Source organism: Podarcis cretensis (genome assembly GCF_951804945.1).
Source record: "Podarcis cretensis genome assembly, chromosome: 4".
Classification (NCBI taxonomy): domain Eukaryota; kingdom Metazoa; phylum Chordata; class Lepidosauria; order Squamata; family Lacertidae; genus Podarcis; species Podarcis cretensis.
The window spans coordinates 47864749-48090444 of record NC_137173.1 but is presented as its reverse complement, the minus strand read 5'-3'; the positions used below and the strand labels follow the sequence as shown (position 1 = coordinate 48090444).

Sequence of the window (225696 nt, the reverse complement as noted above, 5' to 3'; positions counted from 1 at the left end):
AAAACTCAGCAAACAGCAAGAAGCCATTTTATTTGCACTGTGCGGACTGCAGTAGCTCTTGCGCAGTGGGAACCCATGTGGGAAAGTTGAAATAATCCTACTAAAAGAATATTCAATATCCTTTGTCTTAAGTCACACTATAGCAATGTACAATTTAGTGAAGGACTGTAGTTCATCCATTTTGCATGCAGATGGTCCCACTTTCAAGCTCCAGCATCTCCACCAGAGTGGCTGCCTGTCAGTGTAGATAACAGTGAGTTAGATGGACCATTGGTCTGACTCAGTATAAGTTAGGTTCCTATAGCCCAGGGCTGAATTGGCAAAATAGGGAATTAAGTATAGAACAGTAAAGTGTTGGTTGTGGTATTCTGTGCCCTATATGGTCTGGAGCTGGGGTGCCTGAAGGATTCCCTTCCCCACATAAGCCTTTCAGAACATAAGATTTTAGGAATTCTCTCAGTGTTCACTATCTTCTGAGTGGATGACTACCAGAAACAAGGCTTTCTCAGTGCTGGCACCCAAATTATGGCATCTCTCTCTAAACTGGTGTACTGTACTTGGCACCTTAATTCTTTTGGGATAAGTCTGTCCCCTTCATTAAGTCTTTAAAATGTCACCTGATTTGTCTTGTTATAGTATCAGCTACTATTTATTTTCTTTTCAGTTTAACAGAACCTGCTTGTTATTTGATTGTTTTTAGGATACTTGTTACTTTTTTATTGTTGTTTATATCTTATCTATATCTATATCTATATCTATATCTATATCTATATCTATATCTATATCTATATCTATATCTATATCTATATCTATCTGTCTATCTGTCTATCTGTCTATCTGTCTGTCTATCTATCTATCTGCAGATGTATTTGCCATTTTTTATTTAATGTGATGAGACATTTATATGCACCATATTTTAATGGGTTTTCAGACATTCTGTGCTGGGTATGAGTGTGGTATCAGAAAACCTTTGGAGCTATTCCACTGCAATAAATGGGGTGACTTCAGAGTAAGTGGTCTGAAAGCTTCAACCTCAGATATTTCCATGCATTTCATAGCAATGAAACTGCAGAATGGCTAATTGAAAATATCTTTGAAGAGTGATAAAAAAAACCAGGAGCTTCCATCTAATTGTCTGGGCTGGAGAACATTTTCCTATTAGGTAGAGTGAATTCGGATTCCCTTGCCGCCACCTCAGCTTTTAGTGAATAATAAAAGACACCAGTCACTGGACCCATCAACAAAAATTATTTAGAAAGCCATGAATGGTGTCTCCTTCAATACTTGGGGAGAGCTGAGACAATTTTGCTGTTGTGTACAGACTTGAAAAATGTGATGTGACTAGTAATTAGCATGCATTCATATAACAACTAGCTGGATTACTCATCAGGAGTGCAGTATTATGTTGCATAAACTGCACAAAAGAGAAAGAGACTCTTAATGAATTTTGGCTGAGTAGAGCTATGTGCAGTGATATTCAAAACATTTTGGATCCTTGCCAACTGATATAGAAGAACATGTCTAAAAGATTAAGAAGCAATTTGACCAATCCTCCTGCTGATCATAGAGTTGCCCATTGTTTCAACATTACCCCCCACAAAAAATATCTTAAAACCAATATTGATTAATCTGATTTTCCCAGAAAGCTAGCCTGTGGTCAAGCTCAACTGATAATTTTTCAATGTAGTCAAAGAAGCGAACAGTTTAAGCTTTAAAACACTCCCTCATTCTCATTAAAGAGCTTGCTATTCTTTCTGATCCTCATAATTTTGCTATGAGGAAATATTTGAATGGAATGCATTTTATTAAAATAGCCAGTCTGTAATTATTACTATTGAGAAAGATCAGGTGTTAGTTAAAAGTAGGTTTTATACTTCACACATTGCAAAACATAAGCAGCGGATCCCTCTGGACAGTGGAAAGAAGTCACGATGAGAGTGTTCAAATTTAATTCCATGCGCACCAGGAGAGGCATAATTATGGCCTCAATGTCACTAGCGAAATTGTGCCCAATTCCAATCATTACTTGGTGATTTCTCTGACACTTATTTCCAACACCACTAAAATCCCACCTCTGTCCTTTTACTTCTTATGACAGCCAGGCCCCTCCTTGCCAGCCTCCAAAGAAGTACAGGATTTTTTAGAGAGATGGCATGAAATTCCCTTCCAGAAAGAATGCAAAGAGGATGTACTGGTTCTCAGAAGTTCCACCTAAGAAGACTTGATTACAGCTCAACATGTTTCAGAACACAGGTTCCTCTGGCAATGTGATGTGGTTAATTCCCTTCCAGCTCCAAATGTCTGCAATGACCATTGAAATTTCACCTCATGGAAAATTCAGTTTGGCTGTTCCTCATCAAATATCCAAGGCATTTTCAAACCACAGAACTAAAAGAATTTCCATGAGACCTGTGACATTTCTCAAAGCAGTCCTCAGATTGTCACTAGTGCTTACTCAGAGTAAATTTTTGAAGTAGAGGTTTCTCTTCAGATGAAATATACAAGGATTGTTGGCAGAACTGGATAAAGCTGGCAAAAATTCTTACAGGGGTTTCATGCATCTGTACAGATGGTAAGTGAGGTTGTTTGGTGGGGTGAGTGGCAGTATCCTAAGAAACCATTTCACAAGCTGCTCTATACTAATTGATTGGTGTATTACGTACTGAGAAAGAGTGCATGTTATGCACCAAACAACTATTCATACTTGTTTTATCATAGAATCATAGAGTTGGAAGAGACCACAAGGGCCATCGAGTCCAACCCCCTGCCAAGCAGGTATTTATTAGGTATTGCATCAATTTGGTTCATTGGAAGATTGAAAAGCGACCTGATGATGTTAGCCGATGGAACAAACTCAGACAAAATGTGATCTCATTGCTCACAAGAAGCTGTTTATTGAAGAACAAGTTAACATACAGCTGTATAGGAATATGAAAGTAACCACTAGAACAAGCTAAAGAGGGAGTTTTAGCTGTAACCCATATTAATGGGAGTCAATATTTATAATTTCCCATTATTTCACTCATGTTGTAGTTAAATTTATGTTTATTATATTGCATTTGTAAATAAATAAATAAAGTTAGAGGCCACAAGTGAGGTAAGTATTGTACCTCCTTGTTCCTCTCTGAATTAGGTATGATAGCACAAGCTTTGCATGTACTTTGGCTACAAAAGATTTAGATCAATAAATTGCTTACTCATCAGTCCTACTCATAAGGATTTATACTTTGTATAAATATCTGCTGTTCACATCAAGAAATTTAAAATATGACCTTGCCTTACTTTCCAACCTTGACTTTTGAGCATCAAGGCCAGACACTGAATCATTACCATTTAAGTTTGTACCCTTGACATTCCACTAGTAATTTATCTCATCTCTCCATTATTATGTTAAGCCTATTTGGATTTAGAAGCTTGAGATTCTTTCTTAATTGACCTCAGCTCCCCCCCTACCAAAAAAGTAAGATTACTCAAGACTGACATGGGTAGTTCATAATTTATCTGAATTTAAATGATGGACTTACCGGTATGTATGAAGGCTGGGATTTTGAGACCTAGTAAAAGCCATACTTATTCTTCTGCCCTGTGTGCATATATATATATCACAGAGCATTTTCTCAATTCCAGATGTTTATTTAACCACATCCATATAGCACACAACAATGAATGTGTTATACTTTGCATAATACAACACCAACACATTTGGCGATGGTGACCTTTTCCAATTACTCCCAGCTCAGTTTGTTTAGCTGTTGTCCTGCCCCAAACTATATGGTTGTGGAGCCATACCTCAGGTGCCCACATTCACTAATATACTACTTACATCCTAATCCTGACTACTCAATCGTATACCAACTCATACATATGGCTCAACCATCCCGAATTGAGCAGGACATCTCAGAATTACAGAAGCCATCCCGTTTTTTGGTCCAGCACTCTGGTGTGAGTCAGCTGGTCCATTCCAGACCAAAAGACACTTGTTTTTTGGTCTCGTGCTCTTGGATGAATCAGCTCTCTCACACCAGAGCGCTGGACCAAAAGACATTGGCTCCCACGGGACCACGGAACCAAAAAACGAGTATCCTGATTTGATAAGCAAGATGTTGGAGAGTATGCTCATAGACTTCAGTAGTTTGAAAGAACTCCGCTACTGGTCCCATAATGACCTTTCTTAAGACTTTCATGCATAAGGCAAGGCCTGGTTTTGTTTTAAAGCCCTCCAGCCAGCCAGGTTATTGATGAGATTGCTCAGTTCTCAGGAGGATCAATAGCCATGGATATGTATTCACAGTGAATCTTTTTCACATTTTGTCTCTCACATGCAGTTGCAACCATGACCTCAGAGCAGCTATTGAAACCACAAAATGACAAGCCAAAACATCCTCCAGTGATTCTGCCTTAAGATGCTCTGTCTCTATGAATTAACAGCTGAGTAGTTTCACCTGCATGGGAGAAACAGCATCAACTCCAGTTAGTATTCTCCTTTGAATATACACTGACCTTTCTTGTCAGGAAATGCCTTTCTTGGGAACAGATTCTTCAGAACTATTTATGCTGGAATCAGTGGGATAATCCTGAAGATGCTATTCAGCATGACTGAGGAGGACATTTGTTAGAGACCATTTCACTTATCCGCAGCAATAATGAACCAGCGTTCAGAGGCTCAGCCATGCAATCCAAAGTGAACTGAGCAAGATGGTGCTCAGACACACACACAATCATATCTGAAATCGGTGTAGTTCAGTGTATAGAATCACATAATGGAAAATCAGCACCTACTTTGGCCAGTGAATGCTCTCCACCCACTTGCAATAACTACCACAATTTATTTCAGGCATCATCATGTCTCTATATCAATAGAAAGCAGGGATGGGGAACTTGTGGCTCTCCAGATGTTGGTGGTCTCCAACTCCCTTGACCCTTCACCATACTAGGGCTGATGGAAATTGGATTTCACTAACATCTGGAGGGCCACGTGTTCCCCATCCTTGTTTTATATTGATTTGGAGACATGTTAGCCACTTCAGCCACCTTGTGAACTGCCCTGAGACCTGTGGGTAAAGGTAAAAGGTACCCCTGCCCGTATGGGCCAGTCTTGACAGACTCTAGGGTTGTGCGCTCATCTCACTCTAGAGGCCGGGAGCCAGCGCTGTCCGAAGACACTTCCGGGTCACGTGGCCAGCATGACGAAGCTGCTCTGGCGAACCGGCACCAGAGCAGCACACGGAAACGCTGTTTACCTTCCCACTATAAAGCGGTACCTATTTATCTACTTGCACTTAAGGGTGCTTTCGAACTGCTAGGTGGGCAGGAGCTGGGACCGAACGACGGGAGCTCATCCCGCCGCGGGGATTCGAACTGCCGACCATGCGATCTGCAAGTCCTAGGTGCTGAGGTTTTACCCACAGCGCCACCCGCGTCCCTGAGACCTGTGGGTACAGGACAGTAAATAAATCATCATCATCATCATCATCATCATCATCATCATCATCAACATCATCAACAACAACAACATTCTGTGGCTAGAGATATTCATACCCAAAGAGGGGTAGCTTTTATTTAGGGCTGGTTCTGCCGCTGCTTTTACAAACATACCTCATATTTTGTATTCATGTTTGGAGTTCGAGGCGGAAACTACTCATATGAAAATGTAGCCAGTGAATCCATGAGGACCCAAGGTTCATGCAGAGCAGATAATTTGAGCCAAGGGAGCCAAGCTACATTCTCCAGGTCAGGTTACACATGTAATATAGACAAGTTATTAAGCAACATGGTAACACAAACCAATTTTATCCCTCTCTGTCTCTCATCAAGATACGTTCTTCCATGAGATGAGAACCAGACCAACACACTGCTCTCTCTGTCTCTTTCTCCTGCTGTGGTAGCACTTGCTGGACTAATATCATACTGCTCTGGACAAGCCAACAGAGCAGGCAGGCAGGCTCTGGGCTAGGCTGTCAACAGTGGACTCACCTGAGGATAGCAGCAGGCTATTACTGCCCTCATCAAAGCAGCAACCAGTGATTAAGCAGAGCCAGCCAGCAAGCCAGTGTGCCTTTCTTCCTTCTTTCCAACCATGCAGCTTGCCATGCATTCCCGTGTTATACTGTATGAGCGCACCTATGGCACAACCGACAGTGATTCCAAGTGGACCTGACAGCCAGGCACATTCCTACTTGCTTACCTGCTGCTGCAACAGCCATTTCAAGTTTTAGACATAGGCTCTCTCTCACATGTTATGCTTTCTCTACTTCTTGCTTAATATGCATGTATATTTACATGCGGAACAAGTGCAGCAGAAAACCACAGTAGAAACAAACCAAAATGGTTAAGATAGTTAAATAAAGGGAGGGGAAGGGAGGAAGTAAGCCAATTTCCACTCCTCTCTCTGTGACCCTTGTCACTTCTCAATCTAATCCATGGTCACTATATGTGTTGTATTTCTCATCTGCCAACACCAAGAGATTGTTGAAGGTGAGAGGTGTGTCCTTGCACTTAGCAGGCACCAACATCATTGCAACTAAGAGGAGGAGGAGGCTCCATTTGACTTAGCACAGTACAGTGCACACTTGGCAGGGTTACACAATAGCAGAATCAGAAGCAGAAGCCCTGTTCATCCAGAAATGAATGTGGATTTGTGGATCCTATTATCTGTCTAAAATCTGAGGTGCACTTGTAGCATTCCATGTACCAGTCCCTTCAGAGGAAGCTGCCTTGAAGGCAGCCCTGTTTAGGGAAGCTTTTAATGTTTGATGTATTACAGTATTTTAATATTTTTTTTGGAAGCCGCCCAGAGTGGCATTTCCACTCATAGTGGCATTTCCAGCATTTCAAACAGAAGTCTCCCCCACCCCTACCTGGAGATGCTGGCGATTGAATTCAGGACCAGATGCTCCAACAATGAGCTATGGCCCTTCCATCATCTTGAGTTTATGGGTGCCATGACTTTCTCTGTGATGGGGCAGCACATGCACACCCACAGGCTTTGAGTGACTAGAACCTGCCACGGTGTCTGGTTGTGCTTCTACACCCAGTCATATGAGCTGTTGTCTCAGAAGCTGCTAACAGCATTTGGCCATAAAAATGTTAGGCTCATGACAAAGCCTCAATTTATTAAGGAAAACACAGGACTTTTCAGACATATTATGTACAAATTTGGTAAGTGGCCTCATGGATCAAACGATGGAATCATAAAAAAGAAAGAAATGAAACTAGCTGATCCCCTGTAACTGTGTGGAAAAGGTGTTATAAATATTATGAGCTGCTTGGCTCTATTTGTTCACTGTCAAATATATTCCCTCGGGTCTCTGTTCCATGCACAAGGCCATTATTTGATGGAAAAGTATAAAGTCATAACAGGTTGATGTAAATTTCTTTTAGATGCCTCGTACCTCATAAATACCTCGGGGAATATGAAACAGCAGTTTTGCTCCCTTTCATAAGCTTAAATGGAGCAAATGATTTGTTAATAGATGCCTAAGGCTAGAATGGGACGCGGGTGGCACTGTGGGTAAAACCTCAGCGCCTAGGACTTGCCGATCACACGGTCGGCGGTTCAAATCCCCGCGGCGGGGTGCGCTCCCGTCGTTCGGTCCCAGTGCCTGCCAACCTAGCAGTTCGAAAGCAGCCCTGGGTGCAAGTAGATAAATAGGGACCGCTTACCAGCGGAAAGGTAAACGGCATTCCGTGTGCTGCGCTGGCTCGCCAGATGCAGCTTGTCACGCTGGTCTCGTGACCCGGAAGTGTCTGCGGACAGCGTTGGCAGGTGCTAGGTTGGCAGGCGCTGTCTCCCGGCCTATAGAGTGAGATGAGCGCACAACCCTAGAATCTGGCAAGACTGGCCCGTACGGGCAGGGGTACCTTTACCTTTACCTAACGCTAGAATCCTATGCACACTTTCTTGAACTCATGGAACTCCCTTCAGAATAAACATGTATAGGATCAGGCTATACACCAATACCTAATGACATAGCCAGAGCATGTTTTTCTATATTTCACAACATTTTGAAGATCATTCTCAGAAGATAAAATTCATATACAGGGGGAATCAAAAGAAAACAAGGAAGATGCTGTGTTGTTATTTCTGTGTCTTTTAGAATTTCATTGTGCACTACAATTTAATAAAAACAAAAACCCTGTGAGATATTAATTCAAGACATCAAATCAGAGGTTGGCTCAACTGTTTCATCTTCCTCAAACCTTTACCATTCATCCTTCAGTGTTTGACACAGGTAGAGCAAATGTACGAGTCTATGCTGTTTCCTGGACTCATGTAAGACTGAATGTGAATGTGGTGTGGCCTCCCTGTATATTTTTCCTGCTACTGAGAAAACACTTCTTATTAGACAGCAATTATCATTGTGTGTGAGAGAGAGAGAAATAAATATTATGTGATCTGCTTAATCAGTACCAGCACGACATCACCAATTTCCCATGGTAAGCTTGAGGTTGCCTGTGGAGTGAAGCAGAAATAACTATACACGCTTTAATTGTGTGTCATGCCATGCCCCCATGAGAGCCATGTTGTGTTATATTATGCCCCACATGGCAGCCATGTTGTATTATGCCATGCTTCCAAGCAGTCATTTCATGACATGCTCACAGCACCTTCTCAGAATTCAAACTGTGCCGGCTGGTCTGAAAAGATTGGTGACCCCTGTCACACTTGACAGCAATTTAGTGCCTTTATGTGGCTCATGTGTTGGTCACACTCAAGTATTCCAAGAGGGTGACAGCCACAATGTGGCTTACAAAATGTGAAATAGTCAAATCCACGGTAGATGTGATAATAAACACCCTAACTAAAATAAAGCACAAATTCATTTAAATGAATGTAAGCAAAATATGAAATGTAACATTGTTGTTAACAGAGGCGGTTTTAGAATGGCATAACTGGTGTGGCGGCACTGGGTTCCATGCTGCAGGGGGTGCTACAACAATGCTATAGAACAGAGGTGGGTTGGGGGACTTTAGCATCGCACAGGGTACTGCTGAAATTTGGGAGCCCAAAGCCTGCCATTATTGTTAATGTTAGGGTTATGAGGAGAGTGAGTTTGCCCCACTCCCACTAAGACTGGAATGAAAAAATGAGGACTAGTGGACAGATGATGAGATTGAAATTCACTGCCATGTCATTGATTAAACCAAACCCTCTGTCTAATATATTTATATAGGTCAGCCACCCTAGGTGAGTATCCCCCCCACAAAAAGTGAGCCATCGTTGACTCATTGTGCATTGCCTTAATGTGCTGGGTTGGGTCTCGAGTTTGTCACACTTGAAGTCCCTGGGTCTCCTCTAAGCATGACCAAGTCCAACCCAATGTATAGATGTGTGGATTTAAAGATACAGAGAGTGAACTATGAAATATCAGGACTAAAACAAAGATCTGGAAATGTAGTAAGATTATTTGGGGGTTAGGGAAAACACTGATGGTCAAAAACAATGAAGAGTCTTGTTGCAGACTAATGCATTTATAATGGCACAAGCCTTCATAGATTAGAAGCCTCTTCATCAGTTAATTTGGTCTGCAAAAGCTTACACCATAATAAACTTTCTAAGATACTAAAAGATGCTTATTTTCCCCCCTTTGACAGACTAACACCGTGGAAGTTGTTATGATGACAGAAGGATAAAAAAAAATGTCTTATGAGATTATGCTTTGAAATATTGACCTGATTAACTTAGCAAAAAGATGTTTGATAGGAGACATGACTGTGCTTTGCAAATACATGAAAGATACTCACAAGGAAAGGGAATGAGATCTTGAGAAGATAATATAGGTACAGTGCAAGGAGAAATGAGAATGCAGTGAGTAAATGTAGTGTGGAAATGAGATGAGGAGGCTAAATTTCTAGCAGAATTACAGAAAGACAGTTGTCAGAATAATTAAAGACAGTTGTCAGAATAATTAAAAAAAATGGATTAGGTTAAAACTGGAGACTTTCAAATTCATATGCCATATATGCCATATTTCATGAATCATGAGTCATGTGAAGGGAATAACAAAGGGGTTGTGTACCTGGACAAAATGCTCATTCACAGCAGAGCTTGTTAAGCCAAGATATCATAATCTGAAGTGGTTTATGATCATCCTTCCCCGAACTGGTGCTTTCCAGATGTTTCAGACTACAACTCTCTTCATATCTGGAGTCAGGCTGGTGGGTGCTGTCGACAAAAACATATTGAACACATTAGGTTAGCAAAGGCTAACTTAACACAATAAGGGCTCGTCCACACTTTGGCTTGTGTCTCAAAAGCACAGGGCTCCTGTGCTTCAGGGAACAGATCCAAGAGGTTTTGACTTTGCCCAGCCACTTTCCCCCCAGAAATGCGATCTTTAACGCTAAACCAGAACAAATGGGAATCCGCAGAAAACCTGATTTTGGTTTGCTCCACTTCAACGCTAAACCTTGGGTCTCCCTGGGAGAAACGTGGGGCAAATGGAAGTGTGGATGAGCCCTTTGTATTGTAAGCTACAAACTTATAAGCAGATCATGGAGATTGTAGTTCCTTTTTTAAAAGGTGAGATAAATCCTCCCTCCCCAGCATTAAACTTGGAATGTTCTAAAACAAAAAACAACAACACTAATTTTATTCACCAAAAACTTTATTCAGTTGATTTTCTAGGCTCCCAAAATTTAGTTTTATATCCCTTTTGTGTGTGTTTATTGATTTTATATAGAAACATACAAAGGACACAACTCAGTTCAGAAATAAAACACAGTTCTAGAGATTAACAGGCCCAGCAAAAAAAAAAAAATCACACAGGAATTACTCGAAGAATCATGGTAACAGGAGTTTATCCCCCACAAATCTACAATTCCCAGCACCCTTAACAAACTACAGTTTCCAGTTTGCAGACTAGGAAAGAAGACAATTTTTTTGATGATTTGCCACACAGTATTCTGTAAAACGTGTTCTCCCTAAATGAGAGCATGTGTTGCGGTTGGGGAATACAGGCCACCCTGGTGTGACTGGGCAGTTTGGATAACCCAGGCCGTTAAGTGGTTAATTGGGTTACTGGGGAGTTTTGTATGTTGCCAATTTGGAGGTGGGGTTAGAGCCTTGAAATACAGGTTGCCATTGCTGGGTGTCCTCTTGGCTTTTTGCACCGGATCAAGGAGCAGTTCGCATCTGGAGACGGTTGTATACGAGGCCTTGCTGAATTTAATCCTTAATTTCGGGTTCTTTGGCCCTCTTCCCCTTACCCTTCCTTCCCTTCCTTTCCCTCTAAATTCCCCTCTGCCCCTGATTATTTCTCCGAATACCCATCCTTTTATTATTATTATTTTTTCTACCCCCTGTTTAATTTTCCTGGCGGCAAAAGGTTTGGGCTGAGGGTGGGGTCCCCCCCCCAGCCCCGGGAGGCTTCGCCTCCCCGGTCTCTCCCCGTTCGGCCTGAGATCCCCGTGGGAGCGCCAAGTATATAAATTTGATTTGGCTTCACGGCCGCAGCCGAGAACCGCTGCCGCATCCCCCCCTCCCCACCGCACGCGCGGAGTTACTTACCTGCGGCCCTGTGGGTGTTGGCGCGGTCGCTAGGCCGCGTCTTCGGCGGAAGGGCCGTTGCCGCCATCCTGCTCCTTCCCGGTGCGCCTTCCTTTTGTGGGCCTTAGCGAGCCCCGGAGAGAGTCGTTGCCGCGCGCCACTTGGGCACCTGACCCCTCCGGCGCGGCCTGTACCTTCCCGTGGCGGGAATTTTTGCTGCCGCTTACTCCCTCTTGTGGCCGTTGCCGTCATCGCGCCTGGGCTGCACATGGGCTCCCCCTCTGGTTACGCTGGTACTGCGCCTCCTCTCTCCTTTGTTGGTCTGACGCAGCCATTTGCTGGCTGGCCTGAGTGCGTGCAAGATTGCTTGGTGTATTTGCTAGTTGGACAGACAGTTGCTTCAGACACGTGCTTGTGCCTGTACTTCTTGGTTTATTTATTCTACTTAGTTTAGAGTAAATTTTATTTTGTACTCAAATTTACCTTAATCTAATTTATTTATTTTGTTTTATTTTATTTTATTTTATTTTATTTATTTTATTTTATTTTAACTTTATCTTGTTTTATTTTAATTTTATTTTATTGTACTTTTATTTATTGTATTAGTCTTTACTATTCTGTTATTTGATTATTTTATTTTATTATTCCTTATTGAATAAACAGGACAAGGCGCTGCTTTCAATTGAATTTTATTAGCCTTTACGTTGCGCTGGATCTGGTAGTATTAATTTATTCTGATTTATTTTCCAACTAGCAGGTATGGCTCCAAAGAAAGCCGCTGCCCGCCCGGGCCCAGCTGCCGCCCCGAAGCGGCCTATTAGAGGCCCATCACAGGCGCTCCGCTCACCCACTCCGGTTCAGCCACTAGGGCGGGTTCAATCCTTGGTGGCGAGTATGGCCGGTGACCCAGCAGCCTTATCCCGCTTCGCAACTGAAATGGATGGTTTCCTTCAACATTGCTCCACCCAGTCGTCCGCATCTGGAAGGCGCCCTTCATCTGCGATGGCGTCGTCTCCGGCCTCACCGTCATCTAGTGAAAATGGGAGAGAGGGATCACCATCGGGGGGCTTGCTTCTGGACCCCCAGTCAGCCCAGCCCCCTGACTTACCTGCAGTACGGGGTCGGTCCCGGAGGTCTGCTTGTTCCACCAGAAGGGCCTCAGGAAGACGTGGCCCTTTGGCAGCTTCAGTTCGCCGATGTGCTACCCCGCAGCTTCCTCCTGCAGTGGCATCGGGTTCCGACCTCTCACGTGTTGTCTCTTCGCAGTCTCTTTCAGCTACACCCCTGCTGAATCCTGATTCTGAGTCTTCTATTGAGGACAGTCTTCCAGTCCCTGCCAGGAAGTCCTCGGGGGGGAAGCGTCGCTGCAAGAGATCATCCCGGAAGCGTTCAAAAAGGAGGAAGGACGACTCACCTTCCTCTTATTCTGGTACGTCATCCTCTGATTCCGATGGTGAGGGTAACGCTTTGGAGCTTTATTGGGGTTTTGGCGAATCGGCTTCGGGACTCCCCCGGTGGGCTTGGGAGCGAAGGGCCAACACACATCGGGCAAAATATGGTGCGATCCAGGAATGTAGGGATGGCGCCTTGGTTCCTGACATTAAAGTCTCGACCAACTCTGCCAGGGATATTATACCAGGCTCGCATTTGTCAGCTAAACTGTGGTCCAGGATTCTAAATGGACGCTATGTAGACATATTCAAGTTGCTCCCACCTTCAGAAGAGCAAGAGAAGATGGGTTCTTCATCTAAAAAACTCCCTGGGGCCTCCAGCGCGGATAGGATATTCGAACATTGGCTGGCGTGGTTTCTGCTGCTTACCCAAGGAGATCTCTTCACTTGATAGTTTACCTATCTATTGTTCGCTCTGCATTCACCAAAGCTGGTGGAAAAGCGGCGATCAAATATGATGAGAATTTCAGGCGCTGCGCCACCAAGATTCCTTCGGCTCGCTGGGATCGCAAGGATCTCGATGTGTGGACCACTCATGTGGCTCCACTCATAGACAAAAAAGCGACGGAGCAGCAGGAGCCGAGGATTTCTGCTTTTGGTGCGGGCCGGCGTTTGGTATGCTGGGATTTTAACAGGGGCTCCTGCCAGCGTGCAACGTGCAGATTTGCCCACTTGTGTGAGAAATGTAACGGAGCACATACGGCTTCCGCTTGTTTTGGTGGTAGACGGCCCTTTCGTGGGGCGAGAGGGGGTGCTCAGCAACCCCCCAAGTCAGTTCCCATTCCCTCAACTTCAGCAACAGGGAAATAGCGTATTGTCCTCCTTGGCTCACACCCCGGTACACTTGTCGGCCCTCCAAGCTTGGTTGCAATCTTACCCTGATAAGGTTGCTGCACGTTATCTAGTTAATGGTTTTTCTGTTGGTTTTCGGATTCCGGTAGCCATGCCTCCCATGGCACGGAATCCGATTAATCAGAAGTCAGTTTATGAGCTTCCTGAAATAGCACGGAAAAAGATTGCAAAGGAGGTTGCCATGCATCGTATGGCTGGTCCTTTTAGTACTCCCCCATTTCCTAATTTGCACGTATCTCCGTTAGGTATAGTACCAAAGAAGGCCCTGGGTGAATATCGCTTGATCCATAACTTGTCACATCCTGTGGGCACTTCCGTCAATGATGTTATTCCTCAGGAGCTTTGCTCTGTAAAGTACGCCTCTCTTGATCAAGCGATCAAGATGATTCGGAAATTTGGCCATGCTGCCTTATTGGCGAAATGCGATATTGAATCGGCATTTCGTTTGTTGCCAATTCATCCAGAGGATTTCTGGCTGCTAGGTTTCCAGTTTGAGGGACAATATTACTTTGACAAAGCCATGCCTATGGGTTGTTCAATAGCGTGTGCCGCTTTTGAATCTTTTAGTACGTTTTTGGAGTGGGCCCTCAAACAAAAGACTGGAATGGGCGGAGTCACACATTATTTGGATGATTTTTTATTGGCCTCGGCTAACGATACCGGCAATTGCTCGGTGTTGCTGCATGCCTTTGCTGAGCTTACGCAGGAATTGGGCGTTCCGCTCGCAGCGGAGAAAACTGAGGGTCCTTCTACCCAGCTTACTTACTTGGGCATCCTGTTGGATACGGTTTCTCAAACTTCCAGCTTGCCAAGGGATAAGCTGGTCGCGTTGAAGAAGGTTATAGAGGAATTGCTTCCTTTGAAGAAAGTGTCCCTGAGGCAACTCCAGTCATTATTGGGTCACCTGAATTTTGCCTGCATGGTGGTGGCACCTGGGCGCCCCTTTTGTTCACGCCTGGCTCGACTCACCGCGGGGCTGAAGGCCCCGCATCATCGGGTTCGCCTCTCCAGTGAGGTCAAGGCTGACCTTTTCATTTGGCTTGAGTTCCTGGAAGAATTCAATGGTGTGTCCCTGTGGCAAGACACCTTAAATCTGCATAATGATTTTCAGGTCCACTCGGACGCTGCGGGTTCCCTGGGCTTTGGTCTATATTGGAAAGGCAGATGGTGTGCCAAGCGTTGGCCGCCCGCCTGGCAAAGAGAAGCCATTACGCGGGATCTAACTTTTCTTGAGTTTTTTCCCATTGCAGTGGCTGTACACTTGTGGGTCGATGATTTCAGAGACCGTCGTGTTTGCTTCTGAACTGACAACCAGGCGGTGGTGAACGTGTTGGCTAAGCTGTCGTCACGCTCTCCCAGGGTGTCAGCCCTTTTGTGGGCTTTTGTATTACACTGTTTGTGTTGTAATATAGTGTTTTCTGCACGTTTCATTCCTGGGGTATCTAACGAAATTGCTGATGCTCTGTCCCGTTTTCAGATGGAGCGGTTCAGACTTCTGGTTCCAGAGGCTCAGGAACATCCGGAATATTTCCCGGATCATCTCTGGAACCTTGGCAGCAATTAGTTTTTCCGGGAGTAGCAGCATCTATTTCCCCTTCTACTCTCCGGTCGTACTCTAAAGCTTGGGCTGATTTTCGTATCTTTACCCATCTGCCAGCCAATGAGGAAAGGAGGGGCGCACCATCCACCTCTCAGGTGTTAAGATATTTGGCGCAACTGTCCCAACTGTTTCAGTTGGGACGTGCAGCCAAGACTATTAGGATGCAAGCGGCTGCCATAGCCTTTTTCTGTAAATCATATTTCGACAAAGATCCTTGCGCAAAGTTCGTGGTTCGCAAGGCCCTTGAGGGTTGGAGTAGGATGTGTCCTCCCCGCCCAGCTTCCCGGTGCCCTATCTCATTCAATTTGCTGAGCAGGATGCGCAAAGTGTTGCGGAATGCCTGCTGGTCCAAATATGAGGCTCGCTGTGATGGCCTGGGATTCCGATTCAGAGGCTGAACCAGAGGAATCCCAGCCTGCACAGGAGTCCCCGCCTCCAGGGCCGGCTGAACTGGGGCAAGGCCTAGATTCTGAGGAGCCTGCACCTGTGTCAGATCCTCAAGAGCAGGCACCAGGTGAAACCCTTCTGGCCCCAGAGGTGCTTGAGGACTCAGTGGCTACAGGTGAGCCTCCTCCGGGGCCAGTAACCCTTCGGCCTCTCCTGAACTACAGAGGCTTAGGGCAGAGAGATGAAGGGAACTGGTTGCTCCCAGGAGGAGTGCTCGCCTTAAGGCCAGAGGAGGCGGGGCTCCTGGGGGCCGGGACCGCCCCTGGCCTTAGAAGAAGATAAAGGTCAGTCAGCCCGGTCCCAGGTTGCGGGAGCAACGTCGTTGTTGGCTTCAGACCTTCCAGTGTTCCTGTTCCCTGCTCGGCCTCCTGTTCCTGACCTTCCAGCGTTCCTGTTCCCTGCCCGGCCTCCTGCTTCTGATCTTCCAGCGCTCCTGTTCCCGCCCGGCTCCCAGCTTCTGACCTTCCAGTGTTCCTGTTCCCTGCCCAGCCTTCTGCTTCTGACCTCCCAGCGTTCCTGTTCCCCGCCCGGCTCCCTGTTTTGGACCTCGCCTCTCATCTCGTGAACTCTGACTACGATCACGGTACCTTTCCCCCGGGACCAGCACACTCGCCTTTTTTCGGCAGCTTTATCGCCTTTTTTGGTGCCTTGCGGGTGGGTGAGCTTGTGCTCGAAGTCCACAGGGACGGTAGATCTAGGGGTCTGCTCTTCCAGGATGTGCAGCTATTCCCTGTGGAGCTGAGGCTTACAATCAGGAACTCAAAAACGGATCAGAGGGGCAGGGGAGCCCTCATTCGTCTCCCTGCTACGAAAGAAGCAGGCCCTTGCCCGGTAAAGGATGTTAGGAGGTTCCTGGCTGTTCGCCCCACAGGGGACGGTCCGTTGTTGAAACATGAAAATGGGTTGCCCTTGTCTAGGCACCAGTTTGCAATGGTGATGCGGAAGGCGATCATGGCTTGTGGGGAGTCTGCTAGTGGTTTCGCCCCTCATTCCTTTAGGATCGGGGCTGCCACAACTGCAGCACACTGGGGTCTGTCAGCCGACAGAATTAGGGATCTGGGTCGCTGGAAATCAAATGCGTTTAAAGGTTATGTTCGTTAGCAATGTGGTATGCTTACATTTTGTTTGCTTGTTTATCTCAGGTTTAGCGGCTGTCCGCATCTGGATGGTGGGACACAGTATCATGCACTGGGCTGGCATTGGAGCCCGACAGTCCGGATTGGGAACAGGTCTCGGCCTTCCTCCACATGTCCACTTGTCTTGGCTGTCCAGGCGAGGAATGCGCTGGTCAGAGTTCCTGCCGCTGATTCGGAGGCAGATGTTTTTGGAAGGGCCGCCCACGGCTATTGTGGTGCAGCTGGGCGAGAACGACCTGGTTTCCATGGACTGTTTTTCGTTACGAGCGGCAATCTTGGGCGACCTGGAGGTGCTGTGGGCAATGATGCCGTCAGCAAAAATATTTTGGTCAAAGCTTTTGCAATGACATGTTTGGAGGGGCAGTCGTTGCCCAGCTGCCACCGAAAGGGCCAGAAAACGTATCAATGCTGCGGTGTCGAAAAAGGTCTTGGAGCTGGGTGGTGATGTGATTTCCCACCCTCAGATTCTTTTTCGGGTTGAATCCCTCTTCAGGGATGATGGTGTGCATCTTTCGGCCTCAGGGAATGAGGCTTGGCTGGGTGCGGTGGTGGCTAAGCTGAGGCCTTGGCTGGGTATGTGAGTGGTTTGGCGGTGAGCTTGGGGCTCCATGGCGGTTAGGCATTGGTTAAAAAATTGGTTGGAGGAGGGGTAAGTGCCTACCCCTCCAATGGTGGTGCGGAAAAGGGAATTCCGTTAAAGGAATCCAGGGGCTTGCCATTCTTTCATCCTTGTCCCTGGAATCGGACCTGGGCCGTGCAAGCCCCACCGGAACATGAGGGTGAGAAGTGATGGTCTGATGCCCAGCCTCATTTTCTCACCCAATACTTGTTTCCCACGCTGGCTTCCGCTGGAATCCGGAAGTCAGCTCTGTCCCTGGGCATGGACAGATAGCCATAACCAATGCCTAAGCAACCACTCACAATTCTGTATTTAAATAAAGTTGTGGCCAAAATTGATGCCAAAAACCTTAAACAAAATCAACGTGTGATGTGTGCATTTCTTGGTGGGGGTGGCATTGTGGGACTCAACACGCAAAACGTGTTCTCCCTAAATGAGAGCATGTGTTGCGGTTGGGGAATACAGGCCACCCTGGTGTGACTGGGCAGTTTGGATAACCCAGGCCGTTAAGTGGTTAATTGGGTTACTGGGGAGTTTTGTATGTTGCCAATTTGGAGGTGGGGTTAGAGCCTTTAAATACAGGTCGCCATTGCTGGGCGTCCTCTTGGCTTTTTGCACCGGATCACCCGCCCACCCTCCCTTTAAGGGGGGGGTTGTTTGCTTGACCTTGCTATGCCTGTCATGGGGTCGTCTGCCTTGGTGCGGGGGCCTGGTAGGAATTTTGCCATTTGGCTGATTGGCTGGTGCCATTTGGTTTTTGCCTACTGCGTAGCAAATCGTCACAACTTGTAAGGTTGGCGGTTAGGCATTGGTTAAAAAATTGGTTGGAGGAGGGGTAAGTGCCTACCCCTCCAATGGTGGTGCGGAAAAGGGAATTCCGTTAAAGGAATCCAGGGGCTTGCCATTCTTTCGTCCTTGTCCCTGGAATCGGACCTGGGCCGTGCAAGCCCCACCGGAACATGAGGGTGAGAAGTGATGGTTTGTTGCCCAGCCTCACTTTCTCACCCAATACTTGTTTCTCATGCTGGCTTCCACTGGAATCCGGAAGTCAGCTCTGTCCCTGGGCATGGACAGATAGTCATAACCAATGCCTAAGCAACCACTCACAATTCTGTATTTAAATAAAGTTGTGGCCAAAATTGATGCCAAAAACCTTAAACAAAATCAATGTGTGATGTGTGCATTTCTTGGTGGGGGTGGCATTGTGGGACTCAACACGCAATACAAAAGCAAACACCTAAAGACTTTTCCTGCCCACCCCCTGCTGGTGGGACGAGGAGAGGACAAGCGCTGCCTTCTGCAAGTACTTTCCCGCTGAATAGCTACAGGCAGTGTCCTCCAAGGGTTGGACATGACAATGTTGCTGGCTATGCTGGCAGCTTGCCAATTATCTTGTTGCCAATTCCTCTCAGGTAGTGACCTTGCTAGGTTATAGAAGCATGTTGTACTGACTTTATTACAGCGTGCCCTTTTATTGAGGGTATGTTTAGTGCATGTTTGGGGTCTAATTAAAATGCTAAAATATGGTTCCAGGAGATTATTATCCTTCCTTCAAAGAAGACACAGAGCCATAGGACTTGTATGCCGAAGGTGGCTGCGTAAGTTGAACAAGCAAGGTTCTGGAACCTCCACAGATTCACATTAGATGCATTATCTTTTGTGATTTCTTTCACATTACCTTCTAATCGGCAGATGCACTATCATGGAACAAGTCAAAGAGTTAATCAGAGAATATGCAAATTCTTTTACTAATCCTAGCCTTTACCCAAGTTGCTTTGCTACTTCTCTAACAACAACAAAACAACAACAAAACAGATTACCTGACGGCTTCTTGAAACGGTGAGAGAAAGTAAGCAAACCAAACTGCTTTTGAGTCTATCTTACAACCTTGTGAAAGTATGATAATGGCATAAGATGCTTTTGCATTATGAGAGCACATGAATGCCTAAATCATTAAGGTCACATAATGAGGTCTCACATGTCATCTTTAAAATCTTTGAAGATACATCTTTGTTGTATCTTTGTACACCTACTGTACACTGCTTATAGACTGAAATTTCTAAATTAAGCCGTATATAAATTGTTTTTTAAAATAAAATTAATTAGGCATATTCCTGAAATTGTGTACACTTTTCATGTATTCCCCAGAAATAACTTTGTCCCCACATATTCTTACGGCACATTCTAAACTTAGAGGGTCATTTAAATTCCATATTGATATTATTTTCCCTTTGGAAATGACAGGTTGTGCTTGCAGACTTCCCACTGGTATCTGGTTGGCCCCTGCAAGAACTGTATGCTGGACTAGACAGGTCTTTCACCTCATCCCCCAGGGCTTTTCCTATGTCGTTTGGTTAAATTGTAACTTTCTCATGTAGGTGTCAGTACAGAAAGCTCTATTGCTTTCTTCTTTCTTTGTCTGCATAAATAATAAGCTGTCAGCTAATTAGAAAGATAAGGATAAGATTTCAAAATCTCCTACTAGCACATGTGTGGTGGTGTAAACATTGGGTTAATAGTGGGGGGAAATAATGGGTAAAAGTGATTGTGGTTATTCAGTCTCAGTGAAATTTGTCTCTCCAGTCAAGTATCTGGTTGAAATATGCACAGTTGCATGGGTGGAAATTACAGCTTATGTACTTCACTACATAATGTACTTCAATACATTGAAATGTGTTTTAGCTGTTAAAGGCTGGGCAGATTCAAAATCTGTGGTTTCTATCATAGGCCTATTGATAAAGCAAGTTAGCTGGATATTAAATTCACAAAGAAAATCTATTATGTTGACTGAGCTACTAACTGGATAAGGTTACTGGAAACCACATGGTATCCTGGGAGATTGCTATGTGGAATCTGTACCACATGGAGAAATAGTTGCTGGTAGCATCTGATCATTGGGTTGTTTTTCCAGTATTACTATCCAAAACCACTAAATTTCTGAATGACTATGGAAGGTTTCATGGTGGTTACAGGTGCTATGCACTGAGTTCATAAGTGACTATATCATCATTCCTGGTCATCTGAATGTATTCTGTGGCTATCCTTATGAATTCCATAGATGTTTAAAGCCTTTGTTGTTGTTGTTTAGTCATTTAGTCGTGTCTGACTCTTTGTGACTCCATGGACCAGAGCATGCCAGGCACTCCTGTCTTCCACTGCCTCCCGCAGTTTGGTCAGACTCATGTTGGTAGCTTCGAGAACACTGTCCAACCATCTCATCCTCTGTCGTCTCCTTCTCCTTGTGCCCTCAATTTTTCCCAACATCAGGGTCTTTTCCAGGGAGTCTTCTCTTCTCATGAGGTGGCCAAATATTGGAGCCTCAGCTTCGGGATCTGTCCTTCCAGTGAGCACTCAGGGCTGATTTCCTTCAGAATGGATAGGTTTGATCTTCTTGCAATCCATGGGACTCTCAAGAGTCTCCTCAAGCACCATAATTCAAAACCACCAACTCTTCAGTGAGGAAAACTACTGCAGACTGATAATAGTCTCGGAGATAGACATTTGTTCAGTGTCTGTTTTATATCTTAATAATTGAGCATGGTTGCCAATAAAACCATTTCTGGGTGTCACACACCTGCTGTAATATATGTAAGAAGACCAGCAGCTGATTGGCCCTTTCATTTGAAAGAGTCTACCTGGCAGTGTCATTCCATTTTTGAGGGTGTGCACACGTTCTGCAATAAGGCTAGTTCAAAAGAAGAGCCACTTATATATATCAAATCATTTACATGAAAGGCCATGCTTCCTACATAACACCTATGCTCCCTACGTAATCTGTTTCTTCTTTGTATCCCACAGCATGATCAACCTAGTGCTCCTGTTGGAGACCTAGAAGAGAAAAAGAAAACTCTCCGCCCACTCCTCTTTCTTTCTTTCCAAAGATTCATCATAAAACACAAAATTTACACTTCCACTTCACAGTCGCTTGGGCCTTTGTACAATCTTGGCTGAGAGTATGCCTGGATTCCAAGTCAGAGCAGCCTGCTATTTCAAAGACAAACTGGTGTCTTTTTGTGTGTGTGTGTGTGTGTGTGTGTGTGTATGTGTTTACCTCATTTGTAATCCAATGGAGTAGTTAAAACCTTTCATGCTGTTCATACCCAAGTGGGTGAAATTGCATTTTGCACACCCACACTTAAACAGATGGATTGTCCAGTGCTTAATAGAGTCAATATTTAATTTGTCAATATTAATACTGAAATCTCTAACTGGGGGTTGTTGCATTACATCTCCCCCTCCTCTTTTTATTTTTAGAAAAACCATGCAGATTATTCTTTCTCAAGGCATTTCTCACAAGAAATGGTTTGCAGAATGTACAGTTGAGCCCATCCATTCCCTTTGTACTCTCAGCATGGTTTTCCTAAGGAAGTCCAACTACAGTACCTCAGAGTTCATAAAATCCCTAGACTGAGAACTGTTTAGACAAGGGCACATTATAGAGGTGATGATTAGAGAACATTTCAATTTCTTGTTTTTCAATTCATAAGAACACCTGTTTTCATTTTAGTTTGAATAAGCTTCTTAAGTCCTATACTTGTTGTAGAACAAAGTTTGGGAATATAGCCAAATAGTATCCCTAATGTTTCAAAAACTGAAGTACTGTTGTACTTTTCTTGTGCTTTCCCTCTCAGAAACTCCCAACAGTTTTAACACCTGACATATGATTTTTATATGAATAGGTTTCATGGAACAAAATAAGAAAACTGCAAGTGCAAAAAGTCAAATAAAATATAACATATGAAAAACTTTAAAAAGCAAAAAAACAAGGCCCTTTTTTCTTCTTTCTCCTTCCTTCACTATTCAGAAACAAGGCAGGCTTTGAATTTATTAGCACACTGACAGTTTCTGGAAAAAAAATGTCTTAGTGCTAAGTGAATGTGGTTAACAGACACCTCACAATAGGTGAAATTTGGATACACCAAGCCTCATAATAAAGACATAGTTATGTGTTCTTAGCATTTGTAAGGGGTGGGGTGGACAGTGGAACTAAGCCCCCTTTTAAAATGGGTTACACATTTAGCACTGTCATGTTTTTGTGAATTATTTGGGGTATTATCCTGCCCTGTCCATCAAACCTCCCTCATGGTAGACATTGGGCACAAAGAAACATTGAATCTGGCCTAAAATACTAAAATGGCTCAATAGCATCCCAGTGACAAAATGGGCCCAAGAGAGGCTTTTTGTCAGTTGCAGAAAACATGAAAACCAGCCTTCCATGAATGCCCAGTTCATGGAAGACTGATTTCCTGTTTCCAACGAATGACAAAATGCTTCTCTTGGGTCCAGTAACTCATGGTGAGAAGATAAACAAGCTATGTTAGCCTTTCAAAATGTTGTTCTAGTACATTTGCAAAACTTGTTCTGTGGTATGTCTCACTCCTACCGACTGTCCTCAGAGGAAAATATTGTTTCTACAACACAGATGACTATGCATAAAATGAAGAATTCCTTCTCACGTGCCACAGGCATGCAGCTTGGACAGGATTTTTAAAGCCTGCCATTCCAATAATAAAGTGATACAGTAGATGCTGCTGAATGGTCTTTTCATAATAATCCAGAAAATTATTAGTAGTATTAACATTTATTTATATAGTGCCATCAAGGTACATAAGCAGAATTCTCTCCCAAAGGGCATACAATACAAAAGAGCATATATAAACAATACAATAAAAACCAATAGTTTTAAATGCACAGGTATGCCAGGTATACCGAAACAGCCATACTTACCCAGAACTGGAACTGCTCATGGTATAGGACCAGCTGGGATTGCTTAGCTGATAGTTGAGCCATAGGCAAGAAGCTTGTGCCTGTAGCTGGTGGCTCCCATACTTGAGGGGTGGGAAGAACAAACACAAGCTCACAATACAGGCTGAAATCTCCCAGATGTTACCCTTCTCTCCCACCTCCAGCAAAACTGTGTTGCAGCCCTGTTTCCCCTGATCAGCTCTTGATTTAAAATATTCCTCTAGCCAAATATTTGAATTTGGAATCTACAGTTCAGATTAAATTTTCACATTGTCCACTGGAATAGTGTCTTAGAACACATCACATTCTATTGGGCTAGAATAGAGAAACTAGAATCCAGCCCTGTTTATGGATTGTTTTAATGTATTTGTCTAACTTGCGGCAATAGTACACAGGTGTGGACTAGAAACTGGGGCCTCCCGAGTGGCATTTTGATAGCAGCTCAATCCAATAAATTGTTGTCAGTTCTATGACAGACTAAAGAAGAGTCAGGGAAACTGTGGCCCTTCGGGTGTTATTGGACCAGCTGACATCAGTCCCAGCCAACATGGCCAATTGTTAGGGATGATGAAAGCTGCAGTCCAACATCCGGAAGGCCAAAGGTTCCCAGACTAAAACAATGGTTTGATAGCTAAAGAAGGGTAGTTTGCATCATGGACAGAACAGCATATCTCTTAAGCTGCTGCTCTCTACATATTTTGACATACAGCTCCCATCAACCCCAGCAGAACTGCAGTCAAAAACATCTGGAAGGAATCAGGTTGGTGGTGGCTTCCTTACGTTGCACCTGCATATACATTTATATTATACCAGAGTCACCATTGCTTATGGCATGTTTTCATTTTTCTGGTTTACTATAGTCTTGGGGGGGGGGGCATGTTTTATATTGATTTAAAAACATTACAAAGACTTGTTGAACTTGTTGGCCAGGGAACACAGCGGGATAGCAAAACGAAAAATATGTATCACTAGCAAAAATGCCTAAAAATCACCAATAAGCTATTATTTGTACACAGCCTTATGGCCACACAGTTTGAATCACAAATGATGGCTGCCCCCATCTGCTTCCTTAATACAGATTATCTTTTTTGGTAGAATTGTGTGAAAAAGGGATCCATTGGATTACCACTATGGCCATGTCTCTCCCCCCCCCCAGTAGAATTATATATATTTTATTCCCATGTTCACAGCTCCATAGTTTAAAATTACACAGCTACTATACTTCATTCAGGATCAACGTAACCTCTCTCTCATACACATGCAATGGTTCTCAATATAACACCCTTCCTCTTTTAGTTTTCAAAAACAGCTTGCAAGCATCTATTCCATGCATTTTTTGTTTTTGGTAGAACATGCGGCTGGATGTGGCTGTTATACTGGTCCAGTGGGAGGAAACCTAATAATTCCCCTAGTATTTTTTACACCATTTGTTATGGACTGCTTTAATTAAATGTTTGGAAGATGATCTTGAAACTCTGATAGCATATATTAATAAAATAAATAAGTAATGAAGTCAGGGATTTTTTTAAAAAAGTGAGGCATGGATTAAGGTAGCGGCTTTCTCAGCATGAAAGAAATTGTGGAGTCAGGATGAGCAAAGGACTGAAAATCTTTTGCATCAGCTGGGGTGAAAGATAAACTACTATTAGCTCCACCACAAATAAAGGCAGTTTGAGATTTCGGTGGTGGGTGTTAATGTCAGCACGGACCAAAATTTAAAATGTTCACTATAAAGTCCATTGATTTTAATGGAGATTACTTCAAGTAGTATAGGCTCTGTCTTTCATGACTTCAAATGGGTTTGGTGGTCCAGTAGTAAGAATGGGGAATGCAGCCATTGAATAGATGCCTGAATAATTTCAGAAACTCCTCTGAAGGAAGCTAAATGATCGTGGGAGTAAGTAAACATACCAGAAATGCACTAGTTCTTTGCTTAGGGGACAACAAACATACAAAAAGATTTGAAAATGTCGGTGTGGACATAGATGTAGCTCAGAGGGAAACTTAAATATGGCTTTGGAGAAACTGGAATGATGAAGAAGAAGAAGACAGCTCCTGTGCTAAATGAAGGGCAGGAAGAAACTGAATGATTGTGGCTGGTAGCAGGATGGGATTAGATGAGTGCTCACTGCACAGGAATCTGCAAAAGACAGATATGAGCCCTGAGTCTAAGAAAAATGGCAGTGACCTAAAGTATAACCTGGGGATCTCTAAAGGAAGAGAGGAAAGGCATTTCTTGAGTAATATGGCTGCTGATGGGGAGCATATTAATTAGAACATTAGAGAGGGCATGATGATCTAAGAGATTAATGTAGGGGATTTGATGAAATGTACAAAGCTGCCAAGGGTCAGTATTACCCAGAAAACAGAAAGAGACAAGGATCTAGGAAACTAGACAGGCTTCAGATTCTAAATAGAAAGGGCAGGGTTACTGTATATACACCCATGTACCTGGTTTGTCACATTACCATAGACATATTCAAACAAAATTTATGCAGATGTGCACAGATATGCACTGATAATGCTGGTCATATGGGGTGTCCAGCACACATTTTAGATACCCTTAACTTTTAACAGATTGTGATTTCAATAGAAACTGGAATATGAGCTCATATTTTCACGTGGAAGGACAAAAAGGCTCATTGGACTCTTAAGCTGTAGGAAATGAAACCCTATTTCATTTCTTCATTACTGTATTTATATAGGATGCCTATATAAACATATTCTAACAGCTCAAAAGAGATGAATGTGTGTATGCCCCTACCTGGATTGGCAGTGTTGTGTCTTGGACCTATACTGATTTGACAGACAGTGATGAACAATACATAGACATATGCATGGTTAATTGGAAGTAATTAAGTTTCATTTATCTCAATGCAAGTAAACTTCCCTAGGATTGGGTTCCTGCCCTATAATGTCTACTAAATATATACTAAGTAGGAGGACTAATTTAATTGATGTGACTATATCACTGTAAGTAATTTGAAAATTACATAATTACAACCCACCCAATATTATTATTCATCCAGAAGACTCAACCCAAAACCTTCAGTCTAGATTGGGTTATCTTTAAACCAGCTAATATTCAGTCTCAGCCAATCTCAATTCACTGGATTTAAATGTCCCTTAAAAAGTCAGTATTATCATAATGTGTTCTGAGTCTTGCAACTCAAGACCATTCCTCCACTCACTGAGCATTTTGGCATGTACTCTCAAATCTTCATGAAAGAACATAGTGGGGATCAGGCTGTCAGTTGGGTGAAAGGTGCCCACAGGCGAGTGCAACTGTCTGTCAAAGAACATCAAGTGCCATGAACCTTCCTATCCAATCAACAGCCTGCAGGGAAGGGGACAAAATCAGAATGCTCCCTTAGGATGTGCAGTGTTGCCCCTATGGCTCTCAAAATGGCCCCTTGAAGCTTTGACAACCAATTCAATTAAAGCCAGCCTTTAGGTTGCTTTGAGCCATGCTGGGGGTTGCATACGGTGCATACTGGACTGGATCAACAAAACACAAAGCAGGCTTGATGTCATATTTGTACATTCCCAAGACCAAATAATTTTTGGCTGCCATTCAGGATCTAGACATGTCCTTTGTAATCAAACAGTAAAACAGCTCCTTTCTCCCCTGGTCTTTCTGCTTCTACAGATTGGTATGCTAAGCACTTGTATTGACCTCAAGAAGCCTTTATAGTGACATTTACAAGACCATAGAACTGGAAGCATCTCACAAAATGAATTGCCTTTTATTGGTGGATAAAGTTTAAAGAACTTTGATTGCTGAGATATGTGAGAAGAGACTCAGAATCAAGACAGCGATCGAATTCTCTTCAAGCTACTACTAACTGTAGGTGGCAGTATGCTACAGTTTTAACCTCCAGACTACAGTATTCTTATTGCCCAGGATTTGCACATATGGAAGCTCTTACCACCAGGAAAGACATTCTAGACACTGGCATGACAAAAAACTAAATTTTAAATTAGAAAAGAAGACCAAAAGATGCTGAAGTCTGGTTGAGCAGCATTAAATTTTTAATATGGAACATATTTGTCCCTTTCTTAAACATAATGACAATTGTTCCCTTAAATTTGTTGAGGTCATGGCATTATGGATCATTCCCCCCTCTTCCACATATTCCCCCCCCCATTAATTTCCTATTGGGCTAGTTCTTAACTTAAAACAAAATGAAAAGGTAAATGGTGAGCCACCTTCCTAATCGGTTTAAATTACGCTGTCTTATGTGGGTACCTTGGTATCTGCCTATGAGCAAAAATGTTCATAATGTGAGACAAAAAACTTACTAGGAGAACCTTTGAACAATATGAAATTAGTCATACAGAAGTTGTGAATGAACTACATAGATTTGTATCAGCCCAAAGCTGCAACATTCTTTTTAAGGAAAGCAGAAATGATAAATAACTGAAGCTTTAAATAAATTGGTATCCCTGACACTATGTTCTTCTCCCTTCTTTGGCATAGCATAGTTATCCAGTTATCCAGTGCAGTGCCTCCAGATGTCATTATATCAACTCCCATCATCCTTGATCCCTGGCTGTGCTTCCTGGGGCTGTTGGGAGCTGAAGCCCACAACTACAGGACAGCATTATCCCTAGTGTAGACAAACCTGGAAAAAAACTATACAAAAAGAGTGACTTCTTAGATGAATGCCTTATTATCTGCTCATTTCTTTCTTCCCAGTGAGTCATCTATGTAGCACATTGCATTTGCAACAATGGAGTCTTCATTCAGGAGCTCTTGAATATGTTTTGTGCAAGGAGATTATTTCACAGCAAGAGGAATCTTTAATAATCAGGCATGTCTAAAAAAAAGCCTTTGAAATGAGGCATGGGCTCACCTGCTTGCATTTTATTCACACACGGCCATATAATAGAAGGCTAATTTAGGACTGCAACTTCTACAGTATAGGCTAACCCAGTACTGACCTGTTCCCCCCCCCCCACCTTCCCGTCACTCTTTCCATTTCCTAACATCTAGATGTGGCAGCAAAAGGGAAGACTCACAGCTGGGGCTATAATAAGACTAGTGTTGATTACAAGTATCCAGAACCACCAGGAAAGATTTTGTGCATATTTATTGTATATGTACATTTTTCATGGTTCCTTGTATTCCTGAATGGTGTTGGAGACCCTGAGGTAGCTCCCATCTTGGGTTCTTGCTGCCTTTACAACATCCAGGTAAGATGAGAAAAGAGGAAGGGGAGGTTAGAAGTGAGAAGGAGAGATGGAGGCAGGTTCAGTCTGCACTAGACCAAATTAGGACATGGATTATGTGCTGTTCAACATACAGAATATGCCTTACAAAGTCATTCTGGAAGTAAAAAGTCTCCCAAATTACAAGCATTATGTCCACTATTACAAATCACTTTTAACTATCTCAGCTGGGTCTTTTTTTGCAGAGAAGTTTGTGATTTCCTGCTTTGGAATGGGCATTTCTCATGTTGGTACTGATCATCTGTATTACAAGTCAAAAACCTTTATCTTAGATATCCTTTTCAAGGTGAGAATATAAAAGAAAATTCTGCACATGCATTGTCAGCATTCAGTATGTCCAGATTGCAAAAGTTCTTTAATGTTAGCTCCTTACTTTAAGTGAAACCCTTATCGAAAACTCTCATTGATTGCTGAAAAGCAATGTGAACTACAAGCCAGCTGCTTTGTAGGTGCATATGCAATTATTTAATGTAATCTCTTTGCATGCAATGGAACCGTTATTGATTGCTGTGAACTATGTGACCAGATCAGCAAGCCAAGCAGCTTTGCACTTGGGAAGTACCTTCTTTCTGTTTGGGTCAATTTTCAGGATTGTTTCTTGCAGACAGTTGGTATGGTTGTAGTCTCCCATCCGTACCTAAAACCCACTCTTGTTCCTGGGTACGTTTGTTTTGGCAGCAGAGAGGTGATTTTCAAACACAGCTGTGCTGAAAACCAGTATTCTGGGAGCTTGGGTGGCATTACAAAACAGTGCAGGAAGACCATTGAAAACCAGAATGACCCAATCAGCCCTGGGTCAGCCAGCTAGCCATTCATTCATTCATTCATTTTCTCTCTTTCTCTCTCTTTCTTGAGTGGGGGACAACCACGTACACTACCCCAAGCTCATTCCAAATGAGTTTTTACTTTCCTTGTAGATGGAAATGAGCAACATGAGCCAATGCTTTGAGACCTCCAAATATACCTCCTTTAACATGTACATTTAAAACCTGCCTGTCTATTTTCAGGTGTACAAATTGGAGCACAGCTGCCAAACTCACAGCATAATGGGTCTTTTAACCATGATACATCCTAAGTGATTTGATGGCCATTTTAAGATCTCCAACTCCCACTTAATCGGACGAATAACAGTGCTTTGCAGCTTTGTTAATATGAAAACTACTGTATTTCTCTTGTGTTCTCTTCTTCTTACCAGGAAGACATGTGTTTTGCCTGAGGTGTGAGATGTATCTTTGGAAACTGCCAGGCTTTGTGATGTTAAGAATGGAGATCAGCTATTGCTTCTGTATCCCAGAATCCTAGCTGTAACCTGAATCCTGCAGCAGTGCAGCAGCCAACAGACACTCATTCATTCAATCAATCTGCAATCTCCATCTTGAGACTGAATCCAAATGCCAACCTCCATTCCTACAGTACAAAGCCTAATTTTTGCACCTTTCTTCCTTATTCCTACATCCCCTGCTTTGTATGACATCTAGTCTGATGAAGAGTTATGAAGTACCTGCTTACAATATTCTGACATTTTGGTTGATCCAATAAAACTCTGCCCAACCATGGGTTTGGGAAACATGGCTACCTTAAGTGTTCTGTTTTGCTTTTTTCTAATATGGCATGATACTTATATCAGAGTTGCCAACCTTTTTGGCCTATAGGCACACCTGGAAGTCTGACAAAGTGTTGTGGAGATTAGTCATAAATGAGCTCCAATGAAGGCATAATACACAATGGCTGTGGTGGACATGTGGTACAATATGGCCACGACATCCCAAAAAAGCAGAAAAAGAGGCAGGCCCACAAAATTGTATGGGCATGCCCTCCCCACATCATTAGAGAAAAGGCATCTACACTACCGACCCCCATGCTCCATCATAGAGAGAAGCTCTTTGCACCTCTCCTCTGTTCAAAATGAAATAATTGGTGGTTGTCTAGTCCTGGCAATGAAATGTGGGGATGTTTAAGAGGGCACATTCAACGCAGACAAGGCAGAACAGGCAATATAGATTTTTGAGGGGATTTACTGAGATCGTTTGTGGACTCCAAAGGAGGTACTGGAAAGCAGAATGGTTCCTGCAGGTGCCATTTTAGTGAACCCTTTCTAAACACATCCACAGTCCAGTCAAGTCACAAAATAATACATTGCAGCAAAACTTAACAGCTTCCCAGATGCAACTGAAAACCAGTTTTGGTTTTTTGGTTTTAATTTTTGAGATGACACAACAACTATCTTGCAGTATTAGCATGTGGTGGCTTAAAAATTCCAGACTAGCTTGTTGCTTATTTTTTTTAAAAAAAATTATGTGTGCCTAGTCTGTCAAAAAATGTGGATTCTCTGGATTAATCACAGTAACAGAATGTGGATTAATCATAGCTGGAGGTAGTTTGCTTCTGAATACCGATTGCCAGAGACCACAAGAGATGAGAACCCTCTTGTGCTCGGGTCTGCTTACAGGTTTCCCACAGGCATGTGGGCAGCCACGGTGAGAACAGGGTGCTGGACTCTAGTCCAAGAGGGTTCTTACAGTATGGTTCTTACAGTATGAATAGTGATGCACATTTCAATGTATAATTAAACATTCAAATGCACATATACATTCAGTTGATGCCACAGTTCCTGATCCATAAAGTCATGTGATGTGTGCATAAGCTATGGATCATGTACCCATATCCCACTGATTCTAGTACTATCGATTTTAGTGAGGTCTTCATATAAATAAATATGCTTAGCAAGACGACCTGAAATGATATGAGGGGCTGAATTCACACCCTACATTTTCTATGGGTTCTTCAGCTTGTCAAATAGCTTTCCTTACATGGCTGGTGGAGATAAGCTCATGAGGGACTTAATTACTGCCAGCATGGTATTTTTTCTAATTACACATCATTAATCAAAATTATGTGATTTGGGTCACTGAAATCAGGTTAACCATATGGCAAGCACAGCGAAGGCTTAGTAATGTACAGGTTTGCTAAGGTTTAGGAATCTGTTAGAGCACAGATTTGGAATTCCATTGAAGAAAGTAATGAACTGCATTTGAGAGGACGGAAAGTAATCTCGGATAATCAGAGAAAAGAGAGTCTGCTTGACAGTATGTTGAAAAGGTTCAAGAGGTGAAGCAGAAGTCATGCATAAATACGAAGAGGCAAGGCTTTATTATTTGCAGGGGGTCTGGAAATCTCCGAGGCTGTGATTATGCCACAAAGTATGAAATATTGTATTTAATACTGAACCCCAAGAATCCCAGCATTCTATGACACAAATAAAAAAAAAGCTTTCCTTTCATAGAAAAAGGCAAATCATAACTCAGAGCATGACAACTACATTTAAATGCTCTGAAATTATAATGAAAAGAAGGGTGCACTAAATACTTCATAAATACTTGACAAAGTCGCAATCTCTGCTCTCCATATATTAATTACCCTGGCAGGTTTTCCTGACTTACTGGAAGGTGACACCAATAATCTTGATGTAAATGAAGTAAGGTATTTGGTGAAACATGGAACTCTTTCTTTAGTACCAATTATTTCTTTCCTTAAGGTAAAGGTAAAGGTACCCCTGCCCGTACGGGCCAGTCTTGACAGACTCTGGGGTTGTGCGCCCATCTCACTTAAGAGGCCAGGGGCCAGCGCTGTCCGGAGACACTTCCGGGTCACGTGGCCAGCGTGACATCGCTGCTCTGGCCAGAGCCAGAGCCAGAGCCAGAGCCGCACACGGAAACGCCGTTTACCTTCCCGCTAGTAAGCGGTCCCTATTTATCTACTTGCACCCGAGGGTGCTTTCGAACTGCTAGGTTGGCAGGCGCTGGGACCGAACGACGGGAGCGCACCCCGCCGCAGGGATTCGAACCGCCGACCTTTCGATCGGTAAGCCCTAGGCGCTGAGGCTTTCACCCACAGCGCCACCTGCGTCCCTTATTTCTTTCCTTACAAACACACAAAGACATACACAGAAAATTGCTCTTTGATTGTCCTTAATGAAACATGGATGTCTATAGTATATGAAAATACATTCGGCTTATATTCACAGCAATTATTGCCGTAATGTACTAAGTACTGTATTTTGCTTTTTCATATACACAGAAACAAAACAAAGAACACTTCAGAGCCAGCATGGCTTTGGAATGATTTCCCTGTATTAAAGCAGATTAGCCTACTGCACACCACTTTCCCGAAGCCTTAAATCCCAGCTCTCATCCCCCACCCTCTACAAACAACACGAATAACTTAAAATTCATTTGATTTATTTACTTCTAGTGCTGATACAAAGATCATGACAAACACAACAAGGAAGAAGATAACTAAAGCATGGGAAGGGGCAGATTTACTGGGAAAGGGTTGTGGTTTTGATGGGTTTTGGCAGTACAAAGGAAATTAATGCTGGGGAGATGCTTTAGCCAGACACTGCAATAAAGCCAGCATTTGTGGACTTTGATTGCAAACAGAAATCATCTACTTGCAAGGTCTTTTCCAGTCATTTCAGCAATGGGCAATGCACTAGGGATAGCCAATGTGGTGCCTCCACCAGCCAAGTCAGCATAGCCAGTTGTGATGGGAAATGGGAGTTGTAGTCCAACAACATCAAGAGGGTGCCATGTTGGCCACCCCTGCTCTACATTGAACTGCATGGCAAGGCTGATGCAGGGTGTCCATAGAATAGCATTGGCCTTCAGCTGGGCCTGCCTTTCACAGAGGCCCCTGCGGCACCCACCCAAAGTAGAGTGTTTAGGAAGTTACCACCCGTGGTGTTCCCACCTTGATACCTAGCACAAGACCCCACAATGGGGAATTATAGAGAAAAGGAAAACAGACCCAGTGGATCCAAAAGTGGCCCATTTCCCAGGCTGCTCAAGCCTAGAGTTTGCACAGCAAAATAGAAAAACAAAATACCACTTTCTACCCTGATTGATTTTTTTGGATCTGGTGATGGACCTGCCACTTGATTCTGCCCTGCTGCTCCCGGCTGAGGTTTGGGACTCTTCTAATTGGTATGCCCTAAGACTCTTCCTGTATCCGGTGCTGGATCCAGGTTTGGGGAAGTCCTTGGCCAACATGCCCTCAGAGGACCTGCTGCCTAAGTTGGCCATGTCTTTTTCACCACAGCCAGTTCACTTGCCCTCTGCCTTTGGGCCAAGCCACACAGCCACCCAAAAGGGAAGGTGAGTGGAAGTGGCAGTTCCTTCCTCCTCCTACCACTGCCCAGCTGCTTACAGGAGGCTGAGGAACAGGCACAGCAGAAACAGCAGAGTCAGGGGGTTCCAGAAATTGGCAGTGCCCCCTGCTTTGTGATGTGCACCTCAGTATGTGCCCAAGGATCCTGACTCTCGCTCTGCCTGTATCAAGCATCCTTTCACTCTTAATGCTGCTTTGAGAAGCCTCCTGGTTAACAGAAGTGTTTGTCCTGCAAGGGTTCATTGACCAATCCCATTGCCCTTATTGGATTTTATGACTTTGTTCCTGTGAGCCCCATCAAATCTGTATTGATTTTGGGTGGCCTTCTCTTTATATATCCATCTCTCATTCATTTTAGCTAGTTGCTATCTTAAACAGATTGTTGGGGGGAACAATCTGTTCTCATCTCTAAAGTAACTTGTGTTTCTCAAGGAGATCGCCCTCTTAGTCTCCTTAACATGAGCTATAAAGGGCAAGACTGATTAACCTTCTTTCAAAACTCTAATTCGCAAAGCTCAGAATCATTTTGGTTGTTCTTTATTACATTCATCTAATCATCTACGTCTCCTGCATTGCGTATATATGATGGACAACTCTGGTTGGTGTTTCTTTCAAAGAAACATCTGTGGATTCGGCATGATCGTCCCACTGATCTAAAAGAAGTAGTATGGGGGGGGGGGATTTTCACATCTAAAAAAAAACTTGCCAATTCAAATCTAGATTTAAACTTGTTTTCTGCTATTACAGTGGATCTGGCAATTATTTAACAATAGTGTTCCTTAATACATATTTTGCCATGCTCATTTAGTTAACTTGCTGAATGGCAAAAATAATAATAAAGAATCACGACAGTGAGTTTAAACAGTTGCAAAGAAGTGTTTTTAAGAAGGTCCAAAACATACATTATGAAGCTTGAAAATAAAGCATCCTTAAGATCAAACAAGATGTATTTTTGGAGAACAATGAACTGGATCCTCCAGGGTTTTATCATTTAAAAACAGCTAATGGGTGTTAGGGGTTGATGGGAGTACTGCAGCACTCAGGGAGCTGAAATCACTACTCAGGGGTTCTCAACCTGGTCCCTACCACCCACTAGTGGGCGTTTCAAGATTCTAGGTGGGCGGTGGGGAGTTCTACGGCACAAGCTGAATCCTCCTTCCATCGAGCACTGGTGGGAGGTAAGGAAATTTTACCATCGAGAAAGATGCATTAGTGGGCGGAAGGTAGAAAAAGCTTGACTACCCCTGATTTAGTTCTTGAGAAGTATATGTATGTCCTCTTAGAAGGAAGATGGCAGCACCATGCCATCGTTTTCCACTTTGAGGGAAGGGAGATGGCCCTTGGAGTGCTGCAAGAGTCTGTAATGTGCAGCGACTACCTATAACCTTCGCTTGCTGAGGGGGAAAAACAAATAAGCAATGCAGGCAGGAATGTTGTAAATGTCTTGGTATGCTTGATATGAGAAAAGAGGAATTGGAGAAAATTGGTTTCTTTTAATGTTTTAGCACGTTTTTCATTACTGCTTCATGAAGTGTTTTTGCCTTTCTTTGGCAGCACTGCTAGAAAAAAGCAAATATAGATATGATTTCATTAATAACTTGGTAACCAAGACACAAACAAATACTGTAGAAGTATTATACAGTGGTACCTCTGGTTGCGAACGGGATCTGTTCTGGAGGCCCGTTCACAACATGAGCAGAATGCAACCTGCAGCAGCGTGTCTGCGCATGCACGGGTTGCAATTCACCGCTTCTGCGCATGCACGTGACATCATTTTGCACGTCTGCGCATGCGCGAGCAGCAAAACCCAGAAGTAACCCTTTCCAGTACTTCTGGGTCACTGCGGGACGCAATCTGAAAAGATGTATCAGGAAGCAAACGTAACATGAGGTATGACTATATATCATTACAACACACTCACACTTTATTATATTTGTATAATTATTTATTGATGTTCTTTATTTTTCTGTTGTTGTTTAGTCGTGTCAGACTCTTCGTGACCCCATGGACAAGAGCACGCCAGGCACTCCTGTCTTCCACTGCCTCCCACAGTTTGGTCAAACTCAAGCTGGTAACTTCGAGAACACTGTCCAACCATCTCGTCCTCTGTCGTCCCCTTCTCCTTGTGCCTTCCATCTTTCCCAACATCAGGGTCTTTTCCAGGGAGTCTTCTCTTCTCATGAGGTGGCCAAAGTATTGGAGCCTCTGCTTCAGGATCTGTCCTTCCAGTGAGCACTGAGGGCTGATTTCCTTAAGAATGGATACGTTTGATCTTCTTGCAGTCCATGGGACTCTCAAGAGTCTCCTCCAGCACCATAATTCAAAAGCATCAATTCTTCGGCGATCAGCCTTCTTTATGATCCAGGTCTCACTTCCATACATCACTACTGGGAAAACCATAGCTTTAACTATATGGACCTTTGTTGGCAAGGTGATGTCTCTGCTTTTTAAGATGCTGTCTAGGTTTGTCAGTGCTTTTCTCCCAAGAAGTAGGCGTCTTTTAATTTCATGACTGCTGTCACCATCTGCAGTGATCATGGAGCCCAAGAAAGTAAAATCTCTGACTACCTCTATTTCTTCCTCTTCTATTTGCCAGGAGGTGATGGGACCAGTGGCTTTGATCTTAGTTTTTTTGATGTTGAGCTTCAGACCATATTTTGGGCTCTCCTCTTTCACCCTCATTGAAAGGTTCTTTAATTCCTCCTCACTTTCTGCCATCAAGGTTGTGTCATCTGCATATCTGAGGTTGCTGATATTTTTTCCGGCAATCTTAATTCCGGCTTAAAGGCCTAAACGCTAAACACCAACACTTTTAATTGTGCTCGGAAACGTACTGGGAGCCAATGTAGGTCTTTCAAGACCAGTATTATGTGGTCTCGGCAGCCGCTCCCAGTCATCAGTCTAGCTGCTGCATTCTGGATTAGTTGTAGTTTCTGGGTCACCCCACATAGAGCATGTTGCAGTAGTCCAAGATTATATGCCACTTAATCATCAAAATCTCTAAGTGCTTTGCAAAAAATATACATTAAAATTACTGGTAAAGTAGCAGAAACAAGCTAGCTTGATTTTTTTCCATAGCAGTTTTAAAATATTCATTATAAAATAAAACTACATATAAATATACATGCCAAATTTACACGTCTGGACAGACCTGTTTCAACAAAAAGGTTCAGCAGGTGATGAAATCAATACAGCTAATAATAGCAATCCCCTTACACATATGTGCATTGATTTAAATTTTAAGTTTTAAAGAGAATTTCTTTTGCCCTTTTCAAAGATAATGTGGGTGTCAGTGTACTGTGTGAAAAGAATCATGAGTAAGAGACCTTTATGCACATCACACATTATCATCCATGCTTCTCTTGCAACACAGGAACTGTGCAGTCATTTTCTGTGATGTATTAAGCAAAATGCCCATCTACAGAGCCACAGGTACAACGTGTGATAATCCCTCCCTGTCCCCCTCCTGCATTTTCTGATTTAGTTTGGCTAGGTGAATGGGCTGCATACCTTTGAATGCAATAATCCTCTGATTCACACGTTGAGTTAAATTCTTAGCAGTCTTTAGCACATGCTTCTCTCATCCATTAGCATCACACGACATACTGCATTCACCTACCGAGTGAGCAAGAGTAATACATGTCTACTATTTATTTAGTCTACAATAAATTTAGTCTTAATAGATATATATGTTGATCATGTATTTACTTTACAGAGTTTCACTGCATATTTAAAAACTGACATCCTGGAGTACTCCACTGGTACTACGTTCATCAGGTTCTCTCCTTTAATAGGTCAAATCATCATTATATATCACTGGGATGCTGGGTTTTAATTCATTTAACATTTTAATCTTTCATCAGTTTTTCATTTAAGAGGATTTCACTGCATATACTGGATTTGTATAAATCTGTGTGTGGTAAATTTATTCTTTTAACAGTTTTATTCTTTCATCAGAAATTCATTTAAATAGATTCCACTATATATCATATCTACTTCCAGTGAGGCTTTAGGTCAGGCTGTAATTGATGCAAAAGCAATGAGGTATTAAAAGAGATGGGAAATATCTGAAATTGGAAAGAGTTCAAAATGTGTGCCATTGTGAGGGCATGACATTCCTCAGATATGCAAGGGGAGGGGAACTAATGAACCATTTTGTTCCAAAGCTTTGAACAGTAGATCATTTTCTGTTCTTACGGGAAAGTCAAAATCTACACTTTCCCTTCCCTTTAAGTCAAAAATTAAAGGAGTAATCAATGTGATATTTCACCTCCGTCTAAAAAAATAGCATTTCCCATGTTCTAGAACCATTCAACAAAAGCCTTCTGACTTTTAAGCCTTTAAGACTTTTAAACCTACTGAAAACTTTGTTCTGCCAGGCTTGTGAGAGCAATGAAGAATATGTTTCTCCATAACAGTTTGTTGCTGGGCTCTGATTTTAAGTGGCCATGGGTTTTTTTAATGAAAATGTGTTGTTGTAAACGACTTTGATATTTTTAATGATATAGGAGGATAATTACAATTTCCTTATTACAACAGCTTCACTCGCTACTTCTCTGCTTCCAAGCACAATTCAAGTGCTGCTTCTAACCTATAATGCCCTATATGGCTTAGGTCCAAGCTCTCTGAAAGACCATATTCCCTCATAGATCATTGGGGAAGGCCCTTCTCTCAGTTCCACCACCCTCACAGGTAAGCTTGGTAGAGACACAGGAGAGGGCCTTCTTGGTGGCTGCTCCCAAATTTTGGAACTCCCGCCCTAGAGAAGTTTGAGTGGCTCCCTCCTTGTTGTGCTGCCAGCAGGTGGTTATTCTACTGATTGCATTTAATGAAAGGACTGTTTCTATGGTAATTATCTGTATGGCTTAAATAGAGGAGAGAGTTTCTCTTCTTTTAATTTTTAATTGTTTCTTAATACTCCCCCCACCCTGGGCTATATTTTTAGCTATTCTTATGTTATCTGTAAGCCACCTTGGGTCCCTGTCTGGAAAAAGCCAGTAAGTAAGTAAACAAACAAACAAACAAACAAACAAACAAACTGTAGTGTCCAGTGTAACATTTGTACATTTCTTTATATAATATTTTGTGTTTTAGCTAACAGTATTTAACTCCAATTAACCTTTAACTATTAGTTAACTGCCTTTACCATCCCTACAAAAATAATTAAGGCTTTTGATCCATAACAGCTATATAGAGTTGTTCAAATTCGTATTTTATGATTCCGGTAGATATTAAAAAGCAAGTGTTGTTGGTTTTTAATGCATAAGAGAAGAGACTGCTGTAGAAGAGCATACCTTATCACGGATCCAAATCAAGGACTCAAGAAGCACAAGTTACAGTCCCAAGAAGCTGTTCTTTCCTAGCCATATAAACTGCAATGGAAAATGTGAAAGGAAGTGGTTTCATAGGTGAGTAAACCCAAGTCATATTTTTTCATCCTACTCAACTGTGATAGAGAGAAAAGGAAGCAGAAAATTTAAAACAGCTGATCAAAGGTTTATGTGGGGTGATGCAAACACTGGTGAATGATGGAACGGAAATGCCAGAGGAGTATAGGAGGGTGAAAAATATAGCGTGTTTTACAAGATCTCAGTGAAACAATGAACTAGTTTATTTGAGAAAAGCCCAGCTATGAATATCACTGATAAATTGCATTTATGTCATGTGCTCAACAGCCTTTTCAATGAATAACGTTGAATGTTAACCATACCTGCAAAATTCAAACAGATTTTAAAACATTTTGCTTTCCAAACACCACACAGTGGAAAGAAAGGGAGTTGAACTACAAACCATTCCCCAAACAACAACAAAGTGTGTTCTCCTTCATGGAGAGCACATGTTGCGGTGGGGTCTTGCAAGACATTCCACTGTTGCTGGACGGGTAAAGGTAGTTGGCCACCATTGCAATTGAGTTCCTCTTGTCGTTGGGGAGAATTTGATGTTGCCATTTTTTGATTGACAGCATAGGCGCCGACTCCATGGGGCCTGAGGGGGCCCGAGCCCCCTCAGAAATTCGTTTGGGGGGGCTCTGCCCCCCCAATAATTTAAGAAAAACAAAGCCACTCCCGATCTAGAGAGGGGGTGGGGTTGCGGGCTCTCGACCCATCAACAATCTCGCGGGGCTGGCGTCAGCCCCACGAGAAGCGGGGATTCCCCCTAGCTCATTAATATTCACCGCCCACGGCGGCAGCCAATCAGCTGCCGCAAAGGGCGGGCCCTCACAGGTTCACTTAAGGTCGGGGCAGCCCGGGGCTCGCCCCTTTCGTTCTCCCAGCAGCAGCGGTTTGGAGGTCTTGGGCCCCCCCAATATTTTTTATAAGTCGGTATGGGCCCCCGCCCCCCCAATATATTTTATAAGTCAGCGCCCCTGATTGACAGCCAAGAAGTTTTATATTCCCTGCACACAGCGTTGAGCTTCCTCTTTTCGCTGTGTGCATCAGATTACCCGCCCACCCTCCCTATATTTAGGGTTGTTCGCTTTGACCTTGCTATGCCTGTCATGGGGTTGTCTGCTTTGGGGGCAGGGGCCTGGTAGGAATTTTGTCCATTTGACTGATTGGCTGGTGCCACTTGTTTTTTGCCTGCTGCGTAGCAAATCGTCACAACTTGTAAGGTTGCGGTTCGGCATTGGTTTTATGAATTGGTTGGTGGAGGGACATGGATTGGCTGTGCCTGCCCCTCCAATGCTGTTGCTGCAAGGGTATTCCGTTAAAGGAATCCAGGGGCTTGCCATGCTTTTGTCCGAACCTCTGTCAAGGGGCTAGGGCCACGCAAGAGCCCCTGGGAGCATTTGGGGAGAGGTGAGGGCATGTTCCCAGCTCCATCTTTCTCCCCAAAATGTTTTCCCTTTCTGACTTTCGCGGGCATGCGAATGAAAGTCTGTCCCCGGGCGGGGACAGATAGTCGCAACCAATGCATTTTTTGTATTTTAATAAAGTTGTGGCCAAAATTATGCCAAAAACCTTAAACAAAAATTCTGTGTGAATTGTGTTTTATTGGGGTGGCTTAGGGACCTTGACACGCAACCACAATCTAAAGAATATGGAGACATTGTGAATGTGTGAAGAATGGAGAAGAAACATCCATTTCAAGAAACCATTTGGCTTCCTTTTCTTACAAACCATGTGCTCTACCACCGATCCTTATAGTTGAATGAGCAGAAAATACTGGCAGACCCAAAATGGGTAATTCCATAAGTCTGCATTGCAGCCTGGTGCCTCTGCATTATGTCATGATCCCATGTGGCCCTCCAATCTTAGGTTTTCCAGCCGGTGAAGTGGCTTGCTTCATTAGCCAGGTTTTCGATTCAGGCCTACCCATGAATTGGCCCATGTTGGGCAGGCCTGAATGACAGGCACCTCCCTGGGGATAGGCCCAACAGAGGCCAAGACTTCCCTTGGGTTCACTCCTAGGCAGTGCTTTTCCCCCCTAAAAAATATGTTTATGAGTACTCTCATTTTGACTCAAGAAAATCACCATTTTATTGTTCAAATCAGGAAAAATAAATACAATAAATGGACAAAAGTACAAACATTCACAAAATATTTAGGGGTATGCGTACCCCTGTGTAGTCCACCCAAAAAAGCACTGCTCCTAGGGAATAAATACCAGCCTGCCCTTGACCCTGGGTTGCAATTCTTCACCGGGTCTCCCTGTCTCCTTCTCTCCCTCCCTATGTGCTCTGCCAATTCATTGTGGCATGAACTTGCTATGGTCATTGTTGGCCACCATATTCAGGGCCTGGCAGGAATTTCTCCCACCAGGCAAAATGGTTCATGCCTTGTGGTTTTCATTTACCTCATAGTAATCATCACAGTTTTGGTGCTATAGGCATTGGGTAAACCTTAGTCTTGGCTGGAGGGGAGGTTCTAGCCTCTGCCTGCGCTTCCAAGAACTGGCTATTCCATTAAAGGGATCCAGGAGGAATTGCTTCTGTCCATATGCCCAGGTGGGGGCAGGGACCACAGCACTCCTCAAAACAGTAATCCTGCAACATGTGACCCAATATGATGTAGGTCCCAGGACCCCTCTCACTGTTTGTTGACCTGATAACTTAATTCTGGCAGGTGGGCCTGAAATCAATGGTAATACCCAGTGCCTATGCCACACCTAGGATATCTGTAATTCAATAAAGTGGTGGCCTTATTTCATCCCAATGCACTGTTTCTTATCCAGCAATTGTTGGATGTGATGACGGGTGCTGTAGGGCCTCAGCACGTAACTATCTGCCTAGTAAATAGAGAACAAAGCACAGTCTTAGCAGCTATTGGAACTCACTAATAGCATGCAGCTGAAGAATTGGCTGGTTAGTTCAAATCAATAATTAAATCTCCCTCTCAAACACATACACTTTGTTTTAGCTTTTATTGACCTCTTTGATTTGATTTGCTGCAGTGAGAGTAGAATCTGCAAAAGCAAGAATTCACTTCTATGCAGCTCTTTCAGATGCTGCAGCCATGTCCTGTCCTAAAATCCCTAACAATGCAATCCCATACATGTCTAGTGAGAAGTAAGTTCTATTTCGTTCAACAGGACTTAACATCAGGGATTGCAGCTTATTATTCCCAAACTCCTTTGTTTAACTTTTTTTGGGCCAATAGTGCACAGCCCTAGTTCCATTCCCCACCTTGATTTAATTTCCTTGGCTCCCGATTTCTTCATGTCTACAACCACCCATTCCTCAGGTTCTTGGTTTTAGGCCAATGCCTGCTTCATGTCACTTCCTTTACATATCCTGCCTCATAGAATGCAGCTTGATTTTAAGAGTTGTGCTTTTTCATTGCCCCATCCTTAATTCAGCCTTTTGTAACTTAATTCACTGTCTGCTCTACCCTTTCCCATGGTTCTCTGTGCCTCTCCAGTGGCATCCTTTTTATTGTGTACTCATGACAATTGTACTCATTATGTTATCAGAGCAGTTACATGCAACCCTGCTTCTAATAATATTAGTAATAACATATTTTCACATCTAACCTCACATACAGCAAGTAATGCATGCAAATAATAAGACTTCCAATAAACCCACATCCACAAACATGTACGCACGTAAGTCAAGATAGACTAAAAATAGCAACCATCCATTTTGTTTCAAAGACATAATGTGAAAGCCAAGTGCAGTAGACACATTTGAAAATACGTTTATCGGTTTTTCGTTTGATGCTTCTCTATAAAAAACATTCGTTCCAGTGAATATTCAAACAAATAGTACTGTATTTTTCCGTGTATGACGAGCTTTTTTGACCCAAAAATTAGGTTCAAAATTTAGACTCGTCTTATACACAGGTAGTGCTGAGGAGGGACACGTGAATGGTTTTTTGGCACGAGCCCGGATTGTAATAGGCAATTGGCTGCTTGATTGTTTGGGGGGGGGGGGGATGCTGAAAATCGCTCACCCGCCAGAACGCAGCACACAACTGCTCCCGTCGCTTACAATCACCACTTACAATCTCAGGCTCGCACTTTGTTCAACTTTCAGCATCTCCCCACAAATAACCCTCCCCAAAAGCTTAACCCCCCCTTTTTAAATTTTGAGGCCCCCAAAATAGGGGGTGTCTTATAGACGGGGGCATCTTATAGACGGAAAAATACAGGACTTTACTGAAATCAGGTTGTAAACTGGTTTGCCATCCTCTTTAGCTGCATGGGAGTAGCTGTTTTATGGCTGGAAGTATTTGTGGTTATAAAGGAGCAGCATGCGAAGAAGCCCACATAAGTAGTGGTGGCTTCCACACCAGTAAGAGGCAAAAGAGCCCTAGCTGGTCTTGTATTATACAGTGGTACCTCTGGTTACGTACTTAATTCATTCCGGAGGTCCATTCTTAACCAGAAACTGTTCTTAACCTGAAGCACCACTTTAGCTAATGGGGCCTCATCCTGAAGCAAAGTTCTTAACCCGAGGTACTATTTCTGGGTTAGTGGAGTCTGTAACCTGAAGCGTATGTAACCTGAAGCGTATGTAACTCGAGGTACCACTGTACAGCCAAGAAAGCCAGTCTGCTAGGAATTCAAATTTCTGAAGCTATAAAGCAATGCTAGGTGATCCAGACTTATGTTCTGGTTTTAAGGCAGTAACTAATAAAAGCACAGTTGGTGTTTAAGAGAAGATTGTCCCACCTCTGGCCTGAAACAATCTGCAGAGGTACTTTGGAGAAGCATTAAAAGTGCCCTTGGAAATTTATTTTGGACAATCTCCAGTTCTCCGACCTCATTGTAACCCAATAATTCTGTACTATAAAGTATTTGTCCTTTGTACTTGAGCTGTAATAATGAGGAGTGCAAGTGAGATCAAGTTTCCACTCCTTGATTTTGTACAACCCCAAATTGCCTGCATCGTGTACACAGCTCTTCATCTAACATAGTTGGGAAAATACATTGCAAGTCTAGACCCTGCTGTGCACTGTCTCAGTTAAGCCCTGACTGAATCACCCATTCACAGCTACAGTAGCTCCCTTCACATGAAATATAATTATAATTAATTATTATAATTTATATACTGTATACACAAGCAGGGCCCTGCAGCAAAATATTGCAGTGTATCACTGGTGTCCTGTGGTGGATGGGGCTGAAAAATGAAAAGATAATGACAGCTAAGGCAAGAGTCCCTGCTATAATTTGGCTCTTACTTCATGCGCATTTAAAAAGTTTATTGGTCTTATATGATAGTAAACAAACATAAGTAAATGTAAAGCATTCTCCCTCCCTCCTTTAAACATTGCCAACTAATGTGCAATTTTAAACAATTAAAAGATTAAGCAGTCTGCATGCAGACAATATGAGGCTATGGCATGCAATTGAGTGCTGGATTTGTCCTGGGAGGAAGTCTGAGGGGGACAATTTAAGTAGATTGACCATTGCTGCAACATGAAGGGTATGGGGGATTCCTTGTTCCCTCAGGGAATTGGTGGGCTGTTTAGTATTTGCACACTGATTATGCGCCTTTGTGGACCTAGACATTCAAAGTTAGCTATATACTTATGTCCTTAACCATGTGTCCTACCTTTTACTTACCCGTGGGTTTGAATGAGCATCAGCATGACTAGCTTTAGATGGATCAGAGACATTCTGTAATCTGTCAAACCCTTTAATGTTTCTGTATATGAATATAAGCATATATTCCTTTCTGATAGGGTTTAGTGTTAACCAGCTGTTATCATCCATATGCTGGCCTCAGTGAGACTCTGACATGCTTCATTGCCCATGAAGTACCTTCCACTAGCTCATATTATATATATTACGCTTGAGAAACAGTGTTTTGCAAGACAGGCATTTCCAATAATAAAGTGTGTTTTTCCAGAAAGGGTATTAATTTTACTGACATGTTCTGGATTTGGGGGTTCTAGACAGACCAAATTAGCCACACGTAGGGCCTACTAAAACCAATGTGAGCAGTTTGTCATAGCTCTCATTGAATTCAACACATGTCTAGTCAGAGTTAAGTCTCATTGAGCTCACTGGAGCAAACTCCTGAGTAGGTAGGTTTCCAACCCATTGTGTGGAAATTAGGAATGTAAAGAAGCATTGTTTCCCATTCTGCTTGTATCTAGTTTATTGTTACTGTACACAAGTAACAATAAACAAAGGAACATGCTGCAGATATTCAAGTGCCAGTTTGGTATAGTAATCACCAGTATGCTGGATTCAGACCTGTTTAAAGCCCTGTTCCATCACAGTGCTCACTAGGTCACACTGGGCCAGTTGCTCTTTCTCTCTCAGATTAGTTTATGAGTCAAGGAACTGAACCCGTGTGGTGGTAAAGAAGAGACCAGGATGCAAGAATTTAGGTTAATGGGCTGAAAAAAGGCCACAACTTTTATTGGTTACAGCATGTGAGTGGTATTGGCTTAGGCATTGGATAAAACAACCTATACATGACCCCACTCACACAGCAGGGGGGGTCTTTGTTAACCTTAAAAACAGTGGGAGGAGCTTGTTGATGCAAATACAACTGGAAGCTTCCCCTGATGTCACCGGGGGTCGTGCCATGGCCCTAGCCACCGACAGGGCATCGGACAGGATCCACAACTGCCAGATTCCATTAACAGAATACCCTACAAGGGTAGGTGGTGGCCAAACCCCGCCCACCAAAGCACAACACATATTCCGATTTCTAACCGCCAATACCGGAAAAGTTGTGACAAATTGGTACGAGGTAGGCAAAAAACCAAGAGGCTGGTGCCAATTAGCCAAATGGATAAAAACTTCTACCAGGCCCCCTGTACAACCAGGGCAACCAACCAAAGTCCATAGCAAGGTCAGAAACATGAACCTAGCCTAAAGGGTGGGTGGGCGGGTGATCTGTCGTCTTCTGAGAGCTGAATGAGGTGTGGAGGCTGCTGCAGCCGCTTCAATGCGGCTAAGCCCCTCCCCCAGACCAGCCCTATTGGCTGGCCAGCCAAGGAGGCGGCGCGGCAGCAGGGAGATGACGCAGGGGGCCGAACACGCCCCGCTGCTGCCACGGGAACGGTTCCCGCTCACAATGCCTCCCCTCTGTGAGGAGGAGAGGCTTTGCCTCATAACATATCCATGTAAACTCACATACCCTTCATATTTTATCCAATGATTTCTCAAATCAGTGTGAGGCATTGGGTTGCCTTCAATGAGCACTAGATGAAAAGCCTTGATAAAACACCCTGAAACAAACACACCTAAAGAACTATATGAAAAGCAAGTGAGCCTTGGCAACCCTGACATAGGCACTTCCACCTATATGACTGGCTGCAACTAATATTTTGCAGCATTGCTGGCAAAATGCTATGCACCCATCATCCAAAGCACATGGGCCAGCATGGCAGGTTTTAGGCTCAGGCTGAAAATGTGATTAAAATAAACTGAAGAAAGAAGCCACAACATTAAAGTGGAGTAAATGTGCCAGCTAGGTGGAGGTGGTAAGACACTTAAGGTATAATTAAAATATTTTCTCCAGCCATATTTGTCAGCATCAGTTGCACTGAAATAGCTTACAAATAATGAATGATTATCTCTGAGTTGGCAATGCTGGTTTTCTGAAAACAAAGTGATTAGTTTGGCTTAGCACTGTATTCCAATCAATGTTTATGATGCTCTACTTTCTCGAAAGCCTCCATCTATCTCTTAAATGCAACAGTTTTATTTGCTTAGGCTTTCTTAGGCATTTTACCTTTTTGCAGTATATTAAACATATACTGCGGAGTTGAATTATCTAGGCTTTAAAAATATGAAATCGTGCCCAAAACAGTGCTATAGAATGTAGTAATTCACTATGTTGGCTGTAAAGCACAGATGGGAATGTGTAGAAGGAGGATTAAGCAGCTTTCCGGATCCTAAACGTTATCAGGGATAACAGAGAAAACTGTGTCATTCATTACTGCCTGGGGAGTTGTCGAGTGTTAACAATTTATCTTGCTTATACATTAAACAAGATGGAAAGTGTGAGGGTTTTTTTATTAGCAATAATAGTCTATAACTAAAATGAAAGTAAATTGTTGCTTTGCCAGAGTTTTACTAATACAAAGCAAGCCAAACATCGCAAACTAGTTTATTCCAGCTGAAAACATAACCTGCCAGACCCTAAAGATTTGGAATGAAGCAGGCATTTTGGGGTCAAGTTCCTTTAAAAGATAATTTATGTTTCGAAACCTTGATTTATCTAAGTGTTTATGCCAGTTTTACAGCATAAAAATAATGAACACATCATTTCCCGTCAACCTGACTTTCACTTATAATGCGTTCAGTGAGAGTTAAGGTTGTATCAGGTCACACACTGCTGAACAATTCAAAAATACTTCAAAGCACAAAAATGACCAGTTAAGGTGAAAGTCACCTTCACTGCTTGCTCTCTTCATTTTGCCTATAGTGCTATCACTTAATACTTAATCATCTCCAGCCTGATCCACAACCCAGTCATATCACAGTACTTGGATTAAAGTTGATACAGACACTTTGAAGTATAATGGTCAGGGAGCCCAGTTCGAAAAAGGCATGGTACTTATGGCCATGTCAGAAGTGGTTCTTATTGCATGTCTGAAACCTATTCATGGGCATCTCTATCCACCTGAGCCAGTATTTTCTTTGGTGCGTTTAAACGGAATAGGTTTGGGGTCACATCTTGATTCAATAGTGTTTTGAAAACTCTTGGCACTGTCTTGGTTATTCAGGATAAAAATGTCATATTATTCCAAGGAGCTCAGCTTTGAAGGCTTATGGTAAAATAACAGCAAAGGGAGTGGGTCATACTTTGATGTAAAAGTATTTGGTCTCAAGTGCCTTAGTGTCTTCAGCTTTTTTACATCTTGGTAAGCTTGTCCCACTTCTCCCACTTCTTCCTCCAGAGCTGCTTTCTTTTATTTCTCCTTGAGTTTAGGTTGAAGCATTGAGGTACAAGATGCTCTGGAAATGAACTGAGCACATTTTTAATTCATGAATGGGCTTAACCACAGTTAACTACGTGTTGGACTGTGGCCAAAAAATGCATTTTCTTTGACTTATGGAGTGGACCTTTGTTACACAAAGCCCAACAATGTACTGATTTCATAATGCTCCCCTTTATTTGCTATTGTTACTGTAGCACAGTAGTTCTCAATTGTTTCACTATATAACCTACCAATGAACCTTTGACTCTGAGGTAATTCACACAACCATTTTGTTAAAAGTTATTTTCTCCCAATACATGCCAAGAAGTGCAGCAGTTGAAAAGCCAAAGTCAACATTATGAATTATTAGGCACTAGATGACAGCAGCCACAAAATTAAAAGACGCCTGCTTCTTGGGAGAAGGGCAATGACAAACCTAGACAGCATCTTAAAAAGCAGAGACATCACCTTGCCAACAAAGGTCCGTATAGTTAAAGCTATGGTTTTCCCAGTAGTGATGTATGGAAGTGAGAGCTGGACCATAAAGAAGGCTGATCGCCGAAGAATTGATGCTTTTGAATTATGGTGCTGGAGGAGACTCTTGAGAGTCCCATGGACTGCAAGAAGATCAAACCTCTCCATTCTGAAGGAAATCAGCCCTGAGTGCTCACTGGAAGGACAGATTGTGAAGCTGAGGCTCCAGTACTTTGGCCACCTCATGAGAAGAGAAGACTCCCTGGAGAAGACCCTGATGTTAGGAAAGATGGAGGGCACAAGGAGAAGGGGGCGACAGAGGACGAGATGGTTGGATAGTGTTTTCGAGGTTACCAGCATGAGTCTGACCAAGCTGCGGGGGGCAGTGGAGGACAGGAGTGCCTGGCGTTCTCTGGTCCATGGGGTCACGAAGAGTCGGACACGACTAAACGACTAAACAACAACAACAACAGATAGAAGATAAAATGGCAAGTGCCATGATTTTAATACTAAAATATGTAATATCCATGATGTGACCACGTTTGAAATTTTGTGTATAGTTCTAGTTGCTCCATGTCAAAAGCAGAACTATTGTAGAACAGGAAAAGAGAAATTAAAATCAAGTGGGCTAAGAATCAATCCTACGATAAAAGGTTAAGTAGACTGGGGCTTTTTTAGTTTTTTAAAAAGTTGATTGAAGAGAACATAATCAAAGGTACACAATTCTTAATGGTGTGGTGTGCGTGAAAAGAGATAATTTCTCCTCTCCCATAATCCACAACTCAGGGTCACCCAATAAAGAAAGTTGTCTGTAGGGTCATAACAGACAAAAAGAAGTACTTATTCACACAATACACAATTAACTTGTGGAATCACTATCCAATGTCATGATGATCTTTAAAAAATATTAGATAAAAGAATGGCTGAAATCCTAGACAGCCATAGCTGAGAGGGAAGTAGAACACTTGTAGGTGGAAGTGTTTTGAAAGTTTGTACTGCAGTTGATCACCTGGCTGAACAGACAAGCTAGGTTTAAATGAAAAAGTGACCTGTCTATTCTGCTAGGTGATTGGTTGGTATCAAACAACAAAAGAATACAGAAAGTAGAGCCTCATCAAGCACAAATTCTGTATGCAAAATGAAGGTATATTGTACACTAAATATCTCAATGCACTGTTTACTAAAGTACAAAAGAATAAAAAATCAAAGATTATATGTACAGTCTCAAATCACTATTGGAGGTGATTGATTGGTAGCAGCGGGGGGGGGGGACCATCACCAACAGCTTTCAAAATGCTCATGTGTCACTGCTGTCTAGGATTGTGGCCATGGAGCCTAGGTCTATTAATAATTTTCAGCCAGAATAGTTACTAAAACACTATCTGGAGAAAGTATATCACTAAGCACCAGAAACTGAGGAGTGGAGGTGGCCATCGCTGTCATACCCTACATATATGTCAAGCTAAATTCAGGACTGAACCAACCGTGAAGTAAAGTGAGACAGCCAGCTTCACCAGGCAGCTGATTTTAAGTGTCATGAAGGGCAGCAAATTGTGTTCATAAGCCCTTAGCACTAGTAGTCATTCTAAATTCTTTACTCCCAGGGGAAATGAGAGGTAACAGAGAAAATGTTTGCCTCAGGTGCCAAAATAAATTGTGTCCTCCCTAGAAGAGGGCACATGTTGAGGTGAGACCTGGAGACTGACCTTCTGTGTTGTGGGTGGGTAAGATTGGTCAGCCACAACACCCAATTGGTAGGTCCCTTGATGTTGAGTTCAGTCTGGCCAATGGGGCACAGTCCAAACGGATCGAGGGACCTATATATACCCATGCATGTGACCCAGAGCTTCCTCTTTCAGTGCGTGCATTCGGAACACCCGCCCACCTCTCCCTACTTTTAGGGCTTTTGCGCTTGACCCCGCTATGCTGTCGTGTGTCATCTGTCGTTGAGACACGGGCCCAGCACAAATTTTCCCCACTTGCCTGACTGGCTGTTGCCATTTGGGTTTCGCCTGCCGTGTAGCAAATTGTCACAACTTGTAAGGTTGCGGATAGGCTGTGGTTCAGGTGATAGGGATGGGAGAACACTCTCGCCATCCCTAAGTGAAGGGTATTCCGTTAAAGGAATCCAGGGATTCAAATGGTTTGGTCAACCCCTGAGAGGGGGTTGTGCCCATGCCTGAGTCCAGGGAGACATCTGGGTGGCAGACATAGTCTGTTCCCGGATTTCCGCCTATCCAGGTGTTCACCCTTGGCTGACCTATGCTGGAACCCTGGGTCAGCGCTGCCTGCAAGGGAGCTAGTCGAACCAGAGCCTATGCAACCACTCACTTTCTGTAATCAATAAAGTTGTGGCCTAAATTCAGCCAAAAACCAAACTAAAATTTGAGTCAAGTGTGAATTTATTTAGGGGGGAGGTCTCTGGATCCAAACATGCAAATTGACTGGCCTTGAGTACTATATGTCTTGAAGGAGAAGCAGGCCTCACTTGATAATGTGTCTCAGGCAGCAATGTGGCTTGGAAAAGACAACCTGGCTAAAATTTAAACTCACTGCAGGTAGCTGTGAAGCCCTATTTAGGCATTATACTATTGAACAAGTGGACGACATGAATGGGAAGAGGGTGAATGCACTAGTTCCATGTCTGTCACCATCTCTGTTGCCCTCAGTGAATTGGAAGTAGGGAATTTTCATTGCTATGCAAAAGGTCCTGAGTAGGGCTGAGAAAGAGCCCTGTCTGAAACCTTTGCCAGGGATGACAACGCTGAGCTAGAGGAACAAATGGTCTGACTCTTTGTGAGGCAGTTTCCTATTTTCCATAGCATCCTCGTTGGTAGGCACATGCACACCTTTTCGACTTGTCTTTTTAAATATACAGCTAATTGATTCTCGCAGCAATGTGGGGAATGGCACCGTCAGGAAAATTAGAAATTGCATGCCTTCAAGTCCTTCATACAAGGACATACTTGGAGAATCCTAACCTAGTTAAGATACATTTAAGGAAAGAGAGGTAAGCCTTCTTAGTAAGCGGGTTGGAATATCTCCAAACACCTTTCAAATTTCTGTTTTTAAATACTTTCCCAAGACCTGGCTAAGCACTGGATTAGAAAGACAGGTGCCTGTTGTCTAAGCTGTCTCAGTCATGTCATGTCCCCTCCCCCCCCCCCACTGACTGATGCTCTCAATGATTCAAAAGGCAAAATAAAATCAAAAACCATTACAAGTAACAAAAAGGCTGAGTACGTGAAGGGAGGATGCCTCTTGCAGCAAATGTCTGAAAAAAACTGACTGGCTCTTAGAGGTTTGCCAGTCCATTACCAAACAGAAATGCATGAACTATGTGATTAAGAGAATACTAAGTAGTGAGTACAGAAATCAATTCTGTTTAGTGAGGATGCAAATCCCCTTGAGGCTTTAAAATGTTTTTTAAGGTCTGATGAGGTGGGGAGTTGACGTGTCTTCTATAAATGCACAGAATTACTGAGCACAGGGGATTTATTTAACCAGGAAACTTGCATTATTGAGATTAGACATCTCGCTTTCAAGGTGCTCCTGGAAGATAATGACTGCTATATCCATAATTCACAGTAGACATCAGTTTTGTCAGGTAATATATAAATAGGCCTGAAGATGGAACTTAGCAGTTTTCACTCTGAATTGCAAAACAAAATTATGGACCAAGTTTCCTAGGATTCAGTAGAGCTACACCAGCAGAAAATTTGATCTGGTGACTTGAACATATTCACATCTATATTCTATATTCAATATGTTTCCACTTTTCATTGATTTGATAACACATAAGATAATCATTTGAAAAACTATACTTTGGAATTTTTATAGCCCCTTCAGGCTTAGAACTGAGGCTACATGTCAATCCTGTTTGGGTTTGGAATCTTCTAGGCTTTGTGTGCTATATTATGTGTGTATTTAGTTTGCTCTGTGTATACTTAAAGGTAAAGTAAAGGTACCCCTGCCCGTACGGGCCAGTCGTGTCCGACTCTAGGGTTGTGCGCCCATCTCACTTAAGAGGCCGGGGGCCAGCGCTGTCCGGAGACACTTCCGGGTCACGTGGCCAGCGTGACAAGCTGCTCTGGCGAGCCAGCACCAGCGCAGCACACGGAAATGCCGTTTACCTTCCCGCTATAAAGCGGTACCTATTTATCTACTTGCACTTAAGGGTGCTTTCGAACTGCTAGGTGGGCAGGAGCTGGGACCGAAAGACGGGAGCTCACCCCGCCGCGACCATGCGATCGGCAAGTCCTAGGCACTGAGGTTTTACCCACAGCGGCACCCATGTCCCTCTGTGTATACTTACTACCTTCCAAAAAGTACAGTGTCTTTGTGATCTCTGAGGCAAACAAAAACTTCATTGGTTTCAATTGCTCTGCGAAATCTTAGAAAATAGGTCAATTTAAGGGATTTTATTGTGCAGGGTGGGGATGGAGCGAATGAAACAGTAGCCTGTCTGTAACACCTACATCAATATTTGGCTTAAAGGGTTACTTTTGCAGGCAGTTTTGTAGTCCTGTTTTCCTTAACATTGCTTTCTTCAGTCAGTGGGAAAGAACATTTGGCAATTTCCAAATATGGATTAGTTATCAGTAGGAAAGTGTCAACTGATCATGCCAAATACAGCCTCTGCTTGCATCAAATTTGTGATGGGCTCTTTGCCACTGCATCACCATTTTGTGACTGGTGGGTCTAGTAATATTCAGTCATCCCAGTGGTTCTGGGGTTGGACAATTTAAGAACCTTTGCTTTCATTCGTATATTCAATGGGGGTGGAGCTGGGCAGCACAAAAACAACAAAACAGGTGGTATATGGAACAATAGCATGACCCTTATGTACCACCACACATACGTGTAATTTCCTGTGTGAATCAGAGCCTTCACATCAACATATGATTGCAAGCCAAGGGGAGCAGGGAAATAAATAGCACAAATGGGTTTTAGCAAAATTTGTGTCATTTTAATGTCTGAATTTAACTAAAATTCTGAATTTGAGGAGGGTGGTCAGTGGAGCAGCCCTATCAGTGAATAGTCTGCATGTCACATGAGATATTTTTAGAAAAAAAACCTTATTAAAATGTTTCTTTACTACGTTCAATTACAGTAGGAGAAGCAGAATTTTTAAAAGCTGTTTAAATGGAAATGGATTGTTAAAAAAAATCAATAACATTTAAGAGTTAGACTTCCATGGGTCCATTCCAAATGGTTTAGTAGTGTATAGATCAGGGCCAGTGGTTGTATGCTTGTATTCTGGAACAGAATGTTCCAAGGCCTCTGACCTGATTTTGTCAGTGCCATCTTAAATGTTTTATGGAAGTGGGCATCCAGAAGTGCATCTTGGAACTCACACATGTGAGTGCACATTCTCTGCAGGTGAGAAACAGAAGTCTATGGCAGAGCTTTCCAAACTTCTCATGTTGGTGACACACTTTTTAAACATGCATCATTTCACGATACAGTTATTCAGTTTTACTAGCAAGCCACAGGTTAAACTAACCCCTTTCCAGCCCCAGGAGGAGTGTGGGGAGTGTTTGTGCGACACACTAATGTGTTGCAACACAGTTTTGAAAGCTCTGGTCTTGGAACTACCTAAGCAGCACAACCCTAACCATGTTTACTCAGAAGTAAATCGTACTGAATTCTAAGGACTTACTCCCAACTTAGCAGGGTTACCATTGAGGCTAAGAAGTTTGCATGATTCTCACTTCTGAAATTCTTACTTCTAAATCATTTTTTTTTGGGGGGGGGGAAATACAGACTTTCTTATTTAAAATGGAGGTGCCTATGGTTGCCCCTGCCCCCCCAATTCCCTTTTGTCACTTGATTTGTCTACGGTTGACAACTAGCAGCAGAATGCCTTTACTGTCTCTGTTGGAAAGTCTTAAAGGGAATAGAAAAGGAAAAGGGGCTGAATTTTGAGAACTAATATTACAGAAGAAACCAGAAAATGATCCCCATGATATATGTTAGAACTGAACAAAGAACAAAAATAATTATTGTGACAACTTGGCGGTAAAATGTAATAAAGACATTCCAGAGAATGGGATGCAATATGGGGAAAGAGTCCAGTGCTTTTTTCCTAGAGAAATAGGAGCCAGTACTCACCATAAAGTTGTTACAGTAAGTGTCACATTTTTTAACCAAAAAAAGGAGAGGTGTAAGGAAGTGCCACGCTTTTTAGCAGCAACAAAAAAAGAGGTGCTGGTACTGCATTCCCTTGAGTAAGCCCTGAGAAATAGGCACTGGAGAAGACTAGCTATCTTTCACCAAATGCACAATTTTTAGAAAACTTATATAAGATATTAGCAAGGTGGTACATCACGTCATGGAGAAGAAAACAGATATCATAAGGTAGATACGCTAGTTGTTAGAAATGTCTTAATGTTCAAAATTTGGAAACATAATAACTGAAGAGGCAATAATTGAAGCAGAAATCCCATTGGATCCTATTAGAATTTTGTTGGAATATATGAATGCAATTGGATCAAAAAGCGATAAATAGTTTATATATTACTTCATCATAGCTACAAAGGTATAAGTATCCTAACATTGTAAAAATGAGGAAATAGCAACAGTTAAGGACTGTGAAATAAATTGTTGGGGTGGTATTAAACTAAATAATTGCACAAGTGGAGTGAGTTCCACTTGTACAATGGGATCTCCCCCTTCTCTCCCCCCCCCCCTGCCACTATCCACAGATCTGTTCCAGAGGGATGGTGGAACAGATTTAGGAGGGAGGTGTGGGGGAGGAGAGGGGAAAAACATTGCACAAGGAGGAATTAATTGCACAAGGAGAAATCCTTATGCTGAAACAACACTCGACTTAGCACTACATTGAATTCCACCCTGATATTTAGTTAAATTTGCAAAATTAACCTATTGCATGAAAAATAAAGGAAGAAGAGGGAAGAATTAATGAAAAATTAAGAAATAATTGAAACATTTATTATTAATCATTAGATTTGAGAGGAGCAGTATTAGTTAGTTGGGTTGTGCTGGGAAAGACTCCCTGCCTGAACTCTGGAGCGTGAAGTCAGTCACTGTAGACAGTAAAGAGTTAAGATGGACTAATGGTTTGACTCCATGTAAGGCAGCTTCCTATGTTCTAAAATCCAGGTGGGTGGGACTAGTCAGTGCAGACGGCATCATAAATGTAGTTAGTTAGCATGGTCCCACTCACACATTGCTCTACACGTGAGGTATCACTTCCACTTTTGTTAGTTTGTTAGTTTGTAACACTTCTCTTGCCTCTTACCCAAAACACTTTTTTTCTGTTTCTGTTTTTTAGGATTCTAAGCCATTCAAATGACGTCTTATAGAAAGCCAATTATTTGGAATGTGGTTACTGCACTGATTTGCAATATTCTGCACGCTTTCCTAGCAGTAAGCACATTGAACAAAGAGGAACATATATCTAAGTAAGCACAGCTAAGATTGTGTTGTTAGCTTCACTTTTTTTTTTCTTCATAGGTATATGAAAGTGTTCAGATTCTCTTCTTAAACAACAAGCCACAGGGGTCCAACTGGGGTCCAACTGTCACCTCTTTATCTTGCTCTGCTCCTGGCATGCAGCTGAACATTTTCCTGGCATGGAGGACAAGTGAAGCTTCACTTCTTTGAGCCAGTCTGCTCAAAACTGTTCTACAGCCTTCCTTTTGAAGGAAGCCTTGCCATAACGACTGCTCATAGCTTTCTACATTTTCTCCAAGCAGCAGAGAGCTCCGGGGCACTGCTAGGTACTGTATTTTCCGTCCCATAGGACGCTCCGTCCCATAGGACGCACCTAGTTTTTTGGGGGGAAATAAAGGGGGGAATTTCCCTTTATTTCCCTCTCAAAACCAGGTCGGGGAACAGCGGTATGGCGGTGCTGCGCCTCCCCGCTGTCCCCCGAGCTTGTGGGGCTGGCCGATGTCTGCCCGGTGCGAGGGGCGCTCTGCTTCAGAGCGCCCCTCGCGCCGGGCAGCAGGCTGCTATCCGCAGCGTGGGGAGCCCTGCGGGAACTCCCGCGGGCTCCCCAGGCTTGCGGAGCGCTTCCTGAAGCCTGGAGAGCGAGAGGGGTCGGTGCGCACTGACCCCTCTCGCTCTCCAAGCTTCAGCGAAAGCCTGTATTCACCCCATAGGACGCACACAGATTTCCCCTTCATTTTTGGAGGGGAAAAAGTGCGTCCTATAGGGCGAAAAATACGGTAGTTATTCAGGACTCAGACCCATAACACAAATATGCACAAGGGTATAGAAGGCATATGGGCAATTAAGGTTGGGTAGTTGTGGTCTTACTGGCACTTCACTTGGCAGTGCACCAGGCTTTAAGCAAAGTTCTTAAGAGGGAGAGTGAGGAAGAGGCAGGGCAATACTCTTGACTGTCTCAGCCATCCTCTAACAGCATCCCTGGCAGAACTACTCCTGTTATCTCCAGCCCTCTTCCCTAATTACAAGTTCATTGAAAGTTTAAATGGCTTTGCAAATGGTTGGTTCTACCCTCTGGTTTTTTACCATAATGCACCACTGTTTCAAATGTCAGATTTTCAAACACCAACTGTCAGGGGTGCCAACTATAGGGGTCGAGGGTGAAGATCAGAGACGGAGTGCATCACGTGACACTGGGTCCTCTCAATGTGGAGGGCAAGTTGGCGCCCCTGCCACCTGTTGCATTTTATATGTTATTTGTAGTTAGGATTGGCATTTTATCCCCTGGCATGTCCCCTTTGTCCTGAAAACTGCATGGTAAGCATGATTTTTCTAACAAGAAAACACAGTGCTGCACTTGTTGAATAGGTGTCTTTCGGAAGCCCTGCCAGAAGAACGGGGACACTCTTTTCGAAGTGTAACATTGGGAATGTAGGCACTGTAGACACTAACTGAGCCAGTCAGGCTTGCTTTGGAATCACAAAAGTGCAGTAACCTGAGCAAATTAAATTCAAGGCTGCTGGACCTTAATCTGGTTTTGTTGGTAAACATTGTTCATTAATTTAAGGAACTGAGTGTGCTGGCCCAGGCAATCCTGTCTCATTTGATAATGGGCTGGGAATCCAGTGGATTATTGCAGGGATTTTATCTTGCCCTAATCTCTAGGGAGAAATGTTCAAACAGCTGGGGAGGACAAGAAGGAGCTGCATTCTGTGGCTGCAGTTCCTTGGATGAGGATAATATTTGTAAATGCTGCAAATTTTGACTTCGGAGAAAAATGAATCTGTTCTGTTTTTCACTGGTAAGTCTCTTCTTAGTCTGCCTTACTTTATAAACATGAGCTTTAGTCAGGTGACAGAGATTAAAGGTGTTAAAAAGAGAACTGTTGGATGTACAGTATGAAACTCTCGGTTAGTAAGGGGAAGGGGAATAGAACAGCAAAGGAAGCAAATCATAAAAATAAAAATAAAATAAAACCATAGAGGAGCGTGATTTAGAAGTATTTTGTCTGGTAGCTGTGGAACTGATGTCCACCCCCCTTAATGGTTCATGTGGAGCCATTTTTTATTCATGAAGATGAAACAGTTTCTCTTTGTGTCATGCATTTAAGAAACGATTGAATTCCATTTCTAACATGGTGTTTTGAAATATTGAGACTTATGCAGTTGCAGTGTGACCTGGGGGGGACGGACATTGAGTGTTCTCACAATATAAATGCCATAAGGTTTTAAAACTTTGATAGCACACTTTAAGTGTAAGTACTATTGTAAAATGCAGCTCTTTTCACAAGATATTTTAGTCTATGTGCTGTAGTGTTTCAATATCTTTTCATATGGTGAAAGCAAATGCAGGGTGTGTGTTTTTAAAAACAAGCAAGCAAGCAGTTTTTCCTACCTGTTTGTGAATATTTATGCTTCTACCATGAAAATTTAATTGAATACATTGCTTATTTGTTGAAAAGAAATATATATATATATTTTAAAGTGACATTTTGATCTAGTTCAATACATGCAAGTATCTTGTTTTCATTTATTTTTAGATTTATAATCCTCTATTGTATACATCATAAAAGAACACTGGTAAATTACAGTGGCAAGTACATTAAACGAGCCAACAACAAAGTGAGAATACAAAGAAGTTGGATTAGAGATCAGGTCAAGAATCTATTAGCACACCTTACAGTGGCTTCTATCTCATCAAACCTCATTAAAATGATTGTTCTTGCTGATTTCCTATGAAACTAAGGATCAAGAGGGCTTGATGTATTTCCCTCAGATGGAATTACATAAATGAAGTATTTTTTTAAAAAACACTGGCCATTTTACCTATCAGTGAAAGTTTCCATTTCACTTGAGACGAGGCAGACATAATTGCAGTATCAGGGATTACCTGGGACATTTTGCCCCTGCAAGTGGCTGTATGTACAACATGAGCCAAGAGATAGTTATTTATTTATTTAATAAAAAAATTATACAGCCCTTGATTTTAAAAAACAAAACAAAACCATCCATGTGGTTTACATCAAGATAAAACTATGAAATCAAGAACAAATTACAATAGTTTAAAACATACAAAATGTTTAAGCAGAAGGTGCTTTAGCTACGTACTTTTCATCATATTTCTCAAAACAGGAAAATTTAGTTTGAAATGTAGTAATTGGCTCAGACAAATTCCATTACCAAATTCAAAGCTTTTGAATGAATTATAAGATCAAAGGATAGCTCAGCTGGTAGAACATGAGACTCTTAATCTCAGGGTCATGGATTCGAGTCCCACATTGAGCAAAAGATACATGCATTGCAAGGGGTTACATTAGATGACTCTCATGGTCCTTTCCAACTCTGTAATTTTGAACAAATCATTTGTGACCCATGTATTTTGGCTTCTTTATGCAAGGTGCCAGAGTGTGCTGGCTAGAAACTGCCTATTGTCCCATATATCTTGGATTACATGTTGCCCTGACTCACATGTGCCAATGGGGTAGCCTAATCCTGCTCATTATAAAACTGAATCTTCCTGTGACATATCTGATTGGCTTTAGAACAGAACTGAAGATTTTGAATGAACTTCTTTAGAATGGGTGTGAGAGCTGGGCTAGAAGCAGGGAGAAGGCAGAAGGGGAGAGAGAGCGAGAGAGACTTGATTTCTGCTTGATTCGAAGGCTGTGACTATAGTAGAAGCAAGATCTTCTGGGGAGTTAATGCTGTGAGCCCCTCCATCATAGGCTCAAGTTGTATTAATAATAATAATAATAATAATAATAATAATAATAATTTTTATTTATACCCCGCCCTCCCCAGCCAAGGCCGGGCTCAGGGCGGCTAACAAGCAATAATAAAAACAAGTTGAATGAATACAACTTAAAAACAAAATTAAAATACAACATTAAAATATTGAAACATTAAAATATTAAAATATTAAAATGTAGCCTCATCGCAGGAGGAGAAAGGAAAAGAAAAAAGAAAGAGGGGGAGGGAATCAAATTGGCTCCAAGCCAAAGGCCAGGCAGAACAACTCTGTCTTACAGAGTTATTTATATGTGCAAATAAACCTTATATCATAAAGACACCACAGATTCCACTGTCTCTCATTCCAAGGAAACCAAACTCTGAATAAGTGCCTGGAGGTGGCTTGCCGAAAGGTCACCAACATGGTATTTTAACAAGGTGAGGGGAGCATTTTGGGAAAGGATGGTCAGAGCAGAGATGTAGCAATGTAGCAGTGTGTGGCTTTGTAGGTTGGTTGGACGTTATTGACTTTAGAACTTTGCAGTGAGTCTCTAGAAGCAATGGAGAACATCTGTCCTGTGGAACTAATTAGACTCAGCAGGGATTCTAATTTGATTTACCCCAAGCTGCACCTACCTGCCTTACACGTGATATCCTATATGACATCAGCAGCTACAAATGTGGATTTCTTCTGAAAATTGGGTTTTCAGAAACTGCCAGACAGATGATCGACAACACCGACCAAGTCCTGTGCCATGTGAACTGATTTCCAACCACACTGGCAAAGGAAATGGGGTTTGCAGGCTCTACTGATCAGGTGATCATTGATGCATGCAAAGCCCTGTGCTTTAGCCTGCATTGTTTGATTTCAAACTATGTGGGAAAGGAAAATACTTCACCTGAGGTCATGCAAAAGCAGCTGAAAACTGGGGAATTTTCAGATGTGTGGCAGATATATAGGTGGGATGGGAAATCTAAGAATCTAGCCCACCAGTTAGAAAAGTTTCCCCATTCATCTTTCATATAGAGGTCCACAAAACAGTCTGCCTATTTAGGGCCAGAAATCTAATTACTTTGTCCCAATGTGCAAGACACTGTTGGATTTTATTAATTTGCTATAGTAAGGTTTTGCATGAGGTTCCTAAACAACCAATAATCATAAGCAATTTGTAATTACATATCCAGTATGTAACAGTTGTGAAGGTTATGTATCTGGTGTGAAATCAACTTCTATGGAGAAAGACAAAGGGATGTTATCCCGGCTTTTCTGTGGTTTGTTAAACTCAACTGAGGAAAGTTCTTTTCAAGTCATACAGAAAAGATATACAATCTGCTTGCATCTGCTGGAAGATGAAAAGAATTAACCCAAATAAGGTTTCTTCCATTTCTCCATCTCTCTTCCATATGTTGGCTCTAAATTTTACTGGTAAATCCTAATATTAAATACAGTGTGGCAGCTTAATCGTCTTAACGACTTTCAGAGCCACTGAGCCACTTTTGCAGTTTATCAATATTTGGTTCAGCAAATAAAGGGATAGTGTAAAGAAAATATTCTTGTTCTTGTTAATCTTTGTTAAAGCAAAACAATAGTTCTGCAAACAAAGCTCTTTCTTTGTGGGATGTAATCCAGATGAATATGCACCTGAAGACCAGTTGCTGAGAATGGCAAGTGGGCAGAATGCTATTGCATTTAGGTTCTGCTTCTGGGGTTCCTAGGGGCATCTGGCTGACCACTGTGTACCAAGACTGCCCAAGTTATTTTGACACCCGAGGCAGAATGTCCCACAATACATAACCATCTGCTGCCCTTTCATGGCACCCAAAATAAGCTGTGGTGTCTGCTTCACTTTGCCCAGTGGTGGGGCCAGCCCTGAGCCTATTCCTGGACCAATTCCCTGCCATAAACTCAGCAAGTGGGGCATACCAAGGATAGTGGTGCAACTGGCAATGTTGCCACTTACTGTAAGATCCTCAGCACCTGCTTTTTTCACATCTTCAGACCTGGGCATAATCAGGCCTCTACATGAGTACAGCAGATTAAGATAAATACTCAATTTAAAATAGTTGCAAACCCCACCCCCCACTAATTGTGGACCTCTGACCATCTGTGGACCCTTGGTGCAATTTTCTTTTGCCCTGGAAACTCTGTGGAACCTGTAACAGCTGTTTGGCATGCTGTTCTTACTGTACTTGAAATATAAGAGAGAGTGGCCCTCCCCAAAATATCAGAAATAGAAGCAATACTTGTGTGAACTGACTTTGTATGACAGACTGAATTCTATTCTATTCTATTCTTTCTATTCTAATCATTATTTCTTACTAGTCCTTTACCATAAGATCCCAGGGCAGATTAGAACAATAAAATATACAATTATAGAACAGTTGCTAAAACAATTATGATGCTCTTGAATTTCAGGAGGGCTCTATGGATAGTTTATATGAACCAGTTAAGGAAAATCAAGACCCACATGAGACCATTTGCATGACTAGCAGGGCTAACACCCCAGTAATTGCCTCTGCAAAATGTGGACCTCCCGAAAGATCTCAGTCTTTGGTAAGTGATCCTACATCAGTAATTTGATGCTTAATCACTAATGTCATTCTGTCTTTAAACGTTTGGACTGCTTTTCAATGGAATTGTATAACTGCTTAGGTTTGAACACAGACTTACAAACACAACTCTTTTCAAACTGGTACGTCTCTGAAAACACCAAAAGTTATGTGTTAGAAAAAGCCCAGTCCCTTCCATAATGGTCAGTAGTATCTGGATTAGGATACAGTCCAGGATCTAGGACCCTGTGTGCCTAGGGCAGTCCACTCTCCTTAATGAGATGTGGAAGTTCCAACCAAGCATGTGAATTCCCCAGTGGGTATAACCAGCATCTGTTTATTGTACTTGACTTGGCAAATGTCTCCATTGTCCATCTCTGCTTGATGCTCATATCCTATTTCACTTCTGCACTAGCACACGGTACTAGTGTGAAGGCGCAAAGTGTGCAGATGAATTATGGGTTTTTACTCTTCACCCCATCGCCAAAGCAACCTGGCTTCTTTCAGCTCCAGCTCCAAGTACTAGGGATGCCTGAGGTCCAAACTTCATGCATAAATCTCTGTGCCTAGAGCCCTGTGCAATCTGGTGATGTCTACACACAAAAAAAAACCTCAGATGCACAAAAATTTCCCTGTCTCTCACATCCATGCTAACATGTAGACCTGGGGCAGAGCTTTGCATCACTAATGGAAGGTGATTAGTCAGTTTAGGGCTTATCCACACTTCCCCTTGTCCCGCTGCTTTTTCCCTGCTCCCTACCCCCACCCCTGGAGAACCATTCTTTAGTGCTCAATTGGAGCAAATGGCAATTTGGATTGGTGTTTGTTCCAATCTATCACTAAAGAGTGGGTTTTCCCTTGGAAAGGAGTGGAGCAAGGGGGAAACCGCCCAGACTCATGCTTTCTGGACCTGCTTCTCTTGCATGCAACTCTGCATGCACCATCTATTGCTAAGCTGGGCTGCAGTCCAACAAATATAACCAGGAGAAACAAACAAAGAATACATCCATCAGGAAAGGGGTGGAAATCAATGCAATATTCCAAATGCTTGCATGATTTAGTTCCATTTACTTTCCTAGTTGTTTTCAAATGGAGCTTTTGAAACACTTATCTATTTCCAATAAAACCTAACTGCAGGCCATCTGTGCAATGTTTAGCAGCAATATTATTTTAAAGAAAAGAACACACAAGATCTTGATTGTATGCAGTATGAATCAACAGATGTTATTTTCAAAAAAGAGTCTGGTATTACTATGAACCTATTTCTGTTATCCCTTGGAAATCAGGTCACCATGTTAATGTATGTTACTAAAATTAAAGTCATGGCATGAGGGGCAGTCACAAAGGGCAGCCAGACAAGATATACAGATTTATCTTTGCTACTGTTTTATGAATGAGCATTCAAAGTCACTGTTTGTGCTCCTGCAGGAATCGGTGCCTCTGAAATAAAGCGGCATTTTTATTTGGTACAAGTACTGGTAGTTTCTCAACACAACTCTACCTCAATAATTTCATCTGGTATGCCAGCTATGGTGGTATCTAGATTTGGGTAACTTGGCCACAGTATTCCATGCATTGGCCATCTGAAGACTGGATTACTGCAGTATGCTTTACGTGGAGTTGCCCTTGGCCCTTGGCCCTTTACTGGAGCTCCAGCTGGTGCAGAAGGCAACGGCTAGACTGCTGATGGGGGCAGATGGCCAGCAGCATGCTACACCTCTGCTAAAACATCTACACTGGCTTCCCATTTGCTTCTAGGCCAGATTCTTGTTTTGCTATGCAAATCCCTTAATAACTTGGATCGAGGATGCCTAAGGACTACCCGAGCCTTTATATCCCAGCCTGATCATCTGGAGGTCTGCCGTTAGTTGTCCTCTAGAAGTTGGGTGTTTATTGTCACCAGTCCGATTCTATGAAACATTCTTCCAGCAGAGATTTGGCAGGCATTCTCACTTTTGACTTTTAGGCTGTTGGATGATGTTTTTTTAATATTGAGTAGCTAGTCATTTTAATTATTGTTTTGTACTGCTTTTAATGTTTTCTTTTTAAGTGTTTATGTAGTTGTGCAATGCCCTGATATTCTGTGAAAGGGCTGTATATAAATACTTAAATAAATAAATAATCAATCAATCAATCAATAGTCAACCTCTCAAAGGCAGACCTTGGTAATATGCTGCCCTGTGCAAGGCCATTTGATGCCCCCCCCCCAGCCCTTGTGGCGCTGGCTTGTGCCAGGCTTTGGAAAGGAGGTGTGAATCTCTGGAAGGGTCCTAGAACCCTCCTACCTCCTTCCCAAAGCCCAATAAGCACTTGCCTGGCTTTGAGAAGGAGGAAGGATGACTCTAGGACCCTGTCCGAGCACTCACACCTCCTTGCCCAAAGACAGGCAAGTACTTACTGGCTTTGAGAAGGCACCCTCCTTGGCCCAGTGCAACTGCACTGCTCGCACTGCCCTAAATCCACCTTTGCCCTTTTCTCTGATATTAGCACCTTGCACTGCTGATGAAGCTGAAATGTCAATTCTGACATGTTGGACCAGCATGGAGTACTCTTGTTCAGGAATTATCCATAGTGATAACTCTTTGGTGTCATGTCTTTGTCCCAGCAGCAGAAGCAGAAGCAGCAGCAAACCTTTTTATATAGCCCTCCCACCCAGAATTAGGAATGTTATACAAGTCAGAGAAGCTTGTGCAGTTAGAATATGCAAACTATCATGTTTTAAAGCTCTAGTATGTAACATGCCCTAACACACTTGCCATGTCTGGTTGAATGTGTGAATCTATCAGGCTGTTGTTCACTCTATCCTTGCTGACTGGCAGGGACTCTCCAAGGTGTTTCCCACCTCTGCCAGGGATTACATTTGGAACTTTTCCTTTGTTCCCATAACAGAGAGCAAGTGGATTCACCCAAAAGTTAAACTCACACACACTCAATGCACACAATAGTAAGCAAAGCAATCTCTGACATCATCTCTCATTCATTGATATCACATGTTTCATGCCCATGAAGAGGGAACATTTTTTAAATGCTGCACTACCTTTTTTAAAGTAACGCTAATTAAAATTCTTCGGGGGGGAGGGGAGGAAGAAAAGAATACTAAATCAGTTAAATTGCTCACAATCAACCAGCTTTAATGAGGAACATAAATATCCTGTTGGATCTCTACATTTTTGTTTTGAGAACTGTTTAGTACAGTAGTTAACTAAAAATAACATCTCTCTGCTGTGTCACTCTGCTAGCTGCAGAATCAATATGGTTATTTATAAAATAGTTTCTAGAAATGGAAAATGAGATTAGCAGTGACGTTTCAGCAATGTGCCTTGTGGAAAAATGCCGCTTAGGCCAAAGCGCAATGTGTAATCTCCTATCTGCTATTTCTAGCATGAGAGTTATTAGGCCTACACCTTATATGCAGCTCTAAGCTTATTAACTGAGCCTGCCTGGACTCTCATCTTGAATCCTGTCAGTCACCATCTGAACACTGTCACCTCATGATTTCAAGGCGGCATAACTTTATTCCAAAATCAACAAGGACTCTCTCTTTCAAACGCTGAAGAATTTTGCTAGAATTCCTTTGTGATGAGGAACAAGTCATACATGTACAGCAAATGGGTCTTGCTCCAATATTCTGTATGTATACCCATCACTGAACCGGAATGTTCCAACTCAGCCAAGCTGCCTTCCAGCTTACTATAAGCAAAAGGGGATTTAGGGCAGTGCAACTGGTTCTGCCACACTGGACATCACAACTATGACATAGTCAACTGAGCAGAATGGAGTGTACGCCAAATGCTGGCCACTGAAATTTGAAGGGCCAAAGTCTGCCCCTGCTATAAGGGCTCCTCCAGACTATTTGTTTCCACAAAACTTATGTGTAGATTAGACTGTGCCTGAGCATTGATTCTGAATAGTTTACTGAGTTTACTGAGCATTGATTCTGAATAGTTTTTGGAGAGGTTATACAACACTGAGCATTCATTCTGGATTTACTCAAATTTGCTTGCTCGTAGCTATGCATCTTCCTGTTATTCATTCATCCCATGCCTTTCTGAACCACAAGAATTCCATTTTTAAAAATGAATTCATGGACCTAAAATGACTTTAATTCACTTAAACCGCACAAACCAAAATTTCCAGTATGCATTTGAATCCCTCTTGCAAAATTCTGACAGTTTTGAGAAGACCTAGAATGTTAGGAGCTCAACAACCCAATTCCACCTCCCATTTCTTCTTCCCCTAATTTCCCATTGTTTTTCTAGAAATGGTACTCAATAGTCTGTAATTTTTGCAGTCCACTTAGCATGCGCACACTTCACTGAGAAGTTTTGGGGAGGTAGTATGAATTTTAAAGACATATTATAAGAACTATTTTTAAAAAAAATTGTGTTTTTTAAATTGGAAACTAACCAGTTTTATTCTTTTCACCAAAGGAATTTTCTGATATTGAAAACACATTGATGAAAAAAAGACAGTAAGTGGACATTTATAATAGCATCCGTGCACTGTCTCTAGTTTTGTGTACTAACCTAGCCTCAATCTTTGTTTATGTATCTCAATTGTTTATGTATTTGTACTGTGTATGTGGCAGTGCTAGTGCCATTTGAAAATGTATATAAGCTTGCAAAACACTCTAAATCTTTTTCAGCATTTTGTTTCCAAACTTTCTCTTTACAATAACTGAAGAGGAGACATCAAAACTCAGATACATTTAGTCATCATTAAGCTCAGCATGGGTTAACCATATGTATGGTTTCCCCCCATAAGACTTATATGGTAACCTATTTCAGAGTGTGCTTGTACTATTGACCTGATAATCTTCTTGTGAGTTTCCACTCCCCCCTTTATCCCAATACAAATTAGTTTTCAAAATGATTTGGATTAACCACCAAGCCAAGGTATATTTTATCAGGCATTTCTGTGACAGTAGTTTGGTTGGACTAAGATTTGCATGAGCCAATCTTATGATTGTTTCTGCTAATGACTAGTATGCACACTGATTTATTTTTGTATTTATTTAAGAGAAGAGCTGGACTGGCAGATTCCGAGCATCTGACAGGATCTTTGTAGGTGTTTCCTCTTTCAATTGCCATCTCATTTTGCAATCCCATCTTATACAACGACTTATCTGCAGATCTGTGTCTATGTGACAGACATACAGGGCCAGCCCCAAACATTTTGCTATCTGAGGTGGGCAATCAGATGGCACCGTCTCTTCTTCAAGACACAAAAACCCAAGGCCAGCCAAGTTTATCTTGGCACCTGAGGCAGAAATTTCCCCGAGTACCTCTCTCACTCTTCAGCAGCAAAAATAAATATTAATATTAATAATATTAATAATACATAACAATTTGCTGCCTTTCATGGTACCCAAATCAGCTCATGATAGGGCCAACCCTGCAGACATGTCAGCTATTAAGCCATCTGAATTTCCGGATCACTATTATCAACAGATGAATTTATTGTCCAAGTTCAGGCTCAAGATAGAGAGAAAGCTTGTCTTGTGAATGTAATGGTGATCAGTTGATAAAAATACTATTTGAAGTGCATTTCTCCAATAACAATAATGTCCAAGGCTTTCTGCTGGGCTGGTAAGAGGGAATCTTCTGTACTTATAATAGTTATACAGCAGAGGAAGTTTTCTCATCACTGAGTATTTATTCTTGGGATTTATACTCCCTACTCATCAACAAATTCCAAACTGTAGCTCAGTGCCAAGGTACCTGCTTGCATACAGAAGGTCTTAGGTGCCACTCCTGGTATACCTAGGGTTGGGCCAGGAGAGACCCTTGTCTGAAATCTTGGCAAGCCACTGACCATTGGCATATAGATAATATCATGTGAGGTACCAACTTGGTATAAGATAGCATCTTGTGTAACCTAAAATTATAGTAGAAACAAAAACCTTAAAACAATGCAATTTAAAAGAGCAGACAAAATAAAGCAGACACAAAGCAGCAGCTTGAGAAGCAGTTTTTCATAGTGCTCATATCCTCTCTTCTGCCTAACTATATTAAGTATGTAAAATATTTCTGTTCTCTATTGCATCTGATTATTTGTAGAGACTCCTGCATTCCCCTGGTCTGTTGAGGGGGGAGCTGGCCATGCTCCATGTGACAGCAGTAGTAGGTAAAGGTAAAGGGAAGCCTGACTGTTAGGTCCAGTCGTGACCGACTCCGGGGTTACGGCGCTCATCTCACTTTATTGGCCGAGGGAGCTGGCGTACAGCTTCTGGGTCATGTGGCCAGCATGACTAAGCCACTTCTGGCGAACCAGAGCAGCACACGGAAACGCCGTTTACCTTCCCACCAGAGCAGTACCTATTTATCTGCTAGCACTTTGACGTGCTTTCGAACATTTTTAGCACTGGAGGGAAGCAACTCTGTGGTCCAGGACTGCTGTCCCAAGTAGTTTGGAGGCACAGAAATGGAGAAACAGGTAGACCTGTGCCTACTGTAGAATCATTCAGGTCACATGAGCACCCCTGCCCAACTACTGCCAAAACAAACATGTCCTGATGGAGACAATGCTTTGGATGGATTTTGAGGGGCAGAGAGGGATCACACTTGTCTCACCTAGGACAGCATTTTGTTTTTAGCAATCCAGATTCTTGAACCTGTGTGAACAACAGTTGACTCAGACAATCATCCACTCATTACATATAATGAATAATGTAAACCAATTATTTGTGAATTATGTGCTCCCCGAATGAGTCATGCTCCCCTTAACTATTTGGTAAATGCTTGGCAATGAATAATAGATGGGAAGAAAATTAGGCTCAGTTTGAGAATAATTTTCTCATCCAAAGCAGGGTCAGCCTTATGATAAATGACTTAGAGTCCTATGGCAAATTTATTATGGCATGAGTTTTTGTAGGGTGCAGGATTGTTTTATCACAAAGCTCCATTGTAGTTAGAGTGCACAGGCATCATTTAAAGATAGCAGACAAAAACCCTGGTTCAGTCGTTAGAATAACCACGTTGAATCGATTAATAAAAGATCAGACTCTACATTCTTTTTATCTCTTTCTAGGTCCATCCAGAAGTCCATGTCAGAAAATGAAGCATTTGGTTAGTAATTCACATTGTGTTCTGTTCAGGCTTTTGTGTTGTTGTTTTATCACGCAAATAAGGGGACATTCATGTGTTGAATGCATCTAGTGAAACATCTAGTGAAATAGTGCCACTGTATTCTGCTCTGGTCAGACCTCACCTGGAGTACTGTGTCCAGTTCTGGGCACCACAGTTCAAGAAGGACACTGACAAACTGGAACGTGTCCAGAGGAGGGCAACCAAAATGGTCAAAGGCCTGGAAACGATGCCTTATGAGGAACTGCTAAGGGAGCTGGGCATGTTTAGCCTGGAGAAGAGGAGGTTAAGGGGTGATATGATAGCCATGTTCAAATATATAAAAGGATGTCACATAGAGGAGGGAGAAAGGTTGTTTTCTGCTGCTCCAGAGAAGCGGACACGGAGCAATGGTTCCAAACTACAAGAAAGAAGATTCCACCTAAACATTAGGAAGAACTTCCTGACAGTAAGAGCTGTTCGACAGTGGAATTTGCTGCGAAGGAGTGTGGTGGAGTCTCCTTCTTTGGAGGTCTTTAAGCAGAGGCTTGACAACCATATGTCAGGAGTGCTCTGATGGTGTTTCCTGCTTGGCAGGGGGTTGGACTCGATGGCCCTTGTGGTCTCTTCCAACTCTATGATTCTATGAACACTCTGACAGAGGTTGCTGGAAAGTACCATACATGCATACAAAAAAACAATTATGGGAGCATTTCAGATTTAATAGAATGTGTGTCTAATTTGTTTTCCATTGTTAAAATGGCTGTTTTCCTTTGCTAGTTAAAACCGTAAACATAACTTGAGAAATGAAATGTATTTTCATAAAATGTCTAATCATTTTTTCATGTTTGATTGTGATGGTCAACACATCCTGTTTTCAGCAGCTAGCTTTATAAAAATCATTTCGTATATATTCCAAGTTGTAGAACTGATTTATTCAGACATTTTAAATACTTTTTTTGTGCTGAATATGGAAATAAATAAAAACATGGCAATCCATCATAAAGAGCCTATCGACCTCTCTGTGAGTTTTGCAGTTCAGCAGGATTTGCATCCATTCATATTTTATCTCACTAGATGACAATGAATGGAGAACATTTAAAGCAAGGATGCTTTCTAAAGGTAAAAATATTGATTTTAATTGCAAAAACCTTCATATTTCATGACACCATATTATCGCTTTAAAGCCCACAAGTATAAAATGGCCATACCATATCAAAATAATTTCCTTTCTTTTTCTCCAAGTGTATTTAAAATGAAAAAAAAACACGAAAAGCCTTAAAAGGAATTGCATCACCATTCAGAAGAAATCACAACAGATGTTTCATAGATGTGGTTCTTAGTACACTCTTGAAATCAATACAATACAGTCTTGAAATCAATATGAACCATGAAAGAGATGCAATCATATTCCTAAAAAAGATGATACTACACTCTCACATGTTGAAACCATAAATTTGCTGATGTCTGCTTTGAATAAATCAGTGTGGCATCCTTAAAACAAAATCATGGCAAATCTGTACTCATAGAACTTTCCTAGGGATATTAACACCAATTGCTTCACATGCAAGTTGACAAATAGAGATAGCGAGTCAATAGTAGCTTGCAACCCAACACAAGTTTCTCACATCAGCAGTCAACACATATTTGCCAGCTTTGCAGAGTTAATTTAGAGGCTATGGCCTCACGGTTTGTGGCAGCTGCTTCTCTTCAGACGCTTACTTTTTGATGCAAGAGTGACACCTCCAACATCACTAGCAACAGAGCCCAACCCCTCAGCATGCTTGTCTTCTTGCCTGACTTCAGGGTTTGGGGTTTATATTTACCAGTGGTGACCCTGAAGGGGGCAGGACCAAAAGGGGATCTGAGGGGCACTGCAGGAGCCATCTCCTTAACATCTAGATAGCATGAAGCTGGGGTGTACCTTTTCTGAGGCTTTTTGTGTTGGGATTAAGAACCACCGGTTCATCTATCTGAGTATTAGAGTATTCCCAAATTGTCTAAAATAAACATTAGTTGGATCACTCCCAAATAAACCATCACTGAACCAAAATCGAAATAAGCTACTGACTGATTTCAAAGCTCCCTTCCTGGTCAAGATCCTTTAGCTGGTAGTTACTGGCCAGATTTGGATCCAGTTTAGGCTCTGTTACAGGCTTTAGTCACCCGGAGTCAGAAGAGAGACAGTGGGTTTTTGACTTTGTTGATTCTCATTGATCTTTCAGCAGCTTTCAGTCCAATTATCTTTCAGTTTTGACCTATAAAGCCTTAAATGGCTCAGGACCACAATACCTCAAGGCAGTGGCGTAGCGTGGGTTGTCAGCACCCGGGGCAAGGCAAGTAATTTGCGCCCCCTAACCCGTGGATTTGCGCCCCCTAACCCTAACCCCCAGATGTTGCGCCCGGTGCAGCCGGCCCCCCCCCTGCACCCCCCACGCTACGCCACTGCCTCGAGGACCATATGTGCCTCCTTCGTGAGAGGTCAAGAGGGTGGCAACACGAGAACGGGCCTTCTCTGCAGTGGCTCCCCATCTGTGGAATGCTTTCCCCAGGGATGTTCGTGTGGCGCCTTCACTATACACCTTTAGGCGCCACACAAATATGTTCCTTTTCAACCAGACCTTTGCCTAACTCGATCCTATACCCTGTTCAAAAATGCTACCTCTTTTGGGGTTTTTTTATTGGGTTGTTGGTTTTGTTTTGACTTTATGTATTTTATATTTTATGTGAACTGCCCTGAGACCTTCAGGTATAGGGCAGTATAGAAATAATAATATTATTATTATTATTAATAATAATAATAATAATAATAATAATACAGTGGTACCTTGGGATGCCAACGGGATCTGTTTCGGAGCCCCGTTCGCATCCTGAACAGAACGTAAGACGCACCTGCATGCCTGCGCATGTGCGGGTCGCATTTCGCCACTTCCACGCATGCACGTGACGTCATTTTGACCGTCTGTGCATGCGCGAGCAGCGAAACCCGGAAGTAATGTGCTCCGTTACTTCCGGGTCGCCGCAGAGCACAACCTGAAAATACTTATCCTGAAGCATATTTATCTCGAGGTATGACTGTAATCATAATAATATCCTTCTGGAGTAGCTGTCCAAGTTGGGAGCGGGCAGCATTGCTTTGCAGTATTTCTGGCCCTAGTTGGATGGCCGACTCTAGAATCCGGTGTTTGAGCGGTATTGTTCAGATTTTGTTCAGAAATTGTGCAGATTTGTGCAGCCACCGGTGTGGGGCTCTACATGGTTTGAGCATGGTTTTGACCTCAATGCTATTTAACATCTACAGAAAACCATGGTGAGGTCATCCTGAATTATGGAGTGTGTTGCCATCAGAATGCTGAGGACTCACAGGTCTGCTTCTCCTCTTCATCATCCTTATATTCCCAAGCGATTGTTGTGCGCTACAGGAGAGGGCATCCTGCAGATACTGTTGTTGTTATTGTTGTTGTTCTAAATCACCCTTCGCCTAAGGTCCCAAGGCAGGCTCCAGAATAAAAAACAATATTAAAAACAATTAAAAACTGGACTTCCGGGTTGGCGCCATCGCCGAATGGCGGACTCCCTCCGAGCTTCGGAGGGAGCCTGCTCGGCAGGGGCTGGGTTCTACCGCGCCGGCGACGCGGGGACCCTCAAAAACCATGGGCGCTGAAACCCATGGGCATGGTGACTCGGTGGGCACCGTTTGCGCCCCCCCGACCCGCGAAGGAGCCTTTTTAAAGGCTGCGGAGCGGGTGACGGGGGGGTGGGGTGCTGTGAGTCCTCTGCTTCCCCTGCCGAGCGAAGCCGCATGCCATTTGATGGAGAGCGCTGACTTCTTCCATTGAAAATTTGGTCTTTAAAAGAATAACCCGTGAGTAATTGGAACTTGGATTAAAAAAGGGGGAAAATTCTATTTAAATTCGGAGCGAGCGGGGGAGGTGCAAAAAGGAAGTCAGCCTCCCCCCTGTTGTAGAGGAGCTAAAGCAAAGGATTTGACAACTAAGATCGAGTGCAACCTTTTTTTGATAAAGTTATTAACTTCGCGATGGAAAATTATAAGACTGGGCTGGAGGAGAAAAGTGGAATGTGAATTAAAATGCAACCCCCCCCCCCCCCCGGAAACCCCGGGAGCGATCTGTAAGAGCGCCGGGAGAGGAGAAATAGAGGTTTTGACAGCTGTTAAAGGAGCTGTCAAAGCGGAAGAACAAAAAGAGAACTTTGTTACGAGGACTTTGCTGGTCACATTTGTTACAAATTGGATATAAATTGTTTAAAACAAGGAATAATAAGTTACTTTGACTGTTGGGTGTGATCGGGAAGGAAACTGAGTTACTATAATCCCTCTAGAGGAGCTGTGGGACACTACAAGTATTGCTGGCATCGAATTTGAATAGGACTTTTTATCGCCTGGGAAACTGCAGAAATGGAACACTATTTTGTCTACAGAGGTCTACACACTAAAGGAGACAATAGATTTATCTATTGAAGAATGGAAGGGACTTGACGTAATGTTTTGTTCCTGAATAACAAAGCCTCTGCAGAGGAATTAGAAGCTTTTTGGAATTAGAACATTTGTGCAGGAGAGCAGGGGGGAAAAAAAAGAGGAGGAGAGAGAACAACAAGAACAATAAGAATAACAAGAACTGGACAAAGTTGGAAGATAGACTCCTTCCAAGATTGGACATGTGAAACCAAAGATGACCAAAAGATGGCAAAGACTAATAAAAAGACGGCAAAGCGGACTGGTGAAGGACTGTGGTTTAGATGTGGGAGCTCCAGGATGACAGTAGACATTGATGGACATTGGGAACGCAACCGGGAAAGGGGGGAGGGAAATTTGGAATCCAAAAGGTGTTAAATTACATTTTATTCTTTTTTTTATCTTTCTGTTTATCTTAATCTGTATTGCATATTAAAGAGGGGAACTCGTGGAAGGGAACAGGTCGATTTTAGGGGATGGGAAAATATTTTTTTTAAATTGGGCCAATGATAATAATTTTAAAATTTGGGGTAAGAATTTGTTGAATCTATTTGAAAGAATTGGAATACAAGAGGGGGAGGGGAGGGGAAGTCCTGGAAAGATGCCAATGAAAATAAGGTTTTAAATTTGGATGTTTTTCTTTTTCTGTTATATTTGAAAATCTTTAATAAATATTATTAAAAAAAATAATAAAAACAATTAAAAACAACTTACAACCATAAAATAAGGGGCCCCATTTCACACAATGTTGGAATAAGGACTTTGTGTGGTAGCACCTCTCATTACATATCAGACAGGTGTCTTCTCTATTGTTTTTTCGGCATTTGTTGAAAACTGTCCTCAACAAGCATAGATTTTTATCCCATCAGCATCTGTAATGGATTTAAATTTGTTTCTATATATGCAGTGGGTTTAAATTTTATATATATATATGCATTTTATTATATCGTTTTTATATATGCAATGTGAAATTGCTTTGAGATTCTTCATGACAAGCAATTCATAAATGAAACAGACAACTGAACAAATGAATAATCACTGGCCCTTGTGGTACTGTAAGGACTCTCTGACACTGTAATATGTATCAGCAGATCAAACTAAATATTGTGCATAGATGCCAATTGGTCTAAATCTGTTCCACTTTTAGAAGCTTTTTCAAGGAAATTGCCCTTTGGGATTGGTTGATCTGCATCCCAACGCTAATTATGTAGAGTTTTTGGCTGCTTCACTAATATGATATGAATCCAGGAATCTGCTTTCTTTGCTTCGCTTCTAGATAGGAAAAATGTGAATGGCACACTCGGGCAGCTTCCCAAGAAGCAAGAGAATGATTTGTACTTCGGAAGGCACTGTCAGTCTGAAGGTAATTGCAATACGCATTTCAGCTGATTTTGCATTTTCCTCAAAACATTTTAAAGGGCACAGAGAAAAACAGTGAAATAATTTGTCAAGGCCTCTGGTGGGGAGGGCTGACTCTTCCCCAAGGGAAAGATATGCACTTTAAATAAAGTGAAAAGTTGAAGCAAGGAACTGCATGGCTTCTATTAAATGCTTCCTGTAGCTGACATGTAGCAGAAGACCCTCATGCAACCAGCTTGATGTTGTTTTGATCCTGGCAGAAGATTAGTATGCCTGCTATTTGACATGTATTTCCGATGAACTGTATGCTAGGCGCTTTGTAGAAAACAGAAGTAGCAAAGCCTTCTAACAGGAAGCCCACATTGGGGGAGGGGGGGAAGAAATATAAACCCCCATCCTGTCTCAGTAGCAGAGCAAGTGCTTTGCATTCAGAAGGTTCTAAGTTCCTTCCTTGGCATTTTCAGGTAGGGCCAGGAGAGACTCCTGCCTGAAATCTTGGATAGGCACTGCCAGTCCGACTAGACAGTGCTGAGCTAGATGGACCGGTGGTCTGACTTGGTATAGGACTGCTTCCTGTCTTTCTAGCCTAAACATTTTTTGTTTAGATGTAAATCTCATTGATATCATTGATAATTCTTGCGCCAGAAGTAGTCTAGTCATGCTGGCCACATGACCCAGAAAGCTGTCTGTGGACAAACGCCAGCTCCCTTGACCTGAAAGCAAGATGAGCACCGCACCCCATAGTCATCTTTGACTGGACTTAACCATCCAGGGGTCCTTTACCTTTACCTACTAGAGACAAAATCATGTGGGGTTGGGGGCGGGGAAGAAGACATGTGTACAGCATTTTAGACTAGACTCAGACTGGATACACACCAAAAAAATTAAAGCACATTATTTCCCCAAAGAATCCTGGGAGCTGTAATTTATTCATACAGAGCAACAATTCCTCACACAATTAACAAACTAGGGCTGGATCTAGGCACATCAAAAAGGTGTTTCAAGAAAACGCATTGTACGCTTTATTATGGGAAATCACGTTGGCAAAAGACGGGACTCCACAGCACCTTCTGATGTCACAGTGTTATAACACATATAAAATGTTTTTTCTTTACTAATGTTGACATAAGGTTCTTCAAATGCATGGTGTGTATGCAGGCTTAAAGTATATTTTCACTATGGTTTGCCAACACTGCGGTGGGTCCTATCAGTCTGATTTTACACAGCACTATGGACACACCAGTACGTGAATGGAGTTTCCAAGGAAAGGTACCGACATACAGGAGAAGTGAGCCAGGAAGCTGTGGCCAAGCACAGCTATAAATATTTTTTTACATATCTACCACCTTAACCACTGGTGCTCCTGGTACCTTTCCACTTTGAATAAAGGAGCCAATATGAAAGACTAGTTATCATGGCACTTGAGGGTAGTACATAATAGCTTGAGGAGCAGCTATCTCTATGCAGTCCTTTCAGAATTCTGGTCTACTCAGTTTAGATAAGAGAGCTGACACAAGAACATGGCAACTTTTATGTTAAGGTAAAGGTAAAGGTACCCCTGCCCGTACGGGCCAGTCTTGACAGACTCTGGGGTTGTGCGCCCATCTCACTTAAGAGGCCAGGGGCCAGCGCTGTCCGGAGACACTTCCGGGTCACGTGGCCAGCGTGACATCGCTGCTCTGGCGAGCCAGAGCCGCACACGGAAACGCCGTTTACCTTCCCGCTGGTAAGCGGTCCCTATTTATCTACTTGCACCCGGAGGTGCTTTCGAACTGCTAGGTTGGCAGGCGCTGGGACCGAGCAGCGGGAGCGCACCCCGCCGCAGGGATTCGAACCGCTGACCTTTCGATCGGCAAGCCCTAGGCGCTGAGGCTTTAACCCACAGCGCCACTTTTATGTTATGCCTTATCAAAAAGCCTGTTTGTTTTTAGAATTCACTGAATCAGGGTAAGTTGCCTCTCTATTTCCTTCTTTCTTTCTCCTTACTTGTCCCTCCTTTCTAAAGGCAATTGGGTGTGAGGATTAAGTGATTGACCCCACAGAAACTAGACCCTGATGAATCAAAGCACTAAACCACAGGCTTAACTTTAAGCACCTTAAAGCCATAGATTTCAAATAGGCTATTCATGAGCCTATCTTATCTTTTAGCTTTTCTTTAACCATTTCATTTCCCTTGGCACACCATGAGGGTCTTGTCCCAGTTTGTAGTACAGTTTACTTCTCCCATCATAGTTTTGAATAATCCTACAGAGAGTTCCTACATTGCCAGATGGCCTGGTTGCTTGGGTTCATTTTAGGATCTGCACATTGACTTTGCCTTGCTATGCAGTATTTCCTGCACAGTTTACAGCAGGAAAAGGCGCATGGAGAGACATAAAGGCATAAGGAGATGTTGCAGCAGCAAGAGTGGAGGGTTTTGCACGTGGTCCTGGCTTACAAGCATATGATGCTACCTTATACCGTGTCTAGTTCAATATTTTTTGTGCTGATTAGCAGTGATCTTGCAGACTTGTGTGGCCACTGTCACATGCTGATAGTTTCTAGGAGCCACAGGTGAAAACTGAGTGCAGGGTAGGGAACAAAGGTGGGCAAAGTACCCCAGAAGGAGCACAATGTGTCTCCTACAAGAGGTACTACCCATCCCTTAATACCTATACATAGTAATAGTATAGAAATGTTCTTTATTAATTCGAGATGAAAATGTAAGGTAACACTTCCCCTTTACTATAAATTTCTGATCAGTTTTAGCCAGATGCAATGAAAGAGGCACAGAGTTATTATTTGTTTATTTCATCTACAGTGACATCTATTTCATTCCTAAGCACAATTCAAACACCTGACTACATATTGATAAGCCTTCGGCTTTTCCTACCTCTGCTTAGGACTGTAAAATTAGGAAGTGGGTTATTAAGGATGTAGCAAATCACAATACATGGATGGCTGTTGGAATTCTGCTTCAAGGCTCACAATTTTGTAGGCTTTGCCTAGAGCTAGCTAGTAAACAGATCAAAAGTCTAATGCTAACCAAGTTTGTTCAGATGCATGCAAGTACTTCCATTGAAATATGTTTGGGACTGCTACTTTAGTGATCCACAAATTAGGCATGAATGAGTTTAAGTCCAAGTATACCAGCTTAAGTAGCTGATGAATCATAGTGGTGATCTTTAGAAAGACTGGGACAGTAAAAATGTTCCCACTATGGAAAGCAGCATGGAAGTAAAAACAAAAACAAAAACCTTCACAAGAACTTTGCTGAATGAAAATCTTGATTTCAAACAGTAAAAACTCATTATTATGATTAGAGAAAATTTTCAAAGTGCTTCCTGTGCGTTTGTGTGTGTGTGTCTATGAATGAAAGACAATATGTGTTTATTCTATAGTCAAAGAACATAAATATTCTGACCTCCTAGGTGTCTGGTGTACTCTAAGTTTCCGCATCACGACAGCTATTTTAAATGTCTACAGCATACCAAGAGGCAATGAATATTTTTAAAGCTGACAAGATGTTATAAGGGAAGGGAAGAAGCCCAGAGAACACAGGAAATAAGATTGAAAGCTTTAAAAAATAAACAACAACTCCAATTTTCCTACTGTGGTAAAAAAATATCTCTGCGTTTCCTACCAGGTTTCTGTTATATTTGTATATGCTACTCATTCTATTTTCAATGAAAATGTATTGCAAAAACTTTAATTAGGTTCTTCATGATAATAATCTTTGTACTTTTCTAATTCCCACCTCCGGACAGAAATGAATGAAGATTTTCTTATCGGAGAAAGGTTTCATTTACTACAAGGAACAAGAATAGAGGAAACTACATGTCAGGTAACTGTGAAACTGTAGCAGAACTTGGGCAATAGAAATACCTGCCTGAAGTTCTTTCTAGACTGGGTTGCAAAATGGATCCCACGTGTCTGTAGGCTTGGCCAGATATTTTTTTTTATCAGCCTGCTCTCTGACTAAGGACTGCTAATGGAATCCCTGCCACAACATCCCCATTGAGCCACCCTGGCACCCTGCTTGGAGGGTCATGCATAATTTTTATTGCGTACTCAAACAAATGGGCCTGCCAAATCATTAAAGTTGGTGGTTCTCTTTTGGTCTGTGGTGGTTGAGCAACTCATGCTGGCTATATTTATAAGCTTTTATAATAGATGCTCATTCACACAATCCACATTAGTCAGATCATGAGCTTCCTGGTGGTCACAAGCACTCCGACAGGTTAGGGGTAGAGCTGTAAGTCAGTGGTAGAACATCTGATGCAGAAGACCAAGTTTCAATCCTTGGCATTTCCAAGTAGGTCTAGGAGAGGACCTTCTCTAGAGATCCATTGCCAATTAGTGTAGACAACACTGAGCTAGATGAACGTACAGGGCAGCCTTGTACGTTCTTGCCAACCTTCTGGACCAGATATGTATCTCCTGTAATTGCTTCACTTAAGGAGAAAATAATCTCGTGTGGGGAGCAAGCGTATTTAGAGTAATTTTTTTATTTTTCCACTCTTTTAAATAAATGCAGCCAGGAAACTGCTTCAAGACAGGTTCCTATGAATGTGTCACAATCACACTAGGTTTGTGTATCTGGTGTAAAGAATGAAAGTTTGAGTATCTCTCTTGATTTGTTTTTATTCAGTGGGTTATTGTTTTTTATATATATGACCCATAAGGGTTTAATGCTTTGTAGCACACACAAACACATAACTAGGCTGCCATTAAATTAGTATTGTGAAATTTTATTTGGCACAGACCTATCCTAAGTGCTTTGATCAATCTAGCCAGCTCCAGTTTGGTGTATGTGTCCAGAATGTTTCTCAATTTTTATAAACATATACTGTGTCTCCAGGCACTTGTCTTCAAAAGACTACATTAATTAACCCACTAGTATGAGCAATTAAAGAAGCCTGACCCTTGGGCCTGTGCATAATAATATAAAGGTAATTAATGATTCATCAGTTGCTGAACACTGAAGAACTAGAAGACACAGCAGAAATAGGTGTTCCTAATGATGCTGTTGTTATTGATATCTCAGAAATCCGTGAACAAATTAAAAGGAACCAAAGGGGCTTCCCTTATCAATGGGCAAGCAAGTTGCTACACAATTATATCTCTCAACCGGTGTGTTACAACTTGTGTTTGGTTTGGAGTGAGACAAACCACAAACCTAGGTTTGCATATAATGCTAAGCCAAACCATGGCTTAGCTCCTGATGATGTGGAAGTAGCAGCCCTGAGGGAGAAGAAAAGTGGCCATAATTTTCTAAATGCCCAAACCAGGACATTTATTCATTTATACTAGGCCATTAGTGTTACATGTGAACTAGGCCATTATGTCATTGAGAAGCAATTCAAGATGCTGTAAATCAGCCTGGGAGAGCTATGCCCCCCAAGGGTAGCATCTATATTATTTTATGAATGAAGTTTGAGTCCCAATGTTAATTTTGGCTTGCTTCTTCTTCTTGGACAGTTCTTATTTGACAACAGAGAACCATGTGGGGGGCTTCACAGCCAATCAACTGATTTTAAAAAATCTACCTCATTGGTATTATTGATACCTTTTATTTTAAATGCATTCTGCATAGCCCAATTGCTTTCATGATATATCTACGTGGTGCTGTTGCAATTCCTGTTGTTGACATTTTGTTTACCCTTTTGTGGCCAAGGTAATGACATTTGAACAGTGGATTCCACCTCAGAACCATGTCCCAAGTGCATCCAGTGATACAGTAAGAGAGATTCCACAATTTATATTCCATTTTCGTTTTGGCTGAATTATACATTGGCTGCAGTGTTTTGAAAAGCCTTCTTCGGCTAAATGAACATGCAGAACGTTATAGAAGCAAACCCTTTTAGATCTATGTCTTTGTGCCCTCACAATGATTTGCCAGCCAAAGTTGAGTGTGCCTCAATAGTATTTGTGCCTGTGGAGATTTTAGGAGATCAGGTTGCCCCCATTTCGCCTTATCTACAAGGACTCTGATAAGAAAAAAGTTTAGTAAAAATTTGTGCTAGTCGAAATCTGATCAATGTAGCTAACTGGTAGCATCAGGACAACTAAGATAATGCAGTCTTAGATTATGGAGAGAAAGATGGGGAGCTGAATTAAGCCTAGAAGCCCTATACCTGACACTCCCCAATTTTGACCAAAACTCAGCCCTGCACCCTTCTAGATGCATGAAGAACCAGGCAGAAAATCAGGCAGAGGGCCTTCTCAGTAGTGGTGCCCGTACTGTGGAACGCCCTTCCATCAGATGTCAAGGAAATAAACAACTATCCGACTTTTAGAAGACATGTGAAGGCAGCCCTGTTTAGGGAAGTTTTAATGTTTAATGTTTTATTATGTTTTTAATATTCTGTTGGGAGCTGCCCAGAGTGGCCAGGGAAACCCAATCAGACAGGCGGGGTATAAATAAATTATTATTATTATTATTATTATTATTATTATTATTATTATTATTATTATTATTTATTATTTATTATTATTATTATTATTATTATTATTATTATTATTATTATTACAGTCAGTACAGGGGCTGCTGTGAAAGATCAGTATGCTCCATTTGCTTCCCTGTACTTCTCTCCACTAAGGTGAAGTGCAAACAATGAAGTCTTAAAGTATATTCTCCATAACTGTGTGCTTTCTGGCACTATTCAGGTTAGGAATATAGAAAGGGGCCTTATTCCAGATCACACTATCTGTCTTTCTGACTCAAGACTGACCAGCAGGTCTTCCAAATCTCAGACCATGAGTAAATGATATCCGCATGGGTTTAGCATAGATCATATATTGTATGATTGTGACCCATTCATATAGGCACATGCTTGAGTGACTCAAAAGAAAGACAGGAATAGGTTTATTTGTCCCAGATATAAATATATTTAATTTTTATGCATTCATTTTCATATGCAACCTCCCTCCTTCCTGTTCAAGTAGTTGATATTTCCCCTACCCCCACATAGCAGTGTGATGCTCTGAAACTGTTTCAGATCCTGTTTCTGATAAGTTGCTGTGGTCATGAAGCCCCAGAACATTTGGTGCTTATCCTTAATCAAAGCAAAAAAGAAAACTCCAAAGCTTTCATTAACACAGTTTGCATCAGTAAAATATAACTACTGCATTTATTGTTCTGCTTACATGACTTTTGCTAACATAAAACTCTCCCCCACTCCACAGTAACTGCTCTTAAAACAAAGAGGATTACACTTCATCCATTAGCAAAATTGTTTGACTAGATTATATTCCCGTTTTACTTTGAGACACTCAACCATCCATCCCTCAAATAAAATACAAGTTCAGACCTCAGTTCAAAATTCATAGCGATGTTATTCTCAGTTAATACCGGTAATTAGAGTTGGACACGTTGTCTGCTAAACAATCCACTTGACTTGGGTAGGTTTGCTTCTGGCTAAAATGCGATGATTTCTGTGTTGTCAGCTAAGAAGCCATTTCACTGATAATTATCCCCATTGCTTTTTGGTGGAGTGGTACCCACCAAAGTACTGCACAGTGGCTTGAATCTATTTGCTGCATGAACAGATGGAACATCCATTAATGGCAGGACTCCAGCTGCTCAGGAAAGGACCCCTTCTGCATTCTGAAGTCTCATTCTGTGAATGGAATGGCATTATAATCTCAAGCATGTCTGACCCAACCAAGTGGTTTTGATATTTTAAATGAACATGCAACTTCCCCCAGATGCAGACTTTTGCATCTCTTGTTAAGATGACTGTGAATGAAATTAGATTTTCTATTCCAATTCCACACACTCAGACATAACTTGAGTTGCGTCAACATGCACCAGCTGAGGATGGCATCAAATAAAATTAAATCCAATGCAAAACTATAGACTGCTTTTTATCTTTCAAATAGAGTTCTGATGAAAAGTTCTCAGATATGTGAAATCATTCTTGTATTTCAGGGGGTCACGCTTGGTTCAGCATATTCAGTAATGTTATATTGCATCTCCGGATCCTATTATTTTGTAATCTCTTCTCCATTATATTTTCCCTATTCTACAAACCTGCCAGTTCCTCATATGATTTGTGTACTCTGAAATCTATGGTTAGGTTGAAGAACCATTTGTTTCAGAACTCTTCTATTAGCTTACTCAAAAATGTAGTGTATCACATATTTATTCTAGTAAAATATCATATTCCTAGGGTAAGGTACTCTGTGAAAATACCCTTTACCAGCCTAGTAATGGTATTCCACACATTTGTAACAGAAATGTTGTTGTTGTTGTTTAGTCGTTTAGTCGTGTCCGACTCTTTGTGACCCCATGGACCAACATGCCTGTTGTCTTTGTCCATGGAGTTTTCTTGGCAGGGATACTGGAGTGGCTTGCTGGTTCCTACTCCAGGTGGATCACGTTTGGTCAAAACTCTCCACTATGACCTGTCCATCTTCGGCGGCCCTGCATGGCATAGCTCATAGCTTCTCTGAGTTATTCAAGCCCCTTCGCTATGGCAAGGCAGTGATCCATGAAGGAGTGTAACAGAAATACTAGTATTTAAAGGGACTTTTGAACTACAATCCAATCTTTGATGAGCACAAAATAGCTGCCAAATGGAAAAACGTCTCTTTCTCTCTTTCCTTGTTGTATTTGTTAGTTGCCCCATAACCTGAGTTATTGAATCATTAAAAAAAACAGAAACAGAGAATTCATAAAATACAATCACATGTATACTTAAAAAACCATAAAAAAACCCAGGAGCCTAAACCTGGTTCCAGAGCACCAAAATAACATAACAGAGCAAAAACACATCCATCCTAACCACCATAGAAACAGACTCCAAAGTGTTAAGATCAATGTTTTAAGTATTAAGGTAAAGTCAAGGGAGAATAAAGAAGACTTCCCTTGATGCCAGCAAAATATTAATGAATATGCTAGGCAAGCTTTTCTGGGGAGAATGTTCAATAACTAGGAAGCCACCATGAAAAAGGCCCTCTCCCTTCTTGCCCTCCCTCTGAACTTCAGGTTTGGGAGACACTCATAGAAAGGGCTCTGTAGATTACCTGAGGGTTCAGGGAAGGGTATATATATGAGAAAAGGCAATACATTAGATACTGCTGGTCCTAAGTAGTGCAGGATGTTATAGGTTAAACCCAGCACTATGAGTTGGACCTAAAAATAGCTTGGGAACAGACTTGGTGCACATACTTCCTACATACCTTTTGAAGGAGTGAGTTTTATGACAATAGAGGATGTGTTCACATTACTGCTTACTGTGGCTCCAGTGTGCTCCTACCACTGTTTTTTAAAGCCAGGTTCACATGACATTAGCCACACTCCATCTGCATCCTGTAGCAAAATACTCCTCTTTGATTAGCTTTTTCTCAAACCAGCTTTCCGTTGTGGTGTGAACAGTTCATGGTTCCATCGTGGTGTGAACAGTTCACGCTGCTTTTGTGCATGTGTAAATGAAAGCATCGCTGACCTTAAAGTGGGCTAACCAACTAGATGTAGCCTGGAATGTAACACCCAGATATTTAAAAAAAGCATCGCTGACCTGCAGTTTGGTGCATGCAAATAAATAACTGGTTGAAGATATTTCCAGTCCTGCTCTGCTATGAACAGCAGTGGAAAAAGCTACTTGAAAATGCAGCAAGAGGAAATGATCTTGCAGTGTTTTAAGCCACTAATGCAAACATAGCCACAAAAAAGAAAAAACCACCTCACCAGTGTCGAGCTGCTGCACCACAAATGGTTTAGTGTAGCACTAATAGCTATGTGCCAAGTGGTTCTGTATTACAGCCTTTACTATCTGAATTATTGCAAAAACAGCTTGTCTGGTTTGGATTTGAGATCTATTTGCAGGCATAAACAGAGAACCAATTGGACTTTCCCACTCATTCTTTTTCTTCTTCTATGGAAGATAGGCCTACTGGTAGCAAAAATCAATATAGCCAGTTCTGAACCAATACACCTCTGGCCACCTAGTCCTAAGAACTCAAAAGTAGAGAATAGGCATTGCCATCATACCTCGCTTCTGTACTGCTATGTCTAGCAGCTGTCAATAAGTAATAATGAATGAGTCTCACATGGCATAGCACTTTTTATGTTCTTATATACAGTGAAATACTACAAGTTCCATAATCACAGCTAGTGCATCCTTACATATTTTCCTTTCTTTTTCTTTCACAAAGAAAGAAGCTCACAAGTTATATACTTGTGGCTGATTTAATTAATATTTTTGTAGCACCTTTGAGAACACTTCAGAATCAATTTGTAGCTTGTAAAAAAATTACACTGTATTTCTTTGCTTCTTGGGAGAGAGGTTGCCATTAATTTTTGAAGGCCAAAGGCTGACTATCTCCACCATAACTTCTGTCTTCTTTCAAAGCCACATACTGCTTGAAACCTGAGAAGAGGTAGTGCAGTCAGTCCATGAACACTATTATTGAGGGATCTTCAGACACATGAGAAAGACTTCTGTCTGCTGCTAGTTAGTGTAGACAATATTTGATTAGGTCAACTAGTAGTCTGATGCAGTAGAAACTATGATGTTTGGAAAGCCAGGAAAATGTGCATAGAACAAAGACTCATGGAAATTCAACCTTTTCCATGAGACTATTTTTCAAGTTGTCCTTCAAGCAATCATGCCGCTATTGCATCAGTCAGCTGACTGATTTAATTAATATTTTTTGTAGCACCTTTGAGAACACCTCAGAGTCACTTTGGAGCTTGCAAAAAAAAAAAAAAAATACACTGTATTTCTTTGCTTCTTGGGAGAGAGGGAAACAAACATTTCAATGTGTTTTGACCATATATTTCTTTTCTACTATAGGTTGCAGAATCTGATGAAAATAAAGCTGAAACAGTGGGAACTTTAAAACGGTTGCAGAAATTAGTGCAGACTAAGAAAGCCAGTATACACAGTTTGGATGACATCAAACATGTTTTGATACCTCTCAGTAAGTAAAAGGATACCTTTTGAGTCTATATATGCTTGCGCTTATTTCAGTTTTCTATGTAGGTTCAGAGAATGAGTACCAAAGTAGGTAAATTATGCAGAAAAATATTATTCCCTCATTTATTTAAATTAAATGTGTCCTGGGGAGACTATTGTGTCTTCTGAGTAAGCTGAAAGAATCTATGAATTGTGAGATCAGTGGGAAGTTAGAGACTTCCTTGCTTCAACAGAATGTCTGCAAACTGGTTCAGACAATACCTCAAGAGTTAATGCAGCTCATCATGTGAAACATGTGCACTATCCCCACCTCTGCTGGCTTCACTCACCCATGTGGGGATAGACCATTCAAATGTGGCCATCTCTGCATAAAATCTTAGGTGCATAGGTCATAATTGTGGGGTCGGTTTCCTAGATCAACTCTTACAAATATCCTATACTTTATACCAAGTGTGTGTTAATAGTTCCACAAGTTCGGGACAGAATTGCCTGCATCCCAATATTTCTATGTGTCTTTGGGGATGGGTGGGAAGATAAAACACTATTTCAAACCACAGTTTCATTTATTTATTTTAAAACTTTTTAAAGATCCACCGCCACAAGATGTATATGTCTCCGAAGATGAGGATGAAGCTCCAACATCATGTATGAAATTAACCAAATCCCAGGACAAGAAAGTATTGAGAGAGAATACAAGGCGAAAGGATGAAGCTGAGACGAGAACAGGCCTTCTATCAACTTCCTTGGGCAGATCTTATACTTCCAGACTAAGCAACTTAGGAAATATTTCCATCCGTTCAGAAACTGAATTTCAACTCTGGAGTGACTGGAAACCTTTTCCTGATAACCAGCTGTGCCCCTGTGATTTCCTGATTACAAGGATAGAGGAGTGGGAAAAATGTACTTGTTGCTCTCACCAACCCCGTCTTACTTCCTCTCTCACGGACGTTGATCTCCCAGATTCATGGGTAAGTTGCTTTCCTCCCAAATATTTAACTCAGCTATAAAGACTTGTTGGGTTACGTCTGGCAGTTATTTTAGTCTACCTGTGACATGGCTGAAGCATCCAAAAGAATGGTGATAGAAAAATCCTGAAAGACAAATCTGATCCAAACCTGACGTTGCCTTTATTCATTCCCATAATTGTCGTGACAGATGATCCCAGTCACCTGCTCATTATAGTCCTGTCAAAGTGTTAAGTAGTGCTAATATGTTTGTAGCAACTGTAGGTTTATGAAAGTTAGGTTCTGATGGTTCAGAATTTGTTCTGGAGGAACTACCCTTGTCTCAATTCAAAATGGATTCACACATCAGAGAAGGTTTGGGGGGGGGGGAGAGAGATTGAAAAGTTCATAGATTTCTCTCCTGGCTTGAATTATCATTACATGCACTGAGTGCTGTGCATATACCTATTATCATATTGACCCTTAGGAAATTGTTGTTAGTTTTAGCTACATCCACAACATAGCACTTGAAATTCAACTAGATCTGGATGGGCAACATTAACAATGTTAAATTTCTGCAAGAAAGAATAGTAAGAATTAATTTACCACCAAACAAAAGTCTACTTGGTTAGATGATCTGGTCACATTATTCACAGCAAACAACAAACACTTAGTCTGGGCAGATGGCTTTGGGTACACACATGACACATGCAGAATGTCATTTTACATTCTGAGACACAAAATAACTTCTAGAGAGAATAGTGTTCAATTTTTGTTACACCTGAGCATTATGAGATGGACAAATTTGGATTTGGAACTGGATATTATTATTGTTTTATTAATATTTATTTGTTTTTTTTTTGAGAAAAATGACTCAAACATCAATGTAAAAACAAACATTAAAACTAAGTATAAGAATACAACTACAAAGCTCTTAGATTTCAGTATCAAAAGTGAAATCTGTTTATATTTGTGTCATTCCACCTTAGTATTCAGAATATGGAGATCATAACATCTATTAAAGAGAAGTGGTTTTTGTCTCAGTATTTTGAAGAAAATAACCTGTTAAATCACTATCCTTTCTCATCCAGCAAAACCTTGCCTGTTGTGCAGGATGTGTTATTTGACTTCTTTCAAGGTTGGCACTTAAAATACTCTTAAGAATATGGTTCCATACTCTTGCTCCTGCTTCCTTCACTAATCTAGCCTGACAACCAATATTGCTTACTGTATTGCTTACTTTACACTCACAACCTGTTTTTCCACCTTAGATTTTGCTAAGAGCTCACATGTATCTAAACCCAGACCGCCACAAAAGTTTAATTCTTTAAGTATATTAAGCTTAGTTTTGCACCCATGTTTAAATCATACCAGCACTTGAATATGACACTGATGCAATTGGGTTGACTGACAGACAAAAGACAGCCACAGTTGTCTTTGGTAAGGTACAAGTACAGAATAGGAACCAAAACAAAGATATTAAAAATGTAGGGAATATAAAAAACCCACTCCACTTCTCCTCCTGCTTCAATTTTTTGCCAGCTTAAGCTCCCTTGCTTAAGCAAATTTTATGTAAACAGGCCTGGTCAGACCAGGACAATGAGATTCTTTGCAAACTAGAAGACTGGCATGCCCCACTTCATACAAATGCCCAACACGTGATACAGGCTTGGAGAACATTGCTATCTACAGAAAACTATGAAATTTGTACGTTAAAAATAAATGAAAAGTTTGAATGTGCCATTCAAATTGTATATGAGGCAAAACAGTGGCAATTCAGCAGTATGACACTGACATGAAGAAATAAATTCAGTTTGAACTGATGGCCCTGGCAGAAAACAGTTTATTGATAGCGGACTCTGCTTTAGCATTAATCAGAATACATATTTGTTCATCTTGATTTTAATCAGAGATAGGAAGACAGATAACATCACGTTTGCAGCTTGAAAGGTCATCCACTACATGCTACTTGCTCTTGGAGCTGCTTTGTAAAACAAAGGTTTAGCAGTTCTCACCCTATGTGTCTGAAATATAGTCTGTTGATAATGTTGCAAATCCTCTGACTAAAGTGTGTTCGGTTTTTCTTCTTGTCAACTCCAAAATGGCTCTCCTTCTTTCAGCTTTGTACAGATCTTTCTAATTTAAAGCTTCATCAGAATGAATTGGTAGCCCCAGCATCTCCAGTTAACATAGAAGGGCAGGGAAAGGCCTGTCTCACATCTTACATCTTGGAGAGCAAATGCCAATCCTCTAGTCTGACTTGGTATGAGGCAGTGTGAGATGTTCAGATCATACCAGTTTCTCTAGTACAAAAGGAAGCAATGGAGCCTTTAGCTGATTTTTTGACTTGGGAAAGGTGAATGTAATTACTTTGATTATGGTGCCCATTCCTCCCCTTTTAAAGTCATCATTGTTAACTTCTCTGCTCTCTGATAATGATGCATTGTGGACACATTTACACATGAATATATATTACACAGTGATGTCACTTGATAACTTTCACCTGAACCAACAGTGAACCGAGTCTGCTGTGAAGTTCTATCCGTTAAATGTTGTGCAGTAATTTGCATATTCTGTGTTGTGTGTCTGATAAGGCTTCTCATATTTTCAACATATCATTTAATGTTAGTCATTGAGAAGTAAGAACATAGTTATGGACTTGCCTTCATGTTGTTTGCTATGCTTATGGCATGTTAACTAATGAGAGCCAGTGTGGTGTAGTAGTTAGAGTGTCAGACTAGGACCTGGGAGACCAAGGTTCAAATCCCCACTCCGCCATGAAGCTCACTGGGTGACCTTGGGCCAGTCACTGCCCCTCAGCTGAACCTACCTCACAGAGTTGTTGTGGAGATTAAATGATGAGGGAGAGAACTGTTGAACCCTTTAGAGGAAATGATGGAATATAAATTCAACAAATAAACAAATCCTTGAGTGCTAGAAAGGTGATTGGGAAGTTTGTTGATGAATCTGGTTCTCTGGATACATTTGAGTCAGTTTTGGCACCAAATCAGCCTTGGGCAACCTGATGATTGGTAGAGGACAAGTGGAGTACTTGATCTCTCAGTGGCTTTTGATACTATCAGTCATGGTAGTTTCCTGCACAGGATCTGTGAGATGGGTGTCAGAGGCACTGTTTTACAGGAGTTATGATCCTACATGCCCTGTCAGTTCCAAAGAGTGGCACTGGTGAATGCTCATTGGCCCCTTGGTGTTTGTGCTATGGGGTGCAAAAGGGGACTGTTTTGTCCCTGGTGCTATTTAACATCTTTATGAAGCAACTGGGAGCAATCATTAGGGGATATGGAGCAAAATGCCATCAGTGTGTTGATGACGCACAGTTCTACTTATCTGTAATATCAGAGGTAGATTTCGGGGAGTGCGACTGGTTTGGCTGCATCAAACATGGAGCCTTGGGGGCACTGCAGGGGGTGACACAGCCATGATGTAGAATGGAGGGTGAGAGGCGGCGGGCACCAAATTTTGGTGCCGCACAGGGCACTGCTGAAATTTGAGACCCCCATGGTCCGCCACTAGTAACATCTTAAATAGGACTGGGTGTGCAGACTCTGGACTAGTGTCTTGCCAGTGCTGTGGACTGGACAAGGACTAATAAACTGAGTTTAAATGCTGGTAAGCATAGGGGATGAGATCCTAGGGGCTGAGATCCCTTTGGCCACCCCCACCCCTCAGTTGATGGGGATTGCCATTCAAATGATGTGTGTGACCACATCTTGACATTGATTATGTGAGATGGGCCCTACCTGCCCCCCCATATTTTATTCAAGCTGGTACCCCTACTGACAATATAGAGGCCCTGTGGGGCCTTATGTTTGAGAGACAGGTCAGTTATCTCCTTTTCTTCTGCCAGTGGGGAGCTTTTGTGCCTTCTATGAGTAGAAGGAGGCCTTCATTTGTGAAACAGTCATTCTTGATCCAACCCATCCAGTTTTATAATAAACCTATTAAAAGTCCCATTGGCAGCTAATTTCTTTATCTATGATGCATCACTTGTAAATGCTAATGGGCTACAGAAAATGGAAGAGATCCATTTTACCTTGAATATATGTTCTGATCTTACACACTGAGTTTTCACTACTATTAACTACAGTATGTTTTTACAATATGGTCAGTCATATACATGAACAACCCTGCATGTAACATTATCAAATGTGATGTTCCAGGTATTACTATCAAGTCATTTCTTACATGGGAGTGCAGGAATTTTGTAACCTGTAACATACACAACTAATTGTGGTTTACTAAAAAGGACTGATCTGAGGTATTCAGGTGCCATTTATAATCATCCCTAATAGTGTGTGTGTGTTTCACATGCTCCCTGTTCACCTGTCCCTCTTTATGATCAATGTTGTGCAATGCATTCTTCATATTAGACCATTTGAAAATTAAAAAGATAAAACTCTCAGACTACATTAACTTTCCAGGCATTAAAATTCATTCAAGATTCCAGCTTAACTCAATTATGTGCTTGTAATGTTACGAGTGTCAGTCTTTCGCTCTGTTTGGTATTTTCAACAACTAGTGCAGAGGTCAAACTTTCAAGGACAAGGAGATAATCAGGTCAGCCTTCAACCTGCTGTAATTTTTCTGATGCATGGAGAGAGGAAATAGATATGGGTGGGCACTATATCTCCTGAAATGGCCTCTTTCTATCCGTTTAACGATAAATATTCTAGCAAAGGGAAGCTCATATATTACTCTACATATGAATTCTCTTTTTATTAATCACACAGATTTTAACAGTGGGCAGAAAAGGAATTAATGTTTGAATTATCAAGGTGGTTTGATTCCCTCCTAAAGGTTTATTTGGTGCTTTAAAGGTTGGAACAATGGCCAAGAGTATAACAAATGAATTTATAATTGCATGAACTTGGGTTCAATGTGCATTTCCAAATGATATGATAAATGCATTATTAGGTGTGTTGTGTTCTTGTTGCATTTATTCTCCAATAATTTCATGTGAGTTTGGTCAGGTCTATGATGGCATTTCAGCTGCCATTACCAGACATATGAGGATGAGAGATATTTTACCCTTCCAACATTTTTATTATTGACTCTATTGCAAGAATACAAGATAGATTTAAGCATGTGAAGCTACTCAAAATCTCATGAAAAAATTGATGAGAGAGTGAAACCTGAACATGAATTTCTGAAATGCTAGAATGGCTTTTAATAAATATAGGGTCTAATCCATAGGGAGCTTCTCCTACAATACTGTATCAAAATTAATGGACTCATGATTTAGCTCCTGCCCTGCATAGACCAAAAGAAGGCTGGATTGTGCCCATAAATGCACTTTTCTTATTCAATTGTTTAGAAGGTTTAAAAGAAAATAGTTATGAGGATACCTTATAAATACTCATCATGTTTATAATATTTCTTTGTTAGCTAGTCAACCCAATTTGATCAACCCATCTTGACATGATATTGCCTCCTCAGATTTGCATAAATATATACAGTGACCAGAATAACAAAATTAAATGATAACTCATCTGAAGGGTGATATATAAGCTTCAAGCTTTCTTTCTCTGGAATATTTATTGTTAACTCCAGAAAGACAGAGGCCATTTCAAAAGATATAGTACTTATCCATTATTTCTTATTCATGCATCAAATTTTACAAGGGCGGAGGGAGAGGGTATATAATTGAAGGTTAAAATATTATCTTAGCAACTGTTGATATGTGTTTGGGTCTTTTGACAAAGTTTTGATTTGTTTTTAATCCATGAAGCACTGTGCTAAGAGCTGAGCAGTACACCACACACACACAAACAAACACACACCTTACTGGTTTCATATATAAGACTATAGAGATATAATCTAGGAGGGCGCAATGACCACAAGAGTAGGTTCACACTCCTGTTTGCTGTTTTGGAAAGTGGCCCATTTTAGTTTGTGCTGCTTTGCCTTAGATTGATTTGTTGTTGTTGTTTAGTCGTTTAGTCGTGTCCAACTCTTCGTGACCCCATGGACCAGAGCACGCCAGGCACTCCTGTCTTTCACTGCCTCCCGCAGTTTGGTCAGACGTCCTGCAGTTTGGTCAGACAGTTTGATATCAGCACCTTAATTGATATCAGCACCTTAATTTTGAAAATCTGAAGCTCTGTGCCGCTTTATTGACTTACATCAACAAATGACTATAGCTCTGTCTCTCATACACACTTTTTTTTGACAGAAGTGAATGAAATTTGTAGGCATAGCAGGCCCTTCTATATAAAGTCTTCCAAAACTTCAGACAAATAGGTCCAAGTTATATTTTTGTTGTTTGGTGCTGGCTGATGTTGAAGTTTAACCTTTTTAAAAAAGAGAGAAAATCCTCTATGACTGTTTAAATTCCATGTTAGTTCTACTGGATCCAACTTTTGCTCAAATAACTTGTAAAATTGAGGAATGTGCATGCACACATGCATGTTTTTTCTCTATTTGGGGAGGAGAGATTAGCAGGAAAAGAGGCAACAAGTGTGGGTGGTGCCCACGGTACTCTCAGAATTCCAAATGGGTCCCAAAAGACCACTATGCTATTCTGTATAAGCTAAAATGCACCACTTTCCAAAACACAAAACATCCTTGTGGGTCATTGCACCCTCCTAGATTTTATATCTCTAGAGTCTTATATATAAACCAGTGAGATAGGGGTGTGTGTTTATTGCTCTAAAAACCAGTTGGCTAGAAGTACCAGGAGTGAAGCTGATTTTCATCTCGTTGATATCAAACGATCTAAACTACCTCACACCAAGTGTAGGCTGCTAATAACAAATATGATTCCATTTCTGGCCAGGATGACAACCTAGGGAGGATTTTGTTTTTTAGGGATAAGATTGTTTGGCACATTTAGATGTTTTTTTGTAGGAATATGCCCTGGAGCAATGGTTGCAAAAGAGTCATGAGCCTAGCTTCCTATGCACTTCTGAAAACCTACTCTAAAGAAAACATGTAAGAATATAAGAAGAGTCCTGCTGGATCAGACCAAGGTCATCTATCAAACAAAAGTAGTTCCTCTAGTGCAGTTCCTCTGTTGCCCACGGTGGCCAACCAGATGTTCCTGGGAATTGCACAAGGAGGCAATAGCAGTCTCTGCTTGTTTCCCTGCAACTGGTAATGCTGCAGGAGAATGGATATAAATTGTTTGTTACCCACCCTCATTAGAACATCACATACTAGGCAGTGTTTCTTCTTTTACACTTCAGCTCACTATATTTTTAATTTGTTTTGAGAGGGATGTGCCAGAAGATCATGGTTGCTGTGGTGCTTCCTAGTATGGTTGTAACACTGAAAGAAGAGAATAATAATAATCCTGCTGTTTGGGATGTTATAAATTGTTGACAAAGCTATAGAACACTGCAGGGGGTTGAGCATCCCTGACTTGTTCACCCTTCCACACAAGGCTGCTAGTATGGAAACAGTGCATCAAGCACCGTTTCTGTGGAAGCTGCCATGAAAGAAATGTGGGGAAGAAGCTGAAGGAGCAGCGCTTGCTGAGTTATACCCAGAGCCTCTCTCTCTCTTTCTTCTTCTCATTTTGTCTTCCTTCCTCTATCTTCAGTATTTCAACCAGTCCTAGCAGAAAGCTGAGTGAAGTCACATCCTTAGCAGAATAAGGAAGTTTTATTTTGCTGATTTGAGCTCTGTGTATCATTCACACTGCTGCACTTTGGCTGAGCAAATCGAGCAACTCTGCCTTATAATGGTATTTTGATTCAATCTGAATGTTAAGATGTTGAAGAGAAAACCTTCGAATGCTTCAGATAAGGAAAAAACTCAAAAGCCAAAGGTAAGAGAATTTAGCATTTAAGAAGGAATTACATTTAGATGGAAAAACCGAAGCTGTGGTGCTCAAAATAATCTCAGTTATATAGTACCAAATTACAAGTTTTTGATATTCACAGCCCAGAGTTCACTGGGACTCAGGGCAGCTGGACAATGTTCATTTCTGGAGGGGGGTGGGCTTTTTTTGGTGAGGGTAATTTCACACAAACAGGCCCTCCCATGAAAATGAGGTGGCAAAGACCCTCTCTTCCAGTAGATGTTACAGGTTTCAGACCTAAGTACCAAGCAAGCAGAGGTGTCCTTGAAATTGTCTTCAACATGCTGCCCTGAGTAATTCCTAGATTTAGGTAAGCAAATTCAAAATGAGAATTTTACAAAGGTCCCACTTAAAAGAGAAGGCCACCACCCTCAGAGGGAGTTGCACAAGTCCAAGTCTTGGTAACTGTATGCAGCCCTCATTCCCAGTCCAGTGAGGCACCTTGATTCTAAGTTTTTTAGTTTAATAATATGAAAGTAGCTCCTTCAGAAGTTTCATTGCCACAGTTCTACTTCTTTATTGTGAAATGACCCTCCAGGGGTCTTAGGACTAGTACTGACAAAAAGTAATGGGCATTTTATCCACAAGGATGTGTGCTCAGTTACATGACTGTGTTCAGAAACTTTGTAAATTGCTGTGTGAGGAAGTTGTCTGGGAACTAGCCATGGCTTAGACAGGAGCATCACTATGATTCCATAATTGTTGCAGATGCTTGTTTCTGTGAACCAATACTTTTGTTTTTCTATCTTTAGTGAACTTTCTAGTTTAACAGTCAGTTGTACTTTGCTGCAAGTGTTTTTATAGTAAAGCCTAACAATGGCAAATTGTGAATGCATTTTATTTGAAGTAGCAGACGTTTGTTATTTTGGTACCCCTTTGCCTTCAGGTATAATATAATTGATCCCTCGACAATGTGTATTGTTCAGTTCTTCATTGTTTTGGCTGCCTGTGTTTTACATTTACATTCAGAGGCAAAGATAACATATAGAAAGATATATACAGATATACAGTTATAGCCAAGATATTGAATGCATACATTTTAATTCTAAGTCGAAATTCCAATCCCACTGATGTCAGAGTTAGACATGGTAGAGTTAGATTTTTCCCATAGGAACATAAATAGCAAACTTTGGATATTTTGTTCCCAGGTTAGGACATTCAAGTAGCAAAGAGGAGAGTCTTGCCAAGAGCACAAGACAACCAAATTATTATTTTCCTGCCCTTGTATTTTTATTTCTCTCCCCTCCCTTTATTTTTGGCAGAATAAATTGCTGCATGAGTGTGAAATCATTACTTGTGAATTGGGGAGGCGGAATATTTTGGGTTCAAAATGAATTTTCACAGTTAGATCCACTTTTTCCATTTTTTGGTAATTTATTTTTGATGGCCTTTATATCTAGCATAAAAATATTACTGGTACATTGTTCTGACGACTGGACTGAATAATACAGATTTTCATTTTTGAAAAAACAGAGGGTTTTGTTTGGGTCAACAAGATATTGTTTATGGATGGATTCATATATTTTCTTATCTTGTAGTCTAAACTTTCTGTGTTTGTATAAAATGTTAATGTTTTATATGAATTTCAGATGGTATAATGTATTTATTTTCCATTTTTAAAAACACAGGTCACTTGGAAATCTTTAAGGTAACAAGTGACTAATAAATCTTATTGCAAATAATAGTATAAGACAAGGTGCTACTATTACAGCTGTAATCTGCTGTATTGCTGTAAATATTTTAATTAATTTCAAGTGGTTCAGTGAGTAAAATTTTTCTACACACATAAAACTTTAAGTTCAGTAAGTATGAACTTCCTGAGCTTCCTAAGACTGATCTTCTGATGATAAAGTGATTTTCCCAGATAGAATTACACTTTCTGCCACTTTCTGGCGAAAGAATGGATGAACTTGCACTATCAACAGTAATCTTGAACAAGTCAATATTTTCTGGGAAGATAAAATGGATAACACAATCCTCTTTTCACTGATTGAAAAGCTGATTAGGACTGTAATAAAATGGATGAATTAATAATTGGTATCAATAAGTTATTTAATCTTATATGTTTAATGATGGGCAATGGCCACCATTGGGCCGGCCCTACCACTGCTTTAGGTAGCATTTGCTGAGCAAAAGCACTCCAGCTGTTTCTCCTGAGGCCCCTGACTATAGCTGTCAGTTGGCAATCAGAACTATGTGTACCACCTTCTAACTAGATCTGCTACCCTTGGGCACCCTGAAAGATGGTATGCCATTGCCAATGTTGAAATAAGATTCAAATGCCAGCTGGTTGGATTCTTTGGATGGAAAGGGGGAAAGGGATGTGATCTCGTCTTTTGCCTCAGGTAGCAAAACGTATTGGGCTGACTGATGGTTGCTAAGCAAGGAGGTGATTATCACACCACTGGAGAGACTTTCTCTCCTTCAACTTTATTTTAGATTAATACTGTAAGCTATCATACAAATGTTTTTATGTAGAAGGTAGTAGTATGAATTGATTTTTATAAAAACACATTTTCACACACTTGGTGAATGGAATTGCAATAGTAAACCAGCCCCTACCTCCGTCCCGCCCCAATGCCTCACCTTCAAAAAATATACCTTTATTCTTTAGTGGCTTTCACAGTGCCCAGTAAACTTCACCAAACAGTTGCCCATCATCGGGGGTGGAGTTGTGTTTGAAACAGCTCCATTCTACAGCTATAATGTATTGACCCTTTGCAGAGGGCTGATAGGTCCAGAAATTAAATCTGGCCCCTCATAGCTACAACATTCAGTGAGAAAGAAAATATTATCATTGCTCCTTAAGCCTTTCTGCAGGCTGGGAAAAGATGTCAATTTTAAAACACCTTACATGGTTCCTCTGAGAGGAGACATGCCTCCAGACACTTCAGAAGTGCATAGTATTGCCACAATCATTCCATCATCTAGAGTGGCTGTGTTCTGCGTTATGACTGCTCATTGAAAGTCTCTGGATGACTGGCTTTCTACAAGTTTAGAACTACTATGTGCAAAATTAAATGGCCACTCCTCAGTAAATTTCCCCTTCTAGTGAACCACCATTGTGGCTCACCAATGTTTGTACCCATCACCACGCATTTTCTTTACAATATTTTACTGATACTTTTTTATTATCTTAATTAATGTAATTTCATGGGAAGGAAATGACAAAATAAATGACGAATGTACCACAGGGTAGTACATTTATCTTTTATTTTGCTATGATATGTATTTTGATAATGTTTAATGCAAAAGCATAGTGGTGCTAAGCCAGTGTGTCTTCCACACATTTTATACTGATTTTCACTATGTGTTTAAAAGTAGGGAACAGTGGGGGAAACCTAACTAAAATCAATTCTGCATTCGTCAAACTGAATTTTGCAATTCCCCTCTAAAGAAGATTGTTACCAAACTAACCATATGGTTGGGAAACATTTAAAACATGCACCTATAGTTGCAAAGAACTGGCAGGATTTCACAAGAACTTCCTTGCATGCCTTCCTGGCTGGTCAGGCATTGCATTCTACAAAAACTAGTAACAGTCATGCTTAGTAGTTTCAATATTTATCTAGCAACCATTTATTTTTCTTTTAAAATGAGCTTCAGTATAAACAAGAATCCCCTATTCACTTCAGTGAGTAAACTGAGCAGCTACACACAAACACTCAATGTCTCTCAGAGATGCATTTTTTAGGTCAGCATACACACATTATCATCTTCATATTGTTGATATAGCATGTTTTTGGTGTTCTGAAAGCACCTTACCGTAGAACAGTTATAAGCCATCTTACATTTCCTTGTGTGGAAAGTGAGAACACCATATGGGAACCTCCTATTGGGGAGAGTCTTATGACATTGTGGGATACTCCCCCGCATCCTTCCATGAAGATATTCACCTGAGAGGTACTTGAGCCATTTGGTGTTGGGATTACTTTGAAGATAATCAATTGGTTTTGTAAAAAAATCCCCAAGTATATTGGTATATTTTAGTCTTTGGAGAATTGCATAGGCTTCACTAATGTTTTGCTGTTTGAAAGGAGGGAGCAGAAACAGCCTCCATTAAGTGTTTATGCTCTTTAAAAGGACAGATGGAAACAGCCACCATTAACTCTTTCTCATCTGCACACAAACACAATTGGGAAGGGGCTGGTTTCTGCCATGGTATTTATTGTGGTGTTGCTTTTTAAGTAATCACTCCAGTTTATCGAAACTTCAATCAACTTAGTGTTGTAACCACTAAAAACTTTTCCACCAAGAGCCATTTATCTGATGCTTATGGTAGCAGTTTGATAGATATGAAGTGCATCCGTTTTGTGCACTGACCTTGGACAAAACACAGCTGAACGGTGACATTTTAAAAACCACCATGACTCTAATGGAATTAACTGGTATAAAAGGGAGCAGATATATTGGAAGCCTGAAGTGCCAGAGGGTCTATGAAGTGCCTTTTTTTTGCATTCTTTGTTGAATAAATCAAACTGTGTGATGTTTCAGGCCTGCCTGGTGCTAGGGCAGGGATACTCTGAGCACAATGCCAAAAGTAAAAAAGATACGTACTGTAGTTGCTTGTGTGACACAATGGAAGGAAGCCTCTGGGCAAACACTGAGTGCAGTATAACTGTATGTGTAGCCTGTGCTACTGGACTTTTGGTATCTCAATAAACCTACAAGCATTTTTTCATAGAGTACAGTGTGCATTGAACAGGGAGGGAGCAAAGAAATTGATGTGCTAGAGGGTCTATGACCTCTGCGTGGCAACTGCTCATGTTGTCAGCACAGCATGCAGGTGTGGACACCTGCAAAACAATGTCTGCAAAAGCGCTTTTAGAAAAAACCTCAAACTGCAGGGCTTACAGACTAATGTGCACACACAGACACACTTCACACAGTAGCATGTAAAGAGCTGCTCCCATCATTCCTACAAGTAGGGAAGTGGTAGCCAGTGGAGAATTCTATTCTCCTACAAATGGAAAAAGCTAATTGATGAGGATGAATGAGTTTAACTTTGTCCAGGAATGAATGGAGGATGGGGCACAACCACAATCAAAATTGCTGGAATCCAAGGGCTGATTTACTTGATTTCTGTACATTTCAATTTCAGACAGGATCCTGATTGCATAAACTGACTCAAAAACTGTATTTTAAGTTCTATCCATGGTGACTCATTCACACGTGCAGGTCATTACTTCCTGTTGCTGTTCTCAAATCATGAGCATATGCTTGTGAACAAAGTTTTAAGTGCATTGCAACTCTGTGGGTTAAACCACAGAGCCTAGGACTTGCCGATCAAAAGGCGCAGCTCAAATCCCCGCGATGGGGTGAGCTCCCATTGCTCGGTCCTTGCTCCTGCCAACCTAGCAGTTCGAAAGCACATCAAAGTGCAAATAAATAAATAGGTACCACTCCGGCGGGAAGGTAAACGGTGTCTCCTTGCGTTGCTCTGGTTCGCCAGAAGCGGCTTAGTCATGCTGGCCACATAACCTGGAAGCTGTACACTGGCTCACTCGGCCAATAAAGTGAGATGAGCGCCACAACCCCAGAGTTGGCCACGACTGGACCTAATGGTCAGGGGTCCCTTTACCTTTACCTTTACTACCTAACTGCCCCATTTTTACCAGGACATTCCTGGAATTACAGAAGCTGTAGAGCACCTTGGGTGGCTGGCCGCTGCCACCTACCACAACATGCACGAAAAAGGGCCGCAGGTTTGTGATGTACAGTGCCACTTCTAGAAGTAAATCAGTGTGTGGTGGTGGCGGTGAGCCCCTGGCACACAGCTGAGTGGTGGTGCAGTGTGGCATGCAGTAGTGGGCATGCACACACACAAGCCACTAAGGTGGCGTATGTGCAAGCAGTGGCGCGATGGGGGGCGGGCTAGCAGACAAGCAGTGGCGGCAGTGGGATGGGGGGGTACAAACCAGCAACTGGTGGCGGTGGGATGGTGTCGGGGAGCATGCAAGTCAGCAAGCAGCAACAGGAAGTTAGTGCAGCGAAAGGGGGAGAATGTCCCAATTTTTTCTTAGGAGGTGGTGGAGCAATTCAGTGGTTTGTTATTTTATTTTTAAAAATGAAACAAAATTGTGCTTATGGATCAGATAGATTCTTCATAAATTTCCTACGTTGTTCTCCTGTTTAACGGTGGATACAATGAATTCCAAAATAGCAGATACAAAAATAAAAGTTACTGTCATGCCAAACATTCATTATTCAAAATATAATTGTGGGTTTTAAAGACCAAGATATGCAACGTGGAGACTGTATACCATTAATGAATATTAACCAGGGTTAAGCTTTCTAATGTTATTTCAAAGGCATTTAGGAGATTCAGATTTAAAACAGAAAAGTTTAGATTTCATAAAGAAATTGAGCCCATAATTAATCAGCTACTCATATCATTGTAGCTGGCTTCTACAACCTATTTGGCAGTCACATTCCTCCCCCCCCCCTCCATTTGCATTTATTCCTACAATAATGAGAGGTGATGAGCTGATGATAAAGCTACATTTTTCTGGCTTCCAACTGTGTAAATTTATGCTTAGAGGCAGAGATGGCACATAGGTCTGTCATCAAAGGTCTTTAGTACAATCCTCCAAGAAGACTGTCAAGGTATTTGCAAGTTCTGCAAAACAGCCACAAACAGATAACATCTGGGTATGATGATTTTTGCTGGAAATACCTGTAAGCATTATCGAATGACACCCACATGCATAGAAACTTGTCTTCATATTCAGTTAAAAAAAGAACTTCAGGTGACATTACAGATAAGGTTTTCCTGTTTCCTGCAGGCCTTGTAAATTAAACTGGGTCAGAGCTAACATCGGCTGCTTCATCATCACACAAGTGTGTGTGTGGGGGGTGTCCATTAGTCAAAGTTCCTGCAGCCAACAATACTGCTTATTTTCTTGTATTCTGTGTAGACAGTTGAGCCAAAACAATCCCCTAGAAAACTTTGTTTACCGTGGTAGCTCCTATTTATTTCAGTGAGGCCTGCAGAGGATAGCTTCTTCATGGTTTCCTGTTCATGATTGCTTGTTGATGTTTTTAAGTTTTTAATTTTTTCACTGAGGTGTTCCTTGTTTTAAATTTACATTTTTCTTCAATTGTGTTCATATATCATAACATTCTCATTTTAAGATTTATTTATTGATTTAACACTAAAGACCATTTCCGAAGTTGTAATACAGGTAACAAAAGACAATTTAAAATCATGTTAAAATATATTGTTGTGATGGTAGTTTAGGTCCAGTTTGCTAATCTGTGACCCTGTAATTGTAGAGATTCAAAATCATAATGAATTATGCCATCATCAGTTCTACTATTATATTCCCAAAAGGTGAATGGGATTTTAAGGATCATTTTGGTTTTCGTGTTGCATTTCCAGAGCTCGCTGTCCCCCATCTAAGATTGTGCTACATGTATGTCAGGCATCATTTTTTTAAAAAAATAAGTGCAGCAAGAGGATGTGGTTGAAGGTTTTTTTAATGGTGACAGAAAACTTCCAGTAATCCAAACCAGATGGTTCTAATCTACTAACCTCATTTTTTAAAATAAATAAAAATGATTATGATACTCAGACAGAATTTACCCTATTTTGCATGGCAGATTTTTCTGAGGGTTGCTGCACTAGATCACTGTACATAATGTGAATGTGTGTGAACTTAATTAGATAAAATATCTGCTTATGTAATTTGAAAAATATCTGAGATTCAGAACAAGGAGCAACAATTTAGAGAAAAATATCACTTCAAAGGAAAGCGGGCATAAGAGTTCTGAGCCATGCCCCTGACGCTGCATTGTCCACATCTTTGGATGTTAGGCTATTCACCCAGTAGGGCAAAGAAGTGAGTACAGAATTTGCCTGCCTACTCACTTAGGTGACTGCATAATTTGCTCTTTTATGGTGTAAATGCATTGGTAAAGTGGCTAGTCTTTTTACAGTGGACATGTTGTCCAACTGGGATCAACTTGCCGAGGCATTAATTGATAAGAACTCAAGCTCTTATTAATTCATGTGCTTTCTAAGAATAAGTATATCTACTGCTTTTCCAACATCAAAGTGCTTTTCAGCAACTGAGAAGTGAATAAAAATAATAGAATAGATACCAAGAATAAACACAACAAAAATATAACTCAGTCAAAAACACTCTCAATGAGAAATTCCCAAGGCCAGATGTTTTTACAGTCTCTCTCTCTCTCTCTCTCTCTCTCTCTCTCTCTCTCTCTCTCTGTGTGTGTGTGTGTGTGTGTGTGAGAGAGAGAGAGAGAGTGTGTGTGTGTGTGTGTGTGTGTGTGTGTGTGTGTAAAATAAGTTCTGAGTGGGATTCACGTAGCAAATCCTGTCAGTGGAAGCCCTCTGCAAAGGTCTTCTCCTCTCCTCCCTGCATGCCCCCCAAGTGGCTTGCAGGGGTCAGGAGAACCCCCTCTGAACAGCTCATGGGGAAAAGGAAGGGGAATTCTCCTGTCTGATATGCCTGCATAGATGGAATGTTTGTAATAGTGCAATGTTCAGTTCAACCCAGTGTCATTTAAACTGTAGGAGAGATTACAGAGCCCACATGGATATCCTATGAGTGATATCCACCATTAGTCAAACTTACGTGCATAGATTTCATTAAGTCTGCTCCCAGTATGACTTAGTTGGACACCCAATATATCCAGGCCATCTGCATACTGAACCCGTGTCACTTGAATAACCTATACAGTACATTCGGTTCCATTCCTGCTCTAAAAAATGCGGCGCTGGGCCAAACATGGAGCAGCTTCAGTACTGGGGTTTTGATTACACTTTGCTCTTTCTTTTCTGCATTTAAGTCAGCAGGTTTCAGTTTTTAACATCTGTCAAACAGCTACTCAGCTGGTCCTAGTTATTTGTAAACTTCAGTGCGCTGGATCAACCTTGCATTTACTTTACATTTAAAAAGTCCTTTTACAGATTTACAGTCTGCTATATAAATGAACTGGAGACAGGGCAATCCAATAATATTTGAAATAAATTTTCCCCACTTTGCACTCAAAGGTGAAACCTCTGTGGAATTGACTACACAAAGTCCTTCACTCTATATTTTTCTTCCTTATTAACCTGCTGACTGCAACATCAGCCATTTGTGCTCATTGAGCTTACAAACCTTCTCTTCCAAAAATCCTAAGAAAAGATTTACTTATTTTTATTTATTTAGGATTACATGATATGGAGTATTTGCTGTGCATAAAACTGTCATTGGCTTTTTTAAAAATAAAAAGTTTAGGTTCAAAAAACCTGGTGGGTTGGGGGCTGCTTGGGCATGAGGTTGTTTATAAGCCCTGCTGTATTCACTGCAGCACTCAACCTCAGGTGATATAAAGCATGCAAAAAAGAACTTTCTGTCAGTTTTATTATTTCTAAAAAGGTTCCCCTTGAAGGAGAAGAGTGACCTTGTTCTGCTGAGCTGACATGTGCCATTGAATTAATGGCTGAGCTTCGCTTTAGGGAAGCTTGCAGAAACATTACAACTCTCGTGGCTGAGTTTGCTCTGCACATTAATCAGGTAAACCAAAATGATGCATCAAACACTCATTTAAAAGTAGTAAAATTCCTCCCTCTCCTCCACATTCCTTTTTTTATAAAAAAAATCTTCCTAAGAATTAGTGTACAGTTGGTCATTGCTTATGGTCAAGGGCACTGCTGGATGGATACAGTAAAACATAGCTGAGGGGACTGAAACTTTTCTTAATCTCCAGCTACTAAAGAAGCTCAAGAAGGAAGTTAGATATAATAGGGACAGGTTAGGACCTGTATTTAATACAAACCTTATCTCCTAGAACATATTTGCTCTAATTCTCATGACCATAACATTATTTGACATTATGATTCATAACAATGTGGTAGCAACATTGATAAAAAAGGAACAAAAGAGCTTGATCACACTTCCAATGAAGACAACAGGGAGTTTATCATTCATTTAATGGAGGCCATGATCAATGGCTTCAGGCAAGACAAACAGTTTCTCCCATTGACAGTGATTTTTATAATAGTCTGTTAATGAGATTTATGAAGTATTTAATAGTGCTTAAGGGTCCAATGCACCTTTTATTTTTCCTGCGTCATTTTGTGGTGGTCGTTAACTGAACGTAGTGCTCTTCTGGAGCTCCCAAAACTAAAGTTGTGATAGACATGTCCACAAAACAGATTTAAAGCAGATTGTGCCTGCACACACACACCTGTAATGAAGAAAGCATTCATCTAGAGCTTTCCCAGATTGTGGATCTCAACATAGTTGAACATCCCCATTTTTCAAATTTTTCAAATTTAATGACCAATAATCACATAGCATGGGGCAAAGAAGGTAAATGCCATCACAAAGTTGAAAGCCTTAGCTTAAAGAACTGAGATGCTTTCAGGAAATGGTTATTTATTATGTATGCCAATATCTGCAAAACATCTCCACAGAGACACAGCGACTAAACTTGCTAACAAAGTCAACCACAACCTGCTTTTTGAGACCAGATCAGAAGGCTGCCTTTACAAAGAGAGCATATATTATGTTGAATGCCCCAGTTCTATAATGTCAAAAAGCCCAGAATGGTTGGAAGCAGCTATGGACTAGGTGGAGTGCTTCCACAACTGCATGGCTCAGAATGGATGCATTCTGTCCCATAATTCTTAACAAAGCCGGAAAATGCCATGCACGAATAAAAAGAAGCGCCTTGTGAACAAAGCTGGATGAATATTTGAGATGTGAACAGCTCACTAAAGTCTCTCAACAGTTATGCTAAGATACTAACCCAGTTCCAAAGGAGCACTTATGGTGATGAAACAGTTTATGGCCATATTTAAAAAAAGATTTTGCACACGGGACAAATAAAAGCCAATGTTATAAAAGCAGGTGGATGAACCTCATTCCTGTTCAGAAGGCCAGCACATGATCTCCCACTTCTTTATCCTTTGTCTTAGTGGTGCATGAGGCTCTGTGTTGTCTTTCCTGAAGTGCATATTTACCATAGTTGCAATCTAATAAGCACTGATCTCATAGAACCCCCATTTGTGCTCATAGAAAAGCATAACTTGGTATCTTAAGGCTGTCTGCCTCACCAAATGCTAATAAGCTAGACAGATAATTCTTTAGTTAGCATAACCTAACAAAGCACAAGATACGGTTTATGGCTGTCTTGGGTCTGGCTGTAAGCATTAGTTCTATTAATATTTCCCAGTATTAAATGCTGATTATTACTATTGAGGAATGTGATGCAGGGATTAACTCTGGCTCTCAGGAAGTCCAGTGTACTACAGACCTCCCAGAAAGGAAGAATGAGAGTTAGTGATGATTTAGATGGGGAATGGAAAATACAACAATTATAACAATGTCAGCACCTCAACCAGTAACACATTTACACCTCCTGTCCTCTGTGCTGAAAACCTCTTCTCAAAAGTATACAGTAAAAATTAAGGAGGAGGGGAAAGAAGAACATCCTAACAATAGTGACAGGCATCTGTTGTTGTTTAGTCGTTTAGTCATGTCCGACTCTTCGTGACCCCATGGACCAGAGCACGCCAGGCACTTCTGTCTTCCACTGCCTCCCGCAGTTTGGTCAAACTCATGCTGGTAGCTTCGAGAACATTACCCAACCATCTCGTCCTCTGTCGTCCCCTTCTCCTTGTGCCCTCCATCTTTCCCAACATCAGGGTCTTTTCCAGGGAATCTTCTCTTCTCATGAGGTGGCCAAAATACTGGAGCCTCAGCTTCACAATCTGTCCTTCCAGTGAGCACTCAGGGCTGATTTCCTTCAGAATGGATCAGTTTGAACTTCTTGCAGTCCATGGGACTCTCAAGAGTCTCCTCCAGCACCATAATTCAAAAGCATCCATTCTTCGGCGATCAGCCTTCTTTATGGTCCAGCTCTCACTTCCATATATCACTACTGGGAAAACCATAGCTTTTACTATACGGACCTTTGTTGGCAAGGTGATGTCTCTACTTTTTAATTGACAGGCATACTTATATGTATATAGAGCCTTCAGTTAAGGAAAAGCAAGGTGGAAAAGCAAGCAAGAAGAAATGGGTGGCCAACATGGTGCCATCCAGATGTTGCTTCACCACAGTTCTACAGCAAAAACTGTATTGTTTAGCCCTTTGCAATTTAATTTATTTTTTATCAGCCGGCTTTGCTGATATACTCTTGATACTTTTAATGATCTTCTTGTTGTAGTATTTGTTCTTAAGCTGTACACTGCTTTGTTATCTCTTCTATGAAATTGTGATTTAGAAATATCTGAACAAAAAAATAATCCCTGATTTTTGGCTATTTTGATTCATGGGGTATTTATGAATCAGGACTTAAGAGTTCATAGTCCTTGCCAAAGCAGAACATCCTCCAGCAACCTCAACTCCATGTGACTTACAAGATGGAGGGCACCAGAACTAGCTTTACAGGGGCTGAATTGTTGAAAACATAGCAGTGAGTTGACCAAGAAGTAAGCTTGTTCACCAGCTCTCACATTCCTCTTCTCCTGGCAAATCATCCAATCAGAAATATTTTGGTGCCCAAAGGGAACCTCCTGCGTTCTTGCTCCTTCTTAATGGGTGCATGCAAACCCTTCCCTTCCCGCAGCACATTTTATGTTCAGGGGGATTAATTTGCTTAATGTAGTCATCCTTCCAAAAGAGAATCACTTAATTTTATGGGATTCTGAATACCAGTGTCAAAATCAATGGCCCATCCTCTTCCAAGAGACTTGCATTTGCTTTAAAAGCTTTTGTAAAACTGGAAAATAAGGCTCCCACATTACACCAATGGCTTCACCGGGCAGATACTCACTGAAGCTGATGTGGCGGCTGGCACAGGCGAGCAGAAGGACTCAGGAGTCACGTACACACACACACACACACTGCAGGCCCTCAGCTCCTCACTGTGTTTTTCTACACTGTTGTCATGGGGTTGAATGCATTTTAAAAGGTGGCAGCTATATTGATTACTTAATGGGGAGAAAAAAGAAGTTGGGACTGAGAATTGCTGAAGTAGCCCTGCTTAATGCTCTCCTGTGCAACAAGGCCATTATCGAGAATGGTGGAAACCATCCTGCAGCTCTTATTAATGTTTAATAAGTACGGCACAACACAAAGGTACATGACAAAATAGCCCAAGGCCTCTGCTCAGATAGGATAGAAGATTGTTGTGAGCCTCGAAAGGAATAACTGATTTCCCTCAGCTCTGGCTCTTTATGAGAACAGCAACGATAAGCATTATTTCCCCTCTGCTCCTCAGTGTCTCACTATCACATCGGCACTTCAATAAACAGGGATTCATCGTAGGCATCCCGAACGCTACAGAAAGGCACTGGCTGCTAAATTTGTATCATGGCACGAGCCTGTTCCTCAATTAAACATTGTGGTGAATTGTAGCCTTCCTTCATTTACCTACAGTGCTGTGGGGCATATTCAGCAGGACTGAAAAGTCAGCAAAAGGTGTTAATCCTGCCTAATAGGCCCATAATCTTTGATGCTGTGTGTGTTATATCACACTATTGAGATGCCTCTTACCACTTGTCAGGATATTGTTCATTGATTTAATATAGAAAATCTGTAAATGAAATGTTAACTGTACAAACTGAGGGGGATATCTGATGCCCATTTGCAAAAGGTACACACACACACACACACACACACACACCATATGTAATGGGTAGCAATGAAAATGCTCTGTTACCATGAATCAAATAAGGGGGCAAAGTAAGCTTGATATAAAATTAGAGTAAGCCAGGAGTGGAGAAGCTTTTGTAGCTCAAGGGCCACATTGACAGACTGTTCGGCAGCTATGTGCATGGGATGGATGTGATAACCCCAGGCCTGAAACTCTCACATGACCAGTAGTGGCTCACTAGGTGGGGCAGAGCCACTACACTAGTTTCCAGCAGATGGGGCAATGCTGCCTACCAGGAGGGAGGAGAGATGAGACAGGGAGATCAGTGTGCTGCAAACGCATTGGCAGACCCAATTTGGCCTTCCTGCTGGTGTGTTTGCACCATGATGACCTCCCCATTGCCCCCATTTTGGGGGGTGGAGGAGGTGTTGAAAATGAATAGCAATGCAATCCTAAGCAAATTTACTCTGAAGTCATTTCCACTGTACTCAATCAGATTTTTTTTCCACTAGTGAGATTGCAGCTCTAGATAAGGAATTATTCCTGAGCCTTGAGGATTAATGTGGGCTATAAAATCAAATAAACAATCAAAAGAGGGTTGCAGCTAGCAAGACTGATCTTCATGTGATTGCGAACTAGTTGTCCAAATGATAATTTTATTCCATCAGTAAATTGTCAATTACTCTTTATTTTTAGTTTCAAAAGAATGTAAAAGAAATGGGACCTAACACAGGTAGCAAATTTGTGATTTATTACCAGAATTGTAATAAGATGAGGCACCTTCCAGAGTGAAAATTCTCCAAGGAAGCTACTTTGTAAAGTGTACAGTTAGTGTCAATTGCATGAACATCAGTCTTAGAATCACCACTGCTGAACTTGAATGCACACTTGTCACTTTGCATAACGGTCAGCAATGCAAACATACCCATAATGAGACTCTTTCAGAACCAACCATCAAACCCTTGCAGAACCAAAAGGGCAATATGTAGACTCACTGAAACCAGTAGGGATTAAATTAAGCATAACACTAAATCTGGATCCAACTCATTGTTCCTACCTTATCCGTTGTTGATTTGATCGCAATTAAAAAACACTTTGTAGTACATTAGGAGTGTTTGGCAAACCTGCGTAGAAGAGAACAAAAAGTGTGTGTCTTAAGGCAGACATTTAAAGCACATCCAATGCACATTTGAAACACGTGACTTCCCCCCAAAGAATCCTGGACACTGTAATTTTCCCCTCCCGTAGCTATGGTTCCCAGCACCTCTAACCAACTACAGTTCCCACAATTCTTTGGGATGGGGAGTCATGTAGGTTGGATGTGCTTTAAATGTATGGTGTGGATTTGACCTTAGTTACTTTAAAAGTCAACTGTAGCTACCTGCTCAGGGTGAGATTGATGAGTAGAGCCAACCTTTGGGACTGGACTCAGGATAAAGGTAACAACTGATAACTTCCAACTCTGCAAAGTTCTGATTGCTCATCTATAATGTATTTGAATCGCTGACCATATGTCAAATATGAATGCATAACATGTACCAACTGGAACACTCAGCAAAGTTATGAAAACTTTGTATCAGCTTACTCTAAAAATAAATAATTATGCTAGTGTGTTTATCTATATATTTTTTTCTTTTCCTAGCGAGCAAGTAGCTTTGGGAACTTTGACCAACGCAGGCATCAGTCAGTTTCAAAGCCAGATGATTCATCTGAGGTTTGTATATTACTCAATCTAGTTATTTTACATAACGGCTCCTTAACTTCTGTACATGCAACAGAAAGCACATTGTGCAAAATACAGTGGATTTTGCACCAGCTGAGTGAGAAACTGACTGCTGAATTGAGTAAAATTTGTGCAGACTTAATGATTTGATGATACAGCACACAGAACCTTGGTTTTGGGAGGGGAAAACACTCAAACAGCAGGTTGCTATTGTTGAGAAGTTGTACATCTCATAGTCATCTATTGTCTATTGCCTGTTACATTGCTGGTGTTTAGTTATACACCCACCTTCCATAGTCTTGGAGATTTGCAGAGGCATGTCCAAACACAACTGGACAAGGGCCAACAGGGCCAACAAATCTTGCCTTGCTTTGTTGCCACCCAGAGTACTATCATCATTACCCTATTCCCCCATCGAAGTACAGGGGGAAGGGCCTTCTTACATTATGTTGAATTCAAAGCTCAGCCTGGCTGTGGGGTGTCCATGAGAAAGAGCAACCCTGACCTCTTCCACAGTGAAGCTCACCCTCATTACATTTAGTCTCAGACATTCAAAAAGTGCTGAGAAGTCTCCTGGCTCTCCAAGTATCTCTGAGGTTCAATGCAGTATCAGGGAAAGTCTTTAAATTTCTCCCATGCTTCTGAAGTCAGCCTGGTACTTTTCCAGGCACTGAAGAATGGCAGGAGCTGTTCTTGATTTTGTGCTCTTTCTAGAGCAAAAGATTCTTGCCAGTGGAACTCTAACACAATTTGCCTGTAATAAACAAACTGTAATTTAAGGGCAGAAAACAATGACTTGCTACATGTATCATCAGAAAGCTGCACCAAGAGACTCCTATAAAGTTTTAAATAAACTTTTTTTTCTTTTTAAAAAACCCAGATATGTGAAGCAGATGCTGTAAGTGATGGTGGAGAACTGGGACATAACAAATCACCAAATAGTGGGGGAAGCCTTGGAAAGAAGATGCGGGCCATTTCCATGACTATGAAGAAAAAGATGGGTAAAAAGTACATCAAGGCACTTTCAGAGGAGATGGTAAACATATCACTAAAATCTTTTGATCTTCTTTATCTGCTTGTGGTTTAACTTCCGGTTTTTAAGCTCTGCTGTCAAAGTTGCTTCATATTTAGCTGTGCGTGTCACTGTGTTCAGGCAATATCATAAACACTGCAGTGGTATTGCAAAACTAATATGTAAAGTAATTTTCTCCAAACTTATTGAACTATGCTTAATCACGCCAATCCACTTCTTTGAGTGAAATTTTTATGTGCAACTGATTGTGCATCTTATTTCTGCAAATGAAGGCTTTAGGAACGAAGTGGGGAGAAATGTTCAGATTCTGTTAGTGGCAGTAGATTCAACACTGGAATCCACCTTAAATCTTAGGTGTTGTAATTCAAATACTTTCCCTTATTCACTCCCATTTGGGAGTTGGAATGTTCAGATGGGGATGGGGAGATTACATCTCACACTGATTTGAATAAATAAATCAAGCAATTATTTTGTTGCAGACTTCCAATACATTAACTGAATTTTTAATAGAATTTCTGGGTTCCCATTGTACACAGTGGTATTTATCCCTGAGTAGACATGCATAGGTTTACACTTTGATGACTAAGCTAGAAGTTACCCTGAGTTGCTTTTTTCTCTATTTGATATTGTGTGTTATAAAATTTTTCTAAGTCTTTTTCACCAAAACAAAATGCCAAGTTGTTGTTGTTATTGTATTGAAATAATGCCTCTCTTTGACTACTGTTTAAAATCACTGGAAGCCAAAAGTAGTGCATAACTCCCAAAATGGCAGGTCTCAGAATCATGCCCCAAAGCTTTTTCTGCTAATCTCAGATGTGAAACAGCTGGCTGAAGTTACTTAGGGCAGAACTACACATTATTCAAAACCATGTGTAATAAAAAAAAAAAGGCTACTTTTCTAATGGAGGGTGGAAGCAAGAGTAGATGCTTAACTCTGTCTTTGCCAGCTGCTTGTCCCTCCCTCCCCAATCAGAACCTCAACTTCTTTTTCTGCCCAAAGCTTGCACTGTGAGAGTAAAGATGTGTCTGGATCTCTGCAGTAAGAGAGATGCAGTTTGGGACAGTTGCTATTTGGAGTGGAGAAGTAGTGGGCATCCTCCTTTCCCTTTTCCACTCAAAGGGTTCCCTTTGCAGCCATCAGGCTTGTGTGATATGGTCCTGTGGCCCTGCTTCTGTCATTAATTCAGTGCACATGGTACATACAATGGGGGACTCTTGATTAATATTACTTCACTTGCTCTGCTGTCTTTAACCAACAGATGTTCGGGCTGAGGCTAAGCCCCTTTGCAAATTAAATGCTGAGTTGATGATAGGCATAAATAATCAGACACATCTTTTGGCACGAAGGTGTGTTCAGTGAAATAGTCTAATGATTTGTATTCTGATATTTATTTTTAAAATCCATTAATGGCCCGGGGAAGACTGTGAAAAGTAAAATGGCAGAATGTGATGAAAGTACTAAAGTAGGCTATGAAGAATTACAAAAGAATCTCAGAGCCCAAGCAGAATGGAAAACTATATGGCAGCTGAATATCCCTTAACTGAAGAAACGCACCTTGGAAATATAACCCAGTTCTACATAAATATGGTTAGATACTGAATACACTATTACTGCCAAGTAAGGAAGTTTGGGAGTCACTGTGCATACAGTGGAAATGTCAATTCAGGCCACTGAAGTCTTGAAAAAGCAAAAAATGTTAGTGATTATTATTCAAGGTGACATAAAATAATATGCTAATTCTCTATATAAGTGAATGGTACAGTCTCTTGCAAAAAAGTGATAGCATGTGAATTGTCAAAATTGTCAGTGGTATGTTAAGTTTTTCACGTAAAGAGAGTCTAAATGAATATGATTTTTCCGTTTTAAGGACGGGAAATCCAATAGCCACAGCACGCACAACTGTGCATAAGGCAACAAAATGTGGTGGGTGAGCAATACCACACAGGAGTGCACATAGGAGGTACCATTTCTGAATGATCTTCCATGTGAAAGTGTCCAAAAAGAAAGACATCAAGGAGAAAAATTCTAGCTAAGCACAATTCCTACAGTCTTGTTTTCCCTTGCAGGGAAGGTTAGGTTGGGGGGGAACCCAGAGGGGAGCATTCCACAGTGTAATCTCCCACCAGCAGGATGAATGGGTAGCACTTTGGCATTGTAAAACCCTCATTCTGTTATGAGGGTAGACTCAGTCTAAGTTGTTGAGACAATCATCTGCAGTTTGGTAAAAAGAGACCAGGGTTTGACCTATATTGGATGCAATGGATTCTTATGGTGTAGCTTTAAAATTGACTAGATGTAAAAGAATATTACCAGAAGGCACACAGTTCTTTTTGATAGTGGCAGTGTGCACATTTGCCAATGAATCAACAAGCAACATGAATAGACTAGTAAGTAGTGGGGCACTACAGGTAGGGGAAAAGGCTACCAGCCAACAACAGAAACCCTCTTGTGGGAGCAATGGATGATATTTTGCCACTGTGAGAATAGTGGACAGAATACTGGGGTAGATGGGCCATTGGCCTGATCCAGTAGGCTCTTCTTATGTTCTTAACGAGTTACAGAAAAGCTTGTATGAGTTGGTCCTAATCCAATATTAATCCATTGTGGAACATAAAAATTCCCATAATGGGCATCATGGGGAAATGTGCTTCAAATCTCATCCTGTGTGTAGCTGCTTAAATCAGGCAGCTTTTGAGTCTTATCTGGGGCATCTGATCATTTAATCCCTTACTAAGCCAAAAGAAATTGCACTTTGTCATCAAGGTAATGCATCCTGCCACCCAAACATGAACTTAGAACTGCAGAACTATAGAAGTGGAAGGCACCTTAAGAGTCATCTAGTCCAACCCCCTGCAATGCAGGAATCTCTACGCAGGGTCACCCATCCAATCTGAAACTATGCTGGACCCTGCTTAGCTTTGTGGATCATGTAGTGGATTAATAGTGTCATCGCTTTTGTCTTACTCACCAAACCTAATAAGGTGAATGTGCTGTAATCTCCCAAGGTACATGCTACCTCTCTGTCATGCTGACTTCATATGTTGCAACAATAGGGAGAAGTTGCTTCCCGAGTTCCCCTTTTCTTGTGAAGTTATTGTTGCTTAATTATTTAACTTAGACAGTGACACATAGCAAGTGGCCTCACTGTTACAATACGTTCCCATTTTAAAAATAAAGCAGTCATTACTTTAAGCACTCTGGATTAAAAAAACACCCCAAAACAAATCATAAGCAAAGGTAACCAATCCTGTTAGGACATAAGAAGAAGAAAAAACCTTCAAAATCCACAATTTGGAAATACGTTTTCTCGGGGCCAACTAAAAAGTGTGGTAAGTTTTCCAGATCTTCTAAACTCTTCCTTGGGCAAGATGTTACAAAGAGGAAGGAGTGAAGGGGACGAGGAACAATTTAAAGTACAAAAATTCAGCTAGATGTTATAGCCGTGAGGTCAGTTTGTGGATTCAGTTCCAAAATGGAGATTGTAAGAAGAATTAGTCCCACCCAGGTGCTGCAGATAACAGCTTCCACACCAGGATTCTGGGATAAAGAAAAAATGGCTTCTCCCCATTTCAGAGAGATTTAAGACTGGTACCAGCTATAACAAATTTTAGATGAACCCAAGTTTCTGTTAGAATAAATGATTCCCCCCCCCTTTTGCCTATTTGTTTGGTTGCTACCTACAATGACGTACTTGCAAGGCTCAAAACCACTAGGATTTTTTTTAAAAAATGATGTTGCTCTGTTATGTCAAAGCTAGTAATTATAGCCTTGACATACATGTTTGTCCCTTGAATTCTGAAAAACAAAGTGATTTTCAATCTGACAGCAGTTGCCCAGAGAATGGCAGAGAGGAGTGATCACTTTTTCCAGGTGACAGGAATTGTATGTCTTCTGACAAAATTGCCTTCATTTCAGACAGCCTTGCTTTCTTTTGAGTTACTATATATGTTTAGCAAGCTCTTTCTCTTATTCCCACCACCACCACCTGTGCATGGCTTTACTAAAACCATAGCATGTGACATCTCAGCTAAAACATCTGTTCTCGCTGCCTATATCCTTCGGGGACAGGTTCAAGGTTCATGCATTGATATACAAAAGCCTGAACGACATGGGTGCAGGATACCTTATATCCCATTATCACAGCTCGATCACTGAGATCATCTGCTTGAGCACTGTTAGTTGTCCCCATGTTACAGAGGCCCAGCTGACCTCAACTAGAAGTTGGCTATTTAGTGTTGCTGGTCCCATGTTGTATGTAGAATGCTCCTCTAGCAGAGATTCAGCAAATATTCTCCCTTTTGACTTTCGGCTATCTCTTGGTGACTTTTTTATGCCAACATGCCTATGCAGATGTTTAAAATGCCCCTTGATTAGCCAGATATTTTAATGACCTCTTTGTATCACTTTAATTTTTTTTTTTTATATACTGTCATGCACCACCCTGATGCTTTGTGAGAGGGGGTATATGCATACATTTTTATAGAATTAAATAAACAAAATAACACCTTCTTCCAAGTTCTGTTTGGTCCCCATTCTGTTTTGCTGCAGGTACAATGCCACGTCTCTTATTAAATTTAATTTTAGCACATCCACATTTCCCAGAAGAATTTGGAATTTGTGACGACTTGGTGGTACTGGTTCTGCTTAAGTACAGCAGATGATGAACTAAACAGTGTGATATCTTTTGGCTTTGATATACTGCTTCCTTAAGGGGACATATTTTATTTGACAAATGCATATGTGGGTAATGTTTCTTTATACTTACCATCTTCTCTCTCTCTTCTGCTCTAAAGAATGATGAAGGAAGAGATGATTCCTGTTCTAATCGAAACAGTGACCCTGGTGGAGGGTCAGGCACTGAGAAGGCCTCCCTAAAGGCCAGCGACTCCATGGACAGCCTCTATAGTCTTAATAGTGGCCAGAGCTCATCAAGTAAGTGCCAGTTAATGATATGCTGCAGAATATATATATTTGAATGGCTAGAAACAATCTTAAGAACATAAGAGCATCAGTAGGCTTAAGTTCACCTAAGTCTGAATTGAATTGCAGCCAACAGCAATTCTTAACTTGCTTTCACGTGCATTGAATAGGGCTTTCCTGCCTTCCCTTTCTATTGGCAGCCAATCAAAATCTTCTCCTTGCGTTGGGTTGCCCTGGGAATGGTATAGGATTTGGTGCAGGTGGGTACAGATAAGAGCAAGAGCTGGTGAAAATCACCCCTGCTTCCATTAGCAAATAGAATTCAACGTGGTTGAGTTGCATCTAGTGATGGCTTTGCTTTAGTGGAAACCACTTCTGCTCATAGCATCAGAGGTGCTTGGTTTTGATCCTGACCCATACTTCTTGATAAGGCAAAGGTACCATCAGATACCACCCACTGTCTTTTCCCAAACTATTTACATTTTATAATTTAACATACTAGGGTATTTACATTGTAATACCAGATTTTAGTGCTGCAGAGTATGAAAATACCTTCACATATGTTATTTCAGTTTTTACAACAGTCCTATAAAATAGGTCACTCTTCTTATTCCCATATTACAGTTCACTAGTATTGGTTTGGCCAAAATGACTCAATGAGTTCAAATCCTAGGAAGATTTTTGCTGGGGATTTAATGACTCACAACCAACTCTTTGGGGGATGTACCCAGTGTTAGTTATATTGTTCAAATTAATGTACACAACTACCGGTAACTTAGGCTCATTAATTTTGGTGGGCCTACTTTGATTAGAATTTAGTTAGATAAGTTGTCATTAAGCTACATCAGTATCCATGTTATTTAGTACCAATGCATTTAAGTGAAATATTGTGAACGAAATATATTTTTTATCATTGCTGACTTTGTATTTGGTGAAAATTAATTTAGAGAGAGTCTAATTTTCCAGAAGAAATATTTGTATTACCTTTGTTTATTTATGTATTTTTTTAAAATAGATCACATTCATAAAGTCCTCTGTTCTTGCTATTGCAAGGGATATCTAACATGCTGCATAGAACATGAAACTAAAGAGAGGCCAAATTTTCCTTTTTTAACAAAAAGTAGGAAAAGTTAACAGCACAAGCTTATAGAAGTTTACTCAAATGTAATTCCCATTCAGTGGGGATTTGTCCTTAGAAAGTGAGTTTAAGATCACACCCTGAATCTTATGTATGTCAGTAAAAAGTGTGTCCTAGGATGTGTTGCATCTGATCAACAGTACACATAAAAATTATGGATGAGGCTTGTATCTGGTGAGCAACAGTGTTTGAATGGCAAGCACTGATAGGGATTTTGTTATCATATGCTTTCACAGAGAACTTATGTAAGGTTTTATATTGTCATTCTGTCTAATAGAATTGATTAATGACACTAAATGATCCTATTTTAGTCTTTTGAGCTAAAACACCACTCCACTGTAAAACAGAATTGTTCACTGACATATCAATTCAATTTTCATTTCCTAGGTCTAGGTTAACCATATTTCCAAAGCGACATGGCTTTTGTCCATTTAAGTGCTTAAATGCAGGGTAATATTCTGCAGGTGCTACTTCTAACTCTTAACTGCAATGGTGAGTTTATACAGATAACCTATCTTACCCAAACCTGATCTCTCCTAAGCAGGATAGTCAGACTGTCTCAGGTTTTTTTTTTTTATTTAAATATTTGTATGCCCACCAAACACAAGTCCATGGAGCAGTTAACAACATTGTGTAAAAGAACTGCAAAGCCAATATAAAATGGATAGCTATTCAAATTACACATGTAAATAACACATCCCATACACAGCCGCTAAACTAAAAAGTTGCCCATCAGATTTTAGATACTTATGTTAATGCCAGCTCATATGAACAAAGTCCACTGGAATAAGATGGTCTAGAGAAGGGCTTCCCCGTTGGGTCTCCAGCTGTTTTTGGACTACAATTCCCATCATCCCTGACCACTGGTCCTGCTAGCTAGGGATGATGGGAGTTGTAGTCCAAAAACAGCTGGAGACCCACCTTTGGGGAAACCTGGTCTATAGATAAAAATTGAGCCTACATGGTGGGCCTTTTGAGGGAGGATGAAGGTGCCACTGCAGAAAAGCCCATTACAAAGATGGACATTTAGATGCCTATATATGTATTGTGGGGCTTGTATGGACAAAGTTCTCTTCTAAGTTAGTTTCTTCATTTTAGTTTCTTCATCTCTCCTGTAGGGGCATACCACATGATAAGTAGCATTTTACCAGATATCAAATGCTAAGATGTGGTATAGTCAGATGGGGAAAACTGTACCTGTGGAACTTTTGTTTCCCTCAGAGATCTTCAAAGTACAGAAGCTATGTCCCTCTAGGAATGTGGTCACTATGTTTAGGCCTCAACCCTAGTTTTCCTATGTCAACGTGATACAGAAAATGGTATGTTGCATTCCAAGCCATCTATGCAAGAACAAACTCTCTAACAATTTTTGCCTGTGAGAAAGACCGAAAATGGAATGTAAGTTGCCTCTTGGGTTTCTTTTACAGTGGTACCTCGGGTTAAGAACTTAATTCTTTCTGGAGGTCCGTTCTTAACCTGAAACTGTTCTTAACCAGAGGTACCACTTTAGCTAATGGGGCCTCCCACTGCTGCCGCATGATTTCTGCTCTCATCCTGAAGCAAAGTTCTTAACCCAGGTACTATTTCTGGGTTAGTGGAGTCTGTAACCTGAAGTGACTGTAACCTGAAGAAGAATGAAGGCATAGCTACCGGAACATAGGAAACCACTTTATACTGAGTCAGACCACTGCCCTATCTAGTTCAGTATTGTCTGACTGTCAGAGGCTCTCTAGAATTTCAGGCAGAGTTTTCTCCTAGCCCTAACTGGAGATGCCAGGGATTGAACCTGGGACCTGCTGCAAAGCAGATGCTCCACCACAGAGCTACAGTTCTATTTCTCCCCTGTTTCCAGTGGCCACCCTCAACTCCTGCCAGCTGTCAGAAAGAATCAGAAGTCCTGCTTGCTTCAGCAAGAGGAGCATAGGGTGAGCGAAGTCATAGACTAAAGAAGCTATGGATGGCGCTCAATTAAGTTTTACTCAGAGCAGTTCTATTGACAGTAATGGACATAAATTAGTCATGTTCATTAATTTAAATGCATCTACTCTGAGTAAAATGTAGGTGAATACCACCCATGACTGCATAACATTTTGAGGGTGCGGTGCTTCTTTTAAATTATCATGACCTAGCAACCGTATTTATTCCTCCCCCATGTATAGCTAAGCAAGCACATCAAGTGAACCAATTTTTGTGTTCCATTATCTGTTTTGTCGTGGGAGAATTCAAGATGCTGCTGTTATCTAAAGCATATTTGAATGGAATATTTCTGTGCTTGCTCAAATGTGCTGATGCAGGTTTCTTCAGATGACAAAATGACAGAAATCTTGAGAGTAAAACTTTTTCCTCTCCGGTGTGCAATTCTTTTGAAGTTCTGTACTTTGCGTATTCTGAGACATCACCTGTAAAATGTTATCCCTGTTTGTCTGAATAAAGAGGTAACAGTCAGCAGATGGTTATTCTACATCGTATATGAAAAACACACAGTATTAGTTTTGGGCCATTTTATTTCAGTGAGCCCTGAGTAAAATCTAGGCTCAAGTCTTCACATCACTCTATTGATGGAGATTTTACCATTTTAATTGCATTTCCATTGTTTCAGGATTTTGAGAACCAAATAGTTTATCTCTTAGCACTTTCTCACAATTAAGTATTACCCTGCAGCATATGTTAATTAACTCGCAAGACGTTTCCTCTTGCGAAGCAAGCCCATAGGGAAATTCATCTTGCGGAACGACTCAAAAAACGGAAAACTCTTTCGTCTTGCGCGTTTTTCGTCTTGCGAGGCATTCGTCTTGCGAGGTACCACTGTACTAAAGCAGAAATAGTGTCTCTCAGCTTGCCATATGAGGAATATAACCAAAATTGGGTGATGAGGGAAGAGAGATGAAGTACCAGGGTGGGGAGAGGATGGATGGAGAGCCTTGTTGTGGTGGACTGGTCAAGCTAGTAATCAGAAGGAATTATTTTTACTTTGAACGTGAATCTATTTTAGTTCTTCCCACCCACAAAGTCAAACTTATTTGTGTAGCAGGTTTCTTACTCATGAACATCTCTCTTATGTGTTCTTTTTTTGCCCACCTGCAAACTGCAACAGCTGTCCTTGTGGGTAAGCCACTGCAGCTATCCTTCTGAAATTTGGCATAATTTATACCCTCTAAAAGGGTAAAGATAAAGACATATCCTTTTCGGTTGGACAAACTTTAAAGGTGCCCAGCACAACAGTCAGTGCCCTATTTCACTGTAATTTAGCAAGCTTTGATTCTATCAAAGTTAAATTGTATTTTAATTATCTATTTTTCTATATTTTAGTGGTTCTTGTTTTATCTGTAAGTCACCTTAAGTCCTGTCAGGGGAAAGGGTAGGGTATAAATGAAATAATAATAACAACAACAAACTCCTTCTTAGCAGTAAGTATGCCTTCAAATTTCATCCATTTCTGTAAAAGGGGGAGGAGTTATAGTCTTTTTTTTAAAAAAATACTCCCTCAAATAGTGAATTGAGGTGGGATGAAGTGGTCTTAGGTGAAGCCGAATCCAATTCAGGCAGCCTACCAAGTGTCTCAGATTGAGGTGGGCTGTTTTCCAAAGGGCTGAATTGGGAGTCCAAACCAAATCTTGTGGCTCATGCACACCTCTTGTGATTTTTCTGTTTTATATCTTTCAAATGATTTCATCTTCAAACACTTTTGGCTTCATGTTGTATCCATCTTAAATGCTGTGAAAGGTTGACCATTCTTATTGCTTCCAGGTGGGGTTACTAGTTGCTCAGATGGGACAAGCAACAGGGACAGCCTAAGGCTTGATGATGAAGTTCCTTACACTGGACCTTTCTGTGGTAGAGCTAAAGTACACACAGACTTCACACCTAGTCCTTATGACACAGACTCTCTCAAAATCAAGGTGAGTTAACTATTTGTTAAATTTGCTTTATTCCTGAAGTCACTGTGAGGCTCTCCCAGTTCAGGCAGCATTATATAGAAGTCATTTTTTTTATAGAAGAACAAGTCTTGCCAATGAAGAACTAGCTTGGTTTCCACAAAGCTAGCTTGTGTCTAACTAATCTTTCCACTGAGTGTCTCAATGAGCATGTAGACTGGGTTGATTTGGTGTGCTTTCAAATTTTTTTTGACATAACCCCTCACTAAAAATTCCTGAGTAACCTTTGCAGTCATGAGATAAAGGGACACGTTCTCTTAAGCTGCTTAAAGAGTGGAAAGCAGATAATAGGAATAAGTGGACAGTTCTCACAATAGAGGGATGTGAAAATATACATGGTGTGGAGAAAGTGCAAAGGGAGACATTTGCTGGATCCTGGAGAAGATGGATTTTGGTCTGCTCTGGGGGGTCTCCTGATACGTTCTTATCAAACTTGTACCTTAAGCTTTTGTGTCACAAAGAAAAAGACGTAACTAATAATAATCTTCAGGTGTCTTTTCTAGCCTTACTTCATATTGTGCTGCCTCACACTCTGCTGTAGTTCTAGTTGAGTTATGGCTGTGGAGTGTGACGTGTGGGGAGGGAGCTGTTTCACTTTTCCATATTAACAGAGACAAGATGATGTCTCATGACCATGTTCCCAGCAATGTGGGGTATGATTAAGTGCTGATTTGCTACTAGGGGAACTCTGAAGTAATAATTTGAGTCCCAGGAGAAAGGAGGGACTGCCCAGGTTGTCAGTATTTACTGGAGCATAACGGTGATATGCTCTCTTTAAAGTGGCTGAAAGCAAAAACCAATGGCTGCTCCCAAAGTACAACATAATGCAGATGTTTCAAAAACAGAACACAGTACTTGCCTAACAGATGTGTTTGGATCAGGTCATATTTGGTAAGCCGCATATTGTGTTAACTTAAGTGCTTTGGCTTAAATTCTGCCTTGCCAGAGCAGAAAATAATTTCCACTTGCACATGGAGGTGGAAATCCCTTTTACATCTGCAGCAGCCCCACATACCACAATCCATTCTGTTTCTGAGGGTCCCCCAACCCTGAAGAGCAGATTGGGGGGGGGGGCACAGGTAGCTGCAGCAGGAAAGAACTTAAAATTGTGATATAGAAGCTGGTGAAATGTGTTGCACAACTACTTGTCCTTTGTCTTGGCATCTGTCTAGAAAGATTATCTCCTGTGTTTCTGGATATTTTGATGCTGCTCTTTCATTTTTGCTATTTACCTGACATATGTGTTTGGATTAACATGTTTTGAGTTTGAACAACACACAGTTTTCATTTTTTTTAAAAAAACCCTGCTTTAATTTTTATAATAATGCTTCATATACAAGGGAAGTGCAAAAGGGTAAATGACATATTAGTAGTGCACAGACCAAATGCTAGAGTTACATTTTAAGTAAGTATGTGAGGGGGAGTGGAGGGTCAATGATACTGTCATTGGAAATAATGAATTGTATTTAGCTAAGTCTTCCTCACTGAAATTAATGAATCTGTTAATTAATTAATGAACCATTAACTTCAATAGACATATTATGACGGGACACCACGACAAGTGTCAGAGTGCACAGAAACAGAGTTTACCTTCCCACCACAGTGGTACCTATTTATCTACTTGCAATGGTACACTTTTAAACTGCTAGGTTGGCAGTACTAATAATTATATTATCAACCTAATAATTATAGCAATTGGTCTGTTACTTCTCTTCAGACCTTCCTGAAATGCTGTGGGAAACAGCTGTGTTACTGTCCACTTGACAATATGGAATTAGATCTGGATCGGGCCATTTTTGTCTATCCTATTTTCTATTTCAATTAGGTGTTCTTGTTTATAAGTCCTCATCCATACTGTTGTTTAATGTGGATATTAAGCTTCCTTTACCTTCATTAATTCTCTGTTGTCCATATGATATTTTCCTCTGTCACAGCCTTCCCCCACTTTTCCCTCTCTCAATCTGGATTTTCTCATACTAGGGATACTCTGAAATGCAGAGGGTATGAGAAAATCTGGAGGGAGGGAGAGGTAGTGATTTAGAGAAGAATATCATATGGACAACAGGACGCTTACTCTCCACATTAAATGACAGTATGGGTAAATAAGCTCTCCTTTCTTTTTAGATAATGTGTATCACTATTTGAGCCAACTCTGATTTCCCATTGGTCTGCTTTTGATCAACTGAGGCAGACTAGTCTAGTGTATCACAAATAATACGTACAGTACTTGTTTCAGAGTTACATTTTGTTTCTTTGTTTTTCTTCCAGAAAGGGGATATCATTGATATCATCTGTAAAACCCCAATGGGTATGTGGACGGGACTGCTAAACAACAAGGTGGGGAATTTCAAATTCATTTATGTAGATCTTATTACAGAAGAGGAATCCGTACCTAGAAAAATAAAGCCACACAAGAGGAGTAAAAGGGCCAAGCCTAATTCGCTTCAAGAACTCTTGGACCGACTCCATCTCCAGGTTGGTAAAACTCAAAAATTTTATTTGGTAAAGCTTCTTTTTGCATATCATGATCATTCTCTAGCTCAAAACTTGTAGCTTCAGGCCGTACCTTAGGAGCCACAAGCAAGATTTGTTGTGTACTTTGGCTAAAATGGATAATTCCTTTGACCTCTAGAGTCAATTGCTCCATTTATTAGGCAGCTATCAAATTATCACCCAGGTTGGTTGCATGTGTGTGGCCAGATATAATTAGCCAATAATCAGATAAGTGCCAATCAGGTATTGAAGGGGAGACTAAATAAATCCTCTGCTCCCCCTCCCAAAGGGTTGCTTGATGCTGTCACTGATTATCTGACTAGGGTTATGCATGTACAACTGACTCCTTGTGCAGACTAGAGTCACAGGTGGCACATTTGCAGAATAGGAAAGTTTCTCAGATTTATATTGTTTGGTAACATCAATATACAGTAATATGTCTCTGACAATGTAGTTTGGGGGTTACTCTGCGAAATTAGATCCAAGCTCCCAGGTGACCCAGGTCTGATGACGTGCATAAAATCAATAATATATAATCTTACCACTTGTATTTTCTCAGCATTCAAAGCGTTTCACGTACATCTATTAAAATAGCTGCTTTGGTTGTCCTCAGAGGAAAAGGTAGGGTATATATTGTCTAAAATGAATGATCAGGTTATAAAATTGTTGGAGGTAATCTACGATTCTCTGGTTGTTACTGGACTAAATTCCCACCACCTCCGACCATTGGCTATGCTGACTGAGGTTGATGGGATTTGAACAACAACTGGAGGACCATAGAGTATCCTCCCTCATTTTACAACAGACCTACATGGAGGTATTATTTCTTTGACTGTAATACAGAGAAAATAACAATAACCACCTGAACAAAGTGTTGTTAGTGTTGCTAAAATAATACGTGATACAAGCTTCCAGTGCTTAAGAAAGCTTCTGTATTAAAAAATATCAAATTGATATTTATATAATTAAGATTATTATTCGTCAGATCTGAGACAACAAGTAGACATCAAGAACCAAATCTGAGCCATAGGCAAGGATATAAACCTATCTTGAAGCAGCAATTCTTTCGATGAACCTGTCAATTGTATACTTAATATTTCGTTAATAAAAATCCTTCACTCCACTTTCTTTATCACTAGAGAATGGTTTGTAGCTGATTTCAATGTAGTTCCTAAGGTATATACAACTTCCAGACATAGTATTGGTCTATTTAACTAGGCATGTCCAAAGTCCGTTTTGGGGTCTAATCCAGCCTGCCGGTCGGTTTAATCCGGCCCCTGGGGCAGTTTATTTCCTGGGATAAAATCCTTTAAAAACCTCAACAACTTCAATCCTAAAAGAAGCCCAACAACAACAACCCTAAAAGAAAAGGTCAACAACTTCAACTTCAATCCTAAAAAAAGGTCAACAACCTTGGTTGGCCCTTTGGTCGGCCCCCAAGCCCTTCACTTCATCAAATCTGGCCCTCTTTGAAAAAAGTTTGGACACCACTTTTTAAACCATAGAAAAATATTACAGCATTGATGTAATGCAATATAATCAGCATTTTTATTAATGCTTCAGAATCACAGTGTCATTTTCTGTTGTTAATTAGTCCTCTTAACTTTGCACAGTAAGATACACAAATGCTTTTTTTTCACATGGACAGTCTTCAGAAATGTATGCCTATAAATATATAAAGGTAAAGGTAAAGGTACCCCTGCCCGTACGGGCCAGTCTTGACAGACTCTGGGGTTGTGCGCCCATCTCACTTAAGAGGCCAGGGGCCAGCGCTGTCCGGAGACACTTCTGGGTCACGTGGCCAGCGTGACATCGCTGCTCTGGCGAGCCAGAGCCGCACACGGAAACGCCGTTTACCTTCCCGCTGGTAAGCGGTCCCTATTTATCTACTTGCACCCGGAGGTGCTTTCGAACTGCTAGGTTGGCAGGCGCTGGGACCGAGCAGCGGGAGCGCACCCCGCCGCAGGGATTCGAACCGCCGACCTTTCGATCGGCAAGCCCTAGGCGCTGAGGCTTTAACCCACAGCGCCACCTGCGTCCCCAATATATATAGCATGCCACAAAATAAAAGACATGCCTGTGCTACTGCACTTTATGTTGTGTGCAAAAAATGCAGTCCTGCTTGAAATGGCATACTTATAAATTATACTGGTGACATAATGATTTCCTCCTACAAACTAGATATAAATTTTTCTTTATATAATATTCAGCAATGATTTGTTTGAAAACTGCATTAAAGAGGAATGTAAATCAATTGTATAGTAGGAGAAAAGGTCTTCAAAGGGTTAGGTTTGCCCCAGCTTGCTTGTTGAAACCTTTCACTGAAACTGTAGGTGTATAAATAAAGAAAAACATATAAAATTCTAAGTGCATTTCTAAAAAAAACTTGGGAATAATCTTGCCAAAATGAAGCAGTTGTAAGGAAAGGTGCATAAAATCTTCAGATGAATCCTGAGTAGAACTGAGGCTCGGGAGCATCAGAAAGATTCTGGACTTATCCAAGCTGAAGCAGGATCTCTCTGGAGTGCTCTGAACCAAACTGGGGGCCACTGAAGCATATACGGAAAACACCAGAGTGGGCCCAAAGAGGGAGAGTTCTTTGTGACTGACAAGTTTAATCAGGTAACAAGTTTAGCTTCTGGAGGGACTACTTTGCCTGCAAATGTCATTCACTTTTGTCAAAAGGAATAAAATGCCCCATTACTGAATGTAGCAGGGGGGAACTAAGTGCCCTACCAGAACAAGGCAGCCTGTTTTCTGAAATGCCAAGTCAGGGCTAAATCAGGGTTCACACCCCTGAAACACACACACACACACACACACACACACACAATTTTCTTTTCTCTTCAGCAATACAATCAAGAGAGAAAAAACTGTCAATGGAGAAAATAACAGAAGTATGTTGTTTTTTTCAGGACTACTCATCAACCCTCTTACTAAATGGCTATGAGACTCTGGAAGATTTGAAAGATCTAAAAGAGAGCCATTTAATTGAACTTAATATTGAAAACCCAGAAGACAGAACAAGATTACTGTCGGCTATTGAGAATCTGCAGGACTATGAAAGTATGTCTGAAGTTTCCATTTGGTATTATATATCATCACTTTTATGTGTAAACCTCTATGTCCCCTACCCGGGGGGGGCGGGGGCGGGGGGGGACTGTGATGGTGATGGTGGGAATCTAATACAGTAGTAGCTAACATGGTTGAATTTCAGCTCTTCTCAACCCCATCCAGTATGGCCAAAAAAAGGTAAAGGGTACCCTGACCATTAGGTCCAGTCGTGGCCGACTCTGGGGTTGCGGCGCTCATCTCGCTTTTTTGGCCGAGGAAGCCAGCGTACAGCTTCCAGGTCATGTGGCCAGCATGACTAAGCCGCTTCTGGCGAACCAGAGCAGCGCACGGAAACGCCGTTTACTTTCCCGCCGAAGCGGTACCTATTTATCTACTTGCACTTTGACATGCTTTCGAACTGCTAGGTTGGCAGGAGGAGGGACTGAGCAACGGGAGCTCACCCCGCCACGGGGATTCGAACCGCCGACCTTCTGATCAACAAGTCCTAGGCTCTATGTTTAACCCACAGCGCCACCTGCCAATAGTCAGGGCTAATTGGAGTTTTTTTTTCTGGCAACATCTGGAAGGTATCCCCTTGTCTACCCCTGGTCTAATGCGCTACCATAGGTGTGCCTTTAAAAGATACTTCCAGTCTGCCAACCACTCAGCTTCATGGGATGACCCTGAGTTCTAGCTGTATAAGGAGGGAGTAGAAAAACTCCCAACTAATAGGGGCTGAACTGTCAGTAATTGATCAAGCTAGACAGTGTGCAGTCAAACTGACCCCTAACCACCTGAGCACCTTTTTGGTTATACAGAGGTAGGAGCTCCATAGGGCCAGGACCATGTATGTCTTCATGATGTCAGACGGAGGAATCTCTGAAGTAACTCCCTCTACCCCTAGAGAGGGAGATCTAATGCTTCCAAAAGGCCCTTTGATGCTCTTGCAGAGGCCATAGGACTGCAGGGCCCACTATCTGACTCATAGTTATAAAGAAGCTCTTAGCAAGACATTCTGCACTTAGCTTAATGCATGTATAAGGAACACTTTAATAAAGAAACTTGAAGCGGGTCTCAATGGCAAATTGATCTTTCCTATAGAACAGTAGCGTTTTCCCCCAGTGTAGATTGGTAATGCGGAAGATAAGAAAAATCTGCAAAAGTATGCAATGGGATATATTAGGTCATCCAGTCAAGTAATTATAATGAAAGAACGGCAGCCAACATGATCCTGGGGTTAACTCTTAGCAGAGTAACTAATTCTGCATGACCTTGGCAATACCATTGTGTTTAAGTCAACCCGAGTGGAAAATTGGGTTGAAAAAGCTGGACATCATTGTTGTAACTAAATATTGCATCTGAAATCAACTTTCCAAGGTCAATTTTTTTTCTTAAATAGGCATGACTCTGTCTACTATAAATGATTTCCTAATTAAAATTGATTATCTGTACTGCTTAGAAGTGAGATGCATAATTACCCAATTGTACTAGAGAATCTAGATTCTGACCACAGAAATTACACTAAAGTGACAAAAATATAAGCATCACCTACAAATAGAAATGCTCTTTTGTTGAGACTGTATGGGAAAATTCCACTTAAAATAAAAAGCTTGTCTTCCTTTAACAAAGATCCATAGCACTACGGATCCTCTTTGAAGGTTTAGATGGCTGACTCACATATAGGCCAAATATGACATGTGAGTTTTTTCAGTTTCCCAAAATTTAGACAATTGGCCTTCCATTAGTTTGACTCTACAGGAAATAAATTACATCACCAATAACTTTATTTTTCCTAAAATAAATTCCAAAGAAGACTGACCCTGATCTTGTGAACAAGGTTTGTACTGCTAAAAATCCATTGTGAATCCCTTCCATGTGAAGCCATGGCAAATTCAATCGAGCTCCCCACCCACAACTGATGACTTCACACCACCTGAGCAACTCTGCAGCTGTTCTTATAGCTAAAAGATGTCTACTTTATTGTTAAGAGTTTTATTACCAATAAAGGGGATTGAATTGTATGATGAAATGAACTTCCAGCCCTCAGACCACTTTCTCGAGAACCGAACTGACCCCAAGAATACAGCAACTAGAACATCATCCAGTGTCTTTATAACAATTGTGTTTTGGGAAATAAGAGCCCTTTACATTTTAAACCCATCACCTGTACAGTTTTCACAGTGAGGAATCAAAATGATTGTTGTGACTCACCACTGAAATAATTGCAGGGCACAACTCTTGGGATTCTAAGAGCGCAGGTGCCTGGATTTTCTGCACATAGAAAACTAGCATATCACTATGCTAGAATCCATCTCCCTTATATGCTAGATTATGTGTCTAGGAGTCTTTATACTTGAGTAAAAAACTAAGCATGCAATCACTCATCTACAGAGTGTGGGTTGTATCCCAGCAGAACTAGCACATATCTCTATTTGGATCTGACGATCAGTTCTAAATGGACCTGCAGTTCAACTGAAGGATGTATCTAGAGCTTCACCAGGAGATGTCAAACTCATGCATACAGCAATTATTCTCCAAACAAAGATCCTTTCAACTGCCATTTTCTTTATGAAGCAAGCCATATTGTCACAACTTCCATTGCAGTGATCTAGACACCTGTACATTTGCAAAGGCAGGTTCCAAGGGCAAAACAAGGGCAAAAATGGAGATAATGAATATTTATAGCATAGCTCTTGTCAGTGTGTATGCATCAGCCTTATATTTCTTCAATATCCATAGCCTAATCCTACAGACTAAAGTAGTATCAGACTATACATGTCAAAATGATGCATATCATAGACTGTGCTAACCCTATCTTAGACAACTCTGACTGAAAGCCATTTATCTTTTATGAAACTGCTATGCTTTAGGAAAATTACATGACTTCTAGTAGCTGATAAGATAGCATGTTCCGCTGATTCTGCAACATTTAATAGTAGCCCTTTAAAAAAAAATTCTATCCTGGGCCTTTAACTAATATTTAACAGATTAAAACCAGCATCTGCCTTAAGTGGCACAACGCTTCAAATCAAAACTTGTGCACTGAGTCACAAAGCAAGCTTGCTACTTTTAAAATTAGAAGATTGAAGATTGGCATATGCTTCAATTTTCTGGTCTTTGGAGTTGTAGTCCTTTGGTATAGCAAGGTCTCAGCTTAGTTAGGGTCCCAGGAGTGGACTGAAGGCAGTGGTGTAGCGTGGGGGGTGCAGGGGGGCCCGGCCGCACCGGGCGCAACATCTGGGGGGGGCGCGCTCGCACTCGCAGCTCTCTGCCCCTACCTGGCCCACTCACTCTCTCTCACTGCTGTGCTGGCTGTGCGAATCCGATCCGAGCCGCCGGGTCGCCGCCCACTGTGGAGGGGGGGGTGCCAGGCGTGCGGGTTAGGGGGCGCAAATTACTTGCCTTGCCCTGGGTGCTGACAACCCACGCTACGCCACTGACTGAAGGGACAGCTGATGCACTCCTGCTGGGACTGGGAGGAGTCTCCTCCACATTTGGCCAACAACCCCTTGATAGGGCAGTTTGCATGGAGCAGAGGCAGCTCACTAACACCTCTTCCTAATGGGCTTTTCTGGCCCATAGGTGCTACAGTGCTGGCATTTCCTCCTTCCATATAGGGCAAAGGATTAATTTAGCTGCTGCATAGGTTGATCCAAACCTGATCTTTTGGAGTAAGGTGTTTGGGTTCTAGTGGCTCTACCATTGGTAAACTTAAGGACAGACTATTGCAATGCATTATCTGTTGAGCTACCCATGAGGCTCGTTCAGAAGCTGCAACCTGCTTTCAATTCTGCAGCCCTGTTTTTCTCAGGCATAGGCTACGGACACCTATATAAACACCTGTGTTGAAGGAGTTGCACTGGCTGCCAGTATACTACTGAACTATCTTCAAGGTCTTACTATTAGTATTGTTGTTGTTTAGTCGTTTAGTCGTGTCCGACTCTTCGTGACCCCATGGACCAGAGCACGCCAGGCACTCCTGTCTTCCACTGCCTCCCGCAGTTTGGTCAAACTCATGCTGGTAGCTTCGAGAACACTGTCCAACCATCTTGTCGTCTGTCGTCCCCTTCTTGTGTCCTCCATCTTTCCCAGCATCAGCGTCTTTTCCAGGGAGTCTTCTCATGAGGTGGCCAAAGTATTGGAGCCTCAGCTTCAGGATCTGTCCTTCCAGTGAGCACTCAGGGCTGATTTCCTTCAGAATGGAGAGGTTTGATCTTCTTGCAGTCCATGGGACTCTCAAGAGTCTCCTCCAGCACCATAATTCAAAAACATCAATTCTTCAGCGATCAGCCTTCTTTATGATCCAGCTCTCACTTCCATACATCACTACTGGGAAAACCATAGTTTTAACTATACGGACCTTTGTCAGCAAGGTGGTGTTTCTGCTTTTTAAGATGCTGTCTAGGTTAGTCATTGCTATTATACTATTAGTATATAAAGCCCCAAAAGAAATGTGGCCAGTGTTCTTAAAAGATCACCTTACTCCTTATACCTCTGCAGGTTCTTTGCATTCTGCCACTGAGGCACGTCTGACAGGGCTTGGCAGTGTTCGACTGCCCTCAACAAGGAATTGGGAATTTAGTGTAGTGGCACTGGTGTTGTAGAACTCTCTCCATAATGAAATTTAAGTTTGAAATCAAACTGGTTGCCATCTGTAATGAGGTGTTTTTTTTAGGCAACAACTTATAAATTGATTATTTATTGTGAAAATTATCTACTTTTTATAACTTCCTTGTAGGACGAGTCATTCTGCACTTCTGTATCCTTCCATTTCATTTTGTATTTTGCTTTGATTCTATTTGTCATGTTGCTTTGGTTTTGAGATTCATACACTCCATTTTTGAATAGGTTTGTGACATAGAAATGAATAAATAAATTTGGTGCAAGAAATCAGCCCTCTGTTTCTCTTTCCCCAATAGTAGATTGTGCCCCCTGCTGTTCCTAGAGCAGTGATTTTTTTTCATCTTTTGGGAAAGCATGTGCAACACTGGTTTTCACATACGATTCTTCCTATAGGATTAGGATGCTATGAAAGCATGCCGTTTTTGGTTATGATTTATTTTTGACATTTTAAATCCTGCCTTCCTTCCCCAGAGTTCAGGGTTATGAGCAGAGTTCAACTCATGTTGTCCTTGCAATATGCTGAAAGATAGTGACAGGAGCCAAGGTCACCCAGTGAACTCCATGGTTGAATTGGGATTTGCATCCAGGCCTCCCCAATTCTAACTGCTACCCTACACTGGCTTTCTGTGATATGAATGGAAATTGGCTTGTAAGTTGTCTGGTGCCCTTCCTGCAGGTCGAACCAAAGCAGCCACATAACTATCAAGCTTTTACTCAAAGGAATTTTATAGCATATTGTTTCAATTTTACAGATGAACAAGACCAAGAAGCAGAGCAAGTGCCACAGACCTTAAGCCCTGACCTCAGCTTTAACAAGTCACAGTTAAATGACTGTCCAAGAGACTCTGGTTGCTACATCTCACCAGAAAATTCAGATAACAGCAAAGAAGACCTGGATACAGAGAACCTGCCTGACATGGTGCGGGCAATCACCATCACTGAATCAAACTGAAAACGGCTCGCATTTCCAGCATAGTGACTCACAATGAATTTGCCACTTCAGCAAATGCATGGAACTGATCTGTTAGTTAGGGCATGCAATAATTGACAGTACCATGCATTATCAATGAACGTTAAGACTGGACAAGCCATTTGATTTCCATCTTTTAAAAAACCGCAAGAACAAACATGTCTGTTGAATCTTCTATATGTTTGAGCAATTGCATATGTTTGAACACTTGCATTTTTATACATTATTTGTACAGTAAACTGCTTTTCTATCATGTGAGAGTAACTAGATAATGGTTTATAGTTCCAAGATTGTTCATTTCAAAAAAAAAATCTAAATATTGTAAATAGTGTATGTAATTGCTATTTTGCAAGTTATCTTATCCTTTGTATCTAATTATACTTCCACCACCACCACCACCAAAACGCCACTGTGATTAAAATGTAGCCAGGCAAATATTTAAATATGAATTTTTCTTGCCCTAATTTCAACAATGCAATGCCGAGTTAACTTAAAACGATTTATATTGTCATAAAGTAAAGGAATGTTAATATACATAGAAATTAGACTATAATCTCACTGGGTAGTGTCTTCCAAATACTTTATGCATGTACTACCTTTTATAAAGGGTTTACTTATTCCTTTTGTTGTTTTCTTTGTAAACAAGTGAAAGGAGAGTAATTAGAAGCAAGTGATTTTCTTTTTCTTAATTCTCTATTTCAAACCCTTTTTCTATGTGCTTAATATAAACATAGACATTCAGAAATTTCTATTTATTAGTGAACAGTCAATTACAGGTTGAAAAATGAGTATATAACATTGTCTATCCCTCAGAGAACTATCATGTCTGCATGTATCTTGCAATGAAGTTTTTTTTTCATTCTCTTCTTAAAAGTACTCTCCTTGAAAAATAAACCAATATCACTGAGTCCATTTAATTGTTAACGTTTACATTTCTACCCCTATTATTTATACTAAATATTTTTCAGAATATTTTTCAGAATATTTTATTTTGTATTATAACAACATAGACAACATATAATAACATATTCCATATTATAACAACATATCAACATAGAAGCTCACACTTCACAATATAACTCCCATTTTAAAAATATATACCGGTAGTTTTAGTTACAAATTGGAATTTATTGAATTTGTAAGGTGCAAAGCAAAACCTACTAAAGATGGGTAAAAAATATGGTATTCTGATCTAAAAATGGTTCAGTGAACCTATATTGTTCATCGGTCTGTAGAAGATCAACTCCCCACTGCAACTTCTGGAATCCATTCTGGACTCCAGAGGCCCACTAGTGGACTCCGCTAATGAACCTGCCAGAAGCTGGCAGGTTCAGACTTTATCACGTGCTTCCATGTTGGCATGGAATATGTTCTTTTCTGTGGTTCTCTTATATTTGGAAGCCTGGAACCAATTTGTGGTAGAAGTATGCAGATACCTTTCACACAACTGTTGTCTTTGCAACAAACTCCATTTGGAAGAACTAGTGTGAATTGCCCCATGTACATGATTGCAAGTTTCCAAATATTAAAGCAATAACCAAGGGTGATATGCAACTAATTTTGTACTCGGAGTAGAACCACTGAATTTAATGAACATGTCCACATTAAATCTATTGATCTCAATGGGTCTAATTTGAGTAAAATGTAGTTGACTGCCACCCGTAATAAAGAATTAATACCTGGTTAGTATTACCTGAAAGAAGTAGAACCGGGTTAACAAGGTGCTAACTTCCAGGCTAAGACCCCCAAAAGTGAATTCTGTACTAGAGCAGGATGTGAGATATGGGACTGCACAAGTTACAATATTTTCAGGTGCACACCAGGCAAGGAACAGAGGCTGTGATCCACGCATAGGCAAACTCGCCCCTCCAGATGTTTTAGGACTACAACTCCCACCATCCTTGACCACTAGTCCTGTTAGCTAAGGGTGATGGGAGGTGTAGTCCCAAAACATCTGGAGGGCCAAATTTGCCTATGCCTGCTGTGATCGAAGGGTGCAGTTGTCGCATCCCCACACCGCCCTCCCCAAGTGGCCTCGCAAGGCTCAGATCTGGGGAGGGTGGTGCGAGAAGGGCACAACTGCCATTCAGCTTGGGGCTGGTGTCGCTCCAGTGGCAGCGAGGGCTGAGTATGAGTGATGGGCTCCGTTTGTTCTCTACCCTGCCCCTGGCATGCATGTGCATGCATGTGTGGACACACACAGCTGCCCCAGGCAGCATGGAAACATACTCCACCACTGGAACTAGTGGTTAGCAAAATCCCCTTTTCCCCAATACCCCAGTGCCCTGGTCACTCACCATCCCCTGCTGTACACTGTCTATTCCAGCCACTTGCAATATTTTGGTGGAGCCAGACAGGTACTGGAAAACAGACATAAAGGATGTGGGTAGAAAGCCATTGTCAGACTAGGACCTGGGAGAACATGATTCAAATCCGCCCTTGGCCATGAAGGTCACTAACCTACTTCACAGGGTTGTGGTGGTGATTAAACAAGGAAGGAGAGAGCCATATTTGCCACCTTGAGCTCCTTACGAGAAAAAAGGTGGGATATAAATGTAATAAATAAAATAAATAAAAACTTTGAAATAATTATAGTCTAAACCAGGAGAACTTAGCTTGTGCAAATAGCATCAACACCCAAAGCATTAAAATGAACAGGGGAAGAAAAGTGCTTTATTGTTGTGGAAGTGACAAAGAGTTTTGATATTAAAAGCCAGCAGTTCTCAAAAGTTATGTTCAGCATTTAAAATTCTACATGAATTGATTAGCTCCACACTGTACAGTACCTTATAATTTCAAACAAAAGCCTAGGTACTACTCATCCAATTAAAACCTACTCAACTGAAAATCCTATTTATCAGAAACAAATGTTTGTCCTATCTATACCGTCAACAAACTATTCACATGAGCGGCTAGCAATAAACAACAGAAAGCTGCACAATGAATGTCAATTAATGCAATTTGCTTTTCAAATAAACTTGCTCTCTATGTGCACAGCGTAAGTACTGTCCTGTGTAACCATTATATAAAGGTCAATTAACTTCAATTCTAGTTAACGTGCTTATACTAAAATAAACCCAGCAGAGAACCTTTTTTTTTTTTCCATTCTGTGCCGCTTGGTACACAAAGAAGTTGAAAACACTTTTCTCCCAGAATACCCCATGTTTCATGTTATAGATCATTCTGAAACACACACAGTCTTTGGCATCTACTGGGTGCACTTTTCTGTAACTTTAACATAAGATTTCATTATCTGGCACATCATATAACCATTTCAGGAAAGCAGAGGTCCGCAGTCTGTTGGCATACAAAGACTTTAAGACATGCACATTAATCCAAGACAATGCCAACACCTCTCTTGAAGTTGAAATCTTTCCTAAAGATAGCCCCAATGCTTTCAAGATTGTAAATGGGTTTTATCTTTGGCCTCAGAATGTCAGCATTTATAGCAAAAGTCAATCAAGTGCTTCCTTTGCTTAATCAGGAGGAATATTTGCCATGTAATGGGCAGCTTTGGAAGCCCTTGTGTGGAATTATGCAAGCAGCACTAATTGAAAGGCCCATCAGTGGTTTAGAAATAATTGAAGCAAAAGCAATTGGTTGAAGTCAGGAGTATTGGTCTGGGAAGGTACAGAACCCTATCCTCGCCAAAAAAGAAAAGGGAAAAAAGGGAAACTGTAAAGGCAGGTAATTTGAAAGAGCATTTGGTCTGACTGCTGTGTCATCATTAGCTTTTCTGCTGAATCTTTGTTTCTTTAGATCAGCAGTTTCGAAATGTTTTTTCCCCTACAGTGAACCACAGAATTTTATTTTATATTGTTCAAGAAACACATGACTTCTTTCAGCATCTGGTGTGCCCTTGCCACGGCCAAAGTAATGGTGACCTGGCAACCCACTTCCAATCTTCCTTTGGTGGGTACAAAATTTATTATCTGGGATAGTATTAGAGTCAGTTCATACAGTCATTTTTTAATTCAGTGAAGTCAACCCGTCATCTTTTCCAATACTTGGCACGCTAGCCTAGCCTTGAAAATGTTCTAACATAACTCAAGACCTCTTCGCTCATTTTCTGAATGAAGGGTCAATGTGGATACAAAGTGGGTCTGTGGGATGTACATTTACCTCCCTACCCCAGAAGTCACAAGGTTCCTCTGGCCCCTCCCAGGTGGAGAAGTAACTTCTGAAGTGAAGTGCCTTTTCCATCAACATAGCCTCCCTGAACGGTTTGGTACTGTGGATATTTAAACTATGGAATTCACTATGACAAGATGCAGTGACAGCTACCAACATGGAAGTGGGACAGACAACTTGATCAAGAATGGGTCTATTGGTGACTACTAGTCATGATGGATATGTTCTACTTCCACTGCATCTGGTTGGCCCGTGTGAGAACAAGATGCTGGACTAGATGGGTCTTTGATCTTATCCTGCAGGGCTCTTTTTCTGTTATTAAAATGACTAGGGAGTTACATTTTTATATGTGTTAGAAGATCACCAAATGTTTATGATTACGTTTTCGTATCTTAAACTTACATAACACATCATGTACCAGAAAGAAGTCCCAAAGTGATTTACAAAACAATAAAATACAGAAATACAATTGAAATCCATTAAAACTGTGCAATACAAAACTGGTTTACTACAGAGAAAGCCTCTGTAAACGAATATCCAGATGGGTTGACTTAGCTATGTAAAAATAAGCATGAGAGCAAGACCTCAAAATCAGCATGTTTTTACAAACACCTGCAGTGTCTTATATAAACCCTGCCACAGAATCATTTTCAAAGAAATCAGTGAAACTGATTCAGGTCAGTGCTTGGTTTCTTTTGTTTGTTTTAAAAGTATTTTAGTTGCTGATCTGATATTTCTGAAAACAAATATAATTCAATGTGGCAGTTGGCATCTTTTTTTTAATAAATCACATATTCCGGATTACAAGGAGTTAGGAGTCCCAAAAGCCTCAATATAATTTTGAAGTACTTCCAAGTGGCCAGCAAAGGACAGATGAGGGCACAGACCTTAATGAATTTCTACAAATATGTAACCAGAGTTTTAAAAATATAAACTATTGGGGGTTATTCCAAGACAAATCACAAGCTCTGGGGAACTCTGGAGTTAAGGGAAAGTTCAGCTAAATCAATGCACTGCAAGACCCATTCAGACAAATTGGACCAATATAATTTCAGAGTTCAAACCTTGCAGCTTGACATTGCTCTCCATTCTTCTTGACAGGGCGAAGCACTATAGCCCTTCATTTTTATTAATCACTATGTATTTGTGTTTTAAATACTATTTGCTGTGCCTAACTATTTAAACCGAGGACTATCCCCCCAAAAGCAATGGCTGGGTTGACTGCATTCTTTTTAACAATGTGGTCCTTGTTTTATCAAACCACCAATATTCAGACTTTTGCCAGTTTAACCTCTCAAGAAATTCAACAGAGGAATGTAATCATAAGTCAGCTGGTCATCTCATCTACTGAAACCTCAAGTGATTTTTCAAAGTCTGTGGGTTTTAAACAATATTGTATCATGGACATTTTGTTTATTTTCTGTAAACCCACACACAGCTTTGTTGCGGTCCACAGACCCAAAATATACATACAATAATAATAAATATCAACAGTTATAAAGGTGTAAAATCGGCCATGCTAGCCAACAGAGGAGCTTTCGCCTGTACATACGAATTTCTGATTTTCACTGCCTCTGAGAGGAATTTTGCTACAGCCAGTGTAATAGTATCGAATTCTAGATTTATTTTTTGATTAAGTGATCTAAACAACTTGCTAAATAAATAAGCAAATAATATGGCTGAACAAGATAGGCAATTATTTTCTAAATTCATCTGTAGTAGAATTATGGAATCATAGAAGTGTAGAGTTGGCATGGAACATAAGGGTCATCTAGTCTACCTCTGGCAATGGAGGTATCTTTTTCCCCCAGCATGAGGTATCAACCCATGACCCTGAGATGAAGAGCCTCATGTTCTACTGACTGTGTCTCTGTCAGTCTCCAAGTAAAACCACAATCCTCCAGCTAAATGTGTTTTAATCTAGTGATGTGTATGTGAAAAGAGCCATACCTATATTAAAACAACCTTGGCTAGGGGTGGGGGAAAGGTTGTTTTCTTCTCAGATCAGCTTTTTCTTATTCAGAGCTTTCCAAGATGGTCCATCCAAGATGGTCCTGTCTCAAACAGCAATTGTCTAACCTTAAGCTCTCAGAGCCTGGTCAGCAGGTTTGAAAAAACTTCAAATAGTCCTTTGGCTCCGTCATCCCTCTCCTGTCCCAACCTCATTAGTCTACAACAATATCAAATGTAGACCCAGATGTGTATTTGCATCAACTTCTGCACACAGAGGTGGTCTGCATGCACTGGTAAGCCAAACCATGACTTCGTGCATATGGACAAGCATGGCAGATTCTGGAGAGAAGATTGTGGCTGCTGGTTTGGTTTCAGTCCTGCTGCTGTGAGCTAAGCTATGGTTCAGCTTAACATGTTGTCTGAACCCAAGCTCATGATCTGTCTCCTCCAGACAAACCATGAGCTGTAGAGCCAAGGATGAACCTTGGTTAAAGCTCATGTCAGCTTAAGAGTAACTTTTGCTGAATCAGGGTAACAACGTAAAATGGTTGCAATGGGATTTGCTCAGAACCTTATCTTGATTTCACAAAGATTACTAGCAATGTATATTTGTATGTGATAGAGATCCTTATGTGTTAGCTATCTTTTCCTACAAAAAGCATTAAATAAGATTTCTTATTAACTGGCAAAAACAGCAGTCAGACAGCTCAGTGGACCACCTGAGAGCCTTTTCAGAGAAGAAAGTATGATTAATAACTCATGTCTTATATTTTGATAAGGCTTCAAGAAATATGCCATCTGAGGCAGCCAGTTTGGATTCAGGCAATACCTCCTACAAAGCATCTTGAACATCATCAGGGTCTTGTGGAACAACATTTTGATTAGCTAAGTGAAAATGAATCACAAGTGTTGGCATACAGTAATGCTACAGTTTTTATTCAAGGAATGATCAATTGGTTGCAGAGTTGATGAAACATTAAAGCAGGAAGATCAATGGAAGACATTATATCCTTATAAGACTCTGAGATCCTCTGCTCAAGGCCTTAAAGGTTCCACCATCCTCATCAGACACGGATCATAATTACAGAGATATGGTAATTGGGGACATTAAATCAAGCACACAAGCGAGATCTGCTGTCACAGCAGGAACTCCTTCACTGAGAGCTGGCAAATATTTTCTCTCTCTCCCACTATTGGCACAGCAGGATCATCAGCCAGCCACTGGCACAGTGGCTGGCCCCATTTTCAATCTGTTGTAGCTACACCCTGTTGAAGTAATTCAGTTAATTGCAGGCATCAATCTTCAGAGAAATCTTTTGCTCTGCTTGTTGTAAGAGATATAAGGAAGACAATGAAGCAATGTAGCAGCACACACAAGACTCTGAAAATTGAGCCAGAAGTCCGCACTGGGGAGGAAAAATCTTCCATAATAGTTTAGGCGTTTTAAAAATGCCTTAGAGTTCAATCCTAGGCTTGTTGATTGCTTACAAGGGCTTTACCACCAATGCAAAGTTTCTGTGCTGAGGATGAACCTATATAAGCAAGACATCAATTTATGAATATAACAAATGTTCTTTATTTACAGTGCTTTTACATAACATGCAATTCACTTCCACAAATTCTCTATTATTCTCCCTGTCCTGCAGATTCGTTTAACTTCCTTCCTCATTGCACTTAACAGCTGCAGCTCAGTGTGTGTCTTCCAAGCAGCATAGAAGCAAACAAACAGAAAGCAAGAGCGCTCTGGTTCCAAGCCCTCCTCCAGTTTAAGATTTAAACTCTTAGTGATTAGGCAAAGTGATTAGATGTTCCCAAGTGATGAAAGCCAAATCAGAGACTGGCTAACAGGAGATTGGCTCTGGGAATATCAATCTGGAACTAAGGTCTCAATTATGTATGCTAAATGAGATAGCAGTTGGAAGATGTTTAACATCTTGAACTGCTTTAGCATCTACATGGAACCACTAAGTGAGGTCCGCTAGAGGTTTGGACTGAGGTGTCACCAGTATGTGAATGACACACAACTCTATGTTCCATCTACTAATCTCAGGGAGGCAGCTGAAATCCTGAGCTAGTGTCTTGAGGCAGTTCTGGGATAAATGAGGGCAAATAGATTAGACTGGAAAAACCTGCTAATCTGGATTGGTTTCTTTCAAGTGGAATTTAAAGGCATTTAGGTATGTTTCTGGCCTGTCCTTCTGCTCTTTTTTTTAGTGAGGAGAGTTGAGTTGGGTCTGCCCTTTTATATACATTTTATGGATGAGGATTGGCGGTTCTTCTTTTATTCATCCTTTTATTTGGGATTTTAGTCTTTATTTTTGCATTGTGCATTGCTCTGAGCCACTTCTTGGAATAAAGCAAATGGTGATGATAGCTGTTGTTCTTTTCTTTTTTTAAGATAATACAGGTTTGATATATTGTAGATCCTGCTATTTGGTTTTTATGAATTGTTTTCAACTTAATTGTTTTTAATTGGTGTTCTGTATTATTATTATTATTATTATTATTATTATTATTATTATTATTATTTATACCCCGTCCATCTGGCTGACTTTCGCCAGCCACTCTGGGCGACTGTATGTGTTTTAAGCCACATTGTGAAGGTTCTGTCAAGGTGAACTATAAATATATAAAATAAAATCACCACCACACAATCATCCTGGTGACAAATAACCTCATATGCACAACCTCATAATACCTAGTAACCCACTGGACATTCCAAGAGCAGATAGAATCAATGGTTAAATGGTTGCTTTTTTCTTAAAGTAAGTTGGAATGATTATATCCACTGATAAAGAGAAAGAATCGATAAAATGAATAAGGGCCAACAGTACAATATGACAGTGGTTTGCCTTAAAAGTAATATCACATGTTAAAAACAAACAAACAAGGGAGGTAATTATTCTGCCGTATTTGGCAATGAGCCTGTACAGCTTGGAATGGACTTTGGCTTTTTGTATTTGACTTGGCACCAGCAGGCCTCATTTGGAGAGCTGCATGCCATGTGGGGCACCACATTTTAGAGGAGAGAGAGAAAAGCTGAAGCGAGTTCAGATGAGAGCAACAGAAATGATGATGGAGTCAGTAAATAACAGCTCTGAAGGAAGCTTAAGGGACTGGAGCCTCATCATTCGAAGGGGAAAGAAGACAGAAGGGAGGCATTATCGTCTTCAAATATGCAAAGTGCTGCTACACCAAAGACATGGGCCAATTATTCTCATTAGTGCACAAGCACTAAGCAAGTTGTAATGGCCTTAAGACGCAACAAGGAAAATGTTTAATTTTATTAGGAGAAAAATTTGAGAACTGTCAGAAACAGGAAGTACTGAAACCGTTCAGCACCCAACTCTCTTCTACTGGAGATACAGAATGAGAAGGCTGTACAGGTCACACCCAAATATGTAGCTTTAGAACAGAGGGTGACTGTTCAATAAAAATGCTAGAAGTTTGATTTCAACTTCAGTTTCCTTCCATGCTGTGATGGGCTCATCTCAGTTTGGAACAGGGTAGTCTTTCCCACTCTTTTTGGCACAAATCTTCAAAGAGAACCCAGAACTCACAATATCTTATCTGTGAGGCTGGGCCAGCACAATTAAGGACCCTCAAAGCATTATGCCTGACAGTTGCTTGACAGTCCTTTTGTTTCCCTCTTTCAAACCCAGGGTCTAATAAATCCCTCCAGGCATCTCCATCCAACCCTCAGAATTTTCTCCAGGCCACACCCCTCACCAACCCTGCTCTGTTCTTTCCTCAAGCCCTCAGCTGGTGGGGTGAAGTTGCAGCAATAACCTTCTAGCGGTGACATCACTGTCACTTCCTGGAACGGGCAAAGTAAGAGCTGTGCAGGCACACCAGTACAGCTAATACAGCACTCCCATTAGTGCACCCAGTATTCTTTGTGACCTTCCATGGAACCTGATTTACATGCAGCACTCATTTTGCAACCAACAGTTGCCTCAGGTGGTAAAATGTCTTCAGCCAGCCCTAAGCAGAGATGGGATACTTCCAGCATCTGTCACTGGGCCAACCCAACTTGGGACCTATTAAGTTGAAAACAGTCCCCCTATGCCTGACAATCCTTGGTTTTTGTTTCAGACTTTCAGTCAAATGCAGGATGTCAATCAAGCCCTTAGGACTGCTAGATTTATGTACTGTACTAAATTAGCACTGGAATTAATGTGACTTACTAGGTCTCAGCTTGTCTTCTGTATCAGGCCCAGCTGCCTGCTGATGGTGAGGAGTAAGCTGTGCACAGAGGTGGTTGCTAAAGACTGGGAAGGAGTGCTTGCCCTTGTCAAGCAGTGGCCTCCTAACATAGGGTGCTAAGCTTGCAAGGCAGGGGGAATGGCTCCATGTTGGGTATTGTTGCTGGCAGGATTATGTACCTGTCCCAGACTTTCTGCCTATAAGATATTTTTTTTAATGGAGGTCTTGAGAATTTATTCACAGGTGGAAATGCATACACACTGCATAGAGTAAGTGACTTGTCCACAAGGGCGCAAGCAACCTTTTACATATTGGAGTCAATGGTAAATATTCCTTGCTTTGCTGGAAGGTGATTACTCCAAAAAGATAACTGGCATTGACTCTTTCAAAGCACTTTTTACATGAGATGGTAGTAGTTCTAAGATCAATGCATGGGCTCACAAAAGAACCAAGATGCCAGAATTCCTACTTCTCCGAGGTGGGGAGTGTGGAGAGAGAGAGAGACCAGCTTCTCTTTGCAAGCACAAGATTATTAAAGCCAGCTTGGCAGAAAAAGCAAACCCCAAGGAAAGGTGCCAAAGTTGGAGAAAACTGTGACGTTCTTTCGTAGCTATAGCAATAATTTTGCAAACGACTAATAATAAAGAGTCAATAATCAGAAAGATGTTCTCTGAAGTGAACACTACTAAATTACTTCAGGGAGGAAATCAATTATCTCCAAGGTAGCTGCAGCTCCCCAGCTCAATATCCAAATTTATGATAGCCACTGCAGCTACAGAATGCTGAAATTCAAAACCTTTCAGCAAGGAAGTCACCGCGATTTCTCGGGAAAACTGACAACTCTCCTGCATTACAGAAATATTTTTGACAACACTCTTTACTATAATGTTTTTTTGTGTGTGTGTGTGTTTTGTAACCTGCAGCACTATCAACACAAAATTCATGTACAATGGCTAGATCAGCCATTCTCAACCTTTAATCTAGCATAGTCAATGTGGTTCCCCTCCAGCTGTGGTTGGACTGAAACTCCCATCAGCCCCAGCTAGCATACCTATTAGGTACGGATGATGAGAGCTGGTAGTCCCACAAATATTTGGAGGACACCATACTGGCTACCCCTGCAGCATATTCACTGAATGCTCCCTCCTTAAAACCATCAGTTAAAAAATTGAGAACAAAGAGCACTCTAGACAAAACAACTTATATATTTGCTATATATTTGACTACAGTGTATGTAGCAGTGAGAATGGCTACACCCACCCACACCCACACCACCTTTCTTCCATTATGGAGCCCAAGGCAGTGTACATGTGGTAGCCAGGCAGTCATTAACCAAGCTCAGACCTGCTTGGTAAGGTGGAAAGACCACAACCTGGGAGTCATCTACCATTTTTATAGAAATGATGCTTAAATAAGGTGACATATATTGGAGTTTATACTGGAAATGCATAAGTATATATATATATATGAGTTGCCCATCTCTACTATATTTTATAGACTCTTTCATGTACTAATCTGCTGGATATTGCCTCTTGCTTTCAGGATTACTAAACTATTATTCCAATGAACATTTCACTCCCTGGCTGTCCTCTTTCTTTATAATTGCAGTTAATGTGGAGCGCTTATGTACTATATCAATTTAATATCTGATATGGCCTCTGTCAAGGTATTACATCCTGCACTTACTGGGTGATGGACTCTAGCCTAATAGGGCTTTTCTGTCTCTAACTACCCTGATTCAGTGTCCATTTTGCTATTCAAATGGAACAGTGTCTGCTGAGATGGAAAACTAGAAAGCAATACTTAGATGGAATAATTTAAATTTAACAGCAGTTTAAAAGCATTTGTTTTAAATTGCAATAATAACAGAGGGAAAACACATATGGAAAAGCTGATTCATTTGTGACGAATACATCATCCAGAAAGCCTAATCTTTTGCACAGACAGCATACAAATCAATTGCAATATCTTTGACCATCTTTATGTTGTGGGTGTTTAGACTGGAATGAACCTGCTAGGTATAGCTGTACATGTCACACTGAAAGAGGACTCCATGGCGGTCAAAGAACAGGAAGAAACAGTGAGAACCAAAGTGGACTCATCTCAAAAAGAAATAGGGAAAGGAGTTAAGTACACACTGCATGCAAATACATGTGACTGAACCCCAACACCATTTTTAAGAATGAAAAGCCACTTCAGGAGAGTGGAGAAATGGAAGGGGGCAAAGGGGAAATCAACTTGTTCTCCATCTACAGATACTTTGTCCCAAACCACATCCTAAACCACAGCAGAGTGTGTACGGACAGACAGGTACCTGGGCTGTGTCTGCGTTTTCTCCTAATAGCACATGAGCTAGTAGCAGTGGAAGGAGAGGGATAATTTTGAACAGGGAAATGTGAGGACAGGAACGATTTCCATTCATCTACCAGCTACATAGCTCAATCTGATTTGGACTCACCACTTGGTGACTGCTTTTATCTTAAAGAAACAGTGTGTGCTAAATTTAAATGGTTTTTTTTAGTTAAGTATTTTATTTAAAAAGATAAAAAAAAATGATACAATAAAATCCATGGATTTATGTCAGCATCATGATCAGTTCTAGTGCATACATTGACATAAAAAGCCCAGTCAGCTTGGGTCCCAAATATCTGAAGGAGCACCTCTTCCCATATAGAAATGCCCAACTGCTGACATCTACATGGGACATCCTGTTGACAGTTCTGTTGTCCTCTGTTCATGGGGCAGCAGTGCATGAAAGGGCCTTACCTGTGGTGGCTCCTAGGTTGTGAAATGCCCTCTCCTCTGAGGTGCACCTGGCCATATAATTTTATTTTATACATTTCATTGCCAGATCAAGCGCGGGTGGCACTGTGGGTTAAACCACTGAGCCTCTTGGGCTTGCTGGTCAGAAGGTCTGCAGTTTGAATCCCTGCGATGGGGTGAGTGCCCGTTGCTCGGTCCCTGCTCCTGCCCACCTAGCAGTTCGAAAGCATGAAGTACAAGTAGATAAATAGGTACTGCTCCAGTGGGAAGGTAAATGGCGTTTCCGTGCGCTGCTCTGTTTCGCCAGGAGCGGCTTAGTCATGCTGGCCACATGACCTGGAAGCTGTACGCCGGCTCCCTCGGCCAGTAAAGCGAGATGAGCGCCGTGACCCCAGTTGGTCACGACTGGACCTAACGGTCAGGGGTCCCTTTACCTTAGCAGTGGAAGATGAGATGAGACTATCCCTGCCATTTAATATTTATGTAGTACGTGGTTTAATTATATTGAGCTGTGTGTAACCCACAAGGCAAAGGGTGAGCTATAAATGAAGTTGACTGCAGTGGGAGAAAGTAGCTGTTGATGAGGGCAGAAAATGTCTGAGGGTGGGAACAGACCCACTGGGAAAATGCAAACGGAGTGTGGTGTCAAGAAACAGGACAAATGTGACTCATTTAGGGAAACTGTATGCTTTGCTGATAAGCTGTAGCAGTTGGATGGCAACAATCAAAATACAGTCATACCTCATGTTACATCCGCTTCATGTTACATTTTTTCAGGTTGCATCCCGCAGTGACCCAGAAGTACCAGAAAGGGTTACTTCCAGGTTTTGCCGCTTGCGCATGGATAGTAGCGCTAAATCACGCCACGCACATGTGCAGATATGGCACTTCAGGTTGCAGGCTTTTCACGTTGCGAATAGGACTCTGGAACGGATCCTGTTCACAACCGGAGATACCACTGTATAGTAGAAATGATAGACTGGCCAAAATTTGGCCAATCACATGTTTGTCCTGGCATTTATTGGGAAGGCAGCTTGAAGAGTAAAAGTCCAGGTGTAAAAGAGCTTCAGAGACAGGAGGACTATAGGACAGGGCAGTAAGGGAGCTTTACATTATAGAACTAGGTTTCCTATCCATGCCTATAGTTAAAGCTTTAGTGTTCCCAATAGTGATGTATGGAAGTGAGAGTTGGACCATAAAGAACGCTGAAGAATTGATGCTTTTGAATTATGGTGCTGGAGGAGACTCTTGAGAGTCCCATGGACTGCAAGAAGATCAAACCTCTCCATTCTGAAGGAAATCAGCCCTGAGTGCTCACTGGAAGGACAGATCCTGAAGCTGAGACGCCAATACTTTGGCCACCTCATGAGAAGAGAAGACTCCCTGGAAAAGACCCTGATGTTGGGAAAGATGGAGGGCACAAGGAGAAGGGGACGACAGAGGAGGAGATGGTTGGACAGTGTTCTCGAAGCTACCAGCATGAGTTTGACCAAGCTGCGGGAGGCAGTGGAAGACAGGAGTGCCTGGCGTGCTCTGGTCCATGGGGTCACAAAGAGTCGGACACGACTAAACGACTAAACAACAAATTAGGGAATTGGAATCTGCAGCTGATAAACACTGTAAAAATTTCAGTAAGTGTAAGTTCCCTTAATGCATAATTATTCAGAGGCATAGCGGAGGATCTCTCTAACACACACAGACATACACTAAATGGCATATACAATAAACCAAGAATTGGTACAGAGAACATAGTAATGGCAAGTTACATAAAGAGCTAAGATGCAACCCAATGGGCCTATAAACTCCAGCCAGGCAGAACAAAGGTAGAGAGCCTTGCTGGATATTTTTATTGTTCTGCGGTTTGTGCAGTAAAGAGTTGCTTCTATTTTTACAGCTAGATCATGTTCAAGAGAGGTGTACAGCCTCTCTGCAAGGAATGCAGGTTTACAGTATCTGCTTTCAACAAACTTTTTCTTCAGGCAAAACAGACACTTGCTACTCACATGACAGCATACGGGGGAGTGATGCTGAGAAAATGAGACAAGTTGTGGGTAACATTTTTGCTTTTCTTGTAAGAATAATCTGACTAATGTCGGAATGATTCCATCAGTATTGTCAGAAATAGCTCTAAGAACCCTCCAGGTATGTTGAAAGTCTTAGCAGAGGCTACAGCTAAAGCAAACTGGATGCCAAATGACTAGAGATTTCTGGAAAGATATAAAGCAATAGCACTAAGGACCTTGACTTATGCTGATGAGTTGGAAGTTTTCACTTTACTAATTACAATGAGGTCTACTGGAGCTGGACTTTCTGCACCTTCACAAATTGTCTTACACAGTGTCTAATAGTTTCTACGTGACCATACCTAGAGAATGATAAAAAATTGATTGGGTTTTTAACAATTCCAACGGGGCATTATCCCTTATTAATCATTATCTCACTATGCATTGATTAACTATATCCTACTGTAAAATAATGATGGATGCTCACATACTAATGACACCTCTCACCTCTGCCTGAAAGTCACAGAGGTTGTGATTGTGAGCCACAGGCAAAGAACTTTTCTGTTGCTTAAACTCTGTACAGCGCCTAGAATAAACATTAAGCAGCAAACAATAAATAAAATGAGGGCTGAATATAATGAAACATGTTGTCTCTGAACTATGCCAAAGGCACAGCTATTCCTGTATATTATTATGTTTGTTAAGAGTAGCTGCAACTTCTAATAGAAAGGATAGTTTGCTGTTCAATAGTAGCTCTGTCCTAGCATTAAAAATAGCCGAATTCTATTTCCACCAACATTAGGCACAATATTAACCACCTGAAAGCTTATGAACGCAATCCAGAGATGGTTTCACATGCCTAACTTCTCCCCGCCACCCGGTGTGGTGCTAGTTGCCTACTTTAGAGAACAATGACAATCCCACTCCATTAATGCTCACAGGATTTGAACATAAATATGGCTATTTGTAAGTAACCCACTACGTTTATGCCCATAGCCCTTCTGGCTTTGTACCTGTTTTTTGTTAAGTGGGAATACAGCTACAACAACTCTGGTTCCTTGCCTGGAACCTAGTACAATGGTACCTCGGGTTACATATGCTTCAGGTTACATACGCTTCAGGTTACAGACTCCGCTAACCTAGAAATAATGCTTCAGGTTAAGAACTTTGCTTCAGGATGAGAACAGAAATCGTGCTCCGGCGGTGCAGCAGCAGCAGGAGGCCCCATTAGCTAAAGTGGTGCTTCAGGTTAAGAACAGTTTCAGGTTAAGTACAGACCTCCAGAACAAATTAAGTACTTAACCTGAGGTACCACTGCATCTGCCAAGAAGAAGATTCAGTATGAACCAACAAGGGAGGGACATTGACTTGTATAGTATATTATTATTATTATTATTATTATTATTATTATTATTATTATTATACCTCCCTTCATCCATAGATCTCAGGGCGATTCACAACTGGTTCACAGGGCAGTTATTTGGGAAATGAAGTGGTACGTAGTTGTCACATGTCAGTAGTGGGTTGGGCAAGAGGTAAAAGTGTATAGAACAATGAACACAACTCTTAACTTTGTATAGCAGTCAAAGTTCCAACCATGCAAAAAGAAGTTTCTACACGTCACCATCCACCTCCATCCTCTCAACCAAAGATGCAGTAACAGTTTTTAGGTAAAAGCAGCCAGGTAAAAGCAGTCACAGAGGGCATGGGGACATGGCCTGGGCAGAGTCCCAAGAGAGGGGCCTGGAGGACCATATTTAGTCCCTAGGCCTGAAGTTCCCCACTCAGTTTAAAGACACATGTGTGCACATAGAGCTATTGCCATGACTGTCAAAAGACTTCTAAGTTGTTGTCTTTTAATGGTATCTTACGCTTATATGAGAGAGAGATGCAGGTGGTGCTGTGGGTTAAACCACAGAGACTAGGGCTTGCCAATCAGAAGATCGGCGGTTCGAATCCCTGCGATGGGGTGAGCTCCTGTTGTTCGGTCCCATCTCCTGCCCACCTAGCAGTTCGAAAGCACACTAGTGCAAGTAGATAAATAGGTACTACTCTGGCAGGAAGGTAAACGGCATTTCCGTGTGCTGCTCTGGTTCACCAGAAGTGGCTTAGTCATGCTGGCCACATGACCTGGAAGCTGTACGCCGGCTCCCTCAGCCAATAAAGTGAGATGAGCGCCGTAACCCCAGAGTCGTCCGTGACTGGACCTAATGGTCAGGGGTCCCTTTATCTTTTACTCTTATATAAGCTGCCTTACACCAGTCAGGCCATTGGTCTACCTAGCATTGGCTCATATGATTTTGCTGTTAAACTGGTAATTCTGTGCTTAAGATTTCTATGAAATTCACAGATATTAGTGAATTTCATCACTAATAAATAGTCCTGCTTCTTATTACAATGGAAACATAAAAAGATTTCTTACAGAAGAAGAAGAAGAAGAAGAGGAGGAGGAGGAGTTTGGATTTGATATCCCGCCTTTCACTCCCTTTAAGGAGTCTCAAAGCAGCTAACATTCTCCTTTCCCTTCCTCCCCCACAACAAACACTCTGTGAGGTGAGTGGGGCTGAGAGACTTCAGAGAAGTGTGACTAGCCCAAGGTCACCCAGCAGCTGCATGTGGAGGAGCGGAGATGCGAACCCGGTTCCCCAGATTATGAGACTACCGCTCTTAACCACTACACCACACTGGCTCCCACACAAAAATCTTCTGATGCAGTAGGCAGGCTGTGGCTATTGTCTGTGTATCTTCAGATGCTCAAGAAAGATTGCATTCCACTCTGCAGCTAGAAGCCATGTCTGGAAATATCCTAAAATATTCAGCATCTATTAAGTAGGTCAGAGCATCTATCATTTAGAGCTCATCATAAGACACCAATCAACTTCCCATCTCCTTGCTTTTAAGCTGTACATGCCAACACAACTCAAGGTTAATATTAATACACTATAGAGAGCAGGGAAACTGGTCGCTACATATGAGCCTTGAAGCTGCCCACTTTACTTGGGGGGGGGGTCGTTGATGATGGGGAGAGAAACTTAAAGGAAACTAGAGGTGAGTTCTGTAGCTGGTGCCTCTCTTCCTGGACATCATAACAGAAATTCACACCCAGGCAAAAGCACACTGAGGATGACATCTCTCTACATCCAAAGTACCTACTGTAGGGAAGAGCAGGGAAGGAGGAGGAAGAGAGCAACTGCTGGGTTGCTGGAGGAATAGCTGACCACCACCACTTGTCTCTCCCTTGAGCAGGTTTGGGGAACCTATGGACCTCCAAATTGTTGGACTACAATTCCCATCATTCCTGACAATGATCACACTGGCTAGGAATGATGGGATTTGGGAGTCCACCAACATTTGGAGGACCACAGGTTGCGCATAACTGTCCTTGAAGAACCAGTTGTCACAGTGAAACAGTGCCTATTCCCTGCCGTTGTCTCTCTCATGAGATCTTGACTGCTCTTTGCTTGGGGCCTCTGGCATAACAAGCTGCCACAACCACCTTTCAAATCAGCCATCTGAACCCTGAAGATGCAATTTAGCCTCACCCCAACTCTTTCCAAACAGTGGAGCAGGAAGAAAAATGAGTTTTGAAAGTGGGTAGTGGGGTCTTCTCTTTAAGTGAAAAGAATATTTAACTCCGTCTCTTCCTTAAGAGCAACCCAACCATCGCCATATGCATGCAACATTCCTGCCAAGTTGAAATACTATTATAACAGTGGTTGCTGAATGCATCAGGATTGTTTAAAAAAAGAAACCTGAAAGCATCCACCATTGCATAAATTGAATTTAGACACAAGATTTGCAACATATGGTTTTGACTGCACTTGTGAAGGACCTACTGTCTTCATGGAATATTCACCCAGAAAATAACCACTGTGGCTAACATGACGTTAATGTCGTGACTGTAAATGTGAAAATGAAAGAATGGATTTCATTGTCAGCTTCCAGAATGATTTCATAGGAAGGTTCAGTGAATTTGTTAGACCTAGAGAATTAAATATAATAGGCAGAAAATGATGAGGCTTCTTTATGATTTATGCATCTGCAAAAATTTGGATAAAGATTACCAAAGGTTAATATGCTCTCTATGAATCTGAAACACTTCAAAACTGTCCTATCAAATCCGCATCTCCAGCAATATTCTGACACCTAGTGGGAAATGAGTATAACTGCTTATACAATACAGCTTTCCTGCCTTATATTTTTTTCTCTGTACTTAATGTATGCCCACCAATGTCACACATCCAAAGAAGTGAATTCTAGTCCACAAAAAATATGTGATACAATAAATATGTAAGTCTTTAAGGAGCCACAAAATTCTTTGTTGCTTCTGGTTCCTAAGACAGTCAGAATAGTATGCCTTTGTCCATTGTTTGACAGATGATTTTTTGAGTTAAAAGGAAGAAAAAAATTAATTGGGCTGGGGTTACCCTCTCCAAAAAGGTGAGGAAAAAGTTGTGTGGCTGAAAATGGCTGAAAGTTGTGTGGCTGAAAAGATGGCTATTCCCAAAGAGTAATTTTCATCACAATTTCTCCTATGGAAGGTCCCGGAGGGTGGTTTTGTATCTAAAAAGATGTGCTTGTCAATATGTTTTTGTCAACATAAAGCATTTCATTGGCATGTAAAGACTGCTGTGATGTAAAACTCAATTTAATACTTATATTAATGCTTATATTATATTAATACTTTAATATATTTCGTCTGGGCAGCCTTAAAAACAGTGATTATTAGAACATCGGGCTAGAATTTGGGAGACCAGGATTTGCATCCCCACTCAGTCATGAACCTCATGGCTAAAGAGTGGCACCTTTAGCAGCTTGGATATAAAGGTGGTATATAAATGCAATAAATTAACAAAAACACAGAGCTAGGCTTTTCAACGTGTCTGGGAATCCTGGGGCGACCAGGGCTCCAAATCACATGGAAGAAGCTACCTACTCACAGGAACAGGCTGTAGCATTGAGCCGCTTCCAAGCACTTCCACTCTCGCCCTCTACTGGCTCAGCCCACAGCTCTGAAAATGGCATTCCCTGTAAATGCTTCTAAGCATCCTCTGATAATCCAAAATGCCTTTAGGCGGGAAGGAAGGGGGACCCCATGGCATATGGTGGGCTTTGAGTCCTTAACTATTACAAAGGGGGACGGGGGAGTGGAGACTGGCTGATACAACTTACCAGAAGCAAACTAAACAAAAACTAAATAAAAAAATTCCTTCCAGTAGCACCTTAAAGACCAACTAAGTTAGTTCTTGGTATGAGCTTTCGTGTGCATGCACACTTCTTCAGCTCATACCAAGAACTAACTTAGTTGGTCTTTAAGGTGCTACTGGAAGGAATTTTTTTATTTTGTTTTACCTATCTGTAACTAAACAAAAACTTTAACGATAAGCATCAGGAAAACTACGCAGCAGCTAAGACAACAAACTACCATTCCCGACAGGCAAAGCGCAGGAAGGGCTGTCATAGCAGACCCTTCTCCCTTCTTCCTCCGCACGTCACCAGAAAGTTCCTCCCACGTCCCATCAGCCCCTTCGCACGGATTGGGTGACGTGTATTGAGGGGAGGGATCAGCGCGGCACGTAAGAGTGCGCGCCGGCGAGATGCTTGGCTTCCTCTGCACGTCACCAGAAAGTTCCTCCCACGTTCCATCAGCCCCTTCGCACGGATTGGGTGACGTGTATTGAGGGGAGGGATCAGCGCGGTACGTAAGAGTGCGCGCCGGCGAGATGCTTGGGCATTGTAGTTTCTCTGCCTACGGACTGCGCTGGGGTTTTATGACGAGAGGAACTACATTTCCCAGCATGCGCCGCGCGAGGTTTTTTTTTTTCCCCCTCCAAGCGGCGAAGGTACAGTCATCACACGGGTAAACGGCCCAGGAAGCCAGCGAGTGTCACGCATAACAACAGGCGGGGCCTTATAGGACCGGGCCAGGGCAGCGAGAAGTTTCGAAAATGGCCGGGGAGATGACGGTGCTGGGTGAGTGAGAGGGGCCGGCTGAAAGCGGGTCGGTGGTTGTGTCAGCCTCTGCGCCTCGTTAAGATCCCCCCCTAAATTCTCGCCTGCCTGTCTGCCTCCCGCTGCTTTTTTGGGGGGGGGACGGGACCTCGGCCTAGATCCGCCGCTGAAACCCAGGGCTCTACGCCGGAATACTCGAAGCTAAAATGAAAGCTTTTGAGGACACGCAGGGCATTGGAGGTGTCTGAAGGGAGCCTCCAGTTCCAGAGGCAGTCTACCTGTGCGTTCGAATGCCAGCCGCGGGGAGGGACGTCGCCTTCATGCGCTGCTTATAGGGTGGCTTGAGGCAAAAGAGGACAGAACTCCCCTCCCCCACTAATTCGCTGTGTAGGAAAGGGAATGCTGCACAACTACTGAAAGTGCAGGAGATCTGTGTTCTTCTGTCTCTGGTTACACGTGTCGGGTTGGACTAGATGACCCTCGAGTCCCTCCCAACTCTACAATTCTATGAATCCTGGAGGCATCTGGTGGGACCCTTTGGGCTCAAGACGCTGGACCAGATGAGTTTTTGGTCTGACCCAGTAGGACAGTTCTACTGATTTTTAGTCTTGTATTGTGGTATATACTGGCCGGGACACTGAGGTCCAGTTCCGAGAGCCTTCTGGCGGTTCCCTCGCTGCAAGAAGTGAGGTTACAGGGAACCAGGCAGAGGGCCTTCTTGGTAGTGGCACCTGCCCTGTGGAACGCCCTCCCACCAGATGTCAAGGCAATAAACAACTATTTTACTTTTAAAAGACAACTGAAGGCGGCCCTGTTTAGGGAAGTTTTTAATGTCTGACGCTGTATTGTTTTTAATATTTGGTTGGAAGCCACCCAGAGTGGCTGGGGAAACCCAGCCAGATGGGTGGGGTATAAATAATAAATGATGATGATGATGAGGGGGAGGGGTGGAGCTGCTGCCAACCAAGAAAAAAAGTGATCACCTCAGGCGTCTGATCTTTGGTATCATGAAAAGTTACAAATGGTTTTGCATGTATATAGTATCTTCACTGCCCAGGAGGGGGAGAGGCACTTGTGGGATTTTCTGCTTCCGGTACCAAAATAATTTAACCAGCGTCACTGCTATTCATTTGCTGCTTTGCCTCAGGATTGTCCTGGACTTAGGGGATGAGAGTGTTAAAGCACTTCCTTTGCAGACTTCAGTATCTGTAATTTTGCTTCTGGGAAACTGATCAGTGATTGGTAGAGTCACAGAAAGAGGGGTGTTTAGTGAAGCAGTTGAAGAAGGAGAGGATGAAAGTTATTGGTTTTCTCTAGGAGGGTGCCTTTCATTGTCTTTCTAGTTTGGAGTTTGTTACACAGGCAATGTGTTTGCCATCTGCCAATACTGGAAAAAGGCTTGATGGACCTGTTTCAAAGAACTGGCAGTGCCCATGACTCATCAGAAAGATTTTATTTGAGTGGATAGCACAGTGAAAATGCCAACAGTGTGAGGCAGCTGTGAAAAAGACACTATGTGCTAGGATTATTAGAAAAGGAATTATAAATAAAACTGTCAGTATCAAAATGTTCTGATTCAGATCCATAATGCACCCCTTTTGGAATATTATGTACAGTTCAAAAATGATATTATAGAGCTAGAGCAGATGCAGCTAAAATGACTATGGAGTGTATTAAAATCTAAATGGTTTGGGGATCTTTAGCTTTTTAAAAAAATATAATTTATGAGTGACACAATAGCTGTTCTAAAAATTATGCCTGCTGTGTATGATCTAGTTGAGATTCGTGCATTGCAGGGGGTTGGACTGGTTGACCCTTGGGTCCCTTTCAACTCTATAATTCTATGGAAAAAAATGGATAGTCTTGTTAACTTCTTCTGGGATTAATTTTCTGACTTTTAATTTTCCTTTCTTTCCTTTCAGGTTCTGCTATTTTGACACTTTTATTAGCTGGATACCTGGCCCAACAGTATTTACCTATGCCCACACCAAAAGTAATAGGGGTTGACCTTGGCACCACATATTGTTCAGTTGGTGTTTTCCTTCCTGGCACAGGGCAGGTGAAAGTGATTCCTGATGAAAGTGGGCACAACAGCATTCCAAGCATAGTGTCATTCACGGAGGGAGATATTTATGTGGGATATGATGGGCTAGAGCTGGCAGATTCAAACCCACAGAACACTGTGTATGACGCTAAGCGATTTATAGGGAAGCTCTTCACGCCAAAAGAATTGATAAGTGAGAGCCGCAGATACCCATTTAAGGTGAGCTTAATGTTTTGTTTGCCAGCTAACTGCCAATGAGTGTTTGATACCCACAATTCTCACTGCTGTGTAACAAGTTAGAAGCCCTGAGATGATTCATTTGTTCTAGGAATAGGTGAAGCTGAGGCCTTGTGGTTAGAAGTGCTTCGTACAAATGAGGAGTATGTTTTATATTTTGTGCTGCTGGGAACTGCTTAAATTTACACCACTCTTAAATATTAATTAAATCATGTGATTTCAGGTAATGTCTAGTTCAGACAAATCCTTTTAAATGAAAAATAAAGCCTCTATGATGAACTCTGGCATGTTTCTGTGGTTCCTATACATATGGAGTTTTAATTTTGTTTTAGAGTATACTTTTTTTGCTGTGTGAGCCACCCAAAGAACTGTCATGAGGTGGCTATATAAATATAATGAATAAATAAGGAATTTTACTTCTTAACAGCACACTCCTATGCATGTTCACTCAGAATTAAGTGAGTAATTCTGTGTACAGGCGGGTCCACTCACTCATATGTACGTGATAGCAGCTTAAAGATTCTGCTTTTCTCTTGTTTTTCAGATTATTAATAACAAGGGAGCTGCTGAATTTTCCATTGCAACCAATGAGACTTATAATGTAACACCAGAATATATTGGTTCTCAACTCCTTTTGAAATTGAAGAGGATGTCGGAGGACTACCTTGGAATGCCTGTTTCCAGAGCAGTTATTTCAGTGCCAGCAGAGTTTGATGAAAGACAACGAAACTACACTATTAAAGCAGCAAGACTTGCAGGTGATTCACATTTCCCCTTGTATTCTTGCTAAACTCAGTTTATTTTCATAATGCCATACTTGGAGCATATATAATAGTAGGTCAACATTGACTTGTCTTTTGCTTTGACTTGTGCAGCGTTAGAAATTGTGAATGAAATTGCTCCAGAATGACAAGCAGGGTTGGAAACAAAATCACTTACAAATACACAACCATTTGTTGTCTGAAGGAGAGTTAGGCAAAAGTCTACAAGCTTTAATCATTTTATACTTAAATTTCCACTCAGTTGTCATATTTGTTTTAGAATCATTATTTTACTAGATGGAATAGGAGGCAAAAATATAAATATTGATAACTTATTTTATCTTTTGAAGGACTGGAAATCTTGCGGGTAATTAATGAACCCACTGCAGCAGCCATGGCATATGGTCTCCACAAAGTTGATGTTTCTAACGTTCTGGTCGTAGACTTGGGTGGAGGAACGTTGGATGTTTCTCTGCTGAACAAGCAAGGAGGGATGTTTCTGACCCGAGCCATGGCAGGTAAAGAAGAATCTTTAATGCTAGGGTTTGAGTCACTAAAATAATTTTACTTGGCAGGTCTAATACGGCAAGGTGTAGGTTGGTTCTACATCTTTCCTCCCTGCTTGTATACCATTGGATACACTCATGCTTCTCACTGGTAGCTGAATATGTGAACTGACTTCATTGAAAAATGCTGTAGTTAAGATTACATGGAAAGATGTAGAAGTCCTGTCCGAGGTGCTGCATTTGTGATGGCCTGCCCATGCATGCAAATTAACACTTGATGTTGCAATAAACGGGTCATGAATGAATGCCTTGGGTCCTGTACTGGAAGAAAGGCGGGATATAAAGAAAATAAATAAATCTGTGAGTCTTCCCTATGATGAGGTGGACATAGAGGTCAGAGAGGCGAGTTATTGGCCTTAATTTTTGTGTGTCCCATTTATTCCTAATATATTTTCTGGACAGTGAGCACCAATGATTTTTTTTGTGTGGAACTTGCTTCCAAATAAACCTATACTTGTGACTAGCTTAAGCCAGGTTATGATGCACCAAGCTCAGTACAGCCAACCAGCTGTCTGTGGCAGCTTCTCAAGGGCTCAGTGAAACCACCTGTTTTATGAGATAGCTCATTCAGTGGAGCAAGAGACTTAATTTTGGAGTCATGGGGTCATGTAGGGGGTTGGACTAGATGACCCTCATGGTCTCTTCCAACTCCTCAGTTCTATGCTTCTAAGCTATACATATCATTGTCTTCAATTGCTGTGAGTTGTCTGTATGTCGGCTTTGTATTTTAGGTAACAACAAACTTGGAGGGCAGGACTTCAATCAGCGACTGATGCAATACCTATATGATGAGATGCATCACACATATGGCTCTCTGCCTTCTAAAAAGGAAGAGATACATAGACTCAGACAGGCTGTAGAAGCTGTCAAATTGAACTTGACAGTTCACAACTCTTCCACAATCAGAATTTCTCTTACTATGCCACAGCGGAAGGACCAACATGAACCCTTGAAGGAAGAGAACAAGGTATACAGCAAACATGAAAATGTCCCTTCAGAAATCGAAACAGGGATGAATGAGGACCTGAAGGGCAGTCTTAACGTCCCTTGGAAAAAAGTTCTCTTTGAAACAGAAATTTCCCGGAAACTCTTTGAGACATTAAATGAAGACCTTTTTGAGAAGATTCTTGTTCCCATTAAGCAGGTATTGAAAGAAGGACATCTACACAAGACTGAAGTAGATGAGATTGTATTAGTTGGAGGCTCCACCCGAATTCCAAGAATACGTAAAGTTATTACAGAATTCTTTGGGAAGAAACCCAACACTTCTGTTGACCCAGATCTAGCTGTGGTAATAGGGGTGGCCATTCAGGCTGGAATTGTGGGGGGATCTTGGCCCCTCCAAGTTAGTGCTGTAGAAATTCCAAACAGGCATTTACGAAAGACAAATTTCATCTAAGCTTCAGTGTTCTTATCCCATTTTATTTTCTTCAGTTCCATAACTAAGCAGGGCTCTGTATGTCCTAACCTAAATCCATTAGCATGTTGGACTGTTCAGTGTACATTAGTTCCTTCCCTGTGTCCCTTGTAAGGGATTAGATATATAAAGAAGAAAATCTATTGTTAATACTTGAGCTACAGGAAAACATGAGCTCATTTGTTAAGGAAAGCCAGTGATCAGAAACATTGTTTCTGAAGCATGATTTTATTTTATTTTATTAATTTAATAATCAACAGAACCTCAAGACTTCTTTACTTGAAAATGGAATTAAACCATTCTTAAGTAATGAGGGAGATAGTGTTGGCATTGTTTCCTGGCACTTCCCAGGAATATGTATTGACTGTGAACTGGCCTGGCAGTAGCAGTATTAATGCAGATAGCACAGCTGAAGTTCATCTTAAATGGCATTTAAAAGCACTTTTCTTAATGTTGCATTGAAGCTTGAATGTGCTTTAGATAGTAGCACTTTACCAAGAGCTGTTCTGCAGATCCTACCAAAAATCTAATGCATTCCTTAACATTAGCCATGGGGAATCATCACTATTGGACACCTATTAGTATTTCTAGTATAAGGTGGTAGTAAGAGGCAAACATTATGGTCTCTACTCATGTGCTGAAGGAAGTTTGCAATTGTATGTGTTATCACTGGAAACTCCATGATCGTATGGTATGTTGTTTTTGTTCAAGCATAATTTTAAAACTATGGTTTGGTTTAGTGCTATGTGAATGAGGCTCTGGTTTGTGTGCTCCCACTTCCCTTGTCCTCAGGCAGTTGTGAGTAGGTTAGCAGCTTTCTTCCTTTTTTGGTTAACTGCAGTTTAGCTTTACATCCAGAACCTAAACTGTGGCTAGTCTTAACTATGGTTTACTGAAAGAAGCCAGCTTCATAAGCCACTATTTTGAAGCTGGCTTGTTGCAAGAATCCAAAATTAAGACTAGCCTGTTCAAATTTTACTTGAGGGAGTGCTTGCACCTGAGACTTATTCATGTAACACTAAACTATAGTCTAATGTTGTGCCCCAAGCAAGGCTAGTGTAAAACTTGGATTTTTTGATTTTGATCAGTTACTACTGAAAAATTCCATAATGCAGATAACTCTACCTTTGCTTTAGTTACAGTTTGTGCAATTCAGAGAACAGTCTTTTTAACCATTCCATAAAAAAAGTTGAAGTAGCAATTTCAGTCTATGCTTTTGTAGAAAGTATTGAAACTAAATATTCCAGGACTCTTGAAAACACTCCATTCTTGTTAATAAGAAAACTGGTATTTTCTGGCTGCTGATGTTAGTCAGCAGCATTGAAGTAAACATCTCATTGTTTACTTATTTTAGATTTAGATTTGCTTCTAAATTTGCAATTAATGACATAGGGATTAATGTTTAATCCTAATGTGTCAAAACGCTCACAGAGTGTTGCAATGTTAATGCAAACAATACTGAGTGTTTTTTGGGGTCTCACCCTCAAATATGTGCAAACCTGAGATACAATGGTCAGAAATTTTCCTAATTATGGTGGTTAAAAATGTGCCATTGTTGAGGAGGTAGTTAACAAACATTATATCTCATTGCCCAGGTTACTCTGCGTTTGTCTACATAGGCACTTTGTCAAAGATCGTCATAATCATGTGTGTAGAGCGAAATGTACTGTACAATGTGGCTCAAAGAACATTGCTGAAACCTAGGTCTGAGTGGTTGTTTTTTGTGGTGGTGGACAAAGGGCACGGAGAATGTTTTCAAGGAGCAGAACCAATTGTGTAAAGAGCAGGATGCTGTGTGTGAACTGCCCTGTAGTCTTTGTGTAGATACTGAAGATTATATTGCTATTTGGTAGGACCACCAACTACTTGATCAGGATTCAAAGAGCTGGACATCTAGTTCTAGGAACCTAAGAATCTTCTGACTCCTAACCCATCCTGCAAAGCAAACTGCTTTTAAAATCTGGATTTTGAAAGTAGATTGTCATAAGTCATAGGTGTTCTGAATTCATGGTTATCAGCTGCTGAAAGAAGCAAATACAAAGAAATCCACTTGTGAGCCTCAGTAGCTCATGGGAACTCGGGCCCATTGTTTCTTACTTCGGATATAAAGAAGCAGACCAGTCTTTACTTTTAAAGAGACTTGAATTTTTTAGGTGTACAGCAACAAGAGGTGAACCAAATAAATTGAGAATGTGAATCAGAGATTGTTGATGGAATTGAAGAAAACGTCAAACTTATTCTCAGGCTGTCCTTACAGTACCGGTAGATAGAATACAGCATTTTATCAGCAGATGGCTATGTGAGAAATGAACTTCCTCTTGCACTATGGGAATTCTCCTTCCCCCTCTCCTCATACGGCCCTGGCGTACTCCCTCAATCTCCTCTGGGGGGTTGGGGAGGTACAGACCATTTGTAGCAGATTTTGGGGGAGAGGAAGGTGAAGTCCTGTTATGCGAGAGGAAATCCACTTGCACAATGTTGGAATGCAACCATAAATTGCATTTTTCTCGTAATGAGAGGAACGTACATCTCACATTTTTTCCTAAACTTTCCAACACAAGGCCAACTCCTGTTGCCTTTAAAAATTGATTATAGCCCTTCCATATATTGAAGGGGTTACCCTTCTTGCTTGGCTTGGCAAGAAGAGAAAGCTTTGCCTCACAGCTTTCTGTAATCCATTTTTATTGAAGTTTTATGTTGCCAAATGATGATTTTACATGGCAAGGCAAAGTTACAAGTGAAAACCATACAAGTTTGGGTCAAATATAGGTAAAATTAAGCTTCATGGAAGTCAAACTGTTACAGACTTCCAGACGCTGATAAGTTGGGTATCTCATCGATCAGGATAGCTTCTAGAAGTTTCTAAAGAGCAGAAAGGCAGCCATCTCTGGTGGACCTAGCTCTAAAGAACTGTTTTAAAAGCAGCTTACTCAGGTGCTGTTAAGGCATGCCTCTGTTTATGGCAAATGAAGCAGACTTGATTTTCTTCCCCACTCATACTGATTTGATTATGCTGGAGCCAGCTTACTGGCATCCTTAACTGTGCCCCCTATGAGTTGCTGTGCTGGTGCAGTGGCTTGCAGAACCCAATTAGTTTTAAGGTTTACTTGAAAGACTTGGACAGGCGTATTTCATCAGTTGGAATCCTGATGGGTTAGCTAAGTAACATTTGTATCAGCATCTCTTGCTGGAACTACAGTTCCTTTCACACTGGCACATAAAACAATCAAGCTGGGTTGCAGGCTACTGTGAAGCGGATTTTCTGTGTGGAAAAAGGATAATTTTGTTTGGAGACTGCATTTACAAAATTGTCTTTTTGTATTATCAAAATAAAAGACCTTTTATACTGTCTGTTGTGCTTATTTTGAGACTGCCCTATTGAATGTAAATGAGGTCATGGCCATTAAACTAGGGTGTTTATAAGATGGAGGGGAATCTCGCTGCCACATAGCAGTTTAATAATGCTACTGCAGAAGTATGTCAAGGCTTGGAAGGATTTGCATAATCAACGCATGCACACAGTTTTCTGAAATATTAAAGAGTATTTGCTCTGCAGCTTGAGGATTTTCTAGAGATCATCCAGCCCACTTCAGACAACAGCAAGCCATGGTTTGTTCTGAGGCTGACAGTGTCTCTTCTCCTTGCCTTCTCAGAGTGAGAGAAAGAGAGAAGCTTATATTCACAGTTCAGAACAAATTGCAATTTCCCAGTTTCATTCCTACAGAATGGAAAACAGCAGCTTATTGCAAACGCTGGAACAGAAGCTTCGCATTTCTTAAAGCTAACTGTACCTTGGGGCAGTAACAAACCTTGGTTTATCGTTTAATTGAACTGGGCTATGGAAAATGAAGGGCTTGGTGTCACAGGCTAATGAATTTGCTAAATTTTATGGCAGGGAATGTCCAATTGTGCAGTTCTGTCCTACTTCTGGGACCTCACAGGTGATATTTTTGTTGGGAGTACTTTGAGTTTAGTAGCAGCGAGTTATCTGGCCATTAGGCAATGCTGTCTACCCTGAACCATAATGACAAACTGGCAGGAAGAAAGTGAAACAGGGTATGTGTTTAGGAACTGAAATCAAAATATTGCTTCATTTCAGATTTTTATGCCATGCTTTTTCAAAATTGTAACAAGCCCCGCCCCCCCCCATACTTGTTGATGATCAGGACTGTGTTCGCAGGCCTGCCTTCCCTTTCCCCAGTCAGATGTCCAGACTGCAACTCATCGGTCCCAGCCAATAGCAAAGGCTGATGGTAGTTGCAGTCCGAAAGGGACAAATAGCACCGGGTTTGCAAAGGCTGCTCCAGAGCTAGAGGAGCTAAACTGATTCTCATCATGCTCCTTGTAATTAATAAGCTGCTACAAGTTTGCTAACTTCGATAATGTAAACAGACACACACACCTTGTATTAAAAACATTTAATATTGGCAACACAGTTCATTTTTAATTTTCTTTTTAAAAAATCCTTATAAAATGAAGTAATTATTGCTATAATTCTTGTAGAATAATTCAGGAAAATAATAAGCACTGTTCATATTACAGATTGGGTGTCTGCCTCCTGTGGTATTCCAGCTTCTGATACCATTTCATAAAATATGCCTTTCTGTTGTAGCAACGTGGCTGGAGTATCAAATTCAGCAATCCTTCCAGAGTTCAGAACAAGCACCCTGAAAAAGCAAAACAATGTAATGGGGAAACCTTTAATCTAGGAAGAGTTAGAGCTGATCAACTTGCAAAATAAATTTTACATTAAGCAGTTCATTTGTTAATTAAAGATTTCTGGGATGAAGGTTGACTACTTTAAGGCAGGAGAGGGGAACCTGCGGTTCTCCAGCTGTTGCTGGACAGGAGTTGGAGTCTCAACTTCTGGAAGGCAAAAGGTTCCTGACCTCCACAAGGAACAAGGAACAGCTCAGTATAAGAGCACAAGCTCTGCTTATTGAAGATTGAAGGTTAAATTTCTATTTAAACAGAAGATAGCAAGTGATGTGAAAGACGAAATAACCCAGAGTCAACCGTATTGAGGTAGATGAATAAATCTGACATCATACAAAGTAGCTTCCTAGCTTCCAAAGAACTTTCTTAAAAAAAAATGCTGATCTCTAAATTCCTGAATACAATTACCTTTTCATCAAACAAATTTGATTCTACAAATCTGTGGCTCCAAACACACTTTGCCATTGAGCTTTGTGTGTATTACAATGGGCAAATTCTACTGAATACAGTAGTGCTACCCACCTAGCATTCAATAGGCAGTAGATGGCAGTTCTTTTTTATGAGGAGACAGTCCACGGAAACTGAGGCGGGATGGTGATTTTATTTGCACCAGGCCCAAGCAGAAACCAGTTTATCCCTTTACTTTCAAGGAGCTGCTTAGAGGGGTGGGAAAACCACATGGCACTTACAGCAACATACCTATCAGAATCCAGTATGGAATGCAGCCTGTGGGCAATGGTTAGTACTGTGCAGTTGTGGAATTCTGACCGGATTGTGGATTGCACTTGATTGTCTGTTTCCATGTCAACAGAGGCTGTTGCTTCATCCAAGATTAATACTTTGGTCTTTCGTAGCAAAGCACGAGCCAGGCAGACAAGCTGTCTCTGCCCCATGCTGACAAAAGCAGAAATACAGTTTTAGTATGTGCTCTCAAATGGCGCTAGGCCTCAATTTCTGATTGGGCAGCTGGTGGCTGCTGCACCATCTTGTGAATAGGCATGCAAGTTTTATGTTTGCGTGTGTACACAAAAAGGATGACTACAAAAGGATCGAAGGTGGCAACAGTGCTAGAAAAGGCCTGTTTTGGATATCCCATTAGAAAACCACTGCCAGTCTGAGAAGCAAATATGGGGATATGTGGACAGACTCTATCTAGGGCAGTTTACTATGTGCAAGAACAACCCCGCACCCTGCAAATCTCTGGATAGGTCTAAGGTGAAAAGACATCCAAGTAGAGAATGGTAATGTTTCTTCATCCTTTGTCCCTTACTTTGGCCTGCCAAGTAACACTATCTGTGGGTAGCTTCATCAGTAGAACACCACTTTGGAATACTAGTACTCCTCTGCTAGTGGAGATCATTATTCTTCAGGTTACGTAGCTCACCTCTTAACATAGTTTAAGACATACCTCAGGTTTTCACCACCCTCGGAGATCTCATGGAGAAGTTTCTTTGGGAGTGACTGTACAAAGTTCTTCAAGTCACACAATTCCAGTGCATCCCACAGTTCAAGATCAGAGTATCTTCCAAGTGGATCCAAGTTTGACCGCAGTGTCCCTGAGAATAAGACCGGGTCCTATGGAATAATGTCTAGACAGTATTTCCATGTGGTATAATATTAGCGAGTTTAGGTTTCAGATTGATATTACTTAAGGATGGGGTCAGGAACGGCTGCTGTTCCTCCGCCTCCCCTCCCCATCATCAAGCTATTAAATCCTGACTGGTTTTAGATATATTTGTAAAGAAGCAATAGATTGGCATCAACCTCCTTGAGTGCAAACAGAATAAATGGCAAATTTATTTGTAAAGATAGCTGAATCTGAAGACCAGGAGGGACAGACCATGGGCTGTTATTCCCTTGTGGCAAAAGGATGGCACACTACCTTTCAGAGCAAAATAAACTTGGCCAAAGCCAAAGGCTGTTGTCATGCCAGCTATCTTAGAGTAAGCTTTCATCAGAAGGACAGTTGGAAAAAAGGCAGGAGATCAGTAGGCAATGAGAAGCCCATGCAATAGGAAGTGAGAAAGGGGTGGAAAGAACTCTGAAATATGCCACTAACTAGGCATAAATTCTTGAATCCCTGGGCAGGCATTCCTGATACATGTTTCATATGTTATCCCCTATTTCCCCCTCTCCTGCAATAGTAAAGGACTGGTTTCTTCCAAGACAGCAGGTGGTTAAATGCAATGCAAAATCAACAAGTGGACCTAATGGATTACAATATTTTTTGACAAGTCTATTGCAAAAAGAATAATGGCAGAATTCAAAAGACTAAAGCTTATAAAAGAATTGTATGTGTGGATATTATACAGACACATACGAACACACGCACACAATGCTAACCTGTGGAATAATATTCAGGTTGCCACGTAGGTCATGCAAACCAATAGTTGATATGTCAATGCCATCAATGATTATTTTGCCTCCAGCTCTTTCTATTATCCTAAACAAACTATTTGTGAGAGTCGATTTGCCAGCTCCTGTTCTTCCTATTATTCCAATCTGTAACAAAATATATGTGCATTTTAAAATGGTAGCAGTTTCACTATGTTACTTAACACATGCAAAGAAAACAGTATAGTTCCATATAAAAAAAAGCAAAACAGTCTTGAAAAATAAAAGCCTTCAACAAGAAATCTCTACTAGCAAAGGTTAGTGGCCAACATTAGTAGATAACTGATTGTTTTTTCTGGTTCACACATCAACCACAGTGCTTGTGCCATGCAGGAATATCCATAGAGCTCAACAGAGTGCACCCACCCACACAAATATAGATTGGGTCCTGAGATCACTAACAAAAACCTAAATGCCTTCTTTTTTACACAAACCTTTTCTGAATGATTTTTAAAATTGATTGTCCACTGATTACCTTCTGCTGCTACTGCTACTTTAATTGTCATTGGTTTTGGTACACATTTTATGCTTATTTTTTTGTTTTCTTCATACCACTCTGATATTTTATTATGCGAGCAGTTTATACATCTTTCAAAATAAAGTAATAAAGAACGGAGCATGTTTTCAACTGGTCAAGGACACTGGCTGACAATCCAGTCCAGAAGAAAGTTTGCTCCAAACCAAGCCCTATGCATGTTCTGGAGTGTACTTGGGGCTGTGATGCCTGAAAAATGCTACATTTCCAAACTGAAGGGACAGCCTGATAGCACAATTGAATACAGACATGTTACAGCCCTCTATTGATGTTAGATAGTCAGCATTTTAAGATGGAGAAGTGATCCAACTCACTTTTGTCCACAGGAAATCACTTAAACCAGGGGCACTCAGTTTCAAGAACAGCAACCACAAATAACAAACTTTGAAAACATATATTTAAATAGATATATTTTTAAAAGGGAAACAGGTGTGACAAAGTACTTAATTTTGGCACGTTACCTTCTCTTCTTTGCAGCTTTGAAAAGTTACATCCTGCAGAGCCAAGTCCAGATCTGGCCTGTACCGAGCTTGGAAATTTACAAACTGTATTATTCCTTCCTTGGGCCATCCCACAGGTGGACGATTGGATAATATCCAGGGGGCCTAAAATGGATAAACAAACTTTGAAGCCGATAAAACAAGCCACAAATTAGTGAGCATCAAAATGTGTACTTAAAAGTATTTCACAATACAGTCATACCTCGGGTTAAATATGCTTCAGGTTGAGCATTTTCAGGTTACGCTCCACGGCAACCCGAAAGTAACGGAACGCGTTACTTCTGGGTTTCGCCGCTCGCGCGTGCGCAGGCACTCAAAATGACGTGGCGAGCGTGCACAGACGCTCAAAATGACGTCGTGAGCGTGCGCAGAAGTGGTGAATTGCGACCTGCGCAGACGTGCAGTCACGGGTTGCGTTTTACTCAGGATGCGAATAGGGCTCCAGAATGGATCCCGTTCACATCCAGAGGTACCGCTGTATATAAAATTAGCCCCTCCACCACTGCAGATGATGATGTCACAAGCTGAAGCTGCCTGCCCAGGCTTCTATCCAAGAAAGCGCTAAGCTACTTTTCCCATTAGCACAAGGATTTGTGCTTGCACAATGGAACTTTGCCCCATCTCCTCCCCTGTGCACCCCCTAAATCTGTTCTGTGTTCCCCCCTCCCCCAAGCAAATTTGGAGTGGGCAAGGGGAAAGGAGAGGGGAGAAAATTCTGTTGCACAAGCACAAATCCTCGTGCTGCAAAAGTTTAGAGAATCTCTGGCTCATGGCTACCTGCCCATCAGCTGAAATAACTGATACCATCAGATACATGGGAACTTCTTGGAAAACCCACTGCATGCTGATCCTTTCAACTTTTGAAAAGGACCATCATATTCCAGAATAAAGGGTCTTCTTGCTTTTGCTTTTCCCTAATTTTTGTCCCCTTCATCACTGTGTGGCAAAGCAGTCCCTGCCAGAGTTAATGTAACTGGCTCTCACAGAGACTGCTCCATTGAGCCGCAATGAGGTAAAAAGCATAGGGTTCCCTGCTCAGTTCCTGCTCCTCTTTGCTTACACAGGAGAGCAGAGACTAACTGAAAGCAGGTGCTCTTTGCAGCAGTTTATCCCACCCTTTTAAAGGCTGCTTCAGCAGCAATCACAACCTAAACTTGGGAAAGGTTTGAGCCTTCCAGTTCTCTGCCAATTATTTTTTTAAAAAAATCTTCATTACTTAATTTCAAGTTGTATGCTTATCGTCATTTCACAAAAACTGTTTACCTCTTTGTCTGTCTTTTCATATTCACAAACCCTTTCAATGGCGACTGCATTGGTTTCAATTTCACATGCTTTTCGGACCCAAAAATTCAAACTTTGAGTTATCTGAAATAAATGAATACAGTACTTGTTTATAGAACTTGTTGCAGTGGGTTTAACCTGTTAAAATCGGTGTGGTTCTAGACAGTCACTGCATAGAATAAATATAAAGGAAATGGTAGTTTTACCCTGTTTTAAGAAATACTTAAAACCAATGTTATGCTGCTAGGCATACTGAATGGCTTAGATCTAAAGGCATCTTGTGTGAGCAGAAAGACACTTCTTAATTTTCCTGTCCCACTGCAGCCCCTCCATGCCGTTCCAGAGGGTCCCTTGAGATAGGAAAGGGGAATATAAACTGAATGAGCTAGGAGACCTGATTTGCAAATTGGAGAGCCACTTGCCCCTATCTGGAGCCAACCCAATGTGTTGGCAGCACTTTGAGACTTCTTAGAACTGCTGGATTACCGCAGAGTTTGGCTTACTGTAACATCAATGATTGCACTCCTACCAAATTTGCAATCCATTTTCCAAGTACTGCAACAGTATTAAAAAAAAAAAATGCTTACTTACTTACATTCAGTGCATATGTTATTGATAATCCTACTGTGGCAGAGTCAACCTTACTCCCAGCGAACACTGCAAGCAATGCAGCAAGGAAGACCATCAAGTTTCCCAGAAATTCAAGTCTGACAGCCAGCCACCTGTCATAAATGCATGCCAAGATTAATTAGGATTCAATTACACAATTATCAAATTGGTTAGAAATATCTGCATTTTCAGTCCTATCAATTAAAATAAGAATATAGCTTGGTGCTTTGGGGAAGGGCCGTGGCTCAGTGGTAGTGCACCTGCCTAGCATGTGCTCAAGGTCCCAGCTTCAATCCCTGGTCCTTGCCCCCCTCCCCCCCGGTAGGGCTGGAAGAGACCCGCCCCCCGTACCTGAAATCCTCGAGAGCCTCTGCCTGTCAGTGCAGCCAGTGCAGGTAACTTACAACTTACAGACATTTAACTTGTGTGCATTCAGCTTTGTGCGCTTGGAAAGTAAAAGGGGGCAAAAGTGGGACGGGCGTCCAGGGAAAAAGCTACTTCTGGAAAAAGAACTTTGGCAATCCCACCCGCTATTGAACCCAATGTGTTTTGACTATACTCAATTTTGGATTTACACGCTATCCCCAGAACATAACCCCCACATAAGTTGAGAGTTGCTTTAAATGAACTAGATGGACTCCGTATAAGGAATCTTCCTATGTTCCTAATCTGTGTATAAATTCTTTCCCATGATATCCTAGGATCATTAATACAGTACCTGTTTGAGATCACGTTGTTGTAGAAGCAAACCATGTTCTCATTGACGACATCTTTGTTCTGATTAAGAAATCTTTCCTGATGTCCAAATGCTCTGATTGTGGATACACCTACAAGCGTTTCACTGAAGTGTGAAATTATTGGTGTTTGGGTAGCTCCAGATAACCGTCGGATTTGTCTGGAACTAGCAATATAGTATCGCTAATGAAAACAGACAAAGGGAGGGACAGGTAAGAAGTTTGTATTGGGCACCAGGGCATTGTTTTGATTTGATTCAATTGCATTATTTTATATGGTATTGTTGCAAGTCTCTCTGTGGCCTACTGGCAAAGGATGGCATACAAAACTCTTAAATATATAATATTGCCTTAGACCAGAAAACCTCCTACGTCCCCTACATCTTAGAATAAATATACGCCTCGGATTGCAGAACAGCAACTTTCCCCTGAATTGTGCAATGCAAATCAACTGCTCAAGAGGAATGCAATCCTCTACCCTTTCAGTTAGATAATATAATTAAAATAAAATAAATGGGAGTAAAACAAGGATGTGTTTTATTATTATTTTTCTGAATGCTCAGCCTGGCACTTATTCAACTTACTTGCACAGTGAAATATAAGTATCCAAGTGGAATAACCCCCAGTATGAACAGTGGTGATGTATACACAATCACAAGGATCGTTCCAACCACATCTAGTGTACAGTTCAACCAAGTCCGTAGATAATAATGGAAACGTATATCAACTATAAACATATCCTAGGATAATTGGAAAGAGGGGGGGAAGAACAGACATTATTTTTTTAAAAAAAATCCTTCTTATATATTTGAAAAAACTTGATTGTTTCTCTACTACCATGTTCATAGAACTGCATTCGTAGGTGTTGCCCCTAGGCTGTATACCTTTAAGAAACAGAAGCAGTAGTGAAGCCCAACATCTAAGTAAACCATGGCAGTGCACTCATCCCTCACTTGCCTTCCAGGAATAGACTTTATTCACACAATTTTCCTAGAAGCAATTAACATGGAAATGAGCACATAACTGCCACTAGATCCTGCTAAATTTCCAGAAGTAGCTTTTACATGAAACTGAAATATAATGCGTAAAATAACAGTGAAACATCAGCAAAACAGACCAGCCATGTGAATACAGTCTAGATTTCTTTTCAATCTGATTAAATACACCTAATCAGACTCTTTCTAACTTCCAAATAAATGTGCAAATTATTTTAGTGCTACACTGTTATACATAGTTGTGCTTTTGTTGTTGTGTTCTTAATTTTTTACAATAAAATATATTCAAGGTCACACTGCAGGTGATACTTGCCCTGATGGGTCTCATAAGAAATAGGAAATAGCTGTAAAAGCTGGAATAAGTACCACAGACCAATCAGAGTAAGAGGTGTTGATTTTGTTGCATTGCCTGAACCTTGGCAAGAATTCTCTTGCACATGAAGGCATGTCACCTGCAATGTTCCCGATGGATATTTCCTACCTAATACGATAATTTTACTGTTTTATTTAAAGAAAAAGAGATATATCAAGGTAATGACAGAGGTAATGACAAGCTGCTATGACAATCTTTCAAACAGATACTGATTTTAACTGATTGTTTTTATTTAAATTGTTGTAAGATGGCCTGAGGGACGCAGGTGGCGCTGTGGGTTAAAGCCTCAGCGCCTAGGGCTTGCCGATCGAAAGGTCGGCGGTTCGAATCCCTGCGGCGGGGTGCGCTCCCGCTGCTCGGTCCCAGCGCCTGCCAACCTAGCAGTTCGAAAGCACCTCCGGGTGCAAGTAGATAAATAGGGACCGCTTACCAGCGGGAAGGTAAACGGCGTTTCCGTGTGCGGCTCTGGCTCGCCAGAGCAGCGATGTCACGCTGGCCACGTGACCCGGAAGTGTCTCCGGACAGCGCTGGCCCCTGGCCTCTTGAGTGAGATGGGCGCACAACCCCAGAGTCTGTCAAGACTGGCCCGTACGGGCAGGGGTACCTTTACCTTTACCTTTACCTTTAAGATGGCCTGAGCAATGCAAACTGATTGGAAGGGTGGGGCATACATTTACTAAAGAAATGGGATATAAAAAAACTTTCTAGAATGCCCTTCTGCTGAGTAAGGACTGACATTTCTAGATGGAAAACATCAGGTGATCTAGCCCTGCGTATGCATCCTTCTACCTGGAAATTGTCATCACTGTCAACATAAAAGGAAAATGGACCAGTGGCTTCTTGAAGTGATGACAGTATGAGACGCATTCACACCGGGGGGGGGGGGGGGCGGGCAGAAAAGGGTGAGTAACTTTCCCATGACCCAAGGATAAGAGGCAGCAGATTCTGACCACCCTCCCAAAGGTGACACACAAAACAGACAGAGAGTATTTGCTCCTTACCTTTGTGAACCTGTTGATGATTTGACCTACGGGGTTAGTTTCAAAATACTGGAGTGGAAGGTGGAGCACACTGTCTAGCAACTGATGATGCAAAGACCGGGATGCAGAGAGAGATCCTCTAGTGAGCACATATGCACCACAGCAAACCAGAAGACCTTGGATGAACAGTATTAAAGGCAACATTAAGAATTTCATCTAACTTAGTTTCAAAGAGTTCACCACAGCAGCTTCTCCATTCAAGATAGCTTTGTGTGAACCTTCATCCATCCTCTCTGCTGGTCTCCCAAGTATGGAGAGAGATGATGAAGTAAAGAGTTTAACTCAGTGGGCCCTTCAAACTTCCAGGAAACCCCAAGCAGCGACTCAACGCTGCTGGGAAGCTTGAGGTACCAGAGCATGCAAAATCACAGTAAGCAGTTCCCTGCCCTTGTTCATATTGTATTATGCATGCAACAAAGAGGTTCCCTGAACTGTTTGTTTCCTACAAAGCATGCCTGTGGCATACCACCTCCACAGATCTCCCTAGCATGTGTTAAGTGGCATCACACTAAAGCAGTGTTTGTAATCTTGATGAACAATTAAATGCCTCCTTTGCCATCTGCAGATGAGCAGAAAGAAGGGGCCAACCTTGGAGAATGACTGCAAGAATTGACCCCAGATTACATGAATCTTAGTGTAAGAATGCCAAGGAAGCTAAACTTGGAAAAGCAAAGAAAATAGTCAGATGCCTCATATGTGTAGGCTTACCCTGTAGGAATCCCAAGAGCCCATAGATACTAAGTTTGTAGTTTCTTAATTGTTTCCATTCTGTGTAGTCTTTGATTTCTTTTGCTTCTGTTGTCCATGTGCTGAGCCACAGATTTTGCCCTATGGCTACAACATTTTGGCCTATGTAAGCTGCTACGGTTAGCCACACCCATGACCAGCCAAATGCTTGTAGGTACTTCAAAACAATTGACATTCTCATCTAAATATAAAAGATGTTCATGAGAGTTATTACAATATGCAGACAGGATAGTTTTGGTAAATTAAGTAGGTAGAACAAGTGATTTATACTTCTTCAAACCCAATATAAAATTATAAAACTCAATTTCGCATAATGAGTCTTCAAAAATACATTCTCCCCTTCAAGCAACTGATTTCACATTTGCGTCTACAATTTATTTTAACTGCTTGTTGCATTTTAGAAACATGTAAATAACATTAAAAAAAATACTTACAGAACCAGTGGCAACTTTTTCTTTCTTCATTAAGAATGCATTCCTTTGATCAAAAGAAGAATTGCAATAAAAGCTGTTTTACATTAAAATAAAAAACGAAACATAGAACCCATCTAAAAACAAGTTGTGAGTGTTAAAACCTTCAGGTCCTCTACAGAATAGGCAGAAACTGTGCCTTCTCTGATGGACAGGAGTACAGGTGTACCCCAGCCTCAGGCCATCTACATCAAGGGAGGGTTGAAGAAGACAAACCCACAGTTGTGTGTAAGTGCACAATAAGGAATTGGAGCACAAACAGATTTCCACTTGCATTTCCTTCACCAATTCCTCCTTCCTGTTCCATCTCCCCATATCACATTCCACACCATTAGGGGTGGGGGAGAGGTGGGTGGGTTCCATGAGAAAAGCTTTTCCATTGGCACAGTGTGCTCCAGTGGGAAATAGGCAAAGAGCCCAATTCCACTCACGGGCATTAGGATCTTGCCCTGTGTTTCTATAATATGCCCACAAATCTAAATGAAAAGCAAATGATTCAAGGGGATGGAGGACGCACTATTGCATTGTTTTTACTACTTTGTGGTTTGCTGCCTTTGGAAGGAAGGGAAAGACAGAAATTTAGCAAACACTCACTCATGGCACTGCACTCTTTGGATGCCTCCACTCTAGGAGTGAAAGCTATTAAGAGTGGTTTTCATATAGTACTGAACTGAAAACTCCATTTTAGAACTCCCCCATCCCCAAGACTGGGGCTGCAGAAAAGGAGAAAGACATCTGGGTATTTGCAGGGCGGATGGTTAGTTACAGCTACACTATCCTGGTCTCTGCTTCAAAATGATTCTGTCAAACCTACTCTGCAAGAATCCTCCAATTTCATAACTACCACATATCCTATTATCTTGGTTTGAGTAAGGCTAGAGTTTCTTTGTGTATTCCTTCAGCTTTGGGGTCACCAGCCACCACTGAATCCACAAGATCCAAATGACAGCCAATGTATGTAATAAGAGATCTGCTGGTCCCTCTCTGAATGCATTTGCAGCTCTACTTTTCTCCCTTTTGAGCTATTGTGTATACTTTATTTCATAAAATTCATAAACCACTTGCACTGTAAAGACAACAACTTCAAAGCAGCTTACAAAAGATAAACCAGTAAAATAAAGAAAAAATTACAACCCTACTTTAAAACAAACAAAAGTTTAAAATTACCTCATGGAAAATGGCTCTAGCAGCTATTTCTGAGTACTCACCTGTCTTTCCCCCCCAGCTGTCTTTTCTTTGGTACAATGTGGTCTCTTGTTTTGATTTTACCTTAAGAATAAGGTTAAACAGGATTTATAATAAATAATAATAATTACCTACTGAAATACCTACAATATATTGGGTTGAATCCAGAGACACCAGAAATTCTGGCAATGGTGCTATGAGCTGAACAGCACCATGAGCTGTTGTGCAAGATCTAGCAGAAGGCACTTTGTGCAACATCAAACAACAGCTTATGCAATGACTTGTACAAACAGCAGCACATCTCTGAATTCTCCTCTCTGCTCAGGCAAGGAGCTTGTGCAAAGTCATAAAAAGGGACCTTGTGTTTTTGTGTAAACACAACGTTTTTGGATTCAACACAATAAAGTGTAGTCAAATGAACATTCATCAGGATAGAAACAGATCATTTAACTGCTGATACAAAACATATACAGATGATGTGAACTTAATTTCTATGTTCATTCATTAGTCGGTCAGTGATCCCCACCCTCCCGCTGCCCCAACAAAATGAATGCAGCCATCCATTCTACTGGGCACAAAAGAAGTACTGAAATATTATAATATGATATTCCAGCATCTAAAGCTAGCTGAATTTAAGCAAAAGAATTAATTTGACTGTTACAAATGACTTGTTTATACAAGTGATTATCTGTTCACTTTTTTCTTTCCTCTTCCATCAAAAGGCCCATCAGAGCCAACAACCTCTGACAAGATCAGGGTTGGGGCCCACCTCTCCTTCATCGCATGGGAGGGATTCACAAAGAATAGTTGGATTGTTATTTCTAGAGAGTGAATCCTATAGACAAATACAGTCAGTTGTGAATGATCTAGGCTAGTCAGAAATAAGTTCTGGCTAAAATAAACTGGATTATCTTGTTTTTACATGCATCAGATTTTAGCAGATCTTGAAATCTTAAAGGTTCAAGAAGCCCAAAGTGGCAGAAGATGGAATTATTAAACACAAACACACACACAGAGCAGAAACGCACTGAACATTCAGTGCATGATGGGGCAGAAAGATCACACTTGAGTACCATCCCACTGCACTTTACATGCTATTTGCTATAATATCTAAATGGTGAGTTTCATGACAGTGTATGGTGTCATGGGTAAAGTACTGAACTTAGAATGAAGAGATCTGGGTTCTCTTACAACTCACCATGAAGGAAACTGGTGTCCCTGGCCTCCCACTCAGTTTAATCTACTTTTTAAGTTTATAGCCAACCCACAGGGAGACACTATATTCTGCCTGAGCTCCTTGGGAGGAGGAGAGACAAAAAGTAATTGATTTCTACATGCACATATATAGCAGATAAGGTGTCACAGCTACTGTTCAAAACTAGGGAAGTCCTACATGTCATGGAGGCAATAAGCCAAATCTATAGAAACCAGGGTTCTAACAGGTATGTCTGAAGGGAGGCGGGCACAATATACATGCATTGGCTTTTATCATTTTGAGCACAGGGTTCAAATGTCACAAAACAAAATCACACAAGTTGGCTTGTACAAATCTGTTTTGTTACCTACTTGACACTGAGGGCATCTCTTCATCTTCCTTTCCTCCACCAAAGGTTTGAATAAGCTCAGCAAAGTTTGCTCTTCGAGAGAGTAGGTCTTTGTAACTTCCCATTTCAGTAATTCTACCATCTTCCATCATGACAACTATATCGGTCTGAGAGAGGATTGCAAGGTTGTGCGTCACTAAAATACGAGTCTTGGGAGAAAGAAAACACAACCATGTTTATATTTTACACTGTTAAATAGGAGAATGTTAAAAGTATTAATTCCAAAGACTGAAAAGAAGCATCATTACGTACCTTGTTTTTCAATAAGCCTGAGGGTCCAATCACCTTCTCAAAAAGATGCTTCCCAACATGGACATCTACTGCAGATAAGGGATCATCTAATAAATAGAGATCAGCACTGCTGTAGGCAGCTCTAGCTAGGCTGACTCTCTGTTTCTGGCCCCCACTTATATTCACCCCCTAGGAAAAAATAAGGCCAATACTATTCAAAACTTTTTAAAAAAACAATAATGTACTTCCCGCCCCATAATCCTTAATATAACACATTAATATTGATAATATTAAAAAAGAAATACTCTTATCAGTAGATTATAAAAATAAGATTATAAAGTAGTTAGGAAATGACCTGTGCTTTGGCCAAGTTTCACTCTTTTACCTGCTGGTGTGTTTTATATTGGGTGGAGAACATGGGGCCCTCCAGATGCTGTTGAGCCACAACTTCCATTAACCCAGCCAGCATGGCCAATGGCGAGGGAAGATGAGTTGTAGTCCAACAATATCTGGAAGGCCACAGATCCCCTGAATAGTATTTACACTGCAGTCCCAAAGGATCTCTGTCAATAGAGGTGTTCTTGTAAACATATAGAACTCCTGCAGGAAGACCTTTTAGAGAGTTCTGTAAATGTTAAGCGACAGTTCTTCATGTAAGAACTGCACAGGGACATGTCTGTCAATGTGAAACTTGAACATCTTGCTACATGCCAGTCACTCCACATGGAGTAATAGTGTCACTAAGCCAGTGCAAAGTCTATTTTCTGTGTTATGTTATATACACAGTATTACCCCAAACACTCTTAGTCTGCTTTTCCGATTTTATGAAGGGCGCAGTTTCATCTCAGCAATGAACCACAACCAAAAGAGTACAATTTGAAAACTGCTCACACAGATCCCTAATGAAGCCCAACTGTCTTTCTTAGTACTTTTAAATTTAATCCCTACCCTGAATAAACTTTCCACGCACATGGGCATTTTCACTTACCCTTTCTCCAATTTCTGTTTGATCCCCAGCTGGTAATTGCTCCAAGTCTGGCAACAAAGCACAGGCTTCCAAAACCTTTTCATAGTAGAGCTTGTTCAGTTCCAGGCCAAAAAGAATATTTTCCCGTAAAGTGGTATTCTGAATCCAGGCTTGCTGGGACACATAAGCAACTGAACCCTGAAAGAAAGAAGAAAACACACTGAAGTGTGTAATGCTCTGAGAAGGGCTGAACTCTATGAATGAATATTCATCTTCATGCAGACACTACAATTCTGGCTCTCTTCAGGCCACACTACTAGAATAAGCCTACAACAGGACTGGCTCAAACCATTATCAGTGTAGAGAAACAATGAATTCTTGAGAGTTCAAGAAGCGCCACAGGATTTGTTTTCTTTTTTAAAAAACACCCTGTTAAAAGGTAATATGAAAAAAATACTGCAATTTTTTAAAGACTTAAATACACAGAAAAAATACACTTTCAAACAATAAACATTTTCAAAATGAAAATAATCTGAAGCCAAAACAGTCTCATTTTACTTTTCTCTGAGCAGTTCCTCCTGTTTTTTCCATTTCTCCCAAAACTGCAGAAAGGAGAGATGATTTTCCAGCTCCTACTTGACCCACAACAGCCACCAGTGAACCTTCTGGGATCTCTAGATTCAATCTAGAAATATTTAAGGAAAGAAGTAGAATTTATTTAATGGTTGTTCTGAAGAATAAGACTCCTCACTCAACAGCAAGCTATATCCTGCCCTCCTTGTACTTTTGGGTCACCTGGATTGCATAGCTTCCTGGAGGGTCCTAGTGCTGTCTCTGCTCCAGGGCATTCCACAGGCTTTATACACATCATAGCTAGAAGCCACCATCCATTTCTCTCAAATTACACTCTCAGCCATCAACATTTTACCATTCCCATCCTCATCCTCATCTAGTTAAAGTTTGTTTCGTATGGGCCCTTTTATTAGCTCATGTGTGAAACGTGGGGCAGGGGGGTATCCATGGAGAGCGGGTACCCACATCTTCAAATGCTTTTGGCACATCTACAGAGTGCACAAATTCATTTTGTAGCAGCAAGTCTCTAGTGAACCTGGCAAATGTTTTACTGTTTACCGGTGGACCCAAGTTAATGTTTTAACATGCCATCCATACAGATTGTGGCAGTTTATTTTGTTGTGGATGTATAACAGACACACACCTTTTATATATATACACACATAACTACTGTTGGTGATGTGGGAAAACTTAAGGGTGAGGGATCATGGCTGTACATCAATTATTAAAAGGGTTATCACATAGATGATGGAGTAAATTTGTTGGGACTCAAATGAATAGGTTTGAATTACAAGAAAAAGAATTTCAAGTAAATATTTAAGAACCTCCTGACAGTATGAGCTGTTTGATAGTGGAGCAGACTGCCTCAAATGGTGGTGAACTCTTCTTCTTCAATAGAGGTATTTAATCAGAGGTTAGTAGTGAGTTGTCTGAATCAACTGGGGTTTGGATTAGATGACCTTATATAGGAACTGAGCTTTCACCTTGTTTAATAACCAGCAGACTCCAAATTAAGGCACAGCTCTGGTGGCTGGATATCCTGTTTGTGCAACACATGATGATTTGCTTTAGGCAGAAGAGGATGCCAGGACCATTCTCATAGCTGCTGTCAGATGTACTGCATATGAAAAATGCAGAGCTACCTGTACTAATGTTGCCTGCAAATCTGATCTTCCAACTATTTGCCCTTTCAGAGATTCCTTCCCTTCCCAATAAGGTTTTTCCCCTCAGTATGAGGGGTGTATGAGTTCTCCTTTTCATTTGATCACTCATCCCCAGTATTCAGGACATTGACCTTAGCACATGATTACAGATTTTTGCATTAGACTGTAAATATAGTTTGTTTCTTACTTATTTAAGGTTGGAGCTCCAATCTTCTCCCAGCGGAAAGAGGCGTTAACAAATCTAAATGCATGATCTTGAAGTTCAGAAACAAAACAACTCAAGTTAACAGACACAGACTCTTCAGCCCAAGTTCTCAAGCATCAGTCATATACTGGAAACAGATGAAAAGCTTACCTCCACTGTAATCTGTGTGGATGTTTTGAGGGTTGAGGTCTTCAGAAGACAGAAAATCATCTAAACGAACTATAGAAACCTTTGTCTGCAAAAACAGGTGCACGCTTAGTCAATTTAGATTTTACAAAATGATTTCGAGGACATTACAAACCCATGAAGATTTTTTGCTATTTCCAAAAGCAAAGTAATGCTGAACTGCTTACAGTTAGCCTGAGGCTGAAAACACACAGTTTCTTTGCAAAAGTGTCCCATATGCTTTTCTTTAACCATGTGGGGAGCTAGTTCTCTGTAGGGTCTAGTAAACAAAATAGAGCACACTCTACTTCCTTACAATAAGACAGCAATCCTATAGTGCCTTCTGGGTGGACTAGATGGGGCTGAGAGGAGTTCTAGCCCAAAGCGCCTAGAGAACACCAAACTAAGGAAGGCTGCATTAAGTATTCATCTGTTTTCGCTCTGATTTTGATTTAGTAATTCATTGCTGAAGGTAGCTTGCAGCATTGCGGGCAATGAAAGGTAAAGCATCATGATCACAGAAGGTACCCCATTTGCAACATCCTTTATACATCACCTTTGGGCTCTCAAAGTGACTTACAACAGTTAAATGATAAAAAAGAGCATTAAAACAAGGCAATAAAACAAATTCAGAAACAGGTAGGAATCAAAAGATGTCAAAACGTTAGAAAGCCTTTACTGCTCAGATAAAAAGCATTACTGAAGGGGGCCAGCGTAATTTGGGTTGCCATATTTTGAAGAGCAAAAAAGAGGACACATTTGCTAAATTCTATTTTTAAGTATGGATTGCAATGATGGCTCTACCCATGAAAAAGAGGGCATGTCCTGGAAAAGGAGTACATATGGCAACCCTATGAGTCAGGGTGTCACACTCGTCATCACTGGACTCTCATGCTTAAGCCCTAATAATAATAATAATAATAATAATAATAATAATAATAATAATAATTTATTATTTATACCCCACCCATCTGGCTGGGTTTCCCCAGCCACTCTGGGCGGCTTCCAGCAAAACACTAAAATACAATAACCTATTAAACATTAATAGCTTCCATAAACAGGGCTGCCTTCAGATGTCTTCTAAAAGTTTGGTAGTTATTTTTCTCTTTGACATCTGGTGGGAGGGCGTTCCACAGGGCAGGTGCCACTACCGAGAAGGCCCTCTGCCTAGTTCCCTGTAACTTGGCTTCTCACAGCGAGGGAACTGCCAGAAGGCCCTCAGAGCTGGACCTCAGTGTCCGGGTTGAACGATGGGGGAGGAGACACTCCTTCAGGTATACTGAACCGAGCCTTACAAGATAGTTGGCTGGTAATGGTATTTTCAGGAAATTGAGATCTTAAAACCAAAATTATTCTAATAGTGGAAGACATTTGTTTTAAATTCAAACCTACCCCAAACTATTTATAAAGCATGTTTGTACAATGTTTAGAGCAAAAAGAGCAACAAGCGGGGGAGGGGGCATTCTTGACCCTTCCGTTTGTGATTCAATTTTTAGGCAATCTGTACCTCTGCCCCACCCTTGATGCTTATTTCCTATGGCAACTGAACTGAGGGCAGATGTATAGGGAGAATAGCAACAGGGAAGTAAGTGGTGGATCCCATATGAGTTTGGCTTTCCACACTCATACATCATATTTTCTCTAAAATCCAGGGTTGTTCCCTTACTGCTCTATATGCAATTGTTAAAACAAACAGGTCTGGCCCCAACTTTCAAGATGTGCTAAGAGATTCATCAAACTCCCCCCACACACACACACAACAAGATAAACTTTGAAAAGGGAATAGTATGTGTTTTAAAGTATGCACATCACTTTAGCAAAGTCCCTTATAATTTTATCCAGCAGCATGAACCAATACATTTTAAATGTTAACTAAAAGAAGAAAAATGTGCACATTATTAAATGTTATTTAAGTACCACAAATATCCTTTCTAACATATGCTCAAACAGTATATTTACCTGAGCTATTCCAGAAATCGCTGTGGGCAAATCGAACAAAGGCAGTCGTAAAATATTAAACAAAGAGATAGAAGTAAACACTTTAGCAGCGGTTAAAACATTTTCTTCATCCAACAGAAAATAGACTCCAAATGTAGTCAAAGAGACCTTTAAGAGAAAGAAGTAATGGGGTTCCCCCCCATAGGTTAAGAGCTCAATTTTCAGTAGTACTAACTGAACATTGCTTTAGTTTATTGCTAATAAACAGCATGGCTGACAGGAAACAACTCAATTCAACATATGCTTCCTTGGCAGAAACCACTAGCAAAAACCAAGCTTTCTTAAGTGCCATTTCACTTAGTTTAGCTTACTTCCAACTGAAAGCTGAAGACCTACATATTCATAGAGAAAGCAAGCGTATAAGTAATGCACACTTTGGACTATTTGCTATGCAGATAGTATCGATTTGTTCTACAACTAAAGCTAAAACAGCATTAGGCTGCAATGCTAAAATGGAACTTATACATTCAAAATGAACTGCAAAGTTATAGCAGAATAAATGCACTATAAGTCTTACCTAATAACTAGCATTATATTCCAAACTAAGCTTAAACTAGACCCATTGGGTTGGATCCTAAATTGTTCTTCCATTCTTATAATTTCCCAGACTTTCCTTAAAATTTTATTTTGCTTCCACCATGTTTTTTTCAGATTTTCCCCACTCAAACTCTTTACTTTCTTGTTACATCAAATTAAAAGCTGAGCATGAAAACAAAACCCTACTTTGTAATCAGGAAATTTATTTTAAATAAATTGCTCCATTTGTTGCCCAAATGCAGAAAAATTATTTCATGTACTTGTGGTTTTTGAACCAGCTTGTGATAAAACTTGGACATTCTTACTTGACACATTCTTAATGGTGGCAAAATGATTCTTTATTAGCAGGGTTGTCTTGCACCCATCAAGATGTAGGATATATAATTACCCAACTGTATAAATGAGTGCTATTTCATTAAAACACACCAGGAAAGGGATACAAGTCAACGTCAACATGGAGAATGTTGTCAGGTAGCCAGAGGATTTCAAAACATCGATTTCACGTTCCCGAATGTCCACAATCTTTTTCTGATATGATGGCTCCCATGCGTATAGCTTAAGAATCTAAACAGAGATGTACATTTTGAAACACTGGCACCAGTTAGCAATATTGTGAAATACAAATTTATGCTCAAACGTGTGTTATTGTAGTACATTTAAAGTGCAAAACATGCACACACACCCCTCATATTGATGTGAAAAGTAGGCTGTGTAGCAGTTCCCCATAAAACCCATGAAGACAACTTTTCCATTCTATATCGGAGGACACCATCACAGTTTGACATTTATCTCAAACAGAGACGTTTCCCTAAAAGACACAAAGTGATCAGGTAGTCCATTCTTTTTCAGGCAGGGACATTCTATATGGTAAATGGAAGGACCTCTGCTTGATGCAATTAGTTTTTTCTCTAGTGCCATCAGTGTGCGTGACACTTTATGGCATACAAGAGGACAAGTTGCTGCCCTGAGGCGCTTGCAATCTAAGATGTAACACAAGAGAAAAAGCAGAGGAAAGGAACGGGAAGGGAGGCAGGCCTAAATAGGTAATATGTGGCTGTTTCAGTTGCATGCACTTAGGCTTAGTTTTATCAACTAGGGCATTGAAATTTCCTGGTTGTGATGCAGCACACTACATGGCAGAAGCTTGCCCAGTCCAAACTCTGAATGAATGATATGAGAGTCATCTTGAAAGAAATATAGTGCACTCTTCCTGAAAAAATTCACATTTTTGATAGTGAAAAAAGGGAAAGAATCATAATAACAATAATTGTTCAGAAATGGCAAAGTGCATAATCTATTATCAAGTTAGCTCAAAATAATCTAAGTTATGAACTGAGACATATATTGTCCTCCATAATCAGACTAAACAAGTATACAGATTCATTATCTGTCTTACCTTTATTCCATGCAATATTTCACTTAGGAGTTTAATTTGTTGATCCTTACACTTCATTTGACTTTTCTGAAAAACAATAAAGTTTATTAAGAAAGGTTATAGGATTAAAGGTTCCTTTTTTATGCTGCATAGCACATATATGTTTAATATCCCACAACTGATACAGCCATTGAGAATGCAAATCAATAATGTTTCAGGCAGAATAACTGTAGGATTTACTTACACTGGTAGATAACTGGACTTTTTTGTTTATTTTTTTAAAAAAATAAGCATTATAAAGACAGAAGATTTGATAAATCTCATTTAGCAATTGGGACATTGGACCTGTGTCACAGACACCCTCACTTAAGATAGGTGCTGGGTAATGTAATAGATGTGTTATTAGATAAATCTTTCCCTTTATTCCCATAGTAGAGGTCTTCAATTAAGTGTTTGTGGTAGGGTTTATGTTTAACAGCAGGAAGTTATTATAATTAGATGAAGGGGAACTCAGAGGATCTAAGTAAGGATAAGGCATCTTTGGAGCAAAACTAGAACTTTATGTGTTTGCACTCAAAGATAGCTTAGTTACTACTTTTGAAAGGCACTGTACTTTGTTTCAAACAGACACTCCTTACTGAGATATTTAAGATCTTTCTCAACTTCACACTTCAAAGCTGTCACTAGACAGATAAATTATTTCTAGGATGACTACTGTCTTACGCTACACATAAAACACCCCAACCTCTCTTAGAAACCCAACCTTTCCTCAGGTAGCTTCACACTTAGCTTTGACATGTAATGTGCCAGACCTGTTGCATTTGGGAGACCTCCTGCTCACTGTCAAGTGCCATCATGCCCTGAAGTCAATGCTGCTCTTGGGTGGGCATGAGGGGGCAACAATGGGATCAGGGGCTGGGAAAGCCTGAGTGTTTCTACTTACCTAACTCAGAATGCAACCCATTCAAATTAAAATGATCATCTCCCTATAATACAACAACTTTCTACGGTACGTCCAACTGAAAGTCCTTACCTGTAGCTGCTTGACTTTGACAGCAAAAAAAGCATTGGCTGGTAACACCAAAAGCAGCACACTAACACCCGCTAGCACCGAGGGGCCCAGTTCTTGCCAAAGGAAGGTAATGGCCAGGAGGATCTGAAAGGGGGCTGACCATAAGAGGTTGAGGTTGACTGCCAGTTCCGTGAGTTGCTGGATATCTGCTGTCATCAAGTTGACAGTTTCCCCAGTTGTATACTTCTTTCTTGAAGAGCTAGATAAATTTAAAGCCTGCAGCCAAGGAGAGACAGATGGTATAATTAATATTCTGGAAACACATTTTGTAATAGTCCTACCATTGTGATACAAAACCATAAAAGATGGCCACTTTAAATTATGGATTTATGGGAATGCTTTTAAAACTTAAGTATGCCTCCATCAATCCAGCCCAGCAGAACTTTGCATTCACTATTAAAATGAATGATGAAACTTATATACAAGGAAGTTCCATGTGCACATTGGAACAAGACTAGAACCTTTGAAATATTTGCTAGAATTTCTTGTTTCCACTAGCAGATCAGGGGTGACAAAACTTTTTTGACCAGGGGGCAGATCTTTATCTCCCCTCAGCTCCCATGGGCCAGCTCTGACAGGTGGATGGAACCACCATCATAATGATGACAGATGATTGACATATGCATAGTCCCACCCACTTGCCGAAGCTGACCCATAGGAGCGAGGGAGATAGCGACAAAGCAGAACTGAACGCCCCACACATCAGCTAATGTGTGGGAAGTTCAAGCTTACTTTCTACAGGGTATGGGTGTATCAGTCGCTTCCCTTTGGGAAGTGGCCAGCACACCCTAACCAAGCAGGATGGAATTCCCCATGCATCAACGGATGGGTCAGCACTCAGTTTTGTTTTCTGCAGGGATCAACTTAATCTGGGGAAATAGTGTGTGCAGCTGAACCAAACAGGACTGAAGCCCCACCCAATGGTTAACATCACCTGATTGACAAGTGGACATGGTTTTAGAATAACAGCCTGGAAGGCCAAACTGGAAGCCCTGGCAGGTCAAGACTGCCCCATGAGCCAAAGGTTCCCCACCACCTCTGATTTATATTATCCACTTTGCAAGAATTTACTTTATGTCAGTATCTGAACTTTCTATAAATCAGTGGAACAGCTCAAAAAGCCTGTTCACCTTCCAGTCCTCATTGTCTCCTACGCACTCCCAAAAGCTGAAAATACCAGATTGAACACCTTTTGAAAATGTGTGGACTTGGGTTTTTAACCAGAGCATCTGCCACTCAGTTCTGAAAGAACTCATGGAGGTGACATAAGGAAAGGAAATTCCTCACCTTCTGTTCCCTGAGGCAGATCTAAGTGCCCCCTTGGAAAGGTCTGTCCTGAGGACCCTGGAACCTGAATGGAAGACCCCAAATGCAGGGCAGGGGGAATTGGGAAGGCAGCTTGAACAAGCTAAATTCACTTGTGCAGGCTGCCTCTATCCAATTTCCCCCTGATAACAGCCTAATACTACGGCCCCCTGCCCACATCCCAAGGATTGGGAGGAATGAAATGTGGAAGGGGCAGTGGGGATTTCCCTTCTGCAGGCATCATTGCCCCCACCCTCAATATGGACAGACAGGAGAGATTACCTTTTTGTATACAAGGCCAGTGACGGCAGTTCGAATTTTCCCAACAGTAAGCAAGTTAAGGCGCTGGTAGGCCTGTTGGATTAGTGTCTGCATAACAACCACAAGCAGAAGAGCCACTGCATACCCATAGCCATTCCAGAGTGGAGCAGAGGAATGCTCACACAACAGAATCATTTCCCTGCAATGCAAAACAGCAAAGTTTATTTTATTTTATTCTTAAAGCAAATTATGACCCTATTCCTATTCATAAAACACATAAGTTCCAACTTTCATTAGATCCACTTAGTTGAAAAACCAGGAACACCTGGGTGATGTTTATCTTGTTCCTAGAATGTGGAGGACACTGAACAAAGATGCCGAGTTTCACCCAGGTCCTGACCAGCTGGATGTCATGCCCAGGTGGGCTTCACTGTGCCAGGCCATCCCCTGTGACTGAGAGCAGATGAAGGCAATGGGTAAGCTGGCTGAAGGGTGGCCACCATCCTCTCAGCCAATATCCTCTCAGCTCCTGGGACACAATCCATATGATCTGCAGCATCCCACCCTGAACACAGAACCCCTTCAAAGGCTGCATCCTAAGTGTAGGAAATGCTATGTGCTCCAAGAATGCTTAGCATATACAGCGGATGAGTGTGGCCTTTGCATATGGAGGCAGAGGGAACCATCATGTCGAAAGCATAGAAATATGCCTCTCACTGCAACAATCTGGCAGCAGATTCCAGAAACTACTTGGCCTCTGATGCATTTGCACAGGTTGCCCAGTCTCCATATGTCACTGACAGGGGCAGGATAATTTCTAAACTGAGCAGCACTAATAGCAGAGTTAACTGTGATAAGAGGGCTGCAAAGTTAAATTAACTGAAAGCCTTTAATCAATAAATAGGCGTCAATGATGAACTGGGCAGCATTTTTTTTAAATACAAGTCCTTTTAAAAACTGAAAATGGCACCCACCATCCTAAAAGAGGTATTCCTCCTTTAACTGCAGAAGGAACCAGATTTTCCTAAGCTGATGGCAGTTGAACTACATGTAGCCATCTAAAAAATGAACTATTATTTATGTGCCAGAAATATTGTTATCCATATGCTAATTTAACAAAGTTCCTTAATCAATAACAATTATTTTTTAAATCAGGTTGCAACTATAGTAGTAGTAGGGCATATAGCTCTTACCGGCACTGTATGCCACTTCAATGTGTGCAATACAACTGCTATAGTAGCCTTGGAGTCCTTGCGTTAGCATAAAGCACTTCTGCTTTCACAAGGAAAGACACCTGGTGTCAACAACCCTCCCTATCTACTGATCTGCTCTTGATTACCGAAGGATGCTCTGGAACATTATCAAATATGATCTAGAAAGATGCAGTAAGTGAGGGAAGTAAGTGAGAGCCAGGTGCTCCACCTTGCATAAAGAGATGAACCTCATTGCTAGCACAAACTAACCACTGGATACAGCCCACAGTTAAGCACCTGTAAGCTGCTAACAATTAACCCACACATCAGGTTAATCCAATGTCTTAAACGCAGACTAGATATCTCTGATTTCAAGAAACTATGCAAATTCTGCTTGCATTTCATTCAAGTTGAAAATGTATCAACATGCAAGAAGCACAATTGGTAAATCATCTCCTTCAAGCCAAATAATACTTGAGATTTTAAAAAGCATATTATTTAAAAGTAAACAAAGCGGTATGACAAATGTATGTAATTAAACAGCCGGAGGAGGTCAGATTTTACTGTCAATGGTCCAGATTTTCCAGGCCAATTACTAGGAAGAGTAGTCCTCCTTCAAGCCAATAGCTGGTTTCTAGCTAATTAATATTACATATAATTTGTATTAATTTATATCTCAACATACAGATACATTTGTGAGATTTTTGCAAGAAATTTCAACCACGCAACAGGAAGATCTGGAAAAGCCCAAGGCACCTGGATCTGCCAGCTTGATATTAAGGCATATTTGCAAACTTACTTCATAATCTGTGGGCTCAGGAAAGCTAAAAAATCAGTTGCAACTTTCAGAATAGCCACCTTGATCAATAAAAATTTAAATGTTTGCCATAGTGGTGAAAGGAGAGATGGCTTTTGGGAAATTGGCTTTTTTGTCACATCTTCATAAGCAGGAGCCTGTGGATTAAACAGATATGAGATCTGAAAATATGGAAATGCTGTTTGCCTACAACAAAAGAAAACCCTTCTAAAACCAATAAATGTACAGTAACATTTTAAAAGTGGCTCCGCATACATGTTTGCTGCGACACAATTTGTATGTGCGGTGGCGAGCATCAAGCTTCCAAAGGAACATAAATGTTCATTCCTAGCAACATGTTTAAATCGGTTGTTACCAGATTTCCAGTAGTTGCCTAGAGCAACATGCATAAACTCTAAGAGGCATCATCTTCCTTCAGATGGTCAGTTCTCACTGTACATGGAGGGTATAAATTGTGTGATTCACCTAAGGGATTACTCATCTAAGGCATTAAATCATGTATCTATTGAGGCGATCAGGTGTTCATTCCAGGGAAACATCTTGAGCAAGCAAGCATCACACAGGTATTGCAATCTAAAGAGACAGGCTGGGTGGGGAAAACAGGTAAAAGGAGAAGCAACAGCAGCTTATGCATGTGTGACACAGGAGTTCTTTAAGAGATGAAAAGTCATTCCAGTTCTTCAAGGTCAGGTTATAAATCTTGCCTCTGGAAGCCCATGGCTTCTTTCAGGGACATCTTTTTTATTGCCATCAGAATTACCTTTATGTCCTTGGATTTCTTAAATACTTCCTTTCTCCAATGCTTTTCAAACTCTGGACACACAATGTAGGATGAAACACTTTCAATGAGCTCAGACAGGTCTTCCCTTTCCAATGGTTTCTTATAGCCTAAAGTTATAAATCTGTTAAAAAACAAGTTAATCACAAAACAGTTCAAAGATAAGTAACAACCAACAAGATAGTAAAACATAAAGGAGTGAGAAGAGAATTGAGAAAGTGCTTATTTCTATAGTTAAAATCTAGTTCCCTATTTCATCCAACATCTCCTATAAAACACTGTCAAATCAACAAAGTGACCGCAGGGGAAATGTTCCATGTGATTTGCTTCTATAATAATAAAAGGAAATAGTGTTGGTTACTCACTCCCCTCATCTGTCCTGTGAACAGTTATGAAACCTCCATGGCATGCTTTAGAAGTATGCAGGAAAATAGGAACAGGGCCCAAACTTGCTCACACAATCAAAAAAAGGTCAGAGGTTCTACACTACGGGTAATTACAACTGCATTTTACATTTCAGCTTATGAAAATAAAGCCAAAAGAGCGTTCAAACATGAGGGAAGCACAGCACGCAAGACAGTAGTTACTGTCTTGTCATGGTTTACTGTGAACCAACAGTGTGCTGCTTTACGCAGCCCCAATTGCTCCTCCTTTGCTACTTTCCTAGCAGAAGCAGAAGAAATAAGACCATAATTTGTTGTTGGCTGATGAATCCTGGCTTGTTTGGGAGCAACTAACCAGGATCCCTGGTTGGTTTATCATGAGGAGCCAATCTAGATTGCAGCTCCACGATTGGTTTCTCCCGCAGACGCCAAGGGAGAGGCAAAATGGGAGAGTTCAGGCTACATGTAGCAGCATGCTGCTCATTCACTGTAAACCACAATACTGTGACAAGAAAATATGACCATTCTGACAACTGCAGGGCGACAGGTGACAAGATGGCTCCAAAACAGAACACATCAAGAAGAGCGGCCTTAGGGAAATTCCTCAGAGGCAACATCCTTAAAGAATATGTCAAAGGTTCAATACTGTAGCCAACATTACTGTGCGTCTCCCAACAGAGAAAATTGCCAGTATCAGGAAGAACAGGAAGTTTGAAAGAGGCAGAGCTGGGGGAAAGCACCCCTGCGGCCTATATAAAGAAGAAGTATCTTAAACAGGAGTGACAGCCTGCTGATCATGAAATCATTGTCTGGTCAGCTGATGGCCATTCCAAGTCTTGTACAATGGCCTGCAGTCCTATGCATGCATATACGTGTATGAGACACAAGCACACGCAGTTACACAGAGAGTTGCAGCTTATATTAATATCTCATTTGCAGCCAGTAACATTTTTGTGCTTAACCGTTCTTTTCAATCTAGACTTTTTTCAAAACAAGTCCATGATTTAAAAGATGTAAGGAGTGCAAAACCACCACAGGTAATTAACATAATACTTAGTGATGACTGACTCACCTAGCAACATTAGATGTTTCAACTTCTCCAAGAGGAGTTCAAAAAGAACATTTTTTATAAAAAAAAAAAAAATCTTAGTATGAGTTCTGTTGACTTAGGGAAGTGAGTATGCAAGAAGCCTGTGCACAACAGCACTCTGCACACCTGTTGTTCCCTGCATCTTAGGTATTCAGAGGCATAAGGCCTCTGTGAAAGGGTGATAAGTCAATGTGGGACATGTTTCTCCAGTTTATTATTACCAAAGCTCCAGACCTACATGGAAGCATGTATTTGTTCTGGGGTGGGTGTGGCTTAAAACAAATAAATGAACCTTTAATCATTTATAAGACAAGGCTTTAAAAGCTTTCCTATCTTTCCAGTTTCTGGTTAAGCACAAGGACCTCTATTGTGAATTTAAAACAACATATATAACTTTTGTACCTGCTATACCAGGAATATGTTATCTTGCTTAAAAAGGAAGCACTTTCTTCAGGACTGCATTTCTGTAAAAAAGCAAACAAGAAAAAACTAGGCTATAGCCTTCTCTGTGTGTCCAGACTATATATAAAAAAGTGAAATTCAGAAGAAGTCTACAACTTTGCTATCAGATTTATATGAAATGAGAATTACACACACTATTCTAATATGCATATTATTATTTCTGTAATGTCATCAAACTTCACAGAAGATACATTTCTAGATCTTTTATTTTTCGTATGCATGCCAAAAGACATACATATAGACATACTTAAACAATAGGGACTGAAGGAACTATGGCTGAATCAAGTATTGTAGTTCCAAGCAACATCACAATGGCTGGTTCTGTAAAGAGGTTTAGGGCAGGCAAAAGTTAAAGGGCTTAGGGGAAATCCAGTCTGTCTAAGACATACATATTTTTTTTGCCAAAAAATGGGTGAGACTTGTTCTCAATTCTTCCTTTTTTTCAAACTCCTTGCTTCTGTTTCTATTTGGAAACCTGCCTCCTTTGCACATTCTTCCCTTAAATCTCAGCTTCTCAGAGCTCCATTATTTGAATCAGCAGAGTTAGTAACAGTTTGGGATGTGTGTACAGATGTGTGTGATTTTGATCAGGACAATGGAATGGGGCAAAAGGATTAATTAAGCATCCCCAGCAGCAGCAGAAGCAGCACCTCAACCCCAATTCAATTCCAACCCTTCCTCCTTTCAGGTGGCTTTCTAGATAGGAAATCTGATCACAACTAATCTGCTTCACTTCTATTTCAGCCCTTTGTGTCAAGAGTCAAAGTGACTCATTTAAGGGCATTCAGAGTGTGTTATCCTTTCCACCCAGTACTCTCACTGCCCAGAAAGCAAACATGAGAGAACAGGGGGTCTTCCAGATCTGAGGGTGCGTGCAACTTCCAGGTATGTACTTGTGAGACCACTTCCAAAATAATAAGTTATCTGTTGATAAACTCTTCTGGGTCTTTATACTTACAAGCTGTCAGCAGAAAAGAAAAACTTTCAGAATGCAAAGGGCTCACCCGATCAAGCTAGGAAGCCGCTTGAGACCTTGATTCATACAGGTGTAAGCTTCTGCCTCCAGGCCCAGCCAGTGCAGAGAGGAGCCGCTCATTTTCTTCCGCTGCCTTTGACCCAGCCCCCGCTTTATGCTTTGCCCAGACGCAGCCTGTCCCCTTGAGCCTCTTAGCATTTTAACCAGAGCACCCTAGGGGTCCTTCCCAGCGCCTATCTGAACACAAAGCATACTCAGCATAACTAGCTGGAGGACACAGAATGTTTTTCTGGAGAAAAACCACATCCACCTTTTTCTTTAATTCTCGGGGTCTCTTAGGATTTCCCAGCCCAGCCCTCCGCGTGCGTGTGTGTTGGAGCCTGGAGAGTGCTTTTGGAAGCTAAAGGACAATGATTTCCTGAAACAGCCACACCGCCTGGAATCACCCTGCAAAACCCATCTATGGGCGAGTCGCCTTGCAATTACCTTTTGGTTGAAGGGCCGGAGGCGCTCGTAGGAGCCCCGCTTGTTGGCCCACGAGTCCCCCGGCATATCGCCGGCTGATCCCGCAGGCTCAGCGCCCGTCGTCCCTAGCGCAGCTTCAGCAACAGATGTTTTCCGCTTAGCAGCAGCAGCCCCCCCGGACGACGACTGCATCGACAGGCTCGGCTCCTCCGATCGGAAGCGAAAGGAACCAATCCAGCCGCCGGCGGCAAATCGGGGGCGGAGCTCCCGAACTCAGCCGCCCGGAGACAGCGTTGAATAGAAAGGTGAATGGGGAGATGCGCGATTTATCGCCAAAGCAAAAGTCCTGACGTCCACGCCCGCGCGCGTCAGTAGTGATTGCTTCTGATGGCGGGGGAACAGTACACGCCTTTTCCCTTGCTTCCAAGGCGTTAGGACACAGCCGTGAAGTGAAGTAAGAGCGAGAGACGGCGATCAGAGATAAAGAAACCTGTGGCACTCCGGATGTTGCTGGATGATGAGAGTTCGAGTTCACCAAACACCAGGAGGTCCACGGGTTCTTCGCCCCGGACTAGACTAAGATCTGCTTTTGCCACCTGGGGTTATTCATCCCCCAGCGCTTTCAGAGTTTAGTAATTATTTGTGATTTACCCAGGACTCAGAAATTATACTACCTTGCAGTGGCATAGCGTGGGTTGTCAGCACCCGGGGCAAGGCAAGTAATTTGCGCCCCCTAACCCATGGATTTGCACCCCCTAACCCGTGGATTTGCGCCCCCTAACCCTAACCCCCAGATGTTGAGCCCGGTGCGGCTGGCCCCCCCCTGCACCCCCCACGCTAGGCCACTGCTACCTTGCTTAAGACTGGACTGATTTTCCTAAAGAGTATCCGCTCTCTTAATATGGAAATCATATAGAATCATCATAGGAGTTATGCATGCCGGAACACCTTGCCCTGTTTCCCACAGAACTGGACATGTTAGAACCTATGCTTCCAAAAGATAGCCAGCAAGCTTCTGGATCCTTCCCTTCAGGCTAGCTTACTGCAATAAGTAAGTTCATCTAGCTTTTCTTTTTCATAGTTTCCCAGGCACATGCCAAGAAACCAGCACAACCTGTTTATGAATACGTGGTTGCACATCACCAACATTGGTCAGTGGAATAGTCCCTCCCAATGCAAAGAGCAAGGAGGAAGGTGAAATTTTAATTCAAATTGTGGGAGGGTTAAACTCCCCCTACACCCACCACAGTTCCAATCCTGCTTGGCCTTAATGGTACTTATCACCATTTAAAAAACTGAATATGTGCATATTAAATGCAGCAACATTTTTAACGTTTCTATGAATTGGTCTGTAGGAACTTCAGAATTCTTCCTATCAAGAATATTATTGATGACTAGAAATGCACTGATCAGCCAGGAGGCAGATAAGGATTGTTTCCCCGCCTCCCCTCACACATGGGGATAAAGTGGGAGGGATTGCTCTCCCTAAGTTGTAGTGTTTCTGACCATCGTCTGTAATGAAGCTCTGTGGAATATATGTATATGGCACTTGGAAGGTCAAGACTTCCAATATACAGTATGTCATTTCTACAAGAGAAGGCATTTCCTTGTAACAGTGCAATTGAATACAACCTGTGATGTGATTCACAGAAAGCTGCATGTACTGTACACAACTTGATTTCTACACATAACTGCATGGAACCAGCAGGTGTATGAACTGACGTCATAGAAAAACACTGTATGTAACGTGATAGAAGTATGAATGTAAATGGGTGACTGACTCCAGATTGTAACTGAAATATTAAGAATAACTGAGTTTCTGTCAGTAATAGAAAAGTAACCAATTGTTCTCTCTCGTCAGTTTTACAGGAATAAGACATATCTGCATAGGTCATGAAATAGAAATATCTTGCCAAGCATCAAAAGCAGGTTTTAGCAATAAGCTTTATTGTTTACCTGCATCACATTGTGACATTGTATGAAAATTCAAGCCTTTCAACATTTGCATGTGGGAAAGAACTTAACCAATAATGTGTGCCTATATATACTCTGCAATCCAGAATTGCAAGGCTAGTCCCTTGAATTCACAAACAACTTTGCAAGCAAGGCATATCTTCAGAGAAAATTTACTTCATTCTCATATCTCCTTCAATAGCAGCCAGTAATATTCTTACAGTATTTGTGTCCCTTGTATATATGGATTTGGCATTCTTTTCATAAATATATTTACTCAGAATGAAATCCTTCTGGTTCCAATACAGTTCTTGGATTTCCAAGTGAGACTGCAATCATATTGCACTTATTTGGGAGTAAATCCCACAGAATTTTGTGGCACTAGATCCTCAAGCTGAATCAAACTGCAGCCTTAAAGCCAACTCAAACATGCAGAAATAACAAGTGCTATGACCCTTTTGAACCAGTAAGTGAGCAGTTATATATATATGTATGTTTCTCCACATTAACAACAAACCAACAACTTCCACAAGGAAAGCTAGCATAGTTGAGAGAAGTGCTTAATTTAAGCCTAAACCTAACATGTTAGATTTCCATGTACACAAGTATTTTGTTTCATTTACATGTTTGAATGCCCCACTTTCCACCATGATGTGGGAAAGCTGAAAAGGGTAACTCCACATGCTATTTATGCATTTCCAGTTGGCTGAACTCCTGCAGCCATGTAAGGAATCACGAGGACCAAAAACAGTTTTGAATAACTGCAAGCTAGGCTAAAGACAGCCACTCTTTACTGTGGACAAAGTTACTAGATGAGATTAAAATGCTTTGTATATTCTTTTCTGTGAAGTAGTAAGGTGATTTTAAAAAAAATCCAAAAAATGCTTAAAATCCCTTTTAATCAGAGTGTAACTTCTATAATACTTTACCTTAAACCATTATAAATAATCTTATATACCACAATAGCCATGTCATATTTCTTAGTAGGGTGCAAATAGGCACTATGTAGTCAACCCCATTGTACACATATTTATGTCCTTATAGTTTTGTTGACTTTCTTTTTGTTTTTTTCCTATCATTTCCCACACTACTATCACTGTCACTAGTTTCCTGAGACCTTTTCCTTTTACATGAACCTTCCTTAACCAGATACTGTGTGTGGTTCTTTGGCTCTGGGTACACACATTCAAAAGAGGTTTGTCCTGGATTCAGATAGGCTGGAACAGGAACACTTGGAAACGACGGTGGTGATGCCATCTGATAGCAAGGAAATTGCTGTCCCATTGGATTATAAGGGGTATATTGGTGTGCTAAGAAACACGTCATCTAGAAAATAGAAGGTAAATTAATATTTTAAAAGTTTGGAAGAGAATTGCTGCATTAGTTCTAGAGAATGAAAGGTACGGGACATGCTGGACAAGCTTTGATTTACACAAGTCCTTTATCAGGTAGACTGTAAAAATCAAGTAATTCTTACACACACACACACACACACATGCGTTGGTTATAGATATGAAGTTTGGCATGACTGGTCTGCTCCTAAAACCATTTCCAGTTCAGGCATGACACACTAATGTATAAGGTTTTTAAAGGGGGTCTTAACATGAAATAGACACAGAAATTATGTGAGGCAGACATGCCAATGTAAGCAATGAAAGAATGCCTCCATCCCATTTATATCATTGATGTTCACAACTATAGGCTGATAGATTATTGGAATTTGTCACAGTGCTGTCCTAGCCTAGAATGCTTCATTTTGGAAGTGCTGAGGACATAAATGTGTGGGTGGGTGGGAGGGGTGTTTTGTTTGTTTGTTTTGAAGAAAGGCAAATTTTGCTATAGCTCAGCATGACCAGCAAAGTTGTTACAAACTCATTGGCCTGGATCTACCAGACATGGCTAGGCAATACTAAAGACAGCCTAGCACAATGAGTTTTGTTGCAGAGTCCAGTCAATTTCTATTTCCGGAAGGATGTTGGCACAGCTGGCACAGAGGGGCAGATTGCCAGCTCTAATCTTGGCTTCACTAAGCAGCTGCACAGGTATGGGTGCAGGTTCATAACTAAAGCCATAGCATGGGAAAGGGGGAAAGAGTTTCCACAAGTTGTGTGTTTGGCAGTCCCCCCTTCCATTACACATCCTATAAAGTGTCTCTACACTATCTATTGTTGTGATAGATTTGTGATCATTATTTCAATCTTACCATGTTCTGAAAGGCAGAATAATCCTGTGGTGGGCTATTATTCACCTGAAAAGGACTTAGAGGTAATGGAGTACCACCATAAGGCTCTAAATTCCTATAAAAAGAGCAAGTAGGGAGATATGGTGAGTGAATGCTAATAGATTTACTCATTTTTCAGTACATACATATATAGGTGTGATTCGGGGCTCTTTACTACACAACCCTTTGCATGTCCAGCAGGATTTACTCCCAGATAAATTTGTACAGATCTGGAGCCAGCAGAGCAACCCAGCCCTGCCCATCTCTGCCAGTCTCCACTATCAGGGAGGAGTGGTCAGCTGAACCTGCCCAAATGACAACTGCTACAATGGGGGCAGGGCCAGCACAGAATTTGGGATATGGACCTCTTCATTGTGACAGCCTGGGAGCATTCTGTCTTGCCCATACCCTCCCACTCTTTCTTGCCCCTCCCAGCTTAAACTTTGTGGCTGCAGATGCAGCACTCACTGTACTGCTCCATCAGGCCCTGTTACTGAGAGCCAGGGGATAGAACTGGAGTCTATGTCAGCTTATAGAACTTCTTATCCCTTCAGATGGGAATATACAAAGGCTGTGATTCTTACATACTTACCTGGGAATAAATCCCATAGTAGAATTTACAAGGAAGTAAACATAGGATAGGACAGACATTAAGGCTGAACATTATACATAATTTCGGAACTAATTCAGAATGCAAAAATGATTGGATTATTGCTTTAGGGAGCTAAAATTGATATGGCACTAGAAGGGAGTGGGAAACTGAACATTTTGGAAGATTAGTCTATACTTTCAGTGCACATATACCACATAATATTGGGTATCAGAACAGAGGTTGTGTCTAAACTAAACTCCATGATATTTTTATACTGGAAAAAGCCATTACCTGTGTGTTGATGACTGTATATCATGTTCCACATTCTGGCAATGACTGATTAACTCTACACAGTGGGAACTCCCTATGAATGGAATAATAATAATTTTGAAAATGATTAAAATTGGTCTAGTCAAGAGTTGATTTCATTTTTTTCTGAATGCTTAACATACTTTACAATATAGAAATGAAGTCCAATATAGAAACAAAATTCAGCAATCATACTACTATAATTAGTTTATTGTAAACACCTATTAAAATTAAAACCAAGTGCATAACCTATCCAATACCAAGCTACAATTTCCACCCATCTCCAAAAACCCAAAGTTGAATTTACTTTTATGCAAACTTTTTAAATGGAAAATAATTTCATTTTGGAGCACATTATTCAGTAGTTAATATGGGAAACATTATTATCATAGCAAGCCCCAATGCTAATTTCTTTATTGGTCTCCAAGAATCGGGGTAATATTCAGGCTATACTCAAGAGCAGACCCATTGAATACAGTGGTACCTCAGGTTAAGAAGTTAATTCATTCTGGAGGTCTGTTCTTAACCTGAAACTGTTCTTAAACTGAGGTACCACTTTAGCTAACAGGGCCTCCCGCTGCCGCCACGCTGCCGCTGCGTGATTTCTGTTCTCATCATGAAGCAAACTTCTTAACTCAAGGTACTATTTCTGGGTTAGCGGAATCTGTAACCTGAAGTGTCTGTAACCTGAAGCGTCTGTAACCCGAGGTACCATTGTATACTTAAATGTCTGTTGCTTCCAGTGGTTCTCTGATTATGACTAAGACTGCAAACCCAATTCCACTTACTGGGGAATAAGCCCCATTGAATTTGATGGGACTTGCTTTTTAGTCATGGCTAGGACTGCAGCTTTAGTTGGATCCCTATAAATAATAATAATAATTAATAATAATTTATTATCTATACCCCGCCCATCCGTCTAGGTTTCCCCAGCCACTCTGGGCAGCTCCCAACAGATTAAAAACAGAATAAAACATCAAATATTAAAAACTTCCCTAAACAATTAAAAAAGTGAGTTCTATACTAGTTTTTTTCTCAAACGGCAGTCTTTAATAGCATATGGCAGACTGCTATTGAAATGACTGAAAGGTTCAAAAACAGTTAATGATTTATCATGTTGGCCAGATAAGTTCAAAGAACAAATATTGCAAGTTTTCCCAGGCTAAAGCACACGGTCCTTGTGTGAAACCAAGACGTTATATGGATCCTGGCCAAGGTAAGTTTCTGAATAACTGTGATTCATTGATATATTTCAACTTGCAAGTGGTCATGAAGACTCACTAGAGATTATCAGTGATAAAAAAGTATTTGCAGATTATAACATAACAGGCTGACAACTCTTCAAGGAAAAACTAGATTACTAACTTATAATATTGGTAGCCACTACATATTTCAAATTTTCTATTGAAAAAAAATGGAAAAATTACAGCATAGTTTTGCCAGAAAGATTACAGAACAATGCTGCATCTAACCTGCTACATGGACATAATAGAGGGAGGGGGGAGTTTTGTACAAAGACATTTTGAAAGTCTGAACTAAAGGAATTTGAAAAAGACCAGCAGTTTCAAGTGAACACATTACAATGTTGTACTCTGCTAGGACGGTAACAAAGTACAGACTGTAAAATAATAATATATTTTGTAAGATTCGGTTCTCATTTATTGATTCCCAAAAGAATATATCTATTACCTGATCACATTTTTACTGTGATAAACTCAGGATTTTTTTTCTACCTTCTTGCAAAAGTGGGATGTCTTAAAGGGTAAAAATGCAATATACCAATTAGTTTGAGAATTTTTATACTCTCAGAATTTTTTTTTAATGTATTAAATATCCACTAACAATCACTTTTCACGTCAGGATTGTGCATTATATGCCCAGGTTTTGTAAAAAAAATTGTTGGCAGGTAGCTAAACCTACCAAACCGATATTGCACTTTAATTGGTCTTCCGTATAAACGAATCCCATTCAGCAAAGCTATGGCATAAGGCACTGACTCTGTGTGTTTAAAGCAGACAAATCCAAAAGTCTTGGGTTTTCCATCTTTGTCCTTGCATATGGTCACTTTGGTTACCGGTCCAGCCTGCAAGAAACTTAAGCATTACTTTCTCATAAATCCCAGGAAGGAAACAGCTGTTTGTTTGCTGATTCTAAGGCTTGCTGGACCAAAAGTCGAAAAAAATGCATATAATATTGGGTACCAGCTATTTCAGCATTGCAACAAACACATGCCATTATGCTGTAATTTTACTTTAATATACAAAGATTTCCATGACATATTCAAAGTCTGCATATCTCATATTCATACATTTTATTCTATTTAGCATATCAATCCAATTCACATGGACTGTGGCAACTAGCAAAGCACTTAAGGATTTTTTGGGGATATATGTAGGCAGTCCAAAATATAATAAATTGTTGTTGTTATTTCTTACCCACCTTTCACCATAAGGTCTCTGAGCCCTACAGCAATTTTAAAATACAATATTAACACTATTGTAAACCTGTTACCAGGGGCGCAGGTGGCACTGTGGTCTAAACCAGAGCGCCTAGGGCTTGCCGATCAGAAGGTCAGTGGTTCGAATCCCCGCGACGGGGTAAGCTCCCATTGCTCAGTCCCTGCTCCTACCAATCTAGCAGTTCGAAAGCATGTCAAAGTGCAAGTACATAAATAGGCAACACTCCGGCGGGAAGGTAAACGGCGTTTCCGTGCGCTGCTCTGATTCACGAGAAGCAGCTTAGTCATGCTGGCCACATGACCCAGAAGCTGTCTGCGGACAAACGTCAGCTCCCTCGGCCAGTAAAGCGAGATGAGCGCCGCAACCCCAGAGTTGTCCACAAGTGGACTTTTAATGGTCAGGGGTCCCTTTACCCTTAAATGTTACAGTCAAGAGAATAAGGTGGGTCCTCTATATATAAATCTCAGGTGTGAAATACCAGGGTAAAGAGGTGTGTCTTCAGCATAACTACATAATGAAGGTGCCTTTCCTTTGGGGGGGGGGGATTCCCACAGCATAGGGACTGTCACAGGGAGTGCCCTGTTCAAGGCTGCCATTCCGTGAACTTCTGAGGCTGGTGAAAATACCAAGAGGGCTCCCTCTGCTGATCTTAATACCCAAGAAGACCTGTAGAGAAAGAAGCAGTCTTTCAAATATTTGGAGATTAAATCATTCAGGGATTTAAACACTAATGTGAGCACAATGAACTTGGCCCAGAAATGAACTGAAAACCAGTACATGTGGTTTAGAACAGGAGTTACATGAACTCTACACATCTGGCTGTTCATTTTGGAGCAGTTGAAATTTGATTGCTGTACATGAGTTATACGGTACAAACAACAAGGAAGTGTAAAACTGTAGAAGGATCTACAATATAAGAGCTATCCAAGAAGAGATTGAACCAATTGTTGGTTAATAGACTGTATGTATCTTCTTTTTCTGTGCTAGATTAGCAAGGGAAATAAGATGAAGAAATTCTGACACTCTTCAAATGAGCAGAAGCTCTTGTCAGGCAGAGATGAGTCTACAGCCCAAAGAGCAGAATGATTAATCAGGCTTTTTGTTTGTGTGTGTAATCCTGTTCACATTTACTCCTCAGGCTTTTTATGAAATCCAGCAGAATGCCCATGTGAGAACAGGTTTCCCACAAGCATCTGGTTGGCCACTGTGAGAGCAGGATGTTTGATTCGATTGGCCATTGGTCTGATACCGCAGACTGTTCTTATGTTCTTACTATAAACAGACAGTGTTCCTTCTTTTAACTGCTGTGTATACTGGTAAAATGGGGATGCAGGTGGCGCTGTGGGTTAAACCACAGAGCCTAGGACTTGCCGATCAGAAGGGTGAGTGCCCGTTGTTTGATCCCAGCTCCTGCCAACCTAGCAGTTCAAAAGCACCTCAAAGTGCAAGTAGATAAATAGGTACCGCTTCAGCGGGAAGGTAAACGGCATTTCCGTGCACTGCTCTGGTTCACCAGAAGCAGTTTAGTCATGCTGGCCACATGACCCGGAAGCTGTATGCCGGCTCCCTTGGCCAATGAAGTGAGATGAGCGCAGCAACCCCAGAGTCGGTCACGACTGGACCTATACTGGTAAAATATGATTGAGGGAAAGGTATATATTAAAAACCAGTAAAAAATGAAATTATATGGATCTTCAGCATCTCTTCATTATAACAGATTCAGGCAGTAATTTGTGAAAACAGAGATTTGCTGAATTAATCAATAAAACCCACTTCTGTCTTGATGAGGAAACTGAAAGGGACATGTGATAAGAATGTGACAACTCACAGAAAACAAGCTAGATGTCTTTGTATTTTGCCAGTATTCAGTAGCGTCAAATATCAGTTGCTGCTCAGCATAATGGCTCTATACATTTTCCAATGTTTTAAAAATAAACATCACATCTGACAGAGTCATAACTGAAGCCTTCAGCTTTTCCAAGGAGAATCAATGTTTGTTTTATCCCACCGCCCCACCCCAGAAAAGACAAGTTTCCCTGAAGCAGCATTTTTCCAGTCTGTGTTCGAGGTTGCCTACTGCAGATGATGGAGTTCTTCAAGGAGTAGAAGTAGCAAATCAAGTATTCTGGTGCTTGTTCTTTTTAACATGTAGATCTCCCTGTTCATAAATAAATAAAAATACCTGCTCAAGCAAGCTACAGGCACAGCCAGATTTTTAAAGCTTTAAAACATCTACCGTAATTTACCATTATTTCTGTTTTACCAGCTCTAAGATACAAAGAATGTGTGAATCATATGAATGTAACAAAGTTATCAGAAAGCTATTAGGTGCCAATTTAGTGAAGGTTGGAACAAGAAGAACATTGATTATTTGTGCTATGCTACTGGAGAAGAAAGCATTTCTGCTTTATAAAATATAAGTATCCATGTAGAAGCAAGAAAACCAAAATGGGAAGGATATGAAGCACACAGAACGAAGGAAAAGTCTTCCAGCAATATCACTGTAGAAAGAGGTGATAACTCCAAACAAGATGCTAGCAGTTAGCCTGACGAAGTAACATAAGGAAACCACGAACCTTCCCCCATTCATTTTGTGTTTATTGTTAAGGGTGTGGTAAGCTATTATCAGTTGCTTGGCATGCCAAAACACAACAAGAACCATGATTAAATTGTCGTTAAAACTGGAAAGCAATGTTTGATAGCAAGTATGGCGCTGTGGGTTAAAGCCTCAGCGCCTAGGGCTTGCCGATCGAAAGGTCGGCGGTTCGAATCCCTGCGGCGGGGTGCGCTCCCGCTGCTCGGTCCCAGCGCCTGCCAACCTAGCAGTTCGAAAGCACCTCCGGGTGCAAGTAGATAAATAGGGACCGCTTACCAGCGGGAAGGTAAACGGCGTTTCCGTGTGCGGCTCTGGCTCGCCAGAGCAGCGATGTCACGCTGGCCACGTGACCCGGAAGTGTCTCCGGACAGCGCTGGCCCCTGGCCTCTTAAGTGAGATGGGCGCACAACCCCAGAGTCTGGCAAGACTGGCCCGTACGGGCAGGGGTACCTTTACCTTTACCTTTATGTATGAACTTGCTAGGGACGCAGGTGGCGCTGTGGGTTAAAGCCTCAGCGCCTAGGGCTTGCCGATCGAAAGGTCGGCGGTTCGAATCCCTGCGGCGGGGTGCGCTCCCGCTGCTCGGTCCCAGCGCCTGCCAACCTAGCAGTTCGAAAGCACCTCCGGGTGCAAGTAGATAAATAGGGACCGCTTACCAGCGGGAAGGTAAACGGCGTTTCCGTGTGCGGCTCTGGCTCGCCAGAGCAGCGATGTCACGCTGGCCACGTGACCCGGAAGTGTCTCCGGACAGCGCTGGCCCCTGGCCTCTTAAGTGAGATGGGCGCACAACCCCAGAGTCTGTCAAGACTGGCCCGTACGGGCAGGGGTACCTTTACCTTTTACCTTTATATATGAATTATCTGACACCTGGGAAACAAAGAAAGAGGCCCTTTCCACCTAAGATTGCAACCATTCTCTGGGAAGTTCCCAACATTTAATATGTTTATCAATCACATTTCCTTCCCTTACTTCCATTCCCATTGCTTTCAGTGGTTGTCTGAGAATTTTTGAGAAGATGGGGAGAACATAGAATCATAGAACTGTAGAGTTGGAAGGGATCCCAAGGGTCATCTAGTCCAACCCCCACAGGGCTTGCAGGCCAGTGAAATAAATGTAGCATTTCACCTAATTTTATGTCTGTGCCTCAAAAAGCGTCACTTTTTAAATTTTTGCCTGGTGTACAAAAAAAAGGTGGTTAGCACCACAGTACTAACATGGAGGAAAAGGTGGCAACCCCTTTGGGTTTTAAGAATATGGTCATAGTTTTAATTTTGTATTGCCTTTATTTTCAATCACCTTGAGAACTGACCAGCCACCCTGAATGTCAAGCTTCCTGAATATTTACAAGAAAAAAAAATCATAAATAAAGCCCTGTTTTAGGCATACCTAGCTTCTGATGACTATTTTATCTTTCCATTTTGTTTTGTTTAAGGCACCTCTTGGTACATTTCACACATTCTCGATGGAATGGAAAAGGACTGAAGCCTTGCTTCATACTGCGAATTTAAGACTCCTGACAGAAATCTTCCACCTGCTGCTCCTTGTAAGCATTCCTTCCCTGCTGCCGACGGCTCGCCAGCCCCGCCCACTTCCAGATCGCCCTGCCCACCTGCCAAGGTGGCCCCGCCCCGCCGTCCCTTGCACCTGCAGGAAAAGCTCGTAGAGAATCTCCTCTTGCACGCGGCTCTCCAAGTTCCCCACAAAAAGCGTCCGGTCCGGCTCGTCTGCCTTCCCTGGGCTTGTCATGACAGCGGCCAGCAGCCCAGCTGTGCGCGAGAGACGCAGGGAAGAGCCGGTCAAAGCGGCAGCTCCATCTGCACGCTGGAATAGCAGATGGAAAGTGGGCGGGGCAGGTGGGGGAGAAGGGGCGGGGCTGCCGCGGACCCGAAGCTAAGCGAGAGAGGCCGTAAAGCAGCGGACGCGCGCGACAGGCAAAAGAGGGGGGCCGAGGGTGAGCGCGCTTTACGGCACACCGAACCCTTGTTAAGCAGACGGGGGTGAAGGAGCCGCCACCCTCCCTGCCGGGTATCCTAGCAACTGACTGACGGGGCTGTGGAGAGGGGCGGGGTTTCCCCAGCTGCAAGGAGACCGCCCCTCCCTCTCCGCCGTCGGAATTGGCAAAGTCACCCGTGCGCTCTTTTGCCTCCTGCGGCGATTGCGTGGTCCAGAGGAGTGCAGTGACACACAGACACACATACACACAGTGTGATTCACAGCACCTTTCCTTGGTATTTCTGTAAGAAAAGCGTGTCTTATGTGCATTAACGTTGTGGCACTACAAACTGGCACTACACAACTCGAATTAATCCCGAGGGTTCTTTTTAACTCGGTGCTTTTATTTTATTTTTGCAAACACGTTCTCTCAACTTTTTACGGTTTTGTTTCAGCGCCCCGAGGTGCCCCTCCCTCCGACGTTGTGAACTGCAACTCCCATCCTCCTTGACTATTGGCCATGCTCGCTCGGAATGATGGGAGTTGTAGTCCAAAACATCTGGAGGGCGTCATAGTACTGCCCAGGATGCTCTCTCGTCACCATGCTTGGTTTCTCTAAACGCCTCGCTCTTCTTTTCCCCGCCCTCCTAACTCATCACCTATCTGCAGTCTAATTTTTCTTACCTTCTGTTACCCTTCCTTATGGGGAAAAGATCCCGAGAAAGTGAGGGAGGCTGCTGAACAAGCCTGCTCCTCTTACAGCTGGGCTGTCCCTCCCACCAGCTGTCCTGCGGTCACAATCCTTATGATCCGCTATATGTTATTACTTGGTGTATAATGTGTTGCTACGTGCGTTTAATGTTCATTATTTTTTTCTGGGCATGCAACTATTATTAAACATATTTCAGTAATAGAGACACGGGTGGTGGGTTTGAAAGAATTGCAGGCTTCCTAAACTTTGTCTGCCATCCTGTGGCATATCTTGATATTGCACTAGGATCGCCGTAAGGTGTTCTAAGATTAATTGAGTACAGTATCAGCAAAGCTGTTTTTAGCTGCGTGTAAATAATTTAAGATAAAACATATTCGCATTTAAATCGGTTTAGCACAAATTGCTTTTACAAAATTAACTGATTTTTTTCAGAAGAAATAAAACGCATTGTAACAATGACTTTCAGCTAAAAATGACCTCCTTGTCATCTTTTTAATTTTGATCTTTATAAAGTTCTAGATGACCCCCCCCCAACCATCCCAGGAACTGCAGTTTGTTAAGGGTTCTGAAAGCTATTAGGAGACGACTATTCCCCCCACAGAGCTACAATTCTCATAGTGCTTTAACAATCCCAGGGAACTGTAGGAATTGTAGCTGGGGGGGGGGTCCTCCTAACAACTCTCAACATCCTTAACAAGCTGTAGTTCCCAGGGATCTTTAGGGGAAGCCATGGCTGTTTAAAGTGGCATGATGATGCTTTCAATGTATGGCACAGCGAGGACTTGGTCACAAATTTGGCAAATTTAGGCTGTGAAAACTGATTTGAACCTCTTAGACAGGAAACCTGCATCCTCAAAAGACTGGACTTCTTCCAGTGAGGAAGATGGTGGGAAAATGTACTGGAAAGCATGGGAGAACTGTTGATTAACACATACCGCCGAGACCACATAACACCCGAGCACAATTCAAAGTGTTGGTGTTGACCTTTAAAGCCCTAAACAGCCTCGGTCCAGTATACCTGAAGGAGTATCTCCATCCCCATCGTTCTACCTGGACACTGAGGTTCAGCGCCGAGGGCCTTCTGGCTGTTCCCTCACTGCGAAGTTGCATTACAGGAAACCAGGCAGAGGGCCTTCTCGGTAGTGGCACCCGCCCTGTGGAATGCCCTCCCACCAGATGTCAAAGAGAAAAATAACTACCAGACTTTTAGAAGACATCTGAAGGCAGCCCTGCTTAGGGAAGCTTTTAATGTTTGATGCATTACGGTATTTTAATATTTTGTTGAAAGCTGCCCAGAGTGGCTGGGGAAGCCCAGCCAGATGAGCGGGGTATAAATAAATAATTATTATTAATTATTATTATTATTAGTCTAATCTCCCCACAAACAAATCAGGGTAAATACACATTAAATCGCCAGTGTTGTCTAAACTTTCTACAAACAGGTTAGGATGAACACTCTTGAAGCAGGTCACCTGGAAGTAATCCCTTCTACATCCCGCCGAACCTGCAATGTTACCACTAGCATTCTACATCAAGTATCTACTATCAGGATACAGAGTCCTGTAAAACAAGGTTCCAAGAAGTCCAAGAGAGTTTAAAAGGAACAGAAACTGCCTACATAAGTTAGTTGGAAAGGAGGAGTCACCAGATTGCAAAAGGATAAAGGCTGGGTTTCACTCTGCCAGGTACTTCCTTCTACACACCACACCCATTTTATCAGCGACTCTTAATTGAATACTGAAGCAAACGGCAGCATGTTAAAAGGAGAAAGCAACACCCTCCTGAAATGTGGTGGTTACACGCTGCTTTTCAAAGATCACCAGTGTTGGGATTATGTGTCTTCACCTGTTTCGTGGCTTGGTGTGTGAGAGCAGGTAAGATAACCAATTACAAGTTCCTCATGTATTTTTGCTATAAGGAAACGAAGCATACATTTCAGACTTTCAGACAGTATTGTGTGAGTCATGATTCTCAGTGCCTGTCAGATTAACGTGACTCCTTCACAAACAGTACAAAGGTTATTCCTTCGTTGTAAAACAAATAAAGGTGCCTTTCACCTCTGGACAAAAAAATGCAGCTAGATTGACCTTGTGTAGCGAAAGAGAGCAGGAAAAAATAATAATCCCTTGCTGCTGAGATGTCATAGTGTAGCTCTATCGCTGAATATATTGTATAGTATAGAGGACTGGCTCAGTGATAGAGTATGTGTGTTGCATGCAAATGTTTCCAGAATCAATCCCTGGCACCTACAGTTAAAAGGCTAGAAAGCTGTGGTCAGAAAAGACACCACTAGGCTGGATGAACCAGTGGTCTGACTCAGTATAAAGCAGATTCATACAATTTAAACATCTAAGACCTTGATTCTTCAGAGCATGCTTATTCAAAAATAAGTTCCACTGCATGCAATGGGACTTACTCTCAACAAACTATTCTCTCATATGAACCTGCCCAGGCCCTGAGATCTTCAGGGGAAGCCCTTCTCTCGGTCCTGCCACTCTCACAGGCATGCTTGGTGGGGACTGGAGAGGGCCTTCTCAGTGGTTGCTCCCTGATTTGGAACTCCCTTTCCAGAGAAGTTAGACTGGCTGCCTTCCACTGGCAGGTGAAGACCTTTTTATTCAAATAGGCCCTTAGGAACTGACTGTTTTGAAGGAAAGAATTAGTGCTGTGATGTTTTTATCATTGTTGCTTTTGTATTTTTAATACATTTTTAAATATTGTTTTATTTTGATTAGCATTTAATTGCTTTTTAATGATTATCATAATATACTTTTAGCTTTTTCTATTTTAACTGTGTGTTTTTTATCTGCCTTGAGTCTGGGAAAAAGGCTGGAAACAAACAAACAAACCTAGAACAGAAGCCTAACCATGTCATTATTTTAAAAATATTATTTTAAAAAGTTATCTACTTCTCATATTCAGACATATCATAAATTATATCTGTACAAAGATATGGGTGTCTCAGCCACACAAAATGACAGAAGATCAATGTGAGGTTTTGCATTGATGTTGACTGACACTGTGGAACAGTTTATGTTTGCTGTGTTACATTTAACATATTCAAGTTGTATGTGTCCAATGCATTTCTGTATTGTAGTGGTTACATTGTAGGTATTTTCAGCCTGCAGGCATTATCTTTGACACAATAGGAACATTTTATGACAGAAATGTATTAAAGGCAACCATTCTAACCGTAAAAATGCACACATTATATTAAAAGGACTAACACAGGTTAGGGACGGTGGAATTTTCATTCTTTATGATAGAGCTTGTTTGAATGACAGTAATTTGAATGCATTTTTAGGTACAAAAGATGAAGAAGATGTAAGCTTGTCATAATGGTAAAACTCATTGAAACATTTGCAAAATATGGCCTGTTTAATCAGATGCAGTGTTGTATTAAACAGAGCAGACTTGGACCAGCCAGCCCATGTTCCAATCCTTTCTCAAGTGAGCTATGATGTTTGCTGGGTGACCTTGGGTAAATTCTTGATTCTGATGCAGCAATAAACCACTAGCACATTTGCAAAGCTAAGCAGGGTCCAGTATGGGTTCAAATTGGATGGGAGACCACTTGTTGAGATGCCTGTATTGCAGGGGGGTTGGACTAAAACAGGATAGTAATGAAGTAAGCTTCCTTGTATACTTTGTAGGTCGGTGAGGTAAATTGTGGTTTTAAAAAGAATTGTCTTAACTGATCAAGTGTTTTATTTCTCACTTATTTTATTTTTTCAGATACAGAACAAGAATGCCCTAAATTTACTGATCTTAACATAGGCAATGCCGTGATTGGTACAGACGTAAAAGTGCAACTGCTTTTGCACACAAGGAGAAACCAAAACTGTGCAGAGATTGTCAGTGAAAACAATCTAACAGCTTCTACACATCTAAATCTGACCAAGCAAACTATTATTATTATTCATGGTTACAGATTTACAGGTTCCCCACCAGTATGGATTGATGAAATTAAAGAGCTTCTGCTTAAAAAGGAAGACAGCAATGTCATAATGGTAGATTGGAATCGGGGTGCCACGACTGTGTATTATCCTAGTGCTGTTAAAAATGCCAAGACAGTAGTAGGAATTTTGAACAATCTTATTGACCAAATGCTGGTAAGGAAGCCATGGCACAACAGCCTTCTTACCTCTGTCTAATCCAGTATACTGTCTTATAAGGGTGACAGGACCTTGGTTAGTTCTTGGTAAATGGACCTAGTATAAGGGTGTAATGAGATGTATGACCTTTCACTGTTTGCTTTGCCGTTCACATTATGCTTTTGTGTATATGGAAAATATTTTTGTGCAGAAAAATGTGTGAACTCACATGCAGACTAACACTGCAATAATTGCATGGTTGTAAATGTGCCACAGACCCATGGCCAATCATACTTGCCCAGGATTTGTAAACACAGTAAAAAAAAAATGTCTGCGCATGATCTGCATAGCTCTCACACTTTTTTATAACATGAAATTTCTTGCCCTCTAGGAAAAATGAAAATGTGTGAAGTAGCCCTTAGAGCTGAGGCACATCAGCCACAGCAAACTAGCAGCGACTGCTTTCATGTTTGATGATGCAGTGGCTCCAAACTCTTCTTGAAGCATGCTGCTGAACTTGCTGCCATGTGCAATACTGAACTGTCTTGTACTCTCCCACATTTTGATGGGTCTACAATGGCAAAAAAGGGCCTCAGGTTCAATCTTTAGCATGTCCAGCTAGGGCAAGGAAAGACTTCTGCCCAAAATCCCAGAAAGCCACTGCTTGTTAAAGGAAATTGTAAACAGTACAGAGCTAGTTCCCCAGGAAAAGGGATTGATTGTTAAATCACTCTGAAAATTGTAGCTCTGTTTCCTAACAACTCTCAGCCTCCTTAACAAGCTACAGTTCCCATAATGAAGTGGTGGAAGCCATGGCTGTTTAAAGTGGTATCAAAGTGCTTTAAATATATGATGTGAATGTGGTCATAGTCTCCTTGTTTCCCTTGCTTTACTGCACTGAAGAAAATGGTTGCTCATGCTATGTAGAAATAACCAGAAATATAGTCAATGTGGGTATATATTGCCTAGTAATAAATATATGGCATTTTTTGTATTGTTAAAAAGGCAACAAAGGCATTAATTTTCTGCTACAAAGAACTTCCTTTTGAAGTTGCTAAAGAAATTGTTTCATGTCTCATCTTCCCTTGAAAAGCCTTTGGACTTCCAAAGCTGAAACATGGCTATTTAAGAAAGAAGAATAAAAGCTGGTTTGCCCTCTGTGGTTCACACTCCTATAACCTTCTATCCATACATATTTACTGACAGGCAAATGGAGCGTCTCTTGACTCTGTATATATGATTGGAGTAAGCCTTGGGGCTCATATAGCTGGATTTGTTGGGAAGGCATACAATGGCAAAATTCGCAGAATTACAGGTAAGTGTTAAAAACTGGACATTCTGGTGTTTTATTCTCTATTCTCATTCTTGTTTCCCTATGCTGAATGATTCAATTTGTCACAGAAAGCAAACAAAGTCAAGCTGGCTTAGTCACCCAACATAAGGTGCAGTGCCTGGGGTAGGTTTAAGTGAGTTGGTCATAGTCATGCACATAGTTGAAATTTATCCACCTTCTAAAAGATACAGTTTAAACCAGGGGCAGCCAACATGGTGCCCTTCATATGTTTTGCAGTGCAATTCCCACCAGGTCCAGCCAGCATAGCCAATGGTCAGGGATGTTGTGGACATGGAATCTACAACATCTGGCTCTTGTGGTGTTCTGCATTACTTTCTAAAAGTATAATTTATGTTTGTGTTTATAAATATTTTGTGAAAGCTGCTTGGAGATCTTTGGCTAACAAGCAACTAAACAGTCAGATTATTATTATTATTATTATTATTATTATTAATTAATTATTATTATTATACCGAGTTGGCAACTTCTGACTTAAACAATGAAAAGGCAGCTTCTGGTGACGCCCTTCCTCAGTTTTCAAAGTAGAACCAGTGGAGGTCAGCTGTTGTTTAATGAAATCTCAGTCAACACTGACCTTCAGCAAACACATCGTGAATGCAAAGATGTTCAGGGATATGAAACAAGAGTTTACCACTTTAATCCCAAATACTTGGGTCAGAATTTACAAAGCATTAAGTATTCTTTATTTACCTTGGATTCAACTGTTGTGACTCTTCAGTGAAAGTGATTGCTGCAATCAGTGGACTTACATTCTCTCTGATAATCCTGACCTGCATCCTTCTTTCCTTTGGAAGGAGAACGGGCAAATTGGAGAGAAAGCTCATTTGTTTAAATAGTGGGTGTGTTTTATATTACTGTTATATTACTTTTGTGCTGATGAAAGTTAACAGTTGAGAGGAAGCTTGTTGACTATATACTTGTGTGTTTTATCCTGCTGTGGTCTGCTTCCACTCAAATACTATTTACAGATTCGTATGTATGTACGTGTGTGTACAATTCCTATTATAATAAGCTAAAATTTTCATTTTTCATACCAGGTCTTGACCCAGCAGGGCCATCATTTACAGGAAAGCTGCCCAGTGAAAGATTGGATCACACTGATGCTCAATTTGTTGATGTTATTCATACTGATATTGATGGTAATTATACCATTTTGGATTTCCATTATCTTAATGGAGAATGATTCCCCGCACCCCTAATCTGGTTTGCTGGGAGAAAAATAACTATTTCAAGTGTTCTGAAAGGCTTATACATAACCAAAAAACAAAAACAGTTTTTTACTGGCTAGTCTTTAATACACACTAGTTCAAACTCAATTCATTCAGGCAGAATTACTTGCACTGTTCATTTGTTCCGGGCCAGTGCAATTAACCAATTTCTGTAAGCATCCCCAGTGGGTTTTGGTGAAAAAAACCAACCGCTTTGAACTCACAGGAAGTCGTGCCTCTTCTTAAATAAAGGGAAAAAAATGTAATGTTTATCTTGCTAGATTGTTCAGATAAAAACTCTCAAGAATGGCTGATAGTTCCAAGTGTGTCTCTGCATAGGATTACAGTCTAAAAAATTGTATGAAACACAGCATTTTATAAGCCGGGGGGGGGGGGGAAGGGCTTCACCTGGCGCTGAAAAGGAATCAGACTCACTGCTAAGTTTGGCTCCGTGAGGAGAGCCTTCCGTGCTTTATGTTTGGTTCCCTGAACAATCTTAGAATTTATCAGGGCTGGCCCAGTAATGGCATCTGGCAGGTCATTATGTTTGCCTGAGGAAAGGGCCATCTGCTATTCCAGGGAAAACATGACCAGCCTTGGCCAATTTATATCCCACCTACTCACCCCATGCAAGATACCTGTAGGATGTTCTAGCCAAAGCATCGGTCACATAGTTGTCACACACTTGTCACTTAGTTACGTGTCACTGGAGCCTGGGGAGTGACTTGGTTCCAGTTTTTCTGAGCCTGCAGGACCATCCCTCCTCACCCTCAACTTCTGTGCATCCATTAGTTACATTCCCATAAGATAATCTCATTGGTTGTTGTTATCTTTGTAAATATGAATAATAGTTCTTTTATTTGTCATTTTGAACATTCTGACAAATTCATGAGAAAAGTGTTATCATTTATTGTGAAATGACATCTGTATTTTTCTTCACTATGTGTTTTCTTTTTCTTAGCTTTGGGCTACAGGGAGCCTTTGGGAAACATCGACTTCTACCCAAATGGAGGAACAGATCAACCTGGATGCCCAAAAACAATATTCAGTGGTAAATACAGATAAATTAATTCTAATAGATAAAAACATCAGGAAGGGTTATGCTCTGGAGTCCACTGGGTTTTCACAAATCAACTGGCAAATATATTAGCATCATTAAATAAGTATTTCCTGGCAGGATGTTGGAATGGTCTTCCTGAATGATATTCTTTACATCCACCCTTTATGGTGTCATTCTCCCTTTTGAAGTGAAAAGACTGCACCAATTTTAATATATAGGTTTCACCTTGAGGTGGGACTGCTGCTTCTAATTAAGGTTTTCTCCTGTGGAGGGAAAAGAAACTTTACAGTCTTTTCTGTGCATTGTACTTTAATTCTGTACTGTGCAATACTAGAAAATGAAATTGGTTGGGTTTTGAAGCTGAGTTAAAGTGTGTGATTTCTGTGGTGCAATGGGCCAGTGTGTCTGGCTGTTAACCAGAAAGTTGGTGGTTCAAGCCCACCCAGGGATGGCTCTGGGCAGGATTCCTGCATTGCTGGGGTTTGACCTAGATGGCCGTTGCGGTCCCTTCCAATTCTATAATTCTGTGATTCTACAAATGATTTTGCTTAAATTTATTTCAAAGCTTTCATGGGTTATCCTGTTCTAAATAAATTTGTAGCATAACAGCCTCTCCAAGTTAACTATTGTTGCAAGGGTTACTGAGATAATGGATGTGAAGTGCTTTGAACACTCAGGGTTGTTGTGTTCATTGTGAGTGTGTGGAATGCTTGGGTGAAGAGCATTCCACTCACACAATGACAGTTCCCCTTCCTTTGCTCCCATTTCAGCATACCTCCCCCCCAATTTGTTACAGAGAATCTCCCCAAGCCCCTGGAGCAGATTATGAGGGTGCACAAGGGGCTGCAGAGGAGTGGAGGATGAAGTTCCATTGCACAAGCAGATGCCTTTCTCAAGCAGAAGGATCTGATACAACCTCAGAAATGTCACATTACCATATGAACACCATATGTTTACAATATTGTGCATTGCTAAAATTATATTCCAGAATGCCAGTGTGGCTGAAATAGGCTCAGTCACAATGAGTCTAGTTACAAGAGAGCAGCAGTCAGTTCTAACTGAAGAAATACTTGCATTGCACTTATACAGGGAATCAGAAGTTTCCTTAACATCTGCCAGGGCTTCAGCAAAGACATGATAAGAAAGCCTGCACAAGCAATACAGATGGAATAGCTGCTTACAGCTGAAAGCATGAGAGTGGGATGTCATGTTCACAACAATTATTGCATGTTATTTTACAAGTGCAGATATCTGCTATGAAAACTGTCCATAACTGAAGGGGAGAAAGAATAGAGAGGGATGGCACCAGACTAGGAATCTCCAGAGGAAGAGTCTTCCAGTGATGGCAGTCCCAAGGAGGAGCCATGGGCCCATATGAAGCCATGGGCACCATAGCTCACATCACCCCTGAACCACCAAAAGGCACCTCTGCCACCAGACTCCAATGACTGGTCCACACATACCTCAGAGGAGAGCCTTGAGGAGATGTCCTTACAGCTTGAAGCCACAGGACCTAGAAGTCCTGGATCCCCAGCCTACCTGGCAGCAATTCCCTCTAGCATATACAGTATGTCAAATCCAAAGTTCAGCTGTCAGGAAACATGGTCCAGGGGGCAATCCACATAAGCAAAGTCCATCAGTCCAGAAACACAATCCAGAGTCAAACCCAAAGCACAGTCCTGTAGAAGTCCTGCAGCACCCAAAGCAAGCTCCATCAACATAGACAGCTGAGCAGACACAGTCAGCTTTGCTTCCCTTTTATCCTTTGCATGTTAGTTGCAGCATCGGGGCTTGTCAGGACATGTGACCCTCACCTGTTCTGAGGCTACTGCAGCTGAGGAATCACATACCTCCTCCCAGAGCTAATGAGCCCTGGCCTGCCTCGGCCTCCAAAAACATACCTCCCTGTGCCCCCAAACCTGCCTTGTTTGTGAAGATAGCGGCTTCTCTGGCTCTGATGAGCTAGTTGAGTCTCTAGTCATTGGATATGCAGCCCAAGGAATCCTCCACTTTCTTCAGGACACTGCTGAGGCAACTTGTATGTTTTGTCTCTGTATGGAACCCTGGGACCACTGGCCTCCTCCTTGCATCAGCTATCACATATTCTCAGTGGTGGTTATCCCTATGGATCAGAATATAGACTAGGGGTGAGACTTTCTATAGAAAACACAGAGCTTCTTTTGAGTTGGCTATTGTGTCCCATGATGGGAATCTGTACAAGAACTGATTGTAGGAAAACATAAAATGATGCAAAAGTCAGATTTGTCACTTTAAAACATAATACTGTTTAGCACATGTGCCACCACTATTTGACAGGCAGCCTTTTTTTTGTAAGATTCACATTAATTTGGCAAGCTTTTATATATGCTTAGATGACAACCTAGTCTTACACTGATCAGTGCTTTCCCCCCTAACAAAAATGTTTAGGGGTACTCTCATTTTGACTCAAGAAAATCACCATTTTATAATTCAAATCGGGGAAAATAAATACAGTAAATGGGCAAAAATAGAAAGATGCACAAAATGTTTAGGCGTATGTGTACCCCTGTGTCCCCCCATAAAAAAATCACGGCTGATAATCTATAAAAGGAAAATATTGGTTGGACTTAAAATGTTGTTGTTTAATAATGTTAGTATTGCTTTTATAAAACTAACCTTGTATTGCTTCATTGTTTCTTTTGTAACACTTTCTCTACTTTAAGGCACTCAGTATTTAAAATGTGATCATCAGAGATCTGTTTTCTTGTACATGGCATCATTGAAACAGAATTGTAATGTAACTGGATACCCTTGTGACTCGTACGTAAATTATAGGAATGGAAAATGTGTGCACTGTGAAGCTTTTCAGCCACTCCCATGTCCAGTTTTGGGTAAGAGCTATTAATTATCCTGCAAGTGGAAACAGCATGCTATGGATAATTTCCTGGTTGTGCAATAATGAAGATACTGGCTGTGCACAGATAATTAAACATTCGCTTAATAGACCAGTTATATGCATGTATTTCATACACCTGCACAGCACCCCTTTGCTTCTGCTTTGCTTCTGGTGCAAACCAAGGAATCAAACCAGGAAGTAACTGTACTTCCTGTTACACATGAACCAGGAATTACTGTTGATGTCTTCCAAATAGGTTCTAAATTACCTTCTGAATCTGACTTGTTTTGGGGATGTTCTTGTTCTTATGGTTTGCACAAGACAAAAGAAAAGCAGTTAAGCCAACTAATCCAACTGAACTGAGGGCAATTGTGGCTACTCTCTGAGTATCTCTTCTTCACCACACCATCGTCTGCATGGGGCCACAAGCTTAGTAAATCAGTAAAGTAAGATGACTAATAGTGACATAAGACACATATATATTATATTATAGCTGGAGTGACAAAGGAGCTAAAGTGTAATCCATTTTCCTGTGCATAAACTGACTGACTGTAATAGAACTCAGCGTGCATTACTTGAGTCTAAGTTCTTATGAGCTGATGTTAGTTTTGATTTCCCAGAACGTTATATAACAAAAACCAATCTTCATGATTTTTATCTTTCCTTTGTTTGTTAATTTTCTGCTGAACACATTCCAATTTAAATTTCAGGTTATTATGCTGATAAGTGGAAGGACCGTTTAATTGAAAAGAACCCTCCTGTGACAAGAGCTTACTTTGATACTTCAGACAAAGACCCATTCTGCAGTAAGTGATTAACCATTCTCTGTACCCTTTCTCCAGTTTTCATTATCTAATAACATTATGAACAAACCGCTTTTTTCTGTACAGATAGCATGGCACACTCTTGATTAAACTTCGTTCTCTGTTGCGGTATTGTTTATGCTCAGAAGATCTATGTGTAGGAAGGGGAAAACGCTGAAAACAGGAAATTAACTGGGCACCTGGTAAAAGATGACAAATGAGCTGGAAATGAGATTCAGATGGATTTGCATCAGATAATCAGAAAAAAATATTTAAGAATTACAAAGAAAGAGAAACAAGTTAGCTAGGTGCTTGCTCCAATGCACTGCATCATGATTTGTATGTCAATGTGATTTTCAGATGCTCACATTTCTGTGGGTTTGAAAATTTGAGAATTTGATGTGTGTCAGCCAATCCTTGCATGCTACGTGGAGTCTGAAAGAGGGATTAGGGGGATTACAGTATCATCACCACAGTTTTTCTTGTACATATAACCAGTGCTGTTTTTCTAGAAAAAGAGGTGCCAAAGTTCACCACGAAGTTCTCCCTTGTTCTCTTAGAATGGCAATGGCACCCATTTACAATATGCATAGTAAGCATAAAACACCACCACATCATGAGCTGAATACTAGCATTTTAAAACCATCTAACTTAGTATTAAGTATCTTTGATAGTATTAAAATCACAGATATTAGACCTACATTCTGTAATACAATATTACAACAATACAATGCTTCATACATTTAGTTTTGGTTTCTCTGTTAGCATGGACCTATTGTTATCTTTCTCTCTCTCTCTTGGCAATCTTGATTGGTGTCTACACTGAGGCATCTAATCATAGCCTGCATATTTATTGAGGCTTGATCAGGGCCTGTATTTTAAAATGAGCTTAAAGATCTTCAAATGTTTCATGCCAGGCAGAAGAGCAGCTGCCTAAGAACCTTGGCAAGATGTTTATTCTCCTGGATAAGGGGGCCCCCTGATTGATAGCAGAAAACAATTCTCAAAGTCGTAAAAAGGGAATTACAGGCTGACAGCCAAGGTTACACTGACCCTACATATTACAGAAGATAAAAAAGCAGAGAAAAACATAATTAAGAGTGGGTAAATAGTAAAATGGGACGCAGGTGGCGCTGTGGGTTAAAGCCTCAGCGCCTAGGGCTTGCCGATCGAAAGGTCGGCGGTTCGAATCCCTGCGGCGGGGTGCGCTCCCGCTGCTCGGTCCCAGCGCCTGCCAACCTAGCAGTTCGAAAGCACCTCCGGGTGCAAGTAGATAAATAGGGACCGCTTACCAGCGGGAAGGTAAACGGCGTTTCCGTGTGCGGCTCTGGCTCTGGCTCTGACCAGAGCAGCGATGTCACGCTGGCCACGTGACCCGGAAGTGTCTCCGGACAGCGCTGGCCCCTGGCCTCTTAAGTGAGATGGGCGCACAACCCCAGAGTCTGTCAAGACTGGCCCGTACGGGCAGGGGTACCTTTACCTTTTTTAAATAGTAAAATAAAACCATGTGCCTCCCATTAAACTTGAGCCATATTTTCCTAAGGTTGAAAGGTCAAGAGCAGTGAAAAAGGCAACTGGCTTGGCTGGAGAAGATAGGTTTTCTTTCTTTCTATTTTTGAGGCTGGAAACTGTTCCTTACTTTGAAAAGGTTTATTCTTCTAAAAAGCTATCTATGTTATGTATTAAATATATTGGCTTAAATGTAATTATGCAAAGGAATTAGAAGCTAAGAAATGTTAAATCCTTATGCTAGATTCTTATTTCATATAGTTGGAAGAGATCACAGGGGCCATCAGCCACCAGCCTAGCCCCCCTTGCCAAGCAGAAAACATCATTAGATCACACATATGGTTGTCAGGCCTTTGTTTAAAAGACCTTCAAGAGAAGGAGATCTTTCAATGATGATCCTTGACATCTGTTTAAGATAAAAATTTAAGATTAACCATCTGTTGTGGAGGGCAATAGGGCGAGGTGAGCTGGTAATTAAGGTTCCTTGTTGAGACACATGTAAGATATATTACTACTTATTTGTCATTTATAGATAGAAGAATATATAGCTTTTTGTTTCCCATAAAAGGACAAGAGGAAATGGGTGTATCTTTTGTGATTGGTTCTAGCAAACAGCCAATAGGAATTTCAACCAGGCTGATTGGATAGAGGCAGCCACAGGAGGAGCAAGGGGGCTGGATTAAGGAAATATAAGTGCTGGCCAGAATGGCAGGAGGCCAGGCCAGAGCTTGGTAACCATATACCACTGTGCCTCTCATTTATTTGTCTGACAAATAAATTATTATTTTAATTTCTCTATTGCTGCGTTGAATATTTCATTCCAGCTAAGCGTTAACCACAAGCAGGGTGCTACAACACAACAAAGGGATTTTAATGGCACTTTTTTTCACCCATCAAAATCTGAGGGAGGGACAGTTTGGAGATGGGGAGCTAGGTACAGAACAGATGGTTTTGAACTCTGGCTGAACCGGATGCAGCCTGGGGGTTGTAGAAGTTCATGTTGCTCTCTGGGAATTGAAGGCAAGATCAGTGGTTTGGATGCCTGCCACCGGACACCATTTGCTTCTACTATGCTATGTTTGCAGTGTATGTCTCCTTTACAAATACAGTGGTACCTCGGGTTACATACCCTTCAGGTTACATACGCTTCAGGTTACACACTCCGCTAACCCAGAAATAGTGCCTCAGGTTAAGAACTTTGCTTCAGGATGAGAACAGAAATTGTGCTCCGGCGGTGCAGCGGCAGCAGGAGGCCCCATTAGCTAAAGTGGTGCTTGAGGTTAAGAACAGTTTCAGGTTAAGAACGGACCTCCAGAACAAATTAAGTACTTAACCAGAGTTACCACTGTATGCAAAGAGATCACAAGTCTCAAGAGTGCTCTCAAACTGCCATAGCACCACTTGGGGAAGGGCAGCCGAGGTTATTTTTTGCTAAGCACAATATTTTATTGCATTAATTTACCTTTCTTTCCTCCTCTCCCTTCAGTGTATCATTACTCTGTGGATATTATTACCTGGAACAGAAATAGTAGGAGAGGTTTCATAAACATCAAAATAACAGATGATGCTGGAAATACAACAGAATCCAAAATTAATAGGTGGGTCTTATTTTAGTCGATCTTTTCTTTATAGAAGTCACTTCAGCCATAAGTATACCTAAGTCCCATTGAGATAAGTGATACTTATTTCCCAGTAAATTGCATTTGGAATGAAGTGGCAGTTTGAAGATAAATATACAGAAACACTGCAAAATACAAATTGTTGTGTCTGTTTTGTCTTTTAATAAGTGTGATACAATGGCAAAGGTGCTGGCCTAAAGGAAAATAAGCATGTCTCATCAGTGTTGATGAGTTTGCAACCTGGCTTTGTTCCAATAAATACGGCAGGTTCAAAGCTAGGAAATAATACCAGGCATATAAGGAACACCAAGAACATAACTGGTGTTTTTCTCTTATTGATTATGTGTGGATGAGAAAGCATGCGTAGCTGAGAATGAATATACAGGATGCTTGATATTTCCCCTATCTGCTGATGCCCCTCTATTTTAAATGTCTTTCTTCACCACCACTCAGGCCAGGCTCAGAAGACTGGCTATTTTTGCTGCCTGCCTGGGATTGCAAGAACAAGCAAGGATTATCAGCTGGCAGACATGGATGGCAGGCTGTGTTTGGTTTGCAGGGCCACAAGTTGTAAAGATGTAGAATAGGTGTTGAACTAATAATGTGTCCTGATATCTCCTTAGCGGAGCAGCTGCATTTCACCAATATAGACAAGCCCATTTGCTTGCTGGATTTGACGTGGATTTCGACAATGTATCCAAAATTGCCTTGACATTTTCTACAAGGAATGCAATAGGCCCCAAGTACAAGCTTAGGGTTCTCCAAATGAGATTAAAATCTCTTTCAGATCCACAAAGGTAAGCATATAGTTTTTCTTGCAACCTAACAAAACCTGCATTGATTGCCTTATTTGGAAGCCTCTGTGTGGACATCTTTTTATGTATAGTCCTTAATATGACTATTAATAATGCCAACCTTATAAGCAGAGGGCCGTAACAGTTTGTATGAGATCTAACTTTGATTTCAGCAGAATTCTTCCTTTTATAATGCTCTTTAGCACATAGTTCTTACAAGGATCAGGAGATGACTGAAAGATGGAAAAATTATTTACAAATGAGCCAGGGAACAAGTTATTGGGAGCATGTTGCACAATGGCAATAGGAGAACATGACTTTAACCTGATTGGACCTGGAGCAGAAATTTCAAAAAAGGTAGCTGAGCAGCCCATCAAGGTCTTCTGCTCAATAACAGCATGGACCATGGGGTGCTGTAGAACAATGGCAGGGAACCTGCAGACATCCAGATGTTATTGGACTCCAAATCCCATGAGCCCCAGCCAGGATGGCCTATGGTCAGGGATGATGGGAGTTGTAGTCCAGGAGCACTCTGAGAGCCACAGGTTCTTAAGCCCTGCAGTAGAGGGTGGTTAGGTAGTATGAGAATAGTATTGAAATGAGTAGCCCCCATGCCACCAGAGTAGTATGTGCACCCCCATCTCTGAGTTGTGAGGGACTCTAGAGGTTCCAGCACTCATGTGGGGTTCCACTTCCTTGGAATGAAGGTTAGTGGATATCTGGTTTTATTTGCACATATATTTGAGTGGAACACAGGATGGAAGGACTCATTCAGCACAGCAAGGAAGTCAAGTCCTTCTCTCCAGTTTCCAGCCAAACTTGCACACTAACTCTGCTATTGTTCTCCTACTTACAATATGATGTCGCTAGAACCAAGTGGTGGTCTGGGGAAAGATGCCTACTCCCTCCTGAAGAACATCACCTCTCAGTTGTCTTCATAGCAACATGGCCTGCTCTTTTAGATTCTAATCAGGGTGCTTAGCTGGCCCTAGCTGGGGTCATTAGCTTACAAAGAGTCTGGTTTGACCAGTTCAGCAGGTCTCCAGTCTACTGCAACCCCCATCTCACAAATACTGCATAACAGGCTTGTTTGAGACCTACCAGCAACATCCAAACCAACCACAAATCCTTTTACAGTATGGTGGGCTAAATAATACAAAAAGGGAAGATTGTACATATTTGTTAATGCTGTTTCGTTGTTAATGCCAGGGTTTTGTTCTAATCCTCACAGCCAGGCTCAGGTCATGGTAGGGGGAGCTGTGACGGCTCGGAAAATAATTTCCTTAGCCAATTACCTTTGCATTTTGTGCAGCATTTTGTATACTCCACTAGACTTTCTTTAGTCATAACTATTACTTGCTTCAGACATGAATTCATTGGCCACAATCCAGCAGAGAATTAAAGCCTCAGCGCCTAGGGCTTGCCGATCGAAAGGTCGGCGGTTCGAATCCCTGCGGCGGGGTGCGCTCCCGCTGCTCGGTCCCAGCGCCTGCCAACCTAGCAGTTCGAAAGCACCTCCGGGTGCAAGTAGATAAATAGGGACCGCTTACCAGCGGGAAGGTAAACGGCGTTTCCGTGTGCGGCTCTGGCTCTGGCTCTGGCTCTGGCCAGAGCAGCGATGTCACGCTGGCCACGTGACCCGGAAGTGTCTCCGGACAGCGCTGGCCCCTGGCCTCTTGAGTGAGATGGGCGCACAACCCCAGAGTCTGTCAAGACTGGCCCTTACGGGCAGGGGTACCTTTACCTTTACCTTTAAATGCCATTCATTTTAGTGACACTTAAGTGTGCATAGCCAATGCATTGGATTGTGACCACCATGGTTTTAGTTCTGTATACGCTTCATATGGACAGCAGGTGAACTTATTTATCAGTATATTACGTGCTTTGTATTGTGTGTGTGTTTTGTTGTTGTTGCTCATATACAATTATGCAAGTCTGGCTGGAATGACAATTGAATTATTACATTGCACAAAGTTCCTTATTACACAATCATAAGCTGTAATTGCATAATTGCGTCTTGCAGTTGGGTAAAATATGTGAAATTGATGTGAACACACACATATGGCTTCTGTAGTTATTCATCATTACTGTAATTGCATAAACAGTCAGAGATATGTTAAAAACAACAGTACTTAACCAAGCTCTAAATGTTAATTAAATTAGAACAAAAATAGATAAGGAATTGCACAGGCATGAAAGAATAATGCTCCAAAAATTATATTAATTTGTGATCTGCCAACAGTATCAAGTACAAAGCGGAAAGGCACTGGAGGAACAGCTAACACAACCTCCCTCTCTCACCACAATGTACTTGGAAAAATAGCCTTGAGGAAAGGGCTGTCAGGTCACATGACTCCCTTCTGTGTGTGCTTTGTGGAAGAGGTGTTTCCCCAAGAACACTTCGCTATGCAAATATTGGTGGGAAATGTTTCAGCTGACTATCAACACCTCAAAAAATAGTAGTGTGGATCAGCTCTCCAATTGATATATAAAACGACTCCTCCCTGTACATCCTTGTCATCTTGGTTTGGTCCATTTGTGGTGTATTTAGGAGAACGTTCCCAGGTGATCTTAAAAATCATGGTAGAACCCGGGGGGGTGGGGTGGATATATGGAATTGCACTGCCATTGTGCATGCTGGCTGACCTTCCAGTGACCACTCAGAAGCTCAGTTTGAATACATGGGGGGATCATTTGAGACTTTAAACCAACAGGTATCCCTGAGAACTGACACCTTTAATTAGAAGAATAAAAGAAGGCTCAGATAAAAATTTTTGAAGCCCAGATGGCTTCTAAGTAGTTTGCAGGATTAAGAGCCTCCTAGTACCACATACATTATATGTAAAAGTGCTTTAAATAGGCAAGTGATCATGCACTATATAATCTTCTAGCAGGTCTGTGTGTGGCTTAGTATGGAATGGGGAAGCAGAAGGGGAATAGATCGGAGCTGCATCCTATTAATAGAGGACTTGAAGGTGGCAATTTTGCAAATAGGGGGCCTGTGGTGCAAAAGGTGGACAACTGCTAAAGATAGGAAAGCAGTCTGAGTGAAGGTTGCAATTAAGAAAGAGGTTGAAATCTGTAGTGCAGTTCAAAATGGAGTACAGTGGTACCAAGTGTGAGACTGAACAAAGAGGAAGACCTGAAGATGGCAAATAATAATAATAATAATAATAATAATAATTCAGAGGTCAAACACAGTGCCTAGTTGTTATGTGTCATCCCCAAATATATGGAATAGGGAGTTTTCTCACCTTTCTGAGGCTGGAATGAAGACTTCTTCCAATTTAGTTATGGTATAGTAGTTGTATGGGTGAAGAGCAGTGCATTTTTCAAAAGCATGTTCAAAACAAAACAAAACAGATTAGGTAGTCTTTCTATTGATAATATATTACCTCACTTTTCTCTCTACAGGATTCAGCTATGTAGGTATGATTTTGTTTTGCTGGAAAATATTGAAATGACCTTCAGACCTATTCCATGCCATTGATATTGAAGTGTGAAACAATAGCATCTTTCAAACCTGCCTGCGTGCATAATGCACAGACAGCACCGAGAAGTGGCATAGAGCTAAACTTGCTCCCTTCAAGAAGGCTGAACTTTCAAAGATTATGGCTCAGATTAAGGATCAGCGAACTGCTACAAGAAAATCAAATAATTTTGATGCATAAAGATGTGTATGCTACCAGCAATCAATTTCTAATTAACAAGAGGAAAATCGATACTGTGAATCATATTCTGTGTAGACTTAGACTACTGTCTTGCACACAATGCTGCTGATGTCCCATTGAAATTATAATTTCATCCCTATGTGCTTAGCAAAGCACATGAAAACATTGGGTTGTATCCAGCTAAGTTCTGCTCAGAGTGGATCCACTGAAATTAATGCCCCTTTCCATGAATTTCAGTGGGTCTTTTCTGAGTATGGCTAACATTGAATGGATTCCCCCTTTCCCCCACAATAAATTTCATGTCGGTAGAGGATGAGACTTTTAATCTCAGGGTTGTGGGTTCAAGTCTCACGTTGAGCAAAAGATTCCTGCATTGCAAGGGGTTGGACTATATGCCCCTCGTGGTCACTTCCAGCTCTACAATTCTATGATTCTGTGACTGTATGTTAGACAAATGTAACGGCTTTTAAGAACAAATGTGGTAGTGCCAGAAATCAGGAAGATAAGATCGCTGAGATTATTCTTTGGGTCTGTGCATTATTGGAAAAGGCCTTGTTGGTGGAGAGGACCACATTGTGCACATTGGAGCCCACAGCCTCACAAAAGCCAGCTAAACTGAGACTATAAAATGGATCATGTTGCTACTTTGGGATATTAGAAATTATTAAAACTACACCAAGAAGCAAAAGTTTAGCCCCTTTCAGGTGTTTGAAACCCACAGATGCGGAATGCATAAAGGTGCTGTGTGGAATGCATGAGCTACTCCTCTCCCCTAGGTGCCAGTGCACATGCCAGCCATAGACTCTGGTTGTTCACCCAGCTGGAGGATATGTCCACTGTGAAAGGATAGGAAACCTTTTCCAGCCTGAGGGCCACAGGCAAGAGGAGGGTACAGCGGAAGGCCAGTAAAAAGTGTGGTCTGGGAAGAGGGAATATGTCATGCAGGGAGTCCTAATGGCCAGGGAGAGAGAGGCCTGAAGTTCCCATCCCCTAGACTAGCCTGTATGTTCCAGTTAGCCCACCATATCTGCAGTTCCTAAACAGGCATCTAACAGGGTCTCATATATTCTTCAGCATGTGAACATTATGATTTTAATGTACATTTAATAAAGATTTGTTTATTTCAATCAGTGTGCAAGATGCTACTTAAAATGTGATACATTTAATGGAGCACACATGAAGTACATTTTTTCAGGAATGTGGAATTTGGGGAGCTGTAGTTTGTTTAAGGTGTTGAAAGTTGTTAAGAGACTCATGTCTGTTAATCAGCCCCCCCCCCCAGCTACCATTCCCAGAGTGGTTTAATAATGAATTTCTCTTCACAGGGAACTCTGGAAATCGTAGCTCTGTAAGGGGAATAGGGGCATCCCAAACAACTCTCAGCACCCTAAACAAATCACAGTTTGGGGGAAGCCATGACTGTTTAAAGTGGTAGAAAAATGCTTTAAAGATATGGTATTGATATGACCATTAAACATATGGTGTTGATGTGACCAGAGCTTCTGTAATGGTTGGTGGGTGTGATCAGGAGGAGGGCAATGATATGAGCAACAAATTTGAATGTTGGGCTGTGTCTTACATATGCTCACTTTAGTCTTGTGGCATCTTAATGCTACTTAGCTATGATAATGTGGGAAGTGTGCTTATATATTAGAGTGTTGCTGTGGCAACAGGCTTCCTATGGGCAACCTTTTGTTGCTGTTGCAATATTGTATGCAGCCCTCATCTACAGAATATGGTGTGGGTTTTGAACGATGAAGATTTGACTTTCTTCTCTTTTCAGAGGCAGGTAGAATCACAATGCATAGCCCAGGAGCAGAGCCAAGTGGAAGTGTGACCAGTACTCGGAATTTGTCCCATCTTTGCTGAAATTCCAAACCACAAAGCTTAGGAGCAAAAATCTCAACCCTATCTGTAGCAAAACTGGAATTTGGCAGCAGCCCTAATTTTTAATTGATTTTTTTAAAAAATGAAGTTTAGTTCCATTTTAGCCATAATGGAAGGTGTTTGCTCATCTGATGACAGTATATCCCAGGAGTAAATGTAGAATCTGTAGCTAGTTTGTTGCAGCAATAACAAAGAGACCCCATTAGCACTTCCTTGCAGAAAAGTACTTAAACCTGTTCTGCTTCCATATGCTAAAGGGCTTGGGAAGATTGTGGCAGTGATTTATATTTAACATTTTACAAGGGAAGTGGAAAGGGGCATATATGACAATATTATTGCAAGTAAATTTATTATGCCAAAATCTCCCCCCTCACCCGCAATTTTTAATAAGGAGTCAAAATATAGTCTTAGACAAATCTATGTTTTGTTACAGCGAAAAGAGAACAAAAAGTTTCACAAGAGTTATGAATGAAGCTCATTCTTTGGTTGATGAGTGTTAACTGGCATTGAAAGG

The 225696-nt window shown here is 41.3% G+C and overlaps 5 protein-coding genes and 2 long non-coding RNA genes across 13 annotated transcripts; 3 read left to right on the top strand and 4 right to left on the bottom strand.

Moving 5' to 3' along the window:
- The first annotated feature begins 57653 nt into the window (after positions 1-57653).
- Positions 57654-135304, top strand: SAMSN1 (SAM domain, SH3 domain and nuclear localization signals 1). 2 transcript variants are annotated; one of them, XM_079972069.1, is made up of 16 exons: positions 57654-57754; positions 62098-62235; positions 66662-66702; positions 69261-69298; positions 75046-75132; positions 78875-78951; positions 80785-80847; positions 85910-86036; positions 86621-87000; positions 110055-110126; positions 111016-111171; positions 115963-116101; positions 120975-121126; positions 123431-123637; positions 126571-126721; positions 132085-135304. In XM_079972069.1, exons 1-16 carry the CDS (start codon positions 57731-57733, stop codon positions 132282-132284), a joined length of 2052 nt encoding a protein of 683 aa, XP_079828195.1. In that variant the 5' UTR covers positions 57654-57730; the 3' UTR covers positions 132285-135304. The 2 variants fall into 2 exon arrangements, with proteins under 2 accessions (XP_079828195.1, XP_079828194.1); XM_079972068.1 differs by lacking the exons at positions 57654-57754; positions 62098-62235; positions 66662-66702; ... (4 more) ...; positions 85910-86036; positions 86621-87000 and adding an exon at positions 94597-94765.
- Positions 135305-139161: 3857 nt separating this feature from the next.
- LOC307213878 lies at positions 139162-152836 on the bottom strand. Its single transcript, XR_013837770.1, has 3 exons — positions 152711-152836; positions 150054-150164; positions 139162-139652 (listed from the first exon to the last, which is right to left on the bottom strand). It is a non-coding gene; the product is annotated as an uncharacterized lncRNA (long non-coding RNA).
- A 337-nt stretch (positions 152837-153173) lies between these two features.
- Positions 153174-161686, top strand: HSPA13 (heat shock protein family A (Hsp70) member 13). Its single transcript, XM_079972059.1, has 5 exons — positions 153174-153331; positions 155233-155573; positions 156136-156349; positions 156703-156870; positions 157650-161686. Exons 1-5 carry the CDS (start codon positions 153307-153309, stop codon positions 158315-158317), a joined length of 1416 nt encoding a protein of 471 aa, XP_079828185.1. The 5' UTR covers positions 153174-153306; the 3' UTR covers positions 158318-161686.
- A 1052-nt stretch (positions 161687-162738) lies between these two features.
- Positions 162739-191870, bottom strand: LOC307213811 (multidrug resistance-associated protein 1-like). Of its 5 annotated transcripts, XM_079972012.1 has the most exons (28): positions 191556-191821; positions 190034-190095; positions 188141-188282; positions 187363-187517; positions 185392-185569; positions 183766-184020; positions 182754-182819; positions 181784-181921; positions 180782-180928; positions 178808-178892; positions 178640-178706; positions 177275-177401; positions 176738-176914; positions 175771-175938; positions 175481-175667; positions 173938-173998; positions 172694-172736; positions 172221-172440; positions 171474-171628; positions 169689-169844; positions 169089-169288; positions 168357-168483; positions 167744-167845; positions 166442-166585; positions 165395-165553; positions 164460-164626; positions 163751-163945; positions 162739-163002 (listed from the first exon to the last, which is right to left on the bottom strand). In XM_079972012.1, exons 1-28 carry the CDS (start codon positions 191724-191726, stop codon positions 162867-162869), a joined length of 3990 nt encoding a protein of 1329 aa, XP_079828138.1. In that variant the 5' UTR covers positions 191727-191821; the 3' UTR covers positions 162739-162866. The 5 variants fall into 5 exon arrangements, 3 of the variants coding, with proteins under 3 accessions (XP_079828138.1, XP_079828139.1, XP_079828140.1); XR_013837698.1 differs by lacking the exon at positions 162739-163002 and having other exon boundaries at positions 163807-163945; positions 164460-164640; positions 191556-191870; XR_013837699.1 differs by lacking the exon at positions 162739-163002 and having other exon boundaries at positions 163807-163945; positions 164460-164607; positions 191556-191869.
- Positions 170054-170730, bottom strand: LOC307213875. Its single transcript, XR_013837767.1, has 2 exons — positions 170599-170730; positions 170054-170551 (listed from the first exon to the last, which is right to left on the bottom strand). It is a non-coding gene; the product is annotated as an uncharacterized lncRNA (long non-coding RNA).
- A 1590-nt stretch (positions 191871-193460) lies between the features above and the next one.
- RBM11 (RNA binding motif protein 11) lies at positions 193461-203547 on the bottom strand. Its single transcript, XM_079973200.1, has 5 exons — positions 203309-203547; positions 198530-198692; positions 196592-196664; positions 195691-195784; positions 193461-194813 (listed from the first exon to the last, which is right to left on the bottom strand). Exons 1-5 carry the CDS (start codon positions 203408-203410, stop codon positions 194526-194528), a joined length of 720 nt encoding a protein of 239 aa, XP_079829326.1. The 5' UTR covers positions 203411-203547; the 3' UTR covers positions 193461-194525.
- A 2238-nt stretch (positions 203548-205785) lies between these two features.
- On the top strand, positions 205786-224422 carry LIPI (lipase I). Of its 2 annotated transcripts, XM_079973198.1 has the most exons (10): positions 205792-206182; positions 208044-208420; positions 209609-209717; positions 210794-210895; positions 211926-212015; positions 214727-214894; positions 215610-215705; positions 218698-218809; positions 219454-219627; positions 223039-224422. In XM_079973198.1, exons 1-10 carry the CDS (start codon positions 206095-206097, stop codon positions 223112-223114), a joined length of 1392 nt encoding a protein of 463 aa, XP_079829324.1. In that variant the 5' UTR covers positions 205792-206094; the 3' UTR covers positions 223115-224422. The 2 variants fall into 2 exon arrangements, with proteins under 2 accessions (XP_079829325.1, XP_079829324.1); XM_079973199.1 differs by lacking the exon at positions 214727-214894 and having other exon boundaries at positions 205786-206182.
- Positions 224423-225696: the final 1274 nt, after the last annotated feature.

What these genes read in the sequence shown, in the direction of transcription:
- SAMSN1 (XM_079972069.1), top strand. Translation starts at nt 57,731, where the DNA reads ATGAATCTGTTCTGTTTTTCACTG. An exon ending in TTGATCTCCCAGATTCATGG is followed by an intron (nt 87,001 to 110,054) that starts GTAAGTTGCTTT and finishes TTCTTTTCCTAG; the next exon opens with CGAGCAAGTAGCTTTGGGAA. An exon ending in AGGCACTTTCAGAGGAGATG is followed by an intron (nt 111,172 to 115,962) that starts GTAAACATATCA and finishes TCTGCTCTAAAG; the next exon opens with AATGATGAAGGAAGAGATGA.
- HSPA13 (XM_079972059.1), top strand. Translation starts at nt 153,307, where the DNA reads ATGGCCGGGGAGATGACGGTGCTGG. An exon ending in CGGGGAGATGACGGTGCTGG is followed by an intron (nt 153,332 to 155,232) that starts GTGAGTGAGAGG and finishes CTTTCCTTTCAG; the next exon opens with GTTCTGCTATTTTGACACTT. An exon ending in TCTGACCCGAGCCATGGCAG is followed by an intron (nt 156,871 to 157,649) that starts GTAAAGAAGAAT and finishes TTTGTATTTTAG; the next exon opens with GTAACAACAAACTTGGAGGG.
- LOC307213811 (XM_079972012.1), bottom strand. Translation starts at nt 191,726, where the DNA reads ATGCAGTCGTCGTCCGGGGGGGCTGCTGCTGCTAAGCGGAAAACATCT. An exon ending in ACATATTCCTGGTATAGCAG is followed by an intron (nt 188,283 to 190,033) that starts GTACAAAAGTTA and finishes GTTTTTTAACAG; the next exon opens with ATTTATAACTTTAGGCTATA. An exon ending in AAAGCTGCAAAGAAGAGAAG is followed by an intron (nt 165,554 to 166,441) that starts GTAACGTGCCAA and finishes ATTTTGTTACAG; the next exon opens with ATTGGAATAATAGGAAGAAC.
- RBM11 (XM_079973200.1), bottom strand. Translation starts at nt 203,410, where the DNA reads ATGACAAGCCCAGGGAAGGCAGACGAGCCGGACCGGACGCTTTTTGTG. An exon ending in TCTACGAGCTTTTCCTGCAG is followed by an intron (nt 198,693 to 203,308) that starts GTGCAAGGGACG and finishes AGTTTCTTGCAG; the next exon opens with GCTGGACCGGTAACCAAAGT. An exon ending in ATTCTGCCTTTCAGAACATG is followed by an intron (nt 194,814 to 195,690) that starts GTAAGATTGAAA and finishes TCTATTTTCTAG; the next exon opens with ATGACGTGTTTCTTAGCACA.
- LIPI (XM_079973198.1), top strand. Translation starts at nt 206,095, where the DNA reads ATGTGGTGGTTACACGCTGCTTTTCAAAGATCACCAGTGTTGGGATTA. An exon ending in CAAAATTCGCAGAATTACAG is followed by an intron (nt 209,718 to 210,793) that starts GTAAGTGTTAAA and finishes TTTTCATACCAG; the next exon opens with GTCTTGACCCAGCAGGGCCA. An exon ending in TATTCATACTGATATTGATG is followed by an intron (nt 210,896 to 211,925) that starts GTAATTATACCA and finishes TCTTTTTCTTAG; the next exon opens with CTTTGGGCTACAGGGAGCCT.